The sequence below is a fragment of the Haliotis rufescens genome, unplaced genomic scaffold, assembly GCF_023055435.1.
Source record: "Haliotis rufescens isolate VD_foot unplaced genomic scaffold, xgHalRufe1.0.p SCAF_1, whole genome shotgun sequence".
Lineage (NCBI taxonomy): Eukaryota > Metazoa > Mollusca > Gastropoda > Lepetellida > Haliotidae > Haliotis > Haliotis rufescens.
Genome location: NW_025963779.1, coordinates 17,458,154 through 17,746,511, shown reverse-complemented (window position 1 = coordinate 17,746,511; position 288,358 = coordinate 17,458,154). Strand labels below are relative to the sequence as shown.

The 288,358-nt window shown below is 41.1% G+C and overlaps 12 protein-coding genes across 21 annotated transcripts; 7 read left to right on the top strand and 5 right to left on the bottom strand.

Annotated features, from left to right (window-relative positions):
* Positions 1–13,179: 13,179 nt before the first annotated feature.
* Positions 13,180–27,714, bottom strand: LOC124150577 (hemicentin-2-like). 3 transcript variants are annotated; one of them, XM_048392270.1, is made up of 13 exons: positions 27,627–27,714; positions 27,315–27,433; positions 26,737–26,805; positions 20,976–21,158; positions 20,387–20,500; positions 19,850–19,949; positions 19,192–19,373; positions 18,253–18,282; positions 16,595–16,666; positions 15,646–15,711; positions 14,589–14,696; positions 13,755–13,770; positions 13,180–13,449 (listed from the first exon to the last, which is right to left on the bottom strand). In XM_048392270.1, exons 3-13 carry the CDS (start codon positions 26,789–26,791, stop codon positions 13,308–13,310), a joined length of 1,068 nt encoding a protein of 355 aa, XP_048248227.1. In that variant the 5' UTR covers positions 26,792–26,805; positions 27,315–27,433; positions 27,627–27,714; the 3' UTR covers positions 13,180–13,307. The 3 variants fall into 3 exon arrangements, with proteins under 3 accessions (XP_048248227.1, XP_046378481.2, XP_046378475.2); XM_046522525.2 differs by having other exon boundaries at positions 15,646–15,708; XM_046522519.2 differs by lacking the exon at positions 26,737–26,805.
* A 4,020-nt stretch (positions 27,715–31,734) lies between these two features.
* Positions 31,735–40,734, bottom strand: LOC124149947 (neural cell adhesion molecule L1-like). Its single transcript, XM_046521798.2, has 10 exons — positions 40,475–40,734; positions 39,391–39,459; positions 37,086–37,247; positions 36,848–36,961; positions 36,230–36,329; positions 35,035–35,216; positions 34,429–34,464; positions 34,074–34,139; positions 33,348–33,440; positions 31,735–32,638 (listed from the first exon to the last, which is right to left on the bottom strand). Exons 2-9 carry the CDS (start codon positions 39,443–39,445, stop codon positions 33,352–33,354), a joined length of 804 nt encoding a protein of 267 aa, XP_046377754.2. The 5' UTR covers positions 39,446–39,459; positions 40,475–40,734; the 3' UTR covers positions 31,735–32,638; positions 33,348–33,351.
* A 6,519-nt stretch (positions 40,735–47,253) lies between these two features.
* On the bottom strand, positions 47,254–66,458 carry LOC124149937 (contactin-4-like). Of its 2 annotated transcripts, none has more exons than XM_048392260.1 (8): positions 66,230–66,458; positions 55,222–55,280; positions 54,114–54,290; positions 53,414–53,533; positions 52,619–52,721; positions 51,546–51,733; positions 50,598–50,700; positions 47,254–48,342 (listed from the first exon to the last, which is right to left on the bottom strand). In XM_048392260.1, the coding sequence occupies exons 2-8, from the start codon at positions 55,274–55,276 to the stop codon at positions 48,243–48,245; spliced, it is 846 nt and encodes a 281-aa protein (XP_048248217.1). In that variant the 5' UTR covers positions 55,277–55,280; positions 66,230–66,458; the 3' UTR covers positions 47,254–48,242. The 2 variants fall into 2 exon arrangements, with proteins under 2 accessions (XP_048248217.1, XP_046377742.2); XM_046521786.2 differs by having other exon boundaries at positions 47,255–48,342; positions 54,114–54,287; positions 66,230–66,456.
* Positions 66,459–76,188: 9,730 nt separating this feature from the next.
* On the bottom strand, positions 76,189–95,672 carry LOC124149919 (peroxidasin homolog). 2 transcript variants are annotated; one of them, XM_046521769.2, is made up of 13 exons: positions 95,491–95,672; positions 93,155–93,213; positions 84,288–84,396; positions 83,086–83,267; positions 82,058–82,246; positions 81,788–81,913; positions 81,428–81,524; positions 79,863–80,050; positions 79,378–79,503; positions 78,411–78,548; positions 77,753–77,827; positions 77,310–77,412; positions 76,189–76,761 (listed from the first exon to the last, which is right to left on the bottom strand). In XM_046521769.2, the coding sequence occupies exons 1-13, from the start codon at positions 95,664–95,666 to the stop codon at positions 76,668–76,670; spliced, it is 1,662 nt and encodes a 553-aa protein (XP_046377725.2). In that variant the 5' UTR covers positions 95,667–95,672; the 3' UTR covers positions 76,189–76,667. The 2 variants fall into 2 exon arrangements, with proteins under 2 accessions (XP_046377725.2, XP_046377731.2); XM_046521775.2 differs by having other exon boundaries at positions 77,310–77,394.
* Positions 91,251–123,317, top strand: LOC124149910 (hemicentin-2-like). Of its 2 annotated transcripts, none has more exons than XM_048392256.1 (13): positions 91,251–91,335; positions 102,861–102,972; positions 111,811–111,934; positions 112,417–112,601; positions 113,706–113,873; positions 114,658–114,786; positions 115,845–115,941; positions 116,863–117,050; positions 118,278–118,412; positions 119,326–119,469; positions 120,134–120,181; positions 121,044–121,146; positions 121,857–123,317. In XM_048392256.1, the coding sequence occupies exons 2-13, from the start codon at positions 102,900–102,902 to the stop codon at positions 122,035–122,037; spliced, it is 1,575 nt and encodes a 524-aa protein (XP_048248213.1). In that variant the 5' UTR covers positions 91,251–91,335; positions 102,861–102,899; the 3' UTR covers positions 122,038–123,317. The 2 variants fall into 2 exon arrangements, with proteins under 2 accessions (XP_048248213.1, XP_046377713.2); XM_046521757.2 differs by lacking the exon at positions 91,251–91,335 and adding an exon at positions 101,470–101,526.
* Positions 123,318–126,233: 2,916 nt separating this feature from the next.
* On the top strand, positions 126,234–137,762 carry LOC124147033 (hemicentin-2-like). Its single transcript, XM_048381762.1, has 12 exons — positions 126,234–126,383; positions 127,613–127,861; positions 128,889–129,067; positions 129,777–129,941; positions 131,202–131,330; positions 132,008–132,104; positions 132,421–132,608; positions 133,222–133,353; positions 134,012–134,155; positions 134,420–134,467; positions 136,619–136,700; positions 137,036–137,762. The coding sequence occupies exons 2-12, from the start codon at positions 127,629–127,631 to the stop codon at positions 137,178–137,180; spliced, it is 1,542 nt and encodes a 513-aa protein (XP_048237719.1). The 5' UTR covers positions 126,234–126,383; positions 127,613–127,628; the 3' UTR covers positions 137,181–137,762.
* Positions 137,763–137,933: 171 nt separating this feature from the next.
* On the top strand, positions 137,934–157,635 carry LOC124149896 (netrin receptor UNC5C-like). 3 transcript variants are annotated; one of them, XM_046521727.2, is made up of 2 exons: positions 137,934–139,247; positions 153,072–157,635. In XM_046521727.2, the coding sequence occupies exon 2, from the start codon at positions 153,302–153,304 to the stop codon at positions 155,207–155,209; it is 1,908 nt and encodes a 635-aa protein (XP_046377683.2). In that variant the 5' UTR covers positions 137,934–139,247; positions 153,072–153,301; the 3' UTR covers positions 155,210–157,635. The 3 variants fall into 3 exon arrangements, with proteins under 3 accessions (XP_046377683.2, XP_046377689.2, XP_046377700.2); XM_046521733.2 differs by having other exon boundaries at positions 137,934–139,871; XM_046521744.2 differs by lacking the exon at positions 137,934–139,247 and adding an exon at positions 149,163–149,446.
* A 2,540-nt stretch (positions 157,636–160,175) lies between these two features.
* Positions 160,176–165,988, top strand: LOC124149885 (poly(U)-specific endoribonuclease-B-like). The gene is made up of 6 exons (XM_046521717.2): positions 160,176–160,292; positions 160,982–161,095; positions 162,577–162,733; positions 163,091–163,305; positions 164,577–164,839; positions 165,664–165,988. Exons 1-6 carry the CDS (start codon positions 160,229–160,231, stop codon positions 165,907–165,909), a joined length of 1,059 nt encoding a protein of 352 aa, XP_046377673.2. The 5' UTR covers positions 160,176–160,228; the 3' UTR covers positions 165,910–165,988.
* Positions 165,989–169,565: 3,577 nt separating this feature from the next.
* Positions 169,566–181,566, top strand: LOC124149875 (uridylate-specific endoribonuclease B-like). Its single transcript, XM_046521707.2, has 6 exons — positions 169,566–169,715; positions 170,266–170,379; positions 174,615–174,771; positions 175,242–175,456; positions 180,267–180,523; positions 181,249–181,566. The coding sequence occupies exons 1-6, from the start codon at positions 169,649–169,651 to the stop codon at positions 181,525–181,527; spliced, it is 1,089 nt and encodes a 362-aa protein (XP_046377663.2). The 5' UTR covers positions 169,566–169,648; the 3' UTR covers positions 181,528–181,566.
* Positions 181,567–186,488: 4,922 nt separating this feature from the next.
* Positions 186,489–194,737, top strand: LOC124150554 (uridylate-specific endoribonuclease B-like). The gene is made up of 6 exons (XM_046522498.2): positions 186,489–186,597; positions 187,473–187,586; positions 188,862–189,018; positions 189,462–189,676; positions 190,838–191,082; positions 194,442–194,737. Exons 1-6 carry the CDS (start codon positions 186,513–186,515, stop codon positions 194,700–194,702), a joined length of 1,077 nt encoding a protein of 358 aa, XP_046378454.2. The 5' UTR covers positions 186,489–186,512; the 3' UTR covers positions 194,703–194,737.
* A 4,433-nt stretch (positions 194,738–199,170) lies between these two features.
* LOC124149857 (solute carrier organic anion transporter family member 4C1-like) lies at positions 199,171–257,035 on the bottom strand. Of its 3 annotated transcripts, none has more exons than XM_046521688.2 (12): positions 256,695–257,035; positions 216,592–216,965; positions 208,764–209,045; positions 207,963–208,136; positions 206,451–206,553; positions 206,210–206,331; positions 205,614–205,871; positions 204,592–204,784; positions 203,460–203,613; positions 202,763–202,938; positions 202,066–202,130; positions 199,171–201,522 (listed from the first exon to the last, which is right to left on the bottom strand). In XM_046521688.2, exons 2-12 carry the CDS (start codon positions 216,842–216,844, stop codon positions 201,221–201,223), a joined length of 2,082 nt encoding a protein of 693 aa, XP_046377644.1. In that variant the 5' UTR covers positions 216,845–216,965; positions 256,695–257,035; the 3' UTR covers positions 199,171–201,220. The 3 variants fall into 3 exon arrangements, with proteins under 3 accessions (XP_046377644.1, XP_046377653.1, XP_046377635.1); XM_046521697.2 differs by lacking the exon at positions 256,695–257,035 and adding an exon at positions 256,605–256,686; XM_046521679.2 differs by lacking the exon at positions 256,695–257,035 and adding an exon at positions 240,909–241,065.
* A 17,730-nt stretch (positions 257,036–274,765) lies between these two features.
* Positions 274,766–280,736, top strand: LOC124149850 (glutathione peroxidase-like). Its single transcript, XM_046521666.2, has 4 exons — positions 274,766–275,014; positions 278,540–278,672; positions 279,088–279,231; positions 279,808–280,736. The coding sequence occupies exons 1-4, from the start codon at positions 274,830–274,832 to the stop codon at positions 280,021–280,023; spliced, it is 678 nt and encodes a 225-aa protein (XP_046377622.1). The 5' UTR covers positions 274,766–274,829; the 3' UTR covers positions 280,024–280,736.
* The last annotated feature ends 7,622 nt before the right edge of the window (positions 280,737–288,358 follow it).

Genomic DNA, 288,358 nt, shown 5'->3' with positions numbered 1-288,358 from the left:
CTTTTGCTATTTATTTTTTTAAGAAATGTTTACTTTTTACGTTTCCATGGCAACAAGATGAACTTAGGTTCCAAACTCTTCTTTTCTTTACATTCTCCATGACAAGTTCCACCTCGGTTAAAAAAGGTTAGGGTTTGTTATGATTTAATTTTGTCATAAATTCTGCAACAGGGGCGGGGGATATAGCCACGTTAGTGGCAAACTCTTGTTATCAATGACTCATGCACTGAATCATACTCCTGTTACAAGCCGTCCAAGGCGAGGTGTAGTAAACATATATCTATGATGTCTTAATATTTGTGGAAGAGTAGAGTTGATTAAATAGCCGAGGGTGTGAAGGTAACAGTGGATTACTAAGCTACCGTAGCTATGGCAATTCCCTTATTCAATTAGCAGCTCTCGCCGCCGCCCTGCCCGTTCCCGTGTAGCATACATATTACTTCCGAACTACGAGGGCTATTCAATATATAACCAGCCTAAGCTATTTATCAGATCTTAACGGTTGCATGCTTGTCACGTGTTGTGCACCAATGTATGTCACGTGCATAGACAAAGTTTCACTGAGGAAATTGTATTTGAAGTCACACACGTGATCTATAAAGATGGCAAGGGTAGATTCTGCCAAATTTCCGTCAAAGGTTGAATACAGGGCTGTTATGAGGTACCTCTAATTAAAAGGGAAACCAGGAAAGGAGATACATGATGAATTGTCAAATGTTTATGGTGACAGTGCACCTTCGTATGCACAGGTCAAATTCTGGGTTCAGTATTTAAGAGGGGTCGGGTGCACCTGGAAGATGAGCCACGCCCTGACAGGCCTGTAGAGGTTACCAATGACCAAACCAGTGAAGCAGTGAGACAACTGGTTGTCAAAGACGCATGAAGGTGTCAGAAATGGCCAAGGCCTTGGACATTTTAGGGGGAAGTGTCCATACCATTTCGCATGATCGTCTGGGTATGAGGAAGCTGTCTGCCCGATAGGTCCCGAAATGTCTGAGTGATGATCAGAAGGCTGTACGTGCGTCAATGTGTCAGGCACTTTTGACGCAATGCAGTCGGGATGCAACAAACTTTATGGAGAGAATTGTTACTGGTGATGAAACCTGGGTACACCACTATGACCCAGAAACCAAAGAACAGAGTAAGCAGTGGACTGGCTTTGCTTCATCCCGTCCCAAAAGGTTTAAGACTCAACCATCGGCTGGCAAAGTCATGGCAACCATCTTTTGGGATACCAAAGGGGTCTTGCTCATTGACTTCTTGCCACGTGGCCAGACTATTACTGGAGAGTACTACTCCGATCTCCTGGACCGTTTGTGGACTGCTATTTTTGCCAAACGTCGTGGAAAGATCACAAAAGGTGTGCTGCTCCAACATGATAATGCCAGAGTGCACACCTGTCGACTTGCGGTTGCCGCAGTGAAGCGGAACGGGTTCAAAGTATTGCCTCATCCACCTTACTCACCAGACCTGGCACCAAGCGACTACTTTCTCTTCCCAAACTTGAAGAAAGAACTGCGTGGACGTCATTTCCGGTCCGATGATGAACACACGACAGCAGTGGAGGGGTGGTTACACGAACAACCCAATGGTTTCTATCACAACGGGCTTTTAGCTCTCACACATCGCTGGACAAAATGCATAGACCCCGCCCTCTCATTGCTAAGTTTTCTCTGACGGAGGAGAAGATTATAGTACTGAAGCACAGACATACCTTGAGGAGTGTTGCTATAGGCGTTGCTAACGACCTAACCAAGCACCAGAGACAGACTCTAGCTGATCTGAGGGACAAAGGCCTAGATGCCAACTACAAAAATGGTAGACTGGTCACAAAACCTGGTACCCATGACAACACATCCAGACACGAATCGACACGGAGATATGTACTGGCTAAACCAACCACTACTGTTCCTGTTTCACGGAATGCCCAACCTCTAAGACCTGTCCACTCTGCCCCCAACAGCAATTCCGAGCACAGTGCTACCGCGGACAGTAGCTAGGGATACGGCCCGGCCCCTACCATCACTTCTGAATTATCAGGGGCGGTCGGGTAGCCTAGTGGTTAAAGCGTTCGCTCGTCACGCCGAAGACCCGGGTTCGATTCCCGACATGGGTACAATGTGTGAAGCCCATTTCTGGTGTCCCCCGCCGATATATTGCTGGAATATTGCTAAAAGCGGCGTAAAACCATATTCACTCACTCTGAATTATCAGGTGCAGATCATTCCATTTCCATATCAAACCTCAAAATAGTTACATGGAATATTGAAGGTTTTCTTTCCAAAATAGACGATCTAGACTTTTTAGATTACATAAAAGGCTTCGAAATTATATGTCTAATTGAAACATTTATTGACTATGCATTATCCATACCTCAGCTGTCAGCTTATGACACATATATTGCAAAAGCTCATAGGCTAGCTAAGGCTGGTAGACTGTCAGGCGGTGTAACGTTGTTGGTTAAGACCCGTATAGACCTGCACTGCCAACAGATTGAATTAGATATACACAATGTCGTATGCATTAAATTCGATAATTTCTCAACTCTTGGCAAAAACCTGTTATTATTTGGAATGTATGTTCCACCCATCGGCTCAACATTCTACGTTGCAGCTGAAAAGGCAACCGCCATTGAATTGGTTGACCAGTGGTTGATTGAGCATAGTGACTTAGACTGTGAGGTCATCATCTGTGGGGACCTGAATGCCCGTGTAGGCGGGGGAAACAACCCACCAGAGACACTTATTCAACGTGGCCTCAACAATGCAGCATTCCCCGATGAACCACCCGTTCCAGTAGAAAAGAGACAGTCATGTGATAGTTTTGTAAACGCTTTTGGTCGTAAGCTACTGGAACTGTGTTTCACTCATGATTTATATATCTTCAACGGCAGGACAACTGGAGACAATGAGGGTAGTTTCACTTACATAGCAGATCAAGGATGTAGCGTAATCGATTATTTTATAGGTTCAGTTAATGTTCACAATTTTTGTCAATCCATGTTTGTGGATACAAGAGTTGAGTCAAAACATATGCCTGTATGTCTACATTTGGACATATTTCTCCCTAAAGTATCTACAAGTGATGATTATCTTTCCACCAAAACACACAAATATAAATGGAACCCTCGTAAGCGTGATGTGTTTATAGGAAGTATAACGAATCTATGTCCATCCTTCAACGAGCTTATCGATCTTTTAACTTTTGATTTCAATCTTGCCCTCGAAAAATTTGTTAATGTTGTTCTTTGTGCCGCTGACTGTATGAAGGTACCTTGTGTTAAGAGTTCCCCCCGAAATACGGGGTTTTATAATAGTGAATGCAGACGAGCAAAACGGGAAGCGAGGCGATACATGAGGAAATTCAAAGGGAAGAAATCTAACGAAAATAAGTTAATCTTTAAGTATAAACATGTTTGCAGAACAGCAAAATCAAACTATCAATTTATGACACGAACAAAACTAAAGTTATTTCTATCTGATTCAACCACATTTTGGAAAGAGTTACGGAGTATATCAGGTCGTAGGGAAACAAAGAATAACATAAGTAAAGAGTGCTGGTTTGATCATTTTACAAACGTTTTTCAGTGTACAGATGTATTACATGCTGAAGTCGAATGTCAATGTGATGAAGATTTTATACTTGATGAGATTGACCAGTGTATTTTGGAGTCGCCGATTACCGACTCAGAAATCCACAAGGCTATAAATCGTTTAAAGAATGGCAAATCCCCTGGTGTTGATGACGTGGTCATTGAAATGTTAAAATGTTGCTAAAATGTAATAACTCCTTTCCTACGAAATTTGTTCAATAATTTATTTGATTCTGGATTGTTCCCTCAGAACTGGACGAAAGCTATTATCCTTCCACTACATAAGAAAGGTAACAAAAATAATCAAGATAACTTTAGAGGGATATCTCTATTGTGTACAATTAGTAAGGTTTACACAAGTGTCTTAAACTCTAGACTTACAAACTGGGCTAATATAAGAAGTAAATTACCCGAGACACAAGCATGCTTTAGACAGGGATATTCTCCTGCTGACCACATATTCACGTTGAATGCAATTGTTAACAAATGTTTATCGAAAAGAAAAGGGAAATTACACGTTGCTTTTGTGGATTTTAAAAAAGCGTTTGATTCAGTAAATCATCTTAAACTATGGGAGTGTCTGCACGATGTAGGCTTGGGTGGAAAGATGATGAGAGCACTTAAGGGAATCTATGCCTCCGTGAAAGCGTGTGTGAGATGTAATGATAACATTTATGCAGAATATTTTGATTGTCCTAACGGAGTTAAACAAGGCTGTATATCAAGCCCTCTATTATTTTCCTTTTTCATCAATGAACTGTCAAATGATGTTTCATCACATGGGAAACACGGCGTACAATTATTTCCTGAATTGTTTGAAATATTATTATTATTGTTTGCCGATGATGTTATTCTTGTCTCTGACACAGTAACTGGTTTACAGAACCAACTTAATATTCTTGAAAACTTTGCAGATTCACATGGATTAACGGTTAATTTAGATAAAACGAGTGTTGTTGTATTTAGACGAGGAGGGCGGTTATCTGTTCATGAGAAATGGTTCTATAAAGGCAAACGTATTTCAACCGCCAACTTCTATAGATATCTTGGGTTTGTATTCTCATATACATCAAAGATGAACCAATGTGTTTCAGATCTAGCATCAAAGGGTAAACGAGCTTTAATGGAAATATTTCGCAATCTACGGAAGATTGGTTTTGTTGACACTTCAGTTTTCTTTAAAATATTTGATACTCAGATTCAACCTATTATTTTATATGGTGCGGAAATATGGGGCGTAGACAGATTTGAAAAAAAATAGAACAAGTGCATATTATGGCTTGTAAGAAGTTTCTTAACGTTGGTTTGCAAAACCCAAATGCTATTGTGTATGGGGAATGCGGTCGGTACCCACTACATGTAAATGCTATGTGTCGTTCTGTAAAGTATTGGCTAAAACTGATTGAAATGGACGAAGATAGGATACCAAGAAAATCTTATAATATGTTTGTATATAACGACAAGTGTGGTCGTCATAACTATGCTTCTTCATTCGTTCCATATTATTTTCTCACGGATTCGGAGTAGTTTGGCTCAGTCAAGCTGTTGGCGACAAACCATCATTCATGAATAGTTTTAAAAACGTTTTGATAAATATGTTCTACCAATCATGGAATAGTACTATCAAGGCTAGTTCTAGGTACATTCTGTATAAAGAATTTAAAAGTCTCCTGGAACCAGAAAAATACCTTTCCATTATTACTGAAATAAAATATCGAAATGTTTTGATAAGGCTTAGAGCCGGGCTACTAAGACTTAAGGTAAACGAAGGTAGATGGGCTGATATTGACTTACGTTTACGACTCTGCCCCATATGTGAAACAAGTATAGAGAATGAATATCATTTTACTTTAGAATTTGAATATTACAACGATATTAGACATCTGTATTTACCAACAACATTTTGCCATAATCCAAATATGCATATATTTAAAACGCTACTGTCATCTTCGTGTAAACAATTACTTGGAAAACTATGTAAATACCTGTATTACAGCTATGAAAAAAGTCGTAATTATGAAAAGCCTGTAAACCTGTAAATTTGTACCTGACATTACCTTTTTTCATGTACCACACTATTTCAAATGTATGTATTGTATATGGGCCAGTGGCCTTGGTGCAAATAAAGATTTCTTCTTCTCATAGACCTCAATGATGGTTATGTGGAAAAAGAAGAAGTGAGGAGCAGTAGCAAATAGGTTAGGCTGGTTATATATTGAATGGCCCTCGTACCATGCTGCCAAAGTTTCAGCTGACAGCTATCACTGCTGGCCTAAGGCAACTGTCCAGCCCGGTCCTGCGCGTAAATATGTAGGTGGCAACTACCGCTGCCAGCCTAACTGATTCCTACCACTGCCTGACTAAATTAGCAAAGGCATTGTTGCAACTACCTCTGCCGTGTCAATATACGTGGTCATTGGTTGACAAAGCTAAGCTATGTTTATTATTCCACAGGTTCCAGCTAAATGACGGCGGCTGAAAAAAAGAACAGTAACGTCTGTTCATATGACGCATGTCAACAACTCAGTAATAATATGCAGGTTTATTACCTACGAGGGAAAATATGTCGGGGTTCATAAAAATCATATGTGCCCTAGGGTCATATCACGTCACGAGACAACAGCGTATTGTTTCCGTCATCCGTACGGCATTGTTGACGTCATTCGCGATTGAATCTCATTGTGACATGTGGTCGGAATGACGTCACACTAGAAACGACGTCTCGCTCTGGAAGTGCCGGAATTTAGACACCCGTGTCATAAATATAGTATGACATGAACACTTATATAATATCATCTATGTGTGTTTGGCTATATTAACAATACCAAGACATGTTATTTTCTTTCATGATCCTACGCGAAGATATGCCTGCAATGTTTCTTTACTTTAGTTATAAGCAGCAGGACCCCTCCACTGGTACAGAGTCGGGCGTCAGGCAACAAACAAACATGTTTATGCAATTGAGTCAGTGGGGGTTGCTTACCCGTTTAACACCTGGAGTTATCACTGAATTTCAGTGATCCATTCATATAATTTTCACATTTATATTTAATCCAAAATGGTTATTCTCCATCATTATACACTATTAATAATTATATATTTATATTAAAAGGACCCCATGAAGACATGGGTTAGAATTGATCTTCAGCAACCAATGCTTGTGGTAGGAGGCGACTAATAGGATCGGTGATCATGCACGCTGTCATGGTTGATACATTTTATCATATCTCAATTGTGTAGATCAGTGCTCATAATCTCCATCACTGGATTGACTGGTCCAGACTCGATTATTTACAGAACTCCGTAATATTGCAATAACTTATGTACCACTCATCAAAATGTATCATGTTTTCAATGTAGCAAATCAAGTGCAAGGCTAAAATATTTTCATATTAAAGGTTCATGCCACCTGTTTCATATTAAAAGTATTACAAATGTAGCTAATAAGATGTCAATTTGTGAAATAAACCAAATGCCTACAGACTTAGTACTAGAACTAATGCCTCAAGGATAGTACTCTAATACTCACAACTCGTGTGTATTTCGATGTGTCCCCAAATCATCCCCGTTCCCATCTTTCTGTGAGTACTGTGAGGAGCCAATTTTTCAAACTGATAGTATTACTTTGAATTCTATAACACAAGACATGCTCAGAAACGACATCTGAACTTCTAACCAAACAGAAGTAGAACAAATTGTACACATAGTTTTGCGATTTGATATTTTGAAAGAGGCTATCTGATATGCTGAGGAAAGGTTTTTAGGAGTATGACTCTCCACAAATTTGTGATAAACTAATCATGCCAACGACTGTAGATTTGTAAGGATTGCTTGTCCTTGCATTTATTATATACCTGAACAATTTCAGGCATCCGATCAGAGGCATCTTGGGGTGAAACGTGGTTGACGTTACCATTATAGCACTGCTCTTGCACATGTGTGATTGTGCTGCAGTGGATAAAAGCAGGTAATACAAAATGTATATAGTTCTTAATGTTAAATGAATCAGCACTGTCAGGTCAAAGCTACATTACTGAGATGGAGACTAATGTATGCCCACTATCTGTATTAACACCATGTATACAAATGTATATGGGGCATTATGTTTTCTCATCCGAAGTTCGAAATTCTTCAAGACCAAATCAGATTAATTTTACTTTATGTTGAAAGATTGTCATTTTAAATGCTGATTTCGTTGAGACGTTGATCTTTTCAAAACATTTTACTTCAAATAACTATCTTTTAAGGTTTTAAACTAGAATGATTTGAAACTATATTTTCTGTTGGCCGTCATTTGTTTTATAAACGACCTCATCAATGTTTAATTTCACAGCATTTACATCACTGATTGAAATAACCAAAGAGACATGTGTTTATCTATTTGTAGACGATTGAACTGACATATAACTACATTACATTAAGGCCGTCATTTGTTTTATAATATTTAATGAGGCGTATAACACTGAAAATGACAATTATGAATATTAATGAAGGTGTGACAAAGTGAATCCAGTAACTGCAGCTGCGTGCTGACGTCAACGACACTGTAGGCACTATGTCTTTTGGGGATTCAGTTTGGTAACCTGTTACATTTAATGTGACAAAATATAAGTTGGATACATCGATATGTGACTGAGGTACTTTATAGTTTGACTTTCTCAATGTTTCCCATTATTCCACCTGTATTTGTACTTGTGTGTTGTTGATTTTTTTCCGCAACAAGCACTATGTCATGGCTGTGTGTCGATAATTGAATCTGGACCAGACACACCAGTGGTAGATATTACGACCAAGTCCCATCCCTTCGTATTACGATGACACCTAAATCAACTCAGTCACGGATTTTGACAACCTATCTAATCTACCCACTTCTTACTACGACAACCAAAGGGTTGGGGACCCAACACGGATCTGTGTAACTGTGCTTCATATAAAGTGGTGAAAGTGTTGTGTAGGGGAGAGGTCCAGAGTAACAGCCAGCCTTGGCAGTACAGCAGTAAGGTCTGTTAAACATGTGCAACACGTGGGCGGACATTATTCTGCAGCAACGTGACGTTACGTCCCTGCATTTGCACAAAGGGAGAACATTACCCCGAACGATGTCGCCGTGGTAGAGTACGTGTTGAGTTGTGTTCTTCCAAGAGTTGTTATGCCACCCCATACCGCTACAGTTCCATCCCCAATCTGACGACGTTGAGTAACGCAAAGCGTCGCTACAACGTTCTCCTGGACGCCTGTAGACCCTCGCATGACCATCAGAGATGTCCAGATGAAACCTGGACTCATCTGTGAACAGTATACTGTCCCCGTCCTCTTTTCCAAACCTCAGATGCTGTCTTCATCAAGCTGGGTGTGCCTGGCGGTGATTGGAAGCAAAATTGGGCGCATCGCTGGACGTCGGCACCGGATATTGTGCACCCTCATCCGGTTGCGTACGCTTGTGCCACTATTTGGTCTCAACCCAGGAGTTGTCTGAACTGCGGTTTATGGTTTAAACATATTTCTATTTCATAAATGAAATCTCGGTCGGTAAACAGGCACAACATTGCATTTATAAATACCGCTCCAGGAAAAACAGATTACCTTTGATAACGTTATGTAAACTAAACATGTTTATGTTGAATATATATGAAACCGTATGCTTGAGCTAATGGTGTCTGAGTTAAAGGAATGTGGTATCTCAATTTCAATATTTTATTAAAAATATTTTTAGATTACTTTTCGAAATCTCTTTCTTTTTACAATTAAATCGTGGACTGATTTAAGAATTTTCTATCAAAATTGCGGATGAAGAGCTGCCGTTTAAAACTGTTTTCGGGTACATGCATTGATGATATTATTTCTAATATTTGCATAGTTTCTGCAAGTAAATAGAAAATCTAAAGCATCTTCGAAATGATACATTCATTTGCAGTCTGGTCTGTCTGATACATGTCCATTCAGTTTATGAGCGTTTAATTCGCTACAGCCGAGCCTGGGGCGACAATACATAATTTGACGGAATTTGAATCGAAGTTTAAGTCTATATGTTTACATGTGGTGTTAGGGCAATTGACTAGAGTGTTAAATTCTCTAATGAGAAAGCGTTAATAAAGTTATTGGGAAGGGCATTCCACAGTTTAATTATACTTGGAAGAAACGAGATTGCTTGCCTTTAGGTCCTACAATCGATGTTCTTGGACATTAGATCCATCCCTTAGATTATAATTAATATTATCTGAGATTTGAGCCGGAAAGTTTAGTATGACTCGTGCCGCGAAACGCACCGCAAATAGTCCTGAGAGCGTCCAAATGCAGGTTTTCTAATGAAACAGATTGTTCATTTGTGCAATTGTCCCACATGTGACGAAGTATGAAAAAACTTATACATTATCTCTAGGGATGCCTATTTCTTGCCTTATTGTCTTATCCCCAAATTGTACGTCGATGTTTCATATCCAGCATTTCACATATTTCTTTCCCAGTGAACATCAGATGGCATTTGTTTCCATTTTTTACAAATTCTCCTGAACCTCTGAATATAGATACGTAACTGTATCTGTTGTCACCATGTTTTGTAACAAAGGCCCCATGGATTAACGAATGGTTTGGCATGTGGGATAGTGGTGTACAAAGTTGAAAAATTAAATGTTTTGACAGAATGGAACTTGGTTCTTTTCTGAGATTGCAAAAAGTCAAGCAAATCCTTTGAGTTTTTCAGAATCCACATGGTATTAATTCCACTTGTCTCAAATACTCTCTGTGAATATATAGAAAGTCCTTCCTAGATTGTATTAAGGATTATGGTTATTCTTTGAGACAGGGATCAGACGCATATCAGCATAATAGGCATAGTTTGGATATGATACTCTACACAAGGTGGGATGAATGTCATTAAGGATTAAGGATTGTGTATTTTTTTCGGTTCATTGAGGCATTTCATCGTGTTTTTTATGATATTCTGCAGCCTTGGCTTGTGGCATCTTGTTGGCCCTCTGATCTTGATGTTTGGGCTGGGCCTTACGTAGAATTTACGTAGTTTATCATCGAGGTCTTTGGGGCTTATCGATGAAAGATCTAAAGTTGCCCCACCAGTTTCGGTCGCCCAATCTTAAAAAGATATAGCATAGCCCAACTTGATTTCTATGTTGATTTGGCCGAGATACAGATATATGATCACAAAAGAAAAAGTTACGAAAAACTCCTATCACATATCATGAGGGACTTATATAACGAGGAATATTGGGCCAAGATATGAAATGGGAATCTACTGCATCATTTCAGAAGGAAATGTAAAATAAAATCCAGTTGCATCTCTAGGCGTAGACAACGAAATATGGCTCCCGATTTTCTTATATAGATTGTAGGCAATACCACCATGATCACCGTGAGGCTATATTTATTTCATTTATTTTGGGAACATAGGGCTTACCTTGAAACATTTTTACAGCCCATTTTGTATTTCTTATTGCCTGCTTTCGTCAAGTTGTAGCAAGTCTCGATCTGATAATTTCTTGAATATTGACGCTGCTAGCGTTGGACCTATATTGTCTTGTAAAGCCATTTCCATTTCTTGAGTTGCAGTTTTGGGAGTAGTTGAATCTCCACAAATTTTCTATTTCTTCCAGATTACAATCATCCAGAAAATCTAAATCATCGAACCCGGGACCAAATATGGCATTGTCTCCAGATTGAAATCCAAATACACTCTTTGAATCTCCTACATCAAAACTTCCGTAATTGAAGTCGGCCATATTGTTGCTTTGTACTCCAGACGACGCAGACGATTATTTCTGGACTGCGCGTGATAAATACGGTAACTACGGATACCAGACAAGACATACATACCTGTAAACTCTTTATTTCGTTAGTGGGGCGGTCGGGTAGCCTAGTGGTTAGAGTGGTTCGCTCGTCACGCCGAAGACCCGGGTTCGATTACCGACATGGGTACAATGTGTGAAGCCCATTTCTGGTGTCCCCCGCCGTGATATTGCTGGAATATTTCTAAAGGCGGCGTAAAACCATACTCACTCACTTATTTCGTTAGTAAACTCTTTATTAACTTTGAATCATGTGATTTGTGTTTTGTTGTTGATATGTTTGATATCCCAAAATAACATTAAAATGTTACTAGGCCTGATAACTCCATGATGATACCGGTGAGCAGAAAGGGAATTCCCTCCACTGTTCACTGGCATTCGTCGGGCAGTTGATGGAATACCTCGGGCTTAGGCAAATGATAATGCCCTGAAAAATAGCGTTACCCTTATAATATGTGTCAATTGGCCAGCATCACCTTACCAATAACAGGTGTCCAAGGACAATATTGTGAAAAACCATATGAATAGTTTGCTAAAATGTCAACATATGTCCAAACTTGCGTCAACGTTTTCCTTTAAATAGAAGCAACAAAACCCTTTCAATATTCATGCTGAACGCATTATTTATACCAGCTACATCGAAACTTTGGAATATTCTACCAGGAAACCTAACGGGGGCAGAGGCCGTTATGCAAGTTGAGGACCTACTACAAGGAAGGGGAGATAATGGGTATACACTGGGATTTAAATTGTGGAAACAGGTTATGTCCAAATATTCACAGTCGCATGGGACGAGGCTGCAGCGATCTTAATAATTAAAAGCGACAAAACCCTTTCCATATCCTATAGAAATCTCTGCATAAAGCAGTCCGATTCCGACTTTATCATAAGCATGTGATTATGAATCACTATGAAATAGTGATGATACCAGGTGTTCGCAAAAAGGTGAGCATATTCTACCCGTGGCACCCATCAGAGGCATGTCGATTGTTGAAAATGTTAACAGAATACGGAGCCACAGGGTACAAATCAAAATAGGGACGTATTTTTTGTCACAAATGAGTCAAATTTGGAAATGTCCTCCATGTGTCTACCATAAAACGTTTTGAAAGCTCCACTGAGCCCATTGATGTTGTAATCTTGATCGAACAGCTTTTGAGTCCTATGACACTCTTTCATCTCTTGATGGGAAGAGCCTTCTCGATTGTATGTCAAAAGTTGTGAAATGTTGGCACCAAAGCCTGCGGTTGCTGGAATATTTCACGTCATAGGAAAGTTAACTATTGGAAAGTTAAAGTCATCACTCTTCAGAAAAACAGTCTTGTGGAGAGTTTTATTAAATCCGCTCCAGGAAATACTTTTGAAAGTGTCATATGAAGATACTATCCCTATATGCTAGGTGTTGGAAGATATGAAGAATGGATGTCCGATGCCCTAACTATCCAACGTTCACCTGAAGCTGAGGTGAGGTCAAGATTATGGCACTCATTTTGCAATGTGCTATGCCACTGAGATACCTCAGTTAAACAAAGATATCCCAGACATGGTACATTGACTCCGAACCGACTAGTCCTAATTGTTTTATCCCCCAAAATGGTTACAAGTGTGCGATTTTTTTCACGTACTTTGGTTCAACGCGGACAGAGAACCGAAACCTCAACCTTTCGGTCTCCGGGCAGATGATAAGTAGACAACGGAGACGGTCGACATAGTGGTAAGTTCTATGAAGCCTTCAGTAGTATGGTCAACTAATATATCTGGTTGTGAATTAGACTGGTTCTTGAAGCGTGCAAGGCAAAGACATTTTATTCTCATAACAGGTACAATGTCTGTCCTCATTTCTGGCGTCCGACGCAATATGGTTAAAATATTGCTAATGTCGGCGTGGCACCCTTTTCACTCACTCAGTCATCTGATCACATTCCTGGTTGTTCTGGTTCCAGGTATATTGGCATACATTTCCTGAGAGGCCGTTCATACTGATTAGTAACTTCGTCCTCGTTGATCGTTTCATAAGTAGAATCTCTGTCACAAAGTTTGGCCACCTGAACGCGGAGTCTGAAAAGAAGCAAGTTGCAATCAGACACATTTCCTCACTGGCCATATACACGTACCTGGTCGGTTGCATCAACAGAAGTTTACGGCAGAACGTGTCCAACTATTACTTTGAGTATACTCGATATATATTTTGGGATGTGTTAAGTTTGTTTCAGCTGTAACGTTTATCCATGTCCACGTCGCTTACAAAGCTTTATTGTGCACGATCTTGCATCATAAGCAATATCTGAACTGCATCATATGGATCAAAATCTCGCTTACAGTTAATAAAAGTCTATTGTTATTATCAACAGAGTATTACTAACCTATATTCGTCTTTTCCTGAAAGTAGGAAACAATACAGTTTGTCACTAATTTGATTTCCTGACAATATCAATCTCAATATATAGCAATGTAATCACCCCGACCTACACACACCAAAGATTGTCATTGATTACGTAGTATCCTGAACAAATCACCACACAGAAATGTATCTAGGAGCATTGCCCTTACACTTGTAGACAACATTAGTCAGTTTTACATTATCATTATCGCATTGTACATTTTTATAGCTAAAATAGATGGAATTATCATTAAACCGCCCGCATGTTTTTAGAAATGAATGGGCCACTGTAACATGATAATGCCCTCATATTGCTTGACGACGGACCATTATCATGCCCGTTGTTAGATGACGTCATAGGATAGGTATAGGTAGGTGACGTTCAATAGTGACGTCATCTGGTTTGTTTTATGACGTTTCCATATTTGTAAAAGTGGGTCAGTGACATTCATGTTGATTGCGGTAAATGTTTCAAAACCCGTATTGTTGTTTATTTTTATTTGATAACAAATTCCATCCATTTTAGCTATAATAACGGTAACGCTATTTTTCAGGGCATTAGCATTTGCAGAAGCCTCCTTCGTCGGGCAGTTGATGGAAGACCTCGTGCTTCTGCAAATGAAAATGCCATGAAAAATAGCGTGACCCTGATAGTATTGTAATGCAGTCAATGTAAGACTGTGTAATTACGAAACAATGATTATATATAGTACACTAGCGTTGTTCCGTTTTATTATCACAGTTGTAGGGCGGGTCGATTGAGGTGTTTTTGAGTGAGATAATTTTATTTATATAAGGATTAATACAACATATTTACCTTTTCGGAGACAGTAACCGTTGATGCAAATAGCTGCAGAAGATAGTACAAGGAGGGCGAGGAAGGTACCAGAAGTAACGGCGATTATTGTATATAGAGCTGGCACACCTGGGCCAAGTACAGCAACATCAGGAGCGTTATGTTTGCAAAACAAAAACTAGAGTTCTAGTTAATTCATTATTGCAGTTACCTAGGGACTGCGTGTGCCCCACAAAGATATATACAGAGATCCGTCTTATTCGGGACTCTGTTAATCTTGAAACACCTTCCGGAGGACTATTGCTTTGAACGTCTAAATACAAGGAACAGTACTCGGTAGCAATGATACAAACGATTTAATTTGCAACGGCGCTGCCCGGATAACAACCTTACGCTGTATGTGCAATACTTGTTGCTAGATTTGATAACAATTAAAACCTTTCTCCATAACACCAACACTTTATCACAGTTCCAAGGCATTGTGCTCTAACTTGGCGGACAACGCTTTAATTTCTGCGTTCCAGAGATACCCCAAATGATGGATCAAAGATTCAGAGAGTTGATGACGCATGAATTGATCATGTTGTATTGTTAACTTTGTATTCTTACTACATTGTAAACAGGTGCGCTCCTTATTGTATGTGTAGGGGCGGTCGGGAAGCCTAGTGGTTAAAGCGTTCGCTCGTCACGCGAAGACCCGGGCTTGATTCCCGACATGGGTACAATGTGTGAAGCCCATTTCTGGTGCCCCCCGCCGTGATATTGCTGGAATATTGCTAAAAGCGGCGTACAATCAAACTCATTCACTCACCATTGTATGTCTAGGCATACTAGCTTCACACATAACAAGAGTTATCTACCTTGGACTAAAGAAATGATAACAGTTAAATGTGAGGATTGCTGTCATTGTAAACCACGGGGTTGTACCTTATGGAAATTTTATGTCATTGGGTCAGGGCGACCCCGTTTACATCCTGTTATCAGACAAAATATATCTAATACAGTTTGTGAACTTTTCAAACGGTTCCATTTTAGCGAAGGCCAGAGACTCACAATTCAAGAGAAGCAATAAGCTTACCAGGGACCTGGTTTGGTGACGTCACATCGCTCTGCACTGCAGATACAGTTGTCTCATGTAGTCCTGCTAGATATAAGTGTAACAATGATTGATCCAAATAACCCCTTTAACACATAGAGTCCACAAAAAGACACAACGCCAACTGGATATTCGAGTAAACTGCACACATACAGATTTAGTCGACATGTTCTGCCCATCCCTTCGAATGGGACAACTCTTATAGCATGTTATTAAGTTCCTTTGAAAAGACATGACTCCACGCTACACCTGTATAGAAACATACAGGTACAGAGTACATAGCCAATTAACACGAAAACAAAGCTTATAAAAGGTACCCTTTCTCTTCATTGTAGATCAGATCACTCGGATTGAGGTACTTGCAGCCTTATTTCCTAACATATTGATCATGAGTGCTTGGTAGCTTCATACAACGCACATATACACTTTCACAAGCTTTGTTTGGTTTGCTTGTTCGTTGTTTAACGCCGCACTCAGCAATATTCCAGCTTCGTGACGGCGGTCTGTTAATAATCGAGTCTGGGCAAGATAATCCAGTGATTGATAACATGAGCATCGATCCACACAATCAAGATCCATGGCATGCATCAACCAAGTCAGCGAGCCTGGCAACTCGATCCCGTTTGTCGCCTCTTACGACAAGCATAGTCGCCTTTTATGGCAAGCATGGGTTGCTAAAGACCTATTCTACCTAAATCTTCAAGGGTCCACAAGCTTTGTAAAAATACATGATATGGTTTTAATGTTTTGAGGAATGTGAATGAGTGATTTGCTTTAACGCCGCTTTTAACAGTATTCCAGTTATGTCACGGCATGTCAGCTTAATGTGGGGGGAAAGCCCGAAGTAATGCAGGTCTCAGACGTTTACCACTTTGGTCAAACCCACGAGTAAAGTAATTAAAACAGAAATAGAAAATCTAGATTTACTTACTTTGGAGCGCGTCTGTCGTCACCTCATTATTGTCCAGTGCTGGTAAATTTGTCCGGTTAGGTCTGATTTCAACTGTGGATACAAAGAAAACTCTCTCTCAAAAATGTTTTATCAAACAAACGCCCCAAACATCAACTTTTGTTTTGTCTATTTCGCCTTCAGTGTCCCCGCTGTATTCCGCGATTCCGCTGTCGCGGAATACTTTCAGAATTATACCCTTGGTGGAGAAGTGTACCTAACTTGTAGAAAGTCACTGATTGTACAGACATGATTCAGAATTGTCTGTCGCGGATCGTAAACTTCACTGCAGCATGTTTACAATGTGAATCGGAAGCTGGGCCCACTTGCACAAAGCGATCTTAGCGCTACGACTATTGTAAGCCTATGTTAAAGCATGGGAGTTACAATCATTTTAGCGCTAAGATCGCTTTGTGCAAGTGGGTCCTGGTCCTCAATATATAAAAGTTGCAATTCAACATGTGAATTTATTGTTTTTGTATTTCTGTGATAATAGAACAATTTCAAATAATTATTTGAAGTAAAAAGATTCTTCTACGTTAAATTCCTTTCTGTGGGTTAGTGAGTGAGTTATTAACGCCGCTTTTAACAATATTCCAGTCATATCATGGCGTGTCAGCTTAATGTTGGCGGAAAGCCCCAAGGTCTTAGACGTTTACCACTTCCTGCTCACGTGATTGGATGCACTTTGCGATATAGATCCTGATTTCAGATCAGATTTAGGAGGAACATAGGAGGGACACAACTTGCAGTAGCCTCTCGTGGCGCTACGATCAAGCCCAGACATTTCAGCCCAGTTTGGCAAGGTTGATTGATTGTTTGTTGTTTAACGCCGCACTCAGCAATATTCCAGCTATATGACGGCAGTCTGTAAATAATCGAGTCTGGACCGGACAACCCACCGATTGACATCATGGATCCACGCAGTTGGGATACGATGACATGCATCAACCAAGTCAGCGAGTCTGACCACCGGATCCTGTTAGTCGCCTCTTACCACAAGCAAGAGTTGGTGAAGACCTGTTCTACCCCGGATCTTCAAGGGTCCGGCAAGGGTGCAAACTGGACATTTACAGTAAGTTAACTCCCACCATGGTGAACACACCAGATATTGATCTGCACGCTGAAATTTACGGACATATATCGTCCTTACACCTTCACTATCAGTTCCCTTATTTTTTTCAGTAGTATAGAGCTTTGCTGTGCAGTCGTGTCATCAAGGTCAATACGCACTGCGGAAACATTTAACTGTTTTAGTTCCTGCAGAAACTGTAAATCCGAAAAAATAGATAAATCGAGACTGAAAGTAACGTTGATATCACGTATGAACTACAATAAAATATATGTTCATATTCCTGGTCAAACACATCATTTTGTAAATACTTTAGAGGAAAGGCCTCGTCATACTTCCTGTATTTGCATGGTTCAAAATATATCACGACTGTCTGTCGATAATTGAATCTGGACTAGACAAACCAGGGGTAGATATTATAAGCAAGCCTCATGCCTTCTGGTTACGATGGACACGCAAGCAATTAAGTCTCCCTGACAGCTAACCAAATGTAGCCGCTACTCACTAAGACAAGAAAGGAGCTGTAGACCTTACACGCAGCAAAGAGCTATCATTCATATAGACTAACCTGAGACAGAAGTTGTTGCTTCATCGGGATCTGGGGAAAAGAGATGTAAAAACATGGATAAGTCGACAAACTGAGAAAAGGTGTGATATGATAATATATATGGACGTGTTTACTTGTCCGTTAGTTATTTCAACAATTCTCTATCTGCATGGCTTTAAACGTGACTTACTCAAATCAAAATAGACTAAACGAGGCAAAAAGTGAGGAGGGATCACTAAAACCCAAACTTCGACTCCAACATATTTTTTACGTTCAAAGCATGAAAAAAAGCAATATTTTTCAGAAAATCAAACTTTGTACTGCACCTCTCCGATTGGTACAGAAACTGTACCCCCATTTGGAAAAGAATCAGTTTAATAGTTTTCAAGCTCACGGTCCCACTATTGTTGATGTAAAAAAGATCTAAGGTAACAACATGAAAAACATCCTATTTTTTTCTAGAAAATACATATGACACAATAACACTGTGCACATATCTTATTAGTATGGAAACTGTTCCCTAAATTTCAAAAGAATCCATGAAGTAGCTTTTTAGTAATTGTTCGCACAAATGTTTATGTTAAAAAATTAAACAAAATGGATTTTTTTCAGAAAATCCAAATATTAAAATCAAACATAGCACTACACCTCTCCTTTTGGCATAAAACGTGTTTACCAAGTTTGAAAAGAATCTATGTCGTAGTTTTCAAGGTCAAGGTCAAGGTTTTTTAGGTCGCATACAAAATGTCCTCAGAAGGACGAACGGACGAACGGAATTCCTTGATATTACTAATACCCCCGCCTTTGTAGGTCGGGGGTATAATAATGTTATATGGAATATGCCTGACCACATGTTCATAGCACTTCAGAGGGGACTATATGCTCGTATAGGAATCCAATATGAAGTCATCGACTGTTAAATTTATATTTAAAATGGATACAGAACTGATACCTACTCACATTTTACAATCAAAGTGACCTCATGAGAACTGGACGCGACATTGTTCTTTCCAGTACATCGATATGTTCCCGTATCCCCCTCAGAAACGTTCTTGATTGTTACGGAGGTATGTGATAGTTTCACACGAGCAGTGTTTGTGACCTGATTGATATCACGGTACCAGGTGACAACTGGAACGGGCCTATAAAACAATAGCATTAACATCATATTAAACTGATTTTAACACTCTATATATTTATGGCATTTGTTTTCCGAAATACAATATCAATAGACAGACTGGCAACCTAATATTGTCACATGAACAAATTTTATACATGGGGGTACAGTTGTAACTGTGTTATTCTTGTGGTCTGTGCAGTATAAGCATAAGGCGCCGGGATTCGCTGTGCAGAGTTGCGTCCCTTCGGCACGCCAGAAACCTATGGTTGTGGGTTCGAATCCCGGTTCGCCCCGATTATGTTTCTAGGTTTGTCAGCACCATACCCGTGCTCGTGGGTTTCACCGAAGTGGTAAACGTCTGAGACCTGCATCACTTCGGGCTTTCCTCTCACATTAAGCTGACACGCCGCGATATAACTGGAATACTGTTAAAAGCGGCGTTAAACACAACTCACTCACTCACTCGATTTCAGTAATGGTGGCATTAATAATGTGCACCTGCCGCTGAAGATGCACTGCAGTGATACATCCTGTCCCAGTGTGGCGTGGGTTGTTTCACTTGAACACAGGAGTGTAGGCCACGTGTCTGCAATGTTACCTGGAATAAATACCATCATGAACACAAGTATGTTTGTTGTTTAACGCCGCACACAGCAATATGACGGCGAGTCTCGACCAGGCAATAGAGTGATTCACATCATGATGACCGATCTGCGCAATTGCAAAACGGTAACATGCATCAACCAAGTCAGCGAGCCTGACCACCCGATCCCGTTTGTCGTCTCTTACGACAAGCATAGTCGCCTTTTACGCCTATTATACCCCGGAATCTTCACGGGTCTCACGCCGAAGACCCGGGTTCGATTCCCCATATAGGTACAATGTTCAAAGCCCATTTCTAGTGCTCCCAGCATTGAAATATGACAGGAATATTGCAAAACCACACTCATTCAAAATATATGATGTGTTTACATTCTGCTGAGACATTGTTTGGATTGTATTTAGAACAGAAACTCATTGATACGGACTATGTACCTTTTGTGACGTACAACTGGACTGGACTACCGAGCTCGATAGTAGAGAAACCAGAAACGCTGCATTTATATACTGCAGTATCCAGGATATTCACATGAGCAAAGTGAAGTGTTCCTGGAAAATTCAGAAAGTATTATACCATTCGTGTTAGAGGACGTTGGATGAGCTTAAACAAAGTGAGCATTTGCAGTTTGCAGTCGCTTGTGGCAATTCTGTGACAGAGGTAGTTGTATATACCTTGTCAAGATGTCATTGATACATGCGGGCATTCATCGTACTCTTAAGCTGATATGATTGTTTGTTTGTTTGTTTGTTGTTTAACACCGCACTCAGCAATATTCCAGATGTATGACGGCGGTGTGTAAATAATCGAGCCTGGACCAGACAATCCCGTGACTGACATCATGAGCATCGATCGCGCAAAATTGAGATACGATGACATGCATCAACTAAGTCAACCACCCGAACCCGGTAGTCGCCATTTACGACAAGCATAGTCGCCTTTTACGGCAAGTATGGGTTGCTGAAGACCTATTCTATCCCGGATCTTCACGGGTCTAAGCTGACATGAAAGTTCGGTGATGATTACCTCTAGTGGATATTTGTATCCTTGGGTCGACATTGACTTGAAAAAGTTTGCCTTCAGGGCCAGCAATTTTAAACCATTTGACTTTGCCTGGAGGAGGTGTGCGGCAAGTCAGTGATACTGGCTGTCCGTCAGTTGCATTCTTTGTCATCAACGGAGCTCGTTCTTTCCAGGAATGCGAGTTGGCTGAGACATAGTCATGAATAAAATTTTATAAAAGAAGATAAACTGGAACGCTACACCTGAAACGAAACATTTTTGTTCCTGATACTTACTCAATTTTGTGAGTGAGTGTGTTTTAAGGCAGTTGTGGGCAGTTTTTTCATACCCAGTATGTCAAAAAAGTAAAAAGACATGTTAATTTATCACAGAGCAATGCTATTATCGCAGTCTCGTGTTATGATGAAATATATCAATCGAGAATAAAAGTTGTCACAGTATTAAACGAGAACTGAAACTTGGTTTAGTAATAGCCGTAAAACAGGGAACCAATTAGTTTCATATTTAAATGACACGAAACAATTTGTTCAAATAACATTTCCGTCATACCAGAATAGGTCATGTTTTTTCTGACCCTCTCCGTGGTCTAATGGTAGACCGTCGATCCCCGGCCGCGTCATACCAAACGACGTTAAAGATGGTACTTGTTGTTACCCTGTCTGGCGCTCGGCATTAAGGGGCTAAAACAAGCACTGGTCGGCTCGGAGTCAGTATACTGTGTCTGAGTGGGGTATTCGTGTTAAACTGCGGCATGGTATCTCAGTGGGCTAGCACTATAAATCGGCATCAGTCCGGACTAGTACAAGCAGCCACACACACACATACACGTGTATGCACGTCGCTATGTAAGTGCAATAATCTTGGACACGACGTTAAACCCCATTTCAGCTCACCTCACCTCATGTTTTTTTCTCCTTAATTGAAGCAGGAAATGAACAAAACACGTCCCATTTTAATTCTGGAAACCCAAAAGTCCAGAAACTCTACGCTCTTTGCCCAGTCTCGGTTAAAGGTATTTACAAAATTAAACATGCCGTTTTCATGGGAACATACCAAGGAAGAAAAAATGAAAAAAAAATTGTTTAAAAACTCAATATTTAGACTATGTCGCCCATGGGCCTGCCCATGGGCGAAGTGTGGCCCATGGGTAGGCCCATGGGCGAGAATATGTTCCTTTACTTAAAACTCATGATTTTGTTTCGCAAATACATTTAATGTATTCATTCAAGTATCATGACACAAAATTTAACTCATTTTAACTTAATTCAACGATTTTATAGCGATATTGAAATATTTCGCCCATGGGCGAGAAAAAGGTTTGGCCCATGGGCAGGCCCATTGGCGAGAATATGTTCCTTTACTTAAAACTCATGATTTTGTTTCGCAAATACATTAAATGTATTTATTGAAGTATCATGACACAAAATTTAACTCATTTTAACTTAATTCAACGATTTTATAGCAATACTGAAATATTTCGCCCATGGGCGAGAAAAAGGTTTGGCCCATGGGCGAGAATATGTTCCTTTACTAAAAACTCATGTTTTTGTTTCGCAAATACATTTAATGTATTCATTCAAGTACCATGACACAAAATTTAACTCATTTTAACTTAATTCAACGATTTTATAGCGATATTGAAATATTTCGCCCATGGGCGAGAAAAAGGTTTGGCCCATGGGCGAGAACATGTTCCTTTACTCAAAACTCATGTTTTTGTTTCGCAAATACATTAAATGTATTTATTCAAGTATCATGACACAAAATTTAACTAATTTTTACTTAATTCAACTATTTTACGGCGTTATTAAAATATTTCGCCCATGTTTTCGTCAGTCCCTTTCAAGCATCAACTAACTGTTTGCAAAGTATATTGTATCATGTGAAATATACTTTATATTATATCATTACATTACTATTTAAAAAGGGCATTTGGTTGGATGTTTCCTTTAGTTCTACAAATTTCACCTGTTTTACATATTGTAGCGATCTTTAATGAACCCGGCCTTACCTCTCAAAACGTTTTGACAGTTTATCATACGAAGTCATGTGCGTGTACTCCAATTCATTGGAGTTATTTTCCACAACATTAAATTTTAGTTAGTTTCTATTTCATTTCCCATTTTATGTCCCGTTGATACATCACACTGGGCAATTACGTGACACTAGGTATGCAATATACAGGTACGCGTGCGCGTATTTTAATGAAAAAAACTATTCGTCTTTTATTGCATAACGTTTGGCTGAATATCTTACATTCTAACGAAATCTCGAAATAATTATTTAATTACATGCGGTTTCGAACTTACCAGTGGGAATTATGTTTCAATGCGATTGAGGAAAACGTGAGTGAATATTGTGACACTAAAGCAACTTTTAACTGCATTGTCACTTTTGGTATGAAAATGGTAACAGTTCAGAAAAAACAACAGCCTTCTTATGATAATTCTCATTAGTACGTTGTATCTTATTACAGTGTCGGCCTTATTTACAGGTGATTCTACAATACCTGCTCTCGGTCAGTTACGATCTACCACACCACGCGTGAATAAACAGTTATGCAGGTGTTGCTGTGGGCAAATACCTAGCCTGAAAATCTTTATTTTTTTTAGGATACATGTTTTACAAATGTTCGTTGATATGTGGATATATTAAGCACAAAGACAAAAAAATGTTTATGAAAGATGAATTAGTGCCTTGATATATTCATCGAGATGTGTATCATCGTTTAGTTGGTCATTCAATAAACGTATGTTTGGAGGAGATATCAAAGGAGCCGCTCAATATACACAGTGTCGTCCGGTGAACTACCACCCCACCCTGTCCATTAGAGTTATGTTATCGGTACACAAATATATTTGATGCGGTGTCAGTGCGGAAGGAGTTTGAATTACGTCCGCCACTTGCCACAGAAATCCTCAAAGTATAGAAACAATAAACAAGGTCAATCCGTACTAATTACCTAGTGACGCACGTAACAGCGACTGTCAATAGGGAAATGGGTGAAAACAAATTGAAATAGATTTTAATAAAACATTATTGTACTAAATAACTCGCAAAAGCGCTGCCTAAAATTGTTTGACCGTGTTATGTGTGTTGTAAACTGACGAATAGCAAGTAATTGTCATGCTGTACGCATGGTTCCATATACAAATTCAGTTATACAAACGGTATGAAACTGAGAACTGAGATACCAAGTACAACCTGCATTCACACACGGAAGCAATATACTTGTGTGTATGCCCTCTCCTCTAAAAGATGTATCACTAAAGTATTTGCATTGTAATAAATATAGTAATGATAAAACTTGGTAATTTGGTAGGTCTCCGACAGATATGATTTTCAGTTTTTTTACACCTTTGATTGATACGGATTACGTACCTGTAGTCTAGTCACTGTCTCTAATGTATCTGCTTGTTAGAAATTTCAAATGTCTTGTTATAGCACTGTTCCTAAAATACGGCAGTTTCTTTTATCGGGTATAAATAGTTGATTCGTCTTGTCACGCAGTCATTTTTACTTGTTCGAATGATTTCCACAAAAAATTACGGCAGAGGGTTTTGTATTTTATTATATTTTTAGAAGATTTTAGAAGATGCTTAAATCACTGTATCTCAGAACGTAAAACTGATAACATTCAAACATGTAATTAGTACACAGTTAATTGTTACATATAATTTCCTGCATATTCCTTTTTGAACAAAAAGCCTACATGTATACTGATATCGGTGTCCACTGTTAAAAGGGTATTAGTGCAGTCAGCCATGGTAAATGGAGAGACAATAATAAGGTGATTAATTATAGTCTGTTGCAGAATATGCGGTATAAGTGTAGTCATTGATACATATACACATTACACATGTACAGATGAAATACACGATATGATGCAGTGCAAGAACAAATTAAGATACGGTTTCTATTAAAAATAATTATACGATTTTGGATTTAATTAGCATGTTTAAATTTTCAGGCCAACACGGCTGAGATACAGCATCGGCATACTCAACTGGAGTTGTTTTCTGCCGGTCGTAAGTTCATTGTTTGACTGAGCACACTCGTGTCGGGGTTGCGATATTTTCTTCTCTTTGTTGGCAGCCTGCCACCGGTCTGAATTTTGAGAAAGGTCTCAGCATGGGACTGTTAATTACTTCTTAATGATGTCTACAAGCTTACAAACTTGTAGATGTTGGGTGCGGTTAGGACCAAACTTTTTCAGCTCAGAGTGTTAGTGGTCCTGGAACCCATAGTGTCAAACAGGTTCTGCACAAAACGTCCATCAGATTCTACTGTTCAGCAACATTGTCACTGAATTTCAGAACTCTGGCATGATATAATAATCAAGGATTTCGAAGGCAAAACCTTTTCTCGCCCATGGGCGAAATATTTCAATAAATCTGTAAAATAGCTGAATTGAGTAAAATTGAGTTACATTATGTGCCATGAAAATAGTAAGAACACCTGCATGTATTTGCGAAACAAAAAACATAAGTTTTAAGTAAAGGAAAATATTCTCGCCCATGGGCCAAACCTTTTTCTCGCCCATGGGCGAAATATTTCAATATCGCTATAAAATCGTTGAATTAAGTTAAAATGAGTTAAATTTTGTGTCATGATACTTAAATAAATACATTTAATGTATTTGTGAAACAAAAACATGAGTTTTGAGTAAAGGGACATATTCTCGCCCATGGGCCTGCCCATGGGCCAAACCTTTTTCTCGCCCATGGGCGAAATATTTCAATATCGCTATAAAATCGTTGAATTAAGTTAAAATGAGTTAAATTTTGTGTCATGATACTTCTTTCAATACATTTAATGCATTTGCGAAACAAAATCATGAGTTTTAAGTACAGGAGCATATTCTCGCCCATGGGCCAAACCTTTTTCTCGCCCATGGGCGAAATATTTCAATATCGCTATAAAATCGTTGAATTAAGTTAAAATGAGTTAAATTGTGTGTCATGATACTTGAATGAATACATTAAATGTATTTGCGAAACAAAAACATGAGTTTTAAGTAAAGGAACATATTCTCGCCCATGGGCCTGCCCATGGGCCTACCCATGGGCCACACTTCGCCCATGGGCAGGCCCATGGGCGACATAGTCTAAATATTGAGTTTTTAAACAATTTCTTTTTCATATTTTCTTCCTTGGTATGTTCCCATGAAAACGGCATGTTTAATTTTGTAAATACCTTTAACCGAGACTGGGCAAAGAGCGTAGAGTTTCTGGACTTTTGGGTTTCCAGAATTAAAATGGGACGTGTTACAAGCATTCTCAATTTTATCAGCCATCCAATTTCCGTGTCCCATGATGAGATTTTGACGCCTTGTTTATTTGACCCTAGAAGTTAACCCAACCATCAAGCTAACACAGTCAGGATGTCATCTGCAGGATGACTTAACACCCAGCAAGATAAACATAAACCCTCGGGCAATGACAAAGTATCCATTGAACATTTCAAGACCTTCGTTACAGCAACAAATTTGCTTAATTTTTTTGTTTTGAACATATTATATTAATTGACATTAAAAGGTCAAATGGAAAAGGCAAAAGTTATCCAACTTACAACGCCCTTTGCATAAACATTTATACAGACAGCGGATAGTGTAAATATTAAAACTTAAGCATATCTAGGGTTGCCAAACTAGTCTAGGTGCCAACAATGAAATAATTATGTCATATCCGTATACAGAGCTAAAAGGTGTAGGCAAACATGCTGTTAGTATGGATAACATATGTTAATTAATATTAGTACTTACCCACAGTGTCATAGGCCGCCGTCATCACCAGTATCGCCAAAGGGATTTTCAGCATGTTTTTGTTGTATACTACGTGTACAAACGAACTAAGAGCAGAATTTACTTTGTTTACTTTAATCTTTCTTTGTTTGTTTGTTTGTTGTTTAAAGCCTCACTCAGCAATATTCCAGCTATATGACGGCGGCCTGTAAATAATCAAGTCTGGACCAGACAATCCAGTGATTAATATCATGAGCATCGATCCAAACAATCGGGATCGATTACATGCATCAACAAAGTCAGCGAGTCTGACCACCCGATCCCGTTAGTCGCCTTTTACGACAAGCAAAGTCGCCTTTTAGGGCAAGCATGGGTTGCTGAAGACCTATTCTACCCCGAATCTTCACGGTTCTCTTTGATCTTTGAATCCTATTGAAAAATGTTATTATCGTAGCTGTTAAGAATGTTTGTTCGAAACAGCATTTTGATCAGCAGCTTTAGCAATTACTGGCGCTGATAAGATCAACATTTTACAAAACACAATGAAGGATAAGAAAACGGATTCTTGAATGGTCCGGTTTGTGTATTTTAGTGCTTACCTACTGACACCACCAGGGCTACTAAAACGATGCACAATAATGAAAGCCTTGAACCAAGGCTTACTTCCCTCTCATCTCAAACGAACCATCCACCCACGGCAGATGCACATTCAGGGTAGCTACAAAGACAAAGACAAAGACAAAGTTCTTCAACATTGGACTCAAGTGGTGAAAGTGTGTCTTTTGTGAATATTGGTGATTATATTTATATAATCTGTGTCTTAATTTTTGAAATCGTACCTAGCCATCCGCGCGTGTTATGCTGGATGTAACAAGAAATTTAACGTGGAATATATTGTCCACGACCCTTACCTCAATGGCCACGGAATATGATGTGTCACATTAATGTTTTCAGCGTTCAGAAGTGAGGGAAGTAATAAACAACATGGCCTGTGCTGAAGGAATGTTGTCGGAAATGAAACCGGTGCACTTTACAACCCGTGACGACAACATATTGAAACATCCTTGAAGATCCGGGTTATAGTCGATCTTCAGCAACCCATGGTCGTCGTAAGCCGCCATTAACGCGATCAGGCTCGGTGACTTGGTTGATGCATGTCCTCGAATCCCAATTGCGCAGAATACCCATGATGTCAATCACTGGATTGTCTGGTCCAGATTCATATAGTCATATAGCTGGAATATTGCTGAGTGTGATGTTTAACAATTAAAACAGATTGTAAGTTGAATGTACACCTGATGGAGGATAGATTCAATGATAGAAAGATATGTTACTAAATTTGCTACGGCATTACATATTGTGCTGAGATATGAATAATGTGGAATTGTATATTTACAGTCAAGGATATATGTGAATATCTAATCATCACAACAGACCAACAAATAGTTGTTTTCAAAAGAAAGCTTCCATGAGCAGGCATATTCTGTTGATGTCAGTGGATTATTAATCTCTTGTATAGCAAGACATCACAGGGAGGTGTCTAACTTAGCCATCAATGTGAACTGCATATAGTGGCTTCTATTGCTACTGACATGGTTACATTAGATTATTCATCGTGTTTAACCAAATGACGGATGTATTCTAAAATCGAACAAGTTAGATGCGTTTTGGATTCCACAAGTAAGATTGGTATGTTACAAGAAACTGGGGATTCAATTACACCCCTGTCACTTAAAGTAAGTACATTAATGGACCATCTGTGTCACTTGCCTAATGTCACAACGTCATAATGTCACAACGTAATAATGTCATACCTTCGTGAGTGATCATCGTTACTACCAGTGTGAACACATTACAGGAATGTTGCAATTTGTCAGCAAGCCCTATATGACATTACATGGTCTCACAATAGCCTTTGGCCTTACGACGTCACCACGTCAGCTGACATGATCGTTAACCCTCCCTGTTGTCCCTACTAAGTTCTCTGTCCCTAAAGGTGTCATGCAGTCTCCGTGTGCCCTATTCTGGTTTGCTGCCCTACATATAGTGACACGCATACTTTGAATATTGTAGGAATCGCAACTTTGCATTGTAACGTTGCACTGAATGAATAAAAATGCCTATCGACAATACTCTTGTCAATATTCGCCAGCGACTAAAGCGGTGGGTGTGAATCCTGCAGGTAGCAGACGTACTGTAAGTCCCCATGGCCCCCTGGTCCTCACATTGGTTGTTGGTGATCCATGGCCAGCGCATTTATGTCTAAAATCAAGAGCTCGCATTATTTTCATGTCGCATTAAATTCCTGTTTTACAGTATTCCCTACAGTTGCCATTTGAAGGCTCACACGCAGTATATCTCGTCAAGTGAAGGAATGTTCACAAATGAAACAAATCGTGGCCGTATTACGTACTACTGATCCAAAAACGTAAACTTAGCAATTTCCCATCTTACCTCGATCGTCCTTCAAGATAGTTGGCGGTCATAACATCTACTGTCACATTTCACTACTGGTTGAAATGTGTTCCAAAATTCGATCCTTATTACCACACTACTATTACCAGAAGCTAATTTCTCATACAATTCTGGAAATAATGAGATATTCCGAGTACCCCTACTTTTTTAAGAGTATGAGTTAACCAAATTTGGACACATTTATTTATATATCAATGTGTCATTTAACAACATTTATTGTATGATAGATAATACATTAACACTTATAGATGTATGTCATCGGATGATGATTGTGCATTTGTCATTAAGTCACACCAAGGCAAAATAGACAATTGTAGTATTATGGTCGGTCAAAGACTGAAATGTAGGGTACTTTTAAAGAGTATAATATAGTTTTTGTATGCAAAGGTGCATAACAGATATTTATATGAGTCAGCAAGTCAATGTCGCTTTTTTACAGAATACAAAATCTTTGTCATAGGCATCTCACTGTAAATGTTTGATTGTGCAGAATTTTTAACAGAATTTCGTGAGAAATATTCACTGATATATGGCCTACAATTATACGAAAGGAATGCGCTAATATATGTGCTGGCATCTTCCCGAGGCAAGGGAGTTAACTGACTTAAAAGTCATGTGGAAACGTTTATAGTCAGTTAACTCCCTTGCCTCGGGAAGATATTGTTTTTTTGTATCTTGTTTAACGTCGCACTCAGAAATATTCCAGCTATATGACGGCGGTCTGTAAATAATAGAGTTTTGACCATATTGAAATCATGTGCATCGATCAACACAATTGGGATATGCTGACATGCATCAACCGAGTCTGACCACCCGATCCCGCTAGGCGCCTCTTACGACAAGCATGGATTGCTGAAGTCCTTTTCTATCCCGGATCGTCACGGGTCTATATGCACACATGCTCATGATATGGTCGGAATTCAAGATTTCTTATGGAAATGGTTTTGTCGCTTTTATATATTAATAATCTTGCGGCCGATATTCTACAAGACTATGCATTTTAACTTTATTACTGCTTGTGTATGTCACAATACACAATCCCCATGCACATGTACAACCTGTGCTTTTGATACGGCGTTATGCTGACGTGATCATGGCGTAAATCCCGACCCACTCTCTCATTACGACCATGGTTACTCCGAACTGTCGTCCTAATTTATAATGATTCACAAAACTTGAATGTTCAGAGCTGCTCCGGTTTCGGTTTTAAACACGTTAACAGGGACCCGACAATGACAAATAATCTCCACCTCAATCAGGAAATATTGCAAGGTGACGCTCAGGGTCGCCAGGTTTCATATCGCATTGTAATCTGTGTATGTGCTTTATGATCTTAGAATGAATTGTAATTATTATCCTTGGCTTTGTTGTTATGTGTTTGGGCATGTCGTTTTGTTTTGTTTTGTTTGTTGTTTAACGCCGCACTCAGAAACATTCCAGGTATATGACGGCGGTCTGTAAATAATCGAATCTGGACCAGACAATCCAGTGATTGACATCATGAGCATCGATCAACGCAATAGGGATACGTTGACATGACCACCCGATCCCGTTAGTCGCCTCTTACGACAAGCATAGTCGCCTTTGAAGGCAAGCATGGGTTACTGAAAGCCTATTCTACCCCGGGTCTTCACGGACATGTCGTATGCAACTTCATTTGTCAAATGACACATGCCTAGATATGTTCAGACCATTTACAACTGACCGCCGATAACATTTTTGTTTAGCTTGTTACATGATTATAACTTATGAAAGGTTGATAAATATCAATACTAATATTTATGACAATTTCGAAAATGACATTTGAACGTCCACAACCTGCATGTACTTTACTTAACACGTTTAGTGCATGTCTAGCTAAATAGTTTCTAACCATTCTGCGGTGTGTTTATCCAAACATCATTGTTAAACATCATTCGACTTCTACACGAAGTATTTCCTGTTAACGTGTGTGGGTGAGTATGGTTTTAGGCCGCTTTAAGCAACATTCCAACAATGTCACGGTGGGTCACCACAAATGAACTTCACACATTTTACCCATGAGGGGAAATCGAACCCGGGCCTTCGGCGTGACGAGCGAACACTTTAACCACTGGGCTACCCAACCGCCCCTGTTTACGTGTGACACAGCAAATGATTTGCTATTAAAAAAATAGATAAAACAGTATGTGTTGACCTCATCGGCTGATTGGTTGATGGTATTGTGTTAGATCCGTGTACTTGATCTAACGTAATTCTGTTGGGCATACTGACAGTGTTATATCAGAATACGTTAACATATTGAAGATCCGGGGTCTTCAGCAACCCATCCTTGCCGTAAAAAGGCGACTGTGATTGTCGTAAAAGGCGACTAACGGGTTCGCTGCTGACTTGGTTGATGCATGTCATCGTTTCCCAATTGCGTGGATCGATGCACATGATGTCAATCACTGGATTATCTGGTCCAGACTCAATTATTTACAGACCGTCATATAGCTTGAATATTGCTGAATGCGGCGTTAAACAACAAACAAACAAGACATACTAAAAATCGTCAGACGTGGAAAGTTTCAAAGCACACTTTATTGATCCATATTTTATGAAGTATTTTAACCAATCCAAAGATAGCATTAAATGAGTCTTCGAAAACATTGTCAGTCTACTTAGTTGTTACATCAAGGATATATTAAAGTATATGTACACATGATAAAACAAACGGAGAAACAGCTGTAAACGTGCATGGATTTTACATTATATCTTTTTATGGATTTACGAAACCACGGAAAAACTGGTCCACATGTACAATCAATATTTGTTTTTGTTATGTCGAAATACTTCCCAGTCACAGTCGCCGAGGTGTTTTGTTGACACCGGTTATTTACGAAATCGAAAGTATAACATTCATGGTGTTATTGTGGTGGGCATTATAATTAGTTCATGTTGTGGACGCGTAGACATTGAAACGTTTATTATTTACTGAATACAAGATTTGGCCATGTGACAAAACAAAAATATATAATGACTAAAAAAGATTACATGGAGGTTTTCATTCAATTCTTTACAAAAAACGTCAAAGCACTACCTAGCACAATATATACAATGTTATTTTACAAGGAAACACGCCATCTGTCTGAATTACAACAGAAAAGGATTCCACGGAAGAAGGAACTCGAAGCTGAATTCATAGTACACAAATAATGCTTGAAGCTACGTGTGAAACATCAACATTTTAAGCGACGGGAAATAAAATGCGATGTTTTTTTCACACATATGGTAGCAATTACGTTTAATGAGAACACAAATTCAAAAAGATTCAGAGCCGGTTTTCCGTAAATGAAGAGCAACCTCTTCACGCAGACTACAAGGGTAGCACATCCACTTTGTTATTTACATTTCTAAATACGGCGAGCCAAATTGGTCGAGGTACCTCAAAAACAATTTCCAATTGTTGAATCTACGCTTCGTGAACCTGAAATCAAAGCAACGGTATCTGTAAAACATTTACTTAGTAAGCTATGAGAGAATAATTCCAATGAAATCATTTATATCATTGAATTTTCTGTCCCTTTTGACAGTGATGTGATTGACAAGATTGAAGAAAAACATGGCAAATATGCAGACCTCGCTTTCGAAATGTCACGCTTGCATCCCAAGTACCAAGTTGTCCGACTCCCCATTGTTCTCGGTGCCTTAGGTTTGGTACCTCCCAATCAGTTGAGTGACATTGGGAGAGCACCCGGGTATGCTACCAGGAATACAGCCCTTCTCACAATCTGGGTAATACAGAAGGCTGCAGTGCTTGGGAGTCTTCACATTCTCCGAAAAGTTCTGGGTGGGTTTGACTAGGCAGCGCTTCCTGGGAGAAGTCCCATTCGCTGTCTGGGCTGCGTGTAGAGGGGGCAAGGCCCTGAGCTGGTAATGAGCCTAATGTGCCAGGATCACCCAAACCCTCCTTGCCGCATTTAACCAGGCACTTTAACCACTTGGCTACCCGACCGCCCCTACAAATCTAGACATACACTAAGGGCGCATCTGGCATTCTAACACATAACCAGACGTCTCTGGCATGCCGAAGGAATGTAACTATGCACTGCTAATTGCGGCGTCTTAAACGACTGCCTTCCCCGTCCTCACCCGTTACTCCCGACATATTGGGTTTGATATTACATGACGCTCACCATATTAAAATACCAAAAAGGTGGCAGTCACAACGACGACGACGACACTTGTCGCAGCTTCCAGGCCACGACTGGACGACATAGCATCGGCCGCTGAAACATTAATAGTCACATCGTAATGTCACATTTACATCATCACAATAATATTCCTTCTTCAGAGATTGTTTATATTTCAAATGATGTACATGGTCATGAGACTGTGGCTTCATCAGTAATATGAAATTGTGTAACTTGGTAGAACATGAGAGGGCACGGGTGGCCCAGTCGTCTAAGGCGCCGCGATTCGATGTGCAGAGTTGCGCCCAATGGGCAAGCCAGAAACCTATGATTATGGGTTCGAATCCCGGTTATGTTTGTTATGTTTCTAGGTTTGTCAGCACCATACCCGTGCTCGTGCCTTTCACCGAAGTGGTAAACGTCTGAGACCTGCATCACTTCGGGCTTTCCTCCCACATTAAGCTGACACGCCGCGATATAACTGGAATACTGTTAAAAGCGGCGTTAAACCCAACTCACTCTCTCACTCACTGGTACAACATGAGGTTCAACTGCTATAAAGAGACTACGCTCGGGAATTATGAAACCAGAAACCAGTTTCCGTGAGACGTTTTAAAACTCGATTTTATTCATCATGTGTTTATGTAAATACATTTTTGGGGAAAGCACACATTTCCCCCGCGACTGCAAATAAAAACCTGCATAACAAAAGCCAAATCTCAATCTTGCCTGGAATCGGTTTCACTGTCACTGTATCAGTTGTCACTACAGCTTCCTGGTTTGTTTTCCGCTGACCTTTATAGAAACAAAAACAAATCCACGCATTAATAGTTTTTTTATGAAATACAAATCAAATGGTATATGAACTGATGCGTCATTCGAGGACGTTTAAGTTGAATAGAGCTATCGTCCTCTGAGAAAACAATATATACAATTTAGTATGGGATTGTTATGAAAGGTTTTCTGAATGCAACATGTCAAAGGCAACTCGATTTTTAAGAAAAAGCATACGTTACATTTCACGTGTTACAAGTTCCAAGAAAACATAGACATGGTTAAATAGCTTCCGCGAATATAAACCTACCTCTGGTTGTAGTTGTCACTTTATTTGTGGCACTATCTGCAGAATATACACGAGTGTAAAGTTCAGTCGCATTATTGATTGATTTTAGGTGAATTAGCGAGTATAGAATGTAATGTACAAAGGGGAGATCTTTTTCTATAGAGGGCGCGGGTGGCCCAGTCGTCTGAGGCGCCGCGATTCGCTTTGCAGAGCTGCGTCCCTTGGGCCAGAAACCTATGATTGTGGGTTCGAATCCCGGCTCGTCCCGATTATGTTTCTAGGTTTGTCAGCACCATACACGTGCTCGTGGGTTTCACCGAAGTGGTAAACGTCTGAGACCTGCATCGCTACGGGCTTTCCTCCCACATTAAGCTGACACACCGTGATATAACTGGAATACTGTTAAAAGCGGCGTTAAACCCAACTCACTTAATCACTCTTTTTCTACAACCTAGATAGAATTATAAATCAATTTCATGTCTGATCATTTGTTTTGGCTTTTCAAGTGTGAGTTTTCTTCCGTGACATGGAAATCCTCCAAATGTGATATTTTCTAGATTTACGAGTGTAGCAAAGAAAGTCACTTCCAGCACGACTGCAGAATTTTGGGTTTTTACCGTTACTCACCTATGACATTTAAATTAAAATCTGCAGACTGTGACCCAGCCTTGTTCTGCCCGGTACACCGGTATATACCTGTGTCTTTCTCAGACACGTTCCTGATTGTTAGTGAGCCACCTGAGATCGACACACCGTCGGTGTTTTTGAGGTTTGCATTGTTGCGAAACCAGGACACTGTTGGAGCAGGTCTGTTAAAGAGGGAAAATAGTGAATTAAGACACGATGTTTTTACAGGCCGCCATCGCATGGCAGGAGTACTGGGTTGCGGCTCCAGGCAACAAACAAAAACTTATTTTTTTATGCACATTGTGTGAGTGCATGGACATGCTCAGCCTTTTCTTGCACACCTGTGATCCGTTCATATAATTTTCATCGTTATTTTTCCTTTGGAATCTGTTTTAGCAGATAATCGAGACTGATTATTCTCCTTCGTTCACGTGTTATATTTATATTTACATCTAATTAAGTATTGATATGCATCTCTTTACATTTTACATATTTGGTTATGCTTGTACGAAAATCTACGTATATATATGTATATACAGTAGAACACGGATATAATGTACTACAAGAGACGAGAGAAATCAGTTCGTTATATCCGTTGTTCGTTATACACGTTTTCGCTCGGAAACGTCCGCCATCTTGGATAAGACAAAACACAATACACGTAACTGCAGCATTGCTGTATATATAACATGGCATGGTTAATTTGTGACTTCAACATTACATTATTGAACACTGCAGTTGACATTTACCAAACGTGTACTTGTGAATTCTCACATCTAAAAGTCTATTTTTATGCACGATGTATGTACCAGCGAAAACATGTTTAGATTTTAGATTTGTGTACTAAATGTCTTCTATATTGAATCCACAAATTGACGTCGAGTATAAGGACGCAAAATTGAAGTCTTACAGTACTGTTCTTAAAAGAAACCTTTGGGCTGGACGAGCGTTATCCAAACGCCCCATAGAAGAATATATATATATAATATCATTAATGTGAGGGGCGGTGGGGTAGCCCAGTGGTTAAAGCGTTGGCTCGTCACGACGAAGATCCTGGTTCGATTCCCCACATGGGTACAATGTTTAAAGCCCATTTTTCAGGTGTCCCCCGCCGTGATATTGCTGGAATCTGGCTAAAAGGGGCGTACAACCATCCTCACTCACTCACTCATTCAGGTGAACAGTTTATGCGTACCTGGCGCTGAAGATACATTGTAGGGTAACGTCTTTCCCCACTTTAGCATCGGTGTTTCCACTTGATTTTAAAAGTGTAGGTACTCTGTCTTTAGCTTCACCTGGTATTAAACATCGCATACTGTACCAATTTGTTCACACAAATAATTAATGGTGCGAATCTTTAGATACACGCTGAATTATGTAATGGGGTAATAACACTCTGCACATCAGGTTCTAGCATTATATAATCCTTTATTGGGCATAAAAGGATCCAGGGGCGGTCGGGTAGCCTAGTGGTTAAAGCGTTCGCTCGTCACGCCGAAGACCCGGGTTCGATTCTCGACATGGGTACAATGTGTGAAGCCCATTTCTGAATATTGCTAAAAGCGGCATAAAACCATACTCACTCACTCACTCATAAAAGTATCCCCTTGGGATTGGTCCCAAGCAACCAACATGGGTGGTTGTCATGGTGACTTAGTAGTCACTTGGTCGGGATGGACGTCTTGTTTTATTGCGTGTCATCGTACCCCTACTGCATGGATCGTTGCTCATAATATCAGACTTGGTTATTTACAGAGCGCCGTCAGTGAGTGCGGCGTTAAACACTCAACAAACATATCCATTACATAATTACCTTCTTTGACATTCAGCTGGACCGGACTTCCGAGTTTCATAGTGTTGCCATCAGAGACGCTGCATTTATACAATGCGGTGTCCATTACATTCACGTGTGAAAAGTGAAGAGTCCCTGAATTACAAAATTGATATGAAAATCACTGAATGGAACTGATCATAGTGTGGTGAACGTGCATACATGACTAGCCGTGTTGTAAGCTGAGTACACAACTCTGAAAAGGACTGATGTTTCTCACCTTCTTGATCTATTTGCCTTCTCGAATCAGTTGAGATCTGTGCACATTTCTTCCCACAATTCTGGAACCAGCTGATTTTCCCTCCAGGTGGGTCTCGGCAAGTCAATGACACGGGCTGTCCTTCAGTTACATTCTTTGTTATTGGGACATCCCATTTGCTAGCTGGGAAATAAAGTTGAAACATTTGGTGAAGGCGAAGGACTATTACTGCTATAACAGACAATACATTTTAATGAATTGTCGATTAGTCTATATTGGACCAAGAAAGTAAATCATGGTGACCTTCGTTATCGTCATTTGTTTATTTGTTTATCTTTAAGGCATCACAGTAAAATAATAATGGCAGCAAATCTGAGGATGTTATATTTCAATATGCATAAGTGAATTAAAGCTAACAAGAATGTGATGGGCATTCACAGACACATGTCAGAAATGGATTTGAACACGAGAGTTATCTTCATAAAGAGGGGTCACGGGTGGCCCAGTCGTCTAAGGCGCCGCGATTTGCCGTGCAGAGTTGCGTCCCTTGGGCACGCCAGAAACCTATGATTGTGGGTTCGAATCCCGGTTCGCCCCGATTACGTTTCTAGGTTTGTCAGCACCATACCCGTGCTCGTGGGTTTTACCGAAGTGGTAAACGTCTGAGACCTGCATCACTTCGGGCTTTCCTCCAACATTATTAAGCTGACCCGCCGTGATATAACTGGAATACTGTTAAAAGCGGCGTTAAACCCAACTCACTCACTCTTCATAAAGAGTTTACTTATGCATATTCCTTCGAGTCAGAACAATCAGAAGGTGTCCATTGCAGCAGAAATATGTGAGTGAGTTTGGTTTAACTCCGCTTTGAACAGTATTCCAGTTATATCATGGTGTGTAGGCTTAAGTGATGCAGGCCGAAGTGATGCAGGTCTCAGACGTTTACCACTTTGGTGAAAGCATCGTGCATGGGTATGGTGTTACAAACCTAGAAACATGATCAAGGCGAAACAAGATTAAAACCCACAATGTCAGGTTTCTGGCGTACCCAGGGGATACAACTCTGCACGGCGACTTGGGGCGCCGTAGACGTCTATTGATCTATTGAGGCCTGGATTTTATCGATTTTAGAAAATACTTGAAAATAAATTTTAATGTATACTTCAGAATGTTGACAAATAAATTGTCAGCCACAAAAAATACATTGCTGCAAGATGTGTTTTTTTTCCAAAATAATAATATTTAGGCTCGTGGTTTTATTGTCTGGTTTATTATCAGGTTTGCAGCTGTAGCTGAACAGTTACATGGCGTCCATAAAAATCCAGGCCAAATGTCCCACCAATTTACATGGTCGGTACCTAAACATAAATTTACGGAAAGCTGCATATTCGTCTACATGTGAGTAAGTGAGTGAGTGAGTGAGTGAGTATGGTTTTACGCCGCTTTTAGCAATATTCCAGCAATATCACGGCGGGGGACACCAGAAATGGGCTTGGGCTTCACACATTGTACCCACGTCGGGAATCGAACCCGGGTCTTCGGCGTGGCGAGCGAACGCTTTAACCACTAGGCTACCCGACCGCCGCCGACTATATCAAGAGCATGCATGTGTTTATGAACCACTATCAAATAGTAATGATACTAGCTGCCCTGCCCCACCGGTGGCACCCGCCACAAACAGATGCAAACTCTGAATTCACCTACAGTGTGCATACCTCGTGCATTGTGTTGATGTGCGTTTCATAGTCATTCTTGTTCAGTTTGTATGAAGCACAATAACAACATGAATGTGAGGAAGCACGGAACACTTACTGAACAAAATACAAAAAAAACATATTGTAGCGTTCGGATAGTGGTTTAATTGTATGAGCTATACTTGTATTATTTAAGGATGGTGTATCTTTGTCTGAGTACAATTCATCTTCAGTGTATATCAATTCATCCCCAGGGGAATGGAAGACCCACAATGATGTACAGCAAAATCATGGATCTCTGGAAGGGCGCCTCCCCCCCCCCCCCCCCCCCCCCCCCCCCCATGTGAGTAAAGTGCTACAGAAGCGTATTAGGATATACAACGCAAGACGACACCCCGTAGGGAATCGGCGTAAGAATAAAGGTCCCCAGCAACTTCGCTGGTTGTAAAAGGCGATTGAAGATTCAAAGTAAGAATAACCAAGAAAACTATAGCATGATAAATAAAAGAATAACAATCAAACTATATCAACAGTCGAATATAACTGATATACATTATACTGTTTGACTTCATAATTATTTACATTAGCTTTGACTAAGAGTGGTTTCTTGATGTGGAGCGCATATATCTTACCTGCAACATACACTGTTATCGCGATCAATGTCAGTTTTAAGTGGAGTTTCCTCATGTTGTTTAAGAATCCTATAAATACAACGAAGGTTTAAACTTATATGTACATTGAAAATATGTTGCAATGCATGTATGCTGATGAACCTGTAAAAACATCAGCTACAACATTTAAAGTGTAGGGAAAACATGGTGGCTACAGGGCTTTTGTCCTGCACCATGCCTGCAAAATATCTCCATTTCAATAAAAAAAATTAATAAAAACTAATGAAAATAGGCAAATCTATCTGGCTGTATTCCAACAAAACATTAGAAATCAAATATATTACGGAATATTAGTAACATTTAACAAGAAAAAAACATGTTCGTCAGATACTTTGTTACAACCGTAACAAAAACTATTTATAATGATGTAATGACAAAATATACGACTGTGGCAGCAGTCTTTCTAACCATCGAACTGCCAACGTCAATGTATTAAGCCTGGTTCCGGCATCGCAAAGTCAATGACAAAGCCATGGTCATAAGAAAGGCCAAAGGCCACACGCTACCATTCATTTGGGACATATGTTGCCTTTCCGTCAATGAACGTTGGGACTCAAAGTGAGAACAAGACTATGTTCTGTGTCACTGAAAGAAATCAAACGACTCAAGCAACTGTTTCAGAAGGATGGGTCTACAATCAGAGCCCACAGTGTCGACTTGAGAGTGTATCGCGTTGAAACGTTTGACAAAACCGCACTCAGTTAGAAAAAGACCGCATGCTCATGAATTAACAATTTGCAAATATGTGAAGTGATACCTTAAACTTTACAAACATTCTCTGATAAATATCAGTTTCCCACAATTGTTTAACTTTCCTGATCTACCAAGAGTTTCGTTTTCCAATACGAACATCCAACTTGTTCAGTTAAAGGAACGTGATGCAAACGTGGACTTGGCAGTTAATGATATAAATACAACTACTTGTGGCAAGGGTTTTGTCGTGTTTATTTACACATTACATCGGTTAATTTTACATGTAAGGGTTAGAATATACACTGTAGATGTTCCAGTATATATACGTGAAAATACTGTATGCCAACCTTACCTTATTCGAGAAGCCTACGTGTGTGTGCACCTCCAACATCAGTGTGTGTTTGAGAGGCCAGGAGAGAGTCAGGCGCAACGGAAAAGCGGACGTAAGATCTAACGAAAGCGGAAATCATTACCCGCTGTTATAACTACACGTGGACATTGTACAGATCTGTCAGCAGTGCAACTCTGTTCAACACAAACTTAAACGACCGAAAGCCATAATATTATTATCAGTCTAAACGATGATATGAGGGAGACAACATATGGAGAATTCAACCCGTGAAGATGCGAGGTAGAATAGGTCTTCAGTAACCCATTCTTGCCGTAAAAGGCGACTATGTTAGTCGCAAGGGGCAACTAACGGGATCGGGTGGTCAGGCTCGCTGACTCGGTTGATGCATGTCATCGATCCAATTGCGTGGATCGATGCTCATGATGTCGATCAATGGATTATCTTGTCCATACTCGATTATTTACAGACCGCCGTCATACAGCTGGAATATTGCTGAGTGCGGCGTTAAACAACAAACCAACAACCAACATCTACCACTATTACTGATTGTACTTCTACTACTGCTTGTGCCACTACCACAAGTACAACCACTATTAATGCTACTACAATCAATTACTACCTGTTCTAATACTATTGATACTAACACATATGTTACTATTATTTCTATTACTACTATTACTTCCATACTTAACACAACTTCCACTATCATTACTTATACATGTACTATTAACACCAATATTATATTACATCTACTTCTATTACTATTACTGCTTGTGCTTTTACTACTGCTAGTGCCACTACCCCAACTACAACCACTTCTCTTAATTCTATTAATAACCTCCAGCATGTTTAAGGACATAAAAAGCGATCTTGTTTCAATTTCTGTCATTCCTATTGAGAGGTAGGTGCGGTAAAGTTCAACAAACTGCAATAAACTGCGGCAAATTGAATAGAAGGAAATATACTTCACGTTGAAAATGTACAAGTAATCTAGTTGGAAGTCGAACCCGGACATTTCTATAATTCATAGTGTTGCCCGCATGGAAAATCAATCTCATTAAAATCAGATCTAAGTTATCGCTACCGCTATACAAAGAGCTGAGGACATCCCACTACGGGTCACGTCACACCGACCCTGCGCGAACTTTGACCGACCAATGAAATGACTGACAAGAAGTCGATATTAGCAAATCAGAAGGCAGCTTTCTCGTGCTTTACGGCAGTAATTTCAAATTGGCGACCACCCTTCGAAACATATTTCGACAAATTCTCGATAAAAAATTTGAAACCCTGAACAAAAACACTCTTTCTGGAATGGTTTATAGATGGTCGGGATTGTATGGATTCAGTCAAGCCCGTAACTATCGTTCGGAATACCCCGTGTTAAAGTTTTCGGGGTTGCATGATTAGAAATCACATTCCGACTGTCACTTCCATGATTTGGTAAGCGACGATCTGATTGGTCGGATGAAAGGTCGTTCTGGCGTGACCCCTCATGGGATGTCCTCAGATCTTTGTTTAGCGGTAGCGAGGACTAAGATCTGATTTTAATGCGACTGATCGAAAATATATTTCATTGCTTCTGTATTGACATGAAACATGATACTTCCAACATCCAATTAATTTATTATGACCCAAATTAATTTAATTTTCAACAGGCGGTTGTAGTGTGACAGGGCCATAACAACGATACTTGAAACGTCAATCCAAAGAACACTTGTGTTTCAAAACCTCCAGTCTCGCTAATGGCCCTGTCACACGACACATATAGCATTAGCGTATGCCGACGTATGAGAATTTTTGCCGAATCGCTGGCAACGCTGAAACACGCTAAGGATAAGTAAGGTAGGTGTAAGATGTACACGTTAAAAGCACGGTGGTACACGTTGTAGTACACCGAGGCTTTAAAACATTTTTGTGCATGCACAAAATTTTCGGCGTATGGGAACGTATGAGTTATAATTGAACAAAATTGAAACTTTGTTGTTACTCAATTCACTTTTGAACAATACATATTTTACCAAAATAATAGTTCCTGAAATAGCCAGGATTTCTACCCCTTTGTGGACAACTATATGAAATGAAAATAAAAAAATAAAGAGGGAAAAATACGGTTTGTTTCTCACATTTTACATATCTAGACTGCTCTCGCTTTTCGTGGTAATTTTAGGAATGGGTGTACACTACTAGTTATACTCCCGCGGGGCCCGTTTTAGGCACGTTTCCCCTACGCTGAGCGCGCTTGTCATACTCATACGCTGGGCATACCCTGACCATAGGTTGAACACGCGAGACACACGCTGGCAGTACGCTTTATACGTTGTCATAAGTAATGTATAAGTCAGTGATACGCCCAAATCATGGTTTTTCGATGAAAGCTCGACGGTTGACAGCGTCCTAACTGTCTTTTACACGCTAGGTGCAAGTTACTCTAAAACGGTGTAGTGTAACAGGGCCATAAGCCATATATCATGGCATGAGTCTTTTTAAGACTACTTTTTCCAACATATGTATATTATTGCATACCATTCATACGCATTCTCTTCTACAAGTAGCCATGCGTTGATCCACTTTTTATGGCTATTGCAACACCACTACGTTTTCCGTAGTTCATTATATGTCTACGCACTAACGGTTCTTGGAAGGGTGAGTGAGTGAGTGAGTTGGGTTTAACGCCGCTTTTAACAGTATTCCAGTTATATCACGGCGTGTCAGCTTAATGTGGGAGGAAAACCCTAAGTGATGCAGGTCTTAGACGTTTACCACTTCAGTGAAACCCACGAGCACGGGTATAGTGCTGACAAACCTAGAAACATAATCGGGGCGAATCGGGATTCGAACCCACAATCATAGGTTACTGGTGTGCCCAAGGCACGCAACTCTGCACAGCGAATCGCGGCGCCTTAGACGACTGGGCCACCCGTGCCCCCCTTGGAAGAGTGATGTGCGCGCAATAAATCCGTGGTCGCAAATGGGGAAATGATCTTGTGTGTTGATGGAACTGATGGGACACTTGCAAGAAAGATGTCACAGTCTTGCATAATGATCTGTCAGACGACTGCTAGACCTCCTGTAAAGAATTCAATGATTAGAGTGAGTGAGTGAGTGAGTATGGTTTTACGCCGCTTTTAGCAATATTCAAGCAATATCACGGCGGGGGACACCAGAAATGGGCTTCACACATTGTACCCATGTCGGGAATTGAACACGGGCTTCGGCGTGACGAGCGAACGCTATAACCACTAGGCTACCCGACCGCCCCTCGATGATTAGAAGCACCACCTCGTCTGGCAGATCGTTGAATGCAACTGTTTATCATATTGTAGCATGTTGTTACCGGTTCCTTCCATGTGATGACATGTCTTTTCGACATGGGATAAGGTTGGAAAATAGCAGTAGCAGTATTACATAGATATTAGAAAAGCACTATTCCTATGGCCGAAGGCTGCCGCTGTGCTAAAATTGCAGTATCATTACGCTCATATTAGAAAAGCATTATGTCTATAACGGAAGGATGCTGCTGTGCTAAAGGTTAGAAACTAGTAGTAGCATTAAACATAGATATTAGAAAAGCACTATGTCTATGGTGGAAGGATACCGCTGTGCTAAAATAGCAGTATCATTAAGCTGATATTAGAAAAGCACTTTGTCTATAACGGAAGGCTTCATTTGTGATTGATACTTCAAGGAATATCCATAACCTATTCGTTTGCCGCAGGGAATGTAAAGGACCGGTTCATTTGCGACAACACAACATGGACTCATTTCTACATCATTTTTAGCAAAGTATATACATCTCTATTAAACAAGCGACATTTGGGTCGGAAGCATATGCTAGGATATCGTAATCGCAAGGAGGATTCCGAAAGGGTTACAGCACCACAGACACAATTTTTATTTTCCACTCTATTATACAGAAAGTCTTGTAAAAAAAACGCGGCAAGTTCGACGTGGCCTTTGTGGATTTTTCAAAGGCGTTCGATTTAGTTAATAGAAATAAACTAGTATGGTATGTTCTAAAATGTAGACGAGTTTCTTCCAAAAATCAATTTATAATTGTGTTAAAGCATGTGTCAGAGCTAACAACATATTGTCAAACCCATCTGAATGCCCACTGGGCCTAAGACAAGGATGCGTTCTGAGCCCACTATTGTTCTCAATGTTTATTAATGAACTTGCCGATTAAATGGAATCTACATATGGATCTGGTATTCGACTTTATCAAGATAACATTCAATTATTTCTGCTTTATTTTTGCTGACGATGTGGCACTCATTTCATCCACTATTATTGGTCTTCAGAAACAGATTGATACTTTGTATAGTTTTTGTTCTGACTACAATTTGTCTGTTAATTAAGATCAAACCAAAATACTTGTATTCAAGAATGGTGGCATTTTGTCAAGATATGAAAAATGGTTTTATCATAACACACAAATAGAATGTGTTGCATGGTATTCGTACCTTGGAATAATATTTTCTAAATCTTTGTCATGGAATAAGCATGCTGCAAATGCTACGTTGCAAACAAAAAAGGTTATCTGTGGTTTATTCAGGACATTGTCAGCAATTCAACCTCTAACATATGAGACATATTTCAAAATGTTGTAAAAAAATGAAGGTGATTCATTTATCGACATGCAAACGTTTCTTACGCGTAAAATTATCAAGTCATATGGCAAGGGTAGGATGTGTCAGATATCCCTTATATACATATATGCTTACAAACGTACTGTAAAATACTGGTGTCGAATTGTAAATTTTAATGAAAAACGATATGTAAAAAAATGTTACAATAAGTTGTTGTTATCTGCCAATAATGGAAAGATTAACTGGGTATCTAAGATTAAGCCCTTGCTCTACTCCAATGGTTTTGACTATGCCCCTTTATGCCGAGCGCCAGACAGGGTAACAAAAAGTACCATCTTTCAACGTCTTTTGGTACGACGCGGTCGGGGATCGAACCCCGGACTTACCGCTCTCGGGGCGGACATTCTACCACTAGACCACGGAGGCAGTCTTGCAAAACTAAGAAGTTGTATCTTCTTGTATCACTACTATTTGATAGGGATTCATGAAAACATACTCATGATATAGTCGGAATCGTACAATCGACTCTGCTTTAGAGGATTTTTATGCTTTATTTAATTTATTCCCATCATTTAAGAATTGAAACTGGACGACAATGCAAACAACCAAGATGTGAGAGAGTATGTTTACTGTGTAACAATTTGTATATAGAAGATGAGTACCATTTTATCCTTGTTTGTAATGTATATCAATCCATCAGTAACGATTTTATACCAGCAGAATTCTGTGTCAATCTGTCTATAATTAATTGTTATACCCACATGTCCAGTAAAAATGAAGTCCATTAGATATTTTAAAGAATCTTGCAACATATGTAAACTAGTCAAAAAAAGAAACGCACGGGTAGTGTTTAGCAAATTTATTGTACCTAATAAAGTCGATATATTTAATTTAATATCATGGATGCAAATATGACATTTTGGAGCGCGATAGTCACATGTTGTCGTTGTACAAAGGCATGGTAAACTGTTCATTGTCATGTCACATAAGGCCACAACACCATGACACTACCGCAACCGAAATTGTCGAATTCACGTACACAATGTGGGGCAAAACGCTCATTTCGACGACGATAAACACGTTGTCTTCCATCTCGCCGGTGAAGAAGAAATCGAGATTCATCTCAAAGTCACACTCGTCTCCAGTTTCTCAAATTCCAAGGCTGTAAGGTATGACACCAACGCAAGCGTCGCTGTCGATGGATCTGCTGCAAAACAGGGACGATAACTGGTCTTCTGTGATGGATTCCAGCCTCGCGAAGATGGTTCCTGACAGTCTGGTCCGATATCATCCTCAAACCAGGGATGCCTCCTGCTGTATCTGTAGCTGTGCCATTGCGATGACGTAGGTGGAATAGTCGATGTATCGATCCTGTGCAGGTGTGGTAACTCTTGGTCGGCCGGTTCCCGGACGGTCTGCTGTGGAATTGAACTGTGTGTATCGGTCCCAAAGGCGGCAAATGGTGCTGTGGTGGACGTTGAAGTGGCGTGCAACAGGAGTCTGCGATTCCCCTCTTTGGATACGTCCTATGGCGATGTTCCGATAGGCAGCGCTGAGTGTCGGCATTTTCGAACTTGAAAAATGTTCACTATTGAATGACAAGTTATTGGCTTATGCTTGCCTTTTTCACAGCCACTACCACGAGTTACGAATGCCATAACTTGCACGTGCATTTTTCTTTATTGTTTTTCTCGATGACATTTTTTAACAAGTGTGAAAACAATGCCGTTTAAGACATTGCAAATCGACAATGGCTGCGTTTTGACGCACCGTTTGTCAAATATCAGGCCACTAACATTTTCCAATTACATATATCCAATCTATATACTGATTTGTTGTGTAGTCAGGTTCAGTGAACTACATACTACCTCTGCGTTTCCTTTTTTGGAAGAGTGTATATAGGTCTACATAACTAAGAAGAGCTGTGGTGGAACCTTTCTCCATATTTATCACATAATCAACCACTGCTTGTAAGTACCTACATGTAGAGAGTTCATGTGCTCGTGGGAGCTAGAACATCAAAATGTTTGTTTTTGTGTTTGTTTGTTGTTTAACGCCGCACTCAGCAATATTCCAGCTATATGACGGCGGTCTGTAAATAATCGAGTCTGAACCAGACAATCCAGTGATTAATATCATGAGCATCGATCCACGCAATTGGGATCGATGACATGCATCAACCACGTCACCGAGCCTGACCACCCGATCCCGTTAGTCGCCTTTTACGACAAGCATGGGTTGCTGAAGGCCTATTCTACCCCGGAATCTTCACGGGTCGGAACATCAAAATGCAATAATTATTGTGTTTTTCAAAGACCATTATTTCTCTCCCAGTAAACAGCTATCGTTGCTTGATTATGATGTGTTGATCAAGAGTGGAATATATTTCCCCCTCTGGTAATTCACCACACTGACATTTCAACAAAAGGGCTTTTCCCCACAATGAATAATAAAAATGATATAAAACAACAGACATGTGTAGTTTTCAATACAATTTTATTGGCAACTTGCCGCACCTGCCTCTTGATAGGGATAACGCTGGAGCTCGAATTATGTTAGGAATATGACGGAATGAGAGATTTTATTACAATTAACCGCACTTGGTATGATAATTTGCCGCAGTTTGTTACAATTTGCCGCAACTGCCTCTCACTAGGAATGATATAAATTGAAACAAAATCGCTTTTTTACTTTCTTAAACATGCTGGAGGTTGGAATTGATCATGTTAAATTCTAACAAACACTGGAACTTGAATTCTGTTTGGATTAAATACAAAAAAAATTAATATTAAACATTTAATGTATAGTTGTCTTCATCAATTAAGTCTTTTCAAAGTCCGGGTTTTATTTTCCAAACAGCTTTGTCGCACATTTTAAACTTCATGCACGCAGTTTTTACTACAATTTACCGCAGTTTTACAATTTACCGCGTTATTACAGTTTACGTCGTATCACACTTCTACTCTGCAACTTCTGCAACTAATGCAAAAGTGCTACTACTACTACTACTACTACTACTACTACTACTACTACTACTACTACATTAGCGCGCCTGTCAATGAACCTTATATGTATCTAGTGTACCACACTCATGACAAACCATCGAAAAGTGCGTGGTTCCTCAATACAATGAAACGAGAAATATAGGAATGTTCACCACTTTGGATGACGTTGTGAATCTATTCACAATCACTGACAATTGGAGGTTTCAGGTATCTAACTTCCATTTCATCAATTTCTTCATAATCACGAATCTCCGTTTTTTCCTGCTTTCTGCGCCTGAAATTGAATAGTTTCTTACAGGACACGTTCATGAATGAATACGGTTTGTGAACAATGTGAAAATATGAAATTGGGTTAACGTCGCGTTCAAGACTTTTTCACTAATGTAGCGACGTGCACACAGACGCTTTCCAGGCAGACGCTCTTATCCACCAGAACACGAAGGCGGTCTAACCAGAATATGTATATCTAAAACATATTTTGTCAGCACCATACCCGTGCTCGTGGGTTTCACCGAAGTGGTAAACGTCGAAGACCTGCATCACTTCGGGCTTTCCTCCCACATTAAGCTGACACGCCGCGATATAACTGGAATACCCAACTCACTCACTCACTCACTCTAAAAACCTATAGTAATTATTTTTTACATTCCCATACGTTATATGCTGGGAATAATATTTGTACATAATATTTACTGTATGTATACAGTAAAATACGTATATATAGTTCAATATATATATATTTATATGTATATATATATATATTTATCATCCAAAACTGGCTCCCACAGGAGATATCGCTTGGATAAGATCAAGCGATATCTACACTGTAGATATCGCTGCAATGAAATTACATCACAATGCTTTGCAGACCATTGTGACGTCACTGGTTACCATGACGTCACAATCAAATGACATCACTAATGGCTCTGCTACTGAAGCTGTTAGCAGTACTTTTTACACTGAAGACACTGCTAATTACTGTCTAAAAATTGAAAAAGTTGGAAGAATGATGTTGGATGATAAATACAATCTCAACCTCGTGTCTTTTGATATCAAATATATCATTATTATTTTCTAAGACTAATCTTAAAGATTCCACTATGAAACTTTCCGAAAATTCAGTGTCGATAGCCTCAGGATGTTTTCTCAGCCAAAACTGAACTGCTTCCAATCCCAGATCATGGGGTATGTTGGTAAATAAACTCTTCACATCAAAGGTGGCTAGAGTCGCATCAATAGGTACGGCATCGGGCAGCTGGGAAAGAAAGTCTACATCGTCTCTGACAAAACTCGGTACATGCTTTGTTAATGGTTTTAAAATGATATCGACGAGATTACTTAGGCGCTGAGTAGGGCTGTTCGAACTCTAGAATGTATTAATAGATTTGTCATTTCAATCGTAAATGTTGCACTGTTACTTTACAAATACTGTATATTTAATTCAAATGTCTCCCTACAATTGTTAAATTACTTGGTGTCGTCGCTGGAGTGTGTAACACATTATGACGTCACAGTTGTAATTTATGACGTCATCATAAGTATGACGTCATTATATGTCATTGTCAGTTACACTGAAGAGCTGTCATGAGACAGCGAAAGTACTATTTATTACTTGCCCGTGAAGAGATCACCCGTTTAATAAACATACATGTACAGCTTTATTTCACATTGTGTAATACCAAAACGCGTGCTTATGTACTCTCGGAACACGTTTCACGAACAAATATTGAAAGCTCTCAACATCCCTTGGCTTATTCAACGACATTGCGTGTGGAGTTGATAGATCACTGAGAGGAGCTTATGCACACTCGATGGCCCCAGCAACCTTGTTGCTAGGCTGACGTCACATGGCATTGTTTCGCCGATGGATCTTGCATCAAAATTCCACAAATTACGTCATCGGGTATTGCGACGTTATTGAAAACTTTGAGGTGCAAGGCCCGTTCCACAAGGCGATCGTATTGTAGCCCAACGACAGTCGTTGGTCTAAGTTAAAGTATGTGAGATGCGAAAGTCTTAGCCCTACGATAATTTTGTGAATTCTAAAGGTAGATCCGTTGTATGGTATGAAATTTATGCGTTTCAACTTTTGACGTGTTTGAAGTATTATTCTGTTAAACTCAATTGGACTATGCCCTGGATCATGTAGGTGTCAGCCTATTCATACTCAACAGTATAATTCAAAAAACGTTATAAATTGCAAGTAATAAATAAAATACTAAACTCGCTCCCGTGTAAAACCAATTTTATGAAACTCGTCGTGAATAGTTGTGGTATCTGACTCGCTTTCGCTCGTCAGATACCACAACTATTCACTCGTTTCATAAAATTGGTATTACACGGGAGCTCGTTTAGTATTCTATATGTATGAAACTGATAAAATAAGATGATGGACTAACGTGGACTTTATTATTTTATTATATATTACATGAACATTTACCTCATTTTTGTATATGTATATATATATATTACGAGGTGTTTCCGAATGCAGTGTACTGGGAAGTTAATTCAAAATAACGGTCAACGTACCTAGTTCTTGCTACATGTAACAGGAACACCATACCACCAATAACGATGACAGCAACACACAGTGGAACAACTACATACATAGGGACACCCTCAGCCTTGGTTGCTGCAATGTAGAAAAAACTTAGTGTAAAGCATGACGTCTCTGCGTCAGTAAATCGATGCGAAAGCCGACAGCTATGCAAATATATTTCATGAAAATAATGCGGGTTGGCCCACCTTTGACAATTGAATAGAAACTAGCTCATTAATCGGCAACGACCGAGTACATTCATTTAAAGTTCGACTGGGTAATTAATAGCTTTAGTTTTACTTTTCGCGCAAACATAACATCTCCCAAATACCTTACAATTTTAGTCTTAACTAACGTTAGCGTGAGTGTTATCGTTTTGTTGCAGTTTGGTTTTGCAGTGATATTTCAATAAAGCGAGCGCCGGTTTAATGTGTAAAGCCTATTTGTGTTAAGGTAGACACAATTTTTATGTATAACAACATCTATAATACTGGGAAAAGCGACTTTTCGGTATAGACCTTATACCGAGCGACATTGTGTCTATCTTGTCACCCGTCACCTTATAAGTAATGCCTATCAAACAATTTTTCCCATTAGTGTTGTTCCTCCGCCGTGATATTGTTGGAAACCACTCACTCACTCACTCACTCACTCACTCACTCACTCACAGTTGGAAACCACATTCACTCACTCACTCACTCACTCACTCACTCACAGTTGGAAACCACACTCACTCACTCACTCACTCACTCACTCACTCACTCACCCACCCACCCACCCACCCATCCACTCACTCACTCACTCACTCACTCACTCACTCACTCACCCACCCATCCACCCACCCACCCACCCACTCACTCACTCACAGTTGGAAACCACACTCACTCACTAACTCAAACCCAGCCACTCACTAACTCACTCACTCACTCACTACTTACACTTGTTGGATATGTAAAGAAGAGCGGAGTGTGAACCTTCCTCGTTCTCCCCCGTACAGTTGTATTCCCCAAAGTCTTCAGTAGTCACGTTCTCGACGGTCATAAATGCAGTAGAGATCATTTTGCTTCTGTTTGTATGATGGGTCAGTACTCTACCGTGACGTTGCCATGTGACAACTGGTATGGGTCTGTAATAAAACAAACAGTAAGCTTATGCCTCAGGCTGGAACCAATATTTATATATATTCATAAAACGGAATCTGTAATATGGCTTCAGGGAAGAGTCATGAAATCAGAAGGAACCATTTTATTATTTAAAAAAGTAGGCAAGGACTGACCATAAATAGGTCGTCTTCGGGACCGTTTTGTTTTTTGTACCGTATTTATGTACATGTAAATAATTAGTAAAACGTGAAAAAAATGTACTTTTTAGTTTCAACAAAAGCAGCAATCGACCTGACGTATCACGGGATTGTATGTTAAAACACTAAGTCTTCAATATCTGGTCAAGACGCGATTGCTTATAGGCAGCCCTCGTATGGTAGGATTACTGCCTTGCAAATGTTTGGCAACATATACCTACTTTTGCAAAGCAGAACGTGGTTATCCTTTCAGCGATTGCCCCATGTCAAATGAAATACGCCACTTGTGATGTCTCTTAAGGGTGAGTGTGTTCATTGTTTCGCCACCCTTTAGCAATAGTCCAGCAATATCACGGCGAGGGATAATACGAATTTTACAAGTAGAGATGATCGTGAAGATCCGGGGTAGAATAGGTCTTCAGCAAGCCATGCTTGCCCTAATAGGTGACTATGCTTGTCGTAAGAGGCGACTTACGGGATCGGGTGGTCAGGCTCGCTGATTTTGTTGATGCATGTCATCGTATCCCAATTGCGTGGATCGATGCTCATGATGTCGATCACTGGATTGTCTGGTCCAGACTCGATTGTTGACAGACCGCCGTCATATAGCTGGAATATTGCTGAGAGCGGCGTTTAACAACAAACAAATAACAAACTAGGCAACCACACACCCCCATCTCTTCATAAAGTTGATGACAAAAAAGCCTGTACCTGCCGGTGAATATACATTCCAGCCTGACGTCTTCTCCCAGTAACGCCGTGGTTGTTTCACTGTATGATACCAATGTAGGTGGTGCTGAATGATTACCACCACCTACAACACAAGACCTGTGGCTACATTACCTGAGCTTTGCTTATCCTTGGACCGGTTTCAAAATAACAGTACAGATAGATGTTCTCAGGGTCTACGCTTTCATGATTGTCATTGACAGTGTAGAATAATCCAATAACATCTAAAACCAAACTTTGTAAATTGAATATACAGATGTATTACTTTAGTGAGTGGGTGAGTTCAGTTCAACACCGCTTCTATCAGTTTGGTCATAGCTTAACGTGTCAGGTTGATGAGGGAGGGATGCCCATCTGAGACAAGTTTTAGACGTTCATCACTTCGGTGAAACCAAATGCTGACAAACCTAGAAACAATCAGGGTGAACCAGGATTGTCCCGTGTTGACGCTACTGTTTTCAAATAAAACTTTTACTTAATGTATGACTGTCTACTCCGTCCAAATGCGGGATCAGGTGGTCAGGCTCGCTGACTTGGTAGAAGCATGTCATCGATCCAAATTGCGTAAATCGATGCTCATGATATCAATCACTGGATTATCTGGTCCAGACTCGATTATTTACAGACCGCCGTCATATAGCTGGAATGTTGCTGAGTGCGGCGTAAAACAACAAACAAACCAAACCAAACCGTCCAAATGCAATACTGATACTTAATTATGTTTACATCATACTTTCCACCGACACCCAATGAAGCGGTCACATGATGAGTACAAACCACGTCTCTGTACCACTGTAATGTTTACAGGACTTCCAAGGCGTATTGTATTCTTGTTCTGGGTGCCGCACTTGTATAGACCGGTGTCACTTCCTTTAACATAGGCAAAGTGAAGCGTTCCTGGAAACATTGAATCTATAAGAGTTATGGTTATATATCAACATGGACGTTTTAAATATGTTAGATAGGATAAAAATTGATTAATTTTTTACAACTCGAGAGAAATTGTTTTATCATTTTATTTCAACCGCGAGATTATAAGACGTACGAATGGAAGAGTATTGTGCATAAGTATAATAACTTAATGGCTCAGACCGCCTCCGTGGTCAAGTGGTAGTGCGTCAACCCGGAGAGCGGAAGGTCCGGAGTTCGAACGTCTGCCGCGTCATACCAAAAGACGTAAAATGATGGTACTTGTTGTTACCCTGTCTGTCTAACAAGGATTGGTCCGCTCAGAGTTAGTATACTGTGTCTGAGTGGTGTATTCATGTTAAACTGCGGTATGGTATCTCAGTGGGCCAGCACTACAAATCGGCATCAGTCCGGGCTAGTACAAGCACGCACGCACGCACGCACGCACGCACGCACGCACGCACGCACGCACGCGCGTGCATGCACGTCTCTTTGTAAGTGCAATAATCTTGGACGCGACGTTAACCTCACCTCACCTCACCTCACCTCACCTCACCTAATGGCTCACCTTCTCTGTCTTGCATAACTCTTTTAGTCCGCTGTATTTGTTGAAGTGTATTGACATATTTGTACCAGTATGGCAAAACATTTGTGTACGGAGGATTCCGACAGTGCAGAGAAAGACCTTCACCTTCAGTTGTTGTGACACTCATCAACGGAGCGTCCCAAGCGTTTTGATTCCCTTCTAATATAAATATATAACATGTTACAATATCTATATCCGTGACACAAGAACATTACATATTCAATCAAATCATGTATGGGTGTGTGCTGCCGTATTTAAAGCCAACCAGACAATACACATTGTTACAAATCCTTATCATTTGTAACAGGCATTAATTCTCTAACGGATGAGTATAGCTACTAATGGGGCCTTTACACAGGATGGCGACCTTTGTGCCTCCCGTGTGCGACCATAATATTTGCCAGGTCGTCGTTGGAGGCTCAAAGAAGGCAGAATGGTCGTTCCAAGGTGGTACACAGGAGGTTCAGGCATCGCCATGAATGCCATGATCGCCGTCAATTTTATAACATGTTCAAAACAGTCGCACAAAGGTCGCCGAGGAGGTTGGTTGCTCAAACGTGGCTCAAAGGAGGCAGAAGGGAGGTACAAGCATTGCCGCTGTTGCAGAATGAAGGCACAGTGGTCGCTCAATGGTCGTCAGGTAACAGATGCGTTCTGCTGAAATGTTTTCCCGTCAATCATGGACGACGCTTCTGCCTCCCTTGTGCCTCCTTTGGGCGATCAACAGCGTGCATTGAACGATGACTTTGGCGACCGCCATGCCTCCATTCGGCGACCACGGCAACACTTGAGACACCATGGCAATGCTTCTTCCTCTTTTCTGCCTCCTTTGAGCTACCTGTAGTGCCTCCTCAGCCCGCCTATAAATATAAGGCTTGTATCTGCAGTGTTTAATTGTGGTTGCAGACGTTGAACAACTCGAGCAGTTACTGCTGAGCAACTGCTGGAGCAGTTACATAGAAACATGATTTTCAGGGTTTAGGTGACCATGGAGCGTCCTGGCCAGTTTTTGATCACTCGAAGGTGGCACAAATGTAGCAGCCTTGTGTAATGGGGGCTTTAAGGGGGCTTAATATAGGGTGCTACCAACCTTCTGCAGTCCTTATGACAGCAAGCGTCAAGAGTTCCAGCACTTTGATCAACATGTCCCTACAAAAATCCAATGGCAGCAACATTGCAGGTGACGGTCCTGTAGTGTCAGTCCATTTGTTTAAATCAATCTCACTGTGTATATTTTACATGTAACCACATCCTGTCTTCTTCATCCACTACTTCTCATTGTAATTTTGTGATCTTTGTTTGGCTATTTAGACATCGTGACGATTGCGCTGCCTAATATTATCAAATGACATAAAATATTAATATTACGGTGATGGTGAAGTATGTATTGCCCCGTATGTAATATTACGGCTATATACTCGTAGATATATTTAAACACGTCCCATTTTAATTCTGGAAACCCAAAAGTCCAGAAAGCCCATTCTCGGTCAAAGGTATTTACAAAATTAAACATGCTGTTTTCATGGGAACATACCAAGGAAGAAAAAATGAAAAAAAAAATTGTTCAAAAACTCAATGCATACACTATGTCGCCCATGGGCCTGCCCATGGGCGAAGATTGGCCTATGGGTAGGCCCATGGGATGCCCCATGGGCGAGAATATGTTCCTTTACTTAAAACTCATGTTTTTGTTTCGTAAATACATAAGTGTATTTCTTTCAAGTATCATGACATAAAATTTAACTCATTTTAACTTAATTCAACGATTTTATAGCGATATTGAAATATTTCGCCTATGGGCGAGAAAAAGGTTTGGCCCATGGGCGAGAATATGTTCCTTTACTTAAAACTCATGTTTTTGTTTCGCAAATAGATAAATTTATTTCTTTCAAGTATCATGACACAAAACTTAACTCATTTTAACTTAATCCAACGATTTTATAGCGATATTGAAATATTTCGCCCATTGGCGAGAAAAAGGTTTGGCCCATGGGCGAGAATATGTTCCTTTACTTAAAACTAATGCTTTTGTTTCGCAAATACATTAGTGTATATCTTTCAAGTGTCATGACATAAAATTTAACTCATTTTAACTTAATTCAACGATTTTATAGCGATATTGAAATATTTCGCCCATGGGCGAGAAAAAGGTTTGGCCCATGGGCGAGAATATGTTCCTTTACTTAAAACTAATGCTTTTATTTCGCAAATACATAAATTTATTTATTTCAAGTATCATGACAAAAAATTTAACTCAATTTAACTTAATTCAACGATTTTATAGCGATATTGAAATATTTCGCCCATGGGCGAGAAAAGGGTTTGGCCCAGGGGCGAGAATATGTTCCTTTACTTAAAACTAATGCTTTTGTTTCGCAAATACATTAGTGTATATCTTTCAAGTGTCATGACATAAAATTTAACTCATTTTAACTTAATTCAACGATTTTATAGCGATATTGAAATATTTCGCCCATGGGCGAGAAAAAGGTTTGGCCCATGGGCGAGAATATGTTCCTTTACTGAAAACTCATGGTTTTTTTTCGCAAATACAGATATGTATATCTTTCAAGTATCATGACACAAAACTTAACTCATTTTAACTTAATCCAACGATTTTATAGCGATATTGAAATATTTCGCCCATGGGCGAGAAAAAGAATATTTTCCTTTGCTCAACAGTATCTTTAATGAACGATCTTTAATGAACCCGGCCTTGTCTCTCAAAACGTTTTGAGAGTTTATCAAAAGTTATTTCATTGGCGTTATTTTCCAACAAATTAAAGTTTAGTTTGTTTCTTTTTCATTTCCCATTTTATGTCTCGTTGATACATCACACTGGGAAATTAAGTGACACTAGATATGCAATATACAGGTACACGTGCGCGAATTTTAATGGGCACAAAACCCGATTCGTCTTTCATTGCATAACGTCTAGCTGAATATCTCACATTCTAGCGAAATCTCGAAATAATTATTTCATTATATGCGGTGCGATGTTTACAGGCGATTGATGAAAACTTGAGTGAATATTATGACACTAAAGCAACTTTTAAATGCATTGTCACTTTTGGTATGAAAATGGTAACAGTTCAGAAAAAAACAACAGCCTTCTTATGATAATTCTCATATTCTCATTAGTACGTTATATCTAATTACAGTGTCGGCATTATTTACAGGTGATTCCACAATACCTGCTCTCGGTCAATTACGATCTACCACACCACGCGTGAATAAACAGTTATGCAGGTGTTGCTGTGGGCAAATACCTAGCCTGTATATGTATATTTTTTTGTCGATACATGTATTACATATTTTCGTTGATATGTGGATATATTAAGCACAAAGACAAAAAAAAAGTTTATGAAAGATGAATTAGTGCCTTGATATATTCAACGAGATGTGTATCATCGTTTAATGGGTCATTCAATAAAAGTATGTTTGGAGGAATATCAAAGGAGCCGCCCAATATACACAGTGACGTCCGGTGAACTATCACCACACCCTTTCCGTAAGAGTTATGTAATCGGTACACAAATATATTTGATGCGGTGTCAGTGTGGAAGGAGTTTGAATTACGTCCGCCACTGGCCACAGAAATCCTCAAAGTATAGTAACAATCAACAAGGTCAATGCTGTACTAATTACCTGGTGACGCACGTAACAACGACTGTCAATCTGTCTGCTACAGCTACCATACCATCATCCCTAGGCCTGTCACAACTGGCATATCAACGGCTTATTCAAAATATTAAATGTAGAAACGTCGTTAAGAGACTAACGGATGTCGTATACAGTCCTCATATTTGATTAAAAAAAAGTAAATACGTCAACTGGGAATTCAACTGGATGTTACCTTCCTTTAATCAGCTAACAGCCCTGTTTATGAAAATATGTACTAGACATAAGATTTAAAGAAACATTAAAGTGTTATATAATACTTGGGAACATGAGCAATAAGATGTAGCAACATAAACATGCATGGAATGGAATAGGGAAAATGATGAAAACAAATTGAAATAGATTTTAATAAAACATTATTGTACTAAATAACTTGCAAAAGCGGTGCCCAAAATTGTTTGACCTTGTTATGTGTGTTGTAGACTGACGACTAGCAAGTAATTGCCATGCTGTACGCATGGTTCCATATACAAATTCAGATATACAACCTGTATGAAACTGAGAACTGAGATGCCAAGTACATCCTGCATTCACACACGGAAGCAATATATTTGTGTGTATGCCCTCTCCTCTGAAAAATGTATCACAAAAGTATTTGCATTGTAATAAATATAGTAATAATAAAACTTGGTAAATTTGGTAGGTCTCCGACAGATATAATTTTCCGTTATTTTACACCTTTGATTGGTACATGTAGTCTAGTCACTGTCTCTAATGTATCTGCTTGTTAGAAATTTCAAATGTCTTGTTATAGCACTGTTCCTAGAATAAGGCAGTTTCTTTTATCGGGTATAAATAGTTGATTTGTCTTGTCACGCAGTCATTTTTACTTGAGCGAATGATTTCCACGAAAAATTCCGGCAGAGAGTTCTGTATTTTATTATATACATGTATTGTTAATTGTAAAAGATGCTTACATCACTGTATCTCAGAACGCAAAACTGATAACATTCAAACATGTAATTAGTACACAGTTAATTGTTACATATAATTTCCTGCATATTCCTTTTTGAACAAAAAGCCTACATGTATACTGAAATCGGTGTCCACTGTTAAAAGGGTATTAGTGCAGTCAGCCATGGTAAATGGAGAGACAATAATAAGGTGATTAATTATTGTCTGTTGCAGAATATGCGGTAAAAGTGTAGTCATTTATACATATACACATTACACATATACAGATGAAATACACGATATGATACAGTGCAAGATTGACTGAGCACACTTTTGTCGAGGTTGCGATATTTTCTTCTCTTTGTTGGCAGCCTGCCACCGGCCTGAATTTTGAGAAAGGTATCAACATGGGACTGTTAATTTCTTCTTAATGATGTCAACAAGCTTACAAACTTGTAGATGTTGGGGCGGTAAGGACCAAACCTTTTCAGCTCAGAGTGCCACTCTTCCCAGTGTTAGTGGTCCTGGAACCCATAGTGTCAAACAGGTTCTGCACAATACGTCCATCAGATTCAACTGTTCAGCAACATTGTCACTGAATTTCAGAACTCTGTAATGATCAAGGATTTCGAAGGGGAAAGGCAGACGCACATGGATTTACTCTTAGGTTATTATCGTCTGGAGTTAACATTTTTGGGCATTTCATATACTTATTGAACAAAGTTCACCTGCACATGTCCACTTTAGTGAGACAGACTGTAACCAAAAATGCAATGAGCTGTAGCTCTCAATCCCTTATAACAACGACAACAACAACCAGGGTGAGGGCACAGTAAGGTTAAACCGTGTCCACCAGACAATCTTACACATATCAATTTACGGACTTACAGGCAAGCACTATCAAGATTTAGATGCGGATGCCACAATTTAATGATTGAACTTGGACGAAGAATGAGATTGGATGAAGAAATGAGATAATGTTCATACTGTAGCAGTTGTGGATGTAATTGAAAACGAATATCATTTTTTACTTGTCTGCAAAGTCTTCTCTCAACTCCGGGAATCTTATATTCAACCTATTTATTATAAACATCCTTCTGTTACAACATTTGTAAAGCTAATTAATTCCAAATGCCCTCAAACACTATTAAATTTAAGTAAATACATATTTTCGCTTTTAAACTGTATCCTACACTTCATCAATAATTGCTTGTTGTTATGTATATATATTGTTTTAATCCTCTCGTGTATATTGTAACTATCTATTTTGTTTTAATATTGACAATGTATGTCCTGTGGGCCAGTGGCCTTTTTTACTTGAATATACACACACAGCAAGGCATCTGCTGTGATGACAGACAATCTCAGGTGGCTAACGCCATATCTCCCATCAAGTCAGCTCTATTTTTCAGCGCATAATTATTTTTTTACATTTTGAATAAAAGGAATTAAAGAAATCATATTTAACAAACCTACACATTACCAAATACAAAATTTTATAACCCTTTCTAGACTTTATTCCAATTAACCTGGATCATTCAACTCGCTCGCGAAGGTCGTATACGACTTTAAAGTGAATACATCTACAGTGTACAAGTAACATTTAACTGTATCATATATACTCATGATAAGCAATTCTTTTCGTTCCCAATTCGAATGAGCACATTCTTGGGATAAATCTACAAAAGGACAGACAAAATATTTCTTTGTACAATGCAAACGATACAAACGTAGCGGCTGATAATAATCTGCAATATATCATTTGTTCTCGTTCAATCTATTGTACATATTGAAGTGATTGTAAAGTTTCAAGGAGTACTAACATGTTGTGGTATTATGAATGAATTTAGAATATGAATAGCGAAAAACAGTCACCATATGGGATGTACATGTATAACTTGTCTTCCTCCTTGCCTTCCTTACCTCCTTATTACTGAGCTGCCCAATACTAATATAATAATAATAATAATAATAATAATATAGTTTATTAATGTGTCATGTGTACATAATACACCTGGCCATTACTGGCTTAAAAGACACCTAAAATTATACAATCAATAAAATACATAAATAAAACATTATTACTAATAATATCTTCATATGTATACAATCACACGCATTATTCATTATGACCCACACACATTCAATCATGCACAAGTTCAACCGTGTCAATCAACCATTCTTTAATTCAATCTGCCCAACCCTTCCTAGCACACACCCATGTACGCCCCAAGTCACACAATGTCACACAGTCATGCATATACTTTAATCCAGTCATTCTGTTTATCCCCAATCCCCTTGGTCAGTCTGTCATATTTCAAAATTTCTACTCAATCACCTTCTCTCACAAATAATATACAACATATGAAACACAAAATTATACATATTAAGGATATTATACACTAAAAACAGATATTTTTATATTATGGTAGTTTGGATAAGCACAAACTACTAATCTGCTTAATCACATTCTCTCACCGATAATGTACAACATATGAACATAGAATTATACCTTATTATATTGTTCACTAAAAACATGTTTTTTTATATTATGGTAGTTTGGATAAGCACAAACTACTAATCTGCTTAATCCCATTCTCTCACCGATAATGTACAACATATGAACACAGAATTATACATAAGGATATTGTTCACTAAAAACATATATTTTTATATTGTGGTAGTTTGGATAAGCACAAACTACTAATCTGCTTAATCACATTCTCTCACCGATAATGTACAACATATGAACATAGAATTATACCTTATGATATTGTTCACTAAAAACATGTTTTTTATATTATGGTAGTTTGGATAAGCACAAACTACTAATCTGCTTAATCACATTCTCTCACCGATAATGTACAACATATGAACATAGAATTATACCTAAGGCTATTGTTCACTAAAAACAGATATTTTTATATTATGGTATTTTGGATAAGCACAAACGCCTTTTGCTGTACATAGTGTGCAAACATTTAGATAACTGGTACTGAATGTTGTCATTTTTAAGGAGCCACAGAAACTTTTCAAAATTTGAAAATTCAGTGAAATTTGTTTCTTGTATTTTAGCTATGTTAAATATAGATAGTCTGATATCTTTATAGAAGTTGCATTCTACAACAAAATGAAATTCATCCTCTATGGCTTGCTTGTCACAGAGAGTACATAGTCTTTCTGAAAGAGGAGTGATGGGCTTTGTATATCTTCCACATTCTATATTAATTGGCAGGTTACCACAACGCAATGATGCTAATACACTTCTATATTGCCTTGGTAGAGACATTTTAACATAATGGCATGTTTCAATTTCTTGTTGAAATAATCTATAAGTTCTTAACTTGTTTCCATTTGAATTATTTTTGTCATTAAATAGATCTGAATACCACTTCTCTCTGTCTTTCTTATCCAGCTCATGCAATGCTTGATCAAGAAACACTGGCCGGCTTGTGTTATTACAGTATTCATATACAGTCTGGCCTCTGTTGGTGATAGCAAGCTTTTTAACCATGACCATAACCCTGTAGTCCCATGATGATTTCCGCCTTACTGACCACCTGTGAATAATACCTATTATTGAATCTGGTTCGGCTGTGACAGCTCTATGAAAACATCTATAAACACTTCAACTAGAATCTTAGTCTGTTGATTTTTCCATCCCATATCACCTCGTACAGCAATATTTGAGCTATTTTTCCGAACACCCAGGAAAATCGACCGGCTTTGTTTTGTATATGGTTAATACTGTCATACTGTGGGCAGAGTAAGCAACTCCAACTCGTTGAGTGACAGAGATTAACCAGATTATGATTGTGTTTGAAAGTTGCGTTTGATCTGTGCCTGGTTGCAGTTGTTTTATACGGCAAGACCAGGGGTAGTTTTTTCAATGAAACCTTTTAACCGTTGAGTTTGTTTTGCATTCATGTCATTAAATACATTGTTAGGTAGAATAATAACACGTTATATAGATTAAACATCTCCCTAACCTGAGTATAATCTCACATGTACTCTAAGCACCGTAGTATATTACTTTGAGGAGACATTGAGTAGGCATTGTATGCTGTCGGAATGACTTTACGTAAATCCCTGCGTCAATGGACCCGTGAAGATCCGGGATAGAACAGATCTTCAACAACCCATTCTTGGCGTAAAAGGGCGAGAGCGCTTGTCGTAAGAGGCGACTACCGGGATCGGGTGGTCAGGTTCGCTGACCTGGTTGATGCATGTCAACGTATCCTACTTGCGTGTATCGATGCTCATGATGTCAATCACTGGATTGTCTGGTCAAGACTCGATTATTTACAGACCGCCGTCATATAGCTGAAATATTGCTAAGTGCGGCGTTAAACAACTAACAAACAAACAAAACTTTGAGGAATTCACAACAATCACTATGACGAGGTATGCATATCTTGCAATCAACCTGAATCCAGTTACTGGAATGTCAAACCCGGGCTTGGTTAAAACAAGAATTGCAGTTAGATCCGCTACATGTCATAGATCTCCTGTAGTCCAGAGATGCAATACCGAGGCAGCAATGTCAATTTATGAGGGACAGACAATTACTCGAACATATATAAACAGAGCAGCCAAAGATAAAAATGAAATCATATCATGTACGAAAATAGAAATCATATCAACACAAAAAGAGAAAGTGTATGACTACTAAAACTTGCAATATATATGCGTACCCTACGTACACACACGAGTCCCATTCGACAGTCTACAAAACAGTTTGGGTACCCCTTGTGTTCAGGCAAGTTATTTAATTCAATAATTTTGTATTAAAATCCTTTTCAATTTGTTTTCATCATTTTCCCTATTCCATTCCATGCTTGTTTATGTTGCTACATCTTATTGCTCATGTTCCCAAGTATTATAAAACACTTTAATGTTTCTCCTTCCTAATCTTATGTTAAAACATTTCAGGTCATTACCATCATCTAATACACAAGAGATAATACCAAGACATATTTAATTCGGTTTTATGGTCTATGCGGTCTTACAATTGATTTTATTAGTCTTTAAATCTTATGTCTGGTACATATTTTCATAAACAGGGCTGTTAGCTAATATAAGGAAGGTAACATCCAGTTGAATTCCCAGTTGACGTATTTACTTTTTTTAATCAAATATGAGGACTGTATACGACATCCGTTAGTCTCTTAACGACGTTTCTACATTTAATATTTTGAATAAGCCGTTGATATGCCAGTTGTGACAGGGATGATGGTATGGTAGCTGTAGCAGATAGATTGACAGGCGTTGTTACGTGCGTCACCAGGTAATTAGTACGACATTGACCTTGTTGATTGTTACTATACTTTGAGGATTTCTGTGGCCAGTGGCGGACGTAATTCAAACTCCTTCCACACTGACACCGCAACAAATATATTTGTGTACCGATTACATAACTCTTACGGACAGGGTGGGGTGGTAGTTCACCGGACGTCACTGTGTATATTGGGCGGCTCCTTTGATATCTCCACCAAACATACTTTTATTGAATGACCCATTAAACGATGATACACATCTCGTTGAATATATCAAGGCACTAATTCATCTTTCATAAGCTTTTTTTGTATCTGTGCTTAATATATCCACATATCAACGAAAATATGAAATACATGTATCCACACAAAAAATATACATATACAGGCTAAGTATTTGCCCACAGCAACACCTGCATAACTGTTTATTCACGCGTGGTGTGGTAGATCGTAATTGACCGAGAGCAGGTATTGTGGAATCACCTGTAAATAATGCCGACACTGTAATTAGATACAACGTACTAATGTGAGTGAGTGAGTGAGTTGGGTTTAACGCCACTTTTAACTGTATTCCAGTTATATCGCGGAGTGTTAGCTTAATGTGGGAGGAAAGCCCGATGTGATGGAGGTCTCAGACGTTTACCACTTCGGTGAAACCCACGAGCACGGGTATGGTGCTGACAAACCTAGAAACATAATCGGGGCGAACCGGGATTCGAACCCACAATCATAGGTTTCTGGTGTGACCAAGGGACGCAACGCTGCACAGCGAATCGCGGCGCCTTAGACGACTGGGCCACCCGTGCCTCCCGTACTAATGAGAATATGAGAATTATCATAAGAAGGCTGTTGTTTTTTTCTGAACTGTTACCATTTTCATACCAAAAGTGACAATGCATTTAAAAGTTGCTTTAGTGTCATAATATTCACATCGCACCGCATATAATGAAATAATTATTTCGGGTTTTCGCTAGAATGTGAGATATTCAGCTAGACGTTATGCAATCAAATACGAATTGGGTTTTGTCCCCATTAAAATACGCTCACGTGTACCTGTATATTGCATATCTAGTGTTACTTAATTTCCAAGTGTGATGTATCAACGAGACATAAAATGGGAAATGAAAAAGAAACAAACTTAACTTTGGAAAATAACGCCAATGAATTGGTGTACACGCGCATGAATTCGTATGATAAACTGTCAAAACGTTTTGAGAGATAAGGCCGGGTTCATTAAAGGTCGTTCATTAAAGATATGTAAAAAAGGTGAAATTTGTAAAACTTCTGCAAAGGAAACATCCAACCAAAGGCCCTTTTTAAATAGTAATGTAATGATATAATACAAAGTGTGTTTCACATGATACAATATGCTTTGTAAACAATTAGTTAATTCTTTAAAGGGACTGACGAAAACATGGGAAAAATATTTTAATAACGCCCAAAATTAGTTGAATTAACTTAAGAAGAGTCGAATCATGTGTCATGTTTATAATCCCTTATTGTATTTGCGAAACTAAAACTGTTGAGCATGGGAAATATTCTTTTTCTCGCCCATGGGCGAAATATTTCAATATCGTTATAAAATCGTTGAATTAAGTTAAAATGAGTTAAGTTTTGTGTCATGATACTTGAAAGATATACATAAATGTATTTGCGAAACATAAACATGTGTTTTAAGTAAAGGAACATGTTCTCGCCCATGGGCCAAACCTTTTTCTCGCCCATGGGCGAAATATTTCAATATCGCTATAAAATCGTTGAATTAAGTTAAAATGAGTTAAATTTTGTGTCATGATACTTGAAAGAAAGAAATTTATGCATTTGCGAAACAAAACCATGAGTTTTAAGTAAAGGAACATATTCTCGCCCATGGGCCAAACCTTTTTCTCGCCCATGGGCGAAATATTTCAATATCGCTATAAAATCGTTGAATTAAGTTAAAATGAGTTAAGTTTGGTGTCATGAGGCTAGAAAGATATACATAAATGTATTTGCGAAACAAAAACATGAGTTTTAGGTAAAGGAACATATTCTCGCCCATGGGCCTGCCTATGGGCCACACTTTGCCCATGGGCAGGCCAGTGGGCGACATAGTGTAAATATTGAGTTTTTGAACAATTTTTTTTTCATTTTTTCTTCCTTGGTATGTTCCCATGAAAACAGCATGTTTAATTTTTTAAATACCGTAGAGTTTCTGGACTTTAAAATGACGTGTTATTTAATTAAATGAAACTACCAGGGCTTACTTACCGTTCTCCATCCACGTGTCGTGTCAAGTTTCGTGGACTCTGTGGCGATGTATGTCCCAGTATTAATGTCCGACTATCAACAGTGACTGACACACAAACTATACTGCCTACTTTCTATTTCCTCTGTCAGTAGCGGCGGGCTAGCCTAGTGGATAAGCGTTCATTCGTCACGCCTCAGGCCAAGTTTTCATTCTCCACAAGGGTACAATGTGTAAAGCGCACTTCTGGTGTTCCCGTAGTGATATTAAGGCATATTGCTGAAAGCGTAAAACTATACTCAGTGATATTCCTTCTCCAAATCATTGTCATGCCAAGACAAGAGACCGGTGTCTGAACTTAGTGGCTCGCGGAAGCGTACAATATGATTTTAATATTATTTTAGTTACATCACTTGCATGTCAGCTTAATGTGAAAAGGATGCAGGTCATGGACGCTTACAGTTTTGAAACCCATGAGAATGAATAGAATTATAATGATGACAACCAAAAGATCATTAGCTGGAATATAAACTCGCGATATCGATTCAACCTGTAGAAAAAAGCATCGTCTTCGAGAATGTAACAGAGATGTTATGGTAGCCTAGTGGTTAAAGCGATTGCTCGTCACACAGAAGGTCCAGGTTCGATTCCCCACATGGGTACAATTTGTGAATCTCATTTCGGATGTCCCTACCGTGGCATTGCTGGAACACAGCTAAAAACTAAAACCAAAATAATTACTCACTCAGTCCCTGTGACAATAATTACTTTTTTGGATAAAATATTTTTTTTGGAAATGTTGAAGGTAAATACTTACTAAATGTTTGTCTTTTCTAATAATTTTTTTTTTTCTTTACCGCAATCTGATTCACGATAAAGTGTTAGTCAAGCATGCAGTGCGAAATCAGCCTCTCGCGTATACGACAGTCACAATAATATGATTTTACAAGATTTACACAATCTAGTTTTTTTTTGTGAACTCCCTCCTTGGTGTACTGTGACTGTATCAAACCCGACTGATATACCCCATCGCTATCAAACATTGACACAATATAACTATCTTTCTTTAAAAGGCTGTCGCTTCCTCTTCATCAAAAGGGCGTTGAGTGTCGTACTTACCTTTATCACGATTATACCTGAAGCGCGATCGCCTGGTCAGAGTAAATGAATTGTATTCTACCCTGGTCTGAACAGAATATCAGTTACACCACAGTGGGGGAGAAACCCGGAGGAACCAGGATACACGTCATAGACGTGTTCAACACTGGTGAAGTCAGCCAACACTAGTATGATTCTTACAAACCACAAACAGGTCGCATCCACGATTGCAATTATTTGCCAATGGGACGATACTCTTCACACCGATTTGGACGATCAGGCCACATGATCTGGTGAGAGTTTATATAATTAACTCATTGTCGATTTTGTTGCAGGCGATATAAAAAAGATCATAATTTATGTAAGTATGCATGTCTAGTATGGTTGATTATTAATAAAATAGCGTATCGATACTTGTAGTTTTAGAAAATATTGCATCATATCTTAATTTGTGTGACAAACTAATTTAATGTTGCAGTTCTTACACTGTTCTTTACAGTGCTGGTCGAAATTAATTACCTTTCGAAAAGTATAAAGAAACAGTATATGTGAGGTGTTGATTCCACAAAACGATTGCAGCTATAACAGTAACGAAGAATAATCAAGTGCTGATATATAATTCTTGTATTTCATTACAGTGTTGATGTACAGCGTTAACCTTCTGTGGTAACTTCTTGCTCATTTCCCGAAGGATGCCAGCGAAAAGAATTGCTCTATCTTACCAAGAACTTGGCTTTAGGAATTACCAGCAGTAATGCCGTTTTAAAAGGTATTTCAGTTGTGTAAGGGCATGGCGTGGTCAGCTCAGTGAGGGAGGAACGCTTAGATAGATATGTAGTTCTATGGTAAAACCCACGAGGATCAAATCAGGGATTCAAACCCACGACAATAAGATCCTGACAAGGGACGTAACTCCATGGACCGCTAGGTCACCGGTATTCACGGAAATATCGAGTTGTTTCTGTTATCTAGGGGAAATCAAGATGCGTGGCTTGCTCTTTTGTCATTAAAACCACTTTCGAAACATGTTACCGAAAACCTTCCTGTATTGTTTGCTTTGATTCAAGCTTAGACACGATCTCTGGAACAGGCAACCTAACACACGGAAACAAAACACGTTACGGTGGTTGGGTGAGTTGGGTTTAATGCCGCTTTTAACAGTATTCCAATTACCACACGTTGTTTAGAATATGTTTAATTTGATATAAATACTTTGAAAATTCAATAATTGTGAAATGCCACGTTTTTTCATCAATGTCATTGTTGTCTGCACCAAGAAAGAATGCTAACATATCGTGGTCTTCCATCATCTCTATTTTAACATACATTTCAACATCAAGATTATCAATTAGAGTTGAAAAGAATAAATCTCTCTCTGAAAGTAGACATTCACAGTTTAAGATGACATGGTGATAAAAATCATGAGTATTTAGCGAGCCTTGGCGAGCTAAATACATAGCGTTTATTCCTAATACAGGATATTTACCATTCCCAAGCACAAAAGCGTGATAACCTCTTTATCATATAATGTCATTCTTTAAGTCTGTGCTTCAAACTCGCTTTCTCTCTTTCACAAATATTACCGAAACATTGCGAGTTTTCCTGGAATGCGCGCATTAATATTTATTACGTCACAGGGTAAGTGATGTATCAGTCGGACAGTGACAGTAGCCAATATAGTTCCAACTGGAATCAGTTTCTCATACACTGGCGAAGCAACATATACGCAAAACAACAATTGTTTCTAATTGCCTTTCGCGGCAATCCATCGGTCTGTCCGCTAGAGTAACTGCCCTTTGTCAAAGGGAAGCTACTCTAACCCTAGTCTATGAGACGTCACGGCCACGGTCAGACGTTGTTGACAGTCGGTCTGTCCTGTCATAACGTTAAGAAGTGTAGTCAGATGTACACACAGCGACAAAACGAAACAAGGTAACAATTCAAACATATTTCGGCCAAATCCAACTATTTTAATTTGTGGAGAAGGTTTCAAGCCGCAGAGGTCTACAAGCACAGAAATGGCTACTGATCCCGCTGGCTAGGCCTCGTGCCCTCGCAAAATTTGTTTCGAAATTTATATCTCCAAAGTTGCCAAAACTTATAAAATGCCTTAGCTACGTCACAGTTAGACACTGATTTTCAGTATATTAGACTGTTCTTTTGATAATGATAGCAATTATCCCTATAGTTTATCTAGATTCCCGATGGTTAATTCTGACTCGATCACCGAATGACGAGGGCGACGTCATGTTTGTTTATAAACAGTGAAAGTAGTCCCTACTTGACCTTTGATATTTGCATCTCTATCCGCATATGACCCCAACGGATATCGTTTTTATGCGTTGGCTTTATCCTGCCGAGAAACCTACCCATTATATGATGAATAGATATACTCCGAGCATATCTACTTATTCATCAAACCTTTCTCAGATACTATTCCAAAACTTAGCAAAAAATACTGATGCTAAGTTTCTTCCACAAAAGCTTAAAGATGAAACACATTTATCGAGATTGCTATATTTTCCAGTCAGTTATTGCACCGGCTGATTAGCTCCCTTAGACCTGGGCACCAGCGGTCAATAGGGGTCATACTAGTATATATCCATATGTCTGTCCTTAGGTGCTTCGTATCATGAGTGTACTCTCTGTGTTTAATTATTTGTCGTTATGGCGCAATTCTATTCAAAATACCCTAGGCTAGTTTACTTATTGAAAAGTATATAAACAATTCTTGACTCAGTGGTATATTATATTACAATTGTAAGGTTATAAACATGTTAAAAACATGTTAATGATTTATAAATGTAACCGTAATGACCCGATATGTTTAACAGATATCGTGTTGTATTACGCAAATACTTTGTTAAACTGTTGTTGTTTGTTTAGATACGGATTTCTATCAAATGATAACATCACCATCATGAAATAACAAAATGTTGTAATGATATTATCAATATCCTATGTTACTTTGGATTTATCAAGAATTGAATGTATTGACAAAGAAGGAGCAATTTTTTTGGTTTATATTTCAAAGAATCTTTTGGATTATATAAAATTCTTTAACTGTAAGAAACCGCCATCTGAATTAGTTTCTATTACGAAACAAATTATATTTTGACAGTAAAAACTATCAGATATCCTTTAATTACATTGTTTTGATAAACTAATGCAATTTAATTAAGCCATTTGAGCAGATAAGAGAGGTAGAAACGTACAGTAATCACACGTGTAGTGTGACTCTTTCATGTACTTGCCTTATCTTTTGTTTCCCCAATGTAACAGGTGTTAAACCGTTAAGCTCATTGTCAAAGACCGGACATTAATGAAGGGATTTGTATTAGATAACATTAGATCGGGTTGAGGAAATATCGAAAGTGTTTTCCGTAGCTGCATTGGAATTTGAGTCAATCTATGTTATTTAACTGGCAAAATTTCTAATTATTTATTTTGCCTTTCTTAACATTTTCCTATTGTTACCAGCACTTCCTATATTTGGGGGAGGCGTCGTCCTGTCTCTCGTGTATAATGCATAGAAAGGAACACAGTGTGAATAGTAGGATTCGAGTTGATATTTATCCATGTGTCAAGATCTAAAACTTTATACCAAAAATAATAGTCCAGCCAAATAAGTATCGTAAACTAAATCCCTGAAAAAAGTTTTAAGTAGTTTTATCTTTTCACGTATTAAAATAATGGACCCATTTTCCAATATCAATCTGTACTAAAAATAACATGTTTTCAGTTGACTAACATTTAAACAGAAAATAAAGAATGCTACATACCTCACAAGACATTAAGATTTAAATTTCAAGGAATGGTTTGTTGTACGTACTTGAGAGATTGCTGTCAATATGACACTTCACCTCAGGGTGTCAAAGGTATGTATAAATGCAAGAGCGATGCATAAAAAAATCATGTATGTGCCTGGTGCGTACGCAATCGACCATTTGGGTAATTGTCTTGTTATCTTAGCAATTACTGCCGATATGATATGTAAGTGAGAATGGATTTGAGGGCACGCAATCACACGGACTGGAACAAACTTCATGAAGGAGATTTACTTCCAGATTTACCAACAATGTTACCCTTCCAGGAGTGTTCTGCGTGGAGCGGTTGATACAAAGAAAGAAAACTCAAAAGGTAGGTCAACTTAAAGTGAATTTGTGCTTTTTACAGTTTTAATGTCTACAGCTCTCAAGTTATTCCTAAGCAATCGGAATATTAAAATACTTCTTAAAAGGTACCATAACGTGTCAGAGCATTCACAGACTAACAGATAATATATGGCGTTGTTCTGTTGAGCTGCATTCAGTCTTGGCATTCTGTCACCGCATCTACTGCCGTTATAAGGAGTGTATGAACAGCCGTTGATGTGGATTTTTATAACCATTCAGCAGGGGGGCCTGCATGCCTAAATGCAGGATCCTGTGCTGCACGTTTTTACAGGCGGTTGCGTTTGGATGAAGCTGTAAAATTGATCCCTAAACGATACATTTTTGTGCTTTGCATGTGTTTTCGCGAATTATAGACACATCGTCTTTCTGTTTGACTTATTTGGTTCTCATTTAATGTAATTATTTTAGATATTTGGCAAAAAGTGGTTTTACATCTATGTCACGTTTCTTGTGTTGGAGAGTATAAATATGTTTATATAACAACACTTTGATTAATTATTTGCTGAAACAGTTAGCAAAATGTAAGCAATCTGTAGATGTAATATTAGTTAGTCCATCCCTAACCTTATCAAGGAGAAATATATAAAAACCAAACCATAATTCCGAACAGATGATGTATTCCGAATTGACTGTATACATTTATATCACGCCTTTACGCCCTTGGTGAAATACAGTAATATAAGTAGCAGTGCTTTTAAAAGTACTAACCGAGTTTATTGTGTCACAATCCTGAATATGGTTAAAAGTTACATTTACTTGTAAGTAAAGCATTGTCTGGCAAAATTGCTCTCTGAAGGTGAAAAGGTCTTTTAAAGATTCATTGATATTACGATTGCTATCCTCTGGCAGAATAAAATTACCAATCAACACTGTATTTTTATTAAAATCCTTAACATGGATCTAATATAACTATAATGTATACAAAAAGGAAATTAGTAATGAAGGCGGTCTTTGTGTGGCATTTGACTGAATGCGTTCAGAGCGTCACGGGTATATTGCCTTATTAATTATCCTCTAGACTAAGTTTCGACGCTAATATGACTGCACGATTGTTGATGATGGTTGAGTAAAGCAACAATTTCTTGCTCAACATCAACGAATACAATACTAGTTGTGAAATATGTTACTGATAAAAGCTGATTTTACCAAACATTTTCTATCCGACCACTGGTGGTATCATGACAACGTCCACGGAGAGGGAAGGTGTGAGGACTTCCCTGTGAGGGTATGGCCGCGTGTGAGGATGTCTTCCACCTGGGTGGTCCGTGATCGTCGTGTGCTTCTCGTGAAGAACACCACGCTTAGTAATCTCTACACGTTAATTGTGGTGAGTTTACTCAATTTAAATGTGGGACACCCATTTAAGGGTATCGGTAATCTGATTAACTAATTACCGGCTAGAGTAGGTGAAATGCACACAGCTGAAAATGTGGCGCATTCGGCAATTCTCATTTTTTGAAATGTGGCTCAACCGGCTAGACACCGTCGAGACAGTACTTTTTGTTGTGCTCACTCGAGATGTTGTTGTGTTCACTTGTGATGCAGTCATCATTTCAAAGTGAAAATGAAGTCAAAACAACTCATGGCTTTTTGTATATAGTGTATATAGTTTTCCCGCAGTAACCTTAAATTGTCTGTTCAAATTTAAAATGTCTGACAACATTACGTATGCACAGAACTTGAAATTCAAGGACTCTTTATCATTTTCCACTGAGGTCAGTCCGTTTCTGAATAAGAAACATTTAGAACGTGCTGACAAAATTGCTATATATTTGGTTGTTACTCATAAATTTCTGAAACAGCTCCATAGTGCAAAATGTCGCTATGGTAATCTGCCATACATAGCCATTGTAAATACTCAACTAAGGAACATGCAGTTATGTCAGACAGACGGGATGGAAACACACATTGGACGTGTTTGTGGCTCAGTGTCTTCCAAATTGAAAAGTAAATTTAAATCTGGCAGAAAAAGGGAACTTTTATGGTTGAAAAACACTGTTTTTCTTTATTTTCAAGTGAGCTACTGTGTGTTCAAGGGGGTGGTAACGCTACAGTTACTGAGTTATTAGGCGATGGAGTAGAGCAGGAATTACACTGCCAAGAAGTTTGGCACACGCTCTCTGGTCAAGGGTCTGCACCTCTACACGCAGCTAAGTCTGATACAACGTATGAACACATGCACATGATATTGTCGGAATCGTGCAATCGACTTGTGAATATGGAATGGGTTTTATCGTTTTTATCGGCACAGTTAAGACACTAGGTGAGGTGAAATGGGGTTTAACGTCGCGTCCAAGATTATTGCACATGCACGCGTGTGTGTGTAGCTGCTTGTACTAGTCCAGATGGCGATTCATAGTGCTAGCCCACTGAGATACCATGCCGCACCAACACAGACACAGTCTACTGACTCCGAGCCGACCAGTCCTTGTTTTAGACTGACCCTCAATGCTGAGCGACAGGCAGGGTAACAACAAGTACCACCTTTTAACCTCTTTTGGTATCACGTGGCCGGGGATTGAACCCCAGACCTTCCGCTCTCCGGGAGGACGCTAAACCACTAGACCACGGAGGCGGTCGTTAAGATACAAACTATGTATAGCAGTACACATGTATTATTGGATTTGTGTAACGCTCGTTGGGATTTCAGGTTAGAATAGGCCCGTAGCAACCTTTGCTGGTCGAAAAACGCTGTGAAATGGATCGGGTGTTCAAGCTCGGCACCTTGGTTGATTCCAGCGTGCATCGTTGCTCACAATATCGACCACTAGATAATCTACAGACTTGATTATTCACAGGCATCCGTCATATAGCTGGGATACTTTGAGGGTATCGTTGAAATTACAGACAAACAAACAATTAGAATAAGTCAGCATAGTCTCATAGTCTGTTCTCGCAGTTGATTCTGAGACAGGAATCCACTGGCCATTCTAAACGAGCATTCTGAACAAAGTAAAAATTGACGAAATTAGAGGTCACAATGCAAAATGATGGAGAAATTATGTTTTACTGTACTAAATGACGAAGCATCCGTGTAGAAACATCTTTTTAAAACTTATGTTGTGTTAAACAGTTATTTCACTTCATCGGTCTTCAGTTGATACCCAGCGGTCACTGTGATGACCGCACATGAAACCAGTCGTTTGCTTTCGTTTCCGCACCATGGTAAGAATGTGAGACTTTCTTCCGGCATTTCACACACAGCAAGAAGGGAACCGAAAACCCATCTCTCCCATTAGGGTAGGACATTCAGTGTAAAAGTGAAACTTGCATTGCTGTATATCCTAAATAATATTTTATCATATCTTATCATATGTGTACTGGCAAAGGAATACTAGTGTCAATAAAGAGAATCTTCAGCCAGGTATAAATGTCTACGAAACTGATGAAGCTTCTTATCCCGGCCCCTGTCTGTTCATAAAGTATGTGGCTGTTATATGATGATGTTCACAAACTACAGTTTCGTGATTCTTTGACTCTAGATCGATTGTTTTATTTTGAAAGTAATATCGATACGCCGATATCAATATATAACATTGGAATTCTCAGCGATATAGTCGAGAGAGCATTTTATTTGTGACAATTCTTTCAAAATTTGTGTAATATTCATTTATGGCTAAAATTTATAGAAGTATCATTAAACCGCCCACATGTTATGGGCGGGCCATTGTAACTTGATAATGCCCTCATACTGCTTGACGACGGGCCATTTTCACTCCCGTTGTAGAGTGATGTCATAGGGAGTCAGCTTTTGACGTCATCTGGTTTGTTCTACGACGTTTCCATGTTTATAAAAGTGGGTCAGTGACATTCGTTGTGTGTTAATTGCAGTTAATGTTTCAAAACTGACATTGTAGTTTATTTTTATTTGATAACAAATTCTATCCATTTTAGCAATAACGGTGACGCTATTTTTCAGGTAATTATCATTTGCGGAAACCCTCGGTCTTTTCAACTGCCTTCCTTCGTCCGCAAATGATAATGCCCTGAAAAATAGTGTTACACTGATGATAAAAATATTTACATATTACCAGGCAGTCTCCGTGGTCTAGAGGATAGAGCGTCTGACAGGTGAGCGCAAGGTGGCCAGTTCGATCCCCGACCGTGCCATGCTATAATACGTTAACAGATGGCACTTGTAGTTACCCTGTCTGCCATAAAGAACATAAACAGGACAGATTTGCTTGGAGTCAGTATACTGTGTCAGAATTGGGTATCCATGATAATCCCAGGCCGGGTCATGCCATCAGACGGTAACAGATGGTACTTGTTGTTACCCTGTCTGCCATTAAGGGAATTAAAAAAGACAGGTTTGCTTCGCGGTCAGTATTCTGATAATGTGCGGCATGATATCTCACTGGGCTAGCCCGTAGATGTACATTTAGCCCCCCCCCCCCCCCCCCCCCCCCCCACACACACACACACACACACACACGTGCATGTACGTCGCTGTATAAGTGTCAAACCAAAATGGACCTCACATGATTGCATGACATAAATATAAAAGGTCAACTATCATTCATATTCTTATAGAATAGTGCATGAGTGAGTGAGTGGTTTTACGCCGCTTTTAGCAATATTCCAGCAACATTACGACGGTGGGGAATCGTCCTCGGCGTGACGAGCGAAGGCTATAACATGCTAGATGATTTGACGTCAACTCCAATTCATATCGCAACAAATTACGTATCGACAACAATGAAAACGAGTAAAGGTAATACAATTTAATCAATTAACATACAAGCAAAATATACAAACATTTTTTATTTTTTAAAAACACACATTAAACATGTGCTTTAGTTGTATTTTTAACCTATGTACACAAACATAGCCCATCAACAATAGAACTTTGTGTTCTTGTAAAACATTGATTGTATCAAGTTAAGCTTATATGACAAGGGTGAACTGGTAAGTGGTCCCTCTATGGGATACAAGCAACGAGCTATGATATCTACAGAGAACTAACTATATGTACATTCAATCTCATCACGAAGTGCAATTCAACGATTGACAAATTGAAACCTTTTCTCTTCCTTCAGGTCGACATGGTTCCATATGTTACAAATAAGGTAAGATCAGCAATATGACATTGTGTCGGAGTCAAGAAAATATGGGTACTTCATGATCAGTTAGAGATTTAACCCCAAGCTTGAAATAACACATGTTGACTTTCGAAACGATATCAGATTCAAAGAGTCTGTCGACGCTTTGCCTTCTCCTCAAACGTTTCCTTGTCACCCTTTTTCACTCTGAAAGTTACCCTGTTTTGTTGTCGACGACGCCTGCAATCGGAAAATATATTTACAGTAAACTACGTTTATAACAAACACGCTTATAACGAACTGACCAACATAACGAACTTAATTTTAGTCCCGGCCATTTGTTGTATATATACTGTATATATGTTTATAACGAACCATGGTTATTACGAACTAAAATTAGTGGTCCCTTTGAGTTCGTTATAACCGTAGTTTACTGTAACATATAATCTTGATGCTTATCTGCAACATGTATAACGCACTCTTCCGTTAAAATACATACCATTTTGGGTGCAAATAGTCACCATCACTCATTATGGCCTCAGTTCGTTCTAGATCCAATTACTACTATTGTTATGGACCTTGACATTCAAGGAACAAGATACATAACGTATTTACCGTATAAAACTTATCGAACGCCCTGGCAAAAACACAATACTATATATATACGGCATATCGATAAATGATCCGTGTGATCATTTTGTAAACGTTTTTATGGTCTAATTAGCAGTAAATTAGAACTCAATTAAAGAATATAAGATAATTAGGGCAATTTCAGACTATAAACTTACCACAGAACGAAGCCGACAGCTGCAACTATTCCGAGGATCAGCATCACCACTACAATCGCAACCAGAGCTCCGTTTGAGGCTGATCCTGAATCCGGAGAGTGAGCTGTAGGCAATAATTTCATAACATTGTACGAAACAAGGAAGTCATTGCCTTATTGCAATGTACGTGTGTTGGGTGACGTCCACAAGGGTACATTACAATAGAGGTTTTCCTTCTGTCTATGTCAGTCAGATAGTCATCTGGGTCAATCAGACGGTTTCTCTAGTGACTAATTTAATAAATCGTTATGGTAAGTTAAACTCATTCCGCTGTCATGCAACTCTATCGATATGGTTTAGGGCAATATGCTGGGGAATATGCTTGGGGAATCGAGCCAATCATTTACAGAAAGATGTGTGAGACAGATATATATCGACAAGTAGGATGAAATTATAAAGCACACCTTTTCCCGTAAGTCTTTGTGTCGTAGTTACCTCACGTGTCGTTTGTGTGGTCGGCGGCAGTTCACTGCTATCATCTGACAAGTTGAAGTAAACATTTCATTGATTTACTTTAGTTATGCACCTTTTGGTCCTCACTTTCACGTTAACAACACATGCATTATGTATACAGTAACTTACAATGATCAATTACCATGGCTATGCTTTGTTTGTTTGTTTGTTTGTTTGTTTGTTTGCGTTTTGTTTAACGCCACACTCAGCAATATTCCAGCTATATGACGGCGCACTGTAAATAATCGAGTCTGGAACAGACAATCCAGTGATTGACATCATGAGCATCAATCCACGGTATTGGGATACGATGACATGCATCAACTAAATCAGCGAGCCTGACCACCCGATCCCGTTAGTCGCCTCTTGCGACAAGCATAGTCATCTATTACGGCAAGCATGGGTTGCTGAAGACCTATCTACCCGGATCTTCACGGGTATGCATTGTAATAGACTCTTCATCACCAGGCTGTAAAACGTGTCAGACTCTTTAAAAATTAACTACTAGCTGTGTTATATACGTATCTGGATATTGCATATATTGTTTTGGTCGACATTTCAAATTCTAATATCTAGCAAGACATATTGAAAAAGTTCATGATCACTTACTGACAACTTTGAAACAGGCTGTCTTGGCGATGTAGTCGATGTTGTTGCTGATGGTGCAGTGCGCACAGCCGTTGTCTCCCATTGACACGTCGCGAAACGTTACTTGAGATTTGTCAGAACTTATGATCATCTTCGCGTCTGTAACACAGGTATATAACGAAAACGGCATTACCAACACAAAGGATTTACTACACACACCTTTTTGGTAAATTAGCTTTAGCATTGCATGACAACTTAATGATAATGAGAAAAGTCAAAGAAATTGTTATATCTACCTTCACCTCTTCGGTGAAACCAACAAGCACCGTGAAGATCCGGGATAGAACAGGTCTTCAGCAACCCATGCTTGTCGACTAGCGACGGTTGGTCAGGCTCGCTGACCTGGTTGATGCATGTCATCGTATCCCAATTGCATGCTCATGATGTCAATCACTGGATTGTCTGGTCCAGACTCTATTGTTTACAGACCGCTGTTATATAGCTGGAATATTGCTGAGTGCGGCTTAAAACAACAAATAAACAAACAAAAGGTGTTGTTCTGACAGGATTATACTGTTGATGGTGAGGTGAGGTGAAATTGGGTTTAACGTCGCGTCCAAGATTATTGCACTTATATAGCGACGTGCATGCACGTGTATGTGTGTGTGTGGCTGCTTGTACTAGTCCGGACTGATGCCGATTTATAGTGCTAGCTCACTGAGATACCATGCCGAAGTTTAACATGAATACCCCACTCAGACACAGTATACTGACTCCGAGCCGACCAGTCCTTGGTTTAGCCCCTTAATGCCGAGCGCCAGACAGGGCAACAACAAGTACAATCTTTTAACGTCTTTTTGTATGACGCGGCCCGGGATCGAACCCTGGACCTTCCGCTCTCCGGGCGGACGCTCTACCACAAGACCACGGAGGCGGTCTACTGTTGATGGATGTGGTCACGTCCAAATAAACTGAAGCTGATACTCACCACCGTCGGCCCAGGACGTGACCATGTCCGACGTGGCACCTACAGCCCTTGCCTTGCACAGGAACGTCACATTGTCCCCTTCCAACACCACCTGGTTGTTCGGTGCATTCACCCACAGAGGAGCAGCTGCAAAGTAAGGATGCTCATTGGGGAGATGCAGTGTATACATGTCCCAATAACATTAATTTAATTCTTTTGTGGATGAATATTTTAGAATGGACGGAAACGAGAATATAATTATGGTGAGTTTCAAATTAATCAGGGCGAAACAACAGATCTCCATGTGGAAGAGTCGTTTTGATAATAACAATGTTACATTGTATTATATGAATAGTCTTCACACTATGAATACAATAATAACGCAATGTATAAAAAAGACAACCGCAGATTGATAAGGATTCACAATTCAACAGTAATGGTACTGGAATTGTATTCACTTGACAAATACATGTACGAGTCTGAACATATTGAAGCATTTAACTTACAAACAATGGTTAACTTGATGGTAATGTGTTTGGTGCCAGCAGCATTAGATCCGGCACACTTGTAACTGCCCTCGTCGTTCTCCTGCACGCTGGATATTCTCAGAACACCACCATTTGGGTTGTCATCTTTGCTGGTGAGCATCGTGATGTCTTTGCCGTCTCGAGTCCAAGTCACGGCAGGAACAGGTCTGAAATACCACGATCCAGGTGCATACAGTCACTTGCATTTCTCTCATTATGGATCCATTCTGTGAGACATTTACTTATCGTGCTCAAGGTTGTGACCGTCTACGTCACATTGTGCCTTCCTATCTCAATGGATACCGTGCTACATGTAAGGCGCCACAGTTCGCTCTGCACTGTTGCCTCCCTTAGCCGTGCCAAGATCCGTTACTATGTCGTTCGAATCCAAGATTCACCCAGGTAAAGATCGTCATGGATTTCACAATGTCTATCAGAGTATCACGTGTGGCTAGTATTGTTATTTCGTTACGTCTCTACAGTTACGATCCTTGTAACAAAGGTTCTATAGCCCTTTGACACTTAAGCGATTTGACTCTCCTCGATAACTCATTTTGACTTTGAATTGCTCGGTTGTGTCTTCCATGTTAATTTAATCTAAATTAATCAGGAATTTAAAAGACGAAGTCCGGTTAACTGTAACTATTGCTAATCACGTGAAACAAGTAAGGTAATGCTTAAGTCCTTTATAGTATTGTACAATTAGCTTTGGTAGCTTTACTCAAAAAGTGGCATAAATACGTTATCACCCTTTTTGATAAGACTAAGTCACGTCCAGTTCAGGAAGAATATTTTTCTACACTATATTCGTGAATTAAGATTTGAAAAGAAAAGAATATAATTTGGATACAAAATATACAGTTCTCCATTAATTGTAGTGTTAGGCAGCTCAATAATGAGACCCAACTAACGTATTACATCTGATGATCTTTCAAAAATGGCAAAGAGAATTTCTAACATAAAAAGGTCAATGATACTGAAAATCAGAAGAGACTGACAACGTTCAAGGAACAAAAGTAAGATAAAAAGAGCACTACCTACATGTACATGTATGTCATCTGATCATGATTCGCAATATTTTTAATTTCATAATGGTTTTCAAGATTTAAAATAATGAATATAATGAAAAATATTCCGATCTGGCAGGATGTTTAAAATATTGTTTCAAAAACATAAATGGGGACTTCGATTTCGTTGCATAACATTTCAGTTTTGTAATTTAAAGAAACTACTTATGAAGCACTTTCCTTTCCTCAAGCTAGGTTAATCAGATCTGGCATATGATTCTAACGTGATTTGTTGCGTTGATCTAGGTCATCGGAATATTACAATCTACCCAAGGTTGCAGTTACCCATGTTGACATCCACAAAAATTGTAATTTGGAAGAATTTGGTATTATTTAGATTTCTTGCACACATTCCATAACCTATCCACGACAACCCATGCTGCAAGTAGGTATGTGCGACAGAGTGCACATTGTCACTTTCTACATGCACAGTTTACAGTCATGTAATAAAGGTTAAGGTAGACAATGATTTCTTACTTCCCGCTGAATATGCACTCCAGTTTCACTTCTGTACCGAGCACGGCAGTTGTCTCTTTGCTGTGCCAGATGACCCGGGGTTCAATTTGAGAAGGTACTGAAACATGTATTGACAGCGTCACTCTCGGATTGGTACAGTATTAATGAAACATAAACAAAGTAAATGGTAGTTTCAAAAGGAAGAAGTTGTTATTTGGTCTAGTCTGCTGGCCATAGACATATTTCATGGGAAACCAATGAAGCATTCATCGTTCACTGTAACCCTATTCTTACGCTGGTAACGCGTCAGACGGTTTTCCCATGTCGTGTAGAAGTTGTAAACTAAATGAATATCAAAAGTACAAAAGACGAGTTGCCTACCACCGCTTCCGCCGACGGTGACCCTCACAGGACTGCCAAGCTTTCTCGTGGCCAACCGACTGTTGTAGATGCCGCACTTATAGGACCCGCTATCAGATTCTTTTACGAAAGCAAAGTGAAGTGTCCCTGCAAGTAAATTACACACTGTTGAGCTACTATTGATTAGACAAAAAATGTTGTAAATGGGTGTGAAAAATAAATTATTTCAAATCACTAGGATTGTCATATACATTGCATATATTGGGATGGATATTTCGTTTGTTTTTATACCTTTGCCATCCATCGTTACTCTGTTGTCCAAGGACACGTCCCCACCAGCAGAATCCTGAGACCGACTGAAACTCCAGACGATCGTCGGGGGCGGGGCGCTGTAGGGCGGATCCTTGCAGTCCAGAGACATGTGCTCTCCGGAGGATTTGGTCATCCGTGTTTCAGGAACATCCCACTGAGTGGCTAGTCCTGCAAAATGTAAACTCATATACCATACGGGTTAGCATTAGGACGACAACCAATACAAAACTGCGTGAATGATTTAATGGCGTAAAGCATGATAAAGATTTGCACTCGTGTTAGACGTTAGTGACGTTAACCGTCACCCATGTCGTAATCAATTAGAAATATGTATGTCTTGACAATACCCCAAAATCACAGGAGATGTGAGGTGAAGTGCGGTTGAAGATTATTTCACTTATATTGCAATGTGCATGCACGTGCTTGTACCTGATTGTACAAGCTTTGGTTTATGCCGATTGTATAGTGCAAGCCAACGGAGATACCGCCGATTCACAAAAATACCCCTACATACATTATACAAACTCCGAGCTAAGGAATCGAATCACCGACATTTCTCACTCAACAAGAGGTCACATGTGATTGTTTTGTTTCTTTGTTGTTCAACGCCGCACTCAGCAATTTTCCAGCTATATGACGGCGGTCTGTAAATAATCGAGTCTTGAACAGACAATCCAGTGATTGACATCATGAGCATCGATCCACGCAATTGGGATACGATGACATGCATCAACCAAGTCAGGGAGCCTGACCACCCGATCCCGTTAGTCAAGCATTATCGCCTTTTACGACAAGAATTGGTTGCTGAAGACCTATTCTAACCCGGATCTTCACGGGTCAGGTCACACGTGAGCGTCAGCTGGAATGAATAGATTCATGAAATGAACATATCGTGAAATGTTCGATATTGGACATAGGCTACTGATGTTTTATACAACTGAAGTCATATACAACCAAGACATTCCAAATCATATATTGGTAAACATTATCTGTGTAAAGAATCTTACTGGCTTCAATCAGGGTGACAGCAGGGGAGATGTCATATCCATCATCGTTAAGTGCTTTGCACGTGTAGTTTCCATTTTCCCGTGAATTGAACTTTGAAAAGGTCAATGTCCCGTTTTCCGAAACCGAAAGATAAGGGTTCAGCTTTGGATCAAGCTGCACTTCATTTCTCACCCAGGTGTACCTGTGGAGGAAGCGTATGTTTACATGGGAAGGGGGACATTTGAATTGTCCAGGTTTGGGTCTTTGTAAATACTAATTAGTGAACATATATACCTATTTTTATTTTCGAAAATGGTGACATCTTTGTATATAATTCTGAATCGATGACAGGCTATGGATTTCGTGAGCATATTTCACGGATTTATTGCCTAAAATAGTGGCCTCGTATTTTTGACATATATTCCCAGTTGACTCGAACTTTAGGGTGCCAGATACATACTTAGACACACCCGACTCGACCTTATTACCGATTGACTTTGCCATCAGACAACCGAAACTAAACGTATCACATCGTGCATGTTAGGTAAATAACATCATATAATAAGATAAAAAAAACAGAAACATTTGTCATATCTACAATTTTGTATCTATGTCCATTATTTATTTACTGGTTTGGGGAGGGGTTGGGGAAGGATGCCCAGTCGTCTAAGGCGCCGCGATTCGCTTTGCAGAGTTGCGTCCCTTGAGCACGCAAGAAACCTATGATTGTGGGTTCGAATCCCGATTCGCCCCGATTATGTTTCTAGGTTTGTCAGCACCATACCCATGCTCGTGGGTTTCACCAAAGTGGTAAACGTCTGAGACCTGCATCACTTCGGGCTTTCCTCCAACATTAAGCTGACACGCCGTGATATAACGGGAATACCGTTAAAAGCGGCGTTAAACCCAACTCACTCACTAACTCACTAACTGGTTTTGAGGTCAGGGTAAGTTTTTATTATTGACAACTTCTGGGACGATAAGGAGCTTGAGACAAGCAAGACTTCAACACATCAAGTTCGACTAATCCGCATTTAAAATAGAGATAAATATCAGAAATGTTTGCCGCGAACGGACTGTGAGGTCGACACAACCGGGGATTCGACACATCCGAGTTCGAGACAACGGGATTCGACTGTAGTTAATGTGCCATGTATAACGTACGTGTAGGTTAAATTTTTATGGGTTTTTTTAAAGTATGCGAAAGAAGCCTTCACATTACCTTATTGGTCTGTCACCATCTGCCACACACGGAAGTTGGAATTCTTTTCGAGGAAGCGGATACTGAGTTTCTCTTATTCTTGGCTCAGTTATAGTTGGTTGAGAAGAACCTGGAATTTATTATATATTTTAATCAATTAATGTGATTTTGCCTTTCAGTGAGTTGTTTCCCAGCTATTTCTCAGCCGGCATTTACGAGACCAGACCTATCTAATTGTTCACAATGAAACCCCACTAATCTCCGGTTTCAAGAAAATTGTCCGCATTGATGAAGTTGCTGCAGTGACCATTGATTGAAAATATAACGAATGGTTGCTCATTAACAAATACTAACATAACTAAAGTATCCTTAACGTAGTGGATTATGGAAACCGTCTTTAATTAACAATTCAATGATCCTGAACTTATTTCATTAATATGATAACAGGCCAATTAGGCCTCAACTACGGTCATACATATGAACAGATCAATTAGGCCTGAACAACAGTCATACATATGAACAAATCAATTAGGCCTGAACAACAGTCATACATATGAACAGATCAATTAGGCCTAAACTACGGTCATACATATGAACAGATCAATTAGGCCTGAACTACGGTCATACATATGAACAGATCAATTGGGCCTGAACAATAGTCTTACATATGAACAGATCAATTAGGCCTGAACAACAGTCATACATATGAACAGATCAATTAGGCCTGAACAACAGTCATACATATGAACAGACCAATTAGGCCTGAACAACAGTCATACATATGAACAGATCAATTAGGCCTAAACTACGGTCATACATATGAACAGATCAATTAGGCCTGAACTACGGTCATACATATGAACAGATCAATTGGGCCTGAACTACGGTCATACATGTGAACAGATCAATTAGGCCTGAACAATAGTCTTACATATGAACAGATCAATTAGGCCTGAACAACAGTCATACATATGAACAGACCAATTAGGCCTGAACTACGGTCATACATATGAACAGATCAATTAGGCCTGAACTACGGTCATACATATGAACAGATCAATTGGGCCTGAACTACGGTCATACATATGAACAGACCAATTAGGCCTGAACTACGGTCATACATATGAACAGATCAATTAGGCCTGAACTACGGTCATACATATGAACAGATCAATTGGGCCTGAACAACAGTCATACATATGAACAGATCAATTAGGCCTGACCTACGGTCATACATATGAACAGATCAATTAGGCCTGAACTACGGTCATACATATGAACAGATCAATTAGGCCTGAACTACGGTCATACATATGAACAGATCAATTAGGCCTGAACTACGGTCATACATATGAACAGATCAATTGGGCCTGAACTACGGTCATACATATGAACAGATCAATTGGGCCTGAACTACGGTCATACATATGAACAGATCAATTAGGCCTGAACAATAGTCTTACATATGAACAGATCAATTAGGCCTGAACAACAGTCATACATATGAACAGACCAATTAGGCCTGAACAACAGTCATACACAAATTAGCATACTGTTTCTGCGCAATGAATCACACTGAGTATTATTTCCACGTGACGGAATATAAAGAAAGTGAGGTGAGGTAAAATGGGGTTTAACGTCGCGTCCAAGATTATTGCACTTATATAGCGACGTGCATGCACGTGTACATCAGCCCCAAAAACCAAGCTCTAGCTCGTAAACACCCCTTACTTACCCCAATATCCCAAAGAATAACAAACTACCTAAATGAACACCAAATTAAAAATCTTAAACAAAACTGCAAACAACCAAATATCTTCACCCCTAAACTTAAAATACCCAAAATAGACACAACACTAGCTAGCCAAATAAATAAACAAACCGACCCAAACATAGCTAAAACTACCACACTAGCATACATACACGAAAATTGGCCAAATTGGTGTCTCATTTACACGGACGGATCCTCAGATCCGACCTCCAAACACACAGGTTTCGGAGTCCATACCACACAACCAACTAAAACCACACAATCCTTCCGAATCCCAAACAACCAATCAATATTCACGGCAGAACTAATGGGCATGGCCTCAGCCTTCCATAATCAAGAATCCAAAAACCACAAAAAAAATCCTAATACTTACCAAACTCCCAAAGTGGACTGCAAGCCCTCCAAAACCAAAATACCCAAAACCGACCTAAATTAATAAATCAAATACCTAAAAGCTCCAACGACCTAACTAAGGCAGGCCAACAAATAACCTTCTGGTGGATACCCGCCCACGTAGGAATATACGGTAATGAAAACGCCGATAAAGCAGCTAAACTATCCCCCTAAATCCCAGAAATAAGCTTAAACTTACCCATCTCAAAATCAGAAATTAAAAGTGTAAACAAGCAAAAAATCACAAAAAATGGCAAAACCTATATCTAAACTCAAATAGCCAAATCAAAAAAGTGCTCAGCAAACCACTAACCAAACCAAAAATTCTCCATCCATCAAAAAAAATCGACAGAGTAATCACTAAGCTCCAAACAGGACACACCAACCTAAATAACCACCTAAAAAAATTAAAAAAACACACTACAGGTAACTGCCCACACTGCAAACAACCAGAAACCCCAGAACACGCACTCATCCACTGCACACACTACCTAACACATCGAACCGCATTACAAACCACCCTCAATCTAAACAAGGCTCTCACTCTAGAAGCAATACTAAACCCACAAAATAAACTAGAAAACTTCAAGGCCTTAGGCGTATTCTTGATAAAAACGGAACTAATAAAACGCATCAAAAAACACAATAACCTACCAAATCAAAATCACATAAACAAACAAACATCCACCATACCCAGCTCCCTTAGTTCTCCTCCCAAACCCCATCGGCATCTATTCCAAATCTCATAATTCCCAAATTCTATATAAGCAACCCCTAAACCCCCCTCTTGGGTTGCACAGACCATTTGCCCCTTTCGGAAACACATTAAATGGCCTGGCCGGGCCCGTGTGCGAAATACGCATCAGTCGGAAAGCGCACGTTAAATCTCCAAAGTAAGTAAGTAACGTGTATGTGTGTGTGGCTGCTTGTACTAGTCCGGACTGATGCTAGCACACTGAGATACCATGCCGCAGTTTAACATGAATACCCCACTCAGACACAGTATACTGACTCCGAGCCGACTAGTCCTTGTTTTAGCCCCTTAATGCCGAGCGCCAGACAGGGTAACAACAAGTACCATCTTTTAACGTCTTTTGGTATGACGCGGCCAGGGATCGAAACCCCGGACCTTACACTTTCCGGGCGGACGCTCTGCCACTAGGCCACGGAGGGGGTCTATATAGAAAGTAAATGTATGTAGTTGTATTCCTGTACCCTCGTATAATTTGGTGACTATTCTTGAGTTTTCATTTTCATGTTGAATAAACATATATTATTTAATATGAGAGTTAATGAATGAGACAAGAAACACATTGGAGTAATGTGAGTCAGTTGGTATATATGGACATGTAATTGGCAAGAAACACATTGGAGTAATGTGAGTCAGTTGGTATATATGTACATGTAATTGGCAAGAAACACATTGGAGTAATGTGAGTCAGTTGGTATATATGCACATGTAATTGGCAAGAAACACATTGGAGTAATGTGAGTCAGTTGGTATATGTGTACATGTAATTGGCAAGAAACACATTGGAGTAATGTGAGTCAGTTGGTATATATGCACATGTAAATGGCAAGAAACACATTGGAGTAATGTGAGTCAGTTGGTATATATGTACATGTGTATGGCAAGAAAAACATTCGAGTAATGTGAGTCAGTTGGTATATGTGTACATGTAAATGGCAAGAAACACATTGTAGTAATGTGAGTCAGTTGGTATATGTGTACATGTAAATGGCAAGAAACACATTGGAGTAATGTGAGTCAGTTGGTATATATGTACATGTAATTGGCAAGAAACACATTGGAGTAATGTGAGTCAGTTGGTATATATGCACATGTAATTGGCAAGAAACACATTGGAGTAATGTGAGTCAGTTGGTATATGTGTACATGTAATTGGCAAGAAACACATTGGAGTAATGTGAGTCAGTTGGTATATATGCACATGTAATTGGCAAGAAACACATTGGAGTAATGTGAGTCAGTTGGTATATATGTACATATGTATGGCAAGAAACACATTCGAGTAATGTGAGTCAGTTGGTATATGTGTACATGTAAATGGCAAGAAACACATTGTAGTAATGTGAGTCAGTTGGTATATGTGTACATGTAAATGGCAAGAAACACATTCTAGTAATGTGAGTCAGTTGGTATATATGTACATGTGTATGGCAAGAAACACATTGGATTAATGTGAGTCAGTTGGTATATATGTACATGTTAATGGCAAGAAACACATTGGAGTAATGTGAGTCAGTTGGTATATGTGTACATGTTAATGGCAAGAAACACATTGGAGTAATGTGAGTCAGTTGGTATATGTGTACATGTGTATGGCAAGAAACACATTCTAGTAATGTGAGTCAGTTGGTATATGTGTACATGTAAATGGCAAGAAACACATTGGAGTAATGTAATCAGGTGGTATATATGTACATGTGTATCGCAAGAAACACATTGGAGTAATGTGAGTCAGTTGGTATATATGCACATGTTAATGGCAAGAAACACATTGGAGTAATGTGAGTCAGTTGGTATATATGCACATGTTAATGGCAAGAAACACATTGGAGTAATGTGAGTCAGCTGGTATATGTGTACATGTTAATGGCAAGCAACACATTGGACTAATGTGAGTCAGTTGGTATATATGCACATGTAAATGGCAAGAAACACATTGGAGTAATGTGAGTCAGTTGGTATATATGCACATGTAAATGGCAAGAAACACATTGTAGTAATGTGAGTCAGTTGGTGTATGTGTACATGTGTATGGCAAGAAACACATTGGAGTAATGTGAGTCATTTGGTATATATGTACATGTGTATGGCAAGAAACACATTGTAGTAATGTGAGTCAGTTGGTATATGTGTACATGTGTATGGCAAGAAACACATTGGAGTTATGTGAGTCAGTTGGTATATGTGTACATGTTAATGGCAAGAAACACATTCTAGTAATGTGAGTCAGTTGGTATATGTGTACATGTGTATGGCAAGAAACACATTGGAGTAATGTGAGTCAGTTGGTATATATGTACATGTTAATGGCAAGAAACACATTGGAGTAATGTGAGTCAGTTGGTATATATGTACATGTGTATGGCAAGAAACACATTCGAGTAATGTGAGTCAGTTGGTATATGTGTACATGTGTATGGCAAGAAACACATTGGAGTAATGTGAGTCAGTTGGTATATATGTACATGTGTATGGCAAGAAACACATTGGAGTAATGTGAGTCAGTTGGTATATGTGTACATGTGTATGGCAAGAAACACATTCGAGTAATGTGAGTCAGTTGGTATATGTGCACATGTGTATGGCAAGAAACACATTGGATTAATGTGAGTCAGTTGGTATATATGCACATGTAAATGGCAAGAAACACATTGGAGTAATGTGAGTCAGTTGGTATATGTGTACATGTGTATGGCAAGAAACACATTCGAGTAATGTGAGTCAGTTGGTATATGTGCACATGTGTATGGCAAGAAACACATTGTAGTAATGTGAGTCAGTTGGTATATGTGTACATGTGTATGGCAAGAAACACATTGGAGTAATGTGAGTCAGTTGGTCCATGTCAATTTCAACAAAACGCAGTCCTGTTATGTGAATGTATTGGTACACGTAAATGTATGTGGCACGAATCACATTCTAGTAATGTGAGTCAGTTGCTGTATGTCACAAAACAGTCAGTGGGTTGATTCTGCCATCAAACACATAAATTGCCAGGACAGTATTAATACACTGAGTAAAGTGAACATAAACTTCTTAAACTGAATTATTCATAATAAATATTCATTTCTATCTTCTACAATTGAAACGGAAATTATTTCTATGTAAAAAAAATTCGATGACACATAAGCGAGGGTCATTTCCCGAGAACGACATAAACAGAACAAGAAGGACATTAATCCTAAGCGCATTCTAAATATCATACAATTCTATGAACTCGAAAGTGCATTTGTATCCTTCATATGTTAGGTCCCATTCTGTCAGGGCGTTAAGTTTTAAGAGTGAGTGAGTGAGTTGGGTTTAACGCCGCGTTTAACAGTATTCCAGTTATATCACGGCGTGTCAGATTAATGTGGGAGGAAAACCCGAAGTGATGCAGGCCTCAGGCGTTTACCACTTCGGTGAAACCCACGAGCACGGGTATGGTGCTGACAAACCTAGAAACATAATCAGGGCGAACCGGGATTCGAATCCACAATCATAGGTTTCTGACGTGCCCAGGCGACGCAACTATGCAAAGCGAATCGCGGCGCCTTAGACGACTGGGCCACCCGTTAGGGTTGCGACGGGTACTCGAGTACCCGATAACGGGTCGGGTAGCTTAGGACTCGAGTCCAATTTTCAGGACTCGAGTACCCGTTCAGGGGAGATAACTCTAATCGCCTTTCGTAACTCGTAAGTCACTTCAAAATGGACGACAAAGCGGACAAACGTTCAAATGTTTTAGGTAAGCTATGCAGGTATTTAATAAAAAAAACATAATACCTTAGAATAGATCAATAGATGTTTGATGACCTTTTATTCGCAAAAGCATTACAAACAAGTGGGACAACATTGAACTACGGGTACTCGAGTCCGGTTCGGGTATTGTCTGCCGGGTACTCGAGTTCAGTTTTCGTACCCGGTCGCAACCCTACCACCCGTGCCTAAAGTTTTAAGAAAGAAAAGTTACGTGTTCCCCTTTCGTGTCATAATAATACTCATTATCAATACTGTTTCTGTTTCGAATGGTGCTTAAGTAGCGATAACTTCATTTTCAAAACCACATAGGGTGAGTGAGTTGGAGTCAGTACCGCTCTGGATAGTATTTCATATACATATTACATATTACACCGTTTCAGCTTGGTGTGGGAGGGAAGTCCGAAGTGAGACAGGTCTGTTGAATCAAAGTATTATTGTAAAAGGAAACAATAGTTTCATTTGCTAGTAATAATCACACCGGAGTGTCATTCAAGCAGCAGTGTATTGTGTGTCAGTATTAACAGATCAATTAGACTTCACACTATCATCGACCGCCTCCGTGGTCTAGTGGTAGAGCGTCCGCCCGGAGAGCGGAAAATCCGGGGTTCGATCCCCCACCGCGTCATACCAAAAGACGTTAAAACATGGTACTTGTTGTTACCCTGTCTGGCGCCCGGCATAAAGGGCCTAAAACAAGGACTGATCGGTTCGGAGTCAGTATACTGTGTCTGAGTGAGGTGTTCATGTTAAACTGCGGCATGGTATCTCAGTGAGCTAGCACTATAAATCGGCATCAGTCCGGACTAGTACAAGCAGCCACACAAACATACACGTACATGCACGTCGCTATATAAGTGCAATAATCTTGGACGCGACGTTAAACCCCATTTCACCTCACCTCACAGTATCATCCGCTGGTCAGTGAACTGTGGTTTCATCAATACTGGTACTGTACCTGACAGGCAAACGTTAACTTTGCTTGGACGTTTTTCACTGGATTGTGAAGTAGGTTATTTTTGTATTCTTTATACATCCAGGAGGTATATTATTTCCCAGACGTAGGAATAAATTCTGTGAGTAAAGCTGTCGTATATCATTGTTTATTATTCAGACTCGCCAAATATCTAGAAGTAAAAACGTTTATTATTGGAAGTGAGAAAGCATAATCAACAAATGACAAATATCCCTATATCTCTGCTGAGTGACAATGCATTAATTTCATCACCCATGAAAGCAGGGGTATCTTATTCATGTACTAGAACGTGTATTGCTGCTGGTCAAATTTCAAGGCCACCGTGGGCCAGTCATTGCTAGAGGTCAGGAAAACTGAAGCCGCGCTTTTACGTCATGGCTTGAAGAGACCCTTTGGCGTTGGTGTCAGACACTTGATCATTGATAACAGGCGCTTGCGTGACATGTATGTTCCAAAATATTTTTGTCAACTTTATAATTATAAAACGTCATGATCAAAGCCAGAAAATAACCAGTCTCGATTATCAGCGGAAACAGAGTTAGGATGCGACACTCTGCCTGATTACAAGCGTCTGATAAATGTCGAAAGTTATGCTTCAATGTATTTCAACGCGGTATCAACAACCACTACCGTACACTGTAATTGCATAGACTTGATTTGTATTATATATATAATTCGAACACGTTGAAATATTTCCGTCTTCAAAATGGTGTTGATATTTTTACGATTTTACGTTTTGTGCTTTTTCTTGTATGGTTGGGTCTATTTCTTGTGAACCCTGGTGAAAGTTGTTAGATCCCTCGCGGTTTGAGTACTTAGTTTGATAAGGGTTGCTACGCATATTTCTAAACAGCTTACATATTAGACGGTTGTCAAATCCGATGTATTTGTTAGATTCTACAAATATCAAAATGTACTCTCGATCAGATATACAGCATATTTGTCTACCACATTCTAATGATCATCTCGTCTATATATAGGGTCATCGTATAATTACATACATTCCTGTTTTCAAAAGTCGTAGCTTTTAAAGTCAGATATCTTGATAAATAGCCATATAAATCCTAATTGATACTCGTTAAGTAAAACTATATTCAGCTGATATGTTTTAAATGTAAACAACATGAAGCACAGCGCAAGCGTTTCAAATACGTCCCACATCGGAATATTGCTAAAAGTGGCGTAAAACAACACTCATTCACTCACTCAACTTCAGTTATCCTCTTGTGACAAGATAAATGGTGGAGACCTGTACGTACCTGTATGTTTTATCACAAACACCAAGAGTATGGTTAGAGAGCCCCGCAACATCATGACACTGAAAATGATATTATAAAACATACAGTGATCAGGCAATGACAACCCAAACTGAGTCATGAGTCAACAATGTTAAGAAACCAAAACCAAAACACAAGGAAATATATACACCCTTAAAAAAAAGAAACGCATTTACATTTATTGTACCTAATGAAGTCGATATTATTTGATTTAATATCATAGATACAAATGTGACATTTTGGAGCTCGATAGTCACATGTTGTCGTTGTACAAAGGCATTGAAAACTGTTCATTGTTCATAGTATAAGGCCACAAGGTTCCGCTGAACACAGGATCTCGTGTGACCGCCCCGGGCAGCAATCACGGCTCTGCATCTCCTCGGCGCTGACTAGAAAAGCGTACGAATTCTGTCCTGCGGAATTCTGCGCCATTCTGCTTATAACGCGTTGGCCAGTTATGGAAGTGTCTGCGGCGTGTTCTGACGTTAACGTACACGTCGACCGAGTTCATCCCAGAGGTGTTCGATTGGGTTGAGATCTGGAGATCTCGACGTCCAGGGCAAGTCGTTGATGTTGGCATTATGAAGGTAGTCTACCGTGACACGAGCTGTGTGCGGTGGAGCGTTGTCCTGTTGAAACAGCTCCCTCTTGATTGGAAAATTCCCCTGAACCACAACCAAGTCAGATCTCGTGGTGTAGGATATGTTCCCCCACACCATGACACCCCCACCGAAATTGTGGAATTCACGTACACAATGTGGGGTAAAACGCTCATATCGACGACGATAAACACGTTGTCTTCCATCTGGCCGGTGAAGAAGAAATCGTGATTCATCGCTAAACCAAACTCGTCTCCAGTTTCCCAAAGTCCAAGGCTGTAAGGTATGACACCAACGCAAGCGTCGTTGTCGATAGATCTGTTGCAAAACAGGGACGATAACTGGTCTTCTGGGTCGGATTCCAGCCTCGCGAAGATGGTTCCCGACAGTCTGGTCCGATATCATCCTCAAACCAATGATGCGTTCTGCAATCTCCGTAGCTGTGGCACTGCGCCACATAGGTGGAACAGTCGAATGTAGCGATCCTATGCATTGGTGATAGCTCTTGGTCGGCCGGTTCTCGGAGGGTCTGTAATGGAATTGAACTGTGTGTATCGGTCACAAAGGCGGCATATGGTGCTGTGGTGGACGCTGAAGTGGCGTGCAACAGAAGACTGCGATTCCCCTCTTTGGGTGCGTCCTATGGCGATGTTCCGATCGGCAGCGCTGAGTCTCGGCAATTTCGAACTTGAAAAATGCTGACAATTGAATGACAAATTATTGGCTTATGCTTGTTTTTTTATATCCAATTTTTTTACCGTATTTTTGTGTAGTCAGGTTCAGTAAACAACATACTACCTGTGCGTTTCTATTTTTTTTTAAGAGTGTATTTATTCAGTGCATGGCTTGAAAGTGGCTGACCTTTGACATTGTATATTCCCGGTATCGACATTGCAGTCACCCATACTAATTGACGCAGGTCACTGATGTTTACCACTTGAGCTTAACCCCAAGAGCAAGGTTATAAACTGGTCAAAAGTCAAAAGTGTGTGAGTGAGTATGATTTTACGCAGCTCTTAGCAATATTCCAGCAATACCACGGCGAGAGACACCAGAAATGAGCTTCACACATTGTACCCATGTCGGGAATCGAACCCGGGTCTTCAGCGTGACGTGCGAACGCTTTAACCACTAGGCTACCCACCGCTCCCACACACAAAAGAAAAATAATACTATGACTATTGGAGTAGACGTTTATATCGTTGGCATAACAAAAAAGTGGTATACAGTCATTGTAACTTAACTTGATATAAAATACCAACAGTTAACATCGATGCTGCCCTGCGATAAACGTAATAAATCGAAAACAATGTCAATATTACTAATCATCAACAATGTACTTAAATTCAATTCGCTTTGAACCCAAATACACCCTGTTTAAAGAGGCAGGTCGGTATCCATTACGAAAACGTCAATGACTTTACATCAGACAATGATTATTGTTCCACGGTTACTCTCAAGCAACTCAAGCTGAATGTAGGGTTTGGCGGGTGATTTGTATTGAGGCCAGATACTTTTTTAATTAAAACTATGAGTCAAAGTATTTATGTAATTTTTGTGGCAGACAATCTTATTTTTTTTCTAACAATATGAAGCACAATTATGTTTTTCAAGGATTTCTGGGACAATATATTTATTGCGATAACATCCCCCCGAAACAACCCCCACCCCCACACCCTAGATCATCAAATAGTCGGCCAAAAAGTAATACTGTCTTACCTTAACCTCTGATTCTGTTCACTTAATTGTTGACGCCCTGTGTGCGTGGTTTCTACTGTGTGAACAGCTTCATCTTTGGCCTGCCAGCATCCCCTAGCAGAGAGGATGAGTAATTTGAACCAGGATGAAACACAATCACTGTAGAAACCGGAACGTGATGGTTGCATTCGTGTCATTTGGTGGTATTATTTCTTAATAAAATTAGTAATAATCAAACTAGTCCGGGCGGTAACATCTATCAAAACCCGATACATGTACGACCTTCATTCAGCTGAAGCAGAGTTTCTGCATCACCACTTGGGTGATCATCCAAATTGCTGACGCCCGTATCTGATGCTCATTTCTGAAGCGTACTTGGCGGTGTGTCTTAACGCCTTTTCGCAGTTATTTGACGCCCTCTCTCACGTCAAGGGCCGCCTCCGTGGTCTAGTGGTAGAGCGTCCGCCCGGAGAGCCGAAGGTCCGGGGTTCGATCCCTGGCCGCGTCATACCAAAAGACGTTAAAAGATGGTACTTGTTGTTACCCTGTCTGGCGCTCGGCATTAAGGGGCTAAAACAAGGACTGGTCGGCTCGGAGTCAGTATACTGTGTCTGAGTGGGGTATTCATGTTAAACTGCGGCATGGTATCTCAGTGAGCTAGCACTATAAATCGGCTTTAGTCCGGACTAGTACAAGCAGACACACACACACACGTGCATGCACGTCGCTGTCTAAGTGCAATAATCTTGGACGCGACGTTAAACCCCATTTCACCTCACCTCTCACGTCAAACATCCATCTCTCTCATTCATTTTTTTGCCACCGTGAGTATTCCGGGTTAGTATATATACGACCCTAGAAACCTGTACTTGTCGTAAGAAGCGACTGCATGGATCGGCTTCATTGATTGCGCACGATTGTATTCCGAAGGCGTTGGATTTTACTTATAATATCAATCACTGTTATTTTAGTATCAGATAAGTTACAGGTCGCGTCATATAGCTGGAGTATGGCGTAAAAGAAAGGCGAACCAAATACAATTTTGACAAATAGGGAATTGAAAGTGCCAAACTGAAGAACTAAAGTGGCGGCCTAAGTGTTCCAAGACTGGATTGAATGTTTAGCACTGTGTTCCTCAGGGTCTGGTCATAGTGTTGGCTGGTTGTTGGTTTGTTGTTTAATGCCGCACTCAGCAATATCCCAGCTATACGGCGGTAAATACTCGAGTCTCGAACAGACAATCCAGTGATTGACTGCATGAGCATCGATCCTCGCAATTGGGATACGGTGACATGCATCAATCATCTCAGCGCGGATGACCACCCGATCCCGTTAGCCGCCTCTTACGACAAGCATAGTCGCCTTTTACGGCCATAATTGGTTGTTGAAGACCTATTCCACCCCGGAATCTTCACGGGTCCTGGTCATGGTGTGCCTGGTTGCTTCAGGACACTTCACACATACGTCCTCCCGTCTACGTCCATCATGTTATCGGTATTGCAACCTATCGTTTTAGTCCATTTAGTCAGACGTGTCAATTATAAGACAGTGGAGTAGGTAAAAATAGTCAACAGGCATATCTAAATGGAATATCCCAAACTATACTGTCTCCAGAACAGTATTGGTATCAATGAGTTTTAAATACATTTTGTTGGTGATTCCCTTTAATGTTTTAATCTTAATTTAAGGAGTTCTTAACCAAGTGTGAGTTTTAAAAAAACATAAATACATCTACTCTACAGTCAAAAGCATCAAACATCATCAGGTTCACACGATATCAGCACACTTCGGATGCGGGCCAGAGAAGAGTTACACCCCATGGAGTCGATTTACAACGATCGAGTCGCCCAAGAAGAAAACATTGGCATCCCTATCTTGCCCTCGTTACACATGATGAGTGCTCCCTACATGATCGAAATTTCCTGCTCTTTTGCAACCCAGATTCTGACCTCCAGCAGTAGTGAACAGTGTCTTCGTGGACAGCACATTCCTCCTGTCCAGGCTTACCCGCCCAGTCGTCACGCCAACATCTACCGGTTTATGAGTGATTGAGTGAGTTGGGTTTAACGCCGCTTTTAACAGTATTCCAGTTATATCACGGCGTGTCAGCTTTATGTGGGAGGAAAACCCGAAGTGATGCAGGTCTCAGACGTTTACCACTTCGGTGAAACCCACGAGCACGGGTATGGTGCTGACAAACCTAAAAACATAATCGGGGCGAACCGGGATTCGAACCCACAATCATAGGTTTCTGGCGTGCCCAAGGGACGCAACTCTGCACAGCGAATCGCGACGCCTTAGACGACTGGGCCAACCGTGCCCCCTCTACCGGTTTATGGAATTCATAACATGAATTGAATGTGTTGACCTGGCGTAGCTTGTCGGAAGGACAGCCTCGCCCCACATGGCAGATGGTGCAGAGAGGTTGAACACTGACTTGAGCGACTGAAGAACCAAGTTCTTCAAGGACAGAAAACCCAAATTCTGTACCTTGATACTGGTGGGAAGTTTGTTCAAGTTGGACCAAATATTCTATTGAGAATATGAGAACAGACATGAAATCCAGCGACTTATTATCTGATGAGATACTATACAAATGTATTTATCATGACTGATTTTTCGCAAAAAGACATGAAAGGGTAACAATAAAATATAAATATTAATATGTTTTCCGTTACTGTCGGACCATACCATGTTGATAAATGGGTAACAATCTGTGCAATCAACAAACTTTCTTATTCCCTTTTACTTTATTTCGAAATTCATCATGAATCATGTGCTACAGCCGACACTACATTGTCATATTTCTCCGGAAAACTAGCTAATAAAATCGGACGTCCCTGTACACCCTAAAATAACCAATCTACGGAAATAATCCCTCAGTTATAACTCAAGGTCAACTGATAAACATGCACAATCCAGTATTGACCTCGATGACACATACTTGTATACAAGGCTAGTAACGCTTCACATTCCCCGAGAATGGCATAATGTCATTAAAACCAATGTATCAAAGATATTGAGATATCCATACGCGTTAATCAAGCAACTCTCGAATCCATGTTCCTATTATATAATAAAAATCATTTGAATGTCATTCATTAAATAGTTTGGCGTTTCCTGAAATTTCCTGTATATATCAATACCCCGTTAATCCAGATGTTTGCTTTCCCTGCGAAATCGTCCGGATGAGCAAGTTTCCGGATTATTGACGATAATTACGAGGTGTCACTATGTACATTTGAAAGCTTTCCCATCATTCCCAACTGGTCTGGTTTCTGGTTTAATGGATTAACGAGGTTTGACTATATACAGTTAACAACGTTTATAACGAACACGCCTATAACGAACTGACGGATATAACGAACTTATTTTTTAGTCCGGGCCATTTGATACATATATGCTGTATATATGCTTATAACGAACTACGGTTATTACGAACTAAAAATTGTGGTCCCTTTGAGTTCGTTATAACCGTAGTTTACTGTATAGTACAATGCCGTGTCACATATTTTGCAATTGTAGAGTAAAGGTAAGGGTAGTGTAGGTAGAAAGGAATCTAAGAAATATATGTCGCAACATTGATTTAGTTTCGAACGGTAATCATCTTCATATTCGTTAGAGCACAAAAACAATTTGCTCGACCTATTTCAGGTTTACAATTTCACATTTAACACTTCACACGGAATACAAAACGAAGCCTCATATTTGGCGAAGTTTGCCGGCCGTATTCCCCTTCCACTCGTACCGACATCAACACTGAATTCAATGTACATCGCAACTGATAGGTCCACACGTGATAGTGTTAAGGATAAGGAACTTAATTAGATGAGGAACTCGATACTTAAACAGGCTTCCGAAATTCAGGGAAATGGATAAAGCATGTCCTTGTCCACATTGGCAAAAAGTCAATAATCCTAGTTTCGGTTACAAATGAAATATTATAAATACAGTAAACTACGGTTATAACGAACACGCTTATAACGAACTAACGGATATAACGAACTAACTTTATAGTCCCGACTAGTTGCTGTATTATACTGTATATATGCTTATACCGAAATACGGTTATAACGAACTAAAATTAGTAGTCCCTTTGAGTTCGTTATAACCGTTGTTTACTGTACACTTATCGAAAACAAGCCTGCAGCTAAACAAGCTTGAGAAACATCAAGACTTGAAATTAAAGCTAATCCGCAGACCTGTATCATACAAGCACGGGTGGAAGGATATTTTGGGGCCGATGATGTGACAGTGATGAATACACGCAGAACAGGAACTCCACGTGCACCGCGTCACACTCAACCGCAGTCCTCTCGTCAATGCACGTGGAAACGTATTACTTACGTTTTCTCTTTTGCAGTAGTGAGTGAGTGAGTAAGTAGGGTTTTACGCCGCTTTTAGCAATATTCCAGCAATATGACGGCCCATGTCGGGAATCGAACCCGGGTCTTCGGCGTGACGATCGAATCTTTTGCAGTAAAGGTCAAGATGAATATGTTCTCAGATAACATATCAACTAGGACAGGATTGGTCCTCTCCGATAAAGTACCATCTTAGTCGGACCATACTCATTTAATCCCACGGACTTATTTAATATTGGAAAATCATAATAAAGCTTTACTTCCCGATTCTGTATCCATTAAGACTGTTATTTTTAGTGGGAATGTATTAAATAAGTCGGGTACGACCTATATCACGATAATGCCGGTCATTTTTTATATCTCAGTCCAGTGTGTGCAATGTTGCATAAATGCTATTGTCAGCCCTTATCCTTTAAGTCCTGCTGTCAGCACACACCGTCCTCATGGGCGGCACATTCGGCCTGTCTGACAGCGTCCGTGATCGTGCATGGGTGTCACGAAGTAGGCCCGTAGGCATACCAATTACGTCGCCTTCAGCTTCAGTGAGTGAGTGAGTGAGTTTGGTTTTACGCCGCTTTTAGCAATATTCCAGCACTATCACGGCGGGGGACACCAGAAATGGGCTTCACACAATGTACCCATGTCGGGAATCGAACCCGGGTCTTCGGCGTGACGAGCGAACCCTTTAACCACTAGGCTACCCGACCGCCCCCTTCAGCTTCTGCTTTAACCAACTTAACCGCGATAACTTAAACGAAAATACTGCTAACGGGTTGTTACACACTTAAGCACACACCCCACTCTCTCATCTTTTTATGACATTGTGACTTTAAGCACACCTACTACTTGGTAGAATTAAGATTATCGTTATGCAGTGATGAAACTATATACGTGCTGGTACCAGTTCATACCATATTTGGTTTCATGTATTTTGTTATAATTGTTGAACACACTGGCAAGAGAATGTGTGAAGTGAGTGAGTTGGCTTTAACGCCCCTTTTAACTGTATTCCAGTTATATCGAGGCGTTTCAGCTTAATGTGGGAGGAAAGCCCGAAGTGATGCAGGTCTCAGACGTTTACCACTTCGGTGAAACACATGACCACGGGTATGGTGCTGACAAACCTAGAAAGATAATCGGGACGGACCGGGATTCGAAACCACAATCATAGGTTTCTGGCGTGCCCAAGGGACGCAACTCTGCACAGCGAATCGCGGCGCCTTAGACGACTGGGCCAACCGTGCCCCCGAATATGTAAAGAAGCAGGCGGACCACATTGATCACGAACCACACATCTTTTGATTGAATGGAATATGAACACTTCGATACCTTTTCACATGGAATTGGGCGGTTGGGTAGCCTAGCGGTTAAAGCGTTCGCTTGTCACGCCGAGGGCCAGGTTCGATTCCTGACATGGGTACAATGTGTGAAGCCCATTTCAGGTATCCCCCACCCTGACATTGCCGGAATACGGCTACAAGCGGTGTAAAACCACACTAATTCACTTATATGGTATTAACATAAAGATTACTAATAAAAAGCACGTAATGGGTTTTTTGTTGTGCACATCCTCAGCACTGACTCATTTTGATTAAAAAAGGACGACGCGCCTGAAACTAACAAATTAATTACAATTCATGTAATCATTTCCTTGTCCGATCACAACTGATATCGTGGTGTTGGCTTGTTCAAGGTAGGCACATCAGATCATTATTTCTCACGTTAACACGTTGATATATTATATATACACCTTCATACAAACCGGCTTGGTAACACGGCCTATTATGATAAATTATTAATTACATAGCGTGTATTTGAAATTTCCCATTGTTTTCGTTGATATGTTGTGTATTTGTGTAAGTATAGTTCTACTCATTGACATTAGAAACTGTGAACAGTGAGTGTCAACATGAACTTCATTTTTGCAGAGATGTCTCTTGGTTGTAAGTCCAGTAAAGGTTATGGTTAACGAGTGACCTACTGAGACAGTGTAACAACTTGTGGCGATTAGACAACACAACATGTGTATTAATATCGCACATGCGGAAGCTACGCTGGAAAGGGACGTTTTAGCCCATTGGACTAACGCATTTATCAAACGAATACTCGAACCACACATTTTATGAATTAACAGATATACAAACTTCTACCAGTCGATAGGTGTAAGCTAACAACAGTGTGAGAACAGATACACGGTACCTCATGCCTATCAAACAAGACTAAAAAGTCGATGACTGGCTGATTGCCCGTTGTGGTTCCCCGGTGATAGTGTCTCATGCTAGCTGCCATTGTACAGGGCGTCGTCCTATAGCTGGAACATTACTGATTGTGACGTAAATCAACTTTAAGTGCCTCCCTCTCACTTCACTTAATATGTTGGCATTATCATTAAATTGAGGTGAGGTGAGGTGAATATGGGTTTAACGTCGCGTCCAAGATTATTGCACTTATATAGCGACGTGCATACACGTGTGTGTGTGTGTGTGTGTGTGTGTGTGTGTGTGTGTGTGTGTGTGTGTGTGGCTGCTTGTACTACTCCGGACTGATACCGATTTATAGTGCTAGCTCACTGAGATACCATGTCGCAGTTTAACATGAATAGCTCACTCAGACACAGTATACTGACTCCGAGCCGACCAGTCCTTGTTTTAGCCCCTTAATGCCGAGCGCCAGACAGGGTAACAACAAGTACCATCTTTTAACGTCTTTTGGTATGACGCGGCCGGGGATCAAAATTGAGATTGTGAAGGACTTAAACACATGAGTAAAGTCTCATGATTCAATGTATAAGACTGCTTTTAGTCTTGTTTGATAGGCATTACTCAGAGGTTGACGGATGACAAAGTTCTTTAATAGTGTAAAGGCGTCCTTTCAGTATAGATCCTCATACTGTTGTCAAGCAAGTCTGTCTTGCTTGACAACGGTATAAGGATCTATACCGAAACGTCGCCTTTACAGTATTAAAGAAGTTGTTATCCATAAGTTGTGTCTAGTTTGCTATTTAGTCACCTCTGCGTCTATTTGCAGCCAAAGCTGACGTCCCCTGTACCTTCTCTGTGTTTCAAAATGTCTATGTCACCGCTGATATTCGCTTTACTGTTGGGAGGATCCATGTTTGTGCCGAGTTCAACAGAACCAGGTAAGTATGGCATAAACATGCGCAGTAGCTCAATATCAAATAGCAATACCTACCGCATATACCTGATTGGTGACGGATACCCAGCAGGCGTCCGTTTACCTGCGTCAACTTTAGATAACTCGCTGACATACCTGACAGAACGGTGGTACTGGCAGTAGTCTGTTTACTCAATATATCTCCAGATGGTATCTTTATGATATAACCGAGACATCTTAAAAAATGTTATTTTTTATGATTTCTCAATAACAATGTCACATTAAATATATAATTAGTGTACATGTACGGTTTATTTTACAAATAATAGAACAGCTTATAACTGGCGATAGACATTGAAATAGACTATATGGCGATGGGCTGGCTTTATATTAGCCGATATACCCGATACTTGGCAATATTCTGCGGATATCTTTTAGCAAGCGATATTTCTATTTCCGGTTGACTCCCGATAACTGCCTGCTGTATCCGGTCCTTGGCAGACATCCAGCTGGGGTGTCCGTTAGCCCCGTTTAACTCTTGATAACTGCCTGCTATACCCGGTCCTTGGCAGGTATCCAGTAGGGGTTACCGTTAGCCCCGTTTAACTCTTGATAACTGCCTCCTATATCCGGTCCTTGGCAGACATTCAGCTGGGGTGTCCGTTAGCCCCGCTTAACTCTTGATAACTGCCTGCTATATCCGGTCCTTGGCAGACATTCAGCTGGGGTGTCCGTTAGCCCCGCTTAACTCTTGATAACTACCTGCTATATCCGGTCCTTGGCAGGTATCCAGTAGGGATGACCGTTAGCCCCGCTTAACTCTTGATAACTGCCTGCTATACCCGGTCCTTGGCAGATATCCAGTAGGGGTTACCGTTAGCCCCGTTTAACTCTTGATAACTGCCTCCTATATCCGGTCCTTGGCAGGTATCAAGTGGGGATGACCGTTAGCCCCGTTTAACTCTTGATAACTGCCTGCTGTATCCGGTCCTTGGCAGGTATCCAGTAGGGGTTACCGTTAGCCCCGCTTAACTCTTGATAACTGCCTCCTATATCTGGTCCTTGGCAGGTATCCAGTAGGGATGACCGTTAGCCCCGTTTAACTCTTGATAACCGCCTGCTATACCCGGTCCTTGGCAGGTATCCGGTAGGGGTTACCGTTAGCCCCATTTAACTCTTGATAACTGCCTCCTATATCCGGTCCTTGGCAGACATTCAGCTGGGGTGTCCGTTAGCCCCGCTTAACTCTTGATAACTGCCTGCTGTATCCGGTCCTTGGCAGACATTCAGCTGGGGTGTCCGTTAGCCCCGCTTAACTCTTGATAACTGCCTGCTGTATCCGGTCCTTGGCAGACATTCAGCTGGGGTGTCCGTTAGCCCCGCTTAACTCTTGATAACTACCTCCTATATCCGGTCCTTGGCAGGTATCCAGTAGGGGCATCGGTTAGCCCCGCTTAACTCTTGATAACTGCCTGCTATACCCGGTCCTTGGCAGGTATCCAGTAGGGATGACCGTTAGCCCCACTTAACTCTTGATAACTGCCTCCTATATCTGGTCCTTGGCAGGTATCCAGTAGGGATGACCGTTAGCCCCGTTTAACTCTTGATAACCGCCTGCTATACCCGGTCCTTGGCAGGTATCCGGTAGGGGTTACCGTTAGCCCCGTTTAACTCTTGATAACTGCCTCCTATATCCGGTCCTTGGCAGACATTCAGCTGGGGTGTCCGTTAGCCCCGCTTAACTCTTGATAACTGCCTGCTGTATTCGGTACTTGGCAGATATCCAGTAGGGGCATCGGTTAGCCCCGCTTAACTCTTGATAACTGCCTGCTATACCCGGTCCTTGGCAGGTATCCAGTAGGGATGACCGTTAGCCCCACTTAACTCTTGATAACTGCCTCCTATATCTGGTCCTTGGCAGGTATCCAGTAGGGATGACCGTTAGCCCCGTTTAACTCTTGATAACCGCCTGCTATACCCGGTCCTTGGCAGGTATCCGGTAGGGGTTACCGTTAGCCCCGTTTAACTCTTGATAACTGCCTCCTATATCCGGTCCTTGGCAGACATTCAGCTGGGGTGTCCGTTAGCCCCGCTTAACTCTTGATAACTGCCTGCTGTATCCGGTCCTTGGCAGACATTCAGCTGGGGTGTCCGTTAGCCCCGCTTAACTCTTGATAACTACCTCCTATATCCGGTCCTTGGCAGGTATCCAGTAGGGATGACCGTTAGCCCCGTTTAACTCTTGATAACTGCCTGCTATACCCGGTCCTTGGCAGGTATCCAGTAGGGGTTACCGTTAGCCCCGTTTAACTCTTGATAACTGCCTGCTATACCTGGTCCTTGGCAGGTATCCAGTAGGGATGGCCGTTAGCCCCGTTTAACTCTTGATAACTGCCTCCTATATCCGGTCCTTGGCAGGTATCCAGTAGGGATGACCGTTAGCCCCGTTTAACTCTTGATAACTGCCTGCTGTATCCGGTCCTTGGCAGGTATCCGGTAGGGGTTACCGTTAGCCCCGCTTAACTCTTGATAACTGCCTCCTATATCCGGTCCTTGGCAGGTATCCAGTAGGGATGACCGTTAGCCCCGTTTAACTCTTGATAACTGCCTGCTATATTCGGTACTTGGCAGATATCCAGTAGGGGCATCGGTTAGCCCCGCTTAACTCTTGATAACTGCCTCCTATATCCGGTCCTTGGCAGGTATCCAGTAGGGATGACCGTTAGCCCCGTTTAACTCTTGATAACTGCCTGCTGTATCCGGTCCTTGGCAGGTATCCAGTAGGGGTTACCGTTAGCCCCGCTTAACTCTTGATAACTGCCTCCTATATCCGGTCCTTGGCAGGTATCCAGTAGGGATGACCGTTAGCCCCGTTTAACTCTTGATAACTGCCTGCTATATCCGGTCCTTGGCAGATATCCAGAAGGGACATCCGTTAGCTTCGTTTAACTATTAATAACTGCCTGTTATATTCGGTACTTGGCAGATATCCAGTAGGGGTAACCGTTAGCCCCGCTTAACTCTTGATAACTGCCTCCTATATCCGGTCCTTGGCAGGTATCCAGTAGGGGTTACCGTTAGCCCCGCTTAACTCTTGATAACTGCCTCCTATATCCGGTCCTTGGCAGGTATCCAGTAGGGATGACCGTTAGCCCCGTTTAACTCTTGATAACTGCCTGCTATACCCGGTCCTTGGCAGGTATCCAGTAGGGGTTACCGTTAGCCCCGCTTAACTCTTGATAACTGCCTGCTATATCCGGTCCTTGGCAGGTATCCAGTAGGGATTACCGTTAGCCCCGTTTAACTCTTGATAACTGCCTGCTATATTCGGTACTTGGCAGATATCCAGTAGGGGCATCGGTTAGCCCCGCTTAACTCTTGATAACTGCCTCCTATATCCGGTCCTTGGCAGGTATCCAGTAGGGATGACCGTTAGCCCCGTTTAACTCTTGATAACTGCCTGCTATATTCGGTACTTGGCAGATATCCAGTAGGGGCATCGGTTAGCCCCGTTTAACTCTTGATAACTGCCTGCTATATCCGGTCCTTGGCAGATATCCAGAAGGGACATCCGTTATCTTCGTTTAACTATTAATAACTGCCTGTTATATTCGGTACTTGGCAGATATCCAGTAGGGGTAACCGTTAGCCCCGCTTAACTCTTGATAACTGCCTCCTATATCCGGTCCTTGGCAGGTATCCAGTAGGGGTTACCGTTAGCCCCGCTTAACTCTTGATAACTGCCTCCTATATCCGGTCCTTGGCAGGTATCCAGTAGGGATGACCGTTAGCCCCGTTTAACTCTTGATAACTGCCTGCTATACCCGGTCCTTGGCAGGTATCCAGTAGGGGTTACCGTTAGCCCCGCTTAACTCTTGATAACTGCCTGCTATATCCGGTCCTTGGCATGTATCCAGTAGGGATTACCGTTAGCCCCGTTTAACTCTTGATAACTGCCTGCTATATTCGGTACTTGGCAGATATCCAGTAGGGGCATCGGTTAGCCCCGCTTAACTCTTGATAACTGCCTGCTATACCCGGTCCTTGGCAGTTATCCAGTAGGGGTTACCGTTAGCCCCGTTTAACTCTTGATAACTGCCTGCTATATCCGGTCCTTGGCAGACATTCAGCTGGGGTGTCCGTTAGCCCCGCTTAACTCTTGATAACTGCCTCCTATATCCGGTCCTTGGCAGGTATCCAGTAGGGATGACCGTTAGCCCCGTTTAACTCTTGATAACTGCCTGCTGTATTCGGTACTTGGCAGATATCCAGTAGGGGCATCGGTTAGCCCCGCTTAACTCTTGATAACTGCCTGCTATACCCGGTCCTTGGCAGGTATCCAGTAGGGATGACCGTTAGCCCCGTTTAACTCTTGATAACTGCCTGCTATATCCGGTCCTTGGCAGGTATCCGGTAGGGATGACCGTTAGCCCCGTTTAACTCTTGATAACTGCCTCCTATATCCGGTCCTTGGCAGGTATCCAGTAGGGATGACCGTTAGCCCCGTTTAACTCTTGACAACTGCCTCCTATATCCGGTCCTTGGCAGGTATCCAGTAGGGATGACCGTTAGCTTCGTTTAACTCTTGATAACCGCCTGTTATATCCGGTACCTAGCAGATATCCAGTAGGGGCATCCGTTAGCCCCGTTTAACTCTTGATAACTGCCTGCTATATCCGGTCCTTGGCAGATATCCAGAAGGGACATCCGTTAGCTCCGTTTAACTATTAATAACTGCCTGTTATAATCGGTACTTGGCAGATATCCAGTAGGGGTAACCGTTAGCTAACTATTGATAACCGCCTGCTATATCCTGTACTTGGCAGATACCCAGAAGGGACATCCGTTAGCTCCTTGTAACTCTTGATAACTGCCTGTTATATTCGGTATTTGGCAGATATCCCGTAGAGGCATCCGTTAGCCCCGCTTAACTCTTAATAACTGCCTGCTATATCCGGTACTTGGCAGATACCCAGGGGAGGGGTCGGGCGAGGTTTTTCGTTTTAGATCAACGTTTTATTCTTAATTATCAGGAACTGTATTCTTTAGACACTCATGGCGGTTTTTTTCTACCGCGTGTTCCTCCCACCAATGAACGTCCAGTGACCTCATGTCCTACTTTGAAGGTGTCCTTTCGCTGTAGGCGAGCTCTTCATACAAGAGGTCCTTTCGGTTTCCATCATCCATGCGACAGCGTGACCAAGCCTGTAAAGTCAGTGCTGTTGGGGCAGAAAGAAGAGACTTAGGATTGTGATGTGGAAAAGAACCTCAGTGTTTATGTGACCCCGAAAAACATAGAGGGCACCAGTAAAGAAGTCCACCCTCTGCATGCTGATATCGTTAGAGGCTTATTGTGGGGCATCCTCTTTGATTGGAATATGATCCTGCAGCATACCCAGGAAGAGTCTGTGTCACAGCTGGCACTGGGGTACAAAGATGTGACAAGCATGTTACTGATGTGGTGGCGCCTTGTGGTGATGAGGTCCTGATGGCACCAGTGCTTCAACCGGGGTGTCTTCAGGAAGAAGGAATTGGAAGTTGTGTGTGCACAGCTCGAGAAGCGGTCCATTTTCATACATCACCAATTCCATATTGTCCCTGACTGCAGGGCGGGGATTCATGGTCAGTACCCACTCTTTCATATGCTGCCGAGCAGTACCAGCTGTTCGTGGCTGGTGACCTCCTTGATAACGACCTGGAGCTGGCTGTGGAACTGGATCTCGTCCTTCGCCTCCTGTGTGGTGCAGAGGGTTGGAACATACACACTGATGAGGCCCGTGGGAAGGTCAGAAGTCTCTCCATTCCATTCTTGCCAGGATTGTCTGTTCCGACTTGGTTTGATCAGCTCCTGTAGCATGGTGATGTCCACATGCAGTCTTCGTTGAGAGTCGTCTGAGAGCTGTACCATTGAGGAGTCTCAACAGACAATCCGGTCGTCATGGTGCGAACATTCCATGATCTCATTCTGAGAGCTGTCTTATTGATGAGTCTTGCATACATCACTCATCTCCCGGAGGTCAACAGACAATCCGGTCGTCATGATGCGAACATTCCAGGATCTCATTCTGAGAGCTGTCTTATTGAGGAGTCTTGCATACATCACTCATCTCCCGGAGGTCAACAGACAAGTCGGTCTTATTGAGGAGTCGTGCGTACATCACTCATCTCCCGGAGGTCAACAGACAATCCGGTCGTCATGATGCGAACATTACAGGATCTCATTCTGAGAGCTGTCTGATTGAGGAGTCTTGAATACATAACTCATCTCCCGGAGGTCAACAAACAATCCGGTCGTCATGGTGCGAACATTCCAGGATCTCATTCTGAGAGCTGTCTTATTGAGGAGTCTTGCATACATCACTCATCTCCCGGAGGTCAACAGACAAGTCGGTCTTATTGAGGAGTCGTGCGTACATCACTCATCTCCCGGAGGTCAACAGACAATCCGGTCGTCATGATGCGAACATTACAGGATCTCATTCTGAGAGCTGTCTGATTGAGGAGTCTTGAATACATAACTCATCTCCCGGAGGTCAACAAACAATCCGGTCGTCATGGTGCGAACATTCCAGGATCTCATTCTGAGAGCTGTCTGATTGAGGAGTCTTGAATACATAACTCATCTCCCGGAGGTCAACAAACAATCCGGTCGTCATGGTGCGAACATTCCAGGATCTCATTCTGAGAGCTGTCTGATTGAGGAGTCTTGAATACATAACTCATCTCCCGGAGGTCAACAAACAATCCGGTCGTCATGGTGCGAACATTCCAGGATCTCATTCTGAGAGCTGTCTTATTGAGGAGTCTTGCATACATCACTCATCTCCCGGAGGTCAACAAACAATCCAGTCGTCATGATGCGAACATTCCAGGATCTCATTCTGAGAGCTGTCTGATTGAGGAGTCTTGAATACATAACTCATCTCCCGGAGGTCAACAAACAATCCAGTCGTCATGGTGCGAACATTCCAGGATCTCATTCTGAGAGCTGTCGTTAATGAGGAGTCTTGAATACATCACTCATCTCCCGGAGGTCAACAGACAATCCAGTCGTCATGATGCGAACATTCCAGGCTTTCATTCTGAGAGCTGTCGTTAATGAGGAGTCTTGAATACATCACTCATCTCCCGGAGGTCAACAGACAATCCAGTCGTCATGATGCGAACATTCCAGGCTTTCATTCTGAGAGCTGTCGTTAATGAGGAGTCTTGAATACATCACTCATCTCCCGGAGGTCAACAGACAATCAAGTCGTCGTGGTGCGAACATTCCAGGATTTCATTCTGAAAGCTGGCTTCCTACTGTGTGGTCTTATCTGATGCAAAGTTTACATCAGTTGCACATGCAAGATATATTCCTTCTCCAGGTCTTGCTGACAGATACAAGGGAAAGGACTCATCCAATACTGTCAAAGTGGAATTAAACTCTTAACATGCTATGTCGAAAATGTCGTGTTTACTAATAACTCTCCCTGAATTTTCTCTGAAAATGAATGACATGCTCTAATACAGGTCATCTCAAAAGTACATTAACATCCGATGTCAAGCTTATGCCAAAGGTCACTCGTATGGGATGAAAGAACAAACAATATGATGCGATTTTGCCTCGCCCATTCAATTAAACTACCCGTAAAGATCCGGGATAGAAAAGGTATTCAGTAACCCATGCTTGCCGTAAAAGGCGACTAACGGGATCGGGGGGTCAAGCTCGCTGACCTGGTTTATGCATGTCATCGTATCCCAATGACGTAGATCGATTATATACAGACCGCCGTCATATAGCTGGAATATTGCTTAGAGCGGCGTTAAACAACATGCAAGCAGCACACAGACACAGTACCAAAGGCTCCAGGTGTTGCTTCGGACAATAATTCTTCCTTCATCCAGGGGGCACTGGTGGCCCAGTCGTCTAAGGCGCCGCAATTCCCTGTGCAGAGTTCCGTCCCTTGGGCACACCAGAAAGCTATGATTTTGGGTTCGAATCCCGCTTCGTCCCGATTATGTTTCTAGGTTTGTCAGGTTTTCTGTCCTTGAAGAACTTGGTTCTTCAGTCGCTCAAGTCAGTGTTCAACCTCTCTGCACCCTCTGCCATGTGGGGCTAGGCTGTCCTTCCGACAAGCTACGCTAGGTCAACACATTCAATTCATGTTATGAATTCCATAAACCGGTAGAGGGGGCACGGGTGGCCCAGTGGTCTAAGGCGCTGCGATTCGCTGTGCAGAGTTGCGTCCCTTGGGCACGCCAGAAACCTATGATTGTGGGTTCGAATCCCGATTCGCCCCGATTATGTTTTTAGGTTTGTCAGCACCATACCCGTGCTCGTGGGTTTCACCGAAGTGGCAAACGTCTGAGATCTGCATCACTTCGGGCTTTCCTCCCACATTAAGCTGACACGCCGTAATTAAACTGGAATACTGTTAAAACGGCGTTACACCCAGCTTACTCACTCACTCTTCACTCATCCGTTGACCAGGAAATACAAAATATGGCGAAACCTTCCCACTGACAGCTCCTATCATCGAGACTGTTTTACACTTCTCCGACGTCACAGAAATTAATACTGGCAACAATTTTAAGGGGTGTTACGTCAGACTTGTCTGAAAGAACATTAAGGAATTTCTTAGGACCATTAGAACAAATAGTAAAATACCATGATAGGAGATTATCTGATTTTTTTCCATATTGATGGACATGACGAGGAAATGCTTTAACCTAAAAACTCCAAACGTGATCATTATCGACATTTAAATGAATAGAATAACGAAATGATCTATTGCTCATCAAATATGTTATTAGTGATGTTATTAATAATTAAATGGCATGTATTTCACGTGATGACATTGAGGTTTTCCTGTGTATGTAGAGATCGATGCACGTCTAAGAGTGTCCCGATCTTCATTCACCGTCAACAGGAAGTTTGTTTACGTCAGAGAACACAGCAGTGTGACCTTGCAGTGCAACCCTGACGCGGATATTACAACGGAAGGGTGAGGATGACAATCCTTTTGTAATTATTACAATATTTTCTCTTCGTAAGTATTTTCCGTGTATGTTTTCGATCACGCTTAAAACTAGTTTGGACAATAATTGTTTGAGCGTGTGGCCTAGTTTAACAACAATAATCATAATTTACTAGGACTTCTGTCCTAAAAAATATGAGTATACTGTCAAATAAAAAAGTCATGTTAATTCAATATAACACACACGACGCTCTGTATATATGTATTGGTAGTCTACAAAAAGAGGTATGCAAACTCAATGTCGTCGTAACCATTGGCTACACTATAGAATGTTATCAAAAAGTAATGTGAGCTTGTGCACTAGCAAATTATCTACACTGTAAGTTAGTGTGACTTAGTAATTGCTTTGGATTTCTTGTTTGAATACAAATATTTAATTATTCAAACGAATTATTCGCAGGTCCAATCCCTGGCTTAACTCGTAACTATTTGCCATGGTTGTTTAACAGCTTTGTTTGGCACCATAACGGACCTTCGAATCCCATATACAAAGACGAGACATATGATCCTGAAAGAGATGCAGGTTTGATATACATCAACAAGATGTCTGACGTGGAACAGGGTCCTTACAACTGTCTGGTGAACACGTCCAATGGAAGACTCCTGTCAGAGACAGTTATACTCAAACTTGCAAGTAGGTTTTCTTTTAACAAGGACGTTGCTGTCTGCTATACAATTCCTCTACACCATTGAAGTAAATGGCAAAACAAAATCATAATATGTTAATTAATCATTGACGTTTGAAATTGCAACAGTTTCACTTCACCTTTCTATGTTAATTTGTGAAAGTGGCATAAGGTGCATAAATTGGCGGCGTCCACTAATGCCTACATCCACTAATGCCTACCATCTACAATAAACAAAGTCATGCACCAGTGATTTTCAGCGACACCTGCTATCAGTGCTACCCAACTCTAACTGGGGTTATCTCCCAAAACCCCTACATCCCATTTCCCCTACAACCCAGTTCCCCTACACTTAGTTAAAACAACACGCGGCATTTACCTGTCTGGCATTATGAACTCACCTAAAGGAGAGATTAAGGTCTGGAGTAGAGGTAGTAGAAATGAAAGGGGTAGAGCTTTATGGGATAAGGGGACTTAAAGGAAAGTTTTTTTAAAAAAAAGAATTATTGTAAGTGTAATGAAATATGCCTGTATGATGAGAAGATCCTGAAGTCTGCAAGAAGAGCAGCTGGCCTACCCCTACTCCCCAAGAACAAGATCCCATTTGAGATGAAATTTATTATAATGTATTATGAATTTCTCAATCTATTCGTGTTTCTTGGGTTGTTCCATTGTATGAAATAGGTAACAGACTAGGGATTAGCAGTGCCATGGACCGTGAACTTTGTTGTCTTAAGCTGTAGGGGAAATGGGATGTAGGGGTTTTGGGAGGTTACCCTAACTGGACAAGTCCACTTTAGTGGAATAATGCCTATAGGCGACAAAAGACAGAAAATTGTATGAAGTCACTTTTTATTTCACATTGCCATAACACTAAGAGTAATGATTTATGATTTCTGCATAGTTCTTATAGTATACACCAGCAGATATTTGCTGATTTCAAAGAAATCTAATATTAGAAGCATGGGTATGTTGTTTTCATTGTGTAGGCATTATTCCACACTGCTTTATTTTTTTGTAGGCAATAGTAATTGTAGGCAAAAGTGGACGTAGGCATTAGTGGCTGGAACCCATAAATTTATATACAATCCTATAGTATAGTATGTTTTCAGAAACCGAAAAACCGCCTTTGGGCTATGGGGTAAACCGGCTCAACGGTATGGATCCTCTTCCCTGTGACGTAACGGCATATTCAGTACCACGTGGTGAAATCACCTGGCTTAAAAGCGAGACAAAACTGGATCCTTCTGAAACTGAAAACGTGTACATAAACATGAACGGTTTGTACTTGTTAAATGTGCATTTTAAACTTATCGAATGATGAAAATGCATGATTCATCTGTTATATGGGTTCGATAATCTTGTCATCTCATAAATGGATAGGACCCGTGAAGGTCCGGGGTAGAATAGGTCTTCAGCAACCCATGCTTGCCGTAAGAGGCGACTCACGGCATCGGGTGGTCAGGCTCGCTGACTTGGTTGATGCATGCCAATTGCGTGGAGCGATGCTCGTGATGTTAGTCATTGGATTGTCTGGTCCAGACTTGATTGTTTACAGACCTTCGTCATATACATTGAATATTGCTGAGTGCGGCGTTGTTAAACAACAAACAAACAAATGATAACAGAATGTGAAAAAAACTAAATCAAGTTGTTCTGATATATATTGATCAGACATAATATTTTAAATAAGGTTGTATCCATTTCGAAAAAAAATCCCAAATTATCTATTGAATAAAATATACTTTTCAAGAACAGAATTCTATACGGTGTCTATAAAGTGAAAGAGTTCCGAGGTTCGTATCACGTTTGATAACGTGCAGCACACACTCCAATAAGTATAGAGGTAAACTTATTACTACGCCATTGGTTCCAGGATATACCCTTAATATCCCAGTGACATCTTACCTGACAAGTAACGTTAATGTCCGACATAACAAATGTCTACAGCGGGCATGACTTCGGGCTTTCTCCACCAGCTGCCACGACGTCACATAACTGATATACAGACTGATTATTCAAAGATGCGCTAGACACACTCACTCAATCTGTGAATGGTTTCAGGTGCCTTGGTCTTCGTATACTTGACAAGTGATGACTTCAATAAGCCGTACAAGTGTGAGGTGCACAACAACGTACTGCATGAAAATATTACAGGGAACACAACATATTTGAAAGAGGGAACATGGAACAGTAAGTTCTTCAGGTGAAGTGACCACGGTCTGTCATTTTACCTTATATTAATATTCTAGCTTCTGATTGGTTATAGACAATCATTTTCCATGTAGAGCGCTAAAATGCGGGGTACACATTTCGTATAGCCCGCTGAGAAGTCTAGTTAAGTTTCTGAAATGAACCGATCTTTTTCGAATGCATTGGATAAAGGGAAGTAACAGGCTTCGTCTGTTATGAGTTTTGCTCCGTGAAACTGCGGACATATGTCCCGGGCCTGGATGGATGAATGTCCGTAGATAGGTTCCTTGTCTAACGATTCATCAGGATATATACGGTGTGATGTACCCTATGTGTGAGCAGTGTACCCCAAGGCTAACGCTACCGCGTCGCGGTACACAGGTTCACAAACAGGGTACACATCACACCGTATACCCCTCTATAAGTGTTTACTTACCTTTTACGTATACGTAAATAACCCTTGTCCAAATTTGATGATAACTACTACTAGGATATTAAGTCTTTGAAAGGTATTTAGAAGTGATACACATAAGGAAGAGTGGATGTCAACTTCTATATTACGAAGAAAACAACGTTTCGGAGTATATGCTTACTCCTTCATCGGGGGAAGCATATACTCCGAAACTTTGTTTTGACATCCAAATTTGGATGATTCCGAAATTGACATCCAAATGCTCTCTTCCTTACTTGTATATTAGTTTTTTTAAGAAACAAATTATTTGAAACGAAAAACTAAATTAAGAATTATTATCATGTTTAACGAAATAGCAATACAACTTTAGTTTTTTTTTAAATACGTGAAGTAGGTGAACCAAACTAAGTGATATTTAATGACACTCACTATGAGAAATAGGGTAACGTTAGCATATATACTTCTTGAACACTAAAATACATTTACATTTATTTAGTTCATCGATGGAGACAGTGAAAATATATCTCACCAACAACTATCCCCAAATATGTTGTAAACATAAACTGTTATTTAATATAGTCAGATGTAACGATGATGTATCACATGGACACTGTTAACGAAGAACTATCACCCTGTGTCGATCTAGGTCGGAGTCAAACCAAACCAAAGCTGATCACCAGCACCGGAACCACATCGGCTGCGGAGGGCGATGACGTCATACTGGAATGTGTCTTCGGCGGGGAGTGAGTGACACATACTTCAACTTGATAATTCTTTTACTCGTTTATGTGTCTTCAGAATATCTTGTAAGTGGATCATTGAGACAGGAGATATATGGATTTCAACTTCTGAACTCTTTCTACAAAACTATCTGAGGTTATTCATTGCTTCTTCGTCAGTATGGTGATCGTTCATTCCTGACAAAGTTTGTTTGTTTGTTTGTTTGTTTGTTTGTTGTTTAACGCCGCAGTCAGCAATATTCCAGCTATATGAAGACAGGAAGTAGCATTCTGTGTGAACACCGAAGTTGAAATCAGATATCTTGTGTCTCTAAATTCACATAACAGTACCAGATGTTTGGCTTGGATTGTTTGTATGTTGTTAAAGGCCGCACTCAGCAATATTCAAGCTGTTAACGGCAGTCTGTAAATAATCGAATCTGGACTAGGCAGTCCAGTGATTGACATCATGAGCATCAATCCACTCTATGGGATACGAAGGGGCGGTCGGGTAGCTTAGTGGTTAAAGCGTTCGCTCGTCACGCCGAAGACCCGGGTTCGATTCCCGACATGAGTACAATGTGTGAAGCCCATTTCTGGTGCCCCCCGCCGTGATATTGCTGGAATATTGCTAAAAGCGGTGTAAAACCACACTAACTCACTCACTCACTATGGGATACGAAGACATGCATTAGCGAGCCTGACCACCCGATCCCGTTTTTCGCCTCTTACGACAACCAGAGTCTCCTTTTAGGGCAAGCATGGGTTCCTGAAGACCTATTCTACCCCGGATCGTCACGGGAAAGGAAGCTTGAGTTATAAACAGTGTGTTGTAAGGTATAGAATATGTTTTTGAAAAAACATATAATATTGTGCATTTTTGTCTGAACCAAATCTTTTTCTCAATTTACCAAACTGTCATCCTATTCTTTGTAAACTCCCCAGCCCAGCGCCCACGGTAACATGGACGAGGAGACACGCCCGGGAGGCCCGTCACAAATACAGCTATCCCGCGACTAAAGGGAGCCAACTGCGTATAGCGGACGTAGCTCTGAGTGATGGCGGAGAATATAGGTGCCAGGCTAAAAACCCACCGGGAGAGGCTGAAGCAACAGTGACTGTAAACATCAAAAGTACGAAGTACCTAATACTGTAAATCTTGAAATTAACGCCAGCGTGAATTAAATGCGAAAAATGCGAGTAGTCTTTGCTCGCATTATTAAACAACGCATTTATATCAACAATAAGACATTTTGGATAGCAGAAATACCAACCCAGACATACGCTGAAAACAAACAACTATGTATTTCCACATCGCTGTTTATTGAGCAGCACTTGTAACAAGTATATAAACAGTGTCGTTCAAACACTAATTGCTCCCTCCTCCCCAACCCCATCGGTATCTATTCCAAATCTCAAAATTCCTAAAATCTATATAAGCAACCCCCAAAGCCCCGCCCCCTCTTGGGTTGCACACACCACTTTCGCCCCTTTCGGAAACGCATTAAATGGCCGGGCCGGGCCTGTGTTCGAAATACGCATCAGTCGGAAAGCGCACGTAAATCTCCAAAGTAAGTAAGTACGTAAGTAAAATTACATCCTGTGAATTGTCACTGTGGGGGTCAAGACAGGAGTTCTACACACTTAGGTCATCACTGATGACACCTGCAAGTCCAGACAGACGCCACCCACGCAACACGGTATCTTTGTTCTTTGCGACTGCCGAGGCCGACACGAGCCAGCGCGCATGTATTGTTTAGCGGAAGTATTCTAATCAGTGCTAATGAGCGGTGCTATTTGGTGTGTGATTGGATTAATGTAAGGTTGGATGAGGGTGAGGATTTAAACTGTAAATAACTTTTCTGATCGCAGTGAAAAGTATGATGAATGAACAAACTCGAAAAGCCTTTAATTGCGATGGTACATATGTCAAATGATGAGAGTCAATAATATTTGATATACATGTACGTCTACAATTTCAAGATCTCGCTGCATTTTGTTTGTTTCTTGTTTAAAGCCGCACTCAGCAATATTCCAGCTATATGACGGCGGTCTGTAAATAATCGAGACAGGATCAGACAATCCAGTGATTGACATCATGAGCACCGACCTACGCAATTGGGATACGATGACATGCATCAACAACGACAGTGAGCCCGACCACCCGATCCCGTTAGTCGCGTCTTACGACAAGCAGAGTCGCCTTTTTACGGCAAGCATGGGTTGCTGAAGATCTATTCGACCCCGGATCTTCACGCGTCCCCTGCATATTTTTATCAGCTGTGATGCATAGCATAACCGATCACTATATTTACGGTTTACGCTGCAAAAGATGTATACATTGTTCATGTATTTTACAGAAAAGCCAGCTTTGCTGTTTCCAAATTCTGTTGAGTCACGTTTCCTCGTCGCCGGAGACAATGTTACCTACAACTGTATTCCCGACTCCGGACTGGAATCCAGATGGCTTTTCGATGGAACGTCACTCGATGATGGTATGTATTTATAGAAAGAGATGTTTATAATTGCTCAACTCGATTAATATAAGTGGTATGACATTATTATTTGTTAACCATTTCCATACTAATAAGAAATAAGGTGTTGTTTACGAAAAGGTGAGCGTATCCTGCTGCCCCAACTGTGGCACGTCACATATTGGGGGAGGAGGTGTATGTGTGTGTGTGTTGGGTGTGTGTGTGGGGGGGGGGGGGGGGGGGGGGGTCGTCTAAGGCGCCTCGATTCGCTGTGCAGAGTTGCGTCCGTTGTGCACGCCAGAAACCTATGATTGTGGGTTCGAATCTCGGTTCGCCCCGATTATGGTTCTAGGTTTGTCAGCACCATACCCGTGCTCGTGTGTTAAAAGCGGTGTTAAACCCAACTCACTCACTCACTCGCGTAACATATGTCATGGCAAATCATGTGTTTACCTGGACAAACGAGGGATATATAGCACCAGTCAAAATAGAGAATTGCATGGGACATTATATTTGTCACTGATGTGTCACGAATGATGTGTAAAGAGTATCCTAGTCCTACCTAGTCCCATAACTTGTTTGGCCGGTGGGGTAGCTGAGAGGTAACAGCGTTCGTCTTTCACGCCCAAGCCCAGGGTTCTATTCTCCACATGGGTATAATGTCTGAAGTACAGTTCTGGTGTCGCCCGCAGTGATATTGCTTGAACATTGCTAAAAGCGACATGTACCTCACTCACTCATATATAAATACAACAGCTTGAATTACAAATACAAACATAAGCTGAACGGTGATAATAGCATACTTGTTATTGAAAATTCTAATATTTTGCTTATATATATTTTACACAAAAGGGACCAGTGTTCGAACGGCGTTCTCGTTAACATGTTGTCATAAATATGAATGAAATGATTGTCTCTTACCATTGTTATCCAGGGACGGAACAACTTCTTTTGGGCAATAACAAAAAGTCACTGACCATCACATCAACTAGAAGTGACCGAGAGGGTATCTGTGTCCAGTGCAACGTCAGTAACGACATCGCCTACACCCTGTACAGCGCCTGTGTCAGATACGTGGGTAGGTTGCAGTTTTCCTAATGGCAGTTGGGAATATCATGGCACGAATAGCACAGATACTTGTGAGGCGCCGAACATCGATGTATGGAGTTGCGGCCGGAAGGTGTGTCAGAGGTCAAAGATGGTGGGCTCGAGTCCCAGATATGCCATGATAATATGTATCTAAATGTAGGTTCGTCAGTTCGGGGGTTCGCTAAAGTGGCACACGTCTTCGGTCTTTCCTCCCAGCGAAACCTAGACCTCAACCAATCCACCTAAACCCCCAAACTCACCCAAATGGACGTTCAATGTCTTCTCCTATAGCCTTGCACATGCACGTCGCTTTATGTCTTGAACGTGATGTGGGGGTACGGGTGGCCCATTTGCCTAAGGCGCCGCGATTCGCTGTGCAGAGTTACGTCCCCTGGGCACGCTAGAAACCTATGATTGTGGGTCCGAATCCCGGTTCGCCCCGATGATGTTTCTAGGTTTGTCAGCACCATACCCGTGCTCGTGGGTTTCACCGAAGTGGTAAACGTCTGAGACCTGCATCATTTCGGGCTTTCCTCCCACATTAAGCTGACACGCCGCGATATAACTGGAATACCGTTAAAAGCGGCGTTAAACCCTCACTCACCCACTTGAACCAATTTCACCTCGTCTCACTTCCATCACTTATGTTCCAGCCACTGAAGCAGACCTACCAACAACAACCATGATCATCAACACGCAAGGTAATCAACTGCAGCGTATATTAACCTTCATGGCCTTGGCACACAGGCTTGATTTGTGTTTTCTGAAAAATGTTTTTCATGAAGAGAAATAAAATGATGTTATCATGTTACCTCACATGTTACCGTACAATGCACTTTATATATGAATGTGTTTGCATTCATATTTCTTGATCATAAGACAGTTTGGGAAGGACATCTCATGAAACACAAAAGTGCGTTTGGTCGTCCTCTTGTGCACATTCGGCTGGTAGTTCTATAGTCAAGAAAATTAGAAACGTGTATGTACGTTTCTTGGTAAACTTCACGAAGGCGTGAAGATCGGGATTCCGGAGTAACAGGGTCTTGATTAACGAGTGTCCGTTTTAGCGGGATTTACACTTACAAGGTCCCCTGGGTTCAGTATAAAAGGACCTAGTGGTTAAAGCGTTCGCTCGTCACGCCGAGGACCCGGGTTCGATTCCCGACATGGGTACAATGTGTGAAGCCCATTTCTGGTGTCCCGCGCCGTGATATTACTGGAATATTGCTAAAAGCGGCGTAAAGCCATACTCACTAACTCACTTCAGCATAAAAAGGGTCATCGGTGGTGCAGGGTATAGGGGTTTCCGGGGTCGACACTAACGACGTTTCTGAGAAGTTCAAGTAATGCAGAAGTACGACTTTTACAGAGGAACGGAAATTCAGTTAAACGGTTTACCAAAAGACCAGGGACCGAGTTAGGTATAATATGATACTGATAATTAGAAGTCATCGGTAATCTGGGCCATATCTAAACCACAGGGGTAATATCAGTTGTCTTGACTGCCAAGAGTTTTCATGCTTTTGTGAACTGGCCCCAAGGATGTCTCTGTTTTCTCTTAAGATCCATCTACGCTGTCGACATTCAAGCTGTGGTGGGTTCTTAATCCCGTCGTCATTGTCACTGCCGTCGTCATCATCATCGCCGTGGTCGTCGTTAGCGTGAGGTACACAGCTGAGACAAAAAAGCATAAAAAACACATATTAATATCAAAGTTATATTCATTCTTAGGCAACGATATTCGGATGTTACCAGCATGACCTGCGAATTCTTTTTTTAAATACTCAGTAAAATTTAGTTTTTGTTTCAAATGAGCGAATTTGTTTTTCAGAAAATCATATAACGCCCCCATATATATATTTCTTAAATAGTCCTCTCTCGGCATCAAGTATTCTCTTCCATTACATTCACTAGTTGTTAGTGATTCATAAACACATCTTCATGTTCTCGTCGGAATCGTACTTTAAGGGTTTTGTCGTTTTTATTCATGGACACTTGTTTTATCTTAGACCGCCTCCGTGGTCTAGTGGTAGAGAGTCCGCCCAGAGAGCGGAAGGTCCGGGGTTCGATCCCCGGCCGCGTCATACCAAAAGACGTTAAAAAATGGTACTTGTTGTTACCCTGTGGGCTCGTCATTAAGGAACTAAAACAAGAACTGGTCGGCTCGGAGTCAGTATACTGAGTGGGGCATTCATGTTAAACTGCGGCATGGTATCTCAGTAGGCTAGCACTATAAATCGGCATCAGTCCGGACTAGTACAAGCGGCCACATACACACGTGCATGCACGTAGCTATATAAGTGCAATAATCTTAATAATAACCGCGACGTTAAACCCAATTTCACCTCACCTTGTTTTATCTTGCTTCCTTATCAGGCGCCGAAGAGCAAATGAGAAGAAGCGCCTGTCCACCGTAGGAAGCACAGTGGACCTGCCAAACAAGGCTAGCATCTACTGGGAGGCCCATCAGCTTATAGAACAGACATCGGATAAAGGGCGCATCGCACAGGTCGCAAAGAAACAACAGCAAGATGACCTCTGGAACGAAATTATATAGACCAGGGTGCGATTTATGACTTTTCTACCTTGCATTCACAAGGGCGTACATGTTGGCTGTCAATTTCATGACAAACAAATGCATTCAGCAGTTGCTCGCTTCCCTTGCTGATGTCTTGAAGGCGCCGTTTCCATTTGTAATGTCCATGCTCGTGTGTCATGTACTAACCTGTACATCAGGGTCTGGTGAGGTTGTAACCACTTTGAAATGTGTTCATAATGATTTGGGTGTACCTCCTTCCGCTGCTCATAGCAGGACAAGGTGTGTTGGAATTAGAAACACACGTTTTCTCATTGAAGTGACCAGCCTCATCTGGTCTTGCAATAGTTGACCATTTCTACAATTTACGTTTGAAGTACAAATGCCAGTACTAAAATGCCTTTTAAATGTTACTTATTAGTTTATTATTAATTTCATAATATTGCGATGATGTATCAGATTGATGCCGGAAATGCTAACATTTATGATCTCAATTTCCGCCTAAATATGTTGTTTTTTTGTTTGTTGGTTGGTTTGTTTGTTGTTTAACGCCACACTCAGCAATATTACAGCTATATGACGGCGGTCTGTAAATAATCGAGTCTGGACCAGACAATCCAGTGGTTGATATCTAGTCAAACTCGGAAAGTTCACGGGACCAGCACATTATTGAAGGTCCTTAATGGCGACTGGAGGAGCCTCATCACTTAATGGAGGCAAATAAGATGGACCAGACAATCCAGTGGTTGATATCATGAGCATCGATCTACGCAACTGGGTAAGATTACATGTATCAACCAAGTTAGCGAGCCTGACCACCCGATCCCGTTAGTCGCCTTTTACGGCAAGCATGGGTTGCTGAAGACCTAGTCAAACCCGGAACGTTCACGGGACCAGCACAGTATTGATAGTCCTTAATGGCGACTGGAGGATGCTCTTCACTAAATGAAGTCAAATAAGAAAGTGAGAAAAGTTGTTAGCCACAATGATTTTATGCAGTAATTACTCTAAACGTCATACATTCAAATGATCCCGGGGGTAGAAATTGTCTCTGGCACCCTACATTGGGAACCCGTGGAATTCATAATTAGAATTCATCCCTTTGCTGGTCGTATGAGGCGATTTAATAGATGGATAAGGACCGACGACTTTTTAAGGCGTGTCAAGGTCGCCCGATAGTTTTGGTTGGTTGGTTTGTTGTTTTACGCCGCACTCAGTAATATTCCAGCTATATGACGGCGGTCTGTAAATAATCGAGTCTGGACCAGACAATCCAGTGATTAATATCATGAGAATCGATGCACGCAATTGGGATCGATGACATGCATCAACCAAGTCAGCGAGCCTGACCACCCGATCTCGTTAGTCGCCTTTTACGACAAGCATAGTCCCCTTTTACGGCTAGCATGGGTTGCTGAAGACCTATTCTACCCCGGAATCTTCACGGGTCTCGCCCGATAGTGTAGATTGTTGCCCCTAATATCAATCTCTAGTTTGTTTGGTCCAGATTCGATTATTTACAGGCCGCCATCCTATAGCTTGAATATTGCCCAGTGGCATCCACGCACGCAATTAGATACTGTATTTTTTATAATGACTAAGATTAGGTGTTTCAAGCTTTGAATGTTTTGGTTTTTTTATTGTGGTTTATTGTGAAACATTTGAGTTAATAGTATATGTATATATAATGCTTGCCTTCCTCTTGTAATCTATTTCTGCAAATAAATTTGAAATCACTCAAAATGTTGGTGTTGTATTAGCTGACCTGACTGGAAGTCCTGTTAGCACTAGTCATGGCCGTTTGTCTGTCGTGGGTCGTGCGTATTAAGAACATTGGAAGAAAATGTGAGAAACGATAGTGGCAAACTCCGTACTTATAGATTTTTTAAATCCGCATAAACTACAGAACCTTATGTCACAAAGTAATTACCAAAATCACACGTAGTGCTATGGCCAAGTTTAGATGTGGGGTCGCCCTGATCCGAATAGAGACTGGTCGGTATGAGAACCCCCCTGTAGATCATCGTATCTGCCCTCTGTGTTGTAATGAGACAGAAGATGAGACCCCGTTATACTGAAATGTGCTGTATATGATGAGGTGAGACATGCCAGGGAATGTACTGCATATGAGATGAATGAAACTTATTATGATTTTAGTGATGTTGAAAAACTATGTTATTTGTTCTCCTCTATTGATTAAGTAAATATTGTTGTCAAAACCACTTATGCAATACTCGAACGCAGGCGTCGTCGTTTATATAGCACATAGTAATGGGTGCATCTATTTTTAGCTATAATTGTATTTTATACCTTTTTATTTTCAGAGTAATAATTTTGTATATAATTTAGATTTAGTCTCTCATAATTCCAAAAGGAATGGTGTATATTTTAAAATGTTTTATCTATGTATTTATGTTTGCCTGTGAGACGTAAACAAAATATCTGTCTGTCCAATTTGTTTGAGAGTTTGGAGTCCGAATTTCGATATGGCCGTCATGGCAGCCATATTGAAAATAAGCGTTTATGGACATTACTCGGCCTTTTTGCTTCTAAATGTATTGAAATGTGATATATGGGTAGTAAGTAGTGGGACCCAGCACAATGTCATGTGACATTCGATATCGTAAACTTTTACCCTTATTTTTACATTTCCGATTTAACATTACTGGAAGTTAAATTTCTTAAGGCTATTTTCAGTCAGTTACGTTCCAAATTTAAGAAAGTGTGGTACTGTGCAACATTTGAAGCTGGTAGTGGGGCATCACTATGTGTTTCTTGTCATTAAAGTTCCCATCTTATTATATATTTGAGTATTTATTGAAAGGCGAGGATCCTCCGTTCTGCATCCCTTATGATGAAAGCATCACACTCAAGCATGTCTTGCTTGACCGAGTTGATTTTTCAATCACATGTATTTTTCATTCATAAAGGATCTTTTTAATATCAGTTCTAATTTAATTGTTGTTTCTTTTAAACGAAATTTGACTAACAGATAACAAGTTTGCCTTACCTGTGATTGTTATTTCTTTTTATTATAATTATGTATAATCGCAGTCTATTTTCGACTATTTTTATAGCAGCAAGCTCAGGTTATCTTACGGTGTGGCATGTTGACCGGCAAAATTATATATATATAATTCCGTCAGGGATAACAAAACTCTGACCCAATTCTTAACTGTTTACTGAAGTTGATGTATCTATTATAATGAAAAGTATGGGTTTTTTATGTTGTTTACCCGTATAATTGATTTAATGCAAACTTTGCAAAAACATCAGGTGAACCTTATAGCTCCACAGGTACTATATATTACAAAACTGGATACATTTTTCTATTTTCTGTACACTTTAAGGTTGCTGGTTTATATTTTTGAAATGGAAATTTAACCCACAGATATCATGATAACATAGGATCTCTTTGAGTGCTTGCAGTGATATATTGACATGCTCTAAGATCAGCTGGTTACATCGCGGCGTGTCAGGGACGCAACTCTGTACAGCAACTCTTAGACGACTAGGCCACCCGTGTCCCCTATGAATGGTTTATGTAGTGTGACTGTGTCACTGTGGTTTATAATGGCGTTATTCACGCGACCTAGGTTCGATTCCCCTCATGGGGAATGTGAAGGTATAACGCCTATTTCAACAACAGTGCTATGAGCTTTGAAGTGTCACAAAGCCGATTCAAGACAGTTTGTGAACAATGTCAGCACATGTCATCAAGATTCACAATATGTGAAATACTGGACATCCTCTTTGATAACAGGGGCGGTCGGGTAGCCTAGTGGTTAAAGCGTTCGCTCGTCACGCCGAAGACCCGGGTTCGATTCCCGACATGGGTACAATGTGTGAAGCCAATTTCTGGTGGCGCCCGTCGTGATATTGCTGGAATATTGCGAAAAGCGGCGTAAAACCATACTCACTCACTCCTTGATAACATCCACATGTATTTGACACAATTTTATAGCTGGAATATTGCTGACGCGGTGGCACACGAAACGTGTTTGTCAGCATGTTCTGACAATAGTTTCATAAGAAGATAAATCAGCTAAGTATGGGGAAACGGGGAAATGTGTACCAGTTATATGACCCAGGTGATGCAAGTCCATAACACAAAACTTAAATGTGTCGTTGACGTACCGGATTACGTGGGAGTACCAATCATCATAGAATTATTTCCTCGTTTCATTTTATCACGTGTATCAGTAGGTGTAGGGAGTCTTCATTAGGTCACACTTATTACAAAGCACAACTGGCCGCATTATGGCATGGGATAGCCTCGACAAGAGCTAGAGAGAAAACATCACATGGCTGTGTTGGAAGAGACACAGATGATGCTTCAAACAGTTTAACTGGATACAGATATCCGGGTGAGTACAGAAGGGTGAGATTTTCGTTGTTCTCTCTGAGTGTTAATCATGCATAAATGCATCTTCGTAACTTTAATCAGCCAAAAGAAATACATTAAAATATTTTCACCAACACTGTCTAAACTGGTCAGTGATTATAGTGAGTGAGTGAGTACGGTTTTACGCCGCTTTTAGCAATATTCCAGCAATATCACGGCGGGGGACATCAGAAATGGACTTCACACATTGTACATGTCGGGAATCGAACCCGGGTCTTTGGCGTGACGAGCGAACGCTTTAACCACTAGGCTACCCGACCGCCCCTCAGTAATTATAGACCCCGTAGGAATTCCTGGTTAGAATGGATCAAGTCGTCGGGCTCGGTGACTGGGGTTTCCGAGTCATCGTATCCCGATGACGTTGCTGTTAATAACAATCACAGGATTAATATCTGGTCTACACTCCTCTATTTAAAAGTCGGCATCATTTTGCTGGACCACTGTTCAAACGCATAAAAACAGGAATTCGATGAAAACTGTAGTAAAAACTGAATATTCGAAAAAAAACGACAGAAGAAAAAATGAAATGCATAACGTTTCTGCCCAGCAAACTAACAACTTAATCCTCGATTAACAACCCGTGACTATCCGGGGTACAATAGGTCTTCAGCAACCCATGTTTGCCACAAAATGCGACTATGCTTGTCGTGAGAGGCGACTAACGGGATCGGGTGATCAGGCTCGCTGACTTGGTTGATGCAGTCATATTGATGGAATATTGCTGAGTGCGGCGTAAAACGACAAACAAATAGTCTGTAACATGTCCTTCCAATAATTCTTTATTTCTGGGCCCACTTGCACAAAGCGATCTTAGCGCTAAGATGATCTTAACTCCCATACTTTAACATAGGCTTACAATAGTCTTAGTGGTAAGATCTTTTTGTGCAAGTGGCCCCTAGTGTCCATTCACTACCACATGCTCATGATATCAATCACTGGATTGTCTGGTCCATAATGGATTATTTACAGACCGCCGTCATATAGCTGGGATATTGCTGAGTGCGGCGCTAAACAACAAACCAATCACAGCTGCGTTATGATTTCGATTGCCGCAAATATAGACATTCGACCTTGATACATTACAGTCAGCTGCCGAACTGGTACCTAGTACCTAGCATAATAAGCATAATAGAATCTTAGAATGGATATACAATACCCTGGATAATCGAGGATGTTTCTGTTTTTTTGCAGTCTCGTTGTCCACAAAATGACCCTTACCCCTCTTATATTAGCTTTATGGACAGAGTTGTGTGTTAATGCGCTGGGCTTTAAGGGCCCCGGGACATCCGAAGAGACAACAGACAGTGGGACCATCCGTGTCCGTGTTTGGGTATCGCGTTCTGCCTTCACCGTCAACAGGAAGGTTCATTACGTCAGTGAAGGCAGCCTTGTGACCTTACTGTGTGACCCTGACAAGGAAATTAAAAGTGGAATTCGAAGGTAAACAAGTTACGGGACAGTTACAGTATCCGTAATGATAGAGTACCACAGGGAAAATAATCGCCTTTTAAATTAGAAAAGTATACCCACAGATTCTGATTGTTTGCGTGAGGATGGTATTGAATAACATCGAGAATACAATTTGAAACTGTTCGTAAATATATTTATTTTTTATTGTTTTGCAAACAAATATCATTTAAATAAGTGTACATACATTCACAAATATGCCTTTTTATTACGGCCGAATGTAATGGCTGGCGCAGTCTTCTTAGATGCCAAATTTCTCTATGCCGAGTTACCTCCCTTAGGCCTGTTCAAAACCTGTGCTCGTGTGTTTTCCAACATCTGAGATCTACCGTGAATTAACTAAATACTGTTAAAAGCGGCGTTATAAACGCAGGCTCATGATACAGTCGGAATCGTAGATCGACTTTTTAATTCCAATTATGATTAATTCTATAACGAGGCTTACAAGTGCTACTTTTGGCACACGGCATTGTTTCTACAAGTATGCCCAAGACGTTTCAACAGTCATGTCTGTACAGAAAGGAATCCCTTTGTTATTTGGTTATAGTATAACACCAGAGACCATATGATATAGGGTCTCTGATGACACCTGGTGTCATCACTGATTGTCAGAGGTTCATTCATATCATTTTCACAGCTATTTTGCTCTTTACTCAAATGGAATCCGTTTCGGCGGGCGGATAATCAATACTGGTTATTCTCTTGCATTGACATTTTATATTATAGTAGTTAGTTAGTAAGTGTTACTTTATGTCGCCCAGCCTTTGCATATCGTTTGACCGTTGGTTTGGCTCAATTCCTAGTACGTTAAAGTCAAAGGAGTCCTACCACGTCAAGGAGACACGACGTGATATAAATGAAATACTGTTCAAAGCGGTGGTCAACCGAATCCCATCACGCACTTTCTTAAGGGTCGAAAGTTCAGCTGTGTAATGTATGTGATCCGAAGATCCGAAGATCACATTGTTGGAATGGTCACATTTAAGAATAACTGTTGCAGCATATCGTGGGTCTACGATGGCGCCACGTCAAAGACAGATACGACATGTGACTACCCAACTGAAGTGGAAGACACTTTCACAAGGCAATTAGTTGCAGAAAACGAGGGATCGTACAACTGTCTGGTGAACACCTCTAAAGGAACGCTTTTGTCAGAGACAATTGTGCTGAAGATTGCTGGTAAGGCCGCTACTTGCAAAACAGAGTCCTACACCTATGATGTACCGATGTCTTCATCTGAATCTTAAAGTATTTAAGTAGAACATTTTATTTTCAACAAGGACTACACGTTCTTTATATACTACTCAAAAGAAGTTAAGGACCACTTGATTCTTTCATATTACTACAGGTAATCTGGCATGCCATGTTGTATTTTATAGTAATATGAATCAGGCGGTCCTTAACTTCTTTTGAGTAGTATACATTACGCCGCAATTCGCCGTGCGGATTTGCGCCACTTGGGCACGCCAAAAACCCTCCTGGGTTCGAATCCCGGTTTGCCCAGGTTAATAATATGTTTCTAGGTTTGTCAGCGCCATACCCGTGCTCGTAGGTTTCACCTGCATCACTTTGGCGCCGCAATCCGCGCTGCAGAATTCGAGACAAAACATGTGGTTCTCTGGTTCTTCTTGCCCAGAGACAATCATTCTGTAATCTGAAAGGAGACTCACATTTGTTAACAACTTCCATCGAACGATTTTATTTGGTACACCCCAGGGCAAAATTATGTTTCCGCTTATTTCATGAACACATAATATTTTTGGAAAAATGTCACATGCCTCCTTCCAAAAATCTCAGATATATATAGCCAAATATAAGTCTTACAATAAGATATATTTCAACTTTGTTTTGGCTTTGCAAACATAATATTCTGAATGACTGTTTGTAGTTCTCACTCAAATACCCGTCGTCCACTACTGGCATGACATCATCAGAGATCCATATCTGCTACCCTGTGACGTCACGAAGTACTTCATACCACGTGGTGAAGTCACGTGGTTTAAAGACAAGAAAGAAGTCCAAGGAGCTACAAACTTGTACATAGATATTGACGGTATGCGCTTTGTCAACACGTGATTCATGGTTATGCATTTACAAAAGCAAAGCATTTTACAAAAATGGATATATCTACTATGTCCTATCATACTTACAATAAAGGGCGGTCGGGTAGCCTAGTGGTTAAAGCGTTCGCTCGGCACACCGAAGACCCGGGTTCGATTCCCGACATGGGTACAATGTGTGAAGCCCATTTGTGGTGTCCCCCGCCGTGATATTGCTGGAATATTGCAAAAAGCGGCGTTAAACCATACTCACTCATAGTTACAATGAGATTTTTTAACACGACTACACGCTCGTCTCAAAGTATGTACCACTTACTGGTTATCACGTTTGATGCTTTAAACATTCAACCATTTTTTTTAAACAGGATAGTGATCCACTGACCGGTGCCCAATTGCGCCAAAAATTGTACGTGTAATTTCCTCGATAATGTCGTGACTTAAATAGAGCTTGAGTATGCTAGGAATGTACATGATACAAAGCGAATGAACACATACAATCTTTGCCCGGTACTTGATGACCGTTTACATATACGTCTTACATGGTAAGACTGAACATACACATTGCATTTTGTGTTCATACAACCTACTTAAACAACAAGATATCAATGTAACCCTTCTTATCTTTACGAATTTCTTCATTTACCTTTAACTTCCTTTTTTGATACCTCCGTATTTAAATGATATTCTCATGTTACATAACCCTGTCGTTTTTACCGTAACTTTGTCAATAGTAAATCTTCATAAATTATGTGTCAATGATTATATAAACTGATAATTTCGTCAACAATATGCGTGCATTAGGTGAGAGGTGGATCGAGGGTGTTGCTGAACATGTGTCTAAACATTAATTTAAGGATTTGTTCCAAGTTCAAACAACGGAGTGAATTGGGGTCACAGAATAGCTAATTTGTAAATTGAGCTGGGTCTCCGGTCCGTTTTAGGAAACAGTAAAATGAGCGTTGATGCCGTTTGTTGTCAATGTATCAAAACAATAAAACGTCATTTCTATTTTACTGACGACACCTTTGGTGCATATGTCACTGTTATATTTAAATACTTTACATGATAAGTTTTCAAAAAAGAAAATGAGTTAGGACTGTTAATGGTTGTGGGCTCCGGTGTTCTGGTACTTACATTTACTTACGATTTTAACAATAGAACAGGGTTATGTCATATAGTTACGTAGGCGAGACCAGTCATTTAATAAAAATAAAATTCAGAAAAACTCCTCAAGAAGTTACTTCTGATTTCAGGGGCATTGAACTTCCTCTACCTCACAGCTGCTGACTTTGGAAAGCCCTACTACTGTAAGGTGCACAGCAGAAAACTACAACAAACCATTGTAGGAAATACAACCTTTGTCTTGAAAGACGCCTGGACACGTAGGTTGTTTCTTTGTTTTATCTACGAAACAACACTTTTCCACTCTTTGATATGCCCAGACAGCATATACGTATCGTCAATGATACTTTATCGTGAGCTCGTATCTGGTTCGTGGAGTCTTGCACGGATCATATTTCAGCTGTATGTATAAAGCCTTAACAGTTTAAAATGCAAGGGAAGTGTGATGCAGGTTTCAGACGTTTACGAGCATAGACAGGGTATCATAATCATAAGTATCATAATCAGGGCGAATCAGGGATTCGAACCCACAATCATTCTTTTTTGTATTCGATCTTTGCAGGGGGCACGGATGGCCCAGTCGTCTAAGGCGCCGCGATTCGCTGTGCAGAGTTGCGTCCCTTGGGCACGCCAGAAACCTATGATTGTGGGTTTGAGACCCGGTTCGCCCCGATTATGTTCCTAGGTTTGTTTCTAGGTCTGTCAGCACCATGCCCGTGGTAAACGTCTGAGACCTGTATCACTTCGGGATTTCCTCACACATTAAGCTGACACGCCGTGATATAACTGGAATACTGTTAAAAACGGCGTTAAACCCAACTGACTCACTCACTCGATCTTTGCATGTCTCAGTTGCGCACCTCTGTACAACCACCTGCACCCGTGCCCCTGGTGGGCTGTATGTGTAAGTGACAAGCGTGTAACGTTTGTTGTCCAGATCGAGTAAACAGAAAACCAGTTCTCATAAGCAGCACTGAAACAGCGTCAGCCGCCGAAGGCGATGACGTCACACTGGAATGCAGCTTCGGTGGGGAGTGAGTACCTTGTTCATCGATTTACAAAATTTCTTACATTTTGTTGACATGATAAATAGCTGTTTATACATACACACAGAGGTATATATATATATATATATATATATATATATATATATATATATATATATATATATATATATATATACGATGGGTGGGTGGGTGGATAGACAGACAGACAGACACACACAGATAGATAGATAGATAGATAGATAGATAGATAGATGGATGGATCCAGGGTATATATGAGAATGGATGGAGATATCAAACCCTGTATTATCGAGGATGTCATCATTTAGTGTATACGTTCTTTCAGTCCTGAGCCCACAGTAACATGGACGAGGAAATACAACCACGAAGCCCGTCACAAATACAGCTCTCCCGAGACCAAAGGGAAGCAACTGCGTATAGCCAACGTAAGCGTCAGTGATGGTGGCAGTTATACCTGTACAGCAAAAAACCCATCAGGAGAAGCTGAATCAGCGATTCAATTACATGTTAAAAGTATGTTGTTTTCATCTAAAATGTTTATATGAGAAACCCCAGAGTGTATGAGTGAGAGAGGTTTTACGCCGCTTCTAGCGATATTCCAGCAATATCACGGCAGGAGACACCGCAAAATGGGCTTCACACATTGTACCCATGTGAGGAATCGTGGTAAACGTCTGAGGCCTGCATCACTTCGGGCTTGCCGCCCACATTAAGGTAACACACCGTAATATAACTGGAATATTGTTAAAAGCGGCGTCAAATCAAACTCGCTCACTCACTAGTAGATATAGGAGCTCTAATAGAAGGGGCAAGACTGCAATGCTGAGAACATCTCACATTCCAAATAGTCATACTTCCATTTGCATCGGTCCTTTCATTAGTTGAAGCAGATGCATACAGATCAAAATGACATTGCCTGTCTCGTGAACCAATATTACGTTATATTTGTTTCATCACTATTGTTGTTGAAAGCTAACATTAATCCATTTGCAGAGAAGGAACTAAACACCCAGATACGCAAACGACAAGTATTTGCTTATGTATTAAGCAAACTTGGGTAAAGTTATATGAGGATGACCTATCATGACATTCAATATCATGACTGAGACTACATCATTTTCCACAGAAACACCAGCCTTGGCGAAGCCTATTGAGTCACGTGTCCTCCTCACCGGAACTAGCGTCACGTACCACTGCGCACCAGAAGACGGTCACTTGGAATCCAGATGGTTTGTTGATGGATGGCCACAAGCTGAAGGTGGAGACTTTAATCACACTTTCGTAAAGTCAGAAAACTAAGTGAAGGTTTTATAAATTAATCATAATTTGATCTTGACAAATTTGCAGTTTGTTGTTTCCGGTTCAAATTTGATTATTGTTTCTTTGTTCTCACCTGTATATTGCACCGAATATAGTATAAATGTTTGTACATTCAATGTATCTCACAATAACATAACTGTAGCACTATGTTTATAATACCCCCGTCCGTGCAGCGCTGAAACCTTTTCTTTTCTTTCACCCCGAACTATCTACATTGGTTTCTCAATTAGTTATCTCTTAAAACAGTATTATGTCACATTCTCAGATTAACGTGACTTAACACAATACAACAGAGTCTATCTTTATAGACATTATTAACAGCAAAACCCTGATCGTGAGATCAAGTATAGCTGCTAGATAATACATATATAATTGCCTAACTCAATTAATATAAGTGAAATGATATTATTATTTGTACACAAAAGCGACAGGACCATTTCCATAATAATAAGAAATAAAGTGTTCACGAAAAGGTGAGCGTATCCTGCCCTGCTTGTGGCACACGTCACAAACATATCCAAGGTTCGAACGGCGTTCTCGTGAACATGGTGTTATAATTATGAATGACATGATTGTCTCTTACCATTGTTTTCCAGGGACGGAAAAGCTTTTTTTCGGCAAAAACAAAAAGTCATTGACCATCACGTCAACTAGAAATGACAGAGCGGGGCTCTGTGTCCAGTGCAACGTCAGTAACGACATCGCCTACACCCTGTACAGCGCCTGTGTCAGATACGAGGGTAGGTAGAGACATACACAGCACCTGTGTCAGATACGTCTCGAATCTTTTCATGTTTCAGTGTAGCATCGCTGAAAATTATATTTCAAATGAGTCTTGTCGACATAAAGTGGCAGAGACCATATAATAGATATGGTCTCTGAAAGTGGTAAGCTCTGTTGTCTCGGTATCAAGACGTGTGATGATATTGTCCTGTCTGCTTACATTTCTGATATATATACTAGTATATTATCCTTGTAATAATTAATTGACTTTATTTATTTAGATTCCACGTCTGACCCCCCTGTCACAACAGCTGCTGTCCCGACTGCAGGTAGGTCACGTTATTTACCACATACATCGCAGATACATACACTACCGGGCAAAGGAAAGTATACACCTGAAAATTGGATTTGACCAAAACATTATAAACGTTATCTAAACGTTACTAGATTTAAAACAGTCTCCAAAACATTGTGAACTTAAGGGCCAAAACACAGTTGTGATACCTGTATCAAATACATCACCATGGAATAACCATTTCTTGTTTAGTCACTATGAAATATGTACACGAACCTAAATTCGCCCATTGTCCCATCATTTTAATGTGTTTAGGAGCTAAACGTGTTCAGGGTATAAATGTGACTTACAACGAAAGTATAAGGGTCTGTCGTAGTAATCAGATGAACTTTCATTGTCAGCTTTCGTTTCCTGTATGACAGAAATGGTACTAGTCACACAGCAGTCACACATTTAGAACATAACACAAGCGGGACACCAACCTGCAACGTCTTGATTGATAGTCCTTCACGCTATCACCTGTTCTTAGGAGTGAGTGAGTATGGTTTTACGCCGCTTTTAGCAATATTCCAGCAACATCACGGCGGGGGACACCAGAAATGGGCTTCACACATTGTACCCATGTCGGGAATCGAACCCGGGACTTCGGCGTGACGAGCGAACGCTTTAATCACTAGGCTACCCGACCGCCCCTGTGCTTCGGAGAGTCAATTTTCCTATTCACCATTAACTTTGTTTATTTGTATATATCTATGTTGTTGTTTTTGTTTTGTTTTAAATCTTTATTCACATTTCAAATAAAATACAATGTGTAGCATTTCATCAAATATTATTATACATTATTCAAGAGCCAATCCCTTTACATCAAACTTTCAAAACCTTTTGCAAATATAAACACTCATAAAATATCATATCTTACTAGTATTCTTTGCTAGGATTGAAAAGTCTGTGGAAGGAAGACCAAAACTGAAAGAAATCTGTATAATTGCAATTTATATATTTATGTTAGTATTGTTCCACGTGTGAATCTGATTTGCAGATTTAATTCAATAACACATCTCATCTATATTATCTTAATGTGCAAAGATAAGCCGTTATTTAAACATGTTTAAATATTAAAAACGTTTAGATTATTGGGATAATACATAATGATATACATGATGTACATTTTGTCGTAAATAAGTTTTTACATGTTTAAATTCTACATAAGTTTAGATTTTAAATATGTTTACGTTATAGGGTGTTGTGTTTAGATGGTGTTTAGGTTGTGAGACGATAGCTCATTTCATGTGTTTTGCCCTAAACGTGTTTATATAGAACATTCAAATGTGTATTGCTTTTAGGATTTAAACACATTCCTAAACATGTTTAGACCTAAACATGTCGTTTATATGTTTACATTATATACACATTTTGTAAAGGGATTTTATCGAAAAAAATGCTTGAAAAACAAATAAGTATGCTTCAGACTTAACAAAATTGTCTGCTATAAAAAAAAAAACATTGTTGCAAGATTATATTTTTAAATACATGTAGAATATTTAGGCTCATAGTTTTGATTAATGACTATCTTACATCCTTGCCAATCCCAAAATCCCTTTCTCCCCTCCAGTCCATGAATATCAACAAATTGTTCATTCACTCAGTGAAGGTGGATTGTCCGTACCAATTGTAATAGATATACTCCGTAGATTTAATCTGACAGACAGGCTAATATTAAAACCGACCATATGACATTATCTTATCTAGAAAGTGGTGTGTGTATGGGTTGGAGTGTCGATGAGACACAGTCGTGTAAGGCGCAGCAACTCACTGTGCAGTCGGAAACCCGTGTTCGTGGATTCGAAAGCCAGATCTCGCACTGATAATATTTCTAGCTTTGTCAGCACCATACTCTACATGTATCTGTATGTTGCATCATATAGGTAAATATCTAAGAATAGTATCACTTCGGGTTGGAATTCCGTGATATATAGGAAATCAAAGCGTACATAAACCAAACTCCCTCAGTAACAATCTCATCTACGTGTATCCGGTAACTAAACAGAAGTTCATTCATGCTGACAATCACGTAAATGTGTGTATTAATGGTTTGCACAAATCCAAATTGTTTGTGCATCTGCTTCGATATGTGAAAGTCATCAAATACATCAGTCTGATTATTTGTTTTCTATGCTGTGGAAAGTCAAGCTATGGACAGTGCTTGTTCCAGTCGCACTTGTCATCATTGCCGGTATCTTCATCATCATCAGCTACATCGGTGTGAGGTAATAATAATAATAATAATAATAATAATAATAATAATATATATAAAGAGAGAGAGAGAGAGAGACACGCTTTTCACCAAAGTCACTGAGCCTCACCAGCCGATCCATTCTATCTAACATTGATCAATATGTATTCGAACAACTTCGATTTACTAATTTTCTACATTCCGCAGATTAGGTGGGTTTAGTCATCACGAAGGAATATGACGTCATTCATCCCAACCTGACATCATAATTATCCTTCCAGAATGACATCATGCCTATCTCATAGCAACGGAAAATGTCGCAAAAACATGTGTTTTCAGTTTTGCGAGTGTTTATCTGCTAATTTTCAGACGCCGAACGAGAGGCCTCCCTACTGTTGAAACTGAGCTTCCAACCACGCCCACCCTTTACCTTGAGGCCCATCAGCTCATAGAACAACGCATTTCTCACCTCCACAAGAAACAAGAAGATGGTCAGCGGGACGGTACTATATAACTGTGTACTGAATCGTCGTGTTGACGATGTGCTGTTAACCATCTGTCGCCATTGCGTGCTTAATTGTAGATTTCTGATTGTTGCGAAGGATTTGCTGTCACGTGTGTTCGTGCATTGTGCCTTATATATGTCACTGCAATGTAGACAAACTAGCCATACTCGCACCCCTAACCCATTTTTCCAAGACCCCTTGAAAACCGTACCATAACTTGTTGACAACTGTCAATACCCGTTGAAACTGTACCAGATTTGTTGACAACTGTACAAAAAACAACAACAACCAAACTTGTTGACAACAGTACCAAGACGTGTTAGACAACTGAACCATGACCCGTTAAACTGTATGTTGAACAATATACTAAGAAAATGCACACTGCCTTGCGGTAGAAATGTTTACTCAGCGTCAACGTTGTGAAACGTTTCACGTGCTATCTGACGTTGACGTTGACTTTGACGTTCCAGAGTCTCGATTTGCATGGTCTTCCCCTCTGATGGCATATTCAGGTTCTATTTTGTGTTTTTACCCAAATATATTACAGCATACCCGACACGGAGCTGTGAGTGAGTTTGGTTTAACGCCGCTTTTAACAGTATTACAGTTATATCGCGGCGTGTCAACTTAATGTGAGAGGAAAGCCCGAAGTGATGCAGGTCTTAGACGTTTACCACTTCGGTGAAACCCACGAGCACGGGTATGGTGCTCACAAACCTAGAAACATAATCGGGGCCAACCGGGATTCGAACACACAATGATAGGTGTCTGGCGTGCCCAAGGGACGCAACTCTGCACAGCGAATCGCGGCGCCTTAGACGACTTGGCCACCCATGCCCCCGACACGGAGCTGTGCTCCAGTGATCAGGTGTGTCATTGAACAAGAATAAAGCAATAGAAAAAACGTGGTACTAGATTCACAGGTTCATCAGAAGCTGCTAATTGTACTAATAGATGACAATAAAAGATCAGATTAACCCAATCTGCGCTGACAAAGATCACTGAACAGTTACATCAGAGCAAAAACACAAGCGGCTCAGCTAAGCAACTGTATTACAGTAATAAACATGAGGGTAGCTAAAGCAACACTTTGACAAGATACCGACCAGATGCGTAGACAGCCAATTGAACGTGTGCTTCTCAACAGGGGGAAAACGCGGATAGCAAGATAACAACTATATCCATACTGAAGTATCCAAATGAAGCGCTGAACATAAGCTATCCAACGGTATCATTAAATATTTACAACAAGCTATGTACAATTATTGAGGAGGTAAAAATGATCATAAATACATGAGAAATATCTGAGTCGACATTCCCCTAATGTTTGAAAATCAAAGTTACAAAAACATTTTCAATACAAAAATGAGATAGCGAACATATAAGAGATAGCACACATCAAGTCAATACATGGTTTGAGAGTACCATAAGATAACAAGAGAATGAAATAGTCGGGCAACTAATTCTCTGACACAGAATGTTCTCACACTGTACAATGACGACCGCCGAACTTTGCCGAGCCGTGTCGGAAATAAAGCCGGGGAGCAGATCGGTCACGAGACCGTTACATGAGCAAAGTTTGATCAACGGTGACAATACCCATACACATTTAATAACACATATGATCCCGGATAAATAATGTTCACGATAAATATATTTCGTATCAGATCACCACCACTCATATTATTCAACAAATGTTAATGTCGTCCCGGTAGAGCCCTTTCTAAACTGCTGTCAATTCGAGGCTGTTCTGGAAAACCCACGTATTTTACCCAATCGACTGAGTAAACGCTAAATGAATCATAAAAAATTATAAAAATAAAAAAGGAGACTTATGCAAAAAGTTCGGATTCGAACCAGCGTCAATTTCCCTGATACAGCCGAGTTTTAATATCACGATGTCAATGTAAGCAAGCACTCACTCACCCGGGTTTACCTCACGTTTGATGTCAAGGTCAGGTCACATTTGATCAAGTTAACAAGACAACCAGGAAGCTTACCTGTACTGTGCAGTCTCTGTCAATTTAAATTATATACGCCGGTGTAATGGATACATAAACGACACTCACGGACAGGTAAGCTATAATGCCTTATTGTGTAATTGTGTCACCATCATATATCAAATGTACCGACTGACATATATCTAGTTACCATCGCTCTGACTGATTTGACTTGGCCGGTACTCTTCGTGATAAACTGAAGTGGGATGGCGATGGATTTAACCGCTTGAGAGAGACAGAGGTGAACTTTCATCGGATTAGACTCGGGTGTTGTGTTGACATTGTGTCTTGTTGGCAAGTGTTGAAATTGTGTCAGCGTTCCGTTCTGTGTGAGCTATTGTGCACACAGGGCACCATGTACGCGTGTCGTTCACGTGACCCATGTGTTGTATTGAGAATGTCATTTTCATACGAGGACCGTGTCTATGGTCTAGTTGATGGAACGTCTAACCCACGAGGGAAGGTCGGTGGCTCGATCCCCTGTCCGCGTCATATCAATGACGTTAAGAAATGGTACTTGTTGCTCTCCTGCCTGATGCTTGGCATTAAGGTGATAACACAAGGACTGGTCGCCTCGGAGTCAGTGTTATGTGTCTCTGTGGGGTATCCATGTTAAACTGCGTGCACTTCGCTGTATAACTGCGACGTTAGATTCCCCTTCACATTACCTCACATCACCTGCGACAGCGTACCATCAAGGTAATTGTATTGTACATATATATATATATATATATATATATATATATATATATATATATATATATATATACTCTTTACATGTGTTCTGAAGTTGAGCAGATAATAATACTCCATTATATATATTCGGTAATGAACAGTCGTTTCAATATGTCATATGTGTGAATGAATATACACGTTATGCTATAATATGTATTAACTTCGAATGCATGTCCACGTTTTTAAGAGAGCAAGATCTTTTTCACCCCGAGTTTATGTAGAATTTGTGAGTCTTCGTTTTTAAGATAGTAATGATTTTTACCCCAGTTTATGTAGAATTTGTGAGTCTTCGTTTTTAAGATAGTAATGATTTTTACCCGAGTTTATGTAGAATTTGTGAGTCTTCGTTTCTAAGATAGTAATGATTTTTACCCGAGTTTATGTAGAATTTGTGAGTCTTCGTTTTTAAGATAGTAATGATTTTTACCCGAGTTTATGTAGATCTTGTAATGGTGCTTCAAGCGTGTTTGTCTTGAAGATGAAAAGACGCTTTGTCATGCACGCGTACCTATCAATTCGAAATAAAACCTAAATCTTTGTTGCTACAAAAAGTGTCATGTTGTCCCAACACTTTCTGTTACCTGCCAGCTGGAGTGTGACGCGGTGGCAGTTGTAAAGGCGATGGACATCATTGACAATGCTACTAAATACTGAAAGTGTATTAGAACAAAGAAAACTAGCACAAAACTAGCACAGTTAAAGAAATCCTCAAGATGTTTAATTAAATTTATGAGTATGTTGCAGTTAAACGTATAGTTGACGCACGTCCGTCTCCTGTCTCGTGTCACCATAAATCTCCATTTGTACCTTCAATATGTCATAGCTATGACCTTGAAGCGAAATAAACGTTTGTTGTTGTTGTTGTTGTTGTTGTTGTTGTTGACAATGAGTCGCTTAATGTTCGTTTACGCCCTCGAACATGTATTTTGTTAAGTATGGTTTGTGCGGGAGGTGTTTACGAAAATATAATTAATTGAATGGCAATATCCCAGGGTGTCACTGTTAAGTAATATCGTTACATCTCATCCAAATTAAAACCTTTTTACAAAATAAATTACATAATTGTCATACATGACAATCGCATCGTGGTGTTCGAGTGTATACAGAATGTATTCGAGTGTATTCAATGATATTACTACATCATATATTATTTGCAACAAAACAAAAATACAATGATTTCATTTTTCACAAAGCACTTGACACACGTACAGTTTTGATACAGTAACTGTATATTTATTGCATTGATATTACTACATTGATATACTATTTGCAAGAAAACAAAAATACCAATTCATTTATGAAAAGAACATTGGACACACTTAGGGTTTTGATACTGTTAAAGATCTTTAAACATTTGATCCTGTACCATGACAAGATGTTAACAAAGATACCATAGACAGTTTCTAAAAATGACATATCTTGTATGCTCCAAACTGGACACATCTTATCGCTCTAATAAAGTCAGAGGTTGTGGACAACGCAACCCACTTCATGTGTGTTTATTTGAGTAGATAAATATGGAGGATTCATATTTCAAAATGAAAACAGATATATCAGAAATGCAACTCGGCAAAGACGATTAGAGAGTAGGATACTATGCTGATGACAAGCAGTAATGTTTGGACGGATCTGAAGAAAGCCTATCAATACACTTCTGTAATAGTCAGGCCTCCAACTTCATTTAGATAAAATTAAAGCAGGGATAGACTCAGTAGTTCAGTACAAAGTGTCAGGATCTCAGCTGTCAATAGTGTGGCTATTTATTCATTGGAATGAACTAAAGGAACTGTGGGTGGTTAACACACAAACAAGACTTAAAGAATACTATTTTTTTCTAAAAATATTCCAGGTGCACGTGTGTGCATTGCGTATATTATTTATTTTTATCATTTTATTTGTATTCTCAAGATAGTTGCCATGGTTTTACAATTAACCCTTACAGACTCACATGGCGAGAGGTATAGGGCTTGGTGTGATAATAACATTAGCTAGAATAATAAGTGTCATTAAAGTATACTATAATGACAGACTTACATCAAATTGGATAAAAAGAACATTGAACCTTACCGGTACATCCCAGTCACTTCGACTCAACCTGCACATATTAACACATCACTTCCCACTCCCCCGACGAATTTATAGATAATCCTCAATATTTCTTAAGATATTTATGGAATGAGAAACGAACCAACTTGAATATATAGGAAGACATTAAATAAATAAAAAAAATAATTGAAATAATTCATGTACTGTATGTTAATAGATACTCAAAAGCAATATTTAAGAATGAATCTTTAAGATAAAATTTCTTAAATTACCACCGTTTCTTCCCCCAAATAGAATTATTTCAATTAAGCTGTATGTGCAAATATTCATCATAATCATAGGCAACCCATATTAGAAGGATCTGATGTGCAAATAGGGGTCTTATCACACACAACTCGTTATAAGCTCAACAGGCATTACGGGTTCATCCTTTGGTTCATCCATTGATTTTAGCTACGAAATAGTAAAATATGTACCTTGTTTTCCTCAACAATACGACTTAACACTGCTAGATATGTACCTTGTTTTCCTCAACAATACGACTTAACACTGCTAGATATGTACCTTGTTTTCCTCAACAATACGACTTAACACTGCTAGATATGTACCTTGTTTTCCTCAACAATACGACTTAACACTGCTAAATATATTGACAAGTGTGTATTTTAAATTGTATGTTTTATGAGTGATATGAAATCAATGATTTCGCCACACGCCACATGTCAGTTTTGACTAATAAGGTAATACCTGTAAATGGCAATGTATTTTTTTAAATGTTGGACGTCCTGCCAAAATGTGATTATGGAAAATATTTTGTTGCCTATATATATTGCGATAACTTTTATGTTTAATTTTGTCAACAGCAATAAATTCGTCGCCTTAAATAATCATTTATATGTTTGCATCTGTCGGGATGACGCTTCTACTCATCATCGGTTCAGTGTATGAAAATACAAATATTTTACATATTTAATACAATAAATTAGAGTCATTTATTCTATAATTGCCGAAAAGGGACCTGCATTAACTTAAATGTGCTAGGTACAGCGACACCTCGTCGACACAAACTCTCAATATTGCATATAAGGCTATGAAACGTCATGATAACTCTACAAAGCGACATGGCGTCCAGTAGAACGTCGCGTTAACGCTATGTCCCTCCACAATGGGTTGCTTGTGACGGACAGAAGCTGTTGAACACTGTCCCTCTGTGTTTACTTACCCGATATACCTGACCTGAATGTAAACACAGACCAATGCAAGGTCGATTCACAAAACAGCAAACATTTTCCCTTCCTAAGGGACTGGTAATATTTATTGTAGAGGTGTGTAGGTGTGTGTGTGTGTGTGTGTGTGTGTGTGTGTGTGTGTGTGTGTGTGTGTGTGTGTGTGTGTGATGGGTCAAATACAAGCGACAAAACCCTTTCCATATTCATATGAAATACCTGCCAAAAGCAGGGTTGATTGAACGATTCTGATTTATCTTCAGCCATTATCTACGGTGGCCCATAAGGGCATGGAGTTTGTTTTTCAATATTTTGATGTTTCACTTTCTTTTATTGTAACCTTTTGCAAATAGTTTTCACCGCGGAAGAAATAGTTTTCTGTATTTTCATTTTAGTTTTTGACATTTTCGCTTTTGTTTTTGACATTTTCATTTTAGTTTTTAACATTTTCGTTTTTGACATTTTCAGTTTAGTTTTTGACATTTTCGTTTCATTTTTCAGCGATTCAATATCTTCTTTACACATGATTTATCACATATTTGTAAGACAAATCGTGTTAATTTGCAAAAGGTTACGATAAAAGTAAGTGAAATATCAAAATATGGAAACACAGACTCCATGTCCCTTATGGGCCACCGTAATTATCACATCGTGTTGACACCGGGTGTTCTCGAAAATGTGAGCGTATCCTCCCTTGGCACCCGTTTTCTCTGTAAATTTCAGATGACATTTGTTAATCTTCAATTTTGTTTCGTCACGATGTGGCTGAAATAATATATTGCCGACGTGACGTTAAACTTTAACTCACTCACTCACTCAGCTGACATTTGCTTTCATGTTTGACAAATTGATCTGAATTGATAGATCTATGGTCACCACGTTTTGAAAGAAATGCCCCCATGGATCTAGGAATGAAGGACTATATCATATCTGCTGATACACGCCCATTTGATGTGACATTTTTTCAATATTCTATTCCATGGGTCCCTGGTACTTAAAAGGTGTCAAATTACATTAACTCATGTTTAATTTGGGAACGATTCTACACACTGTACCCTATTTTGATATAAACGACTTGATTTGTGATCACCATTTTCATCTGTGGGTATATCAGCTGACTTTCATTTTGTCGATTCGCTAAAGTGTATTGCCGAGGGTAGGTACGTATTGCGATACACAGACATTTGATGCTATTTGCAATTCGGCCTTCAACTGCTCACGATGAAAGTTTTAGTTCATGGATGAGTTCAAACGTAGCAATTTGGGTGGACGCCTTTCACATGAAATGTCAGTCAGGCGGGTGCTGATCCCCACCGATGATAGTCACTGGCCCTGGAAATATTGAAGAAAAGTAATCTTACATGTTTCTGATAAATACAATAATTATACTGTCGGTTGAACGCAGGAACGATTCAATTTGGATTCCAAATATTACCTCACACTCGTATTATTTACGATAGAAGGCTGAAATAGACTGAAGTTAAAAAATATTAAGTCTCATATTAAGTCCAAATCACATTTGTGTTACGTCTCCGGTTTTCACAAGCGCAGAAAGATGTGATATAAGTCAAAATATGGAATGGTGTTGCACATGATTTTGGTCGCTGATGCGTTAAGTTTGGTAATGTCCTCCACTAAAAACATTTTTGACAAGTGTATAACCTCGTGCCATCTTTCTCAATAATATCAACCACTTGTTGGTCCATGGTTATTTAAACGTCGCCATAACATAACTGGGCTATAATATCTGACTGCCGCGCAAAACAACACAACCCACAGGGATTCAATGAACGAGCAGCACGTGAATATTTGAGGTTCATTTACATATGCTCATATTCATACATATGTCCATGAACTGTTTTATGTCCATCATACAGTGGAAATATTTTCTCATGTTAATATATCAAAATATTAGAGTCATTTATTCCTTTCAGTAGGATGTATACACGATAGAGTTCGTGTTTCGTATGTTAATTTCATACTTTCTGTGTCATGTCTGTTTCGATTCTAGTGGCCCAATTGGACGAGACGAGAAACCTGTTTGGTTGTTGAGCCCCATATTGATTTTATACATACTCTTCACAAGAGCAGATAATACAGATTAACAAATACTCCATCATCAAAAGCGAACGAGTCCTTGCGGTGTAGACCCGTGAAGATCCGGGGTAGACTAGGTCTTCAGCAACCCATGCTTGCCGTAAAAGGCGACTATGCTTGCCGTAAGAGGGACTAACAGGATCGGCTGACTTGGTTGATGCATGTCATCGATGCCAATTGCGTGGTTCGATGATCAATCACTGGATTGTCTGGTCCAGACTCCATTATTTACAGACCGCCGTCTGAAGCTTGAATATCGCTGAGTGCGGCGTTAAACAACAAACAAACAAACAACCTTGCGGTGTAATACGATGATGAAATATTGGACACACATGTGTAAATGGTTGGCATGTTGTAGGAAATACATTCCGGTACAATGACCGAACACACTGACGCACACTACATTAGTGGTATGATAAAGCTCCAGCTAGATACTGCCGGAAACTACAGAAGTGACCTATGCTGGCTACTTAATGGCTCGGGTGATCAGTCCAAATGATGGGGTTGATGATGTGTCATCGTACCCGATGGCGTGGGTCCTTGCTCATAATATCTATCACTGGGTTGTTTTGATTAGACCATTTTAAGGCCGCCGTCGTGGAAATAGAATATTGCTGAATTCTGCGTTGGAAAAAATACACACGATCTCCGAGCAACACACTATGGCGAATATGCTCACTGATTTTAAAAGCACCTTCTGACCTAAATTGTAATATATTGTTCTCTGATCTTGTTCAACAATACTAGGCAAAGAATGTAGTTTTCAATCAGGATCTAATTGCTACATGCATGGGGTATCATATTAAAATATTATATTAACAATTCAGTTTTCATGTCAGCTGATGTCATACTTTACGAGTATGAACAACGAGATCATCTGTTAATATTGGGATTCCCTAAAACATTACTCAATGCCCATGACTTGTTGATTGGGGAAGAGTCGGTTTACTGGATAAGATACCGTCCGGTTGAAGGGGGTTAAGCTGCACCCCCCGGTGTTTATTACTGAGCCTATTTGTCTGTCGTGGTATATACAGTGACATTGCTATGTGCGGGAACGTTTTGTCACCATGGCGGAGTAAGGTTTGGTGAAGGCCACCAAGCGTCTCACTGTGGTGCTTAATTCAAGGGAAACGCGACCACGTAAAAACCCATTTCGTTGCTTGCGAAACACAATAAAGCAAGGCGTGCATGTACACAATAACCCACATATTTAACATTAAAGATTTTCTTTTATGAAACGATCTACATGTATTTCAGGAACAGGAATAATGCAGTGACCTCGGCTTGTCTGTTTGGTTGATAAGCTATATTAAAAACAGGTCAACTCTCAAATGGTATTTGACTGATAAGAATGTTATTGACCGTGAATCGAGTCTCGTCTTCCCAAACACATGTGTAACTGTTTCAAGGTTTAAGTCACCTGTCTACGACATAACAACTCATTCATTTACTCCCGTGGTGTCAGCCCACTGGTATAATACCGCTTCCATCCACAATGTACCTTCACAGTATGATTATGTTTGTGCATGTGTTCTCTGCAGATAAAACGTAGCTTTTAAATAATGTTCTGAAACATAATACAAAGATTGTAGAAACATTATCCAGATAACCTGTGAATTTCTACTTCAGATAAACACTTGACAACCACGACATGTTGAGAACAGCAACGGTAAGGGTGGGGGGGGGGGGGGGGGGGGGTGTAGTTTGGGGGGATGGGGATGGGACTGTTACCAACAGAACCGAGTGACATGTTTGAGCAGCTAGATATATCCAGCTGTTTCCATGATAATACTTATGCCATGTATATTAATCCAGTAATTATAATTGAGTGTCGGTGTTCAACTTTAAGGCAGAGATATGTTTTGCTTTTAGAAAGGGCAAGTCGTGCACCTTGAGTAAACATAATGAATAAATATTTTACAAACTATATTTTACAAAGAGTTGCGCGCTGAACAGGAGATCATGCTCCACGTTGCAGGCCGCACCTGTCATTACTTCAGGGGAAAGTTACAAAACCTGTCTATAATCGTCCAGATAATAGGAGGGTGTGGACGACGTCGGTTTGAAAGTGTGGCCAGTGATATGTAACCAGAAACTCTGCTTTGGGTGATACAAATAGTAAGAGATTAGAAATGTCACCACTTTGTGTTTATATGTACCTACATCAAAAACAGTTCATGGAAAAGGAGGTGCATGCGAAATATGTTTGACAGAAGGGGGCATACGGGTGGCCTAGTCATTTTAGGAGCGCAAGGTAGATTGAGTTTTTTGTTCCTTAAGCGTGCAGGTACGAACCCCAGTTTTCTAGGTTTGCCAGTACCATTACCGTATTTTACATCCAAAACAGTTCTGATAATGCATACCAATTGACGTCGACCAACATAATATACTCATTTCAATATACATACCCAATACACACACCATTACAGCGTATTATACCACACCCTCCAAAATATATGCATTCTCATATATATCCCATTCACAAAACACACATCGTACATACCCCAACCTACAGTATATGCTCATTCCAATATATACTCACCGCCACAAGAAACGCGATTCATAGAAACATATGAGAAGTAAGTAAAGAAGAGATTTTTCAATGTGTACCACTTGATGACAAAACAGTCAAGTGTTACCAGAGAGTGGTGTTACCAGAGAGTGTCTTTATTCTCATCACGATATGCTGCACGTGATTTCCAAACTTTACACGCTAATCCTGCACGAGACAAATGGTGTATCACGAGTCATAGATCTATGACGTCACATGTGAAGCGTTCTTGAGCGTCAGTTATCACAATATACCCGTTTGTTCGTTTGTACATCGAACCAATTTAATATCGCTCGAATATGAGTACTTCTTTCTAATATATATCTAATACACACAACACCGCACCGCATTATACCACTATCAACAGAATATACTCACTACAGACAACACGCCATATTATAACCCAGCATACAGAATACACTCATTTCGACATACACATGTATACCCAAAACACACAGCGTATCATGCCACAACTCATTCCAACTCCTTACCATATTTATACAACCTCCAGAAAAAACTCATTCTAATATATATGAACACACACAGCACCGCACCGTATTATATCACTACATACAGAGTTTACTCTTCTGATATATACTCAATACACACAACACAGAACACACACACCATATTGTAGTGAGTGAGTATGGTTTTACGCCGCTTGTAGCAATATTCTAGCAATATCACGGCGGGGGACACCAGAAATGGGCTTCACACATTGTACCCATGTCGGGAATCGAACCTGGGTCTTCGGCGTGACGAGCGAACGCTTTAACCACTAGGCTACCCGACCGCCCCTCACACCATATTGTACCACAACCGACACAATGTACTCGTTGCATAAACAACATACACCAACATCACCAAGCCATATTATAATATACCACGCCAACACACCTAACAAACCGGTGCAAATGCCGCTTTATTGGTCTAGTTTCTTGTTGTTGTAACGGTGGTATTCATGGTCGCCATGTAGTTATGTAAGCTGATACGGCCTCACAAATATCTGGCTCTTCGAGGAGAATGAATAGACCCGAATAGGTTTTGCGCAGGTCAGTAACAGGATGTCAACGAAACAGGTAAAACATTCTAAAGGTATCAATTCCGACCAAGCGCCACAACGATTGGATGAATTCATTACCCAATCAAATACGTCGACACAGTTTAGCATTGTTCGCCTTTCTGTGAAAGGCGTCTATTTTTAGATGTTGGGATTTCCACTTCATTTGTGGACACTATATAAACTTGACGTTCTGAAATAGCTGACTCACAAACCATGTACTAAATAAAGCACATCCGATCACGATAAAAGTCAAACGTATGTTAGTTATGTGTGCATAGCTCAGTAGATGAACCCTTGCATGGTATAATATACGAAGTAGCGTACCTTAACAAAGGTGACTTGATGGCTGACAAGGCTTTATGACATTCTGTCATGAATGCATGATATTTGTGGGGATAAATGGAGCTTGGTGGATAATGACTTGTTGATAGAAAAACACTCATGTACTCATTCAATGTATCAAGGGCAAGGACCTTTTATGCTAGAGGAGTGTGGATACCTAGCCTGATTAATAGTACTGTGGGAAGTGCGGACCAGGAAGTCGTGACAACCGGTAGGTAGATCTGAGTAGGAGTGGGGGAATTTAATGTGTCGTACATCTGTACAGAATTCTGTTACGAGTGGCGGATTTGATGGATAGGTCGATGGAGGATAATAGAAGGATGGATGGATGGGTGGATGGATGGATGCGTTGTTATATGGAATAAGGTGTGGATATATGGATGTGGTGGTGTGGATCAGGATAGTAATAGATGGATTGGTTGGTGGAATTGTTGATGAATTGAGCTGTGGACGAGTCTGGACCAGACAATCCTGTCATTGATATCATGAGCATCGATCCATGCAATTAGGATCGATGACATGAAACAACCAGGTCAGCGAGCCTGACCACCCGATCCCGCTAGTCGCCTTTTACGACAAGCATAGTCGCCTTGTACGACAAGCATGGGTTGATGAAGACCTATGAGGTAAGGATAGATTGATAGGTGAATATGGGGAGGTGTTGGCAGGCTGATGAATGGAGATAGCGATAGGTGAATATGGGGAGGTGTTGGCAGGCTAATGAAGGGAGATAGCGATAGGTGAAAGCGGGGAGGTGTTGGCAGGCTAATGAAGGGAGATAGCGATAGGTGAATGTGAGGAGGTGTTGGCAGGCTGACAAAGGGAGATAGCGATAGGTGAATGTGGGGAGGTGTTGGCAGGCTAATGAAGGGAGATAGCGATAGGTGAAAGCGGGGAGGTGTTGGCAGGCTAATGAAGGGAGATAGCGATAGGTGAATGTGAGGAGGTGTTGGCAGGCTAATGAAGGGAGATAGCGATAGGTGAATGTGGGGAGGTGTTGGCAGGCTGATGAAGGGAGATAGCGATAGGTGAATGTGAGGAGGTGTTGGCAGGCTGACAAAGGGAGATAGCGATAGGTGAATGTGGGGAGGTGTTGCAAGGCTGATGAAGGGAGATAGCGATAGGTGAATGTGAGGAGGTGTTAGCAGGCTAATGAATTGAGATAGCGATAGGTGAATGTGGGGAGGTGTTAGCAGGCTAATGAAGGGAGTTAGCGATAGGTGAATGTGAGGAGGTGTTGGCAGGCTGATGAAGGGAGATAGCGATAGGTGAATGTGAGGAGGTGTTGGCAGGCTGATGAAGGGAGATAGCGATAGGTGAATGTGGGGAGGTGTTGGCAGGCTGATGAAGGGAGATAGCGATATGTGAATGTGGGGAGGTGTTGGCAGGCTGATGAATGGAGATAGCGATAGGTGAATGTGGGGAGGTGTTGGCAGGCTAATGGGTTGAGGTATGGATAGAACGGTGTGCGTGATGGAATAGGATGGGGGTAAGGATATTTGTGTAAGTGGATTGGTGTTGACAGACCATCACGGATAGTTGGAGCTGAGTATAAATGGATAGGTGGAAGGGGAAGGTGTTGACATGGAGTAAGGATAGATAGATGGATGGAGTAAGGATAGACAGATGGATGGAGTAAGGATAGATAGATGGATGGAGTAAGGATAGATTGATGGATGGAGTAAGGATAGATAGATGGATGGAGTAAGGATAGATAGATGGATGGAGTAAGGATAGATTGATGGATGGAGTAAGGATAGATAGATGGATGGAGTAAGGATAGATAGATGGATAGAGTAAGGATAGATAGATGGATGGAGTAAGGATAGATTGATGGATGGAGCAAGGATAGATTGATGGATGGAGTAAGGATAGATAGATGGATGAGTAAGGATAGATTAATGGATAGAGTAAGGATAGATAGATGGATGGAGTAAGGATAGATAGATGGATGAGTAAGGACAGATAGATGGATGAGTAAGGATAGATGATGGAGTAAGGATAGATAGATGGATGGAGTAAGGATAGATAGATGGATGGAGTAAGGATAGATATATGGATGGAGTAAGCTTAGATAGATGATGGAGTAAGGATAGATAGATGGATGAGTAAGGATAGATATATGGATGGAGTAAGGATAGATAGATGGATGGAGTAAGGATAGATAGATGATGGAGTAAGGACAGATAGATGGATGAGTAAGGATATATAGATGATGAAGGATAGATAGATGGATGGAGTAAGGATAGATAGATGGATGGAGTAAGGATGGATAGATGGGTGGAGTAAGGATAGATAGGTGGATGGAGTAAGGATAGATAGATGGATGGAGTAAGGATAGATTGATGGATAGAGTAAGGATAGATAGATGGATGGAGTAAGGATAGATAGATGGATGGAGTAAGGATAGATAGAAGATTAGAGGAGGTGTTGACAGACGGATGGATGGAGGTAAGCTAGGTTGATGGAATGAGACGGATGGGCAGAGATAAGGAAAGATGGATAGATGGATAGAAAAGTGATGCAAACTTATGATATGCAAAATTATTTTCGTGAATCCTACACGGATGTTGATGAAGTTATGCTAGATTCGCCCATTGTTGAAAATGAATTAAAAATGGGACAAATCACATCAAAGGTGGAAAAGCAACTGGCCCCGATGATGTAGTTATCGAAATGTTGAAGTGTTCTTAATATGTAGTTACGCCTTTCGCATGCAAATGTTTTTGGGTTATTTGAAAATGGGGTTTTCCCTAGCATTTGGTCATGCTCTATAATAATTCCACTGCATATAAAAGGGGACAGGAGTAATCCAGACAAATACAGAGGTATTTCATTAATGAACATATTAGGAATTATTTACTACAATATTAAACAATAGAATTTATAAATGGGCGAACGATTCCTGAATTTCAGGCTGGTTTCAGAAAAAGTTATTCTTCCTCAGATCATATATTTACACTTTATGCACTTAAACTTTGTCACGACCTATGCTTAAATTGTATGTATCATTTGTAGATATCGTTAAGGCTTCAATATCTCAACGAAAAGCTGGTTTACGAGGGAAATTGTTACTATTCTAAAATCAATACCGTGTCACCTAATATTTTCGTTAAACCCTTAAGAATTGATCCCCAGATACAACACATTTTCTACATAAACTACAGTGTAAACTGATAGAAGAAAACTGTCCACTGAAAAATCGAAACGAATATGTCCATTATGTAATATAGAAGTAGAAAATGAAATTAATTTTATGTTTGTCTGTCCATTTTACAATGATCTATATCAAAGATTATTTCAAATCAATGTCACTGATAAACGCTTTTCTATTATACTGACGATCAAAAAACGCACCTAACATATTACATCTTTCTCCCTATATATATTCACCCAAAGAACTTGTATATCCAAATGTGTACCTTTTATGATTGTATTTACGTGGGTAACTCTATTTTACATGACCGGGGGGCCTTTTGTTCAATTAACTTCTTTGACTAGACTTGGATTGTTTTGATGTACAAGGGTTTATGGATGGATGGGTGGATGCATGACTTGGTAGACGGGTGGTAGACGGGTGGTAGACGGGTGGTAGACGTGGAGAGCAGCCGTCTTAGGCGCGGCAATTTGCTGTGCAGAGTGGCGTCCTTTTGGCACACCAGAAACCTATGATTGGCGGTATGTATGTACGTGTCAAAACTAATGTTTAGAGCATCCGATAAAATACTATGCACACGTGTGGTTAACGTGGGGTTGACACCTACCTTTATTGATACCTACCTAGATTTCTAGGCCATTTCAAACCTTGTTGTAGCTCTGATTCTTTCATTTTGCAGGTAGTCGTTAGCGAACCAACGAAGGTTCAAGATGGACTTTACAGAGCAAGCACGCGAGAAAGTATCAAAACCAGATTTCACTAAATAACTAGAAGCTTCTTTCAGTGACCCGTGTGTCGCATACAGATCAGTAGATATAATAAAAAGCCCTGCTGGAGCAAGGAGACCCAGACCAGAGCAAAGAAGAATTGAAACAAGACCCAGGAAGGAAGTTCGACGCAACAGACGAAATGAAGGATGAAAAAAAGTTCCTCGTCATGGCGATTTGCATCACAGCATTGGCTGTCATTGTTGTAGCCTTCTTGATCTGGTGGATCAGGCGATGCTGTAAGAAACGTTTCAACACACCAACACCTGTCCCGGCTGTATATGACCCTTACAATCTGCCCTCCCCAAGAGAATATCCCCCCGGGATCGCCTCAGTTAATGACCAGACTGGATTTTATGGGCGTGTTCAACGAATTCACCCCTTTGCTCTGGGTAACGGATCTGGGGACTATGCGCGTCACCTTCAAACTAGACGTGACCTTCCTCCCGGAATTTCTGACACAATTGTTGGTGCTGGTGTTAGACATAGTGTCGAAGACCATGAGGAGGTAAGATATGACAGTGGATATCCAGTGAGTGAACATAACACAGATCACGATTCTCTTCATATTGAAAACCCGCAACTGTTTGACGCTGGGATACAAGATTTGTTTATTGTCACTGAAAGAAGCGTCATGAAAACTGTGGCTAATAAACTGGTTGTTATGGTAGCCCATTTGGTTGATCACCGAGGGGATCTTCTTATTCTCGACAATATGGGCATATCCCTACGTATTCCTCCAGGTGCCATCTCTAGAGGAAAGAAGCAGGTGGTCACGTTAGTCCTGAGCTGGGACTTAGAGGACAGTCCTGGGATGGACCCGCATCAAGCTCTGGTTAGCCCTGTCGTGTACTGCGGACCCCATGGGCTAAAACTAAATGAACAATGCATCCTATCCTTCAGGCACTGTGCGTATGATCCGGCGAGTATCAAAATTATGGTGAGTGAGACTGAGCTGACACATCAGAAGGAATGGGACGTGTTGTGTGAGGCGAAGGAAGAGGTGGGCAAATGTGTCGTCTCCCAAGAAGAATGTCAGGTGAAACTGGAACATTTCAGTCTGCTGACCAGCATACAGTGCCGTCCCGATTCATCCCCTGGCAAGAAATGGATCCAGATAGCCGTGTTCACAACCCCATTGCAGCCAGACGTTGATCACTACCAAATCAGGGTCTACTTTCTTAACAAAACACCATGTGCGTTGGAGTGGGCAATTAATAATGAGGCTCAGTTTGGTAGTAAGAAATGTTGTCCCGAAAAAGTGTTCCTATACAATGGTAAAGCTGAGGATATGTTACTATCGATTGCCTACTTATCTGAAAGGTGGGCATGCATTGATGGATGTGAGACCCAGAGGGTTCCATTCATGAATATTTGGCACGGGAAGTGCCCTCATCTATCCATGTGTTTCAAAAGAATTGGCGATTACAACGTGAGAACCGATGAGATCAACATCCACTTGCTCGCGTACCAGGACGGGAGTGAAAACGAAAGCGAGAGGTTAATCATCCATATGAATGAAATTCATAATGGATTACCGGAACCTGGTCTTCGAAACGTCACGATACGGATCCCTGGATCCAACCCATGCAGTCCGGGATCATCGATGGTACAGGTGAGTAGGCAAAATAACAATGGAACTTCCGTTGATGTCAGAATTGACAATCAGGAACCCAAGTTCAGTTTGGACGATGTACAGGCATCTATGAGTAAGAGGAACATCTTTTTCCCTGATGACCTAAAGCGGGACTTAATGATACTTCTTGATCCACGCGCTCCATTAGGCAATGATTGGAGAGCTCTAGCATCCAAGCTGTCCCTTGATAAGGTCATCACGTTTCTTGAGTCAATAAGGTCAAGTCAAACACTGGCTCTTCTCCAACACATGGAACAGAAAGGAGCGTGTGTGGTATACCTGCAGCAGGTGCTGAACGATATAGGGAGGTTAGACGCATCGAATTTGGTGGCAGAGTACATCAATAATGTAGGAATACAACACCAGCGTGAAACTGTTCCAAAGATCCCCGTGGAGTCGGAACTCGTGACCTGAAAGACCGAAAGTCGTTTAATGGAGTATGTGTTAACAGCCATGACGCTGGGGATCAGAGATGATTCATTGGCCAAGGTGTGTGGTCATCGGGCCAGGAACTCAATCAAGCACTGAAACACACGCAGAGAAACCAGTGTTTCCCAGATCTCCGAGTTTTGCAATCCTCGGGTTAATGAAAAATGGAAAGAGATGAGAAGATTGATTGACTGGGACGTTACAAGTGACACTTCTTAGTTCGGGAGTGTACTGTAAGTTGTTCTTTGTTCGGGGGTGTACTGTAAGTTGCTCTGATTCCCGGCATCCCGTTTAAGGCATCGTGCTGTTTGTTTTTTTTAACAGAGGTTAGTGAATAACCAAGACGTGCTTTTCGAAAACATCTAATGAATTTTTCAGTGATCCATTCATATAATTTTCACCGCTATGTTGCCTTATACGCCCAATGGAATCTTTTTTCCGGGGATGGGCGGGACTGGTTCTTCTCTTCTCTTGTGATACACCACATACTGACTGGGATAAAGGGTTAAAGGAAAGACGAGCTCAAGTACATAATCTTCATGTTTCCATCAACATATAATGGATACGATGTTGCAATGAGGTGATTGTTCTCCGGTGATGACGATATATATTTTATAGATCTTGGACTTAAGTATGTCATGTGTTTTGACATGAGTTGTTTTACAGTTGTCTCATATATTGTGCATGTTACAAGTGATATTAGTTTTCACAATAGTTTTTACCAATCGTCAATGCTTCACGGGTGATGGATGACGGAACCTAGTATATATAATTCTTAAAGTATAGACTATAATTATCAGTGATCCTCCAAATTATCCATTTCTCGTGTGATGTCGGCCTGTCGACGTGAAATATACCACTTAAAACAAGTTAAAGAACACCCACAATTGGAAGGTTCTGTTGCAATACCAACCAGCCATGACAGAATAACTATAGTCATATGAAAACACCGGGTGTTCTTTATCTTCTTTTAAGTAGTATATATGAAAGGCCGGAATCTTGACAACTTCATATTGTGTAGATATGAATCTTCAAGAGATATATTTTAATCTGGACTTGACGGCGTGTAATAATATAGCTGCAATATATTTAAATGTTTGATAATTTACCAAAATAGGCAGAGTTCATTGCTTATATTTTTATTGGATGAGTTTATATTTGGCTATTCATGTATTCATGTTATGATAGTCGCAGAGAATTACGTACGTGTTACATACTAGTCCCATTACTTGGATAGATTTCAAATTAGTCATGTGATTCAAAATATGATTTTGGAGAGGGGGAGAGAAAGTTGGGTTTATGTACAGCGCTAGAGGTATTGTCTCAAAGGTTCGAGGCAGTATAACTGTTTGTATGCTTAATCGATACATGCAATCCAATGATCGCTGAGAGAGTCACAGTCAGTCAGTGACATATCACAACAATAGGCGTGACACATTTCACCAAAGTGGCGACGGAAGAATTCGACGTGATAAACGAATGCTTTGACCGTTAGGTTAATAGATACTACTCAAAAGAGTGAATGAGCGAGTATGGTTTTACGCCGCTTTTAGCAATATTCCAGCAATATCACGGCGGGGGACACCAGATATGGGCTTCACACATTGTACCCATGTCGGGATCGAACCCGGGTCCTCGGCGTGACGAGCGAACGCTTTAACCTCGAGGCTACCCGACCGCCCCTACTACTCAAAAGAAGAAGATTAAGATTTCATATGAATTAATTAATTTACCATGGACATGACAAATTAACCACAGTCATAAAACTAAATCCGGTATTCTTTAACTTTATTTGAGTAGTATATTATGTTCCTTCGTTGGTCTGTGATAGCGTTAAAACCGCTATGTTTAGCTCCCCTTCAGTATTAAAGGCCCACGTCGTAATAAAAATGAGATACTGTTTAAAGACTGCTGAGCAGATATGAGCAGTTTGTGTAATACTTATATGTACAGTCGGGCGATTTGTTAATCTACACTGTTATCACGAAGGGAACTCTGTTATCTTAAATTGAACAAAATGTGCCTTTGTATCGATATATACAACAGAATTATAACATGTTATCACCAAGGTATCGCGAAAGTTGCCTATTTAAAACAGCCCAGTTTGTCATGGGGAAAAAACAAGTCACATATATTTGGTCACGCACGTGTTTGCCAGGCCTCCTTTCACCTGCCTCCTGTCTCAGTGTTTAATTACTCCTGTTTATCCATATCTTACTAATCATGTGCGGTAAACTAGTCACTCATCTCGTGTTACAAACTCCCTTTTATAACTCTTATACATTAGATTTGGGGGCACGGGTGGCCCAGTCGTCTAAGGCGCCGCGATTCGCTGTGCAGAGTTGCGTCCCTCGGACACGCCAGAAACCAATGATTGTGGGTTCGAATCCCGGTTCGCCCCGATTATGTTTCTAGGTTTGTCAGCACCATACCCGTGCTCGTGGGTTCACCGAAGTGGTAAACCTGCATCACTTCGGGCTTTCCTCCCACATTAAGCTGACACGCCGCGATATAACTGGAATACTGTTCAAAGCGGTGTTAAACCAAACTCGCTATACATTAGATTTGATGGCATTGCAAATATATTTGAAAATGTAAAAGATCACACGACCATATTATAAACCTCAATTGAAGAATTGATATTGACTTAGGTCTATGATCGGCGTGACCCAAGGTATTTAACCACCAAATGTATTTTCTATTTTTCCTTTTTGTCATTGCTTGATGTCTATGAAACTGATAATAGGGTATTTTCCACAATATTCCTTACGTTCGTTTTGATGTATTAGTGAACTACTTTTCACTTTTCACAATTTTCTAATTTTATGAGAGGGCATGGTCACTTAGCTTCCTGTACGTCGTTGCCTAAAGTGCCTAGAAAACTAATAAATGACGCGTGTGACAAAACATATATTCGTGACATAGATATATACGTTTTTGGAAGAACAACAAAAGAAGAAATATTTATTTTCTACCTTTCTTCATTATTAATTACCTGTCATTTTCTATGTGTTAATGTTAGTACTCGTATACAGTGTATAAGTCAACTAATTGTTCAGATGACGTAACTTTATCCATTCCTGACGTCATGTACAATGCGTAACGTCATTTCGAATTGTTCTTAAGCATACATTGGTATGACGTCATTTGATAATCTTTAAAAAAAAGTCACATTCTTTATACATGTACAGATGACCTTGACAGCCATTGTTATATTCAAATATCTATATACGTTAGGAGACGTGATTGAAATATGCGAAAGAGTTCTTCCTTGCTGCGTTTTATTGTATTTTTGAAATTCAATACATCCATGTCAACATGTAGAAACTGCTGGTCAGAATTACGAAACTGCCGGTCTAAAGAACGTATACACCCATGTTTGATGGTGGCTAATAATAAAACAAGAAATCGTTATTCGATGGTGATGTATTTGAGATGGGTACCATAGTTTTGCTTTGGGCCTCAGGTTTGCCGTGTTTCGGTGACTATTTTCTGCCGGGGGCACGGGTGGCCCAGTCGTCTAAGGCGCCGCGATTCGCTGTGCAGAGTTGCGTACCTTGGGCACGCCAGAAACCTATGATTGTGGGTTCGAATCCCGGTTCGCCCCGATTATGTTTCTAGGTTTGTCAGCACCATACCCGTGCTCGTGGGTTTCACCGAAGTGGTAAACGTCTGAGACCTGCATCACTTCGGGCTTTCCTCCCACATTAAGCTGACACGCCGCGATATAACTGGAATACTGTTAAAAGCGGCGTTAAACCCAACTCACTCACTCACTCACTATTTTCTGCCTATTTGTTGGTCAAATCAAGTCTACAAGTGTATAGTTTCTTTACCCGGAAGTTTAGTACTACAGAACATGTTTGTACGAAGTTGAATATTATTTTATTGAATGTGTTTGCTAGAAGATTTTACAATATTTTTGATATGATCAAAATATACTCTGTACGAATATTACGAATAAAACCAATGATGTGATTGCCTCATAGCTGTTTCCCATTCTGGAATCATATGAAGCATAACTGTAGTCCGCGCCGTGTCCCGTAGATTTGATTACCCATTGCAAAACTGACGTCGTGTTGCAATGTGCTCACATACAACGCTGTAAGGGAGTCCTTAATTCACTTCGGACTACATTTAATTTATTCATGCTGAGTCAACTACAAACAAAATGTTTGTGAAGTGACAATAGATTTGTCCTTGCGAATGTCATCATTGGGAATGCTTTATTCTTATGAATAGAGATGGCTGCAGGTTCGCCCACATTTCAGAAAGACATTAGTTGTAGTATGACGAGTTATATGCACATTTCCGTGGGTTGGTTTAGTGCCTATTATCATTTTGTAAAGTGTGACCCACTTCTGTCCGTCATATATGATAATCGAAGAAGTAGGGCAACATTTGTAAATCCCCAAGTTTCTTAGGGTTGTTTAGTGGGCCCACATTTGTTATCTTTTTGTCCCATGGGCATCTTGCAAGCTATATTTCTCGGTTTGCTGCATTGATGAGACATGTCTTAAATATTGTTTAATTTGATGTGACCTCCAAGATAGGTAAACAAAGTCTATGTAGACCTCTATCACCAAACCCCCCATCACATCAACACCCCCCCCCCCCCCCATCCTTACCAACCCCCCCCCCCCCCCCCCCCCCAAACACACACACATATACACACACAAACACACACACGAGCACGAGCACGCACGCACGCACGCACGCACGCACGCACACACGCTTCTTCGTCAAAGTAGGCAGAACGTTAGCAATGTATCTACAAACTACTAAGCCATTACATTCGTGTCGCTGTCCTTCGTCTTGCTCAGAAGTACATTATAACAACAGTTACTGCTTTATCCGGATTAAACATTTCTAATCTGGATTTATTGTGTAGTTTAATGATTGCCATGAGAACATAACATGCCTGACATCGACAATATAATCTACATGTACATAGGTCGCAGATAAGGGTATTTTCTTCACGTCATTCGATAAGATACCAGAGACATGAAGTGGTGTTTCTTGCTGTTCCTCGTCGCAGCCGTCGAGTCACTGTTTCTGCAGAATTACGGTAGTGTTGAGCACAGCGCGATTATTGGGTTCGAATTGTATTTATAATTTCCACAGCTATTTGCCCTTTACACCAAGTGGAATCTGTTTCGGCAGAAAATCTAGGCTGGTTATTCTCTTGTATTGACAATTTTATGTTTAATATAATGTGCCAAGGGGGTGGCCCATTTATGTCAAACCTCAGGTCATTTTGGTTGCATCTCTTTGGAATGCCAAGGGCCGACAATCATGGTTTAGAATCTAAAATTCGCCCCGATTATGTTTTTAGGAATTTCAGCACCATACCTGAGTTGGTGGGTTTCACCAAAGTGGTAAAGGTATGAGAACTGCATCAGTTTGGGCTCTCCTCCCACATCAAGCTGATACGCGGTGATTGAACTGAAATACTGTTCTAAGCGTCTTTAAACCCACCGTACACCGTCGGTGGATTCTACATGCGAATATGCATGTCACTATATACTCTACAAGACGTCACAGCTGTAACCAATGAAAGGACTCGCTATGGTATATGTAAGAAGTTATGAGCGCGTCCATAATAGCGCCTGCAAAGTGATTGGCTCCATATTTAGCAAATGGCTTTGACGTTTCCAGGGAATATGGGAGAACGTATGGTATGAATTAAGGAGTGATTAAGTGTGCCAATGCAATTAGATCGTTGGGTATTAACCTGTGTAACATGTACTTGGCTAGGATCCTGTAAGAACCGTTGTTTTACCCCGAACGACTACAATAAGCCGTGCCAGTGCGACTCTGACTGCGAGTCCTTCAACAACTGCTGCGGCGACTTCTGGAGGCTGTGCAGAGGTAGGTACTTTGTACATAGAAGTAACCTTGTGATTGGCTGACATGCAAGTTTACCTCTGAATCGTGCTGTCTGAGACTGTAGAAGGGAGTAGGCTTGTGTGCAACTGAAGCTCTTGGAGCATCTATCTGACAATGACATGTCGGTTTACAGCTGATTGGTGCTTTCCGAGAACATAAACGCTTAAATGCAAACGCTTGAATGCAACTGAACATAGGTGGACATTTATCTGACAATGACATGTCAGGTTACAGCTGATTGGGGCTTTCTGAGACTGTAGAAGGATGAAACGCTTGAATGCAACTGAACATAGTTGGTCATTTATCTGACAATGACATGTCAGGTTACAGCTGATTGGTGCTTTCTGAGACTGTAGAAGGGGAGTAGGCGTCTCTGCAACTGAACATCTTGGGTCATTTATCTCACAATGACATGTCAGGTTACAGCTGATTAGTGCTTTCTGAGACTGTAAAAGGTGAGCACTCTTGTGTACAACTGAAGCTCTTGGAGAATCTATCTGACAATGACATGTCTGTTTACAACTGATTCGAAACAGTGCCGTAGAAGAAGCTCCTTCACTACAATTCATGTTTTGTTAGGTCTATATACTCCTACATATATAAACGGACGGCCAAAAGAAACTTTAACACTTTAAAAATGAAATTGCACAAATTTAAAAAAACAAGTTCAAACTAAATCAATGCAAAACACATCGTCCAAAAATAGCAATGATCAATGCAGAAAGTGATACACGTCTACGGCATCTTTTTTTGGTAGAAAAAGCGAAACAATTAAAATACTTGCCGCTTGGGCAGCCCCCCTCCAAGAAGAATGGCGACGTATCCCACGAATGACTCTTTCTGTACGCCTGAGAGTTTGTAGCGGTGTGTGTGTGTGTGTGTGTGTGTGGGGGGGGGGGGGGGGGGGGGGGGAGGTCATACGCGCTATTAATGTGAAGTATCATTGATTTTAGATGTTGGTGCCCTGTGTACCTTACGTTGTGTGTCCCTTACGTTAAAAGCTTGTTTGTTTCTACCCCACCTCAATGCGGGCAACTACCATGCCAATATCGGATGATGCATTTTCAATGATGATTTCGTTGAGATTTTGATCTTTTCAATACATTTTACTTTATGCATCTATCTTCTGTGGTTAATAAACTGAAGTGATTTAGAACTATGGTAAAGTTTCTATTGTCCGCCAGTTTATACTAATAGTATTTATTTTTCCACCTTTATAAAGAAAGTGTGGCTGTCTGATAAGGACGGAAAGTATAACATCGGGGAAGTAACCTTGCGCCTCAGATGAGTAAAATAAACAAATTTCCTGATGCCACCAGGGAAGCTTAAAGCATTATGATCTGCCAATCCCAATGGGGATAACAAAATCGTTCGTGTATTTATTTTTCAGTGTTAATTAATGTTACCTCACAGGTGTCACACAATTAAATGTGTCCTTTGAATTAAGTATAAATCTTTACCAGGGTCTGAGTATGGGTTGGTGGTCACCCAAGCTGAACTGAACACATTCGCCCAGCAGTTGTGGGATAACGATGTCAACAGGATAAACAGCTCCCTCTACACACTCAGCTACCAAGGGCAGACAACTCAAAATGAAGAAACCGACATGGCAACGGACAAGTAGGTTTCCTTTGGTTTCAGTCTATTATTACTTCTTATCTCCATAGAGACGATTACAATGCAAGAAGTTCACAGTTATGTATCGTTAACACATTTAAATCAGGACAAATCAAGTAATGGCTTGTTGTTCTATAATAAAATTATTGTTCATTTTTTTTATCAATATAGGTGCTAAAACTATTGAAGTTATGATTGTGATTTTTTTTAATTCAGTTGAGCATAAAAGTGAAAATATCTTATTATCCAAATCAAAACTAGCACATGTGTTTGAGTGAGGTCAGTTTCCACATCAAGTTTTGAAGAATTTGGTATCGCCACCCAACACATATACGGATTATGAGGTTATGCTTTGGACAGACTGTTTAAGCCTGTCGATGGCCAACTGGACGCCCTGCTATCCATGGCCAATTCTACATATGCGCTGTTTATCCAACTACTTGACAACTACGAACTGAACGTACAGCAGTCCGAACACCGTCCCCTGGTAGAGATTCAAGAGGAGGACGCTTTCTGGGCCGTGGCGTCCCAAACAAGGGTCATGCAGCTCGCCTCAAAGTTCCTCCTCGATAACGGTAGGTCGTTGCAGGTTTTGTAACTTCTTATTTTTATAGGTATTTTATATGTGACAGTTATTTTGTTACAAATGACAGAGGTCCCATTTGTAGTATAGATGTAGACGTTATCAGTGCTTCGAGTGAAACTGGGACGTTGTCTCGCTGTCATTTTGATATTCATTAATTGTTCGATTTATAACTATCATGACATTTGAATTAGCAGTCACAGTAGGTGGGATTTGAGCCACCTGTAACACACCTGTTGGGACTGTCAATGTATCGGAGCCTTATCCCGCTGTAGCTACGCTTTAAGTGTTAGCTGAACACGTCGGAGGTGTTTTATGAGATTTAAAACCCGAATCCAAGGGATGAAACCAAGGGCGTCCGCCCCTCTGTTTTATCCCGATGAGGAGGGTTTTTGATCTCATAAACACCCGAGGGTTTCTCTAATTTCTAACCGAAAAATGAAGCTTACAACAACGTTTATCAACATTTTCATGTTTCATACACGCTTTCCATGAACCTTAGAAAACGGGCGTAAAATATCTGTTGCTGGCGTACGGTACTTGAAAAAGACATTCTTTAAAGCATTGTGATTTATCAGCTCCTCTCATGCCGAATGGAAATGTAAATAAAACATTTGATTTTAATTTTCATTAAATTGTGTTCAAATGTAAAATTTATTTTGCAAGAAACATTCATATGTTGCAACATAAACGGAGGTTTTATTAATAAAATCCCTGGGATATTTGATAAAAAACACGGGATAAAATGACATAACATCCCTGTTTATGAGATTTAAGAGAACAACTGGAGGTTTATAAAGAAGTATAATTTTTCAATCATCCACAGTTACTAGTGAAACAAAATATATTTTGCCGTTGCTCTTAACCCGCACTTTATACCTGCTATATCGTATGTGATCAGAGTATTTGTGATGTGACATGCTAAACCTGAAATAGGTCAAACAGGCCTAATAGAATGTCCTCATCTTGACAAAACGTTTTTCCTGATTGAGCACTTAAACGAGGTGAACCACGAAACCACCGACCCGTTTTTATGGAGTTTGACATCAATTTATGCCCCAGGTTTAAAACCCATATACACGTGGAGGTATACCCGGATAGAAATTATTTTCGTCTTGAAATCGTTTGTCACAACAGTCTCGAGCTCTGAATCTACGTTTCAGTCCAGGGGTTACAGAAATGATTATGCTGAATGTTGAAGAACATTAATTAATATTCACTCACTATTTTAGTCCCGTATGCTAATTGACAGTTACTCTTCAGGGTTCATCAAAGCAGATCAACACGCATTCCGGGCTGTGATCAATGAGATGTGGTTCGAGTTGTACAGAGGGCATTCCGCCTTGCTGCACAGGCACAAGAGTAGTGGCTTTGAGCACATCATGATCGGAGAAAAGTTGAAAAACACGCACAACATGCAACACAACATTTCGAATCACATCATTGGGTTGAACAACTGGATACAGTTCTACCTTCTGGAGAAGGCGGAGGTTGTTGATTACCACGGCTATCTGTCCTACCTCCAGGTGAGTGAGTGAGTGAGTGAGTGAGTGAGTGTTTGGGTGGGTGGGTGTTTGGGTGGGTGTGTGTGTGTTTGGGTGTGTGTTTGGGTGGGTGAGTGAGTGAGTGAGTGAGCGTGATTTTGCGCCGCATTTAGCAATACTCAAGCAATATCCCGCATGGGGACACAAGAAACATGCTCCACACATAAAACCCATGTGGGGAATCAAACCCGGACCATTTTTCGAATTCATCATTCATCCCGGGGTTTTTTTATACTTGGTTTGTCGGTACCATTCCGTGGGCCAGGTTTTGCTAATATGGAAAACTTCACGACGTGTATAAGTTTAAACTCACCTAATAATAGTGAACGGTTTGTTAAATTTTAAATATTAAGTCTCATCCTTTTATTGATCTGCTACGATCTAGGTGTGTTTTTTACCAAAATATTGAAACGTCTCACGGTTATCCATGTCAAAATTTTAATGAAATATTTTAATTTAATTTTTGTTGGGGACACGTTGTTGAGACAACGTCGTTCGAAGGTGACTATGTCATTTGTATTGTCAGGTTGTTCAATACATATTAAGCATTTTTAAATGCTTCCAAACATCATCCAAGTCCACACACACACACACACACACACACACACACACACACACACACACACACACACACACACACACACACACACACAATACCCCCCCCACCCCAACCCCCACCCCCACCCCCACCCCCACCCCCACCCCCACCGGTTCATAGTTTTCATGTGGACAATCATTACATTCAAGTCATATATTAGTTTGTCCTCTGTGGTTATAAACTTCAGCCATCATTTCCATCGTTTTAGGACCCTCCTATGGTGAGTGTTCAGTTCCTGTGGAATGATGCCATGGCGAGGATGAAGAAGTTCTTTGTTGGAACAAGTCCCGAGTTTGACATGGCGCTGTACACTGTGTGTGGCCTTGCCCGCCCAGACAAGCAGTGTGCCGTGACCATCAACGGCCAGAACATCACCATCAAGGCGTCCACTGCTCGCCACGAATCGATCCTCCAGCTTACAGGAGCTGTACCCTCCTTTACAAGCAGCGTCTGATCGATGATGCCAGACCCGTGTAGCTTTTGATGAAGCCAAAATAAATGACACAACGTGTTGCATGATTGTGTTTATTAGCTGTCGTTGTTTCATTGTATGTAAAACATAATTTATCAATCACTTTAATTAGAGAGTAACGTGCACTACCCGTGTATGTTAGCAGTTAGCAAATATCATTCATAAAACACCCAAGGCAATACAAAACCCACCTGGATTCCTCTCGATTTCTAATATTACAGCTCAACACATGACATCCTCAGTAGCTTAACGCATGTCATGTACAACAGCTCAACATATGACATCCTCAGTAGCCAACACATTTCAAGTACAACAGCTCAACATATGACATGTCAGGTACAACAGCTCAACATATGACATCTTCAGTAGCCAACACATGTCAAGTACAACAGATCAACATATGACATGTCAGGTACAACAGCTCAACATATGACATCCTCAGAAGCCAACAAATGGCGGGTACAACAGCTCATCCCAAGTAGCCAACACATGTCATGTACAACAGCTCAACATATGACATCCTCAGTAGCCAACACATGTCATGTACAACAGCTCAACATATGACATGTCAGGTACAACAGCTCAACATATGACATCCTCAGTAGCCAACACAGGTCAAGTACAACAGATCAACATATGACATCCTCAGTAGCCAACACAGGTCATGTACAACAGCTCAACATATGACATGTCAGGTACAACAGCTCAACATATGACATCCTCAGTAGCAAACACAGGTCAAGTACAACAGCTCAACATATGACATCCTCAGTAGCCAACACAGGTCATGTACAACAGCTCAACATATGACATGTCAGGTACAACAGCTCAACATATGACATCCTCAGTAGCCAACACAGGTCAAGTACAACAGCTCAACATATGACATCCTCAGTAGCCAACACAGGTCAAGTACAACAGCTCAACATATGACATCCTCAGTAGCCAACACAGGTCATGTACAACAGCTCAACATATGACATGTCAGGTACAACAGCTCAACATATGACATCCTCAGTAGCCAACACAGGTCAAGTACAACAGCTCAACATATGACATATCAGGTACAATAGCTCAACATATGACATCCTCATCCATGCTACACTTATGTTGATCAGCACAGAGCATTAAGCAACACACAACCGCTGTTGGTCGATCGTTCTCCACCATGTTCGTCCCATAACGACGCCATTTCACTTCAACTCGCGTCAAGCCGTCATTTCCAGTCATTTGTACGGTATCCCCTAGTGCAACCAACATGCTAGGCACTCTATGTCATGGGTTGCACTTGTTGCAGTATGCTAACAGTGGTGGGGGAAACAATAGTTCTACTCTTACGACGGAGACAACGGCACAATATGCTTCCGTCATACCTGTTTTCATGGGTCAACTCGCCCCCACAACATACCTGTGAAATGTAAGTGTCCCGTAATTAATCTGACCCACATATATGTAAAAACATAAATACAAAAGCTACTTATTACATGACATGTTCAGTAACCCAACACATTTCATGTTCAGTTATTGTTTAGTCTGTATTGAGTAATATTGTCAAGTAAACGACGCATTGTAAAATTTACGTTTAATGCACTTTCGCAAATGCCACCATACGCAGTTTTCCCAAGACAGATATATACAGCTGCGCCTTCCAGAGAGATAAAGACATTCCCTAGACCATTACTGAAGTCGTTCGACTTGATCCAGCCTGTCCACTGACTCAAACATATCAAAAGAATATTTTAGCAAAATTAATAACACACCTTGGCAGCATGCCACTGTTCTTGCCAAGCATCTTTTAGAATTTGTATGTTCACAATCATTACTTTATCATTTCGAATTAGATGAATTAATTGTGCAATTCAGCTCCAGTGAACATGTGTCAGCCCCAGTCTACATGTGTCAGTTCCAGTTCCTTAATGTAGACAATTTTGATGAAAGTAGATTAAAAACAAAGTTTACAAATGCTTTTTCTGATGAAGCATTCGGAAATTCGACACGCTATTACGTACGTTCATACTTATGTAACATAGCAGAGCGTTAACAAAACAACATTACGTTACGTCATGTGACCGCATGTGTCATATGCATTTGTACCTATCCTAGTTCTTTAGCTCACCTGGGATGAAATTCACGACAATAAACACATTGTTTTTCTCTTTTAAAGTTCAATGTCGCAATATGGAAGAGGTTACTCAATTACAAATAAAGAAAAAGCCATGCATATCAGTTACGTAACACCTGTACCGCTTGTCTCTTTCTTACTTTATGATACACGCATATTATATACAACCATGGGCCACATGATACATGAACATTGTATTTCCCTATACACAATAACATTGTATTCTACTAGCAATATGGGACAGAGATGGTCTGTGTTGATTTTCCTTCCAGAGCCGTATTGAGAATCCGCAGCCGTACGGAGGTCCTGCGCTGTATTGAGATCCGCAGCCGTACCGAGATCCGGAGCCGTATTGAGATCAGCAGCCGTACGGAGGTCCGGCGCCGTATTGATATCAGCAGCCGTACGGAGTTCCGGAGCCGTATTGAGATCCGCAGCCGTACCGAGATCCGGAGCCGTATTGAGATCAGCAGCCGTACGGAGGTCCGGAGCCGTATTGAGATCAGCAGCCGTACCGAGTTCCGGAGCCGTATTGAGATCCGCAGCCGTATCGAGTTCCGGCGCCGTATTGAGATCCGCAGCCGTACCGAGATCCTGAACCGTATTGAGATCAGCAGCCGTACGGAGGTCCGGAGCCGTATTGAGATCCGAGCCGTACCGGAGCCGTATTGAGATCAGCAGCCGAAAGGAGCTCCGGAGCCGTATTGAGATTAGCAGCCGTACCGAGCTCCGGAGCCGTATTGAGATCAGCAGCCGTATGGAGCTCCGGAGCCGTATTGAGATCAGCAGCCGTACGGAGCTCCGGAGCCGTATTGAGATCCGCAGCCGTACCGAGTTCCGGAGCCGTATTGAGATGAGCAGCCGTACGGAGGTCCGGAGCCGTATTGAGATCCGAGCCGTACCGGAGCCGTATTGAGATCAGCAGCCGAAAGGAGCTCCGGAGCCGTATTGAGATCAGCAGCCGTACGGAGCTCCGGAGCCGTATTGAGATCCGCAGCCGTATGGAGTTCCGGAGCCGTATTTGAGATCCGCAGCCGATATAACTGGATACTATTCAAAGCAGCCTTAAGCTCAATTGTCTCACTCACCCACTCACTCCTCCCAATATGTTGGTGTAGTGAACAGGCTATCGCTGTTGTAAAGCGAACTCTGCCATCTCCCAGACATTACAGTTACTGATACTGTTGATTACTCATAAAACAATACCTAAACTGACTGCAAGTCTATAAAGTTTGGCAAGTCTAGATTACTGCAGTATCAAATCTGAAAATGAAGAAAGTCTCTGGGATCCTTTTTATTATATTTTATAACTATGATTTAACAACTGTTTTTTCTGTAAAATATGTTCATTTCAGAGACGAGATGTGAGTCTAACTCACGCTTTCAATCGTTAGCGCTGTCTCTCACTCACACACTCATTCTCTTTCCTCGTTTAATCCAATCAAATACCATCCTGCATTGTTTACACAATGGCCGTGCGCCCTACACATATTTTCAACCAGGTGAGGTACTCGTCCTGTCTATTGGAAGTATTCAGGTTCTCACGATAAGATAATCTGCATTGTGTCTGAGTCGGTCTTCGTAGCCACGTCGTCAACCATGGAGCTGTGTCTACTCTTTGTCGTCTTGGTCGCCGGGGCTCAGGCCCAGTTTCTGCTTAGACATGGTAACTAACAGTTTTACATCCTAGGCCTATTTCCAAACAAGATCCTGCTAACTCGTCTGGATATATTAGTGTTATGTTTAAATCAATGTGTAAAAGCTAATTTGGCGCTTGACTCAGTGAACAGTTTAAAGTGCCTTAGTCTTTTGTTATAATACACAGTCCAGTTACAGTCCACGAGTAATTGAGTACATATACGTAGGTATTGTCTGCATATTCCATATCTGCCCGCAGAGCGGAAAATCGGGTGTTGTTCGATCCCCAAACTGCGTATGGCGCTCGACATTAAAAGGGGATAAAACAAGGACTGGTCGGTTCTGTACGCGCACACGCACACGCACATGCACACGCACACGCACACGCACATGCACACGCGCACACGCTAATTCGCAATCAGCCTGAACGGCTGAGTCTCATTTCAATGATCTTTCATCACAAGAGGAACTCGGGGCCTATTCTGACCCTGATCCTCCATAGGGTCATAGTATATCTGAGCAATTAAGGCAAGATCGTACATATGTGTGTCTTCTATATATATGACAACATACTGCAGGAACCTGCGCCAACCGATGCTTCACCAACAACGACTACGCCCAGTCCTGCCAGTGTGATTATGACTGTGAGGACATCGGCAACTGCTGCGGCGACTTCTGGACCAGGTGCAGAGGTAAGTAAATCCAGAGCCATCCCGGCTTGGTAACGATTCCGTAACTACTTTGACTGGCGTTTGTAAAAATAACCCCACCAGGAGTACGCAAAGATGGCGACAAGCATTCATTTAGTGGCTATGGTAACGGGAGTTACAATGATATTAGGGGTTGCTGTGGTGTTGCCAGTTATATTGGCTCGCACAGTGGTATTGGTAGTGGCGGTTTCAGTGTTTGTTTGTTTGTTTGTTTGTTTGTTTTGGAATACGATGACATGCATCAGCCTGACTACCCGATCCCGTTACTCGCCGCTTAATTACAACAAGTATGGTCGCCTATTACGGTAAGCATGGGTTGCTGATGACGAATTTGAACCCGGCTGTTCACGGGGTAGTGTTATTGGTACTAGTGATAATGGTAGTGACTATGGTACTGGCAGTTATACACTGGTATTGGTTTGTTGTTTGTTTTTTGTTTAACGCCGCTCTCAGCAATATTCCAGCTATATGACGGCGGACTGTAAATAATCGAGTCAGGACCAGACAATCCAGTGATTGACATCATGAACATCGATCCACGCAATTGGGATAAGATGACATGCATCAACCATGTCAGCGAGCCTGACCACCCGATCCCATTAGTCGCCTCTTACGACAAGTATCAAACAAGATCTGTTTTTAGGAACAGTATATATACCTCCGGAAAATTCAAATTACTTTACAAGTGAGACATTCAATGAATTTGAAAAGAATTTACTTTATTTTCTCTCTTTGAGTGAGTATGTTATTTTGATGGGTGACTTCAATGCAAGAACTAAACAGCTATGTGATTATACTATATTCAATAAGCAAGTACTCAAGGAATTTGATATTGATATAAATGATATGGGTAATGAACTTGAGCCTGATAAATTGTTAGATAAACTTAATATACCACAGTCCAGGGCTAATCAAGATAATGCAAGGGTTAATAATTCAGGTAATAAAATAATAGAGATATGTAAAAATCTTAACTTATTCATCTGTAATGGTAGACTGGGACAGGATAAAAATGTAGGTAAAATAACATGTAATGATGTTAGTGTAGTTGACAATGTTATAGCCTCCCCCTTGTGCTTACCTCTGTTTACTGACTTAGCCATTTTAGACTTCTCACCCCTGTATTCAGATGTGCACTGCCCATTGTCCTTTTCTTTAGCCACCACTGTACTCCAAGAACAAACTGTAGGTATCCAGTCCGAAGTAAATACAGTACACAATACTCATCCCAGACCAAAACGTTATAATATAGATAGAACTAACAGGTTTCTACAACATTTAAATGCTGAAAAGGTAAACATTCTCACTCGGAAAGCACATGTGGCTAGACAAGGCCAAGCTGACCCACATCTGATCAATGACATAACTGAAGAGGCCGGGCACGTGCTGATAGACGCTGCACGCGCTGCCTTCGGGACCCGGAGGCAGGGTGTCGGTAAGAAATATAAGATGAACAAACCATGGTTTGGAAAGGAATGTATAAATGCTAGAAAAAGTTTTTATAAAGCAAAACGCCGCTTGAAAAGATTTAATTCTATTTATAACAAACGCCTGTTAAAATATGAATCTAAGGCTTATAAGAAATGTATGGATAAGCATATAAAACAATATAAAGATAACTTAGGTAAAATGTTAAGAGAAAAACACAAACACTCCCCAAAAGAGTTTTGGAAAATGTTAAAAGGAGATAAAAAAGATGACAATATTTGTCCTGAAATTGAAGATTTTTACCAGTTTTTTAAGTCACTCAATGAGACAACTTCAGAAGACCCGGAAATGAAGGAGTGTACTATGGATACACAATATGACTGTGAAACTTTAAATGGAGATATCACACCTGATGAAGTTATGATAGCAGTAAGAGAACTAAAGAGAAATAAAGCATCCGGTATTGATTTTATAGAAAATGATTATTTTATTGATAGTATTGATTTATTAACCCCTTTGTTAGTTGAACTATTTAACCTGATATTTGAAAAGGGTATACTTCCAGAATCTTGGTTGGTGGGTATAATTAAACCGATTTACAAGAAAAAGGGTGACCCACTTGACCCTAACTCGTATAGGCCAATCACTATCCTTAGTTGCTTTGGAAAACTATTCACCAGAATTTTAAACAACCGTTTAACTAAATTCTTAGATAAAAATAATATTCTAACAGCTGCCCAAGCAGGATTCAGGAAATCTTTCTCAACTGCTGACAATATATTTGTAATTTATATGCTTATGCAAATTTTAAAAAATAATAAACAAAAATTATACTGCGCTTTCATAGACTTTACTAAAGCTTTTGACACTGTTTGGCGAGTGGGATTGTGGAGGAAAATGCAGACTATTGGCATCAAAGGTAGATTTCTTACGTTAGTTCAAAATATGTATAAAAATATTAAATCGTTGATACAGTGTGATGATAAAATGTCAGGTTACTTTCCTTGTAATATAGGTGTCAGACAGGGAGAAAACCTATCCCCTCCATTATTCTCAATTTTCATAAATGACGTGGAAATCTTTTTGCTTTCATCTGGGTGTGGAGGAGTTAATCGCAACTATGATCAAGATAAAGACTTAATTGTATGGATCCAATTCATAATTCTATTGTATGCAGATGATGCTGTATTATTTGATGAATCACCAGAAGGTTTACAGAAAGCCTTGGACACTTTTAATGAATATTGTGAAGAGTGGAAATTACATGTAAATATAAATAAAACAAAAATTGTGATTTTCGGTGGTGGCCCATCGAAAAATTCGAAACATAAATTCCACTATTCTGATAAAACTCTAGATATTGTCGACACTTATACGTATTTAGGAATTGTACTTCACAGGAATAGAAAACTAGTATCAAGTCTTAAGTCCCTCAGTGATAATGCTTTGAAAGCAATGTTTTGCCTGATAAAAAAATCAAGAAATTTAAATTTACCTTTGGACTGTGTATTATCAGCTTTTGATACGATGGTATTACCAATATTAACTTATGGTTCAGAAATCTGGGGCTTTGAAAATTTAGAAATTATAGAAAGAATACACCTCAAATTCCTCAGACTTATCACAGGATTAAGAAATTCAACTCCTCGTTATATGATATATGGCGAATTAGGTAGGCTACCATTAAGAATAATAATTTGTAAACGAATGATATCTTTCTGGCACAAATTAACATACCAAACTGGAGTGTATAAACTTTCACAGCTGTTATATCAATATCTGTCAATTAACGGGAACAAGACTATTGCATCAACAAATCCCTGGGTTAGATGTGTTATGAATATATTAGACAGTATTGGATTATCTTATGTATTTAACAATCCGTCAATCTGCACAACAAAGTGGCTAGTGTCAGAAGTAGAGCAAATACTTAAAGATCCCTTTTTTCAGAAATGGAGAAGTGACGTTAATTCTAGTTCTAAAGGCTTATACTATAAACATTTAAAGGACACTCCGGTTCTCGATAAATATTTTCTATTGCCAAAACGAATAGCAATTCCAATACTACGATTTCGAACCTGTAATCATAATTTACCTAATGAGACTGGTCGATGGAAAAATATTCCCAAGGAAAATAGAACTTGTAAATTATGTAATTCCCCATCTATTGCTGATGAATTTCACTACTTATTCAGATGTAATTATTTTAAAAGAGAGAGGCGAACATTTCTCTCACCATATTATACTGAATGGCCAAATATTATAAAATTTGTAAAACTCTTATCAACAACAAACACACAGGATCTCAAAAAAATATCGAGATTCATTGTAAAAATGTCCATTAGTATTAAAAATGCTAGGTAATCACATGTTGTTATTAATTGCCATCTTGTCTGCTTTTTGTACATATGCATAATTATTTATTGTAATATGCTCTTGTACCACCTTTTGTGGTTTCTGAGAATAAACTGATTCTGATTCTGATTCTATAGGCGCCTCTTACTACAAGCATGGGTTGCTGAAGACCCGGATCTTCACGGTGGTAGTCGTGGTGATAATGGTCGCCGTAGCTATGGCAGTGGCAGTGGCAGATGAAGTTGTAGTTTTAGTGGTCGTTGTCGCTATGGCAGTGGCAGTGGCAGATGAAGTTGTAGTTTTAGTGGTCGTCGTCGCTATGGTACTGGCACAGCCAGTGGTAATCACTGTAGTGACTACAGCAACTGTATTTGTAGTGTCTGCAATAGCATACAATACACCGATGAAACATAACCTCCCCTTATCATCAACAGGATCCGAGTACGGCCTTGTTGTGACAACGCAGGAAATGAACACTTTCGTACAAGGTATCTGGGACAACGATGTCAACAGAATAGATTCCAGCCTCTTTACACTAAACTACCAAGGAAAAATAATTTCCCCCGACATCTCAGATGGGGCTCCCGATAGGTGAGTAACCTAAACAGGCTTCACACTCTGTACCCAAGTCGAGACTCGAACACCGGCGAGAAAGGTAACGACCTTAACCACTTAGCCCAATCAGACAAGGGTTGCGTAAAGACCACCCACGTGCATACAGGTCGCTTCTGAAGTGAAACAATCTTGAACGCGACGTTAAACCCCATTTCATTTTAACTCCAACTCATCTTGTGGGCTTTAAACTTTAAATATTGCGGTAACTCGACACAGAAAGCGTCCAAGGTCATGTACAGTGAAAGCCAAATTTAAAATATGACTTATCCAGTAATCTGTAATTCATGACAAGTGGAATGCCGACATGAAACCGTCAGTTTTCGGTTATGCCGGGATGCCGGAACTTCCCTAAACAGTAAGCCACTGTTATGTGATTCCACTGTACGTAGCTCTTCTGTAGTCAAGTGTGTATATGTGTAATTACCATGAGGCATGTCCGTGTGTAGATTCATCCAGCCAGTGGGCACTGGTCTGGACGACCTGTTCGACACAACCAACACCACCTACCATGCCTTCATAAGACTCCTGAACAACTATGAAATCAACGTCCAACATGATGAACACCGCCCAGAACATGAAATTAAAGAGGAAGACACCTTCTGGAACACCATCGTTCAGACAAAGGTCATGCAGATGACTTTCCAGTTCCTGCTAAATAATGGTACGCTCCGAAACCGTTGATCCTGTTTCATCATTGTTATTTGCAACTCGGCTCTCTTGTACACCATACGGTATATGCAGCAATAGTAGAGCTACGACTACCGAATACGTAACTACTTGGCGGACCTTCAGCAGTAATTGCGCAACGACTGCCGTAGACGTAAGTGACCTGGGGGACTTTCAGCAATAGTTGCCTAACGACTACCGTATACGTAAATGACTTGGTTGTCCTTCAGCAGTAGTTGACCTACAACTACCGTATACGTAAATGACTTGGTTGACCTTCACCAGTAGTTGAGCTTCGACTACCGTATACGTAAGTGACGTGGAGGACCTTCAGCAGCAGTTGACCTACAACTACCGTGTATGTAAGTGACTTGGTTGACCTTCACCAGTAGTTGAGCTTCGACTAGCGTCTACGTACGTGACGTGGAGGACCTTCAGCAGAAGTTGACCTACAGCTACCGTGTATGTAAGTGACTTGGTTGACCTTCAGCAGTAGTTGACCTATGACTACCGTCTACGTAAGTGACGTGGAGGACCTTCAGCAGTAGTTGACCTACAGCTACCGTAGACGTAAGTGACGTGGAGGGCCTTCAGCAGTAGTTGACCTACAACTACCGTAGACGTAAGTGACGTGGAGGGCCTTCAGCAGTAGTTGACCTACAACTACCGTATACGTTAGTGACGTGGAGGGCCTTCAGCAGTAGTTGACCTACAACCACCGTATACGTTAGTGACTTGGGGGACCTTCAGCAGTAGTTGACCTACAACTACCGTATAAGTAAGTGACGTGGGGGACCTTCCGCAGTAGTTGACCTACAACTACCGTAGACGTAAGTGACGTGGAGGACCTTCAGCAGTAGTTGACCTACAGCTACCGTAGACGTAAGTGACGTGGAGGACCTTCAGCAGTAGTTGACCTACAGCTACCGTAGACGTAAGTGACGTGGAGGACCTTCAGCAGTAGTTGACCTACAGCTACCGTAGACGTAAGTGACGTGGAGGGCCTTCAGCAGTAGTTGACCTACAGCTACCGTAGACGTAAGTGACGTGGAGGGCCTTCAGCAGTAGTTGACCTACAGCTACCGTAGACGTAAGTGACGTGGAGGACCTTCAGCAGTAGTTGACCTACAGCTACCGTAGACGTAAGTGACGTGGAGGGCCTTCAGCAGTAGTTGACCTACAGCTACCGTAGACGTAAGTGACGTGGAGGACCTTCAGCAGTAGTTGACCTACAGCTACCGTAGACGTAAGTGACGTGGAGGGCCTTCAGCAGTAGTTGACCTACAGCTACCGTAGACGTAAGTGACGTGGAGGACCTTCAGGAGTAGTTGACCTACAACTACCGTATACGTAAGTGACGTGGAGGGCCTTCAGCAGTAGTTGACCTACAACTACCGTGGACGTTAGTGACGTGGAGGACCTTCAGCAGTAGTTGACCTACAACTACCGTAGACGTAAGTGACGTGGAGGGCCTTCAGCAGTAGTTGACCTACAACTACCGTATACGTTAGTGACGTGGAGGACCTTCAGCAGTAGTTGACCTACAACTACCGTATACGTTAGTGACGTGGAGGGCCTTCAGCAGTAGTTGACCTACAACTACCGTGTATGTAAGTGACTTGGTTGACCTTCAGCAGTAGTTGACCTACGACTACCGTCTACGTACGTGACGTGGAGGACCTTCAGCAGAAGTTGACCTACAACTACCGTATACGTAAGTGACGTGGAGGACCTTCCGCAGTAGTTGACCTACAGCTACCGTAGACGTAAGTGACGTGGAGGGCCTTCAGCAGTAGTTGACCTACAGCTACCGTAGACGTAAGTGACGTGGAGGACCTTCAGCAGTAGTTGACCTACAGCTACCGTAGACGTAAGTGACGTGGAGGGCCTTCAGCAGTAGTTGACCTACAACTACCGTAGACGTAAGTGACGTGGAGGGCCTTCAGCAGTAGTTGACCTACAGCTACCGTAGACGTAAGTGACGTGGAGGACCTTCAGCAGTAGTTGACCTACAACTACCGTATACGTTAGTGACGTGGAGGACCTTCAGCAGTAGTTGACCTACAACTACCGTAGACGTAAGTGACGTGGAGGGCCTTCAGCAGTAGTTGACCTACAACTACCGTAGACGTAAGTGACGTGGAGGACCTTCAGCAGTAGTTGACCTACAGCTACCGTAGACGTAAGTGACGTGGAGGGCCTTCAGCAGTAGTTGACCTACAGCTACCGTAGACGTAAGTGACGTGGAGGACCTTCAGGAGTAGTTGACCTACAACTACCGTATACGTAAGTGACGTGGAGGGCCTTCAGCAGTAGTTGACCTACAACTACCGTGGACGTTAGTGACGTGGAGGACCTTCAGCAGTAGTTGACCTACAACTACCGTAGACGTAAGTGACGTGGAGGGCCTTCAGCAGTAGTTGACCTACAACTACCGTATACGTTAGTGACGTGGAGGACCTTCAGCAGTAGTTGACCTACAACTACCGTATACGTTAGTGACGTGGAGGGCCTTCAGCAGTAGTTGACCTACAACTACCGTGTATGTAAGTGACTTGGTTGACCTTCAGCAGTAGTTGACCTACGACTACCGTCTACGTACGTGACGTGGAGGACCTTCAGCAGAAGTTGACCTACAACTACCGTATACGTAAGTGACGTGGAGGACCTTCCGCAGTAGTTGACCTACAGCTACCGTAGACGTAAGTGACGTGGAGGGCCTTCAGCAGTAGTTGACCTACAGCTACCGTAGACGTAAGTGACGTGGAGGACCTTCAGCAGTAGTTGACCTACAGCTACCGTAGACGTAAGTGACGTGGAGGGCCTTCAGCAGTAGTTGACCTACAACTACCGTAGACGTAAGTGACGTGGAGGGCCTTCAGCAGTAGTTGACCTACAGCTACCGTAGACGTAAGTGACGTGGAGGACCTTCAGCAGTAGTTGACCTACAACTACCGTATACGTTAGTGACGTGGAGGACCTTCAGCAGTAGTTGACCTACAACTACCGTAGACGTAAGTGACGTGGAGGGCCTTCAGCAGTAGTTGACCTACAACTACCGTAGACGTAAGTGACGTGGAGGGCCTTCAGCAGTAGTTGACCTACAACTACCGTATACGTTAGTGACGTGGAGGACCTTCAGCAGTAGTTGACCTACAACTACCGTATACGTAAGTGACGTGGAGGGCCTTCAGCAGTAGTTGACCTACAACTACCGTATATGTTAGTGACTTGGGGGACCTTCAGCAGTAGTTGACCTACAACTACCGTATACGTTAGTGACGTGGAGGGCCTTCAGCAGTAGTTGACCTACAACTACCGTATAAGTAAGTGACTTGGTTGACCTTCAGCAGTAGTTGACCTACAACTACCGTATACGTTAGTGACTTGGGGGACCTTCAGCAGTAGTTGACCTACAACTACCGTATAAGTAAGTGACTTGGTTGACCTTCAGCAGTAGTTGACCTACAACTACCGTATACGTTAGTGACTTGGGGGACCTTCAGCAGTAGTTGAGCTGCTACACCTGTATAAATAATAAAGTCGCGGATAGGACCTGTAGTCATAGTTGCACCACAACAACTGGACGTTTCTGTTTCCCAGATACCCCGGTGGGTTTTCCAAACACAGACTACTGTCAATAAAAAAAAATCCGGTATCGTTTCAATTAAAACCGTTCTAGAAATGATTGTACTTTTTAATTATCTCTTTACACTCATAATTTAATAGCCTCCTGTATCTGTGCTGGATTTCAATGTGCAGATTTGCAATAAGCAGTCAATCATTCTTTATTCATGGTACCGATGAGGCCAAAGGCTTATAGTACATTGTCTGGGGCGTGTTACAAATTCATACATTTTCTTAGTTTCATAGCATGATAAATGAACGTGGATAAATGCAATCACATGTCATTAATTAACAAAATTTGTTACCATTTGGGTTGTGTAGAAATAGTTAATAAGATATTTTGCTCTTAAATCATTGTACACTGAGCATACACATAAAAAGTGATATTCATCTTCATTACAATCAGTTTTACAAATCTTACAAAGTCTATGTTCTCGTACAATATCCCATCTGCATCTGCCTGATTTAATACATAGATCATATCGAGAAAGAGTTGTTCTTAACTTATGTAAATTTACACTTGATAGATAAGGCTCTAGTATGTAGTATTCTTAAATGTAGTGTAGTAATTTGCTTTTATAGCACTGGACAAGTAACGATGCAATTTTTGGATGTACATATCTGTTAAGGTCTGTGTCAAACTGGTGACGAAATGCTGTGGCGTGTCAACATGTGGCTGTAACCAAATATTACCATATCCACATTCGTATAACATGTTTTTATACGAATGTGGATGTGGTTTTATGTGCAGTCATGCTGGGACCCCCTGGTCGCGGGTTATAAACGCAGAATAGTCATCATTGGTTCGTCGGCCTCGGTCATTGTTTTTTCTTCCACATAAGGGACCATGGGTGGCTCAGTCGTCTCAGAGTTGCGTCCCTTGCGCACACCAGAAATCTATGATTGTGGGTTCGAATCCCGGTTTGCCCCCATCATATTTCTAGGTTTATCAATACCATACCGGTGCTCTCGGGTTTCACCAAAGTGGTAAACGTCCGAAACCTGCATCCCGTGCGGCTTTCTTCCCAGATTAAGCTGACACGCCGTGATTGAAGTGGAATACTGTTCAAAACGGCGTTAACCCAAGCTCACTCCTTCCACATGTGGTTTATAGGCCGTGATAATACTATCTGACATACTGATCACTCTAAAACCTTTTTACTGACTGTCTGTTTCAGGCTTCATAAAGAGTGACATGCACGCATTCCGTACCGTCATCAATGAAATGTGGTTCGAACTGTATCCAAAGAGTCACGCTACCGTAAAATCTGACAGTGGATTCGAACACATCATGATAGGCGAGAAAACACAGCACCATCAACACGCCCAACAGAACCAATCCGCCACCATCGGCGGCTTCGGGAACTGGGTACAGTTCTACCAGGAGGAGAAGGCCGGGAATCTGGATTATTACGGTTATATTAAGTATACCCAGGTAAGTTGTGACGAACTGGCGGCCCCGCTAAGGGACAGAGCATTTGATATTCTGAGGTGGAAAGGCGTTTGTGTGGTGCGAGTAGGCCTGCAATTGGAGGGTGTACAATTTAAAAATTATAACTGTAAAAAATATAACGTTTTCTCGGGTTCTATCTCCGGAAAAATACAAAAATATGCTGGATTCTCTGGTACGCAGTTACTCGCCTCTTCTTTTCACAGGTATAACTGTTTATAAAACAGCAACAGAAGGAATATCCTGACCGTATCAAAACCCCCAGTCTTCTCCCAACCCTACTGCCCACACCTTATAGAATATTACATGGTTGGGTATCAAATGACATGGGTACAATGTGTGAAGCCCATTTCTGGTGTCCACCGCCGTGATAATGCTGGACTTTGCTAAAAGCGGCATAACACCATACTCACTCACTCACTCATTACTTAAGACTTCATATAACACTGCTCCGTCCAGATTAGCAAGATTGTGTTCTCTTCGTGTAGTACATAAGGCTACTTTTATTTCGGCGCATAGTTTCGCTACTGCTGCCTCGACATTTAACGTTTGGTCGTCATGGCTTCATCCGTGACCTGACAAGCGAAGGTCGCCGTCAAGTTAAGTTAGCGGTAGGACAGTGTGAATGTTACCGTAGGATAGGGATAGCTAGCCCCAGACATATATACGGCACACAAGGGAGTAATACACGTGTTTCAACTCTCTTCCAGGACCCAAATGTCGTCGACGTTCTTTTCAACTGGAAGAATGCTCTTGCTAAAGGAAAGACATTCTTTGTCGGTACAAGCCCTGAGTTTGATCTGGCCTTGTACACAGTGTGTGGCCTGGCCTATCCCAACAAGGATTGCCCCATTGTCATCAACGGCCACCGCTATAGAGTAGACGCTACAACGGGGCGCCACCAGGAGGTACTGCAGCTCACGTCAGCGACTCTCAAGTTCCAAGATCCTTCAGCTACTACTACGACAGCACCAGCTCTGGATTACTAATTGTCCGCATTGTCTCAATAAACACTTCTTGTAGTCATAGTGCTGGCTTTTCATTCTTTTAATCTTTCTTTTTTTATTACGCCTTGGATAAGTATGAAAGGAAAAATCACTGCAGTCATTGTTATTTAACACCGGCAATCGTAAAATAAACACTACTCTTAAACCTCGAAATCAGGACATTATATATGTTTAGGTATTCAGAGTGAAGTCTTCTGCATTAAAAGCATTAGTGATTAATGAATGATGGGTATGGCTATATGATCCTTTATGATAGAGACCCGTGAAGATTCCGGGGTAGAATAGGTTTTCAGCAACCCATGCTTGCCGTAAAAGGTGACTATACTTGTCGTAAAAGGCGATTAACGGGATCGGGTGGTCAGGCTCGCTGATGGGTTGCAGCATGTCATCGTATCCCAAATGTGTCGATCGATGCTCATGATGTCAAACACTGGATTGTCTGGTCCAGACTCGATTATTTACAGAACGCCGTCATATAGCTGAAAGATTGCTGAGTGCGGCGTTAAACAACAAACCAACCAACCAACCAACTTTATGATAGAAATGCTATTTGTCATTCAGAAACAAACCTTTATGAACCTTTAACTTTGTAGTCCGACACACTACAACCTGTGCTAGGGAGACTGTTGTTGTCACGGTAGACAATTTTCCTTGTCGTGATTAACTTAGCTTGGTTTATTTGTACATGTTTATGTTGTACCAAGTTCTTTGAAAGTACTCGTGGTATATGTGTTGTGCAAGTGCCCCTAAATCCTTTTTGCACATCTAATCTCAATATATATTCTACATCCTATCCATATTTGATTTTATGCCTAATGGTATGCACTATATTTGCATTTAAATTCTGTTTAAATTCTATACATGTTTACATTTTAAACATGTTTATTAATTCTAAACATGTTTCGATTATAGGGATGTGGTGTTTAGATGATGTGAGGGCTGTGACCCTAATCGTTTTGCGTTTTGACCCTAATCGTGTTTAGATAGAACATGTGTATCCCGTTCAGGATTTAAACACATTCCTAAGTACATTCGAAATACGTTTTTAGTGTAGTTGGGTCAGATGTCCTTTTTTAAAATGCACGTTCAGACTGGCCAGAGAATTCTTGGCTCAATATCAGCTGCAACAACAATAGCGTGACGTCATCATAATGGGTTTTAATATTGAAAATCGTATCGCAAAGAGGGATCAACATCGTTGATAATGATGTCTGCATTACGTCAACACTACTGTAGAGAGCTTCATATCTTTATTGCACGTGCGTCTCTATGGAGGTAATTCAAACAACTTGTGGAAAATATATTGGTAGTGGTATTGAAACCAATCGACAGAGTTTACAAATATGATAAAAGATAACCACGTTCGCGTTATTTCAGTTATATTGGGAAAAGGCATGTGGCGGGATGTTAATCTGGTAAAATACATGTAATCATGGCCTATAAATAGCTGTCAAGAGATCTTGTTTATGACATAGGCATGGCATTCTTCATCTGGTGTATTCGTATGGTATTGTTGTTTGTTGTTTGTTTGTTTGTTTAATATTTAATTTCGCACTCAACAATATTCAAGCTACATGAGACCCGTGAAGATCCGGGTTAGAATAGGTCTTCAGCAACTCATGCTTGCTGTAAAAGGGGACAATGCTTGGGATGTCGTAAGAGGCGACTAACGGGATTGGGTGGCTAGGCCCGCTGACTGGGTTGATGTATGTCATCGTATCCCAATTGCGTAGGTCGATGCTCATGAAGTGAATCACTGAATTGTCTGATCCAGACTGGATGATTTACAGGCCGCCGTCATATAGCAGGACTATTGTTGAATGCGGCGTTAAACAACAAACAAATAAACAAACAAAAAACCTACAATGCGGCGATCTTGATCTGAAACTAGATAATCCAGTGATTGATATCTTAAGCATCGTACACGCAATTGGCATACAGTGACATACCACCGGATTGAGTTGATTCAATTGTTCATGCCCTGTCAACTTGGTGCTTTAGGACAATCTTAAGTGATTGCCAAGTTGGTTATGCAAACGCTTTAGATGGAGAGTTATCAATTATAATCGAAAGTGGATTCGAACACAAAACAAGCGTCTTGGTAAGGTTATGGGAACTGACTCAACACATACCACTGAACCCCTATGTCCTCTCGTTTTAGATTGCACTTATAATAACGACGTGTGTGTGTGTGTGTGTGTGTGTGTGTGTGTGTGTGTGTGTGTGTGTGTGTGTGTGTGTGTGTGTGTGTGTGTGTGTGTGTGTGTGTGTGTGTGTGTGTGTGTGTGTGTGTGTGCGTGCGTGTGCGTGCGTGCTTGTACTAGTCCGGGCTGGTGTTGATTTAATAGTGCTAGCCTACTGAGATACCATGCCGCAGTTTAACGTCACGCTGACGATTATTGCACTTATGATAAAGACGTGTATGCACGTGTGTGTGTGTGTGTGTGTGTGTGCGTGCGTGCGTGCGTGCGTGCGTGCGTGCGTGCGTGCGTGCGTGCGTGCGTGTGTGTGTGTGTGTGTGCGTGCTTGTACTAGTCCGGGCTGGTGTCGATTTAATAGTGCTAGCCTACTGAGATACCATGCCGCAGTTTAACAGGAATACCCCACTCAGACACAGAATACTGACTCCGAGCCGACCAGTCCTTGTTTTTATCCCCTTAATGCCGAGCGCCAGACAGGGTAGCAACAAGTACCATCTTTTAACGTCTTTTGGTATGACGCGGCTGGGGATCGAACCCCGGACCGTCCGCTCTCCGGACGGACGCTCTACCACTAGACCACTAGAGGCGGTCCAATGATTCATGGGATCAATTGACAGAAGATTATGCTCGCAACATATTGACAGCGGTATTCTGGGAAATGTATAAATCGTGAATATTGCAGATGTCATGGCCCTTTGAACAAAAGGAATAACGCGTACGGGTGAACTATCCAAAAGGTATGCAAGCGTGAAAAAAATGAATATTTTCATTCACCATCAACAATGAAGGAAGAACACTTAAGCTCTTTTTGGGGACGAACTTTGTTTTGTTTGTTTGTTGTTTAACTGCGCACTTAGAAATATTCAGCTATATGACGTCGGTCTGCAACTAATCGAATCTGGACAAGACAATCCAGTGATTGGAACGATCTTTGTAAGAGTAGCCAGTTGTGTGATAACATGCTGTTGCTTGCTCATCAGTCTGCAGTATTCAAGCTTTACTATGACTGGAAATAGTGGAACATGGGCCAGGCAACCAGATGTTTTAGCATGATAAACGATCTATGCCATCGGGGTATGATGATACGCAAACAGCCAGGTAACACATCATGCCTGCCTGATCCCCATCGGATGTCATTATATGAATCTCCACACAGACAGTCATGTATCGGATCCAGAGTGACTCTAGCTGACGCTCCACACAGGCACGGCCATATAACGGCTCCAAGGTGACTCTAGTTGAATCTCCACACAGGCACAGACATATAACGGCTCCAAAGTGACTCTAGCTGACACTCCACACAGGCACAGACATATAACGGCTCCAGATTGTCTCTAGCTGACACTCCACACAGGCACGGCCATATAACGGCTCGAAAGTGACTCTAGTTGAATCTCCACACAAGCACAGACATATAACGGCTCCAAATTGACTCTAGTTGAATCTCCACACAGGCACAGGCATATAACGGCTCCAGATCGTCCCTAGCTGACACTCCACACAGACAGTCATATAACGGCCCCAGATTGTCTCTACCTGACACTCCACACAGGCACGGCCATATAACGGCTCCAAAGTGACTCTAGTTGAATCTCCACACAGGCACAGCCATATAACGGCTCCAGATTGATTATAGCTGGAACTCCACACAGACAGCCATATAACGGCTCCAGATTGACTCCAGCTGACACTCCACACAGGCACAGCCATATAACGGCTCCAAAGTGACTCTAGTTGAATCTCCACACAGACACAGACATATAACAGCTCCAAAGTGACTCAAGCTGACACTCCACACAGGCCCGGCCATTTTACGGCACAAAATCGATTCTAGTAGAATGTCCACACTGGTACAATCATAAAAGGGCACACAGTCGACACGAGCCGAATTTCCACAGAGACACAACAGATGATGTACAAGCACTTGCATTGGCCGAGGGTTTGTCTGCAAATGTAAAGCAATAAGCGTACCAATTACCGTTTGTTTTGTTCAATCCATATACATGTACTGCCCAAACACTATAGACGCCATCTTAGTGAAGTTGTGTTTAAATACAAAGGTCACAGGAATAAGTAGTTGACATATTTTGTATCAGATTCTGTTATATAAGGTGCAATCTTGTGCGATGACAACATCGTGAGTTGGAAATTTCAACATAGTATGTACATTATATATAGATTCGTTGAGAGTTGAGTCTTTTTATGCTTAGGTGGACCAATATCTCATAAATATTTATGAAATAAAGAATTTATATGTATGAAAAGATGTACATTTCTTGAATACCATGTACCACAATTGTATTGACACGACATGTATATAAATTTATAAATGCTGTACCTGCTGGGAAAAAATAAAAAAATAAAAATAATTATTGATGCTCTTTTTTCTGAAATTACCTAATCGAAAGGTCACCCTATGCGTGTTGAGTTCCAGACATTCTGTGCCAGGGCAGGGTACATGGGGCGATAGGTTATCTGACTCATGCTTGGGAATGAACATGTTGGTGACCCTTACAGCTCCGCCTTAATTGTCTGTAGTAAAAAACACTTATTAAATGTATTGTAGTTGGAGTGGGTTACTTTCCTAATTTAAATTAAATGAAAGTGAGGGGTATTTCAAATCAATATACTTATTTTCTAATGTTTTCTGTGAAACAATTACAAGAAATAGTATCTGATCACACGACCATGTTCTTTGAACGGAGCAGTATTTGTTCTAAGAACTCTCTTATAAGAAGAGGCCAGATTCCTGATTTTGTATTCCCCATGTCAGTCATGAAGCTGTGTGCGATCCTATTCGTCGTCGTTGGTATCGTTGCTGGGGCTCATGCCCTGTTCCTGCTACGCCATGGTACATCTGTCTCTTTAAACATCTTCCTCTCTAACTTGATTTCAATGTATTTTCATTCTGTTCCGATTCATAATAATTTGTCACTGATTGGTTGATCATTATTGAAAATCAATAACTTAAATACACAAACGCTTAATATGTATATGGATTACTTACGCATGTTTGTAGTGTATACGGGACCCAGATTTAATTATAGTTATTTTAATCGATTTTCTTTGAACATGCATTTTATTGTTTTAGTTCTATTTATAACTTACAGTGACACGGTTCATTTTTCATCTGCAAAATGTCCAACCAATTACAAATGTCACTTGTATGTCTACCCGTTAAGATCCGGGGTAGAATAGGTCTCCAGCAACCCATGCTTGCCGTAATAGGCGACTAACGGGATCGGGTGGTCAGGCTCGCTGACTTGGTTGATGCATGTCATCGTATCCCAGTTGCGTGGATCGATGCTCATGATGTCAATCACTGGATTGTCTGGTCCAGACTCGGTTATTTAAAGGCCGCCGTCATATAGGCAGGACTATTGTTGATTGCGGCGTTAAACGACAAACAAATAAACAAACCAAAAACCTACATGGCGGCGATCTTTCGATCAGACTCGATTATTTACTGGCCGCCGCCATCTGTTGGAGAAAATTCCAAATTAACACAGGTGGCAGATGTCTTCCACTTTGAACCCAATACTCATACCCGGGGCAAATCTGGGACTACTATATGTGTATATTCTGCAAATGGAGGCGCTATATGCCATGGTGTCTATCATGACATTGGGTGTCTGTCTTCATGTACCGTCGCCTCACCTTCCAACCATACACATGTTACAGAGAAATCTTGATATCTTCAGTACTGTTTTGAATTCATATTTTCAGGAACCTGTGCAAATCGTTGCTTCACCCCCAACGACTACACCTTCAGCTGTCAGTGCGACGCTGACTGCGAGACCATCGGCAACTGCTGCGGGGACTTCTGGACCAGATGCAGAGGTCGGTATAAAGTTGGAAACAACTTTAATTTTCAGAGGTCAAGAATATCTTTTGTAATATTATTGTAGCAATGTGCTCAGTGTAAGTAAATGTTAGTGATACTAAACTTGGCCATAGTAAGCTGACAATCTGATATTGTTACAGTGATTCTTGCATTAGGTCCTAAAGTTTTAACACCAATACTATCGAGAGGCTTTTGTATTAATGTTTTTTAGCAAATATGAAGTAGTGGTGATGGTGTTTATTGGCAGTAGTAGTAGTAGTAGTAGTAGTAGTAGTAGTAGTAGTAGTAGTAGTAGTAGTAGTAGTAGTAGTAGTAGTTTAAAGTGCTTGCTGCAGTATAGTACAGTTGCTGCATCAACACAGTATTGCCGACATGTACCGTTTGAGAGACTTATGATCAATTATTGACCATTCATGATTGCAATATCATGTTTTATGGACCCAAGAAACTAGGCTGGTGGCCGAGGTCAATATCGGTTTTATCGGTCCATAAAACATGTTGGTGTTTTATTACATAATTTAAAAACAAGAATATTTCAAATTCAACAATAACTGTATCAGATGTCACGGAAGTTACAGGAGGTGATGCACAACAGGCCTTGCGTTACGCTCACTCTAAGTATTTCTCTCCTTTGGGTTCATTGGCTCAATCACACAAGGCAATATCACTTCTGATCGCAGCCAAGCAGGATTGGTCTCATGGCAATACCATGCTTAAAGGAAGGTCATGTGACCCTTTCTCTAACCAATGAAAATACAGACATAATTTGTAAATGCAATAATTACCGTTATTTCTCTTCTTAAAACTGAACACGTTCATGTACATGTTAGTATCATGAATATGCATACAAATGAAGCTGTATGTAAGGTACAATAGGCCGCCTCTGCGGTGTGCAGGATAAAGTATCTGCCCGGAGTGATGAAGGTCGGTAGATCGATCCCCTGGCTGCGTCGTACCAAAAGACGTTAAAATATGGTACTTGTTGTCACTGTGCCTGCCGTCGGCATTGAGGGGAAGAAACAAGGAGTGGTCGCCCCGGAGTCTGTATACTGTGTCTGAATGGGGTGTCCATGTTAAGCCGTTGCATGGTATATCAATGGGCTAGCACTATAAAACCGGCCCTTGTCCGTATTAGTACAATTAGCAACACACAGACGTGCATGCACGTCGTTATCTAAGTGCAATAATTTTGAAAGCGACGTTAAACCCCATTTCATCGCATACCATCTCCCCTCCAATATGACATGTATCACCAATATTATTAATGTCAGGTTCTGAGTATGGTCTCGTGGTAACGCCCAAAGAATTGGTCACCTTTGCCCAGAGTATCTGGGACAACGATGTGAACCGGGTGGACGGATCCTTGTACACCCTCAACTACCAGGGTATGACCACGGGCAAAGAGACGGGTGATGGCGCAACCGGCAAGTAAGAGTAATAATGTTTTTACCGATTCAAAATAAGTGTTTGTTTGCTTTTATGTTTACGTCGGTCTGTTAATAATCGAGTCAGTTGATAATTATTGTGAGCAATGTCATCTGCTTTCGGGGTCACTGAAGCTGACCATCCGATACAGTCAGTTGCCTCTTATAAAAAGCAGCAGAGATGCGGCCCTTTTTTTAATCGTGCTGCCTACAGATACTCAACAGGGAGAACTGGTAATATCACACTATCAAATATCAAAGTACAAGATCGAAAGCATCTTTGAAGAGAAGGAATGAATATATAGCTTCCATAAAGGATTTGAACACAACGCGATACTTAAAGGCTCATCTAGGACGTGGATAAGAAGAATGTCTTGTTGTACTGATACCTACAGACTTATTTGTGCCGTGCCCATTTATAACGTCACGTTGTGATGACACTTACAGGCTGATCACTCCAGCGGACAATCAACTTGACGTTCTCCTGACTGACCACAACACCACCTACCCTACATTCATACACCTGTTAGACAACTATGCAGCGAACGTGCATCACGCGGAACACCGCCCAAACCACGAGATTCAGGAGGAGAATAAGTTCTGGGACGCCATCTCTAAAACAAAGGTCATGCAGCTCACCTTTAGGTTCCTGGTAGATAATGGTAAGACGTAAGTTCCTGGTAGATAATGGTAAGACGTAGGTTCCTGGTAGATAGTGGTAAGACGTAAGTTCCTGGTAGATAGTGGTAAGACGTAAGTTCCTGGTAGATAATGGTAAGACGTAAGTTCCTCGTAGATAATGGTAAGACGTAAGTTCCTCGTAGATAGTGGTAAGACGTAGGTTCCTGGTAGATAGTGGTAAGACGTAAGTTCCTCGTAGATAGTGGTAAGACGTACGTTCCTGGTAGATAGTGGTAAGACGTACGTTCCTGGTAGATAGTGGTAAGACGTACGTTTCTGGTAGATAGTGGTAAGACGTACGTTCCTGGTAGATAGTGGTAAGACGTAAGTTCCTGGTAGATAGTGGTAAGACGTACGTTCCTGGTAGATAGTGGTAAGACGTACGTTCCTGGTAGATAGTGGTAAGACGTACGTTCCTGGTAGATACTGGTAAGACGTAGGTTCCTGGTAGATAATGGTAAGACGTAATCAGACTAAATGCGATTGGTGTGTGTGGTTTACAGAGAAACCATGCAATGTTACCACCACACTGCTGCCCCTAGACAATCAAATAACAATAATAACAAAAGGATGCTTGACATTTTTCTTCTCCAACCTGAATTCTTCAGTTTGGCATTTGATGCCGATGGTTCTGTCTGCTGTCTTCATCTTATTTTCATAATGTGTTTATCATGCATAGCTCCATGGTGTGGGGTCGTTTGGAAGGGACACGGGCGGGTACAGTTATACAATTCAATCATAAGAAGACTAGGCACTAAAATCTAAGACTGGAAATGAGAGGACACACAATTTTATGTTCAGTAGCTTGTTCTGTGGTCATCTATTTGGAGACTCCGTAAATGTTGAACGGTCGACTGTGAATTACACAGGGGTCTACGTCAGTTAAAATAACATACTTTTATTTCAACTCGTGTATTTCGATCGTTGGTTAAAATTTGAAACACTCGGCGGATACAAACTCTCAGTAACGGCGACTCGTGCACTAATTTCTCTATAATGAATAACGAGAAAAAGAACTACAACGTCCTGTTTCAAAGAAATATTTGCTTCAGACATCGAAATAGTGTTGCGCATGGAACGTCTTATTAGGTGGGTTTTTTCTTTCTTTTTAACAGAAGATATTATTTTCTCATTTTTTCCAGGTTTTATGAAGAGTGACATGAAGGCCTTCCGTACAATCATCAACGAAATGTGGTTCGAACTTTATCCAGTACAAAACCACGCCTCCGCACTGTCCGATAGCGGATTCGAACACATTATGGTTGGTGAGACGTTAACACACAAAACAAGCAATACAACGGTCCGGGGATTCCACAACTGGGTACAGTTCTACCAGGAGGAGAAGGCTGGAAAGCTGGACTATGATGGATTTATCAAGTATGCCCAGGTAAATACAGTGTCTGTAACGACCTTCTGGTGACAAAAAGAGAATGGACGCATGTATGTACTGTATGTCGAATGGGGCGAGTGATGTTTTACACGTGGGTAGGTGATGTATAAAGACCTGATGCGTCAGGACCTGTGTGGGCAAGTGTGAGTCAGGACCTGTGTGGGCAAGTGTGAGTCAGGACCTGTGTGGGCGGGTGGCGTGTCAGGACCTGTGGGTTCGGGCGGTGTGTCGGGACCTGTGGGGTCGGGTTGTGTGTCAGGACCTGTGTGGGCGGGTGGCGTGTCAGGACCTGTGGGTTCGGGCGGTGTGTCGGGACCTGTGGGTTTGGGCGGTGTGTCAGGACCTGTGGGAGCGGGTGGCGTGTTAGGACCTGTGTGGGCGGGCGGTGTGTCAGGACCTGTGGGTTCGGGCGGTGTGTCAGGACCTGTGGGTTCGGGCGGTGTGTCAGGACCTGTGTGGGCGGGTGGCGTGTCAGGACCTGTGTGGGCGGGCGGTGTGTCAGGACCTGTGGGTTCGGGCGGTGTGTCAGGACCTGTGGGTTCGGGCGGTGTGTCAGGACCTGTGGGTTCGGGCGGTGTGTCAGGACCTGTGTGGGTTCGGGCGATGTGTCAGGACCTGTGGGTTCGGGCGATGTTTCAGGACCTTTGGGTTCGGGCGGTGTGTCAGGACCTGTTGGAGCGGGTGGCGTGTCAGGACCTGTGGATTCGGGCGGTGTGTCAGGACCTGTGGGTTCGGGCGATGTGTCAGGACCTGTGGGTTCGGGCGAGGTGTCAGGACCTGTGGGTTCGGGCGATGTGTCAGGACCTGTGGGTTCGGGCGGTGTGTCAGGACCTGTTGGTTCGGGCGGTGTGTCAGGACCTGTTTGGGCGGGCGGTGTGTCAGGACCTGTGGGTTCGGGTGGTGTGTCAGGACCTGTGGGAGCGGGTGGTGTATGAAAGCAGTGACGGGGACTAGTGCATCAGGACCTGATTGGGGAGAGTGACATATCAACACGACAGTGATGTTGGCAAGCGATATTTCGCGGTAGCGAGTGATATATAATGACAGTGATGGTGGCGAGTGATGTTTCACGTAGCAAGTGATATATAATGACAGTGATGTTTTCGAGTGGTGTTTCACGTAGCAGGTGATATATAATGACAGTAATGGTGGCGAGTGATGTTTCACGGTAGCGAGTGATATATAATGACATCGATGGTGGCGAGTGATGTTTCACGGAAGCGAGTGATATATAATGACAGTGATTTTATCGAGTAAAGTTTCACGGTAGCGAGTGATATATAATAACAGTGATGTTGGCGAGTGATGTTTCACGGTAGCGAGTGATATATAATGACAGTGATGGTTGCGAGTGATGTTTCACGGTAGCGAGTGATATATAATGACAGTGATTTTGTCGAGTGAAGTTTCACGGTAGCGAGTGATATATAATGACAGTGATGGTGGCGAGTGATGTTTCACGGTAGCGAGTGATATATAATGACAGTGATTTTGTCGAGTGAAGTTTCACGGTAGCGAGTGATATATAATGACAGTGATGGTGGCGAGTGATGTTTCACGGTAGCGAGTGATATATAATGACAGTGATGGTGGCGAGTGGTGTTTCACGGTAGCGAGTGATATATATAGAGACAGTGATGGTGGCGAGTGATGTTTCACGGTTGCGAGTGATATATAAAGACAGTGATGTTGTCGAGTGATGTTTCACGGTAGCGAGTGATATATATAGAGACAGTGATGGTGGCGAGTGATGTTTCACGGTGGCGAGTGATATATAATGACAGTGATGGTGGCGAGTGATGTTTCACGGTAGCAAGTGATATATAATGACAGTGATGGTGGCGAGTGATGTTTCACGGTAGCGAGTGATATATGACAGTGATGGTGTCGAGTGATGTTTCACGGAAGCGAGTGATATATAATGACAGTGATGGTGGCGAGTGATGTTTCACGGTAGCGAGTGATATATAATGACAGTGATATTTTCGAGTGATGTTTCACGGTAGCGAGTGATATATAATGACAGTGATATTTTCGAGTGATGTTTCACGGTAGCGAGTGATATATAATGACAGTGATATTTTCGAGTGATGTTTCACGGTAGCGAGTGATATATGATGACAGTGATGGTGGCGAGTGATGTTTCACGGTAGCGAGTGATATATAATGACAGTGATGGTGGCGAGTGAAGTTTCACGGTAGCGAGTGATATATAATGACAGTGATGGTGGCGAGTGATGTTTCACGGTAGCGAGTGATATATAATGACAGTGATGGTGGCGAGTGATGTTTCACGGTAGCGAGTGATATATGATGACAGTGATGGTGGCGAGTGATGTTTCACGGTAGCGAGTGATATATAATGACAGTGATGGTGGCGAGTGAAGTTTCACGGTAGCGAGTGATATATAATGACAGTGATGGTGGCGAGTGATGTTTCACGGTAGCGAGTGATATATAATGACAGTGATGGTGGCGAGTGATGTTTCACGGTAGCGAGTGATATATGATGACAGTGATGGTGGCGAGTGATGTTTCACGGTAGCGAGTGATATATGACAGTGATGGTGGCGAGTGATGTTTCACGGTAGCGAGTGATATATGATGACAGTGATGGTGGCGAGTGATGTTTCACGGTAGCGAGTGATATATGACAGTGATGGTGGCGAATGATGTTTCACGGTAGCGAGTGATGTATAATGACAGTGATGTTGGCGAGTGATGTTTCACGGTAGCGGGTGATATATGATAACAGTGATGGTGGCGAGTGATGTTTCACGGTAGCGAGTGATATATGATGACAGTGATGGTGGCGAGTGATGTTTCACGGTAGCGAGTGATATATGACAGTGATGGTGGCGAGCGATGTTTCACGGTAGCGAGTGATATACGACAGTGATGGTGGCGAATGATGTTTCACGGTAGCGAGTGATGTATAATGACAGTGATGTTGGCGAGTGATGTTTCACGGTAGCGGGTGATATATGATAACAGTGATGGTGGCGAGTGATGTTTCACGTAGCGAGTGATATATGATAACAGTGATGGTGGCGAGTGAAGTTTCACGGTAGCGAGTGATATATAATGACAGTGATGGTGGCGAGTGATGTTTCACGGTTGCGAGTGATGTATAATGACAGTGATGTTGGCGAGTGATGTTTCACGTAGCGAGTGATATATAATGACAGTGATGTTGTCGAGTGATGTTTCACGGTAGCGAGTGATATATACTGACAGTGATGGTGCACGTGGATAATCAATGATAACAGGGTCTAGGTTGCTAACGAGAACTCTTTTAGAAGTCCTTCGACTTTTGCCGAAAGCCATATAAATAATCACATATTCGTTTCCAACAGAACCCCGATATCGTAGACGTCCGCTTTAACTGGAAGAACGGTATCGCCAAAAGCAGTTCTTTCTTCGTTGGAACTAGTCCTGAGTTCGACATGGCTCTCTACACAGTTTGTGCACTTGTTCACCCAAACAAAAATTGTCCCGTCACCATAAACGGCAAACACTTCGGCATTCTGACAACAACAGCACGACACCAGCAAATTCAACAACTGACATCAGTAAAGCCAAACTTCAAAGGCACCAACTCCACTGCAAGCACATAATAAAACATTCAGTCATTAAAATATTGTTTGTCTTTGAATTTCTTTTGTGTGTGTACTTCTTTATGGACTTATTAAGTTTAATTATAATGTGTACAACCTGGGTTTGATTATCCATATGCGTTATATCCAGTTTGGTAAAGCAAACACACCAGGTTTTCCTGTTCCAGTGAAGTAGGGCGGTTAAAGCGTTCACTCGTCACGCCGAAGACCTGGGTTCGATTCCCGACATGGGTAGAATATCTGAAGCCCATTTCTGGTGTCCCCCGCCGTGATATTGCTGGAATATTGCTAAAAGCGGCGTAAAACCATACTCACTCACTCACTCCAGTGAAGTATGGTTAACTCGAATCCCTGACCAATAGTGCAGATAAGTGCAGATAAGTCGGCTTACACGGTATATTAATGAGATTTCACTGTATATCGAACTTTAACAACGACGAATCAGAAGAAGTACTGTTCGTGACAGTCGTGTTCGAGACATCCAGAGTTGTACACCTCGGGCCACTGGATCCGTGACGTTGTAACGTGTTGTACTTTGCTTGAACCTTGTCAATATACTATCATCAATTGTATTTTTATTGACGTATTTTCTTAAATCCTCCATAACACAAGTTAATGAACACCCACAATTAGAAAGCAGGTGTTGCACTCACTACCTACCAAACACGACATATTAACTAGTCATATGCAAATATCGGTGTTCTATTGTTTCTGGGGCGGTCGGGTAGCCTAGTGGTTAAAGCGTTCGCTCGTCACGCTGAAGACCCGGGTTCGATTCCCGACATGGGTACAATGTGTGAAGCCCATTTCTGGTGTCCCCCGCCGTGATATTGCTGGAACATTGCTAAAAGCGGCGTAAAACCATACTCACTCACTCTATTGTTTCTATAATTCTATCATTTCTAATTAGTATAGTTCCATGTTAAGTTGCCAACACATGACCCTCTGTATAGAAGTATGTTGGACTTCAGGCTTTGATGCATTTTGGTCACAAAAAGACACAAAGAGTCTTTGATTCCTGTCGAAATGATTGTTGATCGGATGGCCACCGTGACAGATGGCTATTGACTTCGGATGTCTGATCAGGATTCCACACCTGGTCCATCTGTCATCTTCAAGCAGATTGATGCTGTGCCCCGGCCTCGGTCGATTCCTGATCAATTCATGTTCGGGTCGACATAAAACTGCATTGAATCATGACGTCGCAACATCCGTTGCTTCAGGCGCTTTCAGTGCATATATACTAAAACAGCAGTGTGATTAAAATAAATAAAATTTATTGCTTTCATTTAAAATACATCAGAAAGATTAATACATCATTGATCTGCGATCATAATTCTCTTCAAATCAAAAAAGGCACATGATAAGTTGTCAACATATTCCTCATATAGTTTAAAATGCGCATACAACAGAACGCCATAAGCAGCACAAGACAGCTAACTACCGTCGTAGTTGACAGTTCGCGCATGATCACGTGACAATCATCATTTGATCATATGGATTATTTTGGTTCCCACAGATTGGTCTTAAAACCATTTAAAATATATGAAACATGGAGCCATACATAATTTTGATGACGTATGCTTTTGAACTCATTGTTTGATCAATTCTTAAATGCATATGTAAATAACGGGATTTATCAAAGTAGGTCCAACTATTTAGTACGCATAACGGAGCACTTTGGATTATCGTACTTTTCCAATAAGACTAAATATGACTTAATTAACACTATATTTAGCTAAACACCAAATAGGTACTTCACACTGACATGCTTGGTAGGGGCAAACTATATATAACAGAAGCCCTGACTATGTACACATATAGGCCTAATCTACACCTAATCCCACTGATATCATCAACGGAAACAGAAGTTTTGTTTATTTACACATTGACGGTGTAATCCCCGAGATATGAATTTAAATTAACACCTCGTATATTAAATGGTCCCTGATGTTGACCGACACCTCAAATCATACCAATTTCGCATATAATGACATTTGTCCTTTAACCATCGTGTTCATAATATAGACACCAGAAGGTGCTGATATGTCTAACGGTAATTTGAGGGGGTGGGGTGGGGGGGTTCACACGATGCGTTCATGTCGACCCTAGGGAGCATCCATTTGATTTGTATATCCAACAAACTATTTATTTACTACATAACATCAACCATCGATTCGCTTTCTCTATTAGCACTTAATGTTTTACAGTCTGATATTTTCTACAAACCACATTATTAATTTTTACAACACTGCCGACTGACTATTCATTTTTGGCATAATTTTGAACAAATTATTCATATTAGAAAACTCCTTGAAATCAAATGGATTCTCAAACACCACACTGATCTCGAAATATGCCACCTTAGATTGATCGTCTTTTAAACGTAGCAACGTGTTACCAGACACCGCTTTTATAAATCTCTCAACCCGTGAAGATCCGGGTTAGAATTGGTCTTCAGCAACCCATGCTTGTCGTAAAAGGAGACTATCGGGATCGGCTGGTCAGGCTCGCTGACTTGGTTGATGCAGGTCATCGTATCCCAATTGCGTAGATCGGGGCTCACGGCGTAAATCACTGGATTGTCTGGTCAACACTCGATTATTTACAGACCGCAATATAGCAGGAATATTGCGGAGTGCGGCGTTAAACAACAAACAAACAAAACAATACTTCGCGATTATCAGCGGGAGTTACACTGCCTGCGAACCAGTTCAAGGCCAAGCCATCAGAATAAGGTGTAATTGGTCAACTAGTATCAGAACTCAGTGGAACCTCGTGAATCCAGATACCTTCATACTCGGGACAACAGGTGTGAAGAAGTAATATTATTATTAACAATGTTCTTGTAAATACGGATAGCCTAACTAACGGGGGTCCCCCTGGATCTTGATTGCGACCTCCCCCCCCCCCCCCCCCCCCCCCCCACAACGTTGCAACATTGCCCATACATCCCAAAACACAGTCACGATATCTCATCACATTAAGACAAATGGGAAGAATCTGATTGCGTCATTTAAACATAGAAGAATATGATATACAAGGCACATTGATATCATTATATCCACTTTGATATCTTTCTATAAACATTTATATCATTAATCCACTGTCAAAGTCACATAGAAACTATACACAAATATATATCTCAAACACTTCATATTTCTACAAAACAACCACAATGTTCTGCCAAAATAAAAATGTCCTCGTTCCCAAAAATATCCCCTGATTTATGAAGGTTCCGTCATATTTTGGCACGGCCCTGTATGTACGAATGCGATGAAATAGCACTATTTCGACATTTACTTGTGCAGTGTACATTTTCACAAAGTTGCCACATATTACAAGATGTGCTGCACAACAGGATTAGTTTATGTTAATGTGTAACAGTAAACCATCTTCAACCATATTTGTGCCCACAAATCTAGTAGGATTGTCATGTTTTTCCTTTCAACCAAACAACAGAAGGGTCGTATTTAGTTGTACTAGATTTCTCAAAGGTAAATGACACGAACTCAGTTTACAGTAATAATCAAACAAATGACTAAAAAGCAAGAAATAGTGCCTTGAAAAGAACTGCTTATCCGTGAACGGGAAGTTTCTGCCCTAATCTATTACAAATAAAGCTGCAATTTATATTGTCAAAATGTTTCCAAAATATATTTTAAAAACAATTAAAAACAAACTCAACCCGCATAAAACAGGTAGTTTCAGGTATTTGAATAGAGACTGCCTCAATGAACATAACAAGTATATAACTCGCGACATCTGGTATCTCAAAGTGTCTGCTATTCCGATCCTAAGACACATGGTATAACATATGTTCAAATCGACATGCGTTCACAGACACTTTGAGATAACAAACGTTTTTTTATGTACAACCTTACCAACGTTCTAAAAAAGAGCTCCAACGTTTAACATAACAAACCTGCATTGATATGGCAAGAACTGATATAGAAGAATATCAACAATATTTACACATGAACACATTCTTTAACAATCTCGGTTACCACATTTACAACGTGTAACAGTAAGTTACAAAAACAACGATAATATATAGATATATATTTATATAGGATATGACCTTACATGGGCAGTGACAACAGATAATGCCATCCACGCATCTGAACCAATCACCCTTACACAGTGCTGCTTGCTCTCGTAAATAGGTTATCCATAATAGGGGCGCTACCACTTCCCAGCCCTGACCATGGACAACAGCGTTAGACCCCTACAAGTGCACGCTGGGACATTCTAGAGACCTAATTGCATTGTAGATGGTGTGAAAAGTAAGCATTACAAAAAAGCGTGAGTGAGTGAGCGAGTTGGGTTTAACGGCGCTTTTTACAGTATTCCAGTTATATCACGGCGTGTCAGCTTAATGTGGGAGGAAAGCCCGAAGTGATGCAAGTCTCAGACGTTTACCACTTCGGTGAAACCCACGAGCACGGGAATGGTGCTGACAAACCTAGGAACATAATCGGGGTGAACCGGGATTCGAACCCACAATCATAGGTTTCTGGCGTGTCGAAGGGACGCAACTCTGCACAGCGAATTGCGTCGCCTCAGACGACTGGGCCACCCGTGCCCCCTACAAAATAGCGTGAAGTAGGCAAAGGAATAATACCAACATATGTCACACCTTTGGCAGTGTACGTTTAGATGACTATGCTTCATTAAAAATAGAGAGTGAGTGAGTTGTATCAACGCCGCTTTGAACAGTATTCCATATATGTCACGGTGTGTCAGCTTAATGTGGGAGGAAAGCCCGAAGTAATGCATGTCTCAGGCGTTTACAACTTAGATCAAACCCACGAGCGCGGGTATGGTGCTGACAAACCTAGAAACATAATTGGGATGAATTCATTTCAAATAAATTAAAAGAAAACGCTACCTGTCGTCAAGCGGACATGAATCTCACTGTGGTAGGTCTACTAACGACAACAACGGAGTTTGAACCATATAGTGCTTCTTAATTTTACAGTGCTTCTGATATTGACAACTGAAATTTCGTTAACACGACGTCGACATGTTGTTTACGACGATATATTCTTATGGTCCTTGCCGAATGGTTATTGTCAATATGGTCTAACATGACACTCCGCTTGTTTCGAACTATGGCTAACTGGATACATTTTTGACGATCTCCTCGATCTCGAGTTAACGAGGTACCGTTGTATATCAAGTGGCAAAACATCGAACAAATTCAACCAGTGCTTTTGCATTTTATGCTAATCCTCATTCAGTGCGAGAAGAAGTTCTTTTGATTTAAATGAATTTAAAAGTAGATTTGAGCTCATTTGTATTGTATCACTCTCACAAGATCATACTTACCCAAAATAAGATTTGTCAGAGGATTATAAAATGGCAACGATGAGGTTTGCGTATTGCAAGTGTAGTATTGGAAGCATTTGGCTGAAGAAATAATGAGGTCAATCATATTGCGTCCGGTAGGTGTGGAAGACCTTATTAATAAACAGTTATAATTACATATAAATTTATGTTCATTAAATATGTGTCAGAGTTTAAAAATATCGTATCACAAAGTAGAAACGCTTAGCAAAACAGCTTCTGAAGATGAGGGTTCTTGGAAAATATCTCTATTACTCACGTTCCTCAGTCTGAAAATATTACCACACACATCATTGCATGATGATCAATACAAAAAACCTTGATGGAAGACTGCATACATAAGAAAAGATCATTCTGTATCAATGCTCAGATTGCTCCATCCCCGACCCGCGTATGTATAACGTGACTATAAAACCGAAGTTGAGCTATCAACTCCAACAATAGAGGTTCGTGTAAAATGCTTCAACAGTCGAGCCATATATCTCATTTCCAAAGCCAAGAGTATAGCGAGATGCTTCAATAATGCAGATGCTTCAATAGTCGAGGTGAACATAATGCCCAAAGTGGAGGTTATGGTGAAATGTTTCAACGGTCGACCCACATATACCATTCCCATAGCCTCGGTCTAGTTGAAACACTTCAGCCAGCTTTGGTTATACATTCAGGAGCACCTTGTCACACCTTGTCCTCTACTCTTCACAGCAACTGTTCCCCAGCCGCTTTAACACATTCAACCACACTACCATAGTCTGGCACAGACCGCGTTTTGTAGTAGTTCTTAACAGCTGAGGTTTAACTAACCCCTGACACAGTCAAATCGATCTTTCAATAACCGAGGTTGTAACACGACAACAGCTGTCCAAGATCTCAAGGCTGATGACACAACATTTCAACAAAACACTGTACAACATCATTCAACACTCAAGGATATCATACAACGATTTTCCAATACATATCTGCATACTTATCTCATAACAGAACAGCATTCTAAACAAGCCAGGCAAAACAATACAAAAGTCTGTACACCATGATAAATTCCAGTAATGAAAACACATTATACATTCGTATATATCCAACAATGATATGAAAAATCAACAGCGGTTATCTCCCTTCATCATCACAAGGAGCAATCTCCGTTTACAAAAGTCAGTAAGAGTTGCCTCCCATTACTAAGAGCGCACTCCCTTGGCTATGATTGGCTCTCTCACATCACCTTCAACATCGTCCTTGGCAACAGTTTCTTCCGTCTTTGGCGAGTCATCGGGGGTTTCTGGGGGTCTGTACAAACGCAACGCCAAAACGAGGAAAAGCCCGGAAAATATACAAGTTCCTATCATCAACAGGAACAGGTTCCTCGCCATGGTGTTACTGTCGTACACCCAGCAGGAGAGGCGACTGTCGCACTTCTCTCGCCACACAACACACGATTCGTCCAGCAAACGGCCGTACAATATTGGACCGGGAACGGTACCTGGTGATGAAGAAATGCTTCATACTTAAAAACAAAGAACCACGAATAGATAGCTACATACATATACAGTAAAACCTCGTAAAGTCGAACTCAAGTATATCGTTATCTTACAGCGCATTTGGCATGGATCTAAAGATGGGTAAATATGTGTAAAGTCACAATGCGTAGCGCGTCATTTAATGAGATCACACTTAAGCAGACGTTTGGGAGAAGGAAGATTTGCAAGTCAGTATGTAAAAGGTTCTCATATAATTCATTACAATACACTAACGCCTGGTCAAATGAAAGTATACACTTGAAAATTGGATCTGGCCAAAACATTAAAAACGTTATCAAAACGTTGCTTGGCTGAAAACATATCACATTTGTAATATATATCACCATCAAATAACCATTTCATATTTTTATTTATAATTAAACCCAAACATAGATGTATACTTTCGTTAGCCCGGCAGTTTAATATTAACTCGTTTTCTCGTAAACATTAATCAGATGCAAGACTCCAGGCCCCCCGAGTCACTTCCCCACCTCCCTCACACTTACCAAGCAGTCGCACAATCAGTAATTTCACACCCTGGGCAAACGTCTTGTGTTCTTCCGGTACACATCTGGAGAGACGGGACAGAGTGAGTGAGTGAACATTTTGGCAAGCATTTGCTAAGGACCAAAATAGTCATCGCTAGTCAAAGGTGTGGTGCTTAGCAAATGTTGAGTAGCATGCATGTCACACAACAGTATAATAATTACGTGAGTATGTACAGTATGAGTATGATGATAAATCAGTGGGGTTTAATGCTGCTTTTCGCTACAGTCAAGTCATATGGACCAACTTTACACATTACTCCAACGAGTGTCATCAAACCACGAAAGATTGGCGAGCGAAAGCTTTACCCACAAAGTTCCCCCCAATAAAGAACGAAGGTCAAAAATTATCTTCTATACGGAGTGAGTAAGTCAGTGAGTATGTTAGGCTATACCTTCATTGACATGGGCTACCTTATTTTGACTTATAGCATAAATTCCCATGTTGTTTTTTTTCTAGTGAACAGTTGACTGGTCTTTGTATGTGTTTGTGACGAATGCCACCAGAAGGATAGGAAACTCTCGCGAATACCTCGTATCATCAATATTTGATAGTGATTCCTAAACACGTGTTCATGATGTCGAGTCATACAATCGACTTTCCTTTCAGCAGAGATTTTGTTAGGAACATGGGAAGGGTATTGTGGCTTGTATTTACCTGAGCTGCACTGAGTCCCCCGGCGCCACAGGGATGAAGACGAAGAAGATGAGGACGAACATGAGAGAGAGGAAGACGTATAGGAGGGAGCACGATTCCCTGCAGCCCTTACTCGTCACCTCGACGCTGGAATTGGCGAACGTCGGGCTCTTCACGCAGGCGCAGCCGCTGTAGTTCTGCGAGGACAAACACAAAGCCATGAATCACTCTTGGCGACAACACAGTCACCCAGTCAACCTCTTCTAAACACTTCTCCGACAGATATCTTATCTGCGATCAGTTAGTAGACTAATAATCCATGTAGAAGAAGAAGTCTTTTGAAGAAAGTGTAAACTCATTACAGTAAACTACGGTTATAACGAACTCAAAGGGACCACTAATTTTAGTTCGTTATAACTGTAGTTCGTTATAGGCATATATACAGCATAACAACAGCAAATTTTAAGGGGGAAAAAGTAAGTTCGTTATATCCGTCAATTGGATATAAGCGTGTTCGTTATAACCGTAGTTTACAATTGAAATTAATCTTAATATTGGTGTCGTCACCTTCCTATGTAGTGTATATTTATGCAGAATGTGACTATAACATTCAGTAATCTTGCTCATCCTTCAATCGATTCATTCTACTCTTTTATTACAGAATTGGCTGTTGGCGGTTACGTAGGTTCCATATCACATTTCATCTTAGCAGCCTCACCCCATTCCCCAGGTCTTTTGAACAGCCGGCGTGACACGGCGTAAAATACACATTCCCCGTGGGGTCGCACACCGGCTCGAAGACGTCAGTGCTGCAGCGGCAGTGGGCGTTACATCCGACAGTCAGCTCTACTGTGTAGGGGGTGTGGTTGAACCTGGTGGACAAGGGGGAGATGTACACAAAGAGAATTGTGGTTGAAGATAACAATAAGAGCTTCGTGTACCTTTCCCGCTGTGTGTAGGTCAAATCAAAGTACTTCTCCACGCGTCTCATTGCAAAAACCAACCTCGGACAGGACAAATACGAACGATCTAGTCATCTGTCTACTATTGTGAGGAGTCTACACTATGTCTATATAACTTAGGTTCTCATAAAAAAGTAAGGCTTTGTTAAAACATCAACTGACATAATATACTCAAATATACAGCGACAGTAAATTTTCTTGCTAGAGTAAATCCATACATGGCTACTTCTGCTATTGGTTCTCATGAACTGTAATCGTGCTCCAGTTCGTCAGCTTGGCTCCTGAAAGTTTCTAGCGTTTGGCTTCTGGTCACACTGAGGCACATGTAGCACATTTGGTGGGCCCATCGCAAGTAAGTATGCCTGGTCACCTCCTAGCGCCTCACAAGCAGCTTGGGTTGTATACTCCCCGGGGAGATGAGAATGTAAAATCGAGTGCACACTGATCCAATGACCATGGTAAATATATGCAGCGCTTCTAGCACATAATGCGTATGGAGTTATGCGCTCTACAAGCGGACTGTTATGATTAGTATAAGTAAGCCCTATAAATATGGAGACTACACTATCATGAGGTCTCTGAAACTCATACTCTGCTTAGCCATACAACTTAACCTATATGATCGACTCTAAGCTTGTTCCATTGAACCTAGACTAAAATCTAGTCTCTGAAATGAACACATCGTACATAAAAAAACAGTTGTTCAGTTATCTTAATAAAAATATAATAGAAAGGAACCCAGTGACTCTCATGATACATTCCTGATACTGCAGTGATCTAGACTTGCCAAACATTATAGACTTGCATGGGCTGTATTTGATATATATTTGTATCAGGGTCTGTAAGACAGACTACATTGAACCTTTCCTTGGGCACTAGGACACTTACCCTTCGTACGCTCTGTCTATGCCGGAAATAATTTCTTTATCACATTTGAGCCATAAGACGGAGCTGGACACCAGGGCCCCGAACACTCCGACAATGCAGACCTTCATGGCCCCTCTGATGTCCAGCTTCAACTTCCGGGTTATGATGCCCCCCACAAACTGACCACCGGCGGCACTGGGCACAACTGCTATACCTGGACAACAAGAAGATAGAGGTACGATACATAATGTTTCTTTTGTTGTTAGTGAGTGAGTGAGTTGGGTTAAACGCCGATTGTAACAGTATTCCAGTTATATCACAGCGTGTCAGCTTAATGTGGGAGGAAAGCCCGAAGTGATGCAGGTCTCAGACGTTTAGCACTTCGGTGAAACCAACGAGCACGGGTATGCTGCTGACAAACCTAGAAACGTAATCGGGGCGAACTGGGATTCGAACCCACAATCATAGGTTTCTGGCGTGCCCAAGGGACGCAACTCTGCACAGCGAATGGCGGCGCCTTTTGTTGTTAGTGTCATATTCACAACATTCCCAAGTCTATGACAGCGGCCTGTAAATAACTGTCTCTGGACCAGACAATCCCGTGAAGACCCGGGTTAGAACAGGTCTTCAGCAACTCATGTTTGTCTTAAGAGGCGACTATGAGTGTCGTAACAGGCGACTAACGGGATCGGGTGGTCAGGCTCGCTGACTTAGTTGATGCATGTCATCGTATCCCAATTGCGTGGATCGATGCTCATGATATCAGTCACTGGATTGTCTGGTCCAGAATCGATTATTTACAGATCGCCGTCATATAGTTCGAGTAATGCTTATTTGGGCGTCATACAACAAACAAACCAGACAATCCGGTGATTGATATGCGCAACCCTCCCCAACGTAAAATCAATGCAATATGTGTATACATGTTCTCCTTTAAAGAAACGACAGGTCGAAGATATTTGGAAAGTTGGAAGACCTTTGAAAAGGTAATATTATTACATAATTCTTATCTGGTGGCAAGCTATGCCTGCTTTGGTCTGTACCTGTTAACATGGCAGCGAGTGAAGCTGATATTTTGTATTCATTCTCTATAAACTTTGGCAGGAAGGTGGCGCTGCCTGCTATCACGAGGCCCTCCATTAGCATACTGAGCGTCATGAAGCAGAACACGGGATTCATCAAGAGGGTGTAGAGCACGCGGAGGAGGTCAGTGAGTGACCCCTTCTCCCCGACCCTGGCTGCAGTGTGGCTGGACGAGGTATGGGCCTGGGACCTCCGTGTGGCACTCACGTATCGGGCGGCTGGAAGATCAAGGACGAAGGTCAATGTTAACCAAGATCATAATTATATCAGAGTTGTCTGCCCTTGCATTTCACAGTTAGAAAGGTTGGGTTGACATTAAACTAAGGCAAATTAAGGCTTTGAATGTGCTTAATTATATCAGCTTGATAAGTCCAGCATAACTCATTTATAACTGTTCTTTACGGAACAAACGTTACGTCGTAATGTTGAGAATGTAGATGTTAGAACATTTAACTGATTAAACTTCGTATTTCGTAATAATATTCGCATGGATTTGTAAAGAGCATACTGTTTATACGAGTTAAAAAACAGTGGCATGCAAGGAGGGTAGACTCACAAGGCAGTTCTTTTCCATAGCCGAACAAGGGTAAGGACACGACCAGATTCAAGATGGCGCAGACGAGGAACGTGAACCACCAGGCCCCGACCCATCTGGGGTCATCTGTTGTGATATTCAGGCTGCACACAAACACGGAATTCACTGAGGATTGGTCATTGTATTAACAGTGCAGGCATAGGTCATAGAATGGTGGTTGTGATGAGAGTTGGTGTATAAACGTATTGCTGTGCGTACTGACCTTGAGGTGTTGACTGTGTCGAAGTCGACGTAGTAGCTTAGGAACTGCCCGCCTATGACGAAGCCGAGCCCAGGGCCCAGTACTGAGCATCCATACAGAATACCTGTGTGGTAAGATTGTGTGTCAAGTATATGGGAACTTGTTTCAGAACATGGGCCAGGTGCTGTGAAATGGGGTTTAACGTCGTCGTCTTCAATTTTTAAGATTATTCCACATATGTAGCTTCGTGCATGCACGTTTAAGATGTGTACCCTCTCAGACACAATAACAATGTTTCTGAGCAGACCAGTCCTTTGTGTCATCTTCTGAATGCCAAACGTCAGGCAAGATAACAAGTTCTTTTAACGTTTTTTTTGTTTTTGTTTGACACGGTCAGGTCATTCAAACACGTCCTCCGCTCCGGGACCGCCTCCGTGGTCTAGTGGTAGATCGTCCACCCGGAGAGCGAAAGGTCCTGGGGTTGATTCCCGTCCGCGTCATACCAAAAGACGTTAAAAGATGGTACGTGTAGTTACCCTGCCATTAAGGGGATAAAACAAGGACTGGTCGGCTTGGAGTCAGTATACAGTGTCTGAGTGGGGTATTTATGTTAAACTGCGACATGGTATCTCAATGGGCTAGCACTATAAAATCGGCACACACACACACACACACACACACACACGCACGCACGCAGGCAGGCATATCACTAAGTGTAATATCTTGGGAAGCGACGTCAAACGCCCTTTCACCATCTCACTTTCCACTCAGGGCAGACGCTCTATCCACTAGACTTGGACGCAGTGCACAGAGCAAAGAAGAAAATATGATACAAATTAATATATGATTTACTTAGCATCACCCAGATCTATGCCGGACGTCATTCAACGGATACACAGATGATCCGTTGATCCACGCCGGGCGTCACACAATGGATACTCAGAACATCAACTGATCAGTGAGTGAGTGAGTTGGGTTTAACGCCGCTTTTGACACTATTCCAGTTATAGCACGGCGTGTCAGCATAATGTGGGAGGAAAGCCCCAAGTGATGCAGGTCTCAGACGTTTACCACTTCGGTGAAACACACGAACATGGGTATGGTGCTGACAAACCTAGAAACATAATCGGGGTGAACCGGGATTCGAACCCACAATCATAGGTTTCTGGCGTGCCCAAGGGACGCAACCTTTGCACAGCGAATCGCGGCGCCTCAGACGACTGGGCCACCCGTGACGCCCCATCCACTGATCAACGACGGATGCCTTACAACAGATATCCTAGGCATCCATTCATCAGAGACTAACGCCATACAAGGAATACTCAAATGGTCAGTTGATAAAGGAAGGTGATGAACGACGGACGCAAATAAGAGCCGCTGATCAACGCCAGACGCCGTCGCCGGACGCCAAACACGGATGCCAGCAAAGCCACCAAATGAAGACTGCAAACAGTTTTCATTAGACTGATATGACCGATAGTTTAACTCCTTCCAAGAGATGCATGCAAGTGTGTGACGTCACAAATAACTTACCTAAATACAGTGGAGTAGACTGGGACGGGAGACTGTCGTCAAGGAGTGCCACGCCCACTGTGTACACGGTGGTCCCCCCCACGCCGTGCAGCATCTGACCCAGGATGAACACATAGAGGTAGTTGGATAGGTAGGTCTCGGTGTCCTGAGCGCAGGTTGTGGTGTTCGAGGTTCCTGCAGCAAAAGGTTAATAGTTGCCGTATTGTTCAGTCATACTTTTAGCCAGCAGATATATATTTGAGCCACTGAGGCTATGAATTTGTTTACATATTTGGCATTTCAAGCTCGAATGATGTAAATGAAAGTTATTTTCGGTTAAAACATAACCCGGAAAGGGAGATAACTGATCCTGCCTTGGTGACATTGAGCGAAGTTACAATATCGTCAATATCGTCAGTTTTCATAAACGCCGAAAAACATTTCATTCCATCTTTTTTACTCGAAAAAAATAAATTGCCCCAGAAAATTCTTCACAAAAATGATTAAGCTTCAGACTGCTGAAAAATGAACTTGTCTGCCACAAAAATTACATTTGCTGCAATGAGTTTTTCTTTAAAAAAATATAGTAATGCTCATGATTTTATTAAAACATATATCTGCTTTTGCAGCTGTAACTGAATAAATATCTATTCTCCAGAAAAAATCCCCGGCCCCCCTCAGAATAGCACATGGTCGTTCCCCTACTGTCCCCTCTCTGTTGCAAATATGTACATGCTGTGATGCGCATTGCCCATGTCCCTAGGGGGGTGGAATGTTTCAGAAAGAACAGAAATATCAACAGCAATCAGACGCCCGTTATACCATTGTGTTCACAGAAGCTTTGATCTAGTTCGCCCAGTTCGTACGCGCCGGTGGTGAAGTGCGGTAGGGACATGACGAGCGACCCCATGGCCATGATGACCCCTGCCCCCGCCACCCATCGAGCCTTGTTCCTCCCAGACGCGTAGTAGCTGACGAACACCCCCAGGATTCCTGCGGCGATGTCGTAAGCGCTGGAGATGAGGCCGACTTTGGCGCTGGGTAGGTTGAACCGACGTTCAATAGACGTCGTGTTGACATTGTTAATTCCGTTCACGACAAACCCTGTAAAGAAGAAAATACATATTTTCATTTACATGTACCTAATCCGACACTACTTTGAAATCCCTCCAGATATTCAAATTACGACATTTCAACAGACCTTTAAAACACCGCAAACTAATATCTCCCCAGCGGTGATTGCGAAGAAACCCGTCCCACTCTTGATTTGTGTTTTTGCGTATTTTTTTATACCAAACTGATGGCTGCCAAAAAGTGTGGAAAAAATGTGTCTCATTACGCATGCGTAACCTTCTCAATTGCTTATGTAAACAAACTGGAGACACGTTTCGCATGTAGACGTGTCATAACTGTTTCAATAGCCATGTTCATTGCATCCATTTTGAGATTTGAGACTGCCCTATCGCTAACATCGCTTTGCGGGAAAGGGTCTTCTGGTACTATACTGCCGCTATCAGTGATACACATATGTCAATCAGCGACGTTGTATATTGCCAACATGTCAATCAGACAGTGAGATGTACATAGCAAGCGTGTCAGTCAGACAGTGATATGTACGACTTGAGTGTACTTCAATGAATTTAGGTCATTTATCCCATTACCCTAATCAATCAAATTTAGGAGGACGTGTTAACGTGGTAAATATGAATATTCATAAATGTCACGATATTGTAGAAATTTCCCATGTGTGAAGTCTTCGGCCACATGAGCACGGAGAGAATTTGTATGAAAGTAGCATAATTTTATATTATATCGGGTAACGGGAATAGACAACTCAAGGGTAACCGTCATCCACGACTACGGGCAGATATCGATATTAAAATCCATGCATAATACATATATTTTATTAAAGCAGTTTTAATTCATTGACACGTTTAATGAACAGCTGTGTTATAACCACAGGTTATATACCAATGCAGCAGCTGGATTTTGTTGTTATTCAAATTATGTTGTCTGTTTCATCGAAATTACTGATCATGATCAAGTGTGTATTTGCGTGACTGACTCGCGAATGTTCATTTCAAAGCCTCGACCTTTGCTCGGAAACATTACTATGTTTAGAAAATAAACAACGAGCTGGGAGCAAATTATCTAGAGATCTGTCGAGAGCGAATTCGTTTTGAGAGTTCCGAGACTTGGCGAGATAATTTTAACATTAATTCGGGTGAAAAAGGTTATTTTTATATTATCAATAGTTTTTCTTTCAATAAATTCTCACTTGGTTGATGCATGTCATCGTATCCCAATTACGTAGATGCCCATGATGTCAGTTACTGGGTTGTCTTGTTGAGATTCGATTATTTACAGACCGCAGTCATACAGGATAGGTGACATATTGCTGAGAAGGCATTAGACAACAAACAAACTACATAAGGCGGCCACCACCACCCCTTGGGACAATGCAGGGACGAGAGGAACATGTGGTCATGAACGTGAGAGAAGATCCTGTCGACGATGAAACCTCGTACACATTCAGTTAGGGAGGGTCCTTGGCGGTAACCACCCCTCCATGTGTATGTACGTTATCCATTCGGATTGATGCGACAGTAACAGCACAAATCAGCAAATTTCCTACTATTCCCATTCAGCTGTCATTGTGGCCTTGACCCCCATTTCAGATAAAAAGGACCGGGAAATGTTACCTATTTCAAGTAAGCCATTAGCGGAGTGGCATTACACAGTACGAACTGCAAATATGTAATTTTTGATCATATTTTAATTTTGTTTACATTCGCGATCATGACTGATTAAGATTAATCGACCTATCAGATGTTGAAATTCGAGTAAAATGAGTGGATGTTAGATATTAGGTACCACTCTATGCACGTTTGAAATTTCAGGATGAGTGATAGTATGATTATGCATAACGCAATAGACACGAAGTTAGACAACAAATACACGAGTCAGTGGGAGTATGACAATATGCTTCTGAAATATGATACGGGTTGTTTCAGTGGTAGATAGCACATTGAATTCGCTCGAATCCTTTTAACTTCTGACACTGGCATTTCCATATCAACACAACGCACGTCATAAACACATCTGAGCGGGCTACAGGTCGCAAATGTTTATCGTCTCCTTATCACACATGCTGGTTCCAAACTGGGGCAGATATGCATGGTGTTATGTTGAAATATACTGAGAGAAACGAATAAGGGAACAAGAAAGGATATAGCGTTACTCTCAGTGCATTCGAAATAGCGCGCATACAATTTCAGCACTTGTTGGAATCAAACGTTGTCATGTGCTTGTGTGCATTGTTTCCAACGCGTATTTGTTAGACAAGGCTGGGAACCTATGATAGCAAATCGTGTTACAGCGTCTAAAACCACGGACTTATATGTTACGGTCATACAAGTCCGTGTTAAAACTAAGTGTTTTCCATAAGTATATATTCCACCATTGTCAGCTGTTGTACTCTCTTGTTTCAATTCAGAAATAGGTAGATTGTTATTAGACGGTGTCCGATAAATGCATCAGAGTAATGTACGTACATGGAATCGAACCAGGGTAGATGGCGTGTCGGGATCAACACCCGACCTACATTGCTAAATCTTCATAACACTGAAATGAGACAAAGTGTAGTAGACGATGAAGACGTCGTGTTTTGGATTTCCTCGACTGGTTATCTAGAATGCATGCGCACTACGAATTGGCTTTACAACGCTTGCCAAGAATGAGAACGACTCCAAGCCTCTTCACGCGTAGTACGAAAACCAACCATGCACATTATCGATTGTCCGACATCCTGGTTCCCTGGGTAGGGAAGATGGATGATTCTCCGTCACCATGGATGTCGACATGCTTAACTATACGAGGGCTGGTAAAAAAACAACAACAACAACAGTATAACTTTTTCTTTCTCCTTGATTGAATCTTCAAGTTGAGGGATGTCCAAACCTCGGGTCATCATCAAGGCTTGTTCTCCCAGCCTTAAACATAGCTGACCAACAGTGGAATAGCAAGGGCACATATCCCCATACTGACATGCGGTCGCGACATTCTTGGGTAGTACTTTTCTCTTAAGTCAAAAACTTGATGCCTGCTGGGAACTCGATCGTTCTTTTCCATTTCTGTGTCCATTTGGACCCCTGTCACGTTCAACTGGCTGTCAGTAATATTCAAACGGCCGCAACAGACTACATACACTTGCAATGAACTACTCAAACAATGTACTACATAGTTCACTTTGTAATGGCCCATAGTTGAAAGCTAGTCAGGCTTAGAGCTTTTGACAAGCCCTTACCAGTATCAAATTGCAACGTATGTCATTTCAACGTTTTGCAACAGAAAGCATATTTTGAGTGGAAGGTAAATACATGATTATAAATTCCATAATTCTTGTCGGCGAGATCAAAGAGCCGTCCATGATCAATTCGACTGATTGTGCCGTGTTGTCACGTGACCTCACATTCGCTTAGCTCAATTAAAAGTTTTCGTCAAATCGGTTGAATTGTCAACACATATTATTCTCATCACACTGTTTTTCGTAAACCGTTGTTATAAAAACAACTGTGTGTGAGTGTCATTTCTGTCTGTCTGCGAGGTCACACTTGCCGTTTCATCTCCCAGGCAATCATGTCGGGTACTGAATACAACTAATGCTTTTGTTCCTGTTCCTGTTCCTGTATACTGTGGTTTTGTTATATGTAAGTGTACCCTTGTAGATCCAGGTTAGAATAGGTTTCAATTGCGTGTATCGATGCTCATGATATCAATCACTGGATTGTCTGGTCCAGACTCGATTATTTACAGACCGCCGTCATAAATCTGGAATATTGCTGAGTGCGGCGTTAAACAAGAAACAAACATGTAGGGGACACGGGCGGTCGCAATACGCTGTACAGAGTTACGTCTCTTGGGAACGCCAGAAACCTATGTTCGTTGGTTCGAATCCCAATTCGCCCCGATTACGTACCCAGGTTTTCAGCACCATTCCCGTGATATTGGGTTTCACCAACGTGGTAAACGCCAGTGACCTGCATCACATCGGGATTTCCTCCCACATTAGGCTGATATGCCGTGATATAAATAGCATACTGTTCAAACCGGCAAACCCAACTCACTCACTATACACACTGGGTGAGAGTATTCAGTGCACATCTTTCCAGTTCTTCATAAATACTCATAAGAATAAAGAAATAAAGGGATAATAATTAAAAGATAATCCAAATGAAATAATGTTATTGATTCAGTTGAATCAGATCTTAAAAGGAATTGCTTAAATCATTCCATAATTATCATATTGTGTCCAAAACTAAGGAATCGTGTCAGCATTTAATCGGGACACGATCGATTCATAGTGCCAAGGCGTGTCGGTTTATGCATGTATTAATGACACTTAATTGACGCGTAGATCAACATGCCTAACAACCATTATTGCATTTATGCAACCTACTAGCCTCAATAACGAATTTCGCCTCAGTAATAATTCATAAGCACACTATTCAACGCACCGGGGAGGGAAATAATATACCTCGCAATACACCTTCTTTAATAACGCCGTACTCAAATATCAACATTCGTTTTGAGACCCTTTGTCATGCTGATAGAGAGCTTGTGTTGCAGAAGCTGGTGGGCGGTAATGACCGGCGAGGCCAAGTCACCGACATCAATCTGGTAATTGGTTCCGTTGGTTCCACAGATTCTGGCATATGAATCAAAGACTCCCACAATCCAACGTGCAGTAGAAGATTACGGCTGTAAAAGTAACACACACCTACTGAGTTATTGTGGGCAGCTTGGGTCACAGTGAGCCAGCTGACCGATTTATTTCCGCTAAATCAGCGAATTTCGTATGCATTCTTTTTGTAGACTGTCGTTACTATTTTTGACATGTGACATATATTTAAGGTGTCGGAAAAGCCGAATGGTTATCGGGTGGTATGATTTTGTGTTTGTTCGTGTTTATTCTTTAACGTCGGATCTGTCGACATATATACTATGAAACTTCATGAACACGAAATCGTAGGGGTCATAGAAAATGCATCGAGCAAACCGTTATTCGAGATAAGATAAGTGTCGATACTCGTATTAGACCAAAATGTTCAAAATGTACTTTCTAGATTTGTCATTGTAAATTAACGGACTGTTCACGAACTCTTGCCTAGTAAGCTCCTGATTACCAATCGACCTTCAAAGGTACATTGTTCACAAATTTTGTTTGTTTGTTTGTTGTTTAACGCCGTACTCAGCAATATTCCAGCTATATGACGGCGCTCTGTATATAATCGAGTCTGGACCAGACAATCCAGTGACTGACAACATCAGCAATTGGGATACAATGACATGCATCAACCCAGTCAGCGAGCCTGACCACCCGATCCCGTTAGTCGCCTCTAACGAGAGGCATAGTCGCCATTTACGACAAGCAGACCTATTCTACCCCGGATCTTCACGGGTCTTGTTCAATTCCTCTATTCAATCATATTTACGAAATGAGACACCCGCCTTGCTTGTCTAAGAGGCGGATAAATGGATCGAGTGCTGGGACTCGGTTACTTGGTTGATTGCGTGACATTGTGGCGCGGGACACGCGGCGCATAATATCATTTACAGGACGATCTGGTCCAGGCTTGATTATTTACAGACAGCTTAAATAATTATTAATAGCTAGAATATTGCTGGCTCTGACATTACGCAATAAACAAACAGTTCAAATGACACACTTGTCACTTCTCATCAACAATGATACATCGTAAACATAATCGCCTTTTAAGTATGTTAAGTGCAATATGTTTGTGAACGGCCGCTACAAGTGCTATGCATAGATAAGGTTGGGAATCCCTCGTGTTATGACAGACGGAAACGCCACAGTCAGCAAAATATCGTCTATTTGAAGTCAGCCTGTTTTATCGATCTACTGTTATCATTAGGCGAGGAACATGATACATGATACACCAGACATAACCTTCGAGATAATCTTCTAAGGTAAATCTTCTAATTCGGTGGCCAAAGCAAGACTACGCCTCCTCAATTCTGACACAGTCTGACACCCTTTCCGCATCACAGTCAGGGCGCCAGTTTTGCATAGGCAAGGGAGATAAGTCTGAAGGCAAAGGCGAAAGGGGGTACTACGACTTTGGGGAACTAACAACGATTGTATCCAGTGGCGTTGGAGTCGACTTACACCATCCAGGCATAACCACAGAGACGGGTCAAGAGTTGGGAAAATCTCATTTAAACCTGCCAGTGAACGACATTATTCGAGATATGGTTCAAGACAATGTTACTGGTCTAGGCATAACCTTAATCTGCGGGTAGCCTAATGGTTAAAGTGTTCGCTCGTGACGTCGAAGGTCGGGCTCGATTTCCCACATGGGTACAATGTGTGCAGCGCATTTTCGTGACACATCCTTAATATTGCTGGCATAACGCTACAAGCGGCTGTTTAACAGGTGTTTAATAACAGTGTTTAAAAGACCAGCCTGCTCGATAGTCCGAGGCGGTCTATTTTGCTGCCGGACGGTCAGTTTTAAAACGTTGCACGCCCGAAGGTCGGGCTTAATTGTTTTCCCTTTATTACCTAAGCATTCTAGTTTTAATTCAATGTAAAAGGTAAATTTACTGTAAACGATAAAAAACATTATTGATGAATAATATTTCAATGATTTCAAGTTACTAAGTTGATAATCCACCAGATAATTGTTATTTTCTGAGAACTAACAGCAAACAGTGCTCTTCTTATGTTCACCCTTTAGTTAGTTTTGTTCGTTAGTCCAGAGCATTCTGGACTGGCAACATTCTATCTGGTCTGGTAACTTTGCAAAGTTGCCAGTCCGGTCGTCTGACTGACATTGTGGGGAATTTACTACGCTTCAAATAACGACCCTCCACTTGTCTTGAACTGCGGATAACTAAGCAGCTTCATTTCGAATGGACAGGTTTTACTGTGCCTTCGTCTATCCTTGACCTCTTGTCTTTCAAAAAGCCACAAATACATTTCAAGCAATGGAAGCAATGTTTTGGAAACAGAATAAAACGTCTAAATACAATCACGTGTCATGTATTATGTTTGAGGGTGTAAGCATGTTTTCTTTAACGCCGCCTTGAACAATATTTCAGTCACATCACGGCGAGTCAGCCTAATGTGTGAGGGAAGCCGAGTGTGATGCACGTCTTAGACGTTTTTCACTTTGGTGAAACCAACGAGCATGGGTATGGGGTTTGACACATCTAGAAACAATCAAATCGAATCTAGAATTCGAATCAGTGATCATAGGTAAGTGCACGCAACAAGGCGAATTGTGGCATCTCAGACGACTGGGCCACCCGCGCCATCCACGAGGCTGGCAAGGGTATTCAGGACTCGGCAGTGTAGTATGCGGGACGTAAATAAAAATGTCCTTTTTGACAAAGGACATCGTTATATACGTTATTTTTAGTAACTAAAATCAAATCGCACCCAATGCTTTTGAGATTTGTGTTAAGTAGTATGCAGGATTCAGGGATGAGCATTGAGATGTGAAAAATTACTTGGCATTCGGGATTCTGCGGAGGATGTAGCACTCTCACCTACCATGTTTAAAACCCAGCCATGTTGGACACTCCTGTTTAATCGCCAAAGTGATAAGGACAAGAAGCTACTTACCTAGGATCATACAGTAAGCACACAAGAAGAAAAGCAGGCACTTTGGGTTATTGAAGACTTGCAGCCAATCAGGACGGTAGCTTCCGAAACCACACCTGACGTCATCGTCAGCCAACGCTTTCGATTGGTTGAACTCAGGTAGGTCCGGTATAGATTGTTTGCCTTTCTTCTTTCCATCATCTCGAGCGGTCAGTTTCAAGGCATTGCTCCATTCATCATCGTGACCACTGTTTCGGTTGGACGAATCCATCATATCGCAAAGGCTATCAAGTCCCTAGAGATACGGGCACGGTAACGTTAATAGTGGCTAGTCCGAGCTTTGTGTAACATCCCATCATGTTTCCTTTGCTAATTCACCACTTTCCTGCGGAGATCTGTAAAAAAAAGGACAATTCATTTGTTTACAAGAGATATCGTAAATTGCCTTGGCACATTACGTCAATTGTTGCTGATAAGAAAGGCAGGTTCAGTCGACTCAGTACACAGGTCCCTGTGTGTAAACACTGCTGTCAACTTTTTCCACTTCATCAATTTAATCACATAACGTTCCTAGCCTATTCCAGAGTAAACATCCTGCTACACCCGACCCGCGCCTTCCCGTCACTAGGAAACCAATTTCTGAAGTCCATTTTTTTAATTATTTTGGTATGATATAAACAACGTGGTGTAATTTGATTGACGTAACGGCAAACACAAGTTGCCAAGATGGCACAATGCATTAGATGCTTGGTACTTTGATGACGTGGGTAAGTTTGCCTTAACGTCGATTTCAATTATAGCATTTTCGTTATATCGCTCCGTGTCAACTTGACGCAGGAAGGAAACCCGAAGTGAGGCAGGTCACAGACGCTAACATATTTGGTTAACCCCTCGAGCACATGTGCCGAGCAGAAACGGAAACATAATTAGTGCGAACTGGGATTCGAACCCACGCTCCCATTTCTGGCACGACGAAGGGACGCAACTCTGCACAGCGACTGGGCCACCGTGCTTGAACTACTCTAGGGGTTTGTTTGTTTGTTTGTTGTTTACGCCGCACTCAGAAATAGTTCAGTTACATAACTGCGGTCTGTAAAAATATGCGTCTGGGCCAGACAATCCAGTGATTGACATCATGATCAATGATCTACAATTGGGATACGATGACATGCATACATCAGGTCAGCGAGCTTACCCACCCGATCCCTTTTACGACAGGCATGAGTTTGCTGAAGACCAATTCTAACCCTGACCTTCACGGGGGACAAGCATGAGTTGCTGAAGACCAATTCTAACCCGGACCTTCACGGGGGACATGCATGGGTTGCTGAAGACCAATTCGAACCCGGACCTTCACGGGGGACAAGCATGAGTTGCTGAAGACCAATTCGAACCCTGATCTTCACGATGGACAAGCATTGGTTGCTGAAGATCAATTCTAACCCGGATCTTCACGATGGACAAGCATGGGTTGCTGAAGACCAATTCTAACCCGGATCTTCACGGGGGACAAGCATGGGTTGCTGAAGACTTATTCTAACCCGGACCTTCACGGGGGACAAGCATGGGTTGCTGAAGACCAATTCTAACCCGGACCTTCAAGGGGGACAAGCATGGGTTGCTGAAGAACAATTCTAACCCGGACCTTCACGGACAAGCATGGGTTTGCTGACGACCAAGGGTAACCCGGATCACTACGGTGCATAATGTTGACAAACCAAGGTTCACCCGTGTATCCCGTTCTAATAATGACTATAAAGTCGCAAATTAACGTGAAAATATTTTCGAAAACAATATCAATTCCTTTCATCCAACATTGTTTTGAAAACAAATCCATACATTTGCCAAAATATTGCAAAATTTATGTTGATTGAAATCAATATTAATCAGGCATCACAATAATGTACAAGCTGGAGATACCATAAACTTATTATACCGTCCCGGAAGACCCCAGCTACTTTCAAATTGTTTATATAATTGTAGCAAATAAACGGCGCGACTCCGGAAGGGACCCAACAACAGAATGACGAGACAATCAAGTCAGCTCAGTTTTCACCAAATCCCCTCATCTCGCCAAATCTCGCCAGCTTAGCGTAAATGGTATGTTGTTGTCTCGTCTGAGGAGACCGGAAGGCAGGCTTGTTATGGCGGCAGAACGTCACAGTTCTTCATGGAAATAAACTCAAAACGAACGGTTTAGCGTTTCTCGATCGATAACCAAGCGCTATGCTTCTTTCTACGTGCTGCGGCGACGAGATTCGTACCAATAGTCGGCGACATGAAGTGACTTCTATGGAATTATCACCCGTTTTCAAGCAAAGCCCAAATGTCTGCCAAAGTCGTCAAATCGGCATACCTTGACACGATGTACAGGACAGCGGAATTTCAGCTTCCAGGAACGGTAATCGACTTAGCACGAGCGTTCTTTCGGGCATTTGTCTTTCGGATCGATATGTGAGAAGATATTTGTCCCTGATTGACTTTGGAGATATTTCTGGCTCAATTTGGCTTGTTTCGTCTGTGTAATTTAGGTGTTCTCGAATATCGAGCTCATTCACGTCCAAAAATATTCATTTGATTTGGATGTCAATAACCCTTGTATTAATTTCATTCACAAACAACTGTTACCCTCAAACTGAGAGTGGATGAACCCCGCAAGGGCCGTGACAGGGTCATATCGAAATGAGATCCGCTTTCAAGACACGATGTAATCTGATTCTATACTTGCTTAGTAATATCGTGCTTCAGATTTTGAACGTTCGATTCTCCGTCTCGTCAAGGAAGTCATTCGCCTGGGGAGGTCATCGTTTTGTAAGGATGATTAAAGAGAACATTGGCAAGTAGCAAAGTACAGCAATGCACAGTGCCGCGGGCAGTGGGCCAATCTTCTCGCATTAACCAGTAAACATACAGCAGGACTAGCAGATTTTCACAGGGAGAAAATGAAATAATTCTCATAGTAGATGCTATTCTTATATGCAAGTTTTATGCATGTAGTTTATATCGTATATGCACGAGACTACTTTATGTTCATACGTGTCTGTACCACAAGAACCACTAACGGACTATATCGACTGATTGATCTTAATGAATATCTGAGCTGATCTAATGTAACGTCTGACGAGGACTGGCTTTATCAAACGGAATATCTGATCTGATCTAAGAGAACATCTGAACCGGAATGATCTGATCTAAGAGAACATCTGAACTCATCCGACCTAAATGAATATCTGAGCTGACCTAATTTCACGGAATACCTCATGCGCACTGACCTTATTTAATGGAATATCTGATCTAATGAAATGATTTGAACAAACGGAATATCTGAACTAATCTGATCCAACGGAACTCCTGAACTGATCTGATCTAACGAAATTCCTGAACTGGTATGATCTAACGCAATATTTGAAATGATGTACTCTCACGCACATCTGAACTGATCTGATCTAACGAAATTCCTGAACTGGTATGATCTAACGCAATATTTGAAATGATGTACTCGAACGGGATGTCTGATCTCATCTGATCAAATGCAATATCTTATCTGATCCAACAGAGCATTTGATCTTTATTACCGGAATATCTGGACTGACGTGATCTAAGGGTATACCAGAACTGGTATGATCTAACGGAATACCCGAACTGGCATTATCTAACGGAATACCCGAACTGATATGATCTAACGGAATACCCGAACTGGTATGATCTAACGGAATACCCGAACTGATATGATCTAACGGAATACCCGAACTGGTATGATCTAACGGAATACCCGAACTGGTATGATCTAACGGTGTTTCTGAACCGATATAATCTAGTGGAATATCTGAGGAGCATGGCCCGAAAGCCTGCTATAAGTAATACAGGAACATATCTTACTACCCATGTTTCAATATCCTGTTCCGTTGTGTCATGCAGACTGTGTGACTCACAGTTATAATACAAGCGTAGATTCTCCATGCAGCTAATGTACGTACATCACACCCATATCACATCCCCAACTCGGCATCAATATTACTTCATTATCAGAACACCTCTCTCTCTCTCTCTCTCTCTCTCCCTCTCTCTCTGTCTCTCTCTCTCTCCCTCTCTCTCTCTGTCTCTCTCTCTCTCTCCCTCTCTCTCTCTCTCTCTCTCTCCTATTTACTACTATACTTACGTTTTAACATCAAATCCTTGAACACACATTTCACTCACAAGTTGTTCCCCACGCATTTCGACCAGCGTATATCGTACATCTATTTGGCTCACCATCCGTCCTGAACCTGAAGTACTTTATACCAGAATATTTATTTATACCTTATCTCCCAGGGGCGTATATCTATGTTTATATACATATGCATAGCATCACAATGCTAATTAATTACTTCAATGTGATACCACGTGCTACCATATTCAGGCGACTGTAGAACCTTCAATCAGGGCACATCACATCTCCAGGCGAATAGGAACTATTGAGACCTTCGGCCTGTGGAGTTCATACGACTCGGTACTCGTGTCTGGCTGTACATATTGCAGTGATACGCCTCTCCTCTCTCCAGACCCCCCATCCTGTCTTCATGGAGGACGCTGGGGTCAGAAGGTTTGGGGGGGGGGGGGGGGGGGGGGGGGGGGGGCGGTTAGAAGTGAAGGGTCATCTCAGCTTGTCAAAGCATCAAAGCCCGACTCTGCATCCCCCAGTGGTAATCGATGGCTAATTCTATCAAATGTCAACAACCTCGGCATTGCAGTGTATTGACTGTCGGCTCGCTTCGTCTGTGTTGCTTGGGAGAGATTGTATGAACTGTTTCGATACGTTCAAGGTCGTTGTTGAGATTGTGAACTCTATTTGGATGAGAATAACTGGTCAAACTACTCCTGTTTACCAAGACTTAAAATCCCAACAAGCTGGAAAACGACACCACTGCGATAGGCATACTGGAATCATTGAATAAGAAAGGGTTGGATCCGTGAAAAACCGGGGTAGAATAGGTCTTCAGCAACCCATGCTTGCCATAAGAGGCGACTATGCTTGTCGTAAGAGGCGACTAACGGGATCGGGTGGTCAGGCTCTCTGACTTGATTGATGCATGTCATCGTATCCCAATTGCGTAGATCGATGCTCACGATGTTAACCACTGGATTGTCAGGTCCAGACTAGATTATTTACAGACCGCCGTCATATAGCTGGAATACTGCCGAGGGCAGAGTTAAACAACAAACATACAAATAGAAAGGGTTGTTTTGAATATGATGGCTATATTGTTTCCAACACAAATCAAAGTAACCCACACACAAATTATATTAAAGCGCCATAATATCCTGATTATTTCCACGATGTACTTAAAAACAGCATGAAATTGATGGTTATTGGGTCAATCACGTGCATGTTCAAACCATTGCAACCACAGTACATTTGAGATAGGCACTATCCTGGTGCAAAATCGTTTTTAAAATATTTGAACCGAAAACTCCCGTGCAAATGTTGAAGGAGTTGGTATTACACATCCACACACTCATACCGCCTGCGTATCTTCCTACACCTCCGTGTTTTCAATAGCTTCCTATGCACTAAGTCCTCGCTACGGACGCAAAAGCTGCTGTTGACACGTCGCGATATCGCTTTCAGAAATAGACAGAAACTGCTTCCGCAGCCACTTGTGCCAGACCAGAAACTGTTAGTTATAACGGCGTTTGGTCTGGCACCGGACTTCAAACGAGGTCGGCGCGTTGCGCGGCCGCCGAGTGATGTGGGGAGTTTAGAGACTGAAGGAACAAAGACGGTAGATCAGAGGAAGAATTTCGTTTCTGTGAAGTTCATTACCAGGACTTGCATCTTTGAGAGTGGTAGTATGCCACATGTTTATAAATGTTACATGCCATGCTTTGTAGTTTGGATAATCTGTCAACGGAATACATAACTCTTGATTGAAAATTTGCAAACTTGACAGTGAATGGATGTTGTTATTTGATGCCGCAGTTTGTAACTCAAGTCTCGGCCAGACAAACCTGTGGTTGATATCATGAACAACACAGGGCACCATGACGCAATCAACCCCCCAAATAATTGGACATCCGATACGCATTTGACGGATTATACGTATCCTCGATTTTTACAGTGTATTGCATCCAACTGTTATTACATACAGTAAACTACGGTTATAACGAACTCAAAGGGACTACTAGTTTTAGTTCGTTATAACCGTAGTTCGTTATAAGTACATATACAACTTGACTACAGCAAGTAGTCGGGACAAAAAAGTAAGTTCGTTATATCCGTCAGTTCGTTATAAGCGTGTTCGTTATAACCGTAGTTTACTGTACTGTTATTACATACACCCTGGACCCAATCACCACCATAGCTTTGTTTCGGAAGTGACGTCACATCGAAATCTTTCCGATCTCCAAGCACAAAATGTCTATCGCTCGTGAGAGTATTTTGATTGGATGGTTATTTTTAGCGTCATGCCATACGAATCGGGCTCAAAATGTCGAAAGGGCCAAGTGTACTCTTCATCACCGAATGGAGATATGATACGCTGGAAAATGGAGGATGGCGACAAGCAACTGGGGATCAATTCTGCTTCCATATCCAACAGGGTATCAAGAATCAAGAATCAAGAGTTTTTATTGTACAGAACACCTGCGTAGGGTAGGGACATATCTACATATGGACATGTATATAAGGTATTACATGCCGATAACAACCCTCTCCAAGACTTAAAAACCGGTTTTACTGTTCAGTTTCAGACACAAAAGACGCGACATTTAAACGGCTGGTTATTTTCAGGAAAACAAATAGACCAATGTGCTTGATAACAAATAGACCGATGTGCTTGGTTTCAAAGACTGGACAAGGGTTTACGTCAATCCGACTGGTCGCACATGTTACTATTGTCTACGAGTCTGTACGTCAATTCATTGTACATGATTTCAACGATTATTGATTTACTTACACTATGACAGTCCTTGACATAACATGATAATTCTAGCGGCACCAGCCAACAGTTGTTGTATATTGTTTTCAAATATTATTGTTTTCTCTATTTGTATACTGTCCAGGTGACTCAGCCCTTTTGTGGTTCACGTGGGTGTTGAACCAGCATCCACGGACATCAGATGTTGGGAGTTTAAAGCAGATGTTTCATATTTCGTTACATAGTCCTGCGTCATGACTGTGGAATTAAAATATATGTACATATTTACTTACTATATTTTTTTACTTGGTTGGTTGGTTTGATGTTTTACGCCGCACTCAGCAATATCCAGAAACAGAATAAATAGAACGCTTACCCACTTGCAATCTCCCTACATTAACAGCAATAATTTTAGATAAATCTCAGAGCTTTGTTGTGTTTGTTTGTTTGTTTTTTAGCCCTGCATTCAGCAATATTCCAGCTATATGACGGCAGTCTGTAAAAAATTGAATCTGGACCAGACAATGCAGTGATTGATATCACGAGCATCGATCCACGCAATTGGGATCGATGACATGCTTCAACCAAGTGAGCGAACCTGACCACCCGATCCCGTTAGTCACGGCAAGTCTAGATCAATCTGAACCAAGTCTAGTTTCCTTAATTCCATATGGAAACACAAGAGGAGGAAATGTACTTTTGAAGAAAGTAATATTACATTTTTTTTTAAGACAAGTTTTTTATGGACTAAGTGTTATTTTATTGGTTACACTGTAAAACTTCTTCAGCTTCACAGGAGCTAACACTTAGTCTCTGAAACTATATTTCTTTAAAATAATTGTAATTTATTTTTTTAATAACAACCATTCCTTCTCTGCTGTTTTCCAAGTGTTAAGGAAACTAGACTTGGTTTTCATTGATCTAGACCTGTCCAGGTCTTTAGTAATATATATTATATTCCACAGTCAGGACTAAGAGATTCAGGGTTTACATTTGACGCCCCGCCCCCAAACCAGCACCACCTATACACGGATGCTGGTCGAAAGAGGTGACGTTGGTGGATATCATCTTACAGACGTTGGATCTTAGGTTCATAATAACAATCACTGAACTGTCTTCATTATTTACTGCCCTCGGTAGGACCACCAATTAGTCCATCTAGGTACCGTCAACGTTCAGGCACCCAAACAAGGCCCTCGGAAGGATTATCAACTCGTGCATCTAGGTACCGTCAACGTTCACGCACCCTAAAAAGGCCCTCGGTAGGATCATCAACTCGTGCATCTAGGTACCGTCAGCGTTCACGCACCCTAACAAGGCCCTCGGTGGAATCACCAACTCGTGCATCAAGGTACCGTCAACATTCAGGCACCCTAACAAGGCCCTCGGTAGGATCACCAACTCGTGCATCTAGGTACCGTCAGCGTTCACGCACCCTAAAAAGGCCCCCGGTGGAATCACCAACTCGTGCATCAAGGTACCGTCAACGTTCACGCACCCTAACAAGACCCTCGGTGGAATCACCAAATCGTGCATCTAGGTACCGTCAACGTTCACGCACCCTAACAAGGCCCTCGGTAGGATCACCAACTCGTGCATCTAGGTACCGTCAGCGTTCACGCACCCTAACAAGGCCCTCAGAAGGATCACCAAATCGTGCATTTTTGTGTTGTGTACATCTGTTTGTCAGAAGATGACATCGACCATAACAAAGGGGGGCAGACGTACATATCTTCTTCATTACAGCTATTGCTGTACACAGATTAACATACTTGGCACCGCTACCGTGTCACACACGTGAGTGAATGGGAATGTGTGTTGTTGTCTCCCGGCCTTGAACGAGGCCGTGTCGACCAGCACTGACGAGCGGTTGTTTGAGACTAATATTTAGTCTGAGAAATGAAAATAGCATTAATAGTCCAATAATATATTTTGGAAAGGAGCCCATAGACTCGATGAAACGGAAGAAATCTATACCTGCCATTGACTTGCATATGAGTTTTCGGATATTTGTGTTTTTGGGTCTGCATAATAGACGAAGGCATTTTTTTTATGTGATGTATTTTGTCAAATCTTTGTTTTGAGGAATAATATCACACCAGTGCAACCCTATCTTAACTGAGCGTCGATCCTTTTAGTCCCCAAATCGGGGCTGTGGGGTAGCATACTGGTTAAAGCGTTTGCTCGTCACGCCGAAGGCCCGGGTTCGATTCCCACATGGGTACAATGTGTAAAGCCCATTTCGGGTGTCCCCAGCCGTGAAATTGCTGGAATATTGCTAAAAGGGGCGTAAACCCATACCATAAAACCCCATGTGCTGGTCATCCAAGTTTTATTCTATTCATCAAACAACCAATCATGAACCAAATCCCCTGCTCAGCCATCCGATCCCAATTTCAATCATCTGTGATACACTTTACTTATCCGATCGCTAGTTCCAGAAATGCGGTGAAATATGGGGAATTCAAATGTTTCCTCGGAGTGAGAGAGTGAGTGAGTGAGTTGGGTTTAACGCCGCTTTTTACAGTATTACAGTTATATCACGGCGTGTCAGCTTAATGTTGGAGGAAAGCCCGAAGTGATGCAGGTCTCAGACGTTTACCACTTCGGTGAAACCCACAAGCACGGGTATGGTGCTGACAAACCTAGAAACATAATCGGGGAGAACCGGGATTCGAACCCACAATCATAGGTTTCTGGCGTGCCCAAGGGACGCAACTCTGCACAGCGAATCGCGGCGCCTTAGACGACTGGGACACCCGTGCCCCTTGTTTCCTCGGAAATTCTTCATAATCCATATTGCAGCATCCATATTATAGACATCTCAAAACAGCGAAAGAAATGAGACAGGTAAGAAGTCTTGTCTCTTTTACTTAGAGTTTGTTCTTAACTATTCGAAATGGAATCTGAGGATTGCCGCAGCTATCTTCTCACTTCCGCCTTCACAATATTTCCGACATATTTTGTCTATAGGCTTTCTTTCAAGACATTTAAATATTTAATCCTGCCATCCATACCGTTTACTCCAAATACCTATTTGCTTTAAATTTAGTTTGTTTGTTATTTTCTTTTAACCACCGAAACAACCAACAAACCTTAAGTGAACATACATATAACTATTTCAGTGTGATCACTTTCACTGCATCACGTCACAAACAAGCCATGCAGACTCTTACAGAAACATTCAAAACCGTTTCTATTGCCATGATGAACTCACTAACACATCTCTGATATGATTTTTTTACGATTTTTGTTGTTGCCGTTTCTTTATATAAATATTATGAAAAGGAGCCCAGGAATATCTTCTTTTTCGAAATCAGAAGAAATCTAGACTTACCAAAGTTTCGTAGTTTTCGTTTTCGGATATGTTTGTTCCAGCGTCTGGTTGACGGACACATTGATTCAATACTATACTCCCTGGTTGCAAGCTAGCCGAACCGGCTGTTGCGGGCAGTACAGCCTTGCTCAAAGGCTATACAAAAAAGTCCATGGATGTGTAGTAATTCTATCCTGCTAATAGGCAAGTCTAGATATGTGAACAGTACTCCAGGCTCTTATAGGGACAACTGTTATTATTTACAGCATCTAGAAATTATGATTTAAACTTATAATTATTGCCTTAGAGACTTGTGCAAGTCTAGGGGCAGTAGGGAGACAGAAGGAAGCCTTGTGGGGAATCAAATTGACACCCTCCCTCAAACCACGTGTGTCATTATCGCGTTGGAATAATCACACCCCCAAATATGTTTGTTGGTATGCCAGTGGATTGACTCGTGACCTTTCGGAGATGGCACGCGAGGGCCTGTTTCCGTGCTGATAGTGCCGGGTAAGAGGGTCGTGCGATAGGAGTTGAACTCAAGGCAGCAAAGAGACTAGTTTCATTTCCAGAAAAAAATACGTCACCATAACCGGGAACTCAAGTGGTAACTGTCGTGACGAAATGGCGCCTGGCACTGGTACTGAGCAGTAAGGGTTTCTTCTCATACAGTGGCTGCTGTAGAGAACTATTGCGGTATCGGGAATGTGCTGGTGATGATCGATTAAGATGTTACGTGTGGTTCAAGTCCGGTTCTAGTCCTCCCTAACCCTCTCCGAATGTTTACTTCGTAACTTAAACATGTTGTTCCATAATAATGAGTGAAAAGATGTTGCATAATGCCGCAACCAGCAATATTCCCACTACGATGACACACAAGTCAAATCACAGAGCCTGGCTAACCGATTCCCATGTTTAGATGGCTCTTAAATGAATGAGGTGCTGGGAGCTTGTTCTGACCGGAATCCACCACAGGGAGCTTTCTACAACAGGTTACCGCTTTGTTTGGCATGCGCTCAATCCGTAATCACAATAGACGGAACCAAGTCTAGACCATTCTGTGCGTGACACTATAACAGGGTACTTCCGGAGGTATAATACGATTCGGTCATAAACATTCTCCCTTTACAATATCGTGCTGAGTGCGAACAACCCTATGGCATACATTCCGTAAAATGTGGCGGGGAACAAAGGGGCGTCGGTAATGATTGGCGTGTCTGTCTGGAGGAGTATTCTAGCACCTGAGTCAGTGGTCCTCATGGATCGTGATAGGCCAGCGGACATATTTAACACATATGCTTCACAATAGCGAGGGCTGTACAACCAAGACGTTTGTTAATCCTATAGCAATAAACCAGTGATTGTGTGGGAGAACTGTGACACGCACTATGAAATATAGACCAGTTTCTGCTACACGACACAAGCTAACATTAAAAGGTTTGAGGGCTAACGATACATGTACATATTTATCGAGACTGGACGTCGGAACCAACTTTTAATCTCTAAAATGGAAAACAAGTTGAGGGCTCTTTTGCGAAAGTGTTTAAAAACAGAAAGATGCACAGAGAATTTAGACCGCCTCCGTGGTCTCGTGGTAGAGCGTCCGCCCGGAGAGCGGACGGTCCGGGGTTCGATCCCCGGCTGCGTCATACCAAAAGACGTTAAAAGATGGAACTTGTTGTTGCCCTGTCTGGCGCTCGGCATTAAGGGGCTAAAACAAGGACTGGTCGGCTCGGAGTCAGTATAATGTGTCTGATTTTTTGGGTATTCATGTTAAACTGCGGCATGGTATCTCAGTGACCTAGCAGTATAAATCGGCATTGGTCCGGACTAGTACAAGCAGCCACACACACACGTGCATGCACGTCGCTATATAAGTGCAATAATCTTGGACGCGACGTTAAACCCCATCTCACCTCACAGAGAATTAATATTTCCTGAAACCATATAAAAGCCGGAGGAATCTAGACTTGACAAAATAGTGTGGACTTGTTTGGGAGTTTTCAAATATTTTTGTTTTCAGGGTCTGGTATGAGACCATACCACGTTCTACATCAATTGGCGCTGGAGACTTGAGATAAGATTCCTGTCTAACGTTGTTAGGGTAGACAAATGAGCACAGTAAATCGAGACGGTTTCATTCTCCGTAAAAAAATGTCATAATTAAGGAATAATTGTACAGCACAGAGAATGGAAGCCAATATACATGCACTCTTGCAGCTGGTAATAAGTATTAAGGACGACCTACATGTGCAAGCTGGTTGCAAATGGGAAAACTTGTCATGTAATTGACATAACGAGGTACACGCCCTTGCAATAATACATGTAAAAAGATAAACTGACGTTTAATACGTAAGTAAGAAAATTCGTACTTCGGGCCTCAACCTTGGAATACACCACCATCTTATCTTGCTACCGCTAAATGCCGCATAAAAACTCACTCTTCAACTGCACATGCACGTTTGTATCTGAATGTAGCTTCGCCCATCTGCTCATCAGGATATCAGTAATATTAACAAGACGTTTAAGAAAGGTGTGTTTTGTCTCTAACCTCATTTGGTTTCTCAAAGGAGCGATTATGTCCGTGCTCCAAGCTATGATTTTTGGCGCGACAACAAATATATCTCTCGACTTAAAAACATGTAACCAGAATCAAGCAATCCGTCAGTTATATAGGGTCAGCCACTTGCCGGGAATTACACAAAACAAATTAAGTCAGATCAACATATGCATACAAAACAAATCTACATAGCATAAGCGTTGATAACGCAAAACGCAGCATCAATGTTTTGTTCTTCTCACCAGAATTATCACCACGAGCAGGGCGATCTATAATATCAGTAGACTTGCACAATCTCAAAGGCAATAATTATTAGTTTCAATCATAATTTCTAGATTATGTAAATAAAAAGAACAAACTGCCCCTATAAGAGACTGGAGTCCTTCTAGACTTGCCTGTTAGGAGGATAGAATGACTACACATCCATGGACTTATCTTTACAGCCTTGGAGCAAGGCTAGCATATAAGCATCCCCCTAATCATTATATTAGCCATTAGCTATACACTAACAAGAAAAATCATTTTTAAACGAAAAAAACATTAGCATCACATAAATCACGACGTGATCATCCACATTCACTTTGCATATTCACACAGCCATCATAATGATCATTACCGTGGTCATAATTGATCATAATTGATCATAATTAGCTCCATCGCCCCATAACACATCCTATAACGTCACATATAACCTCAGTGAACATTGCAAACATGATCCTTCATCCTTGTGGATGACAAGTGGGTACTGAAGTCGGTCCTTAAACTGCCATTACACTTTCCATGTCGGACACACTAACAATCCACCGATAGCCCAAAATAATGAAGTTTCTATGACCATACGAGGTAGTCTAAATATACGACAGAGCAATCAATGGCACGCCTCCTTTCTAACATCGATCATATTTCATGTGTCATCTATTACTCGTGTAATGTTATTGGGTCAAGTAGAGGTGTTCCGTTCTAGTGGATAAAGGACTGTTTATAATCAAAGGATATACCGTTTTATGTTTCACGTATCTTGTGCAAACCCTGCACTGTAAAATGTGTTTAGAATGTAAATACATAGAAAACAAGCTCAGGGATGTGTTTAAAAAATAAACGGAATACACATTTGGTGTTTCCTACGTTAGGGTATAAACACATGAAATGAGCTTTCTCCTCAAAGCCTTATATCTACAATCATTCTCAAACGCTGGGAAAAAAACATGCAGAAATCGCCCATTTTAAAAATTACCTGCAATGAATTTCGGGGGTAGGGAGCGAATACAGGTCTCTCCCTGTAACACCATCCTAAAGATGTTTATATACAGTAAACTACGGTTATAACGAACACGCTTATAACGAACTTACGGATATAACGAACTTACTTTTTGGTCCCGACTAGTTGCTGTAGTTATGCTGTATATATGCTTATAACGAACTACGGTTATAACGAACTAAAATTAGTAGTCCCTTTGAGTTCGTTATAACCGTACTTTTCTGTACTCAACATTTTCAAGGCCCAATACGCCTCTAACGTATGGGCCAAGGAACGCGCTTGGTTTGCGTTTGGGATCTAAACACATTTTGGGGGAGTCTGTTTAACTATGCAGCTCAATATCTAATAATATAGTTTGAACTGCTGATTTAGCGTGAATTGATCATGCTGAGTTTTGTTTGTTTGTTTGTTGTCTAACGCCGCACTCAGCAATATTCCAGCGATATGACGGCGGCCTGTAATTAATCGAGTCTGGACCAGACAATCCAGTGATTGACATTAGGAGCATCGATCCACGCAATTGAAATACGACGACATGCATCAACCAAGTCAGCGAGCCTGACCACCCGATCCCGTTAGTCGCCTCTTACGACAAGCATAGTCGCCTTTTACGGCAAGCACGGGTTGCTGAAGACCTATTCCACCCCGGATCCTCACGGGACGATCATGCTGAGGCTCTGACAGTATGTCTACTATACCTACATCCACCTGTCCATGTCTATGTAACCCCATCAGAGAAGATGCTTTTCGTTTTGTTATGAGCTTGCGGTGGCGGTAGACTTTTTTTTATAAAATGCGTAAAAACGGTAACGCGTAAGTTACATATCGTTATAAATTTTTTACCATTTTTAATCCATTTTATATAAATTCAAACTATCGTATTTTTTTTCTGATTGATGTTTTTGGCTGAGGATTTGAATATGTTAACCGAAACTAAAATAGTTACGGCTGACAAGTGGTCGTATACACCGATATTGTGCACAGAGCGTTGGCTAGTCAGCGACGTTGTATACCTGTTTGAAATGCTTCCACGTTGGCTGACGTTCACGTTATTGTGGCAAGTTGGACTCAGCCCTGTCACAGAGCGCTACACGCACAATACTCGCTTCAAGATAATATCTACATACAGAGAGTTATAATATGGGATCACAGGGTCTGATTCTAAAGAGATACGTTTTGGCACAAGCTAGACTATTTTCTCAAATGTCACCCAAAGATCTAGCTGGAAGGAATCAGATGATTTTATTTCTCGTGTTGTAGTGAGAACCTATTGTCAACAATTCCGATATAAACTGCCGGGCAAGGGAAATTACGCAACAATATGAAAATGAAGCCAACAAAATATGGTTATTCGATGGTAATGTGTTACGACGACTGTTTCCGCGAAGTAACATCTATATAACGTTTGTCATTTTTATCATTCCAGTTTCCAGGTGTATATTTTTTCTTGCCAGTCAGTTTACATTGTTTCTACGTGATGCGTTGTCGCAGGGAGCCAAGACTCGCTGCCATTACTTTCACGGTATCTAGCACTGTCATATTCTCATCATTGCCATATCGTGTTCCTAATGATGCCATCACTGTCAGGATTGCGGGCGAGCTATATTGATGGCCACTGGCAGCGATACATGATTGTGCGTAGTACGTACCGGCAATCACAGATTGCATTGATGATGGTCGTCACGACAGTGTGAAAGTAACCAGAGAAGCATATCCTTCTCCATGATGAACCGGATACGCCAAGAGATTATATACCGTGGCACTGCGGGCCGGCTGTGTCGGAGTAGTTACAACCTTGTCTTGTTACCCTGGTGCAGAGTTGGTTGGTTGGTTTGTTGTTTAACGCCGCACTCAGCAATATTCCAGCTATGACGGCGGTCTGTAAAATAATCGAGTCTGGACCAGACAATCCAGTGATTGACATCATGAGCATCGATCCGATCAATTGGGATCGATGGCATGCATCAACCAAGTAAGCGAGCCTGACCACCCGATCACGTTAGTCGCCTTTTACGACAAGCATAGTCGCCTTTTACGGCAAGTATGGGTTGCTGAAGACCTATTCTACCCCGGCTCTTCACGGGTCTCCCTGGTGCAGAGTGTGTGTGTTCCAGAACATAGGTATAGCAGGATACGAACGTACTAGAACAGTACATTTCGGAATACAAGTACAATAGGATACGAATATACTAGAAAGAACAGTATATTCAGGAAGACAAGTACAGCAGGATGCGAATATACTAGAACCGTATATTCCAGAACACAAGTGTAGCCTATACGAATATACTAGAACAGCATATTCCAGAACACAAGTGTAGCCTATACGAATATACTAGAACAGTATATTCCAGAACACAAGTGTAGCCTATACGAATATACTAGAACAGTATATTCCAGAACACAAGTGTAGCCTATACGAATATACTAGAACAGTATATTCCAGATCACAAGTGTAGCCTATACGAATATACTAGAACAGTATATTCCAGAATACAAGTGTAGCCTATACGATTATACTAGAACAGCATATTCCAGAATACAAGTGTAGCCTATACGAATATACTAGAACAGCATATTCCAGAATACAAGTGTAGCCTATACGAATATACTAGAACAGCATATTCCAGAATACAAGAGTAGCCTATACGAATATACTAGAACAGCACATTCCAGAACACAAGTGTAGCCTATACGAATATACTAGAACAGCATATTCCAGAACACAAGTGTAGCATTTACGAATATACTAGAACAGCATATTCCAGAATACAAGTGTAGCCTATACGAATATACTAGAACAGTATATTCCAGAATACAAGTGTAGCCTTTACGAATATACTAGAACAGCATATGCCAGAATACAAGTGTAGCCTTTACGAATATACTAGAACAGCATATGCCAGAATACATGTATAGCCTATACGAATATACTAGAACAGTATATTCCAGAATACAAGTGTAGCCTATACGAATATACTAGAACAGCATATTCCAGAATACAAGTATAGCAGGATGCGAATATACTGGCACGGGTATGGCGCTGACAAACCTAGAAACATAATCGGGGAGAACCGGGATTCGAACCCACAATCATAGGTTTCTGGCATGCCCAAGGGACGCAACTCTGCACAACGAATCACGGCGCCTCAGACGACATGGCCACTCGTGCCCCCGAGTATACCAGAAGAAAAACATCCAACAAGCATAGTGAAGGACGAGTATACCAGAATAAGAATCTACTAGAAAAGCAGTATACTACAAACGGGAATTACGCATACCAGAACTGCACATAAGAACAGTAGAAAAGGTGTATACGAGAACAAGTGTTTAAAGAAGCTGGTATATTGAAACAGGGTTAGAGAACTTATAGCAAGAGGCGAACTAAAACACCAGCTCCAATCGTACAATGCTTTTGAGCACCAACTGTAGCACGTTAGTGACACTTATATCCGGAACTCCTTGTAGATTAATGTAGTTTGTAATGCCAAACAAACAGAATACTTTACAGCATCCTATTCTAAGCTATTTTCAGTCTACGTGTTCACAATTACATCATCAAAGGACTGACATTTATGACCTGCTAGTTGTAGAGATCTCGTGTCACGTGTATAAATACACGTGGCTATAATTAAAGCTCACCCAGACCCCTCAGCGCTTTGAATCAACTTTAACAAATGAGTCGCCAGTCTGAGACTAATAGTATCAAGGCCCTCAAAAAACTACATTACCATTTACACCTGCTTACCTAGACAAGAAATACAATAAAAATCATACGATGCTAACAGTAGCGTCACTGACCCATATGATGCAAGGTGCACGCATTTGCTGCAACACGTTCCGGCTATTTCTGATGCTGTTGGGGACAATTCCGTGCTCCCCGCACAGAAGAACCACACTCGGCATGGGTAACCTGTTAAAATTGCTGTAGACGGTCTCTAGAAAGGGTGACAGGTCACGTTGACCTTTTCGACTCAGGAAGGGATGTATGAGACAGCAGGCTGTTTAGGTGGTGTTTATCAACATCCTCGTTGAGGAAGAGTCTTGAGACGATAATCAGCTGGATTAGGTCCACTGGAGTCTGTAATTTTAGTTCTCTGGATACAACGTACTGCTCACTCAGGAGTGAAAAGTGTTATTTATACACTGCTAGGGCTAATGCAGCTAAAAATATAGACCTGCTCGAGGATGAAGACGGGAGCTTGCGTTCGAGTTGAATGTGGCAGCTAGGTTTTAGTGCTTCAAGTTAATGAAGCGTGATTGGATATTAGGCTCTTAAGGGTTGTCGTTATTGAGAAATATCGTTTTTGTGAAAACACTGAACTTGATTTAAAACTTTCTTGAATTGTGAATAATAATATTCGTGAATGTGTGAATAATACTATTTGTGTATTTTTGATAATATGTCGTGAATCGTGAATAATATTCGTAGATTGTGAATAATAGTATTTCTGAATTGTGAATACAGTAAACTACGGTTATAACGAACGCAAAGGGACCACTAATTTTAGTTCGTAATAACCGTAGTTCGTTATATGCATATATACAGCATATATTCATTAAATGGCGGGGACTAAAAAATAAGTTCGTTGTATCGGTCAGTTCGTTGTAAGCGTGTTCGTTATAAACGTAGTTTACTGTAATAACATCCGTGAATTGTTGACAATACAGAACGATAGTGTGTGCTGATTCAAGCCCATCCAATTCACAATGGTGGTGGTTGTTCTTGTCCAATGGTTTGTCACATATACCATCATGCCTACCGACCTCCCTAGAGTCCCCCGTTCACCACATAACGCTCCGTGACTCTTTTGGGCCTTGCAGAATCAGTGTCATATTAGGGAGAAGCTGGGATTCGAATCACGACTAGCAGATCCTGTCACGTTTAAGGGGCACAACCCTGAATAGCAAACAAGAGGGCATAGCGTTACCGGACGAGCCGTGATCTCCGTGTTTCAAGTTGGCATCGGCTGAATGGACGTTTGATTCTGATACTTGTCATTGCCACACCTCGACAAACGTCGAGAGGGAAGTGGTGATGAATCACATGATTCGCCCCGTGCACGGAATTGACAATCCTAAAAACGTAATCATGGTAAACCGGGATTCGAACCCTGGATCGTAGGTTTCTGTTATGCCTAAGGGACGCAACTCTGCACAGCGAATTGCGGTGTCTTAAGACCACTGGACAAGCCGTGCCACTCCTCCCACAACCCCCCATCACCACCACCCATCCACACGCGCACACACACGCACACGCACACACACGCACACGCACCTTTATTTCTTAACTGAAGTTCTTCAAAACTCAGCTTCACTTCAGTAAATCTGCGCAGTGCCGCGAATTGTGGTAGAAATGAGAAACCACAAACAAAAGTACAAACAATATCTTTCTTGCCTCACGAAGGCGGGTAATCTCCAGAGAAACGTTTGATGTTCGATCTCTTATACCCATAAATATTCATGCCACAGTGTTTCAGTATAATGCCTCTGATTAACATTTCAACTTTAATAACTTGCATTTGGCCTTTAATGACGGGGTCTTTGTGTCTTCAGTTCCTCAAGGGAAAATGGATTTATTAATACTAAAAATGGATGTTATGTTCGAGGATGGGTCTAGATGAAGGGAAATTTATCCATTTAGTATTTAATATCATCCTTTCCTTGAAAAAGATTACTATTTGTATCCTAGTTGATATAAACAACCTCTTTGATCCGGAACCCACCTTTTCCGAGTTGGAACAGTGAGGATATTTTCAGACTATACATTTAACAATACTCTTTGTGGTTTGCGGTCGAATATGTCTTCAGATCAGTATCGCAGCAATGATCGCAGCAATGACGATGAACCTCGATTATCCAGGGTATAATAACTCCATTCCATTTTGATAAATACCCTGGACCCATCCTCTGCGACTTCCCTTTGAGTCCGATTCGAAAAGCACGACACTAAAATAACAGTCCAATGAAATCACTGTTGTGAGCGAGAGACATTATAAGCAAACGTAGGGATAGGAGCGATGCAGGTAATGACGTCACTTCCGAAACAAAGCTAAGGCAGCGAATGGATCCAGGTTATTTTATAATAGAATGGAGATGTGATACCCTGGATAGACGAGGATGACCTATCATGAAACGTTTGTTTGTTTGTTGTATAACGCCGCACTCGGCAATATCCGAGCTAAATGAAGGCGGTCTGAATTTAATCGAGTCTGGACCAGACCATCCAGTGATTGATATCATGAGCATCGATCCACGCAAATGGGATACGATGCCATGCATCAACCAAGTCAGCGATACTGACCATCCGATCCCGTTAGTCGCAAGTATAGTCGCCTTTTACAGCAAGTATGGTTGCTGAAGATCTATTCTAACCCGGATCTTCAATGGTTCTATCATGAAACGAGTCAGTGTTTATTTAAATTACTTAGACGCGACGGGAATGGTTCCGGAAAGCCATTACGTCAATTTAAAATAACTTATCAATCTTATCATAAGTAAATGAATATTCTGTAATTCCATCACCTTGTAGATAAGATACGTAATGGTCGGTAGTGATCATGCCTAGGGAAAGAACAATATGGCGTTTATATCACAAGGGGTTTTAAAAAAAAACTGTTGACGCATTTATAAACTTTATCTGATGAGCGTGAGGCTGTAACTACAACGAGAATACCTTCTGCCTCTTCGTTAGGTAATCACCATGGCAACAGGTGTGCTTCGTGCTGGGGTATCTGGGACGAGAGTACTTGTTGGCCGCGCGCCTAACACTACAGGAACTACTAGTTGACATCGCGCGATATATCTAGAGGGAACATAATGAATTACCAGAAAAACAGCTGAATGAGAAAATGACTGGCGTCTTGAGACAAAATGCATCTCAAGGATATTGATATGAAGCCTTAAAGTCCATTATTCAACTTGATTTAATGATGTGTCCTAGTTTATCTTCATGTTTGTCGCTCGATTTCCACCAACTTGGTATAATCAAATGTCACTTGTGTGACGTCGGGCAAAGAACGACGGCTCACGTGACAGCACTTCCGTATAATCTGTGTCGTAAATGTGAAAAACATTCCCAAAATAACAAAAGCGGAGAAACACTGTTGCATTCGATTCATCATCAATGGGAAAGCCCCCAAATACAGTTGACAGGAAGTTGATAGAAATACATAAAGGATGTCGATGTCAGTGTGAAATAAGAACCTGTCAATCATGTGTGAAATAGCTTCCAGTGCTACTTACGTAATGACGCATAAGGTTGAATGCACACAATGCATGTCAAAGTTCGCTCGCCACATCAAACAAATCATTAGAAGGGGGTGGGGGAGCCAGCCTCGGGGTAATGTGATAAAATAAGCTTTTCCCGGTGCAGAAGAATTGTCAGACACAGCTCATTAACACCAAGCCAATCGTCAAAGCGCCTTCAACACTTACAAAGAAGGAAATGTAAACACAGCATATCTCAATGTGCGTGATTGAAACGTCATATGAGACGGCATAAAGCTTTGTTTTACTTCATACACGCATTTACTTTTGATTTATTTTGAATTACGATTAACTGTAAGCGAAAATTCATTACGACATCTTACTCTAGGTTTGACGTGGATTTTTTAATCTAATGTTAGTAACATACATCTTAAAACACACCAGCCATCGAACGTTTTTAATATAAACCTCTAAATTCTAAACTTAGTTTATTGTGTCCAATATATTTCTATATCGTATGTTATAAAAAATAAATGTATCCACGAGGCATATATTCAAAATTTTAATGCACCATGCAACGTGAGATGAGATACTACATGCTGGTGTGGCAGAAAACGACCTCCATGTTACTTTGGATTGTCCTGTTTACGATGACGTTATTTTACGATGACATGCGTTTTAATCATTTGCAAAATACCAGATATTTTAATAGTTCAATTAAAAAATTATACAAAGTTAGAGCAGCTATGCTTTTAATGTCCAGCGAATGTCTGCAAAGGTATCTAACCAAAACCTGCTTTTATATTCTACCGCGACTGAGAAACATGATGTTATAACAGTATTTGTAAATAGGTTGTATATTGTCTTTTACACAGTCTCTCATATTTTCATAAGGAATGACCAATGTATATTAATACAAAGGTGTGGCTTTAATGCAAAAATGATGCAGATCCCGGTGATACTATAATATATAATCTGTCTGTCTGCTGAGGTACAAGAAGTAAATATACAAGCGAAGCCCACGGATGGCCTGTTGTATTGACAGAGACCTACGTACCAACAGACTAAGATATGAAAACTGATAAATAATATTCGTAAGAAAACACAAATTTCACTTGAGTCGTGAGTACCGAGGTTGGAACTTTGGAAATAGGAACCTTCTGGCTTATTTACCTCTCAGACATTCGTTGAAGACCGGATTTTGACAATTTGAGTGGAGGCGAGGTAATGTAATGGTGTACGAGACATTACACTACAAAATCGTGCAGCAATACGAACTGCATTCATTGTATGTTTAACAAAACGTGTAATTACCCAACCTTGATCACACCAATGAATTTACGATTACACTTCTTGGTCACTTATTGCTTTATAATACATTATAATGGTAAACCATTATCTTACAACAACCCCACCTCATTAGTCCACGGAATATTTCCATTCAGGACCTCAATAAGCATTTGGCAGTACTTATCGCGTATTGTCAATTAATCAGGTAATATGGTCATTGCTGACAATCAGTCTTGCTCGTTTCACTTAGCAATGCTAGGACCCCCCCCCCCCCCCCCCCCCAAGATTAAAGACAAATGCGCCTGATCCGTGATAATCATGACGGACCACATACTATTCTTTGGGATGTGAGTTTTGCTAGAGAATTATTCTGGCTGTTGCAAGACCATTTCGTTCTCTGAGAAAAGGAGAAATAAACAGTTGGGAAATTTCTTAACCCCAAACACATTTTTGTCAGGGCATCCATTGGACAACTTGAGGCAAAATAAGTCTTATTTTATTCCTCAAGTCACCCAGTTTCCAACGTTGTCAAGTTCTCCTGTAGTTTGGGTTTTGTTTACACGATAGCTGAGGTACTGAACCTCTCGTCTACCACTCGTAACGTCGAACACTCTTATGCCAACCTCCCCGTCCTAGATGCTCTTAACGTCTATCTATTTATTTGCAAACACGAATATGTCGTTACACCTCAAATAAACTACCGATTGCTTTTGTCTGAGTAGCATCTAAAATAGACTGATGTGAATGGTTCACTTGGGCCTTAACAGCAAAGATGCGGGAACATTTAAACTTTATTGTAATTATATTTAGATAAAGCAAAGAAAATTCCTTTCGCAACAAAATAATGAGTGTATTAACTTAACAAGGCCTTTAATTCAAAGGCAATCGATTAGAATAAACCCACACCAACGTAAACAAAATAACACGGATCGTGTCACTTTTATGAAACTCACAAATATTGGTAAGATGTTGACAAACCCAGACTCGTAATCAGAGCAAATCTGGGACTCGAACCCAAGAAGATAGATTTCAGGCACCACTAAGGGACGCAGCTCTGCTCAAAGATCGAAGTGAAAAACTCCGAACGAAATCACTAACCAGCATTTGTGCTGCTAAGATAAGATAAACGGTAAGAGGGTGACTACATCATTTCATAAACCAACTGTTGTACTGCATGCATTTTGATCAAACATAAAAAATATATTACAAACTTAATTACCTGTTTATGTTTTTAAGCATATTGTTACCCGTATAAACAGGCGGAAAATACGTCACGCTCACGAGGAACCAACATTCGCTGTTCAATAGTTCCTGTAAACAGACCATGTTATCGTCACTGAGGTCAACGTGACAATCAGTCACCATTGGATGTCACCAGTTTACGACAACACCGTAAGGTTATTACGAGTGACGGGATAGGTCGCCGAGGAGCTAATAAGGAGGGTAATACTGTTTAGTGCTTGGTAACCTAGTTGTAATACCACATACGTCATTGCTCAAATAGCTATTACCAATCAGGTCAATTATCTAAAATAAAATCTCTTTCCTCGTCGAAATAAGGGTCTCTCAAGCCTACCAAAACCATGTATGGGCAAAACAGAAATCAAATTAGACATACACGGAATCGCTACTTTAAAGGAAGAAAACAAACAGGATGTGACTAATACACACATAAAACAGTGACTACGTATAGTATAAGTTAAGTATATGATTAATGAAATCATGGGGATTTAAATGATACAATATAAAACAGAATCATATATAAGGTAAACCAACTGACCATGGCGGTCTCCTATCACCATATAGTCTTACCGCATGGTGGTATCCCCGATATGTAATCCGTCACTGGTGATAACAGCTGCTGTATAATTAATACGTACAAGTCAGTATATAGACTTCCACCGCACTCCAAACACCCGTTAGGTTCCCCGTACGGTCACTTTGCCTTACATGCTCTTAATGAAGGAAATACGAGACTCACGCCCCTAGGGTTATGGTTGGCGGGGGGGGGGGGGGGGGGGGGATTTAGTTCCGGGTCTACCTAAGGCAGGATGACGTAATATCCACAATGAGGGCGTGACGTTTCGCCTACCAGCCCTGGTGATGTGTAATCTGAGTTGGGCCACACTGCATATTAATCTCGTATGGTTATACCATGCGATAGGTGTTATTTTCCTCATGCTGGCTTTATGTTATCATAAACGGTCTGCTGGCAGAGGAAATGAATTCACCCACTGTAATGAATTTAAAACAACTGCATCAGCTGGTTTGTGGTGTACGTATTCCAGGCACGTTATTCACCAGTTGTAGTATATTCAACACGTGTGTCAGTCGGTGTCGTGGGCTTGACAGACAGGCAAAGTGTATAATAGTAGAACGTGTTACATGTGTGGAAAAAGGAGTTTTTGTGTGGTGTGGTGTGGTGTGGTTTGATGCTGTGGTGTGTTTCTGTGTTGGGGTATGTGAGTGTGCACGTTATTAGAAAAAGAAGGGACGGCACATTGTCAATACAAAACCGCCAGCATATAATTCGGGAAACGATTTGCATTTGTAAGCAAAAACATTAGTCAATTTATGGTTATTTCCAGTGAAAACATGTCACCAAAATTGATGTTTTCGTTTTAAGTTTTGTCATAGACAAAGAAAGTATAAACATAAAGATTGGATTTGACCAATTACATGTACAAAGGTTGCCAAAACATTTCTAGGCTGAAAATTGTCGCCTAAACACTGCAAACTTAAAGTCTAAAACACAACTATGATACCCGTATCAAAACCCTTACCATTGGAAAACCATTTTTTTCATTTTTAGCCTCCATCTGCACACCCACTTCTCGATTCTCTGCATCCGAGCATGATAGAATAGTAATAAATATGTTTAATTGTCACATGTGTCATTAAAAAATATAGACGCACAGACGACACCTGGTTGTATCGAAACACATTCGAATTATTTATTTACTTACGCCAGTCTCTTGCATTGCTTTGTTCTAGCACGTTTTGGAAGCGGTGCATTATTTCTATATGCGTCAGCTGACTGTACAACGCACTGTAGTGTATAAAGATATGACTCTAACATGACTAACGGTATCATATTGCCAACACCCACAGAGTACAATGCATTATGCATAAACACAAGCATGAATAATTTCAAAATTCATCCACAGCTTGCTGTGCGACAAAAATGATGTCGGGATTTCTGGGTTAGAATACGCCCCAAGCAGCATATGCTTGTCGTGTGAGCCGACTAAATTGGTCGGGTGATCAAGCTCGGTGACTGAAATTTATGATTACATGGCGTGTTCATAATATCAATCCCTGGTTGGTCAATTATTTACAGGTTGCCGTCATACATCTGGAATATTGCCGAGTGTGGAGTCAATTATTAATTTGGCGAGTGCGGCACAAAACAACAAGCAAACAAACAATAACAAATAAACATTAACAAATAAACAATAACAAATAAACACAATTAACCAAAGGTCATTGTTTATGTTTAGTAATGAACATAAACACAAATTCATTTCATTTCGACAAGCTCTTTAAGTCCAAGTGTGATACATATCCTTGATCTAAAGAACTATATACATACACGTATCACAAGGGGAATTTATCCTCAAACAGACGTGGAACATGTTATATTACAAAGACAAACTTCAATGAAAAGAATATTTCAATATTAAATTTAAGAAACGACCACTGCTTTCTGAATTAAAAGTACTTCGTCTGGCAATACGCCTCAACTTACCTCATCTGCCCACGTTCTGCTAAACCCGGCGAGCAATATCGCCAACAGCATATATACTGTTAATGAGAACAGGCTGACATTAGAAGGAAATCAACGTTTTTTTCTTCTTTTTGATTTGATAAAACCCACTTCAGTTCTCACTACACGCTGCTAGTGGCACATGAACCATGACGAAATGATGCCGTAATTACGAACTAATAGCATGCTCTCTTCGGAGCTATATTTGATAGGCATTTTCAACAAAATAATACTAAATTGATTAAACATTGCTATGCAATAGTGATGTCTCGCTGAAGATCTAGAGCGACGGTGTGGTGGTTTCAGCGTTTCCAGCAGATATTCTGAGCCATTTATAGAAACGTCGGGGGGGGGGGGGGGGGGGGGGGGGGGGGAGTCCTCACGGTCTGCTCTAACACCCCACACCACCCCAACCCCCCTGAGACTGGGGCACGGGCACCATAGCCTGTAACTTATTGAATGCACACAGTAAAGCGACAACGCGTGGGTGACAATCTGCGGTGGTCTCTCCAGCAGGAACTGGTGACCCCAATACCCTGTTGTGACGCTCCATCACATTTCACTAAATGCACTTGTCATTCGATATGAATACACGGGTCTATTACTGGAGTGTGAGAGTCGATATGGAGAGGGTGGTATCGGAAGAAGCGCGTTGAGGTGCTGGATACTCCATTTCTATGTATTGGTTTATATTAAACGGCACGTCTCCGGACAAGCATGGCCGCTAATCGACCACGTGATGGTAATAAGCCAATCAGTCGTCAATAAAATAAAATTAGTTAAATTTTGGTGGTTGTCAGTTGGACATGTAACTGAATTAAGTTAGTGAGGTTAGTGAGGTTTAAGGGCATGTCACAGGAAAGCACGATATGATGCAGGTCTTAGACGTTTACCACTTTGGAGAAACCCTAGACTAAAATTTAGTCTCTGAAATGAACATATCGTACATAAAAAAACAATTGTTCAGTTATCTTAATAAAAATATAATAAAAAGGAGCCCAGTGACTCTCTTCATTTTCAGATACTGCAGTGATCTAGACTTGCCAAACATTATAGACTTGCATGGGCTGTATTTGATGTATATTTGTATCAGGGTCTGTAAGACAGACTAGAGAAACCCACGAACACGGATAATTTTAGTGCGGGCAAACCTGAAAACATTATCAAGGCAAATCTAAGATAAAGCCTCCACCCCATGTTTCTGACAAGGGACGCAACTCTGCACGTGGCGCCTAAGAGCGAGCGAGTGAGTGAGTATGGTTTTACGCCGCCTTTAGCAATATTCCAGCAGTGTCACAGCGGGGACACCAGGAATGGACTTCACACATTGTTCCCAAGTGCAGAATCGAACCCGGGGCTTCGGTGTGGCGAGTAAACGCTATAACCACTAGGCTACCCGACCGCCCCTGTGGCGCCTAAGACGCCAGGGCCACCAGTGTCCCCGACAAGGCTCTCGTGATAATGCATGCCAACAATATATCGTATCTGCAATATGAACGTAAGCTCGATAACGTTGTGACCAATCCCCTTGAGACGTGTATCAATATCGACATTATATAGATTGTCAGTCAGTGTTGCGAGACATCTGTCGTGGGAGATCTAAAGTAGATGTGTGTTATCAATGGTCAGAATCTAGCGGAGCCTTTGTCATGGATATGTGGTTACTGCAATATGGACACTGTGACACCACCGTCAAGAACCCAGACAATGTGATACATCACAGATATCATCAACAACGCCCGTCACATGTGTCACTTGTCACCAATTGTCACGCCACTTGTGTGATCTGTGAAATATCCGCTATTCGCCATGCAGCACTGAGGTGATGCACTTAATAAACATCACGCGATTGATAATTCCTGTTTGCCATGCGTGTACACCACTCTAGGGCCAGATTTGATATACTGACGCTAAAGCCATATCGCTAAAGTCAATGACAGCAATTGTACACGTCGAATAGCGTATGGGCCTGATAATATTCAATGTACAAATCGTATGAAAATCAACACTGACGTGACGTGGAGGGAACACGGGTGGCCCTGTCGTATAAGGCGCCGCAATTCGCTGTACAGAGTTGCATCCCTTGAGCAAGCCAGAAACCTTTATCGTGAGTTTGAATCCCAGTTTGCCCCGATTATGTTGGGGTTAACAGTATTCCAGTTATATCACGTCGTGTCAGTTTTATGTGGGAGGAAAGCCCGAAGTGATGCAGGTCTCAGACGTTTATCACTTCGGTGAAACCCACGAGCACGGGTATGGTGCTGACAAACCTAGAAACATAATCGAGGCGAACCGGGATCCAAACCCACAATCATAGGTTTCTGGCGTGCCCAAGGGACGCAACTCTGCACAGCGAATCGCGGCGCCTTAGACCCCCCCCCCCCCCCCACACACAAACCCCCCCAAACCCCCCAATCCCAGCACGTATTATGTTTATCCGTCTCGTATGGTAAATCTGCTCGATAAGAGTCTAATGATCGACCACCCGCCCAATGTAAAACATCTATCAAATTCTGATACATGTTCAATAACTAAAGATGAATTTTATCCCAAAGAACCCGTACTTACATCAATTCAGTTATTGGATCTTACAAAACTGAAATGTTTACAATTAAAAACATACAGAAGAATATATTTCTTGGAACAAGTCATAATCTAAGCACACTTGCACTGAGTATGGAAAATTCAAAACAGACTGTAGGCAGTTTATCAAATAATTACAAGTGATTAAAAGGATATCATAAAGGCCAAAGATCGTTAAGGACCAGTTAACCTACAACGATAACCCAACAGCATCAGTGATAGCTTCTTCGAGGTCTGTGTCTGGGTGTACCATTAAACAGGGAGCATTCCACGAACTCGCACGATGGCGTTGAACCCGGTGCAGTGGGAGATAAACGCTATTGCCAGATATATCACGAAATACAGGTCTACCTCTGACCTCACTGATAACAACGAGATATATATCCTGCACATGCGATCCTGCTAGGTGGCTAATTACCCCATACAACAATCAGCCCTTGTCTGCTCGGATGAAGTTGATAATGGTAAAAACAGATATTATTTTTTCTAAATCTTCGGATTCACCTGCGGGAAAGAAATATGTTTATAAAGCAAGAGCAAAATACTAAAACGTTATAAGTTTAAAGGACGGGACCACTTGCACAAAGGAATCTTAACACTGCGACACCAATAGCTTTACATAATTTGTTAGTTTGTTGTTTAACGCCGCACTCAGCAATATTCCAGTTATATCACGGCGGTCTGTAAATAATCGAGTCTGGACCAGTCAATCCAGTGATTGACATCATGAGCATCGATCTACGCAGTTGGGATACGATGACATGCATCAACCAAGTCAGTGAGCCTGACCACCTGATCACGTTAGTCGACTCTTATGACAAGCTTTGTCGCCTTTTACAGCAAGCATGGGTTTCTGAGGACCTATTCTACCCCGGATCTTCACGGGTGTAGTTTTACATAAACACAGACCGCCTCCGTGGTCTAGAGGTAGAGCGTCCGCCCGGAGAGCGGAGGGTCCGGGGTTCGATCCCCGACCGCGTCGTACCAAAAGACGTTAAAAGATGGTACTTGTTGTTACCCTGTCTGGCGCTCGGCATTAAGGGGCTAAAACAAGGACTGGTCGGCTCGGAGTCAGTATACTGTGTCTGAGTGGGGTATTCATGTTAAACTGCGGCATGGTATCTCAGTGAGCTAGCACTATAAATCGGCATCAGTCCGGACTAGTACAAGCAGCCACACAAACACACACACGTACATGCACGTCGCTATATAAGTGCAATAATCTTGGACGCGACGTTAAACCCCATTTCACCTCACCTTACATATACACATCTTGTACTGACCATAATATTGTTAAATGAGTGAGTTTAGTTTATCACCAACTTGAACGGCGTTTGCTTTAAACAAATTTTACTCTCCAAAAGGACAATGGAATTGGGTACAAGTGCAACACTTACTGCACGAACCCGGGTATTCGGCGTGACTGGCGAACACTTTAACCACTAGGCCATTCCATCGCCACCATCAGATGCAACAAATTAGAACACTTATCATCTGAAATAACATTTGAATAAAAAATTGTGAAATCTACCCAGCTTTCTTTCTTGTTACATGGGTGATACCATTTTACTTAATCAAGGGTACAGGGTACTTATTGCTGATGCAACCAGCCATAACGAGTGTTGTTTTAACGGGTCTGCGTTTTGGCAGGTCTACGTTTCGGGAGGATACCGCAAGACCGCGACTGCATTTTGTTTATTAGGATGTAAGGGGGTGTATTGCATAAGAGTGCGTCAGCAAGGGGTGCAGCTCAGCAATCTGTGTACTCAAACACCTCACCGTCTCCTCCCATGTACTTGCGTATATCACGCATGTGTATATTAATAGACACTGATTACAGTCACTCCATAATTAGCAATGATTATCATCATTAACGTGTAATGACAGACGACCCCAAAACCTAAAACAAACGTTAAGGAGATAAATGCGTCAACTTATCTTCTACAGACGTTGGTATTTAAACAGACTTTTAAAGACAATAATGATAAATCATTTGTCTTTGTTATCACATGGAATATGGGCGGTACGATAGCCAAGTCATTAAAGCGTTGACGTAAACGGTTCGATTCACGTTGGTACGAGGTGTGAAGGCAATTCGTTGTCATCCCCGGCCTGACATGGCTTGAGTGAGTGAGTGAGTGAGTACGGTTTTATGCTGCTTTTAGCAATATTCCAGCAATATCACGACGGGGGACACCAGAAATGGGCTTCGCACATTGTACACATGTCGAGAATCGAACCCGGGTCTTCGGCGTGACGAGCGAATGCTTTAACCACTAGGCTACCCGACCGACCCTGAGATGGCTTGAATATTACTAAAATCGTGTAAAGTCCAATTCACGCTCTCACAGAGAATAACAGCTAGTCCCAGGAATCTGATTAAAAAAATATATAAGTATCCACAAAATAAGAAATAGAAACAAAGGCAGACCCAGGACAATGCTTAGTTTCTGGCTAGAGCTGAGTCAATCTAGACTTGCCAGACCCTTTTGGACTTTAGTTGGATTCGTATTGTAAGTTATCTCTTGGGTCTGGGAGACAGGCGAGATCTCACTCTATTGAAGAGATCACATGTGGTGACCCCTAAACAGTACCCGTAAAAATCCGGGTTAGAATAGGTCTTCAGCAACCCCCGCTTGTCGTATGAGGCGACTAACGGGATCGGGTGGTCAGAATCGCTGATTTGGTTCATGCATGACATCGTAGGTCGATGCGCACGATGTCAATTACTGGATTGTCCGGTTCACACTCGATTATTGACAGAACGCCGTCATGTAGCTGGAATATTGCTGAGTTTAACAACAACAAAAACTTTAAACGAGTCGGAGAGAAGTGAACCACGTGAATATTACGTCATTAACATGTGAGTCGACAGTGACAACAACATCCTATGACCTATTGCCCGGCGCTAACGAGGAAGTCTGATTGGGTTTGGTCTAACGCCGCTTTGAACAGTAATCCAAATAATTCACGACGCGTCAGCTTGATGAGGGAGGCAAGCCCACAGTGATGCAGGTATTGGACGTATACCCCTTTGGTGCATCCCATGGGCACGGGTGTGGTGCTGATAAACCTAAAAACATAATCAGGATGAATCTAAGATGCGAACGACCCGTGAAGATCCGGGGTAGAATAGGTCTTCAGCAACCCATGCTTGCCGTAAAAGGCGACTATGCTTGTCGTAAGAGGCGACTAACGTGATTAGGTGGTCAGGCTCACTGACTTGGTTGATGCATGTCAACGATCCCAATTGCATGGATCGATGCCCATGATGTCAATCACTGGATTGTCTGGTCCAGACTCGATTATATACAGACCGCCGTCATATAGCTGGAATATTGTTGAGTGCGGCGTTAAACAACAAACCAACCAACCAACCAAGATGCGAACCATCGACTGCGTAAGGGACGCAACTCTGCACAGCGAATTGCGGCGTCCTCGAGAACTGGGCTACCAATGCCCTTAAACTGGGATGCAGACTTGGAGATAACCTTGAAACACCTGATCAGCTTCGCGGACTAAATACCGTACGTTTTCGCTTGGTGGAGAAAAGAAAATATTTACATGACTTTCTTCACTGGCAAGAGGCTTTGAAATCAGCAAATCCAATCTCGCAAGTCACAGACATCTGGGTTGTGTTTCAGTGCTGACTTGACGAGAAAAGAAAAGTCACTTATTTCCGTAGTCAGTGATAGCGAATCTTCAATCATGCAGTGAAGATTGTGCCTAACAGTTTCAGAACACTTCTTATTATCGTACGTATCTACGCTGTAGCAGGTCTCATAAAAGAATAGATGCACGGGCGTCGGAGTTCTCGCCTCTCCCCAAACAGGCTTCGGGAATAAACATCAATTTATTTCCAACCAAACATGAGACCAGGTCTAAGTGAAAGAAGTAGAAAAAAATATACAATACATTTTGGGGGAAATCCACCTCCTCGAACATCTAGTTTACAAAAACAAGATAAATAGTAGGAAAAACGAAATATATGACCTAACCACCACATTACCTGAATTCACACGTTGTCTTGAACTTTGCTGAAAGTATGGGAGTGCTGATTGGGTACAATAACACCTAGGTAGCCCTGCACTATGACTGTGGAATATTTGAATTTTATGGAGACAAAACCAATCTAGATTTATATAAAAGCAAGTCTAGACAGCTCTAGCCAGCTCTAACTAAGCACCAGGAAATCATTTTTTTTACGTTTAGAGGAGAGAAATGTATTGTGTAATAAAAAGAATCATATATCACCATGTTAGTCAAGCACCCAGGAGAAACTATTACTTGCCGGGCCTCAACGTCCGTTCGGTATCACGCCATGTTTCACATTCAGTTGAAGGCAACACAGGTTGATCGAAAACCGAACTCACAATGTCACAAACATTATCATGTAGCGTACGTGACCTCAGTCGACGTCGTGTCAATGGAATGTCTTTGTGTCACTTCCTACACGTTTAGTTTCCTAAGGAGAGCTATTCAGTCTCATCCTGTTAAATCATAAATAACATAGACCGCATGTACAGAGTAGAATAATTATTAAAATATGTGTAACAAATCACTCCACACGGTGTGTTATATGTCTGTCTGTCTGTCTGTCTGTCTGTCTCTCTCTCTCTCTCTCTCTCTCTCTCTATATATATATATATATATATATATATATATATATATATATATATATATATATATATATTAGAAACAGTGTATACATGATAAAATATAATACAAAATATTTATCTTTTTGACATAAAGAGGCTGACCCATTTCGTTGGGTATAAACTTTCATTGCATTGGTATCTTGTGCCCATGTCTCCCGTGACAACAGAGCAGGTGCCGGTTTCAGAAAGCAGCCTGACGGTTACGACAACCGTACGTGTATGCTGCAGTATGGGAGTTGCGGCAGTGGAAGCGCTGTGGTCGCTTAATGAAACAGGGCCCGGATGGCTGCAGAATGATACATGTCACTAGAGTCAGGTAGGCGAGAATGACCAATAACTCTTGACGTACATCAACATTACGTGATATCAAAGAAGAAGAATGTTATATGTGTTTTACGTGTCAACTCGGGTCTACAATCGATCCAACATTTGACCTGCCCTTTTTTTTACTAACGTCAGCTTTTTCAACGTTTACGTCATATTAACTGCATTTAGCTACCATGTAAATTCGAGCGTTTGTTTTTTTATAGTCACTGACAGATACTGTGAAACGCCTTCCTGGCTGATTCTTCCATGAACGTCCACATAATAATAAAACAAACTTTTATCCGGAATTTGCCGTTCCTTATAAAACATCGTGTGCGGAATAAACAATCAACGCTTCTGAGTAACGTCACCTTATATATGTATAGGCGTCCCTTTTGTCGTTTTGAAAAACGAGGTTTCCGGATTAACCGGGGTCTCTCTGTACACTGAATACCAAAGCCATTACTTTATTAAAGAGACTCGTTAAACCAGAAATTGTTAAACCCGCACGTTTTACCGAGAATTTCACTGTCCGAATATAAAGGGTTTCGGTGTATAAAATTTGGTATCATTCATTCACATATATGACTTGTTATGAGTTCGGTTTTCGATCAACCTGTTTAGCATACATATAAAGGTGAAAACATAACATGGCGTCAGAGATGGTTTCAAATACGAAACGAAAAACTGTATCTTCCGCTGTGTGTAAACTATATTAACCCATTAACTCGATGTGCAAGTTCTCCATATGCTATGCATCCGGAATGATGCATGGAGTACGACGTTGCCCCTAAAATAACATCCATGTTGATGAGAAGCCCAAGATGAAATTTCCGTGACGATCGAAAACCCGTCACGTGTCTTCCGTGGTGTTATTTCGCACGGCTAAAATCTCATCGCGTGGGCGCATATACATAAACAGAACGCTTACCCACTTGCAATCTCCATACATTAAGAGCAATAATTTTAGATAAATCTCAGAGCTTAATGTTTTGTTTGTTTGTTTGTTGTTCAACCCCCCATTCAGCAAGATTCCAGCTATATGACGGCGGTCTGTAAGTAATCGAGTCTGGACCAGACAATCCAGTGATTGACATCATTAGCATCGACCCACGAAATTGGGACACGATGTCATGCATCAACAAAGTCAGCGATCCCTACCACCCGATCCCATTAGTCGCCCCTTATGACAAGCATAGTCACCTTCTACGACAAGCATGGGTTGCTGAAGACCTATTCTACCCCGGATCAACAAACAAACAAACAAACAAAAGTAGTAGTAGTAGTAGTAGTAGTAGTAGTAGTAGTAGTAGTAGGAGTTATTAAGTATGCCTCTGTGTAGGTATAGCCCAGCACGATGACTGTGGAATATAGGTATTTCTTGAAAACAAAACCATTTACATAAATGCAAGTCTAGCCAGCTCTAGCTGAAATCAGTAAGATTAATACAAGGAAGATTAATTGTTTTAATTTTAGAGAAGAGAAATGTATTGTGTTCAAAGACTATATGTTAGTCTTCTATATCAGTATTAGTGTAACATTTCAGCTGACATCGCTTTATAAACAGGGTTTTGAGTTCGTCAGATCTGATGAGAGGGATGACATTGCTATTAACTATGATTAGTGTTTATAACTACAGCTAAACCATTTTGTTGACGTCACGCTATTGTTCTCGCAGTCTATTCTGAGCCAGAAATTCACTGGTCATTTTACTTGCATTTTACCAAGTAAACCTGACGCATCTATAGGTCATTATGCAAAGTTATATATAAATTGTTTCGAAAGGCGATTCTCGTGATTTCCCAATTCCATATTACCCTCAAGTTTTGATACTCCCAGGAGATGACTTGTCGCGATCAGCTGACGCGAGGTTAATTTCACATCACGTGAATGCCGCGTTGTGTTGTATATTTCAACCATAAATAATAATGTGTCTGACAGTGTTATGACATGTTGATACTGAAATCGTGGGTGCACTTATATCTCTCCTCTGGGACGGACAACTACCCTTGTGAACGTATCTGCCTTAGTGATATTTTATTCCCTCCGTAAATCTCCATCTTTCACTGCAATATAAACAAGTACTTTTGTGGCCCCAAATAAAAATGTCACCACATAAATTGTTTGAAAGAAACATGGTCATAATTACGACCATCAGTGCTTAAAGTTCATCGATATGATTAATTAGTTATTATTCAAATACCGCTGTAGAACATTGCGACCTTTTCTAATTACAATTGCAGTATTTCGCAATCAAGAATTGGCAATATGTCGACGTCACGTGTGAGCGATTAATTACATCCAATATGGCGCAATATCAACAAAGCGTTTCATATCAGGCGACTCCTTGTACCTCGCCAGTGGTATTGCTATAGCAACCACAGCTCCTTACACTGGAAGGGTGGTGCCAAAGATCTGGAGCTCTTCACTCCCCTCAGCCTCAGAAAACCTGCCCCCTATCCATTTTAGAGCCAAACAGGTCGTTTAACCAACGCGGGAGAACTGTAGAAGGGGAAACGGTAGAATATCTCCACCTACACATAAAAGACGTTCGCTTTCTTAAAATATAACAGCTAATCTTCGTCTTCCCCAAACTAACCATACACCCCTACCAACTATGCGGGGTTCCCACATTTAGCGCAACTGCGGAATACTTTGGTTTTTACCACAGAGGAGAAACAGTTAGGTACTGTTGTCTTCTGTTAGTGCGTGTAAGGTTTCTTCTCGACGGGTCAACGATTTATGGTACTGTAATTAAAGATTGGAGTCACTTTCATAACTCGATACCCTTGAGAACAATTTAGACCCATGGTAATTGACGTAACTGGGTTTGTTTTCTATCGGTCCGATTATATGTCAAATTGACATTCCAACAAGAGAAGCCCTTTATGCAACAGGTGCGCGTACACTGGGTTATTGATATTTAATACACATTAACAATGAAATTACACGTTTGGTTTTTAGGTATTTTAGAAAAAGTTAATTTTGACGCGCCTTTTACGTTATTTATCGATGCCATGATGTATTTTATTTGGCTACTAGTATGTGGATCCGAAACACATCAAAACTGATCAAGAAACTATCATTAATATGTTATTTACATAACTTCCATCGTAAACATGATTTGCCGTTTAACATAAACTATTGTGTTTATATTATGAACAGTCTACGGTTTATTTGATATGACAAAGTAATGACTTTCAACAAACATCCGACTTTTCACGTATTCACAATCCGGGGTAGAATAGGTCTTTAGCCAAAGGTGACTATGCTTGTGAGGGGGGACTAAAGGGATCGAGTGGTCAGGCTCGCTGACTTGGTTGATGAATGTCATCATATCCCAATTATGTGGATCGATGCTCATAATATCAATCTCTGGATTGTCTGGTCCAGACTCTATTATTCACAGACCGCCGTCATATAGCTGGAATATTGCTGAGTGCGGCGTAAAACAACAAACAAATAAACGTCATTCATAAAGACAGTCAGTTAAAAACATCACCTTGCCGCTATTGATAAACTGCAAATGAGGTTTTGTCTTGTTATTTTGGTTCAGTAGTACGGAGAAGGAAGCTGTTAAACTCGCTTGATAACATTTGGCAGTGGCAAACAGGCCCTACGTGTAAAGACCTGGTAATGTAACTTACGTCTGGAAAGTAAATACTTAATTCCACGGAGCTCTCTAAAAAGACGTCGCTGTGTCATAAATAGACCTGCAGTCTCAGAGGAATGTACACGCGTCATTCATCAACACGTGTTCAACATTGGAAGAGGGAGTTTGTTGTTATTTGAAATCTCAACACAACTTTTATATTTTTCGAATGTCATACTTTAAATGTCATGTTCGTAAATTTGTAAATATACTCACGTATACGTCCACATTTGATTATGACACTTTAGAATAGTTGTCTTCGTACCATCTGGTTCACCTAATTATGTAAACACATTCAAAGAACAGGCCGACTTTGTGAAACATGCGCAGGGAACATAGGATAACCCTAACGAAAGTAGAAACAGCCGTTATTACATCAAAACGTGAATTTATTAAGCTGTACTAGGGCTTGAAGATTACAAGTGTGTGGGCCCTCATCGAGCATGAACAAATACGGAGCCAAAGTTCGTTAACCATGTGCGGGTCCACCGGTCAAGTCATCAATGTTTATGAGGGGCAAGGAAATTGATATCTCTGAACTGACCGGTGCGATGGAGCTGAATGTGTTTGTGAAGGCGCCATGCACATTCCGCCTGCATCCCATCAACACATGTACGATGAACGGGTTATTTAGTGGCGCTGTAAACGCGAGTGTGTAACGTTACACATGTAGTCAGTGGTTGATGTCTGACTCTCACGAAACAACACAGGGCATAAATGTTAATCCGTGGTGTACGTCAAAGTTCATACAAGCGAACTGTCCCCTTATTCCTCAGACCAGGACTATGGGGGAAGTGGCAATGGTACAAAGCCAAGATGCTAAGTTATCTCTGTCGTTGAGATCCGCCCCCCCCCCCCCCCCCCCCCCCACCACCACCACCCCGCAAACACCCCACTGTCCAATCACCCTCCGCACATCCCACTATCCCATCACCCTGTTAACACTTCACTGTCCCATCACCCTCCGCAGACCCCACTATCCCATCACCCTGTTAACACTTCACTGTCCCATCACCCTGTTAACAACTCACTATCCCATCACCCTGTTAACAACTCACTATCCCATCACCCTCCGCACACCCCACTATCCCATCACCCTGTTAACAACTCACTGTCCCATCACCCTCCGCACACCCCACTATCCCATCACCCTGTTAACAACTCACTGTCCCATCACCCTCCGCACACCCCACTATCCCATCACCCTGTTAACAACTCACTGTCCCATCACCCTCCGCACACCCCACTATCCCATCACCCTGTTAACAACTCACTGTCCCATCACCCTCCGCACACCCCACTATCCCATCACCCTGTTAACAACTCACTGTCCCATCACCCTCCGCACACCCCACTATCCCATCACCCTGTTAACAACTCACTATCCCATCACCCTCCGCACACCCCACTATCCCATCACCCTCCACAAACACCACTATCCTATCACCGTTTCAATGGACACTTTACCTGCCCAGTCACAAAACATAAGTAAAACAATTGTCAGTCATTACAACCATCAACAAATGAAGTCATTAACTGTCAAAAAAGTACCCTATGAAATGTAACATTCCCATAACTGAACTTGTGTGTTCCGTATTAACATGTAGAAACTTCATTTAACTATTTATTCTATAGGAAGGTACAAACACCCATTTGAAATACAAATCAGACAGTAACAACAAACATACAAAATGAACCAAATATGAGCATCAACCAGCTCAATTCCTGGGCACACATGTCCATGATAAAAGAGAGTAAACGAAAATCATTAATTCTTATAAGCCCAAAGAATACATTTGCTTACTAAGCGTTTAAGCCATACGGCATGGATGTTTACATAACCCCATATACAAGCGAGTGTCTTAGACAAAGGTCAATCCATTGCGAGGTAACGCCCGATCTTTTCCAAGGAAATCACGCCTACATCACAATCGATATTTGTGATCGATAGATATATCCCGTAGTCATAACTGTATTTATTAGTCAAAAATCACTGGTCTAATAACAGATTCAACATATTCACAGTCTCGTTCTAATTTTAAGAGTGTCTGCATACACGTGTGTCACCGCGACTGAAATAGAATGATATTATGTGCATTCTCAACGCATGGGCGCGATAGTATAAAAGATGTATTTACATCAGGGAGAGCAGTTTTGTGTTTACTTAAACTCCGAGAATCGAGTAAACATCGTCTTATCTTGAACAGATAGCGCAATAACGAGGAAGAGGAACTTTCTTCAAAGTTGACATGAATATCGTTTAGGGACTATCGCAAAAGCAGTCTGTAAAAATGACATCTGATAAGACAACTGTTGGGACTGGCTGTGGGGCTGGTTTAGTGATGGTTGGCCAGAACGGTCTGAGTGTAAGATTTATTTTAGCATCTCGGGAGAAAGTTTGTCTGTACCCAGTTCTAGAGCAGAGTTCGCGCGTTACACGTGTAGGCAGGATAACATGACTGTCAGGATGTGGAGTCACGGATATCACACAATCATATTATGTATACATATACATACAGAGTACACACATGCTGTATACAGACCTGTTCATGAAAGACCTTTAATCCGGCATCGCTAGTACTTGAATAACAGTGACGTGTCACGTGACGGAGCAACACTTCCTGAAGCCTTACCTTTGACCTTGAGGCTGTTCCAGTCTCCTCCCAAGGTGCGGGTGTGGGGCGGGATAAACAGGAGCCATATGGTGTCAGTGGGCGAAAACTGACCGGTATGACCCCACATGCACGGCCTCATTTCCCGGCTGATCGCAGCGAGCGTTCCAAGCATCATCCATGGCTGCCGTTCAACAACCAGCTGAGGGCTAAAGGCAGTCTGCACTGACACGAGGCCCGCTACGGGTTTACAATCGATCGCCTGTTCGCGAGCGTCGTTTTCCAAGCCTGCCAATACAACACAACGCGTTGCGTCCTCCCGTACTTGAACACGGCGTTTCCTTCTCCGTAGTTACGCGACGATGACGTCAGGCCTGTGACGTCAGAAGCGGATTAATTATGAGGTCGCTAGCGTCTCTATCGATATGGATTTTCTCCAGCCACCGATTGACTGCGTTTCGTTGAGAGAAGCCCTAGGCACATGCGGGACCTGTGTAACACATCCTTCATATTATGCGAACCTATGACATGGCCGTATTAGCACCCATTCAGAGGAACGCGCCCGAAAACAAATATTCGAGAGACAGGCCGTACGTTTACCGTTATAGGACTAATGACGGGACTTCATTGCGGTGCTAGTGGCGGCGTATGTGACATAAGTCATGGAGGAATAACGCCGGTCAATAAAGATCGATATCATCTCATGGCGGGCTCTAATCGTTGCGCTTCTTAGTACTCACACGTTAACCTCGCACTGGGATCGATGAAGACTTGCAGAGAGCTTAGCGTTTTCACTTGAACTTTCAATATCCCCCCTCAGAATTAACTTGTTGCCTGAAACCAGTTCTACGCCATCACGGGGGCACAGTCTACTGTATATGTAAATTAACACATGCAACACTGGAGTGATTGAGTTAGGTTGGGTTGGGTTTAACTCTTTGAACAGTATTCCAGTTATATCACGGCGTATCAGCTTAAAGTGGGAGAAAAGCCCGAAGTGATGTAGTTCTCAGACGTTTACCCCTTTTATTAAACCCACGAGCACGGGTATGGTGTTGACAAACCTAGAAACAATCAGGGTGAACAGGGATTCGAACCCAGGATCACAAGTTTCAGGCGTTCCGAAGGGACGCAACTCTGCACTGCGACATTTGGCGCCTTAGACGACTGGAACACCCGTGCCGCCTTGGCACTGAATACTGGATGGGGGATCTACAAACAAATTCAGCATGTAGTGACTAAACTGAGGGGCAAAAGAAACGCCATCAAATTAACAATGGTCGTCAGTTTTCAACAGAAACAGCACAAAAACAGTTGGGAACACATAGCTGGAATGCAACTTACCTATTCCCTGTGAACATGTGCACGTGCTTCACGAGATTTGCGAGAAAAGTTAATTTAATCATTAAAACATGCAAAATCTGCACAAAGTTATCCGTATGAAATTCTGGTATAAAACATGAGCAGGATTGTACTCTCTCATCACATGAAACCGTTTAAAACAACGAACATGCCTCGACTAACCGCAGAGCAGAGGGAGAGAACCATCGGTATGTTGCAAATGGGAGCGACGCAGGAGCACGTTGCCAGGATCATGGGCTGCTTCAAGTGCACCATCGCCAGACATGTCACACGTCACAGGCAAACTGGCAGCACTGCAGACAGGCCGAAGAGTGGAAGACCCAAGGTCACGACGCCACAGGAAGACAGGTATTTACGGGTGCTTCACCTTATGTCCTGATTCCTAACTGTGACGTCATCATCCGCAAACAGCTTTGGACATCCAGTTAGCAGAAGGACCGTTGCTAGACGACTCCGCCTGTATGGTCTCTGCGCCTATCGACCTTTCAAGGGCATGACGTTAACGTTTCTACACCGACGTCACAGACAGATGGACCAGGGCTGTGGTACCTCCTTTCCTGCAACAACACCCATGGACGCTGTTTCAGCAGGACAACGCCACCCCTCACTCAGCTCGAGTCACCAGCGACTTTCTGAACGCCAACAACGTGATCGTATTACAGTAGCCAGCCAGGAGATTACCGGACCTGTCGCCCATAGAGCACCTTTGGGACCAACTTGGACGCAGGAATCGGAAACGTCAACTGCCGCCATTGACGAGGGATGCCTTGGCAATTGCCCTGCAGAAAGAATGGCGTAGGATCCCTAATCAGGATGTCAGGAGACTCGTGTACTCAATTCGACATCGTGTTTGGGCCTGCATCGTTGCTGCAGGGGGTCACATCCGATACTGAGCCATGTGTGTAGCACGGAACTTTAAAAGAGATCGACGTCGATTCTGAGGGTGTGATCGAATACTGGACAGTGCAACCAGCATGATAAACGTGTCTGCAGAACTTTTGGTGTTTTATCTTGTCAAATACCTTTTTGTGAATAAATGTTTCTTTTGTCCGTTGGTTTATTTCAATGTAAATGCCTTGTAGCTTACAGGATTGGATATTAAGTGGAACTTCACCACGTTACATGGAGTATTGTCTCATTTAGTCGAATATTGAAAGTGAATAAAAATACACATGTACTTATGCGTTGCTATGATTCTTGTAACTTGGCAACGAATATTGAATATAAGACATTGAGGCGCTGTTTCGCATATTGTATAAATAAGCAAACGCGAAATAAGTTTGAGTGAGTGAGTATGTTTTTACGCCGCTTTAAGCAATACTCCTGTAATATCACGGCGTGGACACCAGAAATGAGTGAGTGAGTGAGTTGCGTTTAATGCCACTTTTAACAGTATTCCAGTCATATCGCGGCGTGACAAGAAGTGATGCAGGTCTCGGACGTTTACCACTTCGGTGAAACCCACGAGCACGGGTATGGTGCTGACAAACCTAGAAACATAATCGGGGCGAACCGGGATTCGAACCCACAATCATAGGTTTCTGGCGTGCCAAAGGGACGCAACTATGCACAGCGAATCGCGGCGCCTTAGACGTCATGGTCACCCGTGCCCCCAGATTGTCTTTTGTACATAGAAACCGCGAACTGTTGCAGCTAGTATACAGACTGTGAGCATAGAATTGAATATCGGATCATTGCACTGAACATTGTATGTCAGACGTTGAAAGAGATAATGAATTTCGGAAAAGCACATTATACGTTGCTATGAATATTGCATGAAAAAATACTTCGTGGAAACGAATAAGAGATGTGACAATAATGACCTTTTCCAATCTCTGGATAAACCAGCAGCCAGTGTTTGTGGTCAGTTGTATAATATAATAATTTTATTATATAAATGGGGCCTTCCGCTGACACGATCTGCTTCCTTTTGTACACTCTCACCCGCCTGCAGGGACATGTATTAACGGACTGTAAAGATGAGTGTCGATAAGAAAACAATAGCTGAAGAATATAACACGCATTAGGTAGGTAGTCTAGCGGCCATATTGCTCGTGCAGCACATGCCATAGCTTTACGACCATCCGCTCTACCAGTTATTATAATAGAAGGCACCGGTAGGGTCAGCACAAAGTTCATGCAGGGCACATTTGACACGGCCTCGTTTCATTACTTTATTTCATACCTTTTGAGGTACAATCGAGCATGGCCTTTCTACGAAGATTTCAAAGGGATTCATATGTCTCTTGCTCAAAAAGTTGTTTCATCTGGGTTACAACCTTAATGCCTCAGTAACACTTTCAAAACTTTTTATGGTAGACATCCCTGTGAAGGACGTTTCAAATTTGACGCATCAGTGACAAAAAATATGTCCGATGCAATTCCCTATTTTACTTGTTAGTGACGCTAATCTGTTCACGCGTTTGTTCGGGTGATTGACTTGCCTTTGCACGTGTTTATGACGGTGCCACCGGAGGCAGGATACGCTCACCTTTTCGCGAACACCTGGTCCCACTTGCACAAAACGATCTTAGCGCTAAGATGATCGTAACTCCCGTAATAGGCTTACAATAGTATTAGCGCTAAGATCGCTTTGTGCAAGTGGGTCCAGGTATAATCACTAATTGATAGTGATTCATAACTACATGATTGTGATATAGTCGTATTTTACTCTTTTAGTAGATATTTCTTATGACTATGGACATGTTAACGTTATATTTACTAAATCTCGACAAACGCCACCACTATATATCATATCAGATGTGTAGTCACGGATAATGGGCGAAGCTAGTGTCTACAAACCCATGAAGTAATGATGATGGGTATATGTTGGTTTCATGGATTCATAGATACATGTACCCGATGTGAACCGATGTAATCCCGGTGTCGAATAGTGTTTGTTTGTTTGTTGTTTAACGCCGCACTCAGCAATATTCCAGCTATATGACGGCGGTCTGTAAATAATCGATTCTGGACCAGACAATCCAGTGATTGACATCACGAGCATCGATCCACGCAATTGGGATACGATGACAAGCATCAACGAAGACAGCGAGCCTGACCACCCGATCCCGTTGGTCGCCTTTTACGACAAGCATGGGTTGCTGAAGATCCCAGAGGGAAACTCAATTCAACCAAGACAGCGAGCTTAACCACACGATTCCGTTAGTCGCCTCTTACGACAAGCATAGTCCCCTTTACGGCAGGCATGGGTTGCCGAAGACCTCGTCTCACCCGGATCTTCACGGGCAATGTGTCGAATAGTAAATAACTACTATACCCCGTGGGTATTCCGGGTTAGAATTGATCAACCTAAATCTGATTTATCTCTTGAAGGAAAACATTTATCTGCTATGGTTCCTTATCGGCACTATCGGCATAGTTGGTTGGTTGGTTTGTTGTTTAACGCCGCACTCAGCAATATTCCAGCTATATGACGGCGGTCTGTAAATAATCGAGTCTGGACCAGACAATCCAGTGATTGATATGAGCATCGATCCACGCAATTGGGATCGATGACATGCATCAACCAAGTCAGGGAGCCTGACCACCCGATCCCTTTAGTCGCCTTTTACGACAAGCATAGTCACCTTTAAAGCAAACATAGGTTGCTGAAGACCTATTCTACCCCGGAATCTTCACGTGTCCACTATCGGCGTATATGTCATTCTATGCCCAAGGTCACTCCCTTGATGACCATGCGAATGCGGGTTTGATGAGTACACATCATATACTTGTTATTGTATCCACGGCAGATGGGTCACAGTGGGAAGATATACATGCAAACAGAAATACCGGCATGTCGGATTCCTTTGAACTGATGATATGGACCCCTTACAACACCGTGTGGCATTCAGAACTCTACGTCTAGGGAAGGCCATTAGCTCTGACCAAATACAAGATACGCTGACTCAAAATACGACACAAATGAAGGACTTGGACTTAGGACCGAACGACGCAGCAGTCACTTTCTTAGAAAGCCAGCATAAAGAATAGTCGGTAGGAGTTAATACGAGTGAGATAGCACATCTGTCATTGACGACTGCAGATGTAGATTTGTCATTGACCATGCAATCATCGTTATGTGTATGTTCAGCTACCAACACTGCCGCCGAAGACGAAATGATGACCATTTACACTTAACAGCTGACGACACTATGTCACCGTCTTAGACACTAAGGAATTTGTTTAATGTCAAAGACTTAGAAATCGACATACAAAATGGCGGCATTTATCAAATTGGCGGACATGAGGTCCAAATATATTCCACAGATGTTCAATGAGGTAACTGTCAGGATATTTAGTTGCCCAAGTCTATACATAGATGTTCCCAGTCCTAAATTATCCATTGACACACAAGCTGCGTGTTGGCGGGCGTTATCCCGTTCGATTATTCTGATGACAAGTCGTAGGCGCCGAAAGTAAAACCACTTGCGTCAAGACCTGATCACGATAACCCTGTGAGTCGATCACCACTATGGTTGCGTCCGACCCGGTTGTACTGGATTATGGTAGACTACAGGAAGTCTCCATGCACGATTCCAGCCATTTGTTTGTTTGTTGTTTAACGCCGCACTTAGCAATATTTCAGTTATATGACGGCGGCCTGTAAATAATCGAGTCTGGACCAGACAATCCAGTTATTGACATCATGAGCATCGATCAACGCAATTGGGATACGATGACGTGCATCAACCAAGACAGCGAGCCTGACCACCCGATCCCGTTAGTGGCCTTTTACGGCAAGCATGGGTTGCTGAAGACCTATTCTACCCCGGAAGGAACCTCAATTCGCCACGAAACCTTGTGGGATATCAATGATACATGCCAACGTAATGGCGAGGATGTCTGCCCGATTCTTATACGGATATGTATCACCTGACGACGAATTCCAATTTCAACCAATTGCTCGCAGTTTGATCACCTAATTGCCCGTGGATGATGGTCCTAAACTCTTGATGCTTGAAGTTGAATTTATCCCTTAATGTTCGGTTGTTTTTTTACGTCTACTATGACAATACCGCATTTTTACATCACGGGATTGCTATGCAAATTTTTTATCCAGCAAATTTCACGCTAAGTGCTTTGCTGCGATCAGTGGCAGCATGCCGGTGTGAGTCCTCCGACCTAATCCTGCCTACTGCTTACCATTAGTATTTGTCTCTCCTGTTAGAGTGAGTGAGTAGGGTTTAACGCCGCTTTTTAACAGTATTCCAGTTATATTGCGCCGTGTCAGCTTAATGTGGGAGGAAACTCCGAAGTGATGCAGGTCTCAGACTTCGGTGAAACCCACGAGCACGGGTATGTTGCTGACAAACCAAGAAACATAATCGGGACGAACCGGGATTCGAACCCACAATCATAGGTCGTGCCCAATTGACGCAACTCTGCACAGCGAATCGCGACGCCTTAGGCGACTGGGCCACCCGTGCCCCCTCTCCCGTTAGACCATCAGAAAGCAATAGTGAGTGAGTGAGTGAGTGAGTGAGTGAGTGAGTGAGTGAGTGAGTGAGCTTGGTTTTAGAAATATTCCAACAATACCACCGCAGTGAATACCAGCAATGGGCTTCACACATTGTACCCATGTGGGGAATCGAACCCGGGTCATCGACGTGACGAGCGAACGCTTTAACCACTAGGCTACCCCACCGCCCCAAGAAGGCAATAACTCCCATCAGTACCTTACATGGCAATTCATAGGCGAGTCATGTTTAAAACACTTTTAAGTATTGAAAAGTATTTACGCGTTGGTGACCCTTCAAAACATTTGAGATCATCCTATTCTAGATTTAGATGATAGAATGGTAATGATAGATGCCGTATGTCACGCTAGCTTAGAGGCTCTTTTGCTGTTGAAGATGAATAATTATTGCACATTTTCAATGTATGTCACTCCTACTCCGTATTGCGAAACAAGTTTATTGTAAAGTATTTTAGCACCGGTAAATATCCAACATTTATCTGTTGTATTCCTAGCATGTAGAGTAAGAACATTGAAGTTATCAGAAGTGTCAGTCTATTCCTATATAATGTAAATAAAAAATAGAAACACACGATCGTTTACATGATATAAAATTCGTATGTATGATCAAGCTTTTGTTTTTAATTTATGCCGGAGGCCTTGTACTGAATAAACCTGTCTGTCTGTAAGCGTGGGGGTATTCATGTTTAACCGTAAAAGCAGCCCCTTTCTCCTCCACACACACGTCGTTATGAGTGCAATAACCTTGAACGAGACGTTAAACCCCATTTCACCTCGCTTCTCATAGTTACCAGCTGTTTCTCCCTAACTACACTAATTCCGAAGGACGTCAAGACGCCATTAAGTCTTACAGCGCTTGAAGACAACACCTACACTATTGACATAACAGCTAGTAAATATGTTAATCGCCTCCACATCTTCTTAACCTACTCGTACCCACTCGCGCCTCCCTACAACTACCCCTACCCCTACCCTACCCCAACACACTCAGCCTTTTCCAGAGCGATACGAGTGGCTTTCACCAAGTGCCTCAATAGTTCATCAACACCAACAACAAGTGTGCTGTTTTGTTTATGGTACATGTTGAAATACAATGTACAGTATTCAAATGGACCCGGTGATCTGAAGGCGGCTTTGAATAATCGAGTTTCAACCAGACGCTACCGTGGTTGATGGAACCTATGTAACGGGGATATAACGGAGGTAAGATGACACACTGTCATGTCCTCCATTGTTACCACCCGATCCCCATTCAGTCATTTACTCCGACAGTATTAAAAAAAATGGCGAACCACAAACCGGAAGTATATTACGTACACGTGTTCCCATGGGCTTCTACAGTGACGGTATATATATATATTTTTAAATAACTAAGCATTCAACACCTGTTACATGTACATGGGTACACAGTCTGGCCTTAAAGCAGCAATAAAAACAAAACATTTGACAGGCTTAGCCAGCTCCTTTTCCGAGTACAGGAAGCTAAACACACCACCCCCAGTTCCGCACCAAATTGAAAGATCTGTGATCACATTCAGCATTAGTCATCATGATAAAAAAAAAGACCGCACTAAATATAGAAAGACATGGTCATTTTTAAGGACTGGATTGATGTACATTTCAAAAACATAAAAATCTGATAGAAAATCATCCAATCACAGTAAACTGCACATAGGTCACATCGCAACGTCAGTGGCGGAGAGTAGTGGGATGGGTGACCGTGTTCAACAGCTTGACGCCTGAGATTTTCTAGGGCTTTGGTCCTGCCCTACACTGAAACCTAGGTATTACGTTGTGTCTCTATTGGCAAGAGACTTACCTCTGTTCAGCCAGGAGTGAATGGGTACGTGGCTGAATGAGAGGGTATTGTGAGTGTCACCCTCTGTGAGTGAGTGAGTGAGTGTCTGATATGGCGGCTTGGCCTGAAAAATCCCCAGGAAAGAGAAAGACATTTGAGTGCACACTGCTCCAAAGACATGGGGAATAATAATTAAGAGCTATGCACATTCCTTGGTGAATGGAATCTAATGTATTTGTAATGGATCTTCATTTGGTACACGACTTTGGTAGGGTCTCTGTGGGAAACCAGCAATTCTATGTGAAGGTCTTATGTACAATACAGTATACTACGGTTATAACGAACTCAAAATGACTGCTTATTTTAGTTCGTTAAAATCGAAGTTCGTTATAAGCATATTTTCAGCATTTATACAGCAATGGCCGGGACATGAAAACAATTCGTTATATCCCTCAGTTCGTTATAAGCGTGTTCGTTATAAACGTAGTTTACTGTATATCGTACTTATTTTGAATAATAAAGTGTCGGCTGAGCTTCGGAAACATGACAATTACATATGTCGACTTCACTGGTGTCACCTTGCTGGACAATTTTGCACTGAAAATCTATTAATGTGTATGTCGCTTTCAATGTAGTGCGTCATAAACGTTAGGTTGCGTGTCACATGTGTGACATGAAAATAACATGTTGTTTTACAGCTGTCGCATACACGGAGGTTTAAAAATACTAATCAATTGTGCTTTGCGTAGAGTGAACGATTCAGACTCTGAAACAGCTGGGGTTAATACGTGAAAACATTCCAGAACGACCTTAACCCTTGCAATCCTCAAATCATCAGGTAAATTGAGCCAGTGAACGAAAACGGATTTAGATTGAACAAATTGGAAGGCACACGTGTATAAAGAGAACGCCATTGCACATATAAGTTTCCCTTTCCTTTCGCCTATTTCTGAAACAACTGTGAACTCTCGATTCTCGAGGAGTTCCATTTGGCTTTGAACTGCTCTTCAGATATATCGCGGCGTGTCCGCTTAATGCGGAAGGAAAACCTGAAGTGACATAAGTTTATTTATAACTTGCCCGTGAAGAGATCACCCGTTTAATAAACATACAGCTGTATTACACATTGTGTAATACCAAAACGCGTGCTTTTGTACTCTAGGAACACGTTTCACGAACAAATATTGAAAGCTCTCAACATCCCTTGGCTTATTCAACGACATTGGGTGTGGAGTTGATAGATCACTGAGAGGAGCTTATGCACACTCGATAACCCCAGCAACCTTGTTGCTAGGCTGACGTTACATGGCATTGTTTCGCCGATGGATCTTGCAACAAAATTCCACAAATTACGTCATCGGGTATTGTGACGTTATTGTAAACTTTGAGGTGCAAGGTCCGTTCCACAAGGCGATCTTATTGTAGCGCCACGACAGTCGTTAGTCTGTTAAAGTATGTGAGTTGCGATAGTCTTAGCCCTACGATAAATTTGTGAATTCTAAAGGTGGATCGTTGTATGGTATTAAATTCATACCTTTCAACTTTTGACGTGTTTGAAGTATTATTCTGTTAAACTCAATTGGACTATGCCGTGGATCGTGTAGGTGTCAGCATATTATTACTCAACAGTATAATTCTAAAAACGTTATAAATGGCAAGTAATAAATAAAATACTAAACTCGCTCCCGTGTAAAACCAATTTTATGAAACTCGTGGTAAGTTGTGGATCTGACTCGCTTTCGCTCGTCAGATACCACAACTATTCACTCGTTTCATAAAATTTGTATTACACGGGAGCTCGTTTAGTATTCTATATTTAGCCGCTTCTCTCATCCTTAAAAGCTCCCCCGTGGGGATTCCGGATTGACATATATAGGTCCCCAGCAACCTTTGTCGGTCGTAATGGACTGGTGCTCAGGGTCGGTGACTTCAGTAATAGCATGTCGTTGTACCCCGACGGCATGGGTCGTTGTTTACAATATCAATCACTGGATTGTCTGGTCCAGACTCGATTATTTACAAGCCGCCGTCTCAGATATTGCAGAGTGCGATGTTAAATAACTAACTAACAATAAAAAAAAGACGAAAACACGTAATTAGGAGACTGGTTCGCCTCTCCCAGTCAGATTAAGAAGGTTATAGAGTACTCGACCTCTACACAAGGGCGGGTCCATTAGCGTGTGTACGTACGTGGATCTCGACACAGTGAAGAATATACACTTTCTGTGATACGAGCGAAGACATGTAGTTTAAGATAACAGCTTCAGTAGGTTTTTTATCTTGTTTCGCGAATCTTGCCAGCTTCAAGTTTCACAAAATAAAAAAAAAAATAAAACACCTGTGATATCTCTCTAGGGCGTTCTGCGTTTGGAGGCAGTAAAACGTAAACAGCTACAGAAGTGTTTTCTCACATCATCGTTATTTGAATCATCAGTTCTTTTATTTTTTTTTGTTAGTTTGTTGTTTAACGCCGCACTCAGCAATATTCCAGCTATATGACGGCGGTCTGTAAATAATCGAGTCTGGACCAGACAATCCAGTGATTGACAGCATGAGCATCGATCCACGCAATTGGAATCGATGATATGTATCAACCAAGTCCGCGAGCCTGACCACCCGATCCCGTTAGTCGCCTTTTACGGCAAGTATGGGTTGCTGAAGACCCCGGAATCTTCACGGGTCAATAACAACACACCGGTCCTCAGGCGAGATGTGCGGACGAAGATGACACTCGTATTTTCAGCTGTCTATTTTACTGCTGAATTGATCTACAGAACATTAACGTTATCACTGAATATGCAAAATTTCTTCACGAAGTCAAAGATAAAGTTTAACCTTTTAGTAAATGTATATAAATGTACTTTTACTCGATGTAAGGTTGTAACATTGTGATATGTGTGTTTAATATGTATTGTTTGATTTTGGCTATAAAAATGTTATTCGTGCTCTGAATGAAATTTGTACAAATAAATTCACTTGTTATACTGTAGAAATCGCTGTCTTGAACATGGGCTTTTGAAAGTTCCTCAGTTGCAAACATTGTAGCCATTACAATATTGTTACCCCCACAAAAGAAGCACATACAAGTAGAAAATGATATTCATCGTCTGTACCTCGATCATATAAAGGACAGTTTCTCATGCATATATCGATTGTTTTGCCACCAACCTTCATTATTTCTCATCCGTAAACATCTTCCCGAGGCAAGAGAGTTTATTGACTATAAAAGTCCAGTTTCCACCCTTGCCGAACTAGGCTGGAATTACTGGGCTCGATCGTGGCGCCACCAGTGGCTATTACGAGTTATGTCCCTTCTAAGCCTCTCCTGTGGACCAATCAGATTCCACCTCTCATATCACTTGCATTTACTTCAAACAAAATGGCGGCGCCCAGCCAAGGCGATCTGATCAATAATCTAAGATCTATATTGTAATATAACGGATCTTACATCGCGAAGTGCATCAAATCAGGTGAGCATATTGATTAAAAACATGACACGATTTGGAAAATATCTGTTGACAACGTGTTTGCGTTGCACATGCTTTGCAAATCCTGCAATCGACCGAAATCCCCACGACGAACCGGATTTCGATTTCGTTGCGCGATTTTGATTGGACTGTGCACAGACTCGTTAGTCCAGCCAAAATATAACTCCACTATACCAGTCTAGTTCGGCAAGGATGGAAACTGGACTTTCTACGACAGTTTACTCTCTCGCCTCGGGAAGATGATCCGTAACATTTATCACCACTCGCCCTTTTCCGTAAACTGCAAGAAGGCTCGTCCTACTATCGACGAATGCTATGTGCGAAAACACGACAAACCAATCAAAATGCGCGCATAACTTCAAGTTTTTCGGTCAAAGAATCCCTCAGGAATATTGTTTTTATCATAAATATGTCTTGCATCTAAAAATATACCAAAGATACAGTTATATTTGTTCAATCATACTGTATAATACCGCATGTCCCGATGTGCTTGAAATTGCATCCGAAATTACATAAAATATGGGGAAATATATGTGAATCATTACGCAACGAGTTGACAATTCTTTTAGTTATGCCCCTTTGCGCTTGGACGGAAACCGGTCGCGAAAATGGCCACGAGAGGGGCACGAGTCGCTATTCGGCATGTCCCGGAATATCACGAGTTGGTCACGAATTGATCCGTAAAAGACCCCCTCTAATCTTCACTAAATTATTTCGAAGCTTTAATTAGCTAATTGAAAAAGATGCTTTTCTGGTTCTAAAAGAACTTTTATATTCTCTATAACGGTTATATCTTGAACTGTTATTCATAGTAGATATCAAATTTTGAAGACACATAATAGTATTTCTTTACGAAAGTCTAGCTGTACCACAGCATCCCCTATAATACATATACTTCCATGCTGTAATTAAGCTAGGTCAGTAGACAGTAGACGTGATACCCCCTGCAACCTTTTACTGTAATCTTAGAAGCCAACCCAGATTATTTTTTTAAACATTTGTTCAAGAAAATCCTGGAAAAAATAATTTTGCAGCCTGTTTTACCCCAAATAAATAATTGTTTGCTGAAATATAAATTGTTCAGGTGCCCATTTCAGAGACACTATCTCAACAGACACCGATAGGTCAGATTTGTTTAAAGGGCATCATGAAAACCCACGACATTTGGTATTAAGTTATCTTGTATGTTCTGTGAATTTTGAGCGACAAACGCCAGATTCTTCCAGACTATATTTACTAGTACTGATGGGAGTTTCCACACATTCGGGGTAAACTCGTGGTTAAAGCGTTCAATCGTCAACCGAAAGCCCGGGAGTTCCCGTCGTGATGTTGTTGGAATTTGCAAAAAGCGGTGTAAAACCATATTCCCTCACTTACTCACATGTATATACCTGTGTATGAATACAGTAATGGTCAATGAATACCCCAAATTAACAGGAGCAATGTCCCAGTTTATGAAATGGCACTAATTACAATGTTTAAACCAGTGTTGAAAATATAAGTGCCTGTAAAATTCGTCATTAAATAATGAACTACATTTAACATTGGAGAAAGCAAGGATGAAACCAGACACCATTGATGATACCAGGCCCTCTAGAATCCGGGAATCCGTTAACGGACATCTTTCAAGATACAAGGCCCTCTAGAATCCGGGTATGCGTTACCGGACATCTTTGAAGATACCAGGCCCTCTAGAATCCGGGTATCCGTTAACGGACATCTTTGAAGGTACCAGGCCCTCTAGAATCCGGGTATCCGTTACCGGATATCTTTGAGGATACAAGACGCTCTAGAATACGGGTATCGGTTACCGGATATCTTTGAAGATACCAGGCCCTCTAGAATCCGGGAATCCGTCATCGGATATCTTTGATGATACCAGACACTCTAGAATCCGGAAATCCGTTACCGGACATCTTTGAAGATACAAGGCCCTCTAGAATCCGAGTATCCGTTACCGGACATCTTTGGTGATACCAGACACTCTAGAATCCGGAAATCCGTTACCGGACATCTTTGATGATACCAGACCCTCTATAATAGGGTATCCGTTACCGGACATCTTTGAAGATACCAGACCCTCTATAATCCGGGTATCCCTTACCCGATTTCTTGATGATACCCATGCGTATATCCGTAGATGTAAACATCAGTGGATCCCTATTGTAAATCCCTACTAAGGCCTTTGGCTGAAAAGTAACCTTCCAGATTGCAGGATAACCATGATGACCTTTGACCTAAACAGTTACCATTAGCAGGGGATGGGTTCTGTCGGAGCAACACAATTTGACAACTCACAAATTCTAAAACATTTATATGCCTGCCGAACGTGAGCTATATATTTTTTCATAGGTGTTCGGGAACAAAGCCCATATTCAGATATATCTGATAATGGCTCTGTCGGGATGTACGACATTGCTTCACTCAGTATAATAATTGCTTCATTTAATGACACCATTACCGGAATCGCTTTGTATTTATGTTCTGTGTAGTCCGTATACAAATGACGCAGCGAATGGTTATAATTAGTCGGTTTATACGGCGAACGAAACCATGCCAGGTGTGTGCTGATAAAACCCCTAACCTCAGCAGAAACACTATAAAGATGAACAGCTCCATTTTTAACCGAGTAAGCACACACATCTGTTGCGCGAACAGAAAACTATAGCCCCTTTGCCAAGAAATTAACAAATGTTTACTGTCTAAATGAATGTTAATTTCTGGCATAAATACTCCCCCTGTAAACAAAGAACTGGGATGAGTCGAGAAGACATCCTTGGCTTACGTCAACAGCCACGCATGTGGTGCTTAGGCAAGGGGCTATGCTCAGATGCCGACAGTTTGCAAGTGGCTCTTTAGTTTTACTGGTATCTGGAGAGGAATTTAGAGCTTCAGTAATAAATATTTGTCCTGTCTGCAAATGAGGATACATTTGAAGATTGAGAAATCAGTGGTGCTGTCTGACATCGTCACCGTTAACTGCGAACCACCAACAACGCTGTGAAGTCTGCACACGTTCCAAGTAGACGTTGAACTGTGTCTAATGTTACTGCTATTATTTGCGTCACTGGTTTAGGTTTGTCTTAAGTAAATTAAAAAAGCAATACTTAATATAATGCTAGCGTTTGCAAGTCAGGGTCATCGTCGCTATATGGCTGAAATAATGTCAATGAAACGTTAAATTTAACTCACTCCCTCACTCACTCACTTGAGACTTTGACACAGTATTAGGTCAGGATTAATGTGCAAGAAAAAGCGACAGAAGCTATTTTACTTTGTTACACAGTGGTTCTGCTTGGTAATATGATCTCCGTTATCTGTCTTAAAGATGCACCATCCAAAGGCCCCTCTGCACAAGGACCAGCACTGAGCCTGTTAATGGAATGTCATTTTGTGACTTGAAACACCACAATCTCTGCCCAGATCCGAGCGAATTCTGACCAGTGGAGGACATGGTAATTTCAATCTCGATTGTTCGATTCCGAGTTTATCATAATAAGCTTCCGTACATTTGGGGTAGACTCGTGGTTAAAGCGTTCAATCGTCAAAGCCCGGGAGTTTCCGTCGTGATATGGCTGGAATTTACGACAAGCAGCGTGAAACCATATCCGCTCAATTACTCACATGTTGGGATGTGTATGAATACAGTAATTGTCAATGAATACCCTAAATTAACAGGAGCAATGTCCCATTCTCTGAAATGGCACTATTTACAATTACCAGTGTTGAAAATATTTATAAGCACCTGCCCGTCGGCCCGTGTCTGGTAGATCTCATGTCGGGCCAGTCGTTTCAATTTACTTAAGACATACCTAAACAAGTGACTCAAATAGTAGCAGTAACATCAGAAACAGTTCAACGTCTACTTAGAACGTTTGCAGACAACACAGCGTTGTGAGTGGTTCGCTGTTAACGGTAACGATGTCAGACAGAACCACTGTAGTTAAGATTTATCAATCTTCAAATGTTTCTCATTTGCAGTCAGGACAAATATTTATTACTTAAGCTCTAAATTCCTTTCCAGACACCAATAAAACTAAAGAGCCACTTGCTAAAAAGCGACAAAAGCGGTTACAATAATCATAAATAAAGCGATAAAACCTTTTACATAATCAAAACAAATCTCGATCATAATAAGCATGTGTTTATGAATCATTTTCAAAGGGAGATGATACCAGGTGTTCGTGAAAAGGTGAAAGTATCCTGCCCACATGTGCACCCGTCATTAACACATGCAAAGGCAAATCAATTGTCTACCCGAAACACACGTTAACGTATGGTACAAGTCAAAATATGGAATTGAATTGGACATAATTGCTGTCACTGGTTGATGTAAGGGACACAACCACGTCGATATCTATACGTTTATGGCGACCCAAGAAGATCCGGGGTAGACTAGGTCTTCAGCAACCCATGCTTGCCGTAAAGGGGACTATACTTGTCGTAAGAGGCGACTAACAGGATCGGGTGGTCAGGCTCGCTTACTTGGTTCATGCATGTCTTCGTATCCAAATTGCGTGGATCGGTGTTCATGATGTCAGTCACTGGATTGTCTGGTCCAGACTTGATTATTTACAGACCGCCGTCATAAAGTTGTAATATTGCTGAGTGCGGCGTTAAACAACAAACAAACAAAACGTTAGTGGCTGGTCTTTTGGTGTTCTGCAATGTGCACGGATATTCCTTTACGTCAGTCAGCAATATTCCAAATCAATGACTTTACATCAAGGAAACGTGACAAAGCAAAACATTTGTTGGCAGCGTTTGCAACGACCAACATCGCCAGAGTACGACGATACTCCGCCGGCCAGGTATCACATTGCATTAATTCTGTCTTAAGAATGGAAACTGCATGACTATGTACAGAGACACTGTTGTGAGTCCCACAACGCTCTAATATTTCATTGTGCTATGTCAGCATCATATGACTAAAGTATCAAGTGAGTCAAATTGGTCACGTTTAAGTGTCAACAAAGGCTTCATCGTTCTTGGTTAGTACATGTATCAATTTAAAAAAATAATAATTAAAAACCCTGAATTTTTTTTTTCATATTTCAAGTGGTTAACTTTTAAATTCAAAATCATACAATATAGGTTTTTACCTGACTGTCATCTTCCAAACCATCTGCCTCGGATGATTACAAACATTGTAGATAATGTGTTTGAGATTATATAAAAATCCTTACCCGTTAATTGCCTGACAAGGCAGAAGATAAACGTACCCTTTTCGCAATCATGAAGTATTTAATCTCTGATCAGCCTTGGGTTTTAGACCGCCTCCGTGGTCTTGTGGTAGAGCGTCCGCCCGGAGAGCGGAAGGTCCAGGGTTCGATCCCGGGCCGCGTCATACAAAAAGACGTTAAAAGATTGTACTTGTTGTTACCCTGTCTGGCGCTCGGCATTAAGGGGCTAAAACAAGGACTGGTCGGCTCGGAGTCAGTATACTGTGTCTGAGTGGGGTATTCATGTTAAACTGCGGCATGGTATCTCAGTGAGCTAGCACTATAAATCGGCATCAGTCCGGACTAGTACAAGCAGCCACACACACACATACACGTGCATGCACGTCGCTATATAAGTGCAATAATCTTGGACGCGACGTTAAACCCAATTTCACCTCACCTCACCTTGGGTTTTATTTCATCCTCTTTCATATCGGATACTTACTGGTCACTATATAAAGTTTAGATTAAAAAAACTCGTTTTTTATCTTCTTTTATCTTTACAACCGTTCCGAAATCTAATTAACCTGAAAACATGTTCCCATGACCTTACTGGCGTGTTGAGATACGTAGTCGAGGTTTTCGTAAACAGTGTTGACCCTTGCAAACAGCTTACGGTGATATGAATCACAATGGCCATAAATCGTGACTTTGGGAATGAAAGAACCAATTCATACCCTGCCATGTGGATCTCATCAGCGTTATCAGCCTCGTCAAGTCGAATATAAGGAACGCGTAATTCAGTGGCATTAGGGAAAAGTCTATAGTCATAGACGGATACTGCGCGAGGCAGTTGCACGTGCAATGCTGTTGCACGTGTTTTGCGCTGCCGTTGTCGTCTGCTGCGGCGGTGCGAGCGCGTTCTATATACCGCCACCTGGTGAGAGGAAAGTGTCATGCTATCAGTCAGACGATTCGTCCCAGTCAGTGTACAATTTTACGATTAATGACCTTCAATCGGGGACGCCAACGAGTCTGTCACAGTTTCGGTAAGTTAAACTCTCGATTTCAAAAATTACTTACGAACGAATTTCGAATCCTCGCAAATCCGGATGCCGTTAGGCAGCACTCTGGATGTCTTGAAATGTTTATCTGGTATGCGGATGCCAATATTTCATTGTCGAATTTATTGTTTCGTCTCTTTTGCGGGCAAAGAGTGACAAATCACTAAAATATTTGTATTAGACGCATGAGCACGCATGACCATGCAATCTGTGAGACAATACCAGTCTAATGTACTCGTACTAGCCATGTACATTGATGCGAGTCAAAGTTTTTAAGATGGATGCCAAGACAAATTAAGTGGCATGCCGGATGCCCAGACGGTGGGGGTTGGCACCCTCTTAAGTATGATTTAGACTTACATGAGGTTTCACTAGGACGTGAAGACTTGCTGAAGTGCATTTTGTAATGCCATAGAAATATTCAAATTTCTCACCTACGCCATCTCTATTTTCCTTCAAAATATTATCTACAACCAAATGTCCATAAGTTTAATATTCTTTTATCTACAACCAACACAAAGTTGATTATTAATATCGCTAAATATCTGTATCACAGTAAAGAAGAGAGAACACGTATTTTATCATTGTGACTGTTGCCCTAAATATGCCATACATTTTGTACAAAGGGCCTGTGGCCTGTACTGTACTGAATAAAGAATTCAAAGAAATTAGCTTACAACTAATGTGTGTCGTGGATATTGCGTCTGCACGGAGAGCGGAAGATCGTTGGTTCGATCCCGGGCCGCGTCATACCAAAAGGCGTTTATTAAAAGATGGAACTTTTTACATTATCTGGCGCTCGGATATTAATGGGATAAAACAAGAACTGGTTGGCTCGGAGTCAGTATACTTTATCTTTGTGGGATACTAGTATATATGTTTAACGTCCGTGGCATGAATGGATATGGCCATGCCCCTGGACTGCGGACTATCTGCATGGAACGTGATAAAAACCAGTCTAGATTTCATTGATCAAAATTGCCAAATCCATATTATATAAAAATATTAAAAGAGCGAAATCCATGTACGTATGGTATGGACACAGACTTATACCCATGAATGTATGCAAGGCTCCTTGTAGAGATGTGTAAAGGAAACTAAGGGAAAGTTAAATTGTCACCAATGGCAATAATTTGCATGAATCTTAGAAGTTTTAGCGATGCTTGCAGAATATCGTTTTTGTGATACTTGAATGAATACGCATGTACATGTATGTATCTATTGTCAAGTCCATCAGATATTAAGCCAAACTGTTTCCCTCTCATTGTGTTTACAGATCATTTGCCTAAATCGCACATGCATTCAAACTTGCATTGCCGCTATGACAGAGAGCCTATCCGAGTTGGGTAAACTTATCATAAACATATTTTTGTGTAAAATATACTTAGCTCCATTACCCGTACAACCCAGAGTTGGCAGTAAATAATTTTGTTTGTTGTTCAACACCACACTCAGCATTTGTCCAGCTTGATGACGGAGGTCTGAAAATAATCGAGCCAGATAATCCTGTGATTTGCATCATACGCACCGTTCCACGCTATGTTGGAGTACGATGCCTTCAACCAAGTCAACAAGCCTGACCACCCGATCCATTTTGGTCTTACAATAGCATTGCAAGACATGCGTTTAACTGATTTTCCATCAATTAATGAGACATTAACACTAACATCGGCTCACAGAAAATATCAGAACAAAACTGCAATTGAAAAAACCTAACATTTTCATATCTTACGTATGTACGCATTTCAATGTGGGAACAACTTGATCCTAACGACAATCGGTACACAGTGCCTGGGGGCCTGATACTGTACGTTGTGTCTACCTAGCGGTACTGATGTTCCTGAAGTGTGTCTATCATGTCACGCACAAGTAATGTCATTTATGCTGGGTAATAGTTTATTAGAGTTTGCACGAATCGATTTGTCCCGATTAATTGGCTCCCGGACCAATGGTTATTGAATAGACCTTTGGGACTGGACGTACTATTAAGGTTATAACCGAACTGAGGGGTCCGCGGCAGGATGATGGGTCGTTAGTGCCTCTGTCTGAGCCAATAACATTGGAATTTAGTAGCAACAATGTTATGATTGGGGTGAGTGTGGTTTTACGCCGCTTCCAGGAACATCACAGCAGGGGACACCAGAAATGGCTTCACACATTGTACCCATGTCGGGAATCGAACCCGGATCTTCGGCGTGACGAGTGAACGCTTTAACACTGGGCTACCCGACCGCCCCTGTTTATGATTTTGTTTTAGTTTGGTTAGTCACAATGTTGTGACTGGGGTGGTTAGTCACAATGTTATGATTGGGGTTGTTGGTTAGTCTCAATGTTATGATTTGGGTCGGTTAGTCACAATGTTAGGATTGGGGTTGGTTAATCGTAATGTAAGGATTGGGGTTGGTTAATCACATTGTTATGATTGGGGTTGGTTTGTCACAGTGTTATGATTGGGGTTGTTGGTTAGTCTCAATGTTATGATTTGGGTTGGTTAGTCACAACGTTATGATTGGTTTGGTTAGTCACAATGTTACGATTGGGGTTAGTTAATCCTAATGTTAGGGTTGGGGTTGGTTAGTCACAATGTTATGATTGTGGTGGTTAGTCACAATCTTATGATTGGGGTTGGTCTCAATGTTACGATTTTGATTGGTTAGTCACAATGTTAGGATTGGGGTTGGTTAGTCACAATGTTAGGATTAGGGTTGGTTAGTCACAGTGTTTGGATTGGTTAGTCACAGTGTTATGACTGGGGTTGGTTAGTCACAGTGTTATGACTGGGGTTGGTTAGTCACAATGTTATGATTGGTGTTGGTTAGTTTCAATGTTAGGATTGGGGTTGGTTAGTCACAATGTTATTATTGGGGTTGGGTAGTTTCAATGCTATAGTTGGGTTTTGTTAGTCACAATGATATCATTGGGGTTGGTTAGTCTCAATGTTATGATTGGGGTTGGTTACTCTTAATGTTAGGATCGGGGTTGGTTAGTCACAATGTTATGATTGGGGTTGGTTAGTTTCAATGCTATAGTTGGGTTTTGTTAGTCACAATGATATCATTGGGGTTGGTTAGTCTCAATGTTATGATTGGGGTTGGTTACTCTTAATGTTAGGATCGGGGTTGGTTAGTCACAATGTTATGATTGGGGTTGGTTAGTTTCAATGCTATAGTTGGGTTTTGTTAGTCACAATGATATCATTGGGGTTAGTTAGTCACAATGTTATTAATGGGGTTAGTTAGTCTCATTGTTATTGGTCACAATGATATCATTGGGGTTGGTTAGTCACAATGTTATTATTGGGGTTAGTTAGTCTCATTGTTATTGGGGCTGGTAATTCTTAATGTAAAATTGGGGCTGGTTAGTCACAATGTTGTAATTGGGACTGGGTTGTCTCTGTGTTACGACTGATCTTGAAACATCTCCTTTTATTTCCGACAAACACTTGACAAGCTAACGAATGCTACACACGGGCTATGTCATGTGTTCAACCATATGTTCCTGTTGTGCCAGAGGCGAGGTGCTGCTGATCGTCAACGTGGCGGGATTCTGAGGGTCAACTCCACAATATTTGGGACTGAATGCATTACAGAGAGAGTTTCGGGGATTCAGGGTTCTTGGTTTCCCGTGTAATCAGTTTGGGAAGGTAAGTTGACCTCAACAAAAAACAAAATCGCAGAACCATAAAAGAATATTTCATCAATGCCTTGTTCCTTGATATTGCACACAAACCTAAGCTTGACCAAAAGCCAACAACCGAAATCTGTTTCCTTATATATGCGCCGCAATACAGTTGACCACGATTATAACGAACACGGATTTAACGAACTATTTCAATAGTCCCGACTGCAGCTCTATACTTTATCATATGAACATCACTTATGGTGATAAACTCTGTAAAACGAACTTATTAATAATTCCCAAAAGACACAAATGTAATTAATTAATCACGTGTATGAAACTATGTGCATGATTCTTCTCTGTGTGATATGTTTACGTTATCATGACGCCGAATTAATTGCACGACGTGACATTAAATTTTGGCTAATCTTTTTTTTTAGCAAGAGCCAGGAGCTAACGCCACCGAGATTCTCAACACGTTGAAGTATGTTCGTCCTGGTGATGGATTTGAGCCGAACTTCAGCATGTTTGAGAAAATCGAAGTAAACGGGGAGAATGAGCATCCACTGTATACATATCTTAAGGTAGGCTGGGTCTTTGACTCACGTTGCACACGCATGTCAAGGTAGTCTGGATCTTTGACTTTGAATTCGCTGTTTAGAGGTACGTCCCTTGGGCACGCCAAAAACCTATGATGGTGGGGTCGAATCCCGGTTCGCCCCGATTATGTTTCTAGGGTGGTGAGCACCATAACCCTACTCGTAGGTTCCACCAAAATGGTAAACGTCTAAGGTCTGCGTCACTTTTGGCTTTCATCCCATATTAAGTTTAGACGCCGTGATATAACTGGAACACTGTTCAAAGCGGAGTTAAACCCATCTCACTCAATCGTCCCAACTAGTTTGACAGGAATACAGGAAACAATAATTTCGCCTAATATTTTGAAAAAATATTTTGTCTCTCATAATCAACAGGTGGCAGAGTGTGATGAGTGGTGATCAGTTTAATCAGTTTTGTTTCATATGATTTTACTACCGCTTCAATCATTCTTTCCAGTAATTCCTGGACAAGTCGAATGTATAGGCCTTCTTGTAGGTTACGAATTAGTTAACTCTATCTCTAGTAATGTCTTTCAATATCCTTCCTTGTTTCTGCTGTAGTCATACTGTGTCGCCACCGTCGACGTCTTCTACACGGAAAGTCCAGGCATCTACTATCAGCCCTACAGAAATTGGGACGTCCGCTGGAATTTTGAGAAGTTTCTCATCAACAAGAAGGGAAGGATCGTGTCCCGGCATCATTACAAGACTTTGCCGGGAGACCTGACCACCGACATCAGGACACTCCTGGAGGAGGGCGTGGACAATGACCACTAGCGACACAGCTGTTCAAGAGCACATCCCCTGTGATGAGAGATGGATATATTCTCCAACACGAACCCGTTTTTGTTCACTATCCCTAAAACAGTGTTCAAATTAATTGTTGAACACTCCCCACCCCTAAATAACCCCACCTATTAACGTGACTTCTTCGCTTTTCTAACTCTTTTGAATCAAATATACTGCAACCTTTAATACTCTGGCAACATCGTAGTTAAACAATGATTGTAAGTTACATCCACTTTGTGTGCATGTTTGCTTTTGGATTCCTTCTAATGACCAGGTTAACTTTCCTTAAAGACATTGAAACGTAAAGGCCGTACTTCAAACTATATGACCTTGACCTTACATACCAATATATTAACCTACCATCTATTTTGTAATATAAGTCACTGTCACTTAATCAATAGTTCACTGATAAAGCGTATTTCAAGGCAGGGATTGACGATATTACCTTCCTGTACAACTCCAGAGACTAAAAACGCCATGTCTATGGGACTTACATTTCAAAGCGTGTATATTCCCAACAATATTCACATACTAAAAGGCTTGATGACGGGAAGATTTGCAACCGGAAATGGGTAATCTCCCCTGACCTCCGTTGCTCTTGGGCGCTTTTCTGCATTCGAGCGTTCTTGAGCAGTGGTGTCTTTTATTGTGGGACTTAGTGTGGGAGTATGCATGCTAGCCAGAATAAATCATTATTTGTTGTCGCCTGTCTTATTCACTTTTATGTTTAGTATATTTCGTGATATTTCGTGACTCTTGCTCAGAAGTTGTTTGATCAAGGTTACATAATTCAAAGCCTCGGTAACACTTTCCGAATGTTTTATGGTAGACATTCCCTTATAGACCTGTACCTTATGTTCCCGTGTTGCTTTTCAGGTGAACAATTAACTTGCCTTTGCATGTATTTGAGACGTGCCACCGGTGGGGTAGGATACGCCCAACGTTTCGCGAACACCTGGTGTTATCATTATTTTATAGTGATTCATAAACACATGATATATACACAGGTGATAAAGTCGGAATTGTATAATCGACTGCTTTTAGCAGAAATGTCTTATGAATATGGAAAGGGCTTTGTGGCTTTTATTTTCATGGGCGGTGGGGTATCTCGGTGATTAATACGTTGGCTGGTTAAGCCCAGTTTCTATTCCCCACATGGGTACAATGTGTGAAGCCCATCTCTAGTGTCCCCGATATTATGTGGTGTAAAACCCGACCTAACTCAGTCAAATATAGTCGACTCCAGGCTTTACATCTGCTTTTATCCTGCATCACGGGCAAACGTAGCGAACTTAGCTAAGATGCAGGTGACCATACCTCAGAAATCTGAAAACGTTTGGACAGTTTGGATTGTATATGAATATATACCCTAGTAAAATAAAATGACCTTCTTTGTATGGGCTATACACAGTGGAGTCGATCTTGGGTCCTGTGTCTTCCATTGTATGTTCTGAGCACGGCTACGTTTTCTATTTACGGTTGAATCTTCTCATCACGGTAGTATGTTCTGTCCACGGTTGTATGTTCTATTTATGGTTGTATGTTCTATTCACGGTTGCATATTCTATTCGCGGTTGTATATACTATCCACGGTTGTGTATTCTATTCATGGTTGTATGTTCTATTCACGGTTGTGTATTCTATTCATGGTTGTATGTTCTATTCACGGTTGTGTATTCTATTCATGGTTGTATGTTCTATTCACGGTTGTGTATTCTATTCATGGTTGTATGTTCTATTCACGGTTCTATGTTCTATTCACGGTTGTGTATTCTATTCACGGTTGTATGTTTCATTCACGGTTGTATGTTTCATTCACGGTTGTATGTACTATTCACGGCTGTGTATTCTATTCATGGTTGTATGTTCTATTCACGGTTGTATGTTTCATTCACGGTTGTATGTTCTATTCACGGTTGTATGTTCTATTCACGGTTGTGTATTCTATTCATGGTTGTATGTTCTATTCACGGTTGTATGTTTCATTCACGGTTGTATGTTCTATTCACGGTTGTATGTTCTATTCACGGTTGTGTATTCTATTCATGGTTGTATGTTCTATTCGCGATTGTATGTTTCATTCACGGTTGTATGTTCTATTCATGGTTGTATGTTCTATTCACGGTTGTGTATTCTATTCATGGTTGTATGTTCTATTCGCGATTGTATGTTTCACTCACGGTTGTGTATTCTATTCATGGTTGTATGTTCTATTCACGGTTGTGTATTCTATTCATGGTTGTATGTTCTATTCGCGATTGTATGTTCTATTCACGTTTGTTTGTTTTATTCGCGATTGTATGTTCTATTCACGGTTGTATATTCATGTTTCATTCACTTGTGTAAGTTATAGTCACGAGTGTATCTTCTATCTAAGGTTCTATGTTCTATTCAAGTCACCGTTGTATGATCTGTCCACGATAGTATGTTCTATTCACGAGTTTATTTTCTATCCACGATTGTATGTTCTATTCAAGTCACGGCTGTATGTTCTCCGAAAGATTGTAGGTTCTATCCAAGGATGTATCATCTTCAGTTTGGGAAAGCTGACCAAAAAAAGAAGACTCTAAGCTGTCACGTATTGGCTCGCTACTCACACGCTTTTAAATACCTTTAAGTTACGACGAGACTGTCACTGTAAACACACCATTTAGGCGCCCCGTGAGGATTACAGATCAGAATAAATCTCCAGTATCCCATGCTCGTCGTAGAAAAAGGGCTTCTATAAAGATTGGGTAGTCAGGCTTTGTGCCCGAATGAATCGTTGTTAACACTCTCAATCACCAGTTTGTTTGGCCTCGAATCGAATCTACCTCGTCGTGATCTAGCAGGAATACTCCCGACAGCGGCGTTCAACAACAATCACTTTCTCATTTGTTTTTCTCCCCTCACACTATAATTCTACATTACCAGATACTGACGTCTTAAGTTCATGAAAGCATACCCTCGCCATTCTATTGCAGTTCTGGTATATCTGTGAAATAAACACGGGCAGTCGCGGCATGAAGGAGTATTATTCTCCACAGGAAGGAAGGATCGGTAACAATCACTGGTTAGCAGGGCCATCAATGCGGAAAATCGATAGACTTATCCAATTCAGAATTTCTCTTTCTTTGCGTGTGTGAAGTGAATTTATTTCTGAGTGTTTAGTTTCCGCTTTCCCTTGATTAATCTGGTGTAAACCAACCAGACGGCAATCACGACAAATCGGAGCTCACTCAACTCGCGGAAGTCTCTGTTGCCTAGGTGTCATTACCGTGTACACGTTCTCTGTTTGTTCCCAGAAAGTAAACAGTTTTCTTGACAACCTAAATCACCATTATAATTGCAGTAGATTAACCACAATAATATCAAGCTATATCATGTCACCGCAGTCAATTAGCACAATGCCATGTATGGCGATGATGAATAGTTCGGTCAAGTCGTGTAATGTTTCATTTCGAATAAACAACTCAGGGTATATTTCACTTCATAGTTTGGCTGCGTGGAGTTCCTTGGTGGAATATGTCCCCCATGGCTAATGCTTGTCGTAAGAGTCGACCATTGAGGATCGCGTGACTTAACAGCGGGTCATCGTGCACCCAATGAGCGGATCGTTGCTCATTCTTCCAGTCCAGGCTCGATGCCACACAGGCCGCGCCGATATAGCTTGAATATTTCTTCCTGAGTTGTTGAATAACCCTCACCTTCTCATAGCATACGTGAGGGTTTGTGTTCTGATTTCATCCACATCCGGTTTGATAACATTAATAAAAGCGACAAAACCCTGCCCATATTATTAAGAAATCTAAGGATGTATTCATTCTCTTTCATAAGAGTCGATTGTACGATTCCGACCATATGACGAGCTTGTGTTTATGAATCACCATCAACCATGTGTTCGTAAAAAGGTCAGCGTACCCTGCCCCACTGATGGCACCCATCGCAAACACATGCAAAGGCAAGTCATTTGTTCACTCGAAAAAATCAAATGTTGCAATACTTCATCAAACAACTTCTGATGAAGAGCTGTATGATGCTCTTTGAAATCCTGGAAGAAAGAGCACGCACGATTGTACCTCAAAAGTTGTGAAATGTAAACAGCAAATGCTGCTCGACAAACGGCTCAACATTTTCACAAACGTCCACGCATCGTTCAGGTTGAGATAAGGAGAAAATGGCGTTGGTAAGGAGGTATCTTTAGACGGGCAGCCCGTGAGGTGAAAGTGAAGATCATTCCTGACATCTTCACTCTCTGGGAGGTCGGGTGGCCTAATGGTTAAAGCCTTCGCTCGTCACGCCGAACATCCGGGTTCGATTCCCGACATGGGTACAATGTGTGAAGCCCATTTCTGGTGTCCCCCGCCGTGATATTGCTGGAATATTGCTAAAAGCTCTTAAATACCGCGCTGGATTAAATCGTAATGTTATAATGCCAGCTCTTTGTGCCAGTGTGCGAGTCTTGTTAGTTTGTTGTTCAGCTGAACTGCCGGGCAAAATAAAGTATACACTTGGAAATTTAATTTGACCTCAAACTTACAAACGTTATCATAAGGTGACTAGGCTGTAAACAGTCGCCAAAACACTGCAAACTTAAGGTCCAAAACACAACTATCAAGCACTTACACCATAGAAAAAATATTTCTTGTTTGTTTAATTTTTTACCACCATCAAACATGGGTGTATACTTTCATTTGCCCAGCAGTTTATATCACGTCGGGCTCTAAAAAATCGCGTCTGGACCAGGCAAACCAGTGGTTGATACCATGAAGCCATGGCATGCAATCGACCACGTCAGTAGCCTATGAGCGTGGTGAGCCCAGCTGACAAAATCACGTTGTGTTTACGTTGTGGTAACGTTGGGGATATTACATCCATATAACGTTATTCTGTGGACACCCATTTATGTTGTCACAACGCCATGGCCTAACGTTGTGTTACGTTATATTCACGTCGTCACAACGTTGTATCACGACGTTACCAATCCACAACCTTACCACAACGTTGTGACAACGTCGTGTATTAGCTGGGAGAATTATTCTAACCCTTATCCGAGTCTCGTCACAATGTTTCTGTCTGATATCATCTCAGTGATTGAGTAAGTAGTGGTTTAGACAGCGTTTAACAATGTCCAAGCACCATTACAACAGACACGAAACACACATTGGTATATATTATTAAACCTAGGAGGTAAAATGTGATTCATTTAGTTAGCATCCTTATTCGCTTATTGATGTTTAGGGGGTCAAGTGTGTAACAATAGGTTACACATACTTCACATAAGGGCATATACGTCTACACAGTTAGTTAATTGTCCACATAAAAGCAATTCAGCCTTTGGCCTTGTCACCTGTTCTATGGATAAAACAATAAAGGAATGTGTCATTTGGCCTGATAAACTAAATTGTAGTGTATATGCATAATCATTTTATCACGATTTCTTGCACCACAAAAAAAAGTCCGGTTGCGCGTAGATTAGTGAGTGAGTTAAATTTAACGTCACATCGGCAATAAGCGAGAAGATAAGCATTTCATACCAACCATATGTTTTTTGACAAAGTACAGGTATATTACTCTGGGGCAATTCAGGGTCAGAATAGGCTGTGGACCATTGCTGCAGTAACACCTGCTTTTACCGGAGTTACTGGTGATGGCAGTCCCGGACCAGATGGGGCAGAGAGGACAGTAAGGGCAGGTGAAGAAGAAGGGCCAGATGGGGCAGAGAGGACAGTAAGGGCAGGTGAAGAAGAAGGGCCAGATGGGGCAGAGAGGACAGTAAGGGCAGATGAAGAAGAAGGGCCAGATGGGGCAGAGAGGACAGTAAGGGCAGGTGAAGCAGAAGGGTCAGATGGAGCAGAGGGGTCAGTAAGTGCAGATGTGTGAGAGAAGGCGGTGACATTCGTGTCCTGTTTTCCAGTGTGTCGGGGGGACAAAACATCAGGTGTAGGGGTTTCAATAATCACTCCCTCCAATGATGTAAGCATCTCACGATGTTCTGCGTCAACAACGGAGTAAGGGGGTGGTGACCCAACTAGAGTCTCTGACCACGTGACAGCAGGTGTCTGCCCAGGGAAGATCCAGGTTCGACTGACAACATGAGTACAATGAGTGAAGCCAATTTCTGGTGTCCCCTGCAGTGACAATGCTGGAATATTGCTAAAAGCAGTGTAAAACGATACTCACTCGCTCCCTGATAAAACAACTGTATCTGGCGTATGAGTGAGTGAGTTTGGTTTAAGGCTGCCCTGAACAGTACTTGATTTAGCATCATGGGTTTCTGGCGTGCTAAAGACTCTCAAGTCTGCATTGCAGCGCCTGTGATAACTGGGCCACCATGCTCCTCATGGTCCAGGAACAGCAATTTGTTGAACTTACTGTACAGTCACATAAACAACTTTGTTTGCTTGTTTGTTGTTTAACGCCGCACTCAGCAATATTCCAGCTATACAACAGCGGTCTGTTAATAATCCAGTGTGGACCAAGCCAGTGATTGACATCATGAGCATTAATCCACACAATTGGGATATGATGACATGCACCAGTCAAGTCAGCAAGCCTGACCCCCGATCATGTTAGTCACCTTTAATGACTGCATGGATTGCTGAAGACCTATTCTACCCCGTATCTTCACGGGTCCATAAAATACTGAAAACAGACATAATTGTGAATATTTATTGATCACATTAAAATATTACAAAAATATTTAGAGTTACTTCGATTCTCTGCAACTTTCTGCACAGCATGGAATACAGTCTCATTCAGACAACACAACCATCTCTGACTCCTCCATCAACAATACTTGCCACACATCTGTATAAAGCTGACACATCACCGCCATGACCACATGTGGTAAGAGCACACTATCTTAATTCAAAATAATCACCTTTTCATCATCTGTATCCCATTACCATTATCAAAATGATATCAATCTTCAACACAACGTATTATTTCTTTCAATAAAATCCCAGGGTGACAAAAGTTTAAAATGGCTTAACAAATCAACATTTAGAATAGTATAAGAATTTAACTGATGTTTGTATTATGCAATCAATTACTACAGAATACATAACTACCAAACTTGACCTTATTCTTTCACCTTCCATTCAACTTTATCAGTATCGAAAATTATTAATATTCAGATATGTTCAAATGTGTTTCTAATGAGGAATGTGGACAATGATGTTATAATTTGATATGTAATCAAACAAAATTTCTATCTATTGCTTCATTAGGGCATAAATAAATATAATTAAATGCATCATGCTGCACAATTGCAGTCAAAGAAGATTGACCTTGGATGTTTGATTAGCTGATGGTTGAGTGATATGACACACTGAGTAATGCATATTAATGAAAAAATAAATTTATGTATAAAGATTACATACAAAATAACATCCATGAATGTTCGGCAAACAAAATACTGAAAACCCTAAAAATAAGGTTTCATCTCTGGTATCAGGTTATTGAGTGAGTGAGTGAGTGAGTATGGTTTTACGCCGCTTTTAGCAATATTCCACCAATATCACGGCGGGGGACACCAGAAACGGGCTTCACACATTGTACCCATGTCGGGAATCGAACCCAGGTCTTCGGCGTGACGAGCGAACGCTTTAACCACTAGGCTACCCGACCGCCCCTATCAGGTTATTGAGTGAATGTGGAACTACTGAGTGAGGGCCAGTAGCATCGACCATTAATGTTTATTAATGTCAAGGACCTGGTTGCTAAATGTTACGTTTTCTGAATAGCAATAATCCAGTATGAATTCATTATTCATAACTGATTTTCACATTAAAAAAATATTGGCATGAAAATAATGGACGATCAGTCAATCATAAATATCAAAAATAATACTTTACAACATGCGTCAAGAAAATAACAGATGATGCCATTTTAGAAAGACAAAATATTTTGGAATGGTTTATGAAGAATATTACATCTTATCAATTAGTTTTGAATTGTCTATTAATTTTCATTTTGCGACATGATAGATATTCTTATTAAACATTCAGAGAAATACCACATTTATCTGAAAAAAAATTATCAATATTTCACACTTAAACATGTTTTTGACAAGAAAGGCCAAACATTCCCAATTTATCTCAAAGCAAATTTTCACTTGAAATAACATGGGTAACTTTCTACCATGCGGAGGTGAAAAAAATGTGTTTTGGGTTAAAATGACTTTGATTCTTGTATCCCTACATCTGTGAGATATACAACACCAGGAACATGTATACCTACATCTGTGGGATATACAACAACAGGAGCATGTACACCTACATCTGTGGGATATACAACAACGGGAGCATGTATACCTACATCTGTGAGATATACAACAACG

Coding starts and splice junctions, on each gene's coding strand:
- LOC124149919 (XM_046521769.2), bottom strand. CDS start 95,666: ATGACACGAATGCAACCATCACGTTCCGGTTTCTACAGTGATTGTGTT. Junction 84,397..93,154: donor GTTTGTGATAAAACATACAG/GTACGTACAGGT, acceptor AATAAATTCCAG/GTTCTTCTCAACCAACTATA. Junction 79,504..79,862: donor CATCAAGTTAACCATTGTTT/GTAAGTTAAATG, acceptor CTTACTTTGCAG/CTGCTCCTCTGTGGGTGAAT.
- LOC124149896 (XM_046521727.2), top strand. CDS start 153,302: ATGAAGGATGAAAAAAAGTTCCTCGTCATGGCGATTTGCATCACAGCA.
- LOC124150554 (XM_046522498.2), top strand. CDS start 186,513: ATGTCAGTCATGAAGCTGTGTGCGATCCTATTCGTCGTCGTTGGTATC. Junction 187,587..188,861: donor CTTCTGGACCAGATGCAGAG/GTCGGTATAAAG, acceptor TATTAATGTCAG/GTTCTGAGTATGGTCTCGTG. Junction 189,677..190,837: donor TAGGTTCCTGGTAGATAATG/GTAAGACGTAAG, acceptor CATTTTTTCCAG/GTTTTATGAAGAGTGACATG.
- LOC124149857 (XM_046521688.2), bottom strand. CDS start 216,844: ATGATGGATTCGTCCAACCGAAACAGTGGTCACGATGATGAATGGAGC. Junction 206,332..206,450: donor GACACAGTCAACACCTCAAG/GTCAGTACGCAC, acceptor GTTTGTGTGCAG/CCTGAATATCACAACAGATG. Junction 203,614..204,591: donor ATAGACAGAGCGTACGAAGG/GTAAGTGTCCTA, acceptor CTTGTCCACCAG/GTTCAACCACACCCCCTACA.
- LOC124149937 (XM_048392260.1), bottom strand. CDS start 55,276: ATGTTGATCAAAGTGCTGGAACTCTTGACGCTTGCTGTCATAAGGACT. Junction 53,534..54,113: donor AGTTATGCAAGACAGAGAAG/GTGAGCCATTAG, acceptor CAATGTTTCCAG/GAACGCTTCACTTTGCCTAT. Junction 48,343..50,597: donor TTACATGTAGCAAGAACTAG/GTACGTTGACCG, acceptor ATTCAATTTCAG/GCGCAGAAAGCAGGAAAAAA.
- LOC124150577 (XM_048392270.1), bottom strand. CDS start 26,791: ATGCTGAAAATCCCTTTGGCGATACTGGTGATGACGGCGGCCTATGAC. Junction 16,667..18,252: donor AGCAACAACTTCTGTCTCAG/GTTAGTCTATAT, acceptor TTGTATCCACAG/TTGAAATCAGACCTAACCGG. Junction 15,712..16,594: donor GACGACAGACGCGCTCCAAA/GTAAGTAAATCT, acceptor ACTTATATCTAG/CAGGACTACATGAGACAACT.
- LOC124149875 (XM_046521707.2), top strand. CDS start 169,649: ATGGAGCTGTGTCTACTCTTTGTCGTCTTGGTCGCCGGGGCTCAGGCC. Junction 174,772..175,241: donor TCAGATGGGGCTCCCGATAG/GTGAGTAACCTA, acceptor GTCCGTGTGTAG/ATTCATCCAGCCAGTGGGCA. Junction 175,457..180,266: donor CCAGTTCCTGCTAAATAATG/GTACGCTCCGAA, acceptor TGTCTGTTTCAG/GCTTCATAAAGAGTGACATG.
- LOC124149947 (XM_046521798.2), bottom strand. CDS start 39,445: ATGAGGAAACTCCACTTAAAACTGACATTGATCGCGATAACAGTGTAT. Junction 35,217..36,229: donor CAATGTATCTTCAGCGCCAG/GTACGCATAAAC, acceptor CCTCTTTAACAG/ACCTGCTCCAACAGTGTCCT. Junction 33,441..34,073: donor GACAGTGAAACCGATTCCAG/GCAAGATTGAGA, acceptor TTAATGTTTCAG/CGGCCGATGCTATGTCGTCC.
- LOC124147033 (XM_048381762.1), top strand. CDS start 127,629: ATGACCCTTACCCCTCTTATATTAGCTTTATGGACAGAGTTGTGTGTT. Junction 131,331..132,007: donor CTTGAAAGACGCCTGGACAC/GTAGGTTGTTTC, acceptor TTTGTTGTCCAG/ATCGAGTAAACAGAAAACCA. Junction 134,156..134,419: donor CGCCTGTGTCAGATACGAGG/GTAGGTAGAGAC, acceptor TTATTTATTTAG/ATTCCACGTCTGACCCCCCT.
- LOC124149885 (XM_046521717.2), top strand. CDS start 160,229: ATGAAGTGGTGTTTCTTGCTGTTCCTCGTCGCAGCCGTCGAGTCACTG. Junction 161,096..162,576: donor CTTCTGGAGGCTGTGCAGAG/GTAGGTACTTTG, acceptor AATCTTTACCAG/GGTCTGAGTATGGGTTGGTG. Junction 162,734..163,090: donor ACCGACATGGCAACGGACAA/GTAGGTTTCCTT, acceptor TGCTTTGGACAG/ACTGTTTAAGCCTGTCGATG.
- LOC124149910 (XM_048392256.1), top strand. CDS start 102,900: ATGTCTATGTCACCGCTGATATTCGCTTTACTGTTGGGAGGATCCATG. Junction 114,787..115,844: donor GAAAGAGGGAACATGGAACA/GTAAGTTCTTCA, acceptor GTGTCGATCTAG/GTCGGAGTCAAACCAAACCA. Junction 117,051..118,277: donor AGTGACTGTAAACATCAAAA/GTACGAAGTACC, acceptor TGTATTTTACAG/AAAAGCCAGCTTTGCTGTTT.